Source organism: Nyctereutes procyonoides, unplaced genomic scaffold (genome assembly GCF_905146905.1).
Source record: "Nyctereutes procyonoides isolate TBG_1078 unplaced genomic scaffold, NYPRO_anot_genome, whole genome shotgun sequence".
Taxonomy (NCBI): domain Eukaryota; kingdom Metazoa; phylum Chordata; class Mammalia; order Carnivora; family Canidae; genus Nyctereutes; species Nyctereutes procyonoides.
This window is the reverse complement of record NW_026575131.1, coordinates 56,519,551-56,771,999: the sequence shown is the minus strand read 5'-3', so window position 1 is coordinate 56,771,999 and position 252,449 is coordinate 56,519,551. Positions and strand designations below refer to the sequence as shown.

Sequence of the window (252,449 nt, the reverse complement as noted above, 5' to 3'; positions counted from 1 at the left end):
GACGGTTTCCGAACGTGGGTTCTGCGAACCCTGTGCCCCGAATTCTTGCCCTGGGTCCCACTAGTGTGAGAGGCAGGCTGGCTGGTGGTGACCCGAGGCCGGAGAGAAGGGGTGGGTCTGAGAGCCTGTTTGGGAGCCAGAGCCGAGGAGTTAGGTGCTGCGGGGCAGGGAGGTTCAGGGGGAGCCCCACCCCGGCCCCTGGAGCACCCCTCCGGCACCTCCGACCTCCGCTCCTGCTGGCTGGCCTGTCTGCACGTGTGGCCCTCCTCCTGCCTGGGAGCCCCGAATCTTCACCGTCTGTTGGCCTGACCAGAGTCCCCCTTCCCAAAAGTCCCGCCCCTTGGAACCTGTGAGGGGGACCCTGTGGGGTCTTTGCAGATATAACTAGTTAAGTTCTGATGAGGCCACTGGGATTGAGGCGGCCTACGTCCTTGTGAAGACACAGACCCCCAGGGAGACGCAGAGATGGGAGCCGGGCGCCCGTGAGCCAAGGAGCGCCAGCCCCACCAGGGCCCGGACACGTCCCCAGGGAACCAGCCCTGCCCGACCTTGACCTTGGACCTCTACCCTCCAGAACCCGGAGAGATAGATCCCTGCTGTGCTAAGCTGCCTGGTGTGAGCTATTTGGACTCGGCTACACCGCCTACGGGGGTCAGTCCAACACTCCCCCGCGTCCCGTGGCTCTGGGCCCCGGCCTGTCCCGGGGTCTGGGGTGAGGGTGGTCTGCGGTCTCCCCGGAACTGCATCCTCCAGCCAGCGGTTGGCTCAGCCCCCGAGGGGTAGGAACTCCCCTGCGAATGATGAAGCTTGATGCCGGTCAGCTCACTGGCGGCCACCCCACCGGCCCCTTCTTTGGTTAGGGGACTCCTTCAGCCGTGCGACCAGCGCCTCTTTTTTTTTTTTTTTTAACATTTTATTTATTTACTCATGAGATACACACACAGAGGCAGAGAAACAGGCAGAGGGAGAGCAGGCTCCCTGCGGGGAGCCCGACGCGGGACTCGATCCCGGGACTCCAGGATCACGCCCTGGGCCCAAGGCAGACGCTCAACCGCTGAGTCCCCCAGGGGCCCCATGACCAACGCCTCTTTATTGAGCACCTACTGTGTGCTGGAACTACCTCGGTGAGCAAAACACATGAACCCCTGCCCTGGCGGAGCCCATATTCTAGCAAAGGGCACGGTAATAATTACGACTGGTAAGGGAGGTATATAGCATGTGCGCAGGTGTTAAATGCTAAGGAGAAAAAAAGGGGGGGGTATGAAATGTGCCGGTGGGGTGTGTGTGAAGCATCTCGGTCAGTGGCCAGGGAAGCCCCACGGAGAGGGGGACAGAGGCCGGGTGACCCAGGGCAGGAGGGGTGTTCCAAGGAGAGGAACAGCAAAGGCCTGGGCAGCAGGAAGGGCTTGGGGGGGGCAGGGGGGAGTATTTCATTTGGGGAGGGTGAGCAGAGGAGGGACCCTGGAGGGCAGGGGTGCCCGGGAAGTGGCTGCTAGCAGATTGCCAGGTCACCCCGGCAGGGGAGGGGTGCAGAGGAGCCCTTCCGTGTTTCCTGTGCGTGCACCAACCGCCACCAACTGCCACCGTCTAGGTCACCCTTTCTTGCAGCTTTTTCACTAGTGTGATTTTTCCATGAAAAGAAGGAGTTTGAGAGATTAAGTCCCCAGCTCCAGGACCCTCAGCTTAGGAGGGCTGCAGGTGGGGTGCGCGCCGGGTGAGTGTGACTTCGGAGCAGAAGCCCCTCAACCTGCTGCTCCCTGCCCCCGCCCCTCCCCAGCAGTTCCCAGCCTGCCTGGCCTTCTGGCCTCCTGGCCTTTGCTCTTGTCACCTCCTCCCAGCCCATCCGGTCTTACCAACATCTCAAACTTCAGGTGATGACTCACGTCCAGTCCACCCGGAAGCCTCTCCTTAGGGACAGGAATCAGGTCTTGCTCATCTCTGAGAAAAAAAAAACAACAACAACCCACATGATGTCAGTCAGTCATGACATCAGCACTTTTCCTGCTTCAAACCTGCCAATGGTTTTCTGGCACATCCAGAGTCATACCCAGACACCCCGGGTCACTGTCCCCGAGGCCCCCGTGTCTGGTCTCATCTCCCCCGTTCCGCCCTGTCACTGACTCTGCTGCAGCCCCCTGGGGCTCCCTGGACCGGGTGTGGCCTCACCGCAGGGCCTTTGCACATGCTGCGCTGGAAGCACTCTCGCTTCGTGCTTCCCAAGCTTGGCTTCTTTGTGTCACTCAGGTGTCAGCCCCGGTGTCACCTCCCCTGCCCATCCCACCAGAAGCAGTCATGTTACTGCCCATCCCCAGCGCCATATCGGCTCCCCTCGGGCCTCCAATCAGTGCCACGAAGATAGAAAGCACCCCGAGTCCGAGTCCGAGGCAGTTGCTCCCCACAGGGCCCTCTTCTAAGTGGACCGGAATGAACTCGGTGGAGGGTGCTCAGAACACTCCTGGCTCACGCTGTGGTTTCCATGAGCAGAGAGCGGAACGGGATGCCCAAGCTCATGCAGCGGGACAGGGACAGAGCCGGGATCCAGAGCCCAGCAGTCAGAGGTGCCCTTGGTCGTCCCATCCCCTCCCTGTGCTGTTTGGGGGGCCCTGTCCGCACCCACGTCCGCCCTGCCCCTCACGCCCTCTCCTGCTCGGCTCCGCTCCGATGCCACAACCAGACATGGTGGCCTGGGGTGCTTCAGCCCCGGTCTCTGACTTGTCACCCTCCTGGAAGTTGGAAGTCGGGGGTTGGGTGGCAGCAGGGTGGGCTCCGGGGAGGCCTCTCACTCCTCACCAGGTCCTCACGTGGTGGAGAATAAAGTGCTGGTGTCCCTTCCTCTCCTTATAAGGGCGCTAATCCACCCTGGGGCTCCACCCTCATGACCTCACCCAGCCCGAGTCCCTCCCAGACGCCCCACCTCCAAGTGCCACCCCACAGAGGTCAGGGCCTCGGCTTACAGAACCCGAACTTGTGGTCCCTAACACCTCCTATCACCGTGGGGGGCTCCAGGTGGCACCCCCACCCTCCTCCCAGGCCAGGGGCTCCTCCCAGGACATTCCAGCCTCAGTGCTGGCTGGGAGCCCGAACCCCCCTCCTGGGCAGGTCCACCCCTCAACCTCCTTGGTTTCTTCCTTCATCCATGGGGGAACAACCCAGGTTTGTGCAGGGGTGGGTGGAGGTGGGGTGCTGGGGTTTGCAGGCGGGGGTCCCAAGAAGCAGGGCCTGGACGCGGGTGAAGCAGAAACTCAGTCAGGATGAGAAACCCTATTTTTGTTTTGTTTTGTTTGTTTTAAGGATTTTATTTATTTATTTTACAGGGAGAGAGAGAGAGAGAGAGAGAGAGAGAGAGAGAGAGAGAGAGAGAGAGATGACAGCCGGAGAGCGAGCGCACCAGCAGGGGGAGCAGCAGGCAGAGCGAGAGGGAGAGGCTGACTCCCCCGCGGAGCCCGAGCGGGGAACCCCACCTGGGGACTGGATCCCAGGACCTCGGGATCACGACCTGAGCCCAAGGCAGACGCTTCACCATCGGAGCCCCCCAGGCACCCTGAGAAATCTTATTTTGATGTCATGTTTTTAACCAAGTCAAGCCAATGGAAAAACACAACAACAACAACAACCCACAGATACATTTTCAAAATTTTTAATCAGGGCAGATCAGTCATCCTGATTTTTCCTTTGGGCCGGGGCTTGCACAGGGCTTGCTGCGGCACCCTGATCCTGCCTCGATGGGACACCCTACGATTCCGTCCATCCTGGATTGGGGGGGGGGCATCTGTTTGAGTCAAACTGTCACATCAAAATATTTATCTCACTCTGGGCCAGTGGTGATGGTTGCACAGGCTGGTCACTCTTCAAAGCCCTCTGAGCTGGACCCCAGCTCAGCTAAAAGCGTGTTTGATGGTTTGTGAATTATATCTCAATTTAAAACATGAGAGAAAAAAAAAAAGACTATTTTGGTGACTGAGTTCTTCGCTGCTCCCTTAAACCTTGCCTCCCCCCGACCCGAATGTCCATGCTGCCTGCACCCCAGCGCCGCCGGGCCAGCCAGAGCAAAGCAGAGCCTCAAAGAACCCGTGTCCGGACCCTTCCCGGGAACCAGCCTCTTCCCGAAAGGCCGGGCCTCTGCCGGCCGGGCCCGTCCCGCCTCCACCAGGCCAGCACCTGCTCAGCCTCCCGCACTCCCCTTGCTCCTACGCTACCCAGGCGGCTTCCTTGACCCCTGGGTGCCTCCCCACACCCCGTCCTCTCTGGGCTCCAAACATCCCGGTGTCAACCCCGGGGTCTTGGGCTACCTGGTGCATCTGGGAATATCCTCAGAGGACTCGGACCTCTGTGCCCTTGAACTCATAACGCCGTCTGCAGGGGCCTCGATTCCTTCCCTGTAAACTTGCCACGACCCCGAAGTGCCACCTGGGGGGGGGCGGGGGGAGCCCCCAGAAAGGGCCCGCCTCCAAAATGCTCAGCAGCCAATAAAAGTTTGGTCTCATTAGCACCTTCCCTGCAACGTTACTAAAAATGTGGCTCCATTGATCAATTGTAGAGACAAAGGGTCTCATTCTTTTTTTTTTTAATTTTTTTTTTTATTTATGATACAGAGAGAGAGAGAGAGAGAGAGAGAGAGGCAGAGACACAGGGAGAGGGAGAAGCAGGCTCCATGCACCAGGAGCCCGACGTGGGATTCGATCCCGGGTCTCCAGGATCGCACCCTGAGCCAAAGGCAGGCGCCAAACCACTGCGCCACCCAGGGATCCCAAAGGGTCTCATTCTTGAGGTGCAGGTGGATGTGCCCGTTTTCTTGCTCTGGACGTCATCAGGGGACGGGGTGCTGTGGGTCTACCCTCCCCCATCAATGTGGTCAATGGTCTCACATGGGGCGACTGTGGGTCTCCACCCCAGTAGATGGGGTCACCTGTCCCTGGGGCATATAGGGACATTCTCAAGGCCTGGGTCTAGGGTAAGGTGCACGGGGCATTCGCCTCAGGAATGAAATCCAGGGGAGGGCGCCAAAAACTCAATCATCAAGATACATATTTTAAAAATTCAAAATCAGTGCAGAAGGATCCATGGTGAAGGAAAGGTGAAAATCATAAATAAAGAGAGGATCCGACCCTGTACCTGCACAGCTCCCCTGCTCCCTCGCCCCCACCCCGCCCCCGCCCCGCCCGGCCCTGGCCCTGTTGGACTTTTTAAATCTTGATATTTTGTCCATCGTAGGTGGGGTGTTTCATTTTGCATACATTTTCATTTTTACGGAATACTGCTTTAGAATGTTGTTGATCTTGATGATGGAGTTTTGTGGCATTCCCTGGAAAGTTGTGCCTGAGGCAAGTGTCACACACTCCCTACCCCACCCCCCTGCCCTGCTTCCAGTTAGCTTCACTGACAAAAACAGGCAACCAAAACAGTCAAAAGGCACAAGCAACCCCATGTCCACCGATGGACGAATAGATAAGCAAAATGTGGTCCGTCCAGACGCTGGAATATTATTCAGCCTTAAGGGGCACCTGGGTGGCTCAGCTGGTGGAGCCCACCAGTGATTTAGGCTCAGGTCATGATCTCAGGGTCGTTGGATCAAGCCCCGAGTGGGGCTCACCCTTAGCGTAGAGTCTGCTTGTCCCTCTCCCTCTGCTCCTCCCCCTGCTCGTGCTCTCTTTCTCCAATAAATAAGTAAATAAATAAAATCTTAAAAAAAAAAAAAAAAAAGGAAGGAAATCCTGGGGCACTTGGCTGGCTCAGTCTATATGGCCTGTGACTCCCCATCTTGGGGTCGTGAGATCAAGCCCCTCCTTGGGCTAGAGCTTGCATTTAAAAAGGAAAAAAAAAAAAAAAGGAAGGACATCCTGACACCTGCTACACGTGGAGGAGCCTTGAGGACATTGTGCTCAGTGACATAAGCCAGACACAGAAGGACAAACACTGTCTGATTCCATTTATAGGCGGTGTCTGGGATAGAGAAATCCAGAGACAGAAAGAATGGTGGGTTCCAGGGTCGGGGGTCCTGTTTAAGGGGCGCCGAGTTCGTGCGGGGGCTGATGGCTCCGGCCGGCGGTGCTGGCTTCACTGCACCCTGGATGCATTTCATGCCTCTGGATGGTGCATTTACAGATGGTCTAAGTGTCTTTCACCATCATTAAAAAAAAAAAAAAAAAAGGCAGACACCCCGGGCAGCACTTTGCCTCTTTGCTTTTCAAAAGACAGGACATCGATAAAGTCACATGCTGCACAGGATGTTGTGTCTATGAAATACAGCGACCGTCACCCCAGGCCCAGCCTCCTCACCCTCCGCCTCCCCCCTCCCCCCGCACGACCCCCGTGCGTCCCTTCCGGCGCTTGGGGCGCAGGGACCTCGTGCGGCCACCAGGTGGCGCCGCCCCGCCTCTCGGCGCCCGGGAGGTTCGGCGCCAGCCCGGTGGGCGGCGCGGAGGCGGTGCGATGCGTCAGCCGGACCGCGGGGCCCGGGAGCCCCGGGAAGCAAGCCGCGGGGCTGAAGGCCAGACCCCGGGCTGGCGGGGGAGGGGACGCTGCTGTGAGTCACGCGGGAGCCCCCGATCGGCCGTGGGAGGCAGTCCCACGCTGGCCTGCCCGCCAGGCTCGTGAACCGCCTTCCTGGGGGAGACGGCGAGGCCGGCGGCAGTCCCCCTGTCGCACACGTGTGGCTCCAACACGCCCTGCCCGGTGGCTTGCGGGAGTGCATGTGCGAGGGAGAGGGGGGCTGCCCGTGCCTCAGTTTCCCCTTTTGTCTAATGCACATAAGCATGGACCCCGCTTCCTGGGTCCTGGAAAATTAAAAGACCCATGATGCCGGGAGCCTGGTGCACAGGACGCGCGCTCCGTCCTCATCAGCGTCCCCTCCGGAAGGAGGGATCAGAGTGGCCACGGCCCCTGCAAGCCGACCTGAAGGGGCGGCGCGGGCGAGAACTGGGCGCCCCGGCCTCCCCCGCGGCCAAGTCCCCCACCGTCAGGTGCAAAGGGGCGCTCAGGGGTGCAGCGCCAGGCGCCGGCAGGGGGCGCGGGCCCGGCTGCCGCAGGGCCACCTGCGCCTCCCACGCGCGCTCCACCCTGAAACTCGCGAGGGGGGGGTGACGAGGGGGCGACCACTCTCGTCCCTCGAGTGCCTAGAGCTGTGCAGCCCTTGCTGCTGGGGACCTCGAGGCGGCCAGCCGGTGCCACCGCGTGACACTTCCTGCGTGCCCCTTATTTTATTCAATGCTTCCTGCAACTCCGTGGGGCTGGGACGCGTTCTCAGGGGGCAGGTGGCCACACAGAGGCCACCTTCGCAGCTCCCAACCTGGGGGGGCCTCGAGGGGGCCTCCTGCGACCACCACCATCCATGGGACACTCTGTGTGCCCTTTATTTTATTTAACGCTCCCTCCAAGCCAGGGAGGCCCGGGCTGCAAGGCCATCAGACAGGCTGGGACCCAGAGCTCCAGACAAGTCACCCCGGGTCTGGGGTCTCCGCGGCGACGCCCCTGCCCGCCTGGGTGGGATCAGGCTGCGAACTGGGGCCCCCGCCCCGTGCAGGCCCCGAGCACAACTTGGGAAAGGCGCGGGCCGGGGACTCTCCCGGGACCAGGAGGGGATTCCAGGCGCCCCCCCCCCCGCCCCTCCACCAACTCCGAAAGTCCGCGCCGGCCTTGCGCGCTGGAAATCCCGCGCGCGCCCCGAAACGCGGCTCAGCTGCCGGGAAATCAGGAGGAAAACTTCTGCTTTTTTTTCTCTTTTCTGGCGCTCGCGCTCCCGCGACCCCGCGCCCTCCTCCCCGCTCCCCCCACGTGGGCCGCGGCGTCGGCCAACCGCGGCGCGCCTCTCTCTCGCCTTTGTGGGCTGGCCAATAGGAGGGGCGGACGCGCCGCCGAGGCCACGCCTCCAGCCCCGAGGCTATATAAAAGGCAGCGCCGGCGGCCGCGGGCTCAGATCGCCGGAGCCGTGGACGCGATCCCTCCTCTGCGGCCGCGCGGATTATTCCTGCTGAGGACTTGGGCATTTTTCTCCGCCTTCTCCGGGGGAGGATTTCGCTGCCTCCCGAAGGTCTTGACCGAGCGCTCGGGCTCCGAGGGAAGGGTTTGGGCTCTCCGGCCCCGGATTTTGCATTTTCTCGCCTGGGGCTGCCGTGGGGCTGCTTTCCACTGTGGATTATAACTGCAACATGACGCTGGAAGAGCTCGTGGCGTGCGACAACGCGGCGCAGAAGTAAGTAGCCGGGCCACGCGGGGACCCGAGCGACCGGTGGCCGGCAGGGCGCTGACCCTCCCTCTCTCCTGCCCCCAGGATGCAGACCGTGAGCGCCGCGGTGGAGGAGCTGCTGGTGGCCGCGCAGCGCCAGGACCGCCTCACCGTGGGGGTGTACGAGTCAGCCAAGTTGATGAATGTGTGAGTCACACCACGTCCCCGGACTGGGCGCGGGTGGGGACCCCCTCCGCTCTGCACGCTCCCTGCTGCACCCCTCTCTCGCACAGGGCTCGGGTTTCCCCCAGCGTCCCCACCGTGCGCTCAGGGCCTCTGTGCCTTCCATCGGAGGGGGGGAGAGGTTGCAGTATCCTGACGGCACCCTTTGCAAGCACCCACCACCCTGTTTGCTCCTGCCTGCCCCCCCCAAGTCCTGAAGCGTGCATCTTCTCCCCACCCCCCTCCAGCTGCATGCACATGCGATCCCTCACTCGGCTTCGGCTTCGGTTTCTCTTTGCCTTTCGAAACTCCCCCGTGCACCGTGGCCTTTTCTGAGTCCCCAGCTGATCCCGTCTCCTTCCTCTGGCCCCCTTTAGGGACCCTGACAGCGTGGTCCTGTGCCTGCTGGCCATTGATGAGGAGGAGGAGGACGACATCGCCCTGCAGATCCACTTCACGCTCATCCAGTCCTTCTGCTGTGACAACGACATCGACATCGTCCGGGTGTCAGGCATGCAGCGCCTGGCCCAGCTGCTGGGAGAGCCGGCGGAGACCCAGGGCACCGCCGAGGCCCGAGACCTGCACTGCCTCCTGGTCACGGTGAGTCGGCGGCGGCTGGCCCCACCCTGCCCAGGCACCTGGGCCCGTGTTTGTCAACAAAGTGGAGCTGGCCGGCCTCCCACCAGCTCAGCACTCAGCCACGATCGGCATGTCCCGTGGGCCGATCGCATGTCCGTGGCCGCCGCCGGGCCTCCTTCCCCAGGGAGCTATTTTGAGCTGGCCTGTTTTCCCCAGAGGGGCCCTGGGAGATGGAGGCTTCCTGCCCACTCCTGCGGCTCCCACTGAACCCCCTCTTTTCACCCTGTCACAGAACCCTCACACAGACGCCTGGAAAAGCCACGGCCTGGTGGAGGTAGCCAGTTACTGTGAAGAGAGCCGAGGGAACAACCAGTGGGTTCCCTACATCTCCCTCCAGGAGCGCTGAGACCCTTCCCAGCATCAGAGCCTGTTGAGTTGCTACCAAAAAATAAAATAAAATAAATATTTGACCCCTCCCCCCAGAACAACCCCCCAAAACAACCCAATCTGTGAGACCATGGGGGCAGAATCATTGGAGAAGAGGGGAGCGTGCAGCCGCCCCCAGGGCGGTGAGCCCGGAGCAGCGCCCGTGGCGGCCCCCAAGAGAGGAGAAGAGGGGGACCCGGGCCAGCAGGAGACGGGAACCTGGAGCTCAGGCTTTGCGACAGAGCAGCTGGAGTGGGGGAGCAGCGGCCTCCCCCACCGTGGAGGGCCTGGACTCCACACTCGGGTGGAGTGAGACCTACTGCGTCCCCCACCCTTCTTGAGACCGGCGCTGACATCTGCATGGGACTCGCTTGACCGAGGGTCTGCACCCTTGCCGGGACTATACTTTGGGACTTGGGAGCTGGGGCCGAGGTTGCTCTGTACCCATGAACTCCCAGTTTGCAAATGTAATAGACAATCTATTTTGTTACTTGCACTTGTTACTTGAACCACTGAGAGAGCTGGGAAGCTTATATAGATACATATATTTTTACTTCTATGATGACCTTGTAATAAATTTCTAAAGCTTCTGGGTTCTTGTGTATTTGCCACCTCTGAGAGGGGCCAGGACCTCTGCGCCCCTCCCCGTGCCCCAGCCTACAGTGCCCACCGAGCCCCCTCCTGCAGGCTCACCAGGAAGTGTTACTTAAGTCCCTGTTAGCAGCTCCAGGCTCCTTTGCAAAAACAGTGCCTCTTCTCTCTGCAGCCGGCGCCAACCAAGCCCAACAAACCTTTGCCTCTTTTTTTTTTTTTTTTTTATCCTCCCTCCTGCCCCATAGCAATTAAAAGACCGGTTTATTACGAAACCTGGCCGCTGTGCCACAGCTGTTACTGGCTGTGCTGGAGTCAACCCCAAGCTCTGGGCATATAGAGACGCACCCCTGGGGGACTGGCTGCAGCCCCTGCCTGCCCCTCCCCCCACCCAAGGCCAGAGAGGTCAAGGGGGCATGGACCCCGGTGGGCTCAGGGCTGCCGGGCAGGGCTGGCCTTGCAGGAAGGACTCCTCCAGGCAACCCCCCCTGGAGCGGCCCTCCACCCACCCGAGCCTTCTCCCTCCCCAGATAGGCTCCTTCACTGCACTGAAGAAAAAAAAATTTTTTTTTCTTTCCCCAAACTAAGATCAACAAGCAAAAAACACCCAAAGAAGTCATGCTCCCAGCCCAGCCGGACTTGGCACGGGGCTGCCTCTTGCCTCTAAACCGAAACTGTGAGGCCGGCGGCCACCTCCCGGTTCTCCCGGCGCAGGCGGTGCCTCCCCCGCCGCGGGCTCCCCGCCCCAGCTCCCGCCGGCCCCGCTCTTCCCGCCCCGGCTGCGGGGTGGGCCGGCCGCGTGTCCCCAAGCCCCGCGGGTAGGGGGACGGGGCGAGCCCCGCCGCAGGCCGCGACCTTTCCACGGAGCCCTACGTGGGCGCGGGAGGAAAACCCCGGCGGTGCCCCGGGAGTCACGGGGCTGGGGGGAGCCCCGCCGGGGCGGTTGGGAGGGAGGGACAGGTGGAGGGGGAAGCCCCAGGGAGAGGGAGGGAGGAGTGGGAATTCATCCTGGGGTGGAGGGAAGGGGAGACCCGAGCTGGGGAGCTGGGGAGCCGGGGTCCCTGGGGCAGGGAGGAAACCCCGAGGTGGAGCCCCCGTGGGGACCCCAGGGTGGGGTAGGGGGAGCAGCAGAAGAGATGTGTGCAGAGGTTAGGGGGAGGGGAGATGCTAAGTGGAGCGGCCAGAGCCCTGGGGGGTGGGAGGGGGGGAGATTGGAGGGGAGAGGGTTTGGGCTGGGGGGAGCCTGGGAGGAACCTAGGGGGGCTGGTGGCTCAGAAAGGACCCTGGTTGGGTGGGGGAGGGGCAGATGGGAAGCCCCAGGGGGGAGGGGGGATCCCTGCTGGGGTTGAGAGGTGAGGAGGGAAGAAGGGGACTCTGCTGGTGAGGGTGTGGGGGGAGGGGAGGGGGATCCCTGAGAAAAAGCCAGTGGGGAGGGAACCCCCACCTCAGTGGGAGGGGGCTTAATGGGGAAGGACTAGCAGGAAGAGGGTCCACCCTCTGTGGCTGGCTCCTCTGGGGGAGGCTCACCCGCCTCCTGCTCCACCCATCTCCATCTTGATTCTGGCCATCCAGAAGGACCTGTGACCTATGACCCTCTCAGGCTTAGGTCCCCTGTCCAGTAGGGCAAGACCCCAGGCTCCTGGGCCCCAAGGACGTACAAGGCCTGGGTAGGCTCCCAGTTAGTTGTGTGACTCTCAGCTGGTACCCTAGCCCCTCGGTGCCTCAGTCCCACAGCCCAAAAATCAAAATAATAATGCTGTCTTCCTCACAGAATGTCGAGAAGGTTAAATGAAATACGTATTGTTTTCTTTTTCTTTTTTTTTTTTTTTTTTGAAATACGTATTGTTTAGACGGGGGCTTCCCACATAGAAGGTTTAACAACGATTGGCCATTATCATTGCTGGTCCAGCACTATTACGATGCCCCATGCATTTCCAGAATCATCTCCTTACTCCACCCTGTGACATCACGACGAGCCTCCCATGCAAAATTTAAGAAAGCGGGTGCCCCAAAGTCAGCAAGTTGAAGACTATTTTCAAGCAATGTTTTAAAAACTCGAATGGAAGGAAAGGACAGGACACTTTTGCTGGCAGACAGAATCGTAGATCACGGTAGGGTTGGCGTGGCTCATTTTTCCTTCTGTCTCAGGCCCCAGCGCGTCTCTTTCCCTCGCCCCGGTTTGACCCAAACTTGGGATATTTGGTTCCTTCACGTGGCAGGTGAAGAACACAGGCCAGGGAGGGGTGAGGCCTCCCAGCACGGAGACAGACCCACGGCCTGGAATTCAAACCCGCAGCTCTCTGGGCATGAGCCTGTGCAAACGCAGGGGCTCCGGCCTTAGGTTCCAGCAGTGGTTCTCCTGCTACTGTCTCCGTTGCTGTGGCGGTGGCGGTGGTGGCGCATTAACAGAAGCTTGAAGTTTCCCTGACTCACCGAGGATACATAAGCATTGGGTTGTGGTGCCGCCGTCTCACGAGGCTTATTCCATCTTCCCTGGACAGAAACACCCTGACGCCTTGACTGCAGTCCTGGGGGGCCGTGCTGCTGTCCGTTTTCCAGAAGCGGAGATGAGGCCCAGCGTGGAGGAGCCACAGACTGGCCAAGATCTTAAATTGTCACCAACGGGCTGGTCAGCCCCTGGGGACAAGGCAGGCTCAGGAGAAAGGGGATAAACGGCCCCGGCCCCAGGACACCCCCCCCCCACAGTTCTCTCCAGAGGGGGCCAGAGAGAAGCTGCCCCGGTCACCTCTGCAGGTGGCTCCCCTAGGCTCCTGTCACCAGGAGACAGGGCCCCATCAGCAGCAGGAGGGTGCAGGTGGACATGCATGGTGGGATGCAGGTTCACTTCAGGGTACCCGAGCTCGCCTCTGCCCACACCTACGCTGCAGACCTGAGACACACATGCACACACACAGGTGCACACCCAGGTCCCCAGACTTCACACACCCTGTCACCCAGACACTCCTGGGCAGAGGCCGGAGCTCCGGCTTCCCCTTCTCCTTCTCCTGGGGCCAGTCACTTAGCTTCTCGGAGCTCCCCCTCCGTGTTTGTCCCTTAGACACAGCCTCCCCTGAGCATCTGTCTGTGTGTGGACACACACCCGCCAAAATGGACGCGGGCACAGAATTACATGCATGTTGACAGGTATGTAAATACAGATGTGGTCTCTGCCCCCAGGCCCTCACAGCTTGTAGGATTCACCCATTTCCCGAACCCCCGATGCCCGGAGAAGGGGGCTGGCCTCGTGAGCGTGTCATGAAACACATACCGTGTGCCTGGACTTGAGCACAAGCAGGGGCCTGGGAGGAAGAGGGCCAAACAGGCAGCCAGGTTGGGAGCAGTGATAGAAGCGCCGGCGTTGCCCGGGGCGGCTTCTGCTCTATCTCTGTTTGGCCTCCAAACAACTGCACAAGGTAGTGACTATCCTTATCTGCTTTTCACAGAAAGGGAGCGCACGGGGCTCAGAGAAGTGCAGCAACTTGCCCAAGGTCACAGAGTTGGACAGTGGCAGGCCGGGGGAGCAGGCCAAGGCCGGTGTGATTCGCAGTTAGGATTTTATATCTATTTATATGTCCATTTTTATGTAATTGAGATATAACGTACATACCACAAAATGTACCCCCTTAGGGGGATCCCTGGGTGGCTCAATGGTTTAGCGTCTGCCTTCGGCCCAGGGCATGAAACCCTCGGGACCAAGTCCCACATCGGGCTCCCTGCATGGAGCCTGCTGCTCCCTCTGCCTGTGTCTCGCCTCTCTGTGTGTCTCTCATGAATAAATAAATAAAATCTTTAAAAAAAAATGTACCCCCTTTAAAGGGTTACTTAGTGGTTTTGAGCATGCTTCACAGATTCGTGCAATTATCACTGAGGTCTAGTTCCAGAACATTCCATCACCCCAGAAGAACGCCCGTCCTTGTTGGCCATCACTCCCCATCCCCTTCCCCAGCTCCTGGCACCATGAGTCCATTTCCTGTCTCTGTGGCTTCGCTGTGTTCGGCACATTTCACAGAAATGGGATCACACACCAGATGGCTTCTCATCCTTACATGATGTTTGGAGGTTCACCCATGTAGCGCGTGTCACGACCAAACTTGGACGGCCTGCCCTGGGTCTGTGGTCCCATGTGTGCACGCTAGCCCCGCCCCCAGCCCCGTATGGACCAGGACACGCGGGAGGGTACCCAGAGTGTCGTGCAGAGCTGACATCAGCGGGCACCCCAGGCGGGGGCTTTGCACCAGGCCTCGTGCCCAGACACTGCTTGCACACCTGCCGTGTAAGCTCTGGCTTGTGCACATGCTGACCCCTCCACCCCGAACCCTCAGGACGACCTTTCCCCAAGCTAACACCGGCTCACCTTCCCAGGTTCCCAGCACCTGCCGGGTTGTAAGGACAAATTCAATCCTGTCACCGTTAGCTTCTCGTCTGGGTCCCGGGTGAGGCTCAGGCCGCGAGAGGACTGGGACGCCCGGTCCTTCACGGCCGAGCTCCAGCCCGCGACCCCTGCCCTTCGTAAATGCCTGGACACAAAGGCTCGGGTCTGTTCTGGGCTGTGTACGGAGATGGACCACCGAGATGACCTCCTTCTCCAGGACAGACTGTTTTGTCCCTGAGGGACACGCGCTGGCCTTGCCAGGTGCCGGGTCCTGAGCAGAGTGACACCATCGCAGGGAAGCTGGAACGTGGCCCTGCGGAGGCGGCGGGCTGGGTGCCCCAGGAGGCTGCTTCAGCTCTCCGGGCTCAGTTTCCTCAGCTGTGCAGCGGGGCTACGGGTGGGGGGCCCACCTCTCGGGCTGCTGTGAGCGTCACTTGGCTACAACACGCAGCGGGGAGCCTGGCGGGGGAGGTCGCAGCCCCGCTTTGCCGGGATGTGCTGTCTGCAGGCTTCTTTCTCCCGAACCGGCCGTCTGTCCGTCCACCCGTGGGTAGCGGGCGCCCAGAACTCCTAACCGACCGGGGCCTCACGACTGTACCCAGGGCCCCTCCCCACTGGGGGCTGCTGAGGCGGCGAGCACCGGCGTCTCCCTGAGAAGTGGCTCGGGGTGGCCCCCCGGGGGGGGCAGCGGTGTGGCCGGTGGCCAGAGGACTGTGCATTCTAAGCTGTGGCCGTGGAGGCCCCGCGTGTGTACACTTGCACGCACGAACAGCATGTGCTCAGATACTCAGGCTTGCCAGTAGGTGCAGAAACACACGCACACACACACACACACACACACACACACTCGCATGGTTCTCACCCTCACACTACGCCCACGGTATGAGTGTCCTGGGGCCGCTGTAACAAAGTGACTTGGGTGATGGCTTCTGGCTCCGGAGGCCAGATGTGTGAGCTGGAGGTGACCTTCTGTGGCTCTGACGGAGGATCTCTCCGGGCCTCTCTCGCTTCTGGCGGCCTTGGGTGTTCCTGGGATTGGACGGACTGTTCTCCTGAGTCTTCACGTGGGCTTCCACGTGTGTGCGTCTCTGGGTCCCAGTTACACCTTCTTGTGAGGGTGCCAGCTGGATCGGGTCGGAGGCCGCCCTCGAGAACCCGTCTCGACTCTATTGTCTGCAGAAAACCTACCTCCAATGAGACCCCCTTCCCAGGTGCCCAGGATCAGGACTTGAGCATGCTTTGAGCCGACACGATTCACCCCATAACCACCCCCCCGAGAGAAATACCCAAATGTGTCCTCCCGTCACACGTGCAGACACTCGGGAGCCCAGTCTCACGCTCAACAGAGTGCACACGCGCACACATGCATGCACGCCAGCACACACCCCTCTTTAGCTTGCTCTGGGTTTTCCTGGCAGGCACCCGAGGACCAGGAAATGAATAAGGACACCCACCCAGGCCCACAGGTCTTCACGCAGGAGCGGGGGAGGGGGTGGGACAGGTCCTATTTATCCACCAAAGGTGTTCCAGGGACCTTCCTGCCTTCCCCGAGGGTGCCCTGCCGGTCCTGCCCTACCACCAGGTTGTGGGGTGCTGAGAATGGCCCCAGGTGACCCCTGGGGAGGTCAAGGGCATCTGGGTAGCATCTGTGCAGCGAGGTTCTTCCGCCACAAGGTACAGGGCAGCTTGCGGGCCCTGTTCACCTCTGGCTCCTTCCACCAGGGGGTAAGATGGCACGGGGCGGGGGTGGGGGGGCGTGTTTTCCAGGAGATGACATCCCCTCTTCTAGGAAAGCAGCAGGAGGAAGCCAGGGCCTTTCTGGTTTCTGAAATACTTCTCCCTCCTTCCTCGCAGGGGTCAGGGCAGGACTCAGGCGGGTCCCAGCCCTGCCTTCAGCTTTTACCTTCCCTCTGGAACCACCGCCAGCATCTGCCAGCCCCTGTCCCGCTCGGCCTGGGCGCCCTGCCTGGTGCCTCACCCTGCTGTCCCCTCTCTGCAGACCCCAATCCCCAGGCAGGAGCCGTGGCCTCTCTGCTAGATTTTCAAGGTCCCAGTGGCGCCAAACTCCTGGCCGGGGCTGCACGGGATGGGGAGGGGTGGGGAGGGACGGGAGAGCCCGCTCTCATCTGTGGGAAGGGAGAGTCTGGGAGGACAGCCCGGAGCTGTGCGGCGAGGGAGAGACCCGCACGCCGCCAGCACGGGTGGGGAAGGTCCTTTGCCAGGGACCGCGGCGGCCGCCACCGCCCACCGCCCCGCGGATGCGCAGCCTGACGCCCAGCCCCGAAGCCACCCCCGCCCCCAAGGACGCACGGCAGACACTGTCGGACGCGCAGAAGCTCCATCTGGAGAGCCCCTCCCTGCCCCTTCCCTGCATTGTTCGCGGCTCCCGGCTCCCCGTTCCCACCCTGCCCCCTCCTCCCGGGCGCCCGGAGGTTCCCAGGCTCTAGGACTGGGGTGGGATGGGGGGTCGTCTCGCGGAGGCGGAGGCCCAGCGCAGGACCCTCGTGCACGCGGGGCTGCCCCGGCCCCCGCGCGGGCACCCACGTGTCGGAGCGTGCACGCGTGGGGCGACGACGGCGCCGCGCCGCCACGGATCCCTCTCGGGTGGCTGCAGGGGGAGCGGGGAGGGGGGGAGGAGGGGGAGGAGGGGGCAGCCGCCCAGCTCGGGATTCGGGTCGGGGTCGGGGCTCTCGGCGGCTTTCTGTCTACCGGCGGGGGCGCGGCGCGCGTGACTCAGTTTCCCCAGCCATAAAAGGGAAAGTCTGATCGCCGTCCCACGTGGCGAGGTGAAGCCCTGTACTGCACGGAAGCGCCCTGCAGAACGCTGGGCCTTGAGAACCGCGACCACGCCTTCCCCCCACCCCACCCTCCCGCCAGACGCTGCGGGTGGAGGGGGGCGCTGACCCCGGCCCCAGACGCCCCTCCCGACCCGGCAGGCGGGAGTCCCGGCTTCCTCGGTACTTAAAATTGGGTAATTGGACACAGAGGCGGGTGTGCGAGAGCCAGAGGAATCCCCGAGTGGGCGAAGGGCCGGGCCTGTGCCCCCCGCTTCCCCGCGGCGGTGGCCGCGACCCTCTCCGGGGCCCCCTCGAGTGCGCCCTGGGCGCGCCGCCGGTGCGCCCCGAGCCCCCGCGCTGGCCGCCGCCCCCCTCCCGCGCCCGGCGGTGCCAGCCTCCCGCTGGTGCCCGCCAGGCGCGGTGTCTGCGGCCGCCCGGTGGGGGGGTCTGCGCCGGCGGCGGTCCCCGCGGCGTCGCCCTCCCCCAGCCCCTGGCGGCGGGCGGCCGGGCCGAGGGCGGGGCGTCTGCACAGACCCTCCTTTTGTGAGCGGCGCCTTCCCCGGGCGGCCTGGCGCGCAGGGCCCGGGCACCGCGCCAGCGCCCGGAATAGCCTCCCTGCCCCGCTGGCCGCCCCACGCCCCGCCGGAGCCGTCGGACCCGCCGGGCCGGGCGCGGGGGTGGGCAGGGCCGCGGCGGCGCGGGGACGGGTGCGTGCCCAGCCGCACGCCCCGCCACCCCCCCGCGGCCGCCCCCCGCCCCCCCCCCTGTGCGCGCACCGCCGGCTGAACGCGCACGGGGCGGGGTGCACACCCGCACCTGCACGCGGACGGGCTCGCGCGGACCTCCGCCGCCGGCGAGCCCTACTGTGCGCAAGGCCGCTGTGCACCGTCCCTCTCCGGAAATGCGCATGTGTGCAGCACCCCGCCCCCCCGCCTGTGTACAACACCTACAGAGAGATGTCCTCGCGTGTGCAAATACTGGCCGTGTGTGGCACCGGGAGTGTGGGCATGAACGCACGGTGCACAGGCACAGACGTGCTCACAAATAGCCATTGGTGAAGAAGTTCCCTATTTTCAGATACTCTCATCCGGGCGAGCACCCACATGTGAGGTAAAATCCCAATGCACGCACACCTGGCATTCTGCTGCACCCTGCGTGGTGGTGGTCAGGATAGGGCAACACTGTCCAAGTTCAGATGCTCACTCTGCAGACCCCCTACAGCAGCTGGGGGGCGGGCGGCATTTAGGGCGCCCAGCGGAGAGCTGAGACCCTCCCCTAGGGTCCTCCGGGCATGCTTGAGCTTACCCCACGTGGAGAGACTTTGCTCTTTCGGTCTCTTCTGGCTCTGTGGGGGCGGGGGGGGGGGCTCTGACTGTGTGGGAGGAAGTGGGTTGGACACCCCCCTGCGTTGTGTGTGGGTAGGGGCAGAGGACTCAGTCATGCAGGGTTGGAGGCAGGGCCTCCTGGGACCTTCCTGGAAGCCCAGGGGGCAGGTGCAAGGGCAGGATGCCAGCGGGTGGCTTCCCTGAAACTGGGCACAGCAGCTGGGAGAGGTTTCCGGCCCGCCCGGCCCCACCTGGCCCCGGGCACTCTCGGCGCACGGGCGGGGCAGGCAGGCCCCAGACTGCACATGCCCGCCCAGGAGCCGCCAGTGGACCTGCACACGCACACACCTGTGTGCATGCATGCATGTGCGTGGGCCGGGCCGCTGCTAATTCTGCAGCCCGTATCACAAACATGTGCTTGTGCGTACACCCAGGCTTGCCCTCATGTGCCACACGGGAGCCACAGAGCACAGCCATGGGGATCCACGTTCACCCTGAGGCTCTGTGGGACAGAGGTATCTGATTTGCTCACTGCTTCGCTCTAGCACCTGACGGTTGGTTGGCGCTCTGTAAATATTTGTGCAGTGAGCAAATGAATAAAGGGACACATCATTTTGCAACTATGTGCTGAGTGTCTAGTGCACTGGGCTCTTGTACATCCAGGAACAAGAAGATCCTTAGACACTGTAGACTCATCGTCAGGGATGAGAATACGCTTATACTTGCACATACCTGTGGACACCGTGCACACTGATCAGGAAACACGTGAGTCACTTTAATTCGTTCACTGCAGAAACCAGAGCCAGGTGGACACGCACAGCTCTCGTGGATGTGCGTGCATTTTTGAGCATATGATTATCCTTCTATTTCCCTAAAATCTGTGCTATCCATCCAGCCACCTCTCCCAAGGCTACTGGGTGTCCACACCTTGGTTTGGAGGGGTTCCCCAGGGCACGGGGAGCCTGACACCCTGCTCCCCAAACATCTCTCTTATCACGTGGCCCCAAGGCCTGGAGTTTCCACCATCCGAGCTGCTCCTAGGGCTTAGGCTGTTGTCTGCAGAAGGCTCCAGTAAACGTGCAGCCAGAATTGGCAGGGTCAGAGCTGTGCAGGTTGTGGGACTTGCAGAGTGGCTCCTGGATATTCCCAGAAATCATCTTTCCATTTTACAGCCAGGGAAACTGAGGCCCAGAGAGGGGAGGGTGTTCCTGTGGACTTGGAGAGGGGAGGGGCAGACTACGAGAAGCAGATGCTCGGCGGGGAGGGAGGGGAGGCCTTTCCTTCTCATCCCCTTGCAACTCAAACCAGTAGATTCCCACGGCTGCCTGCTGGGGTGGGGACAGGAAGGTGGGGGATTGCACTGGGAGGAGGAGGCCTGCGGGGGGGGGGGTGTCTGTCTGCGTCCTGGAGACAGACAGAGAGGCGGGAAGCCCAGAAACACCCACACACAGCTGACTGAGACCCAATCTGGGATGCGCAGACACAAGTTGGCTCTCTCCCGACGCTCGCGGATGCCCTCTTCCCAGCCTTCAGATGGGGCTCCTGGGGGCTCCTGGGGGCCCCTGCCCTGCCTGGGCGAGTGTGAGTGACTGTGTGTAGGTGTGTGCCCACGTGCATTTGGAGTGTATGCACGTATGCGTAGGTGACACGCATGTGTGCACTGCATCTATTTCTGTGTGGATAGAGGTGTATGTATTTGTGTGTTCCGTGTGCACAGCTGTATGTGGGTATTTGTGTCGCTGTGTGTCTGTGTGCGTATTTCTGTGAGTGCCCATGTGCGCAGATGCATGTGTGTGTATACTGATAAGTTTGTGTGCATGTTTTATGTGCAAGGGCACACGTGTGTGTTTCTCTGCCTGTGTATTTTGTATGTATGCACACACATGTGCTTGGGTGCCTTGTGTGTTTGTCTTCGCGTGTGCTCACACACGTTTGTGGGGATGCGTGTGCCTGTTTTTTGAGTGTCTGCACATATGTGTGTGGGACAGGTGCTGTTGGGTGCTCTAGATGTCCCAGCATCCGAGCTCCAAATCCAGGCATCTTCAGGTTCATGGGATCTGGAGCCACTCGTACACACTCAGTGACAATTGTGGTAATAACAGCCTGTGGTCTATCATCTCTCTACTTCACAGTAGGCTGTTTTTTTCTAAACACCTCGTATTTATTTATTTAAAAGATTTTATTTATTTACTTGGCAGAGAGAGAGAGAGCACAAGCAGGGGCATGGCAGGCCGGGACAGAGGGAGAAGCAGGCTCCCTGCGGGGGAGCGTCTCCCCTCCTTATATATTATAAGGAGGGATGAGGGACTCGATCCCAGGACCCCGGGATCACGCCCTGAGCCGAAGGCAGATGCTCAACCGTTGAGCCACCCAGGGGCCCCCAGGTCCCCAGGTTTATTTTTTAAAGCTGGGTCCTTTGAGGTATAATCCACAAATAGTAGATTCATACTTTTTAGATGTACAATCCCTTAAGTCCTGACAAACAGACACCACTGTGAGGCCTTACACAATCAAGATTTAAAGTTGGTCCACCATCCCGGAAGCCCCTTGCTGCCCCAGGTCAGCTTCTGCAACTGGGCACCTGCTCTGTTCCCCTCTAGTTTGGCCTTCTCAAGGAAGTCATAAAAGCAGGATTACCCAACCTGCAGCCTCTGAGTCTGTTCCTTAAACTCAGCTCACTGCATTTGACGGGCGTCCACGTTGCCGCCAGCTACTCTGTTCCTTAAAGAAAAAAAAGATGCAATTCACATACCACAAAATTCACTGGTTTGAAGGGTATAATTAATTCCCCGGTTTTTAGTGTTTCATAGAATTGTGCAGCCATCACCTCTGATTACAAAATATTTTCATCACCTCGAAAAGTAACTTTGTCTTGGTCAGCTGTCACCCCCTCCTTCCCCAGCCCCCGGCCCCCACCAGCCCCCTTTCCTGTCCAGGGACGAGCCGGCCAGGGACGAGGCACACACGTGGACTCACACGGCCCGCGGCCTTCTGTGTCTGGTCCCCTCCCTCCCTACAGGCCCCGGGAGGTCGGTTCCTCCCCAGGCCCTGCTGAGTCCTGCTCCCTGGTAGGGGCCGCGGTCAGTTGACCGGTTCTCCAGGGACGGACAGCTGGGCGGTTTGCAGTTTTTGATAATTAGGAACAAAATTGCCATGAACATTCACCCCGGGGTCCTGGTGGGGACCTGCTTCCACTTCCCTTGGATAACACCGAGGGTGGGGTGAGTTCACAGCTTAGTTCGTTTATTCCTCCTAACCTAGGAGGTACCTACTATGACTAGATCCATCTTATGCATAAGGAGGGGAGTCGCTCCACGATCCCTCTCTCGGCCTCACACACACCAGGCTGCGGCCCTGCAGGACCCAAGCAAGTGCCCCCGGCTCCCCGCTGCGCGCACAGCAGCGAGCCCGTCATGCCCCACACCCCGGGAACAGACGCTGGTGGGGCCTGCAGACCCAGACGTGCTGCAGACACACTGCGATTTGTTCATCTTTCCAGCCAACCCGTCTCGTCCTGACAGTAATTAGCTCCCAGACTGGCGGGGAGACAGTGAACAGGCTCCGAGTCATCGCCGCGGCCCCACGCCCACAGACCAGTGTGTGTGTGTGTGTGTGTGTGTGTGTGTGTGCACGCGCGTGTGCGTCCAGGCCGCGTCCCCACTCCTCTCCTCCACCCCACACCGTACAGGCAGGCCCTGGGGAGTCGGGCCTGGGCGCTATCCCCTCCCGAGAGCCAGCAGGGCTGTGCACGCGCGCCCACCGTGCCTTCCACGCGGGACCGCGTCCCGGGGGTGTCGGAGCACGCACGCGCTTGCTGTCCCGCGGGGAGTCGCCGCGCGCGCCGGTGGAGCGAGTGCGCGCGCCCCGGGCCGCGTGGGGGTGGGCCCCGCCCGGAGCACGCCCCGCCCCGCCCCGCCCCGCCCCGCCCCGCGCCGGCCCGGGCGCCGTCCGGAAGACCTGCGGCGGCGACGGCGCTGGCGTCACGGGTTTCCACGGGGGCCCCGCGCGGGGGCCGGGATTCCCTGGCGCAGGAACGCCCGTGACGGGCTGGGGATGACATCAGCCCCTGCGTCTCTGGAGCCGCGCAGGCGGGAGAGGGGCTGGGGGAAGGGACTCCGGGCTCCCCCCCCCCCCCCGCGCTCGCCCCCTTTCACCGACGCGGACACTGAGGCCTCCGCAGAGCCTCCGGAGAGCGCTCGGCGCCGCCGGCTGGTGGGGCCGCCCCCGGGGACCCGGGAGCCCCGATCCGGAGGGAGCCCCCCCCACCCGGCCCTGCTGCAGCGGGAGGCCCGGCCGCCGCGGTGGCAGAGGCGGGGCCCGTCCGAGCCTGGGCGCCCGGGCAGCCGGGCGGGGCGTGCACCGCGGCCCCCGCGCTCCGGCCGCGCCAAAGCCTAAAAGTAGCTCGGGCGGGGCGTGCGGCTAAAAATAGGCGCAGCGGCGGGCCCTCCCAGCGCCCGGGTCAGCGGGGCTGGGGTCGGGTGAGGAGGCGCCACCTCCGGGGTCCCCCCGCCCCCCTTCCCGACCCCGGGGTCACCTCGCAGCCGGCGGGGGGGGGGAGGTGCGAGCCCTGGGGGGGGAGGCGCCCCAGGCCCCCTGCCCTCCGCAGGCCCCCACCCTGCGCCGACAGGCCTCGGGTTGGGCGGGGAGGCCGCCTTCTATTTTGGGAAGGTGTTGGAATAATTTCCCCGGCTATTTTTAGCCGGTTCGGGGATTCCTCCGCCCAGGCTGGCCACCCGCCTCTCCTCCTCCGCTGGTCCTGCGCCTCCCTGCTGACCCAGGGCTGGCCTCAGCCGTTAAGGGCACCCAAGGACACACAGCCTGGTGTCCCCCCACTCCCCGGGCGGGCATCTCCCTGGAGCGGGGAGACCCCATGTTTCCTGGTTGGGGAGGCAGTGGGAGCTGTCAAGGGCGTTCCCACGTTCCAGGTGAGCCAGACGTTCCGGCCTCCAGGAATCCGTGACACCCCACAGCTGGATTCCATCTCCAGGGCAGAGTAGGTCTCCCCAGTCTCTGACCTTTCACCTCCTTTCAGTGTGTGACAGGCCTGCCCTGCTGAGAGCATGTCTTGACCCCCACACCTCTTGGTTGGGAGGGGCGGTGTCCCATGGCCCCAAGAGGAAGATCTGCTTGGTGAGGGTAAACTGAGGCAAAGAAAGGATACAGGACTGGGCCACATCTTAGGCTACCGTCGTGTTCATCTCCATCCACACTTGACAGCTTAACACCTGGGTAACCTTGGGATAGTGACTTGACCTCTCTGTGCTTGGGCGGCCCACTTTCGGGAAAACGGGGTAATGATGGAAACGGAGTTACCCCGAACGTGCAAGGGAACACGTGGAAGCTCTTAGAACAAGGTCCTGGCAGGAAATGGAGCAGGTGGCTCCAGAAAGGACACTGAGATGAGTCTGGCTGAGAGGGGAGGAAAGTTGTGGGCTCTAGCTGGCTCCACACCTTGAGACCACCCTCCCCGGCCATCCCCTGACTCCTCATGGTCCTTGAGGCTGGCGGGAGGGACCCCATGCTGCAGCTGAGGAAACCAGGGCTCTGGAATGATTTCATGGCCAAGGGTCTCATGCCTGGTGACACACGGGAGGCCAGTGCCGTCTCCTGACTCTCCTGGCTCTGACCCACGGCGTATTCCACAGCTGCCTTCTGCATACTTTCAGACGTTCTTTTGCTCATTCAGCAAATATTTGTTGGGCATCGAATGAATTTCCTATGGCCGCTGTAATAAGTCACCACAAAAGTAGTGGCTTAAAGCAACACAGATTTCTTCTCTCTCAGTTCTGGAGGTCAGAAGTCAGAAACCAGCCTTCCTGGGGTCCAGGTACAGACTTCCTGGGGCTCCCAGCTTCCCATTACCTTCTCTCTCTGACTCTCATCTCTCTTATAAGGAACCTTGTGATGACATTGCCAGCACCGCGCCCTCCCCCCCCGCAGTTCTCCCCATCTAGAGATTTTTAATTTGATCTCATCTGCAAGGCCTGGAAAATATGCACAAGTTCTTTTTTTTTATTTTTTTATTTATGATAGTCACACACACAGAGAGAGAGGCGCAGAGACATAGGCAGAGGGAGAAGCAGGCTCCATGCACCAGGAGCCTGACGTGGGATTCAATCCCGGGTCTCCAGGATCGCGCCCTGGGCCAAAGGCAGGTGCTAAACTGCTGCACCACCCAGGGATCCCATATGCACAGGTTTTGGGCTTTAGGATGTGGCTCTCTTTGGGGTAACCATGCAGGCAGCTCCTTTGGTCAGACCCTGCTGGGCACCGACAGCCTGGCATAAAAACTGACCCGTGCCTGCCCTCCTGGAGCTCACAGTCCGGGGTGCACGGCCACCTCCATCAGGTGGATACAGTGATCAACAAATTATTATAGAGTTGCTAGATAAAATACAAGATACCCAATTAAAACTAAATTTTAGGTAAGCAACAAATAACTTTTTAGTATAAATATGTCCCATGTAATAATATGTCTCATTTAATGGTTGTTATACTGACACTGAAAAAGATTTAAGAATTTTAAAAAAGTATAGGATTTGTGTATGTGAGTAGGCCACAGGTTATAATTTGTCATGGAAGGATTTTATTGGAGGTGACAAATAAGCCACAATGTGCGTTAAGGTCACTCAGGCCTGGGTGCGGAGAACCGGGCCCAGGTACCGAGGGAAGTCCGGCACCCAGGGGCGCACCTACTGCCCCTGTGCAGTGAAGGGGCCGCTTCCTGTGTTTTATAGCCGCGGGGGTGGGCAGGCCTATGTGGGAGGCTCTGGCCCTCGGGGCTGCAGGTGCATCCTGCCCTCCTGTGGGAGACCCTGACAGCCGTGGCCCCGGCCCCTCTGCCCCTCTGCCCCTCTGCCCCTCGCAGGACCCGCTCCAGGGTTGGCCCTGCCACAGAGAAGGGGGCCCATCGTCCTCCTGGGGCCTTGCGGGTTCGCAGACCTGAGGCAGCACTGGACCCCCCCATCGGCCCAGGGAAGGCGGCTCTGCTCCCTGGCTGGCTCCCAAGGCCTGGCCGGAGCCCCGGGACAGCATCCCCCTGCCCTGAGACACAAGGTCCCTCGGGACACCATCCCTCCCTACCCCAGGACACCATCCCCCACACCAGGACACTGTCCCCCCCATCTCAGGACACCTATTCCCCACCATGGGGTCCCCCAGGACACTGCCCCCCCCCACACTACTCCTCCTCCCTGGGGACACCATCCCTCCCTACCCCGGGACACTGTCCCCTACCCCAGGACACCACCCCCTGGAACCATCCCCACCACGTGGATGCCACTCCCCTACACCATCCCCCAGGACACCGGCGCACAGGCACACTGGACCCCCTATCCCCACCTGCTCTCTCTGGGGTCCTTGCTGGAGGTGTACCCTCCGTCCCCAGCCCTGCCGTGCAAGGACCCGCCTTCAGGGAGCCCATATTCCCGTTGCATCACCTTGAATCCCAGCAGCCATGACAGTGGACGATGCTGTCTTTACATTTATTTATTTTTTCTGCAGCGCAGGTTTATGTCTGTGAGCCGACTGCGTCTCTCCAGACAGGATGGGCTGACTGCGGAGATAAGGCTCCGGGACAGATAGTCAACCCGGCGTCAGCATTCCGCAGGAAGCACTCGCAGGACTCAGAGGAGACGGTTGTCACTTCTTTGTACCATATGGCAGCTGGAAGTTGAGAGCATCACAGCCTCTCAAGCCCATCAGCCAGTTTTACTTGGTGAAAGCCTGTTGCGTACTTCACGCCTGTTGAGTGTCTTCACACCGACCTCGGTGCTACTGATTACGCTCACCTGACAGAGGAGGAAACTGGCTGCAGAGCTGCGCTGCTGGAGTCGGGCCCCCCCTTGGTGGCAGAACTTGCCCTGCCTGCTCCTCCTGCGTCCCACCTTGCTGCTTCTTGTTGGGATGCGTTCAGAGGAGGCCGTGCAGATGCCCTCCCGAGACCGTCAAGGGGGGACAGTGGGTCCCCCAACCCTGGGCCCGAGTCCACCGCAGGCCTCCCGACGCACAGAGGTGTGTTCTGAACACAGAGCCTCAGGGCCCCGCGGAGAGCGTGTTTCCACGCGTGCTGGCCAGGAAGGAGGTCAGACGCGAAGGGCATTTCCTCCTTCGCTCTGCTCCAAAGGTGGCCGGGACGGGGCCGGCGACAGGCAGCGGGTGCGTGGGGGTACTTCCTCCCGGCCCGGCCGCTCCGGGACCTCAGGGCCAAGTTTGGCTTTATTTTACCCTCAGCCAGCATCCCCACCCCCCCCACCCCCTTTGCAGCAGATGGGTGAGTGGAAGCTCTGACCCCACACTGGAGCCCAGGGGGTCCTGGGCTGAGAACCCCTCCTTTCCAGAGGCTCTGAGGAGGCGGACGTGCGTGTCTACGGCCTCGGAACGGCTCTGGATTCTCCAGGTTCTTAGGGGGCAGGTTGGAGGCGAGCCCAGCCGGCTGGAGAAGCAGGGCTTTTCCTGAATGTTCTCTAGAGTCGGATCTCTTACCTGGGGCTTGAGGCAGCAGAGGGGGTGGTGTCGCCAGTGCTTGCCCTGGAACCCCCAGGCTACTCCGTCTGTGACTACGAACTTTCCCGCTCACGGAGCGGTGGGGCAAGGAGACACCCCCGAGACCCTCCACGGGAACCGACAGAGCAGGAGCAGGAGGGACGTGGTCGGAGCTGGGCCTGAGGCCCCGACACCTGCCGCTGGCCCGGCTGCACCCCGCCTGCCCTGCTCCCGGTGGGCCGACAGGCTGCGCTCCGACCGGAGGAGAAGCGTCCTCTCGAGCTCGGGCTGGGAGTTCCTCCCCGGGCGATACACTTGGCCAGAGAAGAGAGCCACATTCTCCGGGCCGGCCCGCCAGTGAGGCTGGCGCGTCACTCTTTCCACTGCGAGCCCCGGGCTGGCTTCTGCGCATCAGCCACACGTGCGTGCACAGCCGGAGCGCCCGGCCTGACATGGCCACCCACGGGGAGCCCCAGCCTGGAGCTGCTGCCTCCCAGGCCCCTCGGGTGGGGGTTCCCCCATCTTTTTTGGGTCTGGGCGGGGAGGGAGACTGCGTCCTGGGCCCCCTGATTGGAACCTGGTGGGAGTGGGGGGCGGGAACTGGCGGGGCCGCAGGCTCCGGGGCCCAGGTCCTGAGGGCCGGGGTTAGGGTCCTGTCCCTGGGACGGGCTGGGCCTTCTGCGCCACAGCCCGTGAGAGTCTCTGGGCGGAAACGTGCTGATTGTTGGGAACAGGCTGGTGCAGCGCAGGCTCTTCTCTCATTTGCATCAGGGAGTTTCCCGAGGTTTCTCTGTTGGTGGCAAAGGTGTACGCAGGGAAGAACCTTCAGGATGACGTACAGATGGATATTCCTGCTGGGATGGCCGAGCTTCCCCCCCGCCCCCCAGGAGCCCCCAGGCCCTTCGGGGGTCGCTCGGGCGGCACAGCTGCCTTGCCCAAGATCACAGCCTGTGGATGGCCCTGGGCAGTGGCAGGTCCCGCTGGCGATGGCCCCATAGGAGGCAGTTCTGACCAGCTGGCCCGGGCCTCACGAGGCCCCTCCTTGGCCCAGATCCCAGGGGGCCTTGCCGGTAAAGCTCCAGAACACCGTGCAGTCTGCTTCTCAGAGACCCCGGCCTGGTGTCTGGCAGCGGCAGCCGCGCGTGGGCATCTGTGTACTGCGCTACCTTTTGCAGAGCAGGAGCTGGAAGTTACGGAAACGAGAGAGTGTCCAGGTGCGCGGCACGGCTCTCCCGTCTCCTATGGTCCTCTCGTCACCATGTGTTGATGCAGTGTCACTGTCTTTGTGATGAAAATAACCTCCCTGAAGGTCTCCCTGTGATGCTTTTGGCCTTGCTTCCAACTCTGAAATGAAGCGCCTGGTTGTTAGAGGGACTTGCTCAAGGTCACGGGGAGGCTGGGCCGTTTCCACCTGTCGAGGTTTTAAAAAATATGTATATTTAAAATAATAAGAACGGGGGGGGGGGGCAGGGGGGGGTGCACCCGGCCGGCTCAGTCGGGGGAGATCATGTGACTCTTGATCGCAGGGTCATGAGTCTGAGCCCCATGCCAGGCATGGAGATGACATAAAATAAATAAATGAAATTTAAGAGGAAGAGGAGGAAATACTGAAACAGGATAAAGGAATCGTGGACGAGAACACAGCTGCTGTTTGCAAAGCCACGGCGGTCTTCCAACCCTGTCTGCCTTTGCCTCCCTGTTACACCTGCTGTCGGAGGGAGCATCAAAGCCCAGAAGAGGCCCCGAGGTCGGTGTCGGAGATGCGCAGAGACGCGGCGTCCTAATGCTGTGCCCTCGCCGCCACCGCCACGTGCCCACCCTGCACCGCCCGGTGTCCTGTGCTCACGAATTCAAGAACAAGAGAGCCGCTGTGCTGCTGACCTGGCTGCGAACGCACGCTGTGATGCGGGAGCTGGAGCTCCAAACAGCCTTGAGCCGCGACCCCTCCGGGTTCAAGGTCAGCCTCTTAATTTCTTTTTTTTTTTTTTTTTTTTTTTTAATTTTTATTTATTTATGATAGTCACACAGAGAGAGAGAGAGAGAGAGAGAGAGAGGCAGAGACACAGGCAGAGGGAGAAGCAGGCTCCATGCACCGGGAGCCCGACGTGGGATTCGATCCCGGGTCTCCAGGATCGCGCCCCGGGCCAAAGGCAGGCGCCAAACCGCTGCGCCACCCAGGGATCCCAGCCTCTTAATTTCATAAAGACAGCGCATCAGTGGGATTTGAAAGGGACATAGGATTTTTTTTTTTTCCCTCTTGAACAGAGGTTTTGTGAAGTAGAACTCAAGGCCGCTGCACATTGTGCTGAGTTTCTTGGGATGTTGGTTGTGGATGCAAAGGGGGGTGGTCCAGGCTCCCTCGTTCTGAACAAACCCTCTTCGGAGCTCCGGTGCTGGGAGGAGTCCCTGGGGCCCGAGCTCGGGAGGGCTGGTGCTTGGTTCGGCGCTCGACTGTTACCGTCTTGAAATTCTTCATTTTGAACAAGGGGCCCTGAAAACTCTGTAGCTGGCCCCATGGAGAGGTCTCGCGACTCAGAATTGGCCACTTCTCCCCTCATGGGTGGGAAATGGTACTAGTGTCTCGTGTAGTGGCCGTGCTGACCATCGTTCTGAATTTGTGTGCTGTCTCTGTGGACGTGCTCGATTTCTCGCTCTGACTCAGTGGTCGGCTGGGCTCCGGCGGCTGCCTCTTCTGCTGGCTGCCGTCTTTGAGTCCCCAGAGCTGACTGGAACACTCCAGACCCCCGGCGCCACCCCTGAGGACCTCCGTCACTTCTCCAGCCCCGGGGGGCTGCCCCTGCCACCACCACCCTCGGCCCTCCGCCTGCCCGCGCACCCTGCTCCTTGCGGTCCCTGCGCCCTGCCCCCTGGCCTTGGCTCTGACAGCTCCTTCCACGGCTGGCCTCCTGGCTTGGGTGGGCGCCTGGCCGTCACCCGGCCGTGTGCGTTTCCTGGGTCCCCCTGGGACAAAGCCCCACAAACTCCGTGGCTTGCAACCACAGAGGTGTCTTCCTTCTCCGTTCTGGAGGCCGAAAATCTGAGATCAAGGTGCCAGCAGGGTTGATTCCTTCTGGAGGCTCCGAGGGAAAAACTGCCCCAGGCCTCTGTCCCGGCTCCTGGGGCTGCCCAAAACCCCGGCTTGGGGTCCTGCTGCTCCCGCCTCTCCCCAGTCTCCCTGCCACTCGGGACCCAAACCTTCCTCCTTTCTCTCGGGCAGACGCCTGTCGTCGGACCTAGGACCCCCTCCAGCCCACAGGCAGCTCACCTGCAAAGTCCCTGTTTCTAAATAAGGCTTGTTCACCAGGTGGGGGGTAGGGGGCAGGACTTGAATGTGGATTTTGGGGGGACACAACTCAACCACTGCGCTAGCCTAGCTGGAACGCTGTCCCCTCCTTTGCGCGGTGATGACTGTTGACTCCGTTGACCCCACACTGTGTCGTGGGACAGTCAGGGGTCCATACTAAATGGATCAGTGAAGTGTGTTTGGTGGGAACCTACGGAGATATTTCCACAGCCTAATGCAAGAATCTGGAAGCATCCATTGCACTGGGTTGACTAGGGTCCCCTCCAAATTCCCATCCACCTGGAACCTCCAAATGTGACCGTCTTTGGAAATGGGGTCTTTGTAGATATAGTGAGTTAGGACGGGGTCATGCTGGAGTGGGCTGGGGTCCCTGCGGAGGATGAGGGACACAGGGAGACATGGAAGGGGCCTGGCGACGATGAGGCAGAGACGGGATGAGGTGTCCCCCCACCAAGGGAGCCACCAGAGCTGCAGGAGGCGGGAAGGGTCCTCCCCTGGAGCCTGCAGGGCGCAAAAGCATAAATGCCTGCGGTTTCGAGGCACCCCCCCCCCCGTCCTTGGCCACAGTAGCCCTGGAAGCTCTGGCACCCACGCTGTCTAGGAAGGAGGGGCCCCTGGGTGGGAGTGTGCAAACCTGAGGCGTGGGGAGGGCCCCCAGGTGCCCGCGCTGGTGCTGGCGGGTGCAGGAGACCCCCCGGAGCGGGCGAGCGCGGGAGCTGCCTGTCTCCCCAGTGTGTGCGGGTCAGACCAGGAGGTGAGGCTCCCGAACTGCAAGGTGCTTGCGTGTCCATGGCCGGGAAAGAAGCCCGCAGAGTGGAGGGGGGGCTCCCGCCTTGGGGAAGACCAGGTGCCCGATGTCGGCGCGGGGCCTTTCCTCCCAGCGGGCTCAGGGGTGCTGTCTGGCCCTCCTTCCACCTTTTGGGAGGCGCAGCGCCTACCGGGCTTTGGGACAAGGTGTGCCCGTCTGGATGCACCCTGCCTGCCAGCGACGACAGCCCTGCGTCGGGGGCCTGGGTGCCGGCACCGTGCACTGCGCATTCACTCCAGGAGCATAGGTTGTTCGGTTTTTTCAAATGTGCCGTGACGGCACCCTGCGGCGGGCGTCACTGCCCGAAGGGACCCCTGCGCTCCCTTCTCATCCCTCCCGCCCTTTCCCAGCCGCAATTGTTCAGGTCTCCGAGGCTGTACCTGGCCCAGAACTTTCCCGGGCTGGAATCACGGTGCACAGCCCCTAGGCCTAACTCCTGCCCTTCTCGGCTTCTTGTGAGGACGCCGCGCCCAGGGAGCCCCCCTAGCTGCAGGTATTTAACTACCTGTCACCCGCGGGGTTCCTTATCCATGGGAGGTGGGGCAGTCACAGGCTCTGGAGAGGGGGCTGTGACTCCTTGGGGGAGGCCTGCCTGCTGGTTGTCGGGTCCCTGGAGGTGCGCGGCCATCCTCCCGGGTGCTGGGGCTGAGTCCGCCAGGCCGCTGCATGGGGGGCGGGGGGCAGAGGATCCCTCACCTGCTCAGCGGGATTCGGAGCACTACGGGATCCCAGCCTGTTGATCCATTCACCTGCTGCTGAATACCTGGGATGTTTCCAGGTTTTGAGTATTATGAGAAAAGCTTCTCTGAACATTCCTCCCAAGACCTTTGGTGACACAGATGTGATCCCTGTCAGGTGAAGGTCCAGGAGCAAAGCCACCAGGGCTCTTCCCGGGGTGGCCCCAGCATGTCCCCGCCAGAGGCCAGTGCCAAGGGGCCAGGCCACTCCACATTCTCGGCAATACCTGCCTTACCTTTCAGCCACCTAGGTGGATGTTGGGCAAGGCTGTGTGTGTTTTATTTTTTGTGGTAAAATACACATAACAGGAGATTCCCCTTCATAACCGTCTCTAGGTGCACAGCTCAGGGCACGAAGCACACTCACCCTGCCATGCACACCCCCTCATCCCCCCATCTCCAGAACCTTCCATCTCCCCACACGGAGACCCTGTCCCCAGGAAGAACTGACCCCTGCCCCCCACCCCTGGCTCCCACCACCTCCTCTGTCTCTGTGCACGGGCCTCCTCTGGGGACCTCCTGGGAGTGGGGTCCCGCAGGAGGCCTCCTTCTGGGTCTGGGTCCCCTCCCTGAGCCCGGCGTCCTTGGGGTCCGTCCACGTGGGGGCAGGTGTCGGGGTCCCTTCCTTCCTGAGGGTGGATCGTATCCCGGGTGTGGATGGACAGGACTGTGTGTATCCTTCACTTGCTAATGGACCCTCCTGGGTGTTGTGAATCATGCTGCTGTGAACACCCACGAGTGTGCAAGCACCTGCTCCAGGTCCTTCTGTGTGCACAGCCATTGGTGGGGTTGCCGCATTAGGTGGTAATTCTATGTTTGGGTTTTTGAACTGACTTCTGATCTTATACTTTTTGACACAAAGTGGGTAATTTTTATGTAGCCGAATCTATAAGGGTTTTACACAGAAAACATTCTCTGCTGGGAGGTCAGAACCTCTCATTGACAGATTTGTTATTAAACTTGAACTCTTTCCACGGTCTGGTCGGAGTCAGACCACGGCTCATTCGGGTTCTCCCCTGGGGTCTCTGGTGGCCAACGGTAGCCCCTGGGTGACTGGAGGCAGGTGGCACTGGGCCTGGAGCTCTCCAAGTCCTCAGGAGCACGAAGCACTTTCCCGCAGGTCGGGCCAGACAGAGGCAATCCCGAGCCGAGGGGCACAGGGGCTCAGGCCTGCCGATCCTCACACGGGGCTCCCCAAAGTTTCCTTTTTTAAAATTTTATTGAGAGAGAGAGAGAGAGCATGAGTGGGGGCACAGAGCAGAGGGAGAAGCAGATTCCCCACTGAGCAGGGAGCCCCACGCAGGACGCGATCCCAGGACCCCGGGATCATGACCTGAGCCGAAGGCAGATGCTTCACCGACTGAGGCCCCCAGGTGCCCCTCCCCAAGTTTTCCAACTGCAAACTGGAACGCCCGCCGAAGCTGAGGGCCGCTCTGTGGGTCCGCCCCTCACCCCTGGCGCCAGCCCCCCCCCCCCGCCCCGGGCGGTGGGCACAGAGACAAGGACCAGGGAGTCTTTGTACTGGGGATTAGTTCACTCTGTATTAACAATTCCACACAATATTAAAACACTGCAAGAAAGTGGGTGTGGCACACCTGGAATTGTTTTTGTTGTCATTTTTTTTTTAAAATCAGAAATAAAAGCCACGGAACATCCAAACGGAGGTGGGATAGAACCTGCTAGAACCACAGATGGCTTCTGCGAACCGGAACCGGTCTTTGCAATGTTTGGCAATGGTTTCCACGGACAGAGAAGGAGGAGGGTGGAGTGTCTGACATATGGCTTCTTTCCCGGAGACTCCGTGGCAGGCTGGCTTTTTGTAAGTGTTCTTGACGGACGAGTGACCGTTGGTGGCCTCATCTTGGCCCCGAAACTGGCCCTGGTCACTCGCCCTCGGGGCGGGCTGACGGCCTTTCCTGCCCCCAGAGCTGAGAGGGGCCGGGCGGCGCAGAGATGGACAAGCTGCCTGGAGGCCCGGCGCCCGGACGGACGCGGCTGGGTACGCGGTGGGGATGCAGGGACACGGTGGGGATGCGGTGGGGACACGTGGGCCAGAGACACAGGAAGAAGGGCAGCACCTTCTGCCGCCAGCGGTTCACATCCCCGGGGCCAGAGGTCACCCCCTAGTCACTCAATCCTTGGCCTGGGAGTCACCTGTGGGGAGGGGTGCACATTCTAGCTCCTTCCTGGAGGGGGGGAGGGACACCCAGGCAGGCTGTAGGAGAGAAGGGGACCCTGTGTCTCCCAGCCCTGTTTTTTGGGGGGTGTGCCCTTAGTTTCCCCCCCGTGATGTGGCCTAGAGACACTGGTCCCCCCAGGCCCCTTGCCACCTCCGCTAGCTCCCAAAGGCACCGCGCACACCATGTTTCATGCGGGACACTCGCAGGGAAGCACAGGCAGGAAACGCTGTCGCGTGTGCACGGCGCTCGGGGGTCTACACTACGGACACTGGGATTTACTCTAGAAGGAAGAAAGGAGGGGTCTTTTCCTCAGCTAGAAAGACACCCAAGGTGGGCCTCTGCTGACGGCCACCCCCGGGGTCGAGGCTGGGGCCCCTGGGGAGGCAGCTGGGCAGGGGTGGCCACGTGCCTCCTCACCGTCTCTGGGCCTGGTTTACCCACACTGCTCGGCCCCGGGGCTCTGACTCGAGTTCGAGTTCATTCAGGGCTGGGGCGCTGCCGGCTGAGCCCTGAGCTAGGTTTTGGGGCCGCCCGGTAGGGACACTGGGTGGGGCTGGACGCGGCACAGCTGGCGGGCAGGGGGCGGACTGAAACCAGGGCCTCGCTGGGGACCCGCGACCCAGGACCAGCCCGGGATGGTGGGGACGCGAGGGAAGGCGGGCTCCGGGGATTAAGGCTTCTTTCACAGAAGTGGCCGGACAGGGCTTGCTCTGCCAACTGCCCCTTGAGTGTTGAGTCTCGGGGTGGATCCCGCCGGAGCCCTGGCCCCCTGCTGAGCGAACGGGTTTTGTTCCGTCTTGCTGCTCTACTGGGGACAGCGAGAGGCTGACTTCCCACCCAGTGAGAGTGGCCAGGGCATTGGGCCCTCGCAGCTTCCCCGTCCAACGGCAGGTTTGGGGAAACTGGGCTCCCCAAAGCCCCCGGTGCTCCCGGACCGGCCGGAGAGAGCTGGGAGCCGAGGAGCAAGGCTGGGCCCTGCAGCCTGCACCCTGGGGGAGCCAGCCCGCATGGGGACATCACCCGCTGGCACAGGGACACATCCCTCTCATCCCTTAATGCTGGTGGGATCTGGGCCTTGGCACTTGCAGGGGCTCGGTGGGGGGAGCAGGAGCCTTGAGGTTGGCACGAGGACCCAGCTCCTGGCCTGTAAGGTGAGGACCCTCTTGGTGCAGGGCACACGGGTGCAAGGGTGCAGGGGCAGGTGGGGGACAGGTGTGCACAGGGTCCTCCCTCTGCCTCCTGCTCCCTTAACTGTCCAGGTCAACTGTCACAAGAGCCGAGTGATCAAGGAAAAACCACGGGAGGGAAGAGCCAGGAGCTGTCTGCGTTACGCATCTCACCCAGAGGTCCTGCAGCTGCTTTCTGGAGCTTCACACTTTTTGACCTGTCAGGCAGGGCCTCCCCGGGCTGCACTCCTGTTTGCAAAATGGCCATGGCGACGCGCAAAAAGTGGAAAAAAACAAAACACAACACAACAACCCGGCAAAGCCAAATACGACCACAGCTTCTAACTGCCCAAATGGCCGTTTCGTGCTCAGAACAAAACAGAACACAGCTGACTGTTCCAGTGACCAGGGCAGGTTGCTGGAAATCTGCTTCCCTGTGGGGTGGGGTCCCAGGAAAGGGCGGGGGGCCGCAGCAGGGCTGTCGGGTGATGCATGCCACACAAACGCCACACAAGTGCCACACAGCAGGGCGACACTTGGCCACGCAGGGCACGCTCCACAGACAAAGCCTCCCTCCTGGCCTCTAAAATCCGCGGGCGCATTCTACACAATGTGTGGCTGCGGGCTCAGCCGCTGAGCTGAGCTCGGGGCTCCGGGGTGTGGAACAACAATTGTTTAAACGGAGAGGGGACCTGTTTCCAAAACACCCCGCTGTGCCCTTCCCCCACTACCCACTTTTAGTCTGCTGAGCACAGAAGAAACAGTAAACGCACTGCAGCGTCGGCCTGGCACCAGTCTTTGCACAAACAGCCAATTGTGCGAGAATCCCCACCCGCCAGGGCGCACGGGGCAGTGGCCAGGTCACCCACCTCCTTCCCTTCTCCCGGCCCGGCGCCGCTCTGGACCGCAACCCAAACGGCAACCAAGTTTCAGAAAATTGTTAGCACATCACTTGGGCATTTCTGCTGTTCCTGATGGGAAGCGGCAGCGGTACCCCCAGCGTCTTCCGGCCGGGCCTGGGAGGGCAGCGCTGCTGGGCTCGAGAATCCACCTAAGGCCGGGAGACACATTTTACCCCATCCGCCGTGGGGGCTGTTCGCATTTCTTTGGGAACTGGAAGTTTTGGGACTTGAAATGTTTTGCTTGACTGTGTAGTGAATGAGGCCCTAGCTGAGAGAGACAGAGGGAGGGACACACCAGAAAGCAAGGCTACAGAATAATACAGGGCTTCTTGTCCTTAAAGGGATTCTCGGAGGCGGGGACTCCGACCAGGAGGGGGTCATTCCGGGCGTGCTGCTCGCAGTAGCTCATGAGTTCCGACGAGGCTTTGGACACCTGCGTGTGGGCAGAAGGACGAGAGAGGACAGGTAAGGGCGGCTGCCACACGCACATCCGCCGCAGCCAAGGCGGGAACGACCCAGTGTCCACCCACAGGTGAATGCAGACACCCAAGGCACCCACACGTTGCCCCAGGGATGGACCCGAGCCCATGACGCTCAGGGAGGGAACCAGACACAGGAGGCTCCACCGGGTGTGTGTCCACATGTGTGACACATCCAGGACAGGCTCCTCCACAGATGGGAAGGGGGCTCGGGTGGGTCTGGGCTGGCGGGGTGGGGTGGGGAAGGGATGGGGCTTCTTTTTGGGGTGATAGAATGTTCTGGAACAAGATAGAGGTGGTGGTTGCAAAACACGAATGTGCCATCGCTGCTGGTGATTAGTTTTATATTAGGTGTGTTTTACCACAATTTTAAAAAGATCAAAGAAGAGACTGAGTCTCCTTTAGCAAGGATAGCCCAGATTTTGGACAAAAAGGTCAGGGAGAGACAGAGGCCTCTTTAGGATTCAGACCAAGACTCCATTCCCACCCGAGACAGGAGGGCCCAGGAAGAGCATGTCTGAACCTCAGAGGGGCAGCCAGAGCTGGCTGGGGCCCAGTGACCTGGGTGAGGGAGCTGACACCTAGGGGCACCTGCATGGGGGTTCCCAGAAGAGGAGGGGGAGATGCAGGGAGGGGCCACTCAGCCCCTGGGAAGGCCAACACAGGGACATCACAGCAGAGGGCATGGCCCAGGCCTGCACACCGTCCTCCAGCGTGTGCATCCAGGTGTGTGGTAGGCACTGGCCCACTCCGCTCCCTGCCAGGCTAGGCTGGGGGCTGGGTGCTGGGGTCCAGGGGTCCTGGGCCTGGGTGAAGGGGCCCCTGGGTCTCCTCTCCCATGGCGGGAACTGTCAGAGGAGCTCAGGCCCCTGCTCTCCCACCTGCAAGGTGACAAGAGGAGCAGCTACGTGGGCGTGAGAGGGTAAGACAGGCAGGGGTGAGAACCTTCCTTGGGTCTGTGGTCTGGGGCCCTCCCTGTTCTCCTGAATGCCAAGGCTACCCGACTTCGTCCCCAGGGCTGCCCAGTCTGCAGGCTGGCCTCTGGGTTCATCCTGGGGACACTCCTGCCCACAGACAGTGACAATTGCCACTGTCCTGTGCCTGTTGGCCGCTCCCAGGGCCACCGCCTTGGATGAGCCTGTGGAGCTTGGTTTCTAGAGTTGTATTTGGAAAGCAAGCCTCCAAAACGACAAAAATAGCCCCTGGACCCTGGAAATAACCGATGCTGTGGCTTGGGCATGTGGCCCCCTGCTCGCACCCCCGGCATCAACAGGAAGGCCCTGCCCAGAGGGCAGGGCCACAGCCGTGCCCGCCTCCCTGCCCCTCGCCAGGCCATGGCCCGCTGGCCTTTCAGATGTGCCGATGTTTGTGGTTCGGGTCGCCTCAGGCGGGACTGGGGTGGGGAGGGTGGGCCCCGTCCTGCCCCCTCCTCCCGACGACGTTCAAAGGGGCGGCGGGACTCCTCCAGAACATCAAACGGGGTGGGATGAATCACGCTCTCCGCCAGGGCTGGGGCCAAACCGGCTCGCTACAGTAAAACCACTTCAACCGAGGTTTTCAAGGCTTTCTCTTTCTTCAGCCTGAAGGAATGCTTTGAATGCTCAGAGTTCTGGAACATTGAGACACCTCATGGGAGCCGCCCCCACCGACTCGGGGGGCTGCAGGAGCCCTCCTACCCGCCCGCTGGGCTGGAGGCGCACTGCTTCCCACTCCCATGCACCGGGCTATCGGTCAGGTGTGAGTCCGTCAGGGGGCTGGGCTGCCCCCAGCAGGGACCAGGGAGTGGCAGGTGCTCAGAAAATCGACATCTGAACAACTCTGTGGGGTTGATGTTTGATTTTATGTGTCCACTTGGCCGGGACACAGTACCCAAGTATTTGGCCAAACACCAGTCTAGATATCACTGGGAAGGTCATTCTTATATGAGATTAACATTTATTTTTTTTTAAAGATTTTATTTATTTATTCATGTTAGTCACACAGAGAGAGACAGAGAGGCAGAGACATAGGCAGAGGGAGAAGCAGGCTCCATGCGGGGAGCCCGACGTGGGATTCAATCCCGGGTCTCCAGAATCGCGCCCCAGGCCAAAGGCAGGCGCCAAACCGCTGCGCCACACAGGGATCCCGAGATTAACATTTAAATTGGTTGACTCTGAGTAGAGAGATGAGCCTCTAAATGCAGGTGGGCCACATACAATCAGTTGAAGGCCTTTCCGGGAAAGGGAGTCTGCCTCCAAGTGGCCTTGGGGATTCAATCTGCAGTGTCAACCCTGCTCTGGGTCTCCAGCCTGCCCTGCGAGTTTCTGACTTGCCAGCCCCCACGGTCGTGTGAGCCAATTCCTTAAAAATACCCCTTGCTCTCTCTCTGCACGTCCTAGTGGCCCTGCTCCTCCGGGGAGCCTTGACTGGCCCCAGGGGTAGCCAGAGCGGGGCCACGGCAGATGCAGAAACCACCTGGGTCTCTCCAGGGAGTCTCCCGGCCGCGTGAGAGCTGGGGCGACCACCTGTTGGAGGTGCCTCGACATCCTTTATTGAGTGGACATGGGGGTGATGAGGTGATGAGGTGACCCCTTCCTCATGTGACGAGGCCACGACTAGACCGCTGGCCCCTGCAGAACCGATGGCCCAACCAGGCGCTATTGTACTTTGTTTTTGGGTCTCTGGTCCCTGATGGGTTAAGTGTGAGCGGGAACTGCTTGTCCTTTTTCTTTTTTTAGCATAAAAAGCAAACACACTTATTTCAAAAAATCCAAACAACGCAGAAGTGAAGAAAGCAGCCGGCAAAGAGCCCTGGGTCCTCCCTTCTCTGGACCACGTCTCTAGCTTCTGTCTGCATCTGCTGCAACAGGGCGCCAGGCTGAGCCTGGCAGACCAGCGGGCAGGAGACGAGAAAGTCTTCCCTGGGGCCCTTGAGGGAAGGACTCCAAGAGCTGGGGGTAGGCTCGGCCCTGCCTCTGGTCCCACTGCAGTGACAAGGCACTGTGGCACGTTGGGTGGTCACAACAGCCCAGGACACATTTTTTTGTATCAGCTGGGTCTTTCCATTGAGGAAAGGGAGGCCCAGAGAGGTTAGGGAGTAGCCCAGGTCGCACAGCAAGGGGCATGGCTGGCACGCAGCCCCTGCTCTTGAGCTGGACCTCGGTGCATGGGGTCTCTTCCCTCCTCCACCCACGCCCGACCAGCTCACCTTGATGCGCTCGATGCCAGCTTCGATGCGGAGCTGCTCCACCAGCTTCCGGGCCTGGGCTATGTTGTTAGTGGCTGACATTGTCTGCCATCAGCTCTGGGCCCCTGTTGTTCAGAGAGCTGCGGGGGGGAAGCAGATGGACGTGAGCTGGCTCGTGAAGCCCCAGGCCTGGACCTGAACAGCAGTGGCCATTGTCCCTGGTTGAGGTGAGGGTGGTGGGAGGCTCAGTTGAGCTGTCTCCCACAGTCTCTGTCCTGTGCTGGTTGGGGGTAAGTGCTCCCTGGATGTGACCACCAAGCATTTCAGGACAGTCATTGACATGTGGATGACTCAGAACGGACTCATGGGGACACAGTTGCTGACCTCTGCCCTGTTCCATGGCCCCCCAGTGCCACTGACACTGAGCAGGGTCACTCTCTGGGGTGTCACCCTTCGATGCCAGGATGTCCCAGTTGTGATGGCCACAGACGTGCCCAGATGCGGCCAAGTTCCCTGGGGCAGAGTCGTCCGGGTGAGACTCTGGCTGTGGACCAAGGCAGGTCACCTGGGAAGCACCTGTGTGCTGTGCGTCCTGCATCTGGCATCCCTTCCTTCATCAGTGAGCTCATGTGCCCAGCAAACTGTCCCGGAGAACAGCCCCCCACGTGCCAGGCACTTCTCTGAGAACCAAGCTGAGGGGGAAGCCCGTGGCTCCTGCCTGTGTGGGTGGCTGGTTCTGACTTCCCATCCCAGGGCCAGCCGTCCCTGGGATGCAGCCAAGCAGCATGACCCGGGCTCCCACAGGAGGCTGCCTGGGGCAGGGCAGGAGCACGAAGCACTGGCTCCTGCCTCTGGCATGGGAGAGGCTTCTGGGGGTGGGAAGGGGGTCACCAGTGAGCAAAGGGAGCCCACTTGGTTTTGCAGGTTTTCCAGAGCTTTCTGACATGCTCACATGGCTGGGACAAATGACCACAGACTAAGGGGCTGAAAGCAGCAGAAATTTGTTCTCCCACATTCTGGAGCTTAGCTGAGATCCAGGTGGGGGCAGGGCTGGGCTCCCCCTGAGAGGGTCCAGGGAGGGTCCTTCCTGCCTCTTCCAGTGGCTGCTTTGGCCACGGTCCTTGGCATTCCTTGGCTGTGGCCACAACACTCAGTCTCTACCTGTCCTCACATGGCCTTCTCATAAGGACACCTTCATCCAGTACCATCTCTTCTTGATTAATTGCATTTACAAAGACCCTATTTCCAGTTAAGGTCCCTGTTCCGAGGTTCTGTGGACATGAATTTGGACGCTCCTTGAGTGTAGATGGTGTGCTCAGAGCAACCACACAGCAACAGGCAAACGATTCTGGATAAGCCTTCTTCCTGACCCCAAGGAGCCCTCCGCCAATTCTCCCAGGACCGTTGCTCTGTGGAGGGGAGTGCTTGCTGCTTTTATCGACCAGAGAACACCCAGTGGCCTGCTCGCTCCCCCGCACCTTCAGGAAATGGGTGTCATGCCTAGCAGTCCTTGGCAGGTCCGAGTGCCTCCCCACCTGCTCGCTCACCGAGAAGACCAATCCTTTATTGCTCCAATGATTCTGGCTTTGCTATGGTTTGGGGTGACCTATTTTCTTTCCCAAATATTTTTATTAATTTATTTTAAAATTAAATTTAAACTGCTGAGATGCCTGGGGATTCACATGCAGTTGTAGGAAATAACGGAGCCCGTGTGCCCTTTGCCCGGTTTTCCCCATGAAAACATCTTACAAAACTGCAGTCAGCATCACGGCTGGGAGGACCGTGGGGCGCCTCCATCCACAGGATCCCTCCTGCCCCAACCCACCCCCAGGCCCCGGCGACCACTGATATGTTTTCCTTTTCCAAACTTCGGTCATTTGGGGAATGGTGTATAAGTGGAACCGAATGGCCATAACCTTTATGGGTTGGCGTTCTCCCCGCGGGGCCCGATCCTCTGGCGACACATCCAGGCTGCTACGTTCATCGCCAGCTGTCTGCCGAGCAGTGTTCCCCACCTGGACCGGCCGCAGTGCAGTAGTTCTACCTTTTGGCTCTCACGGATTCAGCTGCCACAAGTCGTGCGCAGATTTGTGTGCAAACACAAGGCTTTATTTCTTTAAGATAAACGCTGAGGGATGTAACTGCTTGTTCAAGTTTTAGAGAAAATGCGAAGCTATTTTCCAGAACGGCTGCACCATTTTACAATGCACACCAGCAGTGTATGAGGGGTCTTAATTTATTTTCATAAATCAGCTGTGCACATTTTCCCCGTGTTCCTTAAGGTGATGAAAATCCTACTTCCCCTGAGGTCTTCATTTAGTGAGGTCTAGCATAAGGGTTCTAACACGGGGGATCCTGCCCCCCTGAGGATGCTGAGCACCATGACCGGGGGTGCTCCCAGCACCGAGGGGTGGGGGCCAGGGATGCTGCTCAGTCCCCACCATGCTCAGGGCACCCCCAGAGGATGACCCGCCCTGATGTCTACAGCGTCCAGGCTGAGGAAGCTCCCAGGAGGACCTGAACAGGCATCAGGGCCTGAGGTCAGGAGTCTGGGAAGACACTCAGTCGGTAACAAGCAGCACTCTGTGCTCTGTCATGGTGCAGCGTGCACAGTCTGCCTCGTGGCCACCAGAGCCAGGGAGCTGCAGAGTAAAGGCAGGTCTCAGGTTTTCTCCCTGCCTCCCTCCCTTCCTTTCAGTTTCAATAATTTATTTAAGTAATCTCTACACCCAGTGTGGGGCTCGAACTCACAACCCTGAGATCAAGAGTTGCATGCTCTTCTGACTGACCCAGTCGGGCGCCCCAGGTTTCAGATTTTCAAAAACATATTCTATTTAGCAATAAAAAAACAAAACCAAACACATGCTGCTGATACCCACAGGACCTCGAGTGGATCTCCAGCCAGTTATGTCGAGTGAAAAAAGCCAATCCTCAGAGGTTATGTCATGTGTGCTTCCATTTATAGAACACCTTTGAGATGATGGAACTGTTGGGATGGAGCATAGATTTGTGATTGTGGGGGGTGGGAGTGTAGGTGTTGGCAGGAGGGGGCTCCTCGTGGCGCTGGACACGTGGACTGCCCTGAAGGTGGCTGTGGGTTCTTGCCCCTGCACATGTGATAACCTTGCACAGAATTTCATACAAACACACAAGTAGAACTGTGGCAATGGGATAAGGTAGGTGGACGGTATCAGTGTCGAAGTTCTGGTTGTGATATTGGCCATATTTCCACAAATGCTACCCCTGGGGAAATAGCGAGTGATACACGAACTTTCTCTGATTTGTTGTAACTGCATATGAATCAAAAGTGACCTCCATAAAAGTCTCAATTAGGAAAAAAAAAAAAACCCTTCCACACTGCCTGGCTCCCTGTCCCTTCCGGCAGACATCCAGCCCCTTTTTGGGTTAGAAAAGGCCTGAGTGTGTCTGTTCTGGGAGCACAGAGCCCACGTGTGGGTTTCCAGAGGGCTCTGATTCAGCAGAGAGCTTCAAAGCAGCCACAAAACATCCAACTCAGGGAAAACTGCCCTTGGTTGGGCTTACAAATACCTAAATTACTCAGCGCTAAATATAGATGTGTACAGAGAACAAACGGGCTGGCCCCATGGTGTGTTTTCCTTGGAAGGCCGGGGAGTCCTGTTCAGCATCCACACTCAGAAGTGCCCACCCAGGACCTAGGACCCCCACACCCGTGTGGCCACCCCAAACTGTGGCCTCCCTCTGAAGCATGAAGCCCCTAAGTGTGGGTGGCTTCCTGTTCTAGGCACAGAGTCCCGAGAGGCACCCTCTGCGCTGGGTTATAACCGTGGCCCCAGAGGACGGCCAGGGATGGCTGCACTGGGGGGTGCACATGCATGTAAGTGTATGTGTGTGCATGTGCATTGCACGTGCATGCATGTGCGTATGCATGTGCGTGTATGTGTGAGCATGTACATGTGCGTGCTGAGATGCTGGGACCAGACACTGGTTGCATCACCGCAGTGCATGCAGCAGACTCAAGCCTCATCCTGGCTGGTGTCATAGCCAGTCACTGACTCATGGCCCAGCCGTGGCCCCCAGGATTAGGCCAACTCCAGCAGAAGAGGCAGTGGCGCTGAGTCAGCCCAGGGAACATTCCTCACCAGTTTCTGCTCCGCAAGAAGCACGTGATGGCGTCGGGCGCTCGACCTGGCCGGACCTGCCTGGGCCCAGCAGAGCCTCACCAGCCCCGGGAGCCCAGGACAGCCTTGGCAAGCTGGGGGGCAGGAGGGAGGGGATGGGGAGGTGGGTCACAGTCCTGACTCCTGGGTCTGCCCCTGCTGAGGGGCCTGTGGGGCATGGCTTGGGGTGAGGTTCACCAGGCGCTGCCTGGCCTCTGTGGCAAGGGCCAGGAAGCCACCATGCCACACATAAAGGGGCTCCTGCACAAGACTCACGTGGGAATGTGTGAAAGGCAAGGACCACTGAGCTCCCCAGCCCTGGGGTACATTGTGAAGCTCTGGTGATCATAAAGGGAGGGCAGTCACCCCCAGATGGAACAGGTCTGACATGATACACATGGCTCCAGGGCACACAGGGTCAAACCAACCACGGGGAGGGGCAGATTTCTTCCGTGGTGGGCCACGAACACAGCAACGTGGGGAAACAGTTAGAATGGGGTCTCTCCCACCTGGCCCTGCCGACCTGGGGCCGGGTCATTCTCCATGGAGTGTCCTGGGTGTGTGTGTGGCTGAGCAGCACCCCTGGCCCCCACCCCCACATGCCAGGAGCACCCCAGTGTGACAACCACAGATGACCCCCCGACACCACGCAGTGTCTCTGGAGGGGCAGGATCATCCTCAGGTAAGACCCCCCAGGACACTGTGCTCTGTGACCATCTGACCCCTGAGGTCCCAGGATGCTGCACACACTTAGTGACACACCATGAGTGGGGGTGGCTCACAGATGCTGGGGTTACCTGATTTGTACCTTCTGACCCCTGAGGGTTTACTCTGGTGTCCAGCGTGAGCAGGGGTCAGACTCAATTTTTTCCCCCAAATAATTAATGCAGGGTTTTTCCAGCCTGAGCACTGCTGACATTGGAGCTGGGTCGTTCTCTGGGGGACGTCCTGGATGCTATGGGGGCTGAGCAGCACCCCCACATGCCAGGAGCAGCCCACAAATGTCCCCAGATATCACCCAGTGACCCAAGGAGGCACAGCTGCCCCTGGTTGAGAACCACTGGATTAGATCAGACCTTTACTTCACACCCAAAGAGATTCCATCTAAAGAGCCATAGAATAAGGAAGAAAATATACACAAGTTGGTAAAACTGCACAGGATACTTTCAGTCATGGGGAAGTTACGTTCTAGCAACTGAAGCAACAGAATGAATGGAGAAGATTAGCAGCTCTGATCTTAGTAAATATATAGAATTTCACGACAAACGCCAACTAATGTGGAAACCAAGACCACCGACCCAGGAAAGGCCAGGGCAACACATAAGCTGACAGGCGATCCCGTTAACATGCTAATAACACTTCGGCCGGGATGTGACACAGGGACTCACTGATGCAATTCTTCTAAGAAGTAACTTCTCTGGTAAAAAAATAACAAAACGGCCTCGTGAGCCACGGAGGGCAGCAGGCGGAAAGCACCTCGAGCTGCCCCTTTATTTCCTCACGATGCCAGGAAGGCCGGAGGAAGAGCACCACCTGACACACTCATTCCAGACTCCCTGGTCTGGTCACCCCGTCTCAGCCTCATAAACTGGACATCAAGGACTCCAAGGAGGTCCTCTCAAATCTCCCGCTTGAGCATTCATCACAAGGAGGGGGAGAACGTCAAAAGAAATACAAAAACTGTATACAGAGAGGTGTTTACAACTGTGTTATTTATAATAGCGAAAGCTCAGAACGAAACCACAACGTCCCGCTCTGCGACAGGGGAACGGCAAATTCATGGGATGTTTCCCAGGCGGAGCATTACGTGGCCATTATAAACAGTACATAAAAAGGCGGAGCACCGAGGAGGCGCATTCAAATGTTCAGTTATCTACCGTCGTGGCAAAATATACGTGGATAAAGGCAGACAGGGAACCTCAAAGTGACGATTTTAAGTCAGCTCTACACCCAACGTGGGGCTCGAACTCATGACCCTGCGATCAAGAGTCATACGCTCCACCCACTGAGCCAGCCCGGCGCTCTGCAAAGAGACAATTTTGCTAGTGATTGTTTTCATGACTTCCTTCAGTGAAACGCTTCCTGTTAAGGTATAATTTGCTTACAGTAAACTCTGTCCTTTTGGGCACACAGTCGGGGTTTTACAAACACATCCCGTCATGCCGCTGATACTGCCGTCTGGATGCAGGCTCTGTCACCCTAGGAAACTCCCCGTGTTGTTGTCTTCGTAGCCAGGCCCTGCAGCCCCTGATCTGCTCTCTCCTCGTCTAGTTTTGCCTCTTCTGGGAAGTCTGCAAACGGAGTCACAGTGTGCGGGGTCTGGCTCTGTCGCCTCCGCACGATGCCCTTGTGGTTTGCAGTGTTGCGGGGCCCACCAGCATTTGGCTCCTCTTCTGTGCTGTGTAGTATTCCGCTGGGGGCTGTGGTGGGGTTTGGTGGCCCACTCACCAACTTGGCGACCCCAGTGCTGCTGGTCATTGTGAAGAAAGCTGCGGGGAATGTCCACACACAGGGTTTGTGGGAGCCCACATTCCCACTCCTCCTGGGTGAACCCCGGTTGTGGGATCCCTACTTGCTTGGCAGGTGCGTGTTTAACTTTATAAGTTAAATATTTTCCAAACAGTTTCCAAAGTCACTGCACTGGTTTGTACTTTGAAATAATCACAGACAGGGAGTTGCAAAAATAGTACAGGGAGTCCTGTGTGCCCTTCTTGGGTGACATCCTGTACAACTGTAGGGTAACAACAAGCCGAGACACTGAGGCTGGCCAACGCCGTGGTCAGGGGTCACCAGGTCTCTCATAACTCATTCGTGAGCTGGATGGAATTTTTTCCCTACCTGTCCCTCCAGGAAGGCCTGGCCACCATCCCTGACCCAATGCCATGCCCCTTCCTCCCAAACTCTTCATGGAACTGGGCCGCCTGCCTGCAGGCCTGCCCCACGTGGCCATAAGCCCCACAGGGCTGACGAGGTTTGGCATAAATGTTTGTTGAGTGGATGGATGGGCAGACGAAGGTGAAAAAGTGTCACCAAATCGGTGGCAGCATTGGCAGAGAAGTCTGGGCTCGGCCTGCAAGGCTACAAGGTTGGCTGAATGCTTGTGTTGATCACATCCTAAATGTGCTTGGTCAATAGTGGGGAGTCCAGGGTCTCTTCCCACTCTGTGCCATGGACAGTGGGGCCAGATTATTCTTTGTGATCATTCTCCCATAGCACCCGCTCCGTGCCTGGAGCACCCCTGTCGTGACAACTACAGATGTCCCCAGACACTGCCCCAGGTCCCCGGAGCAGAATTCAAGTCCTTCATCGAAGTCCTTTATCAGAAGAAACTGCAGTCAAGAGAGGCTCATTTGGACAAAATGTAAAGTTCTTTTGGAACTGAAATGGTACTGAATGAAAACAGAAGCTTGTTTCAAAAGGGGTTTAATTTTCTTAGCATCCACCGACTCCCTGTGACTAGAAGTCACACGGGGGAGCTGCCCCTTTGAACTTAACCAACCATACTTTTGAAGTGGGTGAGGCTTCAGGTGTTGGAGAGGAGAGAAGTGGGTGCTGAGTGCAAGGTGGCAGACCTAAATTCTGCATGGATCCCAAAGCTGTGTGACTTTGGGAAAATTGCCTCCCCTCTCTGAGCTCCAGTGAACTCTGCCATCCTCAGAGCAACACTCCCTTCATGGGTCGGGCCTGGCAAACCTTTAGGTCCTCAAGTTCCAGTGCCAAGGAACGAGGTGCCCAGAGGCTGGCAGCCACAGACGAGGCCCTCTTTGAGGCACCTGTGACAAGTGCTAACTATAAACACAGCTGCCGGAGAAATGGAACCAAGGCAGGGTGCCCTGCACATCCTGTGCAAAGGTGGATGAGCAGGTTTCCTGGAAGCTATTGAGAAATCCTGCTCCGCGTGGAGCTGCTGCGCTGAAGTGGCCACTCCCCTCAGCCGCCCAGGGGCCGGGTGGGACAGGTGTCCCAAAGCCCATCTGGCTCCAGGGAAAGCTGGGCAGTGTGAAGTTGATCAGATTAAAAATAGGACTGGCTGACAACAGTGAGAGAGCCAGAAATTGAGAGCCCCAAACAATCCATTTTCTGTTGTCTGACTTAATGCTTGCACGTCTGCGTCCCTTCTGGGCCATGCAGCAGAGGCGAGGCTGGATCCTTTCAAGCTCTGCTATGAGCCCCCAGTCCATGATGCAGGCCATGCCCTGGCTACGTCTGAGCCGTTCTGAGTGTGATCAGAGGTGCTCTGGCCTCTGGGGACCCTCAGCCACAGAGCCCACTTGCCAAGACCCCAGAGCTTTCAGGTCTCAGAAGTGGGGTGATTCTCAGTCACCTCGTTCCAAGGGACAAAGGTGGCCACCAGGTCCTGAAGGTGCAACAGGCAGTACATGTCTGGAAGTGGGTTCACATCCCAGTTCTGCCCTGCCCTGGGTCTTAGCTTCCTCCACTGGAAAATCAGAGGGCTGTTCTAAAAGCTGAGAAGGGATCCTAGTTTGTCACCTGGTGGTTCTAAGATCCAGATGATCCATGTTAATTGCCTCCGCCTAAGGCACTTGGATTTTTGTTTTTGTTTTTAAAGATTTTATGTATTCATTTATGAGAGACACACACACACAGAGAAAGAGAGAGAGAGGCAGAGAAACAGGCAGAGGGAGAAGCAGGCTCCATGCCGGGAGCCCAACGTGGGACTCCATCCTGGGACTCCAGGACCACACCCTGGGCCGAAGGTGGGTGCTAAACCACTGAGCCACCCAGGGATCCTGCCACTTGGGTTTTGAATACAAACCTCCATCTGCAGGGTCTGGCTTACACCACAGTGGGCCAGGCCAATGTGGACAGGTTCTCCTGCTGAGGGCAACCAGAAAATCTGGCACATCTGCTTGAGGGCGCTGGAGGGTGATTAGTGAATAATTTGTAGCTAGGATCTGGGGGAAGACGGAAGCCCAGGAGTCTGGCTTTTTGGGTAACTTTTTTCCAGGATGGAAGGTTTGCTAAGAGGCCAAGTGACGCTTCCATCAGCCTTGTAATGCTGGCAGTACAGAGACTGAGATCCAGGGCCCTCCAAAGGGAGGGAGCTGGGCAAACTCCTCCTTGGTAGAAACTGAACAAAGCACTACAGTCTGAGCATAGGAAAAACTCAGGTGTGGGAACAACACAGGCAGATACCGTGCGTGTTTTTCTTGGGCATCTGAATGAATGGCATTTTTGGACTCGACTATATTTTAGACGGAATTTAATTTTACTGTCACTTCTACTTTAGGTGACATTACCTGAGAAAACGCTTCCCAAATAATCATGCAAAATCATGTGGTCCTAGCATTTATTACACACACAACAGGATATGGGTAAACAGGAAGCAGGAGGGCCCTTAAAGCAACTGCAGCTGAGTGCCAAATAAACTCAGTCCTCAGTACTGGACAGAAGTGACCCTAGCTTGCTGGCAGCCCCAAATGCCGGGCACAAGTAAACAGACACCATCTCTGGTGGAAAACAACATTAGCTTAGGATTCAAATGATTTCCACAAACAAGGCTGCAAGCACAATGTCTAGCACACAGCTAGCAATAACCAGGCATACAAGGAGATAAGATGCCACAAACGAAAACTAGCAGGAATAATGTTCCCGGCACTGGAGTTAACCGACGCTTTAAAATAATTGTGTTGATTATATTCAAGGAGATAAACAGGTGAGATTGGCATTTTAGCAGCACTGGACACTACGGAAGAAAGAAACAGTGGACATGTGCATGATGCCAATATCTGAAACTTAAGGACTCAATGGATGGAACAGTATTATTATTATTGTTATTTTTTTTTGGAACAGTATTATTAAGACAACTAAGGGGAACACTGGTGAGCTGGTGGACAGGTCAGGGGAAAACATCAAGAATGAAGCAGAGATGCAGAGGCGAAGGAAAGAAGGAAGAGAAGGTAAAAGACATAGAGAGAGAGAGAGCAGTAAGGCCTCGCACACATGTGACCAGGGCTCTGGAAGGAGAAGAGGGAGGATGGAACAGTGATAACAGTAGATGATTTCCCCAAACTCAGGATTAAACAAAACACTACTTTCAGCCACAGGTTCAAGAGGCCCTAAAACCTCAGGCAGGATAAACATCTTCAACAGCGACAGAGAAATAGCCAGTAAACCCATGAAAAGGTGCTCCCTGATTAGTCGTCAGGGAGATACGAATGAAAACCATAACGGGAGGCTGCTTCATCAGCTCAATGGGGGCAAAAATGAAAAAGACTGGCAACTGTATATATTGGGGATGGCATGGAAATGCTAAATAAATAAATAAATAAATAAATAAATAAATAAATAAATAAAGTCTTTCATGAGACACACAGAGGGAGGGGCAGAAACACAGGCAGAAGGAGAAGCAGGCTCCCCATGGGGAGCCTGATGCAGGACTCGATCCCAGGACCCTGGGATCATGACCTGGAGCTGAAGGCAAATGCTCAACCACTGAGCCACTCAGGTGCCCCATGTCACACGTTTCTGATGGGAGTGTAAAACAGTACAACTGCTCTGGAAAATGGGTTGGCAGTTTCTTAAGAGGCTAAACACATACCTAACCTATGACCCAGCAATTGTGCTCCTAGGGACCTACTCAAGATAAACAAAAACATACTTCCACAAAAGGACTTGTACGAGATGTTCATACGTCTTTATTTATAACAGCAAAAACTGGAAATGACCCAAATGCTCGCCAACAGGAGAATGAATAAACAAACTGTGCTAATTCATGCCATGAAATATGACAGCACAATGACAAAAAAAAAAAAAAAGAGAGCCTGCAGAGGAGAGGAGTCACACGTATGAATCTCAAAAATATTTTGTCAAGCAAAAGAAGCCAGACACCAGAAACAATCTATGTCCTGATGGAGACATCAACTTGTTGGTGTTCACAGGTGTATGTTTGTCAAAATTTGCCAAGCTGTATATTTAAATCTGTTCATTTTACTGACTCTGAATCACACCTTAATAAAATCAGTTAATTACAAAGCAAGCAAGCAAACATAAGCTGCTGGAGGGAAAGGGACCAACAATTAGGCAGACTCGGTGAAAACCAGATCTGGTGAAAAGAAACTTCAAGATTTAAGGTGAAATACAGACGTTTCGAGGCTAATAGGAACAGACTGCCTCTGCAGCAGACTCGCCTTGTTGAGGTAGAATAAAAGGATATTAGGGAAACATGAGCCCAGATGGGAGGGAGGAAATGCATGAAGGAGTGAAGGAACCGGGACAGAACCTGACAATATAACTTGAGGGCTCTCATGGAAAACTCAACAGGGAGCGGAAGCCCCTAGAAAAGCCTTGGCGCACCACAGGAATCACGAGCCGCCAGCTCCATATTCACCTCCAACCAGTTTTTCAACAGCTGTTCTGTGTGCCGGCCTTAAAAATTTTAGAATGTTCTTTTACATTATGCTATTTTGGTCATTGTGTTCCAGGACTGCAGCCCTGGGTGCTGCTTCAGGTGGCTGCTAGTAACTTTTTCTCTGGATTGTGTGACTTCACACACAGGAGAAACGAAGTCAGCATCTGAAAACTCCATGTGCACCTGCATCTGGCCCGGGCCAGAGGGAGAGACCCAAGGCTGGCTGAGCCCAGGGGCTTCTTGGCCCGCCAGGCCCTCCCCATGCTGTCCGCAGCCTAAGGCAGACCCCTGTGCCACCCCAGCAGGGGCACCGGCTCCAGTCTGCCCCCTAGCCATCCCTCCTTCCGACAGCTAGAGCCTGACCCTCCCCTAGCAGAAACCATAAGGGGCCCCTGCTCCCTCATAGAATCAAGTGCACGGTCCAAGCTTGGCACTCACTGTCCTCTGCCAGGAGTTCTTCCGCCAGCATGTCTCCTGCAACTGTGGCCCGAATGTGTCTCCCCAGATTCATGTAGAAATCCTTTTTTTTAATATTTTTTTTTATTTATGTATGATAGTCACAGAGAGAGAAAGAGGCAGAGACACAGGCAGAGGGAGAAGCAGGCTCCATGCACCGGGAGCCCGATGTGGGACTCGATCCCGGGTCTCCAGGATCACGCCCTGGGCCAAAGGCAGGCACTAAACCGCTGCGCCACCCAGGGATCCCTCATGTAGAAATCCTAACCCCAAGGTGATGGTATCAGAGGTGGGGCCCTCCTGAATGGGAGCAATGCCCTTAGAAGGGGCTAAAGAGACCTGAGTTCTCTTTTTCTACCATCTGACCCTACTCTCTGAGTGTGAGTGCTCCCCAGGTAATGCAATGGACCATTCCGGGTCTCCCTGTACAAATTCCCACGATGTGTGGGGACCTGTGCTTGCCCAGGGGATCAGTACTCCTGTCTGCCTGCCTCTCCTGTCAGGTCCTTGGGGATGGGGTCAATGTCTTTCTCCAAAATATCTTTTGTCCTGGACCCCTGAATCACCTTTCTAGGAGAAATCTCACCACATGACTTTTCTGCTTAAAACCATCCCCAAGCGAAATTTTAGAGAAACAGGACATGTCACCCACGTGGACTCAAGTGCCACGGGGCCTCCTATGTCTGGTTCTCTCCCTGAGTATCATGGGCTCAGGGTGTGTCCCCCGGGCGGCACATGGGGGTGCCTTGCTCCTGTTCAGGGCCGAGTGATATTCCATCATGTGTGCAGAATAACATTTTTAAGCAAACAGTTTTTACAACAAAAGGAAGAAAAAGGAAAGACCTCATCTTGCTGCTGTTGAAGCCAAAGCCAATGCTGTTTTCCTAATCAGAGCTAAAACCAATCAACAGCTTGCCAGACCTCAAGTGCAAAATGTAAGATTTGTGTTTTTGGCGGGTGAACAGAAACACAGAGCGCTAGTCGGCATGGGGTGCTGTGATGGCATGCAGACCCAGTCCTGGGCATACCTTGCTCTTTGAGCCCCGGCTTTCTCATCTGTAAAATGTGGAGGTGGAGAAGAGTTTGATTTATTATATAGCTTACGTAAAGATGGGTGCACCTGGGGTTGTAGTCTGTTGAGTGACTCTCAGTTTCAGCTCAGGTCATGATTTCAGGGCCATGAGATTGCCCCATGTGCTCTGTGCTCAGTGAGGAGTCTGCTTGGGATTCTCTCTCTCTCCCTCTGCCCCTCCCCCCTAATATAAATAAATAAATCTTTTTAAAAATGTCATTTATTTATTCATGAGAGACACACAGAGAGGCAGAGACACAGGTAGAGGGAGAAGCAGGCTCCCTGCAGGGAGCCTGATGTGGGACTCGATCCTAGGACCCCGGGGTCATGACCTGAGCCGAAGGCAGATGCTCAACCATTGAGCCACCCAAGTGCTCCTAAATAAATAAATCTAAAAAAAAAAACAAACAAAATAGATGGTGCAGCAGCTCCGTCCTATGTAAGCCATGCACACGGGAAGCTCAGTCGGATACCTTCACGTACACCATACCTTCACGTACACCTGTGAAACCATTACCTTCCTAGGATCATGGACGCATCTCTCACCTCTGGAGGCGCTGCGTTTCCCAGCTTCTCTTGCTGCTCAGAGGCCAGGCGCTTTCTATTTGTTCTGACCTCACCTTGTGGATGGGGCGTCAGAGGCCTGGAGACAGGCAGAGATGTGTGCAAAGTCACCCACCAGCAACTTGCAGAAACGGCAATAAAGAGTACTAACAGTCCCTATCATCCGTGAGGGCCCTGATACCGGGCACCAGAATTAGTGTCCCCACTTTTTACACATTTGGAAGCTAAGGCTCACAGATATTTGTACGTTAATAACCTTCCTGACATCACATGGCTGGTAGAGATTGGAAGGGTTCGAATGTAATTCCCAAACCAGGACCCACCGGGAGAAGAGACCCAGGGGCAGCCTGGCCCCGTCCCACCACACTGCCCTGTCCCCTCCGTGCCTGTCCCCCCGGCACCCAGAGGCAAGCTTCGAGGTCAGGGCTGGCATGGGCTTTGTATCCTCCACGGCTCCCTGTACTCGGCAGAGGGCTTAGAGGGTAGGACCTACAGCACTCCTGGTCTGAGGGTCGGCGGTCCCAGGGTTCTAACACCCACAGCAGTCCCAGGAGCCTCAGGACCACTTCTTCCTTTGGGCAAGGACTGGCCACTGTCCGTGTTGCAGAGCACTGCAGATGTTGGGGGACCTGGGGCGGGCAGCCCTGCCGGCTACCAGGTTCCGAGAGAACCCTGAGTGAGATTTAATGATCAAATGTCTTAGCTTTGTGCTTCCTGCCGAGTGGTGGTGTGTAGGCGAATCCGGGACTCTGAGTCCTGGGAATATTTTCCCAAGGACGAGAGCACACTTCCCTGCCAGCTTCCGACAGGGCTGCCTGTGTGAGCCTGAGAAACCTGTGCGTTCCTCGGAAGGCGTGTCGCTCCCGCACCCCGTGGGGGACCCTGGAGAAGGCTTCCCAGGATCTTATTTCTCCTCCTCGGCCCTCCTGACACAGGCTGGCTGTGCTGCAGCTTTCCTCTCTGAGTCAGACGGAGTAACGGGCACCAGAGGCTGCAGCTTAGGCCCAGATGTCGTAGCAGGCGCTGAGAGGTCATTCAGACCCTGTGTCTGGCCAGTGCTTAGCGTGATGGTGTCTGCACTGCCCAAAGGGGATGCATGGCCAGCAGGTACCCAGGACCCGCTGGGGTGGCCCTGGCCCCTGTGGGGATCTGGGGGCTCTGAGCCGCTGGGCAAGTGGGTCTGCACACATGCCTGGGCTGTCTGTCCTCTCGGGGGAGCTGAGGCAGCCCCTCTGGTCAGCCTGGGCGACGCCTCCACCCTCAGAGGTGTTTTCCAGCTGCACAGGAAACAATGACAGCCAGACAAAAATGCCGGCGATCCCTCTGAATTCCACACATAGCTCTCATAGCTGGGGAGAGCGCCACTCCCAGCCTGCTCTGGGAGCCTGCACCCCAGCGGCCTGGGCTGTCTTCTTACCAGAAGAGGAAGAATGCTGTGCCAGTGGAGGCTTCTGAAAGTTGGCGGGCTGGGATGCGTAGCAGGAAAAGAATGTGAAAAATGTGCCTGGTGGGGCAGCGGCCAGGAGGCAAGGGCCTTCGAGGAGCGAGGAGCGAGGCTCGGGGTTCTGGTGGCCTGAGGGCGGTGCAGCCCAGAGCGGCTCACAACCCCTCCTGGTGCCTGAGGCCCAGCACCCACCCGGTTTAAAAAGAGGAAGGTCAGGGAGGAGGTCTGGGCTGCTGGGGTACGTTGTTTCTGCACCCAGTGGGCTCGGGCTTCAGAGAGCTGCCTGCAGGCCGACTCCGACACCGGGCACACGGAGCTGGCCGGCTGGTGGGAGGCTGCTGGGGGCGGGGGAGGCGTCTCGTGTGACCAATTCTGGGCGTTGAATGTTCACTGATAGTCCTGGGACCCCGCGGGGAGGCCTGTCTGTGTCTTTTCTGCAAGGTGCAAATTCTCCAGGCGCGGGATTCCAGAGGCAGGCCCTAGGCTAACTCCCACGCCGGGAAAACAAGACCGGGTGCTGATGGCACCGGAAGACAAAGTGAGCGGGGTTCAGGCGTCAGCCCTCCTGGTAATCCACCACTCAGCCATGCCGTGTCTCCCACACAGACACGTCTTCCGGAAGCAGGTCTGGGGGAAGGTGGGTCAACGAGCCCTGGATCTCAGATGGTGAGTGTTCCAGCAGGACCACTATGGTCCCCGAAGCCCCAGGGCAGCCCTCCTCAGAGCCAGGGGCTGTGTGCCTGTTGGAGAGATGAAACAGGTGGGGGGCATCCCTCTACGATGACCCCCAGGGACTGCATGTAATCTCTTGGCTGTGAGTGTGGGTGGGATCCAGACCTACCACGGTAATGTTGCTCCAGGCAAAGGTCCTGCACTGGCTTTAAGGAAGGGAGATTGCCCGTGGTGGGCCTGATTTAATCAGGTGAGCCCTTAAAAGGGAGGAGAAATGATCTGAAGCTTGAAAGGATTTGGTGCAGGAAGATCCTCTGTTGCTGACTCTAAAGATGGGGGGTGCTAGATGGAGCAAGGAATGGGGGCAGCTGCTAGGAGCTGAGAGCCAGCAAGGGCATGGGGCCCCCCGTCCTGCATTCTGGAACAATCTGAATGAGCACAGAAGACCTCAAGCTCCAGATAAGATTTTGACTTCGGCCTGGTGAGATCCTGAGCAGAGAAAAAAGCAAAGCACCAGGCACGCCACATCTGACCTCTAACCTCCGGACCTGGGGGTCAACCTGTGGAGTCACTGGGTTTGTGAGTTTGTTACACGGCACAGGGCTGGTCTCAAGGCCCAGGCGAGGTTGGAACAGGGCCTCCGGGCTGTTGGGGGGTGGTGGGGCTTCCTTCTAGCACTCTCTGTGCAGGACATGGGTCCCACAGCCCAGGATCGTCCCAGTTGGCATTCGCTGCTCACAGCAGAGTGTGGACACCACACTCAGTGTGCTGCGTTCATGACTTCTGACATTTTTCCTCTGAACCTCCTGGAGATGTAGGCCGAGCATTAAAACCAGGGGGGTTCCCAGCAGCACCCCACTAGTGGCCGAAGCCATCCCTGTGGCCCCAGTAAACGGGCATGAGTGTGAGTGCATTTCATCTCCTGATGGCAAAGCCTTGCCACGCCTGGCCCAGAGAGCTCAGCGGCTCCCCGGTGGTCCTCTCATGGGGCCGCCGGGCTTGTGGGGCTGGTGCTGGGGGGGTCAGAGCCCTGGGTAGGTGGCCTCAAAGGGGGAGGTAGGGGCAGTGAGCTGGGAGGGCAAGGGCAGGCGGCACAGTGACCCCTCATCTTCAGGGAGAACAGACACAGTCTTCAGTTTGCTTTAAAACTTCTGGAACGGATGACTTGATAGCCCACAGAGCTGCTGAATTTGTCCCTCCTGGGCCCGACAGTGAGACCCTTGCCCCTGCCGACCATTAAATGGAAAGGAAAAACCCCAAACCCTCCAAAACACTACCCTGCAGCCAGATTCTGTTTGGGGGGCTGAGAACAATGCTGGGAGGGGGTACGCAGCCCCCACCCCCCACCTGCCGGGGGAGGACTGTTGCTGGGTACACCACATGCAGGAGAGACAGGGTGTTGATGTCGACGGAGGAAAAAAAATCCCAAACCAAAACAAAGGGAGACAGAGGAGGGGGAGAGGAGGCTCTGAGGTGCCGACAGAACACGCCGCCCCCTCGCAAGGTGTGCAGATGGCGGCGGCGCATTTACCTTGATCAACGTACATTTCCTGCACGTTCTCTGCATGCGTGAGGCCCTGGCTCTGCACACCTCCAGGGAGAGCCTGCACTGTAGCGCATGTCATGAGACCTCCTAGAACCGGGACCCCCACCCAGGGGTGACGGTGTCCCCAGGGGACACAGGGTGGTGTCCTGGGACATCTGTGGCCCTCACAACAGGGGGGTGCTCTTGGCACTGCAGGAGTGGGGCCAGAGATGCTGCTCAGCCCTCCACAGTGCCCAGGACGCCCCCTGTGAAGGCGACCTGCTCAGAACGTCAGCAGTGCCAGGGCGGGTGGGAGAGACCCCACCCCATGCGCACAGCAGGCTCTGGATATCGTTGCGAGAAAGCGGGGGGGGGGGGGTAAGGGCAAGTGCCTCAGGGTGTCTGCAGCAGCTGGGCTGGGGTCACGCCCCAGTCCCTAGGGGCATGCCAACAGTGAGGATCTGCGAAAGGCACTCAGGCGTGTCAGCATTTGCACATCCATCTAGGCAGACACAAAACCTCTCAGATCTCCCAAGCCTGGTCTCTGCCACCCACCTCCGAAGTCGCTCTGGGGCTCCAAGCACTGGGTCCCCCCACCCCCTGGCCTGTGGCTTCTCCAGGGTCATGGTCCCCCTGGCCTGCTGTGGGGTGGGCGGCCACATGAGGGCCTCCTCTGAGCCTCTGTGCACCCGTGACCTCTTGGTGGGATGGGGGGGGCAGGGAAGCTCTAGCTGGGATTTTGCCAGGTAGACATTTCCCAAGAGAAGCCACGGACCCTCTGGAAAACAGTGTCTCATGACTCTCCCTGTCAGCCTGGTCCTTTTGTGCCCGGGCTAAATCGGTCCCCCAGGCAGCTATATTTAGAAAGGGCTGGGGACTCGGGGATGAATGAGGCGTCCACAAGCGAGGGAAAACAGCGCTGCAGGGCACGTGGGCGCTGCCTGGGGCCGGGAGCGCAGAGCCCAAGAATGAGCCGGCCTGTGGGCGCGGGCAGTGACCAAGGGTGACGATGTGGCTGATGCGGGAGCAGAGGAGAAGGCTCCCTCTGTCACCCGGAGGATGACTGCAGTCATGTGAGGGTTTGCAAGCTGGGGACGACGGGGCCAGGACGCTGAGCTCCCATGGCTCATGGCACTCCTGCTCTTGGCTTCCGAGCACCGAGGAGATGCCGTCACCCCGGCCCCACGAGGGGCAGGGAGGCGGGGGGCAGAGTGGAGTGGAGGGCAGACCCAGCCTTCCCACCTTGGTTCAGGCAGGTCCTTCTCCCCCTGGGCCCAGACAAACTCCTCTGTCCCCTACAAAGCCCTGGGAAGGTCATCCCCTGAGACACCCCTGATTGGCCATCGGAGCACAGCCAGAAAGCCCTCCTCCGGGAATCCAAGCTCTGTGTGCGTTCCTTGGGCCCGTGATGCACTCCCTGTGGTCCTGTCCCAAATTACTACCAACTTGGTGGCTACACATACATATTCTCTGACAGCTTTAGAGGTCAGAAATCTGACATGAGCCTCCCAGGGTAAAACCCAGGCGCGGGCAGGATTGGTCACCCCTTGTCCCCCCGGGGCCCCAAGGAGACCCTGCCCCCGCACCTTCCAGAGGTGCCCCCTCCCGGGCCTGCAGCCCCTCCTCTGTCCTCACCGCCAGCAGCACGAGTTCTGCACATCTCTGGGACGCCTACCCTCTGCCTCCCTTTCAGGAGGACCTGGTGAGGACGTTGGGCCCCCTGGGAACCGAGGGTCACCCCCACCTTGGCGGCCCTCATTACTCCCCATTGCCAGGTCCCCTCTGCTGTGGAAGGCAATGTATTCACGGGTTCCAGGGACCAAGACAGGGATTCCTGGGCACCTCAACCCCTCTCCGCTCTACAGAAGGGGGACAGCCTGTCCAGGCACATACGCAGAGGCTGTGCCTCGGACCCAGGCCAACAGTGGCAGCTCCTGGCTTTTGGGCTCCGGGGTTGCTGGCCAACACCCAGCTCCTGAAGGCTCTGCACTGCACCACAGAGCTGTCAGTGGTTCCCGGGCATCTGTGAAGTCCCCAGGGACGTCCCACTCCACCTTTAATGTTGCTGGAAAGTCCTGGGATGAAGCAGACCCAGAGGGGCTCTTCCTAAGGGCTGGCCATACTTAGGGGCATTCTTCATGTTAAAAATAAAGAACTGCAGAAACTAAGAGCCAATACTGGGATGGACTGAACAGTTTCCGAGACTTTCCTGGTGTGGGGGACGCAGAATCTAAAGTGGGGTCTTGCTGGGAGTGACTGCCCTCCACAGCACCAGGGTCACTTTGTGCTATGGTCGTCACATTGAAGCGTGAGGCCAGGGATGCCCCCACAGTGCCCGGGATGCCCTGAAGAGAGGGCCCCAGCCCAGTGTTCACGGTGCCAGCGAAGGAACTCTGGTCTGGGAATATTCGGCCCCAAAGGCAGCTTTCCCATGAAATCTGTGTGCTGTTCAAAGGAGCAGCCCAGCTCACAGCACCTGCTCCTGGTACACACCCTGAGTCCTTGGTGTCCAGGTTAGAACTCCTGAGGGACCCCAGAAGCCCACATGGTGCAGACAGGAAGGCCTGGGGTCAAATGTTGGGGTGCCTCTCTGCACTATAGCAAAGCGTCAGGATGTCTGCATGGAACCCCCATTCAAGCGCCAACCCACATGGGTCCAGATGGAAGCATGACCCCCAAACACAGGTGCAGCCCAAAATGCAAGTTCCAGCCAGTGCAGGCAGAGGGGAGGGCTTCGAGGCCCCAGCTGAGGGCCTGCTGGGTACACTCATCCGAGGGCATGGACGGGGGGATAAAGGAGCCACATCAGCCACGTGGTGCTAAGAGTGGGGTTTTGCTCTCTTACAAAACCTTCCAGAGAGGACAACCACAGTAGCCATGGGCCCCAGCGACTGGAAGGGAGGGATCTCAGTGTCTGGGTGCCGACTGGTGGCTGTGGGGTGCTGGGCACCAACTCCGGGTTTGTGGGAAGCCTCTTCTGAGAGTGAGTTAATCTCCACTCCCAGTGGCCTCTGCCCCAAGATGAGGTTTCGATGACCCGCGCGGAATTTCTAACAATGAGATCGAGTGTCTGGTTCTGCTCACGCTGACATCCCCTTTCTCAACCGTCCAAATTCCATTACGCCTTTTCTTGTTACTGCAGGAAGGCAGCCAAGCCCGGGGCTGCCCAGGGACTGCTGAATCTCCCGTGACTCTGGCTGGAAGGGGAACTGCGGCTGCCTGGGGGGCTTGGTGCCCCAGCCCTCAGAGTCTCCGCAGGACCGAGGAGACCGGCACACAGGAAGTGGAGTTTGGCACAGAACCCACGAGTGCGATCTTGTGGGATCCACAATGGGGCTTCCGTAGGGCAGCCAGTGCATTGTCTGGTGGAGCCTCCTGCACTTGGGTCCCCACCTGTGAGATCTTCCTTGCTGCTGTGGCAAAGTGCGGCTGTGTTTAGAAGCCCATGTGGCAAGGAGCTGTGGGTGAGCCCCAGGAGCTGACGGCAGCCCCAGCTGACAGGCAGCACGCACCCGGGTGCACAGTCCTACAGCTGCACCCGGAGGGAGCTCAGGGGTGGGGTCTTCCCCAGGCTCCAGGTAAGGGTGCAGCCTGGCTGACACCTGGATGGTGGCCCTGTGGGAGTCTAAGCAGAAGACCCAGTTAGGCTGTGCCCAGATTCCTGACCCACAGAAACTATGGGAGAACGCGTGGGTGGCGTTGGGGGTAACTTGTTATGTAGCATCACTAACTAATACAGCACAGGAGTGTGACTAGAGATACTAGATCTAGAAAACAGGCTGGGAGGAGATGGTGGGGGGCAGCCTGATGTGGCCCCCGGGACGTCCCCCCATTTTATCCTACAATATCATGCCAACAGAGCCTTCTGCTTCTAAATGGATTTGACTGTAAAACTAATCCTAGAGAATACAAAAATAAGGCAAAACAATAATGTCTCTCTCATTACTTCCAAATCCCTGACTAAAATGAGCTCTCTAGGAAGAAACAGCTGTGTGTCCTGTTTGGGGGAGCAAGCCCATGGCCACACAGCTGGTGAGGCACAGAGCCAGGAGGGAGCCCTGGTGCATCCGAAAAGGAACCATGCCAGCAAATATGGATATTTGCTTATCAATCAGTTCCAGGCCAAAGAGCCATCTAAAATGAAACATTCATCACTGGGCCATGCCCTTTGTTGCATTTTATTTTTTTTAAAATATTTTATTTATTTATTCATGAGAAGGAGAGAGAGAGAGAGGCAGAGACACAGGCAGAAGGAGAAGCAGGCTCCCTGCGGGGAACACGATGTGGGACTCGATCCCAGCACCCCAGGGTCAACCACTGAGCCACCCAGGTGGCCCCCTTTGTTGCATTTTAGAACAAACCGCCCAAAGACCGGTGAACCTTTCTGTGACCATCAGAGGAACCCAAAGGTCCAGGACTCCCCGCCTCATCAGACAGCTCACCAAGCACAATCCTGCCTCCTCCCCAGCCACATACGTGCCCCCGTGCTTTCGTGTGTGCCCAGCCTGATCCCACACCTGCACGCCCACCATGCCCAGACAGAGACCAGGCGGGAGTGTCTGAGTGCTCACATCTGCTGTTTCGGGCGTTTGGGAAGGCCTGTCCCCGTGCCCTTGGCATATGCACGAGATGCTGGAGCACCAGAGAGCCCCGACTGCGACTCTGGCACCATGCCGACACCCTCCACAGCTTGCTGCGGTCTTCTACCTCCCCTTCCCTACACCACTTCTTTTTAGCAGCTTTACAGAGATGTCAGTTCAGAACCAATGCCATTCACCATTTAAAATATACAATTCAACATTTTTTGGTATATTACGTTGTCAGGTTTTTTTTGTTTTGTTTTGTTTTGTTTTTTATTTACGATAGTCATACAGAGAGAGAGAGAGAGAGAAAGAGGCAGAGACACAGGCAGAGGGAGAAGCAGGCTCCATGCACCGGGAGCCCGACGTGGGATTCGATCCTGGGTCTCCAGGATCGCGCCCTGGGCCAAAGGCAGGCGCCAAACCACTGCACCACCCAGGGATCCCTCGTTGTCAGGTTTTAAAGTGCATACATACGGTGAAAGGTATATAACAGAACACTTGTTTTAAACATTTTTTAAAAGTTAAGTAGGCTCCACACCCAACATGGGGCTTGAACTCATGACCCCGAGATCATGAGTTGCAGGCTCTACTGACCAAGAGGCCATGTGCCCCTTGTTTTAACCATTTTTAAGTGCTCAGTTCAGTGGCATTAAGTATATTCACATTGTGGTGCAATCACCACACTCTATCCAGTTCCAGAACATTCATCCCAAAAGCAACCCCATCCTCATCAGCTTTAACTCCCATCCCTCCCCCCAGCCTATTAGCCCTCTCTCTGTCTGTGGATGAGCCCATCCTGGACATGTCACACACGTGGACTTGCATACTGTGTGGCCTCCTGTGTCTGGTTCCCTCCCTGAGCGTCGTGGGCTCGGGGCCCGTCCCCGGGGCAGAACGTGTGTGTGGGTGCCTCACTCCTGCTTGCGGACAAGGGACGTGCCATGTTTTGTTCATCTATTTATCTGTTGATGGCACCTTCTGGCTACTGTGAACACATGTGCACAAATATCTGCTGGAGTGTCAGGCTATCCCTTCGCTGGCATCCTGCCCCTCTCATGGGATGTGGCAGTGGCCCCGGGGCTCCAAGAGGCAATCCGGTGACCTGGGAGACCAAGGGGCAGTGAGTTTTCCATGTCTGCTTGGCTGGGCCACGGGATGCCCAGGTGTGTGGTCAAGCATTATTCTGGATGTTTCTGTGCGGCTGTTCCTGGATAAGATCAACATTTACACCAGTGGGCTTTGTTAAGACAGGAGAAAGATCTCAGATCCACAACCTGACTACATTTCAAGGAAGGAGAACGGGAAGCCCAAAAGAAACCCGAAGCCGGCAGGAGGAAGGAAGTGACAAAACCAGAGCGGAGATAAATGAAACAGAGACGAGAAAAACCGCGGAAGAGTCAATGAAACCAAAAGCTGGCTCTTTGAAGAGATGGACAGCGTTGGCCACCCATCCTCTGGACTGATCTGGAACAGCAGGGGGAAGGCAGGAGTCACAGGATGGGGAACAGGAGCGACCGGCTGCCATCTAGAGCTGGACGTGGCTGGCGGGGACACCCAGAACGCCCAGCACCAGCACGGACAGCAGCTGAGCCGGCGGGCCGTGCTTCCTGCACGCACATGGCATGTCCCGCCCCAGCCCCAGTGTCCACTCACATCTGCCAGAGACCTGCTCCAGGGCCCGGGTTGCACGTTTTTAGATCTGTGGCCTCGTTTAATCTCTGCAACATTCTTCGGAAGTTGGGGGATGTTGTTTCCGTGGCAGAGATGAAAGGAATCTGCCGAATGGGACAGAGCTGGGCAGAGGCGGACCTGGGGTCTGCACTTGGGTTTCCTGGCCGTGCGCCCGGAGCTCTCTCCACGGCGACATGATGCCCAGTATGTCATGTGCGCACCAAGTACTGTGGTTTGCTTGTTCCTTTTTCTAAAAAACAACAGATTCCAAACTTGTGAAGTAAGATAAAAAGCTACATACCTTTTCCAGTTTTTCCAAATGAAAAGAGAGAGACAGATAGAGGAATGTGGTTCAATAGTTTTGACTTAACCACCTCCCGCTTTTCTCAGAGAAATAATTTGCTGTCGCCAAAGATGGGGCACGTGAACCGGAACCGGCCATGTCCTCCAGAGAAATCGGCTGGGGGGTCCTGGAGAGTCTGCTTTACTCTTTACAATGACCCGGTCAGGAGAGACCTTGTGTTTCCTGGGGGGTGGGGGGTGTCAAGTGTTCCCCTGGGACTTCCACTCTCCCATTCCGGAGCACGGCGGGCCAGGCCATCTGACACACCAGCATCAGAAAAACAAAACACTCAGGGACCGAGCCTTGAAACGTAATGCTCGGTGTTTTTCCATGTCTGGTTTTCTACTTTGCTGGAAGCCACGTGCCGGGGCCAAAGAGGGAGAGGTGGAAAATGCAGACTCCGGGCAAACCAATTAACCTCGGGTGGAGGAGGTGACAGGTATATGGGCACAGGAAGGCGCGGGATCTGAGGCTGGCTGCCGAGGGCCAGGGGGTCAACAGGAAGGCCAGGAAGTCCCGAGATCACACTAGGGGTGGGCCCGGGCACTTTGGAGCTGTTGTTTTCGAGGGAACGGGACCCCTGGTCCAGGTGGAACCCCGGACAGAGCTGAATCTCTCCTGATCCTGGACAGTCACACAGCATGACAGTCCGTGGGGGCCACTGTGTGCAGCTATCGGGGTGACCCCAAGACTCAATGCCACCTATACCCCATGCTGCACCAGCTGCCCCGAGAATGCACTGTCTGGGGGGCTCCTCTTTCCTACTTCCCAACCACGGCCATGAGGAAAGGCGAGTGGGACCTCTGTCTAGTCCAGCTACATCACCGTGGCCAGCACCTGTGAGTCTGGGAAGCTCCAGGCTGCGAAGGCCAGGCAGATGCCTTGGTCTCTGCCCCCCAGGGGTCCCCTGCAGCTGCTGAGTTCCTACAAAGCCAGCAGCCCCTCAAGTTTGGGGTGGGGGAAGTGGCACTGGTCCTTGGGGCTGATTCTGCTGTGGGCTTACCCTGGCGGGGGCAGCCAACAAAAACCCCTGCCCCTGGACCAAAGCAGGGCTCTGTGTTTCTGGCTCCCAAGATCTCCTACGCTCTTGAGAGCCAGCCCCCTTTCCCTTGCAAACATTATTAGCTCTTTCCACAAACCAACAGGTTTTTTTCCACTTGCACAAAGGGTTGCGCCACTGCTGCCACTCCTGGGCCACATGAGCTTTTCTCAGCCCCCCTGGGCCCTGGGGGCTAGCATCACAGGCCAGGGGGTGGGGGGCCTGATATCGGGTGGAAACCTCCTATCCCATGGCCTGGTGGGGAAGGTCCAGTCAAGGCTCTGGGAGGCTTTAGGGTCTCAGACACAGGAAGGAGGCAGCTGAGTGGTTTTCTCTAAAGCAGGTCTCTCCCAGGGCACTGGGGACACTGGGGTGGATCATTCTCTGTCGGGCATCCTGAGCGCTGTGGGGTATTGGGCAGCATCCCTGGCCCCCACCCACTCCACGCCAGGAGCACCCACTGGGGTTGAAAAAAACAAACATGTCCCCAGACATCACCAATGTCCCCTGGGGAGCAGAATGTCCCCCAGGTGGGACCACCTGTGTCAGGAGGTTCCTCTGACCCCCAGGAGACTGAGCTCTGTGACCATCTGACCCCTGAGGTCCTGGGATGCTGCACACACTTAACAACACACCCTGAGTGGAGGTGACTCACAGACGCTGGGGTTGCCTGGTTTGAACCCTCCGATCCCTGGGGGTTTACTCTGGTGTCCAGCGGGAGCGGGGGTCAGACTCCACTGTTTTCTCAAATAATGCAGGGTCTCCTCCATGGCATAGACATTTGGAGCCGGGTCGTTCTCTGGGGGCATCCTGGGTGCTGTGGGGGCTGAGCAGCATCCCCGGCCCCCCCATTCAATGCCAAGAACACCTCCCTTTGTGACAACCACAGATGTCCCCAGATACGGCCTCATACCCCTCAAGGGCAGAACCAGCCTTGGTGAGACCCCTGCCTTAAGGGAGGGTCGGGTGAGAGCCACTGTAGAGGCGCAGGGCCTCTGCCAGCCTGGCCGGAGCAGGGTGGGGGTGGGGGTGACAGGTGGCACCAGGTGGACCCCTACCTGTGGGCCAAGCTCCTGTGCTGAGTGCCACCAGCTCTTGCCACAGCTGGAGTGCACCATCCGCAGATTCCTCTTTCTCGAATTTACCTCATTGTTAACATTTATGTGTAACCCCAGTCGATTCTTGGGGGGGGGGTTGTTTCTCAGTCATCCTCAGACACATGCAGAGCAGTGACAAATCTGTCACCCACCCAGCTCTTGGCTGAGGTGGGACGAGACACCGAGGGTCCATCTCAATAGCAAACGTCACAGGGTTTGCATTTTGTGCTTCTGGTGGCTGAGTTGGTCCAAGTGCAGAGTGGCAGTGCTGGCTGGGGTTCTGGAGCACAGAGGGCTACCATAACCTCGCGGAGAAAGGACACGTGTCAGATACGCTGCATGCAACAACACTGCGCTATTGGCTGTGAGCGCGGCGTTAATGAGCCGACTGTATGTTAACTGAGGCATCTTTGCACAGAAGCTTGTGTGGTGCAAGGTCACGTACACATCAGCTGACGAAGATGTGACCAGAGGCTTGTGGGAACCTAACCTGGCGTTTCCCCAGGAGCCACACTTCATACTCACTAACTCAGCGTCCACAGTGACATCACAGGACAGAACTGCCACTGATAGCAAGAACCCACTGTAGACATGCATCTGAATACAGAAACATAAATATATTTTATATGACTGCCCATTACCGGATCTTAGGTTGTTTCTGATCTTTTTCTCATCTTAAATAAGTTTACCATGAAAATCTATGCACATAAAACGGATAACCAAGTACACGAAGCCTGTGCACGCCTCTCCTTTCCCCCCCCCCGAAGACAAATTCCTAATGTAAACCCTAAGTTCAAAGGGACAGGGGCTTAACCCAATTTCTCCTTCAAGAAGGCTGTGAAAAGGTCCCATCGGAGCCACAGGCACTCTTGCCATTGGCCACCACCCCGCCAACACGGCCAGGGAGCTCCAGGTCTTGGACCTGGCCACCGTGTGTTTTCCTACGCTGTCTTGTTTCAAGTATAACACACTGACACTGCTACAGAAGAGCGTATGGAGCACTCTTCACAGCTCCATGCATGTAAAGTGGGACACCTGTGTCACCAACACCTGCATCCAGACACATAGCATTTCCCGCACCCTGGGAGGCATCCCAGCGTCTCTTCCCAGAGGGCACCACTATCCGATTTTCCATCATTCAATTACAATTTTCATTATTATTAACCTGACCCTCGTTTCTGAAGACACAAAAGAGGGTAGTTTCTGATCACGGGATGAGCTTCCCAGAAGATTCCAGAAGGTTCTAGAAGATAGCCAGCCAGCAGCATCTGCTCAGAGGCTTTGAGAGGTCAGGGTGTCTGGCCCGAGGGGCAGTGAGGGCTGTTTGGGCACGTTCCTGGTCTGGCTCCAGGCGTTTGTCTGGACACCTGTCTGCTCGCTCTGTGAGCCTTGATGCCCTGTCTGAGACACGGGGGCCCCATGGCATCGCTCCCAGGTCACTGCAAGGACAAAAACAGGTGAGCGAAGTGCCCGGGGCACTTCCCACAGCAACGGTGAAAAGAATCATATAACACACGCATTACAGAGAGCTGTGTGGAAGTAAATCCAAATTGCTAGAAGTGGGAGCATGGGCTCCCAGGGTCAGGGCCCCACTGGCCTGGGTCAAGTACAGAGGCCCTTGGTTGCAGGGCTGCTGCAGAAGGGCTGCGCCTCCTCAGTTCATCCTCGTGTCACACACAGCAGAACCTCCCTTGGGGTGCAGTGGGACGGGGCCACGTGTGGCTGGGGTGCACATGTCATGTCCCCCCAGTGCTTACAAAGGGTCAAAAGATTATTTTCCCTCCTTTCTCCTACACCCCTGAGAAGTGTGTTAGCACTGCCATTGCACAGCACATGGAGCAGGGCTCCTGATGCTTCTGGAGACACATGCTACCCGTGGCTCACGTGTTAGATGGGAGGGAGGAACGTTCCAGAATGCCTGGCTAGTTGATTCTGTGCAAATGCATGAGCAAGGCCCTTCTTTATACGCAGGAGCAGAAGGAGCACGTGTGCATGTGTGTGCATGGGCATATGTGGGGGGGATCGCTGGGTCGGGGGTCTCACCTGGGGGACTGTGTCTGAGCATGTCTGTGTCTGTCACGACTAGGAAGTCCTGGCACTGAGCACGTGGAGCCTGAGGACGCCCTTCAGAGAACGACCCGGCCTGGCATCTGCAGTGCCGGGGACAGTGGTCTAGGTCACTTTGCAGCCATCACCGCGAGCAGGCGCTGCTGCCTCTGTGCCCACACTGCCCTGGGGCCCTGGTCTGCGGCTTCACGTCTGGGTGCCCCTGCCTTGGCCCTCGTCCTCCCAGCTCCCGCCACCAAGGCGTCTCCTAGAAGCACTAGAACAGTTCATCTGTCTACGCTTTTCCTCGGTACATCTCAGAAACGCCAAGCAAACCGCCCCGCACAGGAAGCTGCTCCGGGCAGGGAAACAAACGGGAAGCGCTGCTTTCTGATTGTGACTGGCTCTTCTGGGCATCTGGCAAGCAATCCCCGGCCTGGGCACCACTCATAAGTGTCTCTTTCTTTTACTTCTGGGAACGAAACTGGGCTCGCGGCTACCATTCACAGCCTTCACTCGCTTGGTGCCCGGCAAGAAGATCCAGCAGATTGGGAAGGTTCAAATCAAAGCCTGACCGTCCGGCACCATAAAACCCCAGAGCAGCTGCTCCTGTCCCCTGAGGTCTTGGTCTGTCCTTCGCCTGAAAGCAGGGTCCCAACCTGTCCCAGTTGCAGGGAGACAAACTTATAGTTCTTGCTTTTTTTTCCTTTTTAAATGTGACCAATACATAAACAGTATTCATGTTCCGTTAAAAGCTGTCCTTCCTTTCAGTATCTAGGATGGGGTCCTCCCCACCCTTGCGCTGCTGACATCAGCAGAGTCACTCTGGTGGGTGTGGGGGGGTCCCCAGCATGGCAGGGTTTGAGCAGCATCCTGGCCCTACCCCCTCCATGCCAGGAGCACTGAGTCATGACAACCCCAGGTGTCCCCAGATGTGGCTCCGTGTCCCCTGGGGGCAGGGTCACCCCCTTACCATGAAGAACCCACCACTCTAGGATTATTGAATTAATGCCTCCAAATCACTTCACCATCTTCATTTGAAGTATGAATTTTTAACATAGCTGTCAACTTACTTCTGAAATATGTACTTGCATTGAGATAATGGACATACAGCACCGTGCGCTCTGCAACATCATCACCAAGGTAACCATCAGTAGATGTGAACATTTCTACCTACCCTCCCACCCCTCCCTGGTCTGAGGATTAGAGGTAGTTATGCAGGTGTGCGCAACACACACATACACACACATGCACCAGTCATGGGGGAACGCAGGTGGGGCTGGGCTGGGGGGATGGCAGGACGATACCGAAGAACCAGTCACAAAGCAGGGAGTGTGGTTCTGTGTAGGGACTATTCTGTGTTCATCTTAAGTACGGGTAGTTTTCAGCAAGATGGAAATAATGTCCGCTGGTTGTAATGGGGTGGAGATTGTCCCCCGAATTCATGTTCTCCTGGAAGCTCATCATGTGACTGTCTTTGAAGAAAGAGTCTGCACATGTGAGAGGACATCCTGGATTGAGGGCAGGCCTCAAATCCAACAATTGGCGCCTTTCCTGCAGGGGCAGGGGCTGATACTCAGACACACAGGGAGAAGCCCTGGGGCCACAGAGGCACATAATGGGGGGGGATCCTGGAGCCCTGAGGAGCTGGAGGAGGCAGGAAGGACCCTTTAAAGGGAGCAAGGGACCCTAAAACCTTGACTGGGGACTTCTAGCCTTCAGAATGTGAGAGCATACATTTCTGTTCTAAGTCACCAAGTTTGGGTCATTTGTTACAGCCGCTCCAGGAAGAGAATACCTTGGTCATTAAAAAAAAAAAAAAAAAAAAAAAAAAAGGCTGTAGGTGTGTCTCTCTGCAGCTGTGACATGCCAGGACCCCAAGTGAGAAGGGTCCCTTGGACTGACAGCCTCAGGGCAGTTGGGGAAATGCAGAAAATGGATACCCTCACCCCCGGCCCCAGCACAATGCCCCACCTCTGGGTGGTCTGCATGGGAGGAAGGGTCTGTTGGTTCCTTCCATCAGGGCGAAATCCATGAAAGTGCAGACATCTAGGGTTAAGGAACCAGGAACGCAAGGCTCCCAAACCTTGGAATCACCCCGGGGCCTCAATACACAGAGGCTGCATCCTGCTCCCAGAGAACAGGATGGAGTTGGTCTGGATGTATCCTGCTGGAGGGGGCCCAGGTGGCCCCAAGCGCAGCCGAGGGCAGGACCCCCAAGGCAGGCCAGTACTGCGTCCTGCAGGAAAGTGAGGCCCAGAAGTCCAATGTGTTCTGTGCTCCCAGATGGTGAGGGTGGGGAATATTTGCAAATGTTTAATGATAGTAAGAAACAGTGATCAAGAAACAAAAAATCAAATTCTTGTCCTAAGGGAACTTTTTTTTTTTTTTAAGATTTTATTTATTTATTCATGAGAGACACACAGAGAGAGGCAGAGACACAGGCAGAGGGAGAAGCAGGCCCCATGCTGGGAGCCAGATGCAGGACTCAATCCCAGGGACTCCAGAATCAAGCCCTGGGCCAAAGGCAGGCGCTAAACTGCTGAGCCACCCAGGGATCCCCAGTCCTAAGGGAACTTTCTCTGTGTGTGTGTGTGTGTGTGTCCATGTGTATAGGATTTTAAAGATACACAAATAGCTGATTACTATATGTGAATAAAGTGCTAAGTTATAAACACACTTTTTCTGTAAAAGGCCAGATAGTAAATATTTCTGGTTTTATATGACACATGGTCTCTGTTGCAACAACTCAACCCAGTTGCTGCCTTAAACAATAGGTAATACGCATGCTGTGTGCCAATAAAACTTTATTTGCAACGACTGGCAAGGGGGCCAGATATGATTGCAGTTTCCAGAACCCTGACCTAGAGGGATGAACAGACTCTGAAGATAAGGGATGGCAGCTCCTCATAAGGTTAAAGTGGAGTTTCTATCTCACCCAGAAATTCCATTCCTAGGTGTCTACCCAAAAGAAATTAAAACATGCGTCCACACAAAAACACGTACACTGATGTTCACAGGAGCATTATCCATAATAGGCAAAACATAGAAACAACCTAAATGTCCATCAATCAGTTAATGGATGAATAAAACACACACACACACACACACATGCATATGTGTGTGTGTATATATATATATATATATATATATATATATACACACACAATGAAACATCACTTGTCCATGAACAGGAGCCAGGTGCCCACATGCATCACCCCGGGGATGGACACCGAGCCCACGATGCTCAGGGAGGGAACCAAACACAGGAGGCCCCAGGGTGTGTGAGTCCACATGTGTGATGCATCCAGGACAGGCTCCTCCATGGACGGGGAGGGGGCTCATGGGGGCTGGGAGCTAAGGGAGAGAGGAATGGGGTATAGGGTAATTTGGGGATGAGAAAGTATTCTGGAATCAAATAATGGTGATATAATTGCATGATCTTGTGAATGGACCAAAAATATTGAACTGGATACTTTAAATGGGTGAATTTCTGGCATGTGAATATCTCAATTTTTTCACAAAAGGAGTTAAGGCAGGAGGCCTCTGAGAGCAGTGTCCATGCACAGAGCGTAAGGGTGGAGTTGGAGACCCATTGGAGGCCCGTGTGGGGACGGTGCCTGGAGTTGGGGCCGCGATGTGGGTGGTCAGAGTGGAGTAGATGGGGGGCCAGTGGCCGAAGCCAGACAAGTGTGGTGAAAAATAGGCATGTCTGCTGTGAGGAGAGTCTGGGCCTCTTACTGGGGCGGAAGGAAGTTTCCACACGGGGAGTGATGTGTCCGGGGTGGAAGGGACAAGAGTGGGGCCTCATTCTGACTTTGGAAGTCCCTCCCCATGAGAAAATACTAAACATATTTTATGACCCCACTGGTGTAAAGATAAATATGATCCAGTTTGGAGTATTACGTTCACACTTCCTTGTGATTTAACAGGAAATTAAAGTACCCTGTGGGCTTCATGGGTAGGCAGAGCTGCAGACCAGGTGGGATAGGGGGTTCGATACCCCGAGAACCCCTCAAGGGGTGTAGACCTTGGCTGTGATGGGAGGAAGAGGAATCTGAGTGGCTGGGAGCATGGGGGAGGGATCAAGGATGATTGAGGTTCGGGGAGCCCCTCTGCACCCAAACCAAAGAGCAGGGCTGTGGGGAAAGGGACGAGCAGGACCCGAGATCCAGTAAATGGCGGGGTCTCTGCTCTCTCAAGCAGCGGCAAGGGCAAAGCCAGACACATCCTTCTCTCTAAGAAGTCGCTGCAGCCAGAGGAGCAAAGCCTGACCTGCAAGCACAGAGCTGCTTCTCCCCTTGAGGCCTTTGGTGCTCAGAGTCCAGCTTCCAAGACCACGCTGGGGCCTCAGCAGGAACCAACCCTGCCGACACCTGACCTTGGACTTCCGGCCTGGAGTGCAGGGAACCCAGTGTGTGGTACTCTGTTACGGCCACCCACCCGAGGACACTCACAGACATCCTTGGGTGTCGGCTTGGTCTGACTTTGTACGGAAGAGTCAGTGACAAGGGGGCCAGAATTTGGGCCATGGTGACCCCTGCCCCAGTGCCCCCACCCCCCATGGCTGAGGCCTGAACAGAAGCTACAAAACAGGTTCAGCACCATCTACCCTGCAAAGTAGTTGGGAGTCGAGTCACATCATCACCATTCACTTGGTCCCTGCGGCAGGAAAGCGGCCGTGGGCACTGTGAAAATGAATGGGTGTGGCCATGTGCCAATAAAACTTTATTTATAAAACACACTGTGTGGGCCTGTTGGCAACCCTGGTCTGGAGGTTCCCTGACCCGGTTATGTGCTGTGATCGCTTCTGGGCATTTTCCCCTAAAACGCAATTGGCCTTTTCTATCTGCAGATTTATCTTTCCTTTGGTTTCTTCTCCTTTATCTCACTGACATGTTGTCTGTGGCAGCTTCTGCACCGTAGTGGCCAGCGGGGTCATTGAGACAGAATGTCTGGTCACACGGTCGGCATACTCGCTGTCGGGCCCTTTCCAGGAAAGGTCTGCCTGCCCCGGTGAGGATGGCGTCCTTTGAGCTCCAGCAGAAGGAGCAGGCGGCCTGAGAGGAGGAAGGATGAGCACCCTCGGCAGCACTGGGTGCAATGGAGTGGAACAGTCTGTGCCGCGTGACGCGCAAGTTCCCCAAATGTGTCCGCGGGACGCTGTTCAGATGCGCAGAAGTCAAGGAAGGGCATTCTCAGCTTACACGGACTTGGGGAGTGCACACGTACAAAGTCCCTCTGGACAAGGTCCTTCACGATGCAACCCAGGCATTCCAAGATGGATTTACACACAAAGACACACTCAATAACACATGTACACACACCATGTGCACACAGGTGCGTATGTCTGTGTATACTTACACATGTACACACGATCACACACGTGCAGTTATACACATGGAGGGTCCTTCCTGCGGCCTCCAGGTGCGCCCTCACTGTGCTCCCCACGCCCCTCTTCTCTCCCCTACGTGTCCATCCCTTCAAGCTACTACTGACACTGCATTTAGGGCCACCCTGCTCCCCGGAGCCTCATCTCTATCCTGCTCTTCCCTTGATCACATCTGCAAAGACCCTATTTTCAATCAGGGTCACATTTGGAGGCTCCCGATGGACGGGGATTTTGTGAGGATAGTATCCGAGCCATTCCACGCCTGTTGTTCGTGGGGAGGTGAGTAATGCCTTCAGATGACCCTGGGGTCCCCTCCCTAAGCTCCGGGGTCAGAAGGCAGATATGGGGTATTCCCGACAGGCCGACACATAGCAGGGTTACTGTCTGTTCCTTGCAAGCTTCTGATGAGAGGGGACCCTGGGTAGGGGGTGCTCACAGCTCACCCAGTGGGTGGGAAGCCGGCTTGTCACCCCCGTCATGTGACCCTTGCTTCCTTCCTGTCCACTTGCCTTAGGCAAGTGCAGCAGCAGCTCACAACAACCTCTTGCATATCTCTGGTGCTGGGGAGCTCACTCCCCTTCTCAACTACCACTTGAGCCTTCACAATGCACTGGCGAGGATGAAGACCAGGACTTACCTGTGCTGTGGGCCAAGGTTTTGAAACAGCTTCACTGAGACAGAATTCACACACCTCATACTTGACCTATGTGAAGTACACGACTCAATGGCATTTGGTGTCCTCCCAACCATCCCTGCTATAAATCTCAGAACCTTTTGTCACCCCACAAAGAAACCCCTTACCGTTAGCTATCACCCCCAACTCCTTTCCTCCCCAAGCCCCTGGCGATCACTAACCCCCTTTCTGGTGATTTCTGCTGACAGGCTCTAGGCCGGCATGACTCCTGTCCATTAGCCCGACAAAAGCAATCAAACACAGAAGCTCCATGCTTCTGTGACTCGCTCTCTGACACAATCCCGCAAAGACTACAATGCTGGCTCTCTGCTCTTCTGAGCACTGGGGTATCAGGCAGCTGTGCAGAAAGAGTGGGACCCTCATGGTCGAGAGTGAAGGTTCAGGAAGGGCGCAGGTGGGTCACAAAAGACGGGCTCCCTGAATTTCACAGACACCTCCCGGATCATGGCTCTCAGTGCCTAGCTCCCACCAGGGGTCTACACTGATGGAGGAGGCCAGGCTGATCAGAGGGAAGCAACCAGAAGACACAGCCCAGTCGCTCACATCTGTGTGTCCTCGGCCGGGCAGCTTCCCTGCTCTCGGCAGAGAACCATCTCAACGTGAAATTGATAGCCACCCCCTGTGGTTTTGTGTCTGGAGAAGCTGGAGAGCTGGGCGTGAATGTGACAGGCTGCAATGGTGGAGGCCCGCTGTGGTAGGGGCCACGGCTTGAGCTCTGCAGCCCCAGGAAGCCAGGAGCACCCCAAGATGGGGGAGGCTTTCTTTGTACCCATGGGCCTGGAGGCCAGCCAGGAGCCGTCACCTGTGCTGGGGGGAGTCCAGGTAAAACCCACCTGGCTTCTGCCATTGCCTCTCTGAGGGTCCTGGTTCTACACATTTTGCTGTCCTACCTGACGCCAGACAACACCATGGTCTTGCCTGTTGACTAGAGAACATCCCGACACCTGCCCCACGTGGATGGACCCCGAGGACACCGGGATCAGGGAGGGGACCCAGACCTAGAAGGACGCCTCCTGCAGGACCCCACTCCCAGGAGGTCCTCAGAGGAGGCCCGTTCACAGAGATAGAGGAGGTGGTGGGAGCCAGGGGTGGGGTGGGGACCGGGGGGTCTGTGCTTCCTGGGGACGGAGCCTCTGTGTGGGGAGATGGAAGGTTCTGCAGACAGATGATGGGCATCCTCTAGTGTACTCACCATCCGTCCACATGGTGGCAGGTGGCAGGGTCCCTTCTTTCCTAAGGCTGGATCGTATTCCGGGTGTGGACAAACTGCACTGTGTGTATCTGTTCCCCTGTCAACGAACTTACTTTTCAGCTACTCTGAGTCAAGCTGCTGTGAACAGGGGTATGCAAACATCTCTTCGAGTCCCTGCTTTCAGTTTTTCTGGGTAGAGACCCAGCAGTGAGTTGCTGGATCATTCAGTAATTCTATTTTTAATTGTCTGAAGAAAATCCATACACCCACTAGACAGTTTTCCACAGCAGCTGCCCCATTTTACATTTCCACCAGCCGTGCCCAAGGGTTTCAACTTCTCCATATTGATACCTGCTCTAAGTCCCATTTTAATCTGAATCACAGAATGGGCTCACGGTTTCCCCACTGGCCTGCTGGGGACCCCGTGCCAGAGTGTCTATGTCAGGCTTTGTTTTGCTCACAGGGCACAGGTTGTCCCTGGGCTCTTGGGAGCCAGGGAAAAGATCCTAATTGGGTTTTGTCCTGTATGTGTGTGTGTGTGTGTGTGTGTGTGTGTGTGTGTGTATTTGGGCCATTCCTGAGACTGCTCTGGAAAGCCGCTAGGAGATAAACAAAACAAACCAGGGGGAGGGACGCTACCCTGGCGCACGCACACACACGCAGGCACACGTATGCATGCTGCATGCATATGTGTTCCCAGAGCAGGGGTTGCGGGGCTGGTGGCCCCCGAGACTGAGTCTCCCACCCCAAGGCCGGGCTGTGCCGGTTGACGTGCAGGCATGCAGCCTGGGCGGGCCGACAGCAAAAACAAACATGCCGGGTCAGTTCCAGCAGCGCGCTCTGTCCGGCCTGCATGTGGGGCGCTGGGGAGCTGCACGGGGTGGGGTCTGCTCTGGTGTAGGGCCACCATGGCTCCCAGACATGTGCAGAGCCCCCAGAGGACGAGGCCACCAGCACGGGACGGAGACAGGCTCAAAGCCGCTGCTCTATACTCACATGCCCGGAAAAGGGGAGCCTGGCATCGCATTTGTTCTGAGCTCATGGACTCCAGTGACTAGGGCCCCGGAGCATAGAAAGCTCTGGAGGCCTGGAGGCTCTGGCTGGTGGGCTCGCAGACTGGGCTCCTGGTCAGTGGTGGGCTTTCCATGCCGTGTAACTAATCACCACCAACGTGGTGGCTTCAGACACCACCCATTTAGTGGTTCTGGGGGTCCCTGCCTCAAGGCCCCCAAGAACCAGCTGGGCTATTGTCTCACCAGAAACCTGACAGAGGACGGCTTGACTGCTCCCTCAGGTTGCTGGTACAATCTGCCTCCCTGTGGGTGCAGGAGTGGGGTCCCCACCTTCTTGCTGGCTCAGTGCCCAGAGGCCACCCCAGGGTCCTAGCCACATGGCCCCTTCCAGGACCCCCCCACCCCCAACGTGGAAGCTCGACATCCGTGACTTTTACTACACTCCCTGGGAGGAAGCGATCTTGCCCACTGCAGCGAGAGGCACGAGGGGCACGGTGCCTGAGGGGAGGATGCAGGCCACAGGATCAAGTCTGCAAAGTGCCTGAGACCATCTGCTTGGGCTCTGAAGACGGACAGTTTGCCTGAGGTGCTGGGGCTCTAAGCAGGGAGACACCTGCCCGCTGCTCCCTAAAGCAGGGAGGCCCTTCTGGCAGCAGTCTGGGCTGCTACACGTGTCATGGGTGCATAGAACTCACTCACGCAGATATTATGTATGCCGTGCACTTGCAGTTATGAACAAATCTGGAAAGAAAAGCAGAGCTTTCCTACAGGACGTGTCATGGTGTCCACATGCAGCACCGTGGCGCCGCGGCCAGAGGTGGGTTTTAGACATGAGATTTGCCAGGACGCCCTGGAGGCTGAGCTGGACCCTAGGAGAAGCATTGGGGAGTCTGAGCACAGCGGGTAGCCCCACAAACCTTGCCCCAGACTTGACTTTATAAAGCTATTTGTGTTTTTCGTATTTGACTGAATGTCTGACTCTTACTTCAACTCCCCGATACGAGGTGGAATATGAGTAATGGACGCACAGCTGCGTTGTGGCACATGCAATAAGTCCATCGTCTTGCAGGGCTGTGAGGGCTGGCCAGCTGCCCCAGGGGTTGGCTCACTGCGTGGTGGCCCCTGGCCCCATTACTGCGGACCCCGGAGGATCTGGCAAAGCAGCACCTGCCTGCTGGTCCTACAGACCACCTCAGCACAGCTGACGTCAGGCTGGCTCATTTTCTGGGGCATCCTGGGCACTGTGGGGTGGAGCCTCATCCCAGGCCCCAGAATCATCCGGCCCCAATGTCAACAGTGTCAGGTGCAGACACACCACTGGAAAGGATTTCCAAGTCACACGGCTGGGAAGGGGTGGAGCGGGGGCTGGAACCCATGTCTCCTGCTTCCCAGGTCGTGGGGTATGGATCCCAGACTGACCCCCCTGCATGGAAAACAACCAGCCCTGGCCAGGTGCCAGCGCCGCTGGTCTGCAAGGGGCCAGGAAACGGGCCGGAGAGAGGCTAAAAGGGAAAACATCCTGAGAATGCAAACTGCCCCTCCCCAGCCCTGGCCCTCACCCACCCACCACAGCCAACTCTGGAGGGACCCCCTACCCTGGGTTCCTGCTCCTGCCTGCACAGGTCTGGGTGCAAAGGCCTGGGTGGTGGCTGCCCAGACACACCTGACATGTGTCGTGTGACTCCAGGTCGTTTTGAAACTTCAGGGTGTTAATGAGAGCAAAGGCGGCCCCTCCCAGCAGCTCTGGCCACCATCCCGGGCTGCGGGTCACCCTGTCCTGCACCGGCTGGCTGGGTGGGCCCCCAGCGCTCTGGCCAGTGACTCACCCAGGACACAGCCCACAGGGACCCAGCCACATTGACCATCCGGCTGGTTATGGGAGCCGGGTGGACAGGGAGACAAGGGAATGTGGGAAAGTCAAGGAGTAGATATGGAGAAGGCAGGCAGGGGTCCAGACAGCAGGACTCAGGGTCTCCAAGGCCTGAGCACGCACCTGGCTTCATCTGGGAAGCATTGGGAGCATCTGCCTCAAGTCTGGAAGCGTTCAAGGTGACAAGGTAGGGAGACAGGCAGTTCTGTGTCTGCTCACCTCCTCTGGACACCAGAGGACAGGCCACCCATCTGAGGCTTTGCAGGACCAGGCAGGAGGGCAAAGGATTCTTTTCTAGGCATCAAATCAGCAAACAACAGGGGTGCAAATCTCTACCCTCAGTAACCGTACGAGTTCTCTGGGGCGGAGGTAACAAAAACACCTGAACCATGGCTTAACCCCACACCAAGCTGCTCTTTACTGTTCTGGAGGTCAGAATCCAACAGGGCCTCCCAGGACAAAATCCAGGCATGGACAGGGCAGGTATCTGCCCCCCACCCCCAGTCACCCTGGGGCCCAGGGAGACCTGCTCTTGCCTTGTCCTGTATCCAGAGGTACTGCCTCCCTGGTCCACAACCCCTCCTCCATCCTCACTGCCAGCAGCGCACAGTCTGTCTGTCTCTAGGGCTCCCCCTCTCTGCCTCCCTCTCAGGAGGACCTGGTGAGGATGCCAGGGCCCCCCGGGGAAGCCAGGGTCACCCCCGCCTTGGGGTCCCTTCTGCCACAGGAAGCAACCAGGTTCTGGGACCAGGACAGGGAGGTCTTTGGGGACCACAGTGGACACACACACTATTCTAAGAAGGATCTTTTATAATGACTGCCTGTGTTTAAAATCAAGATGTTATAGCAACTTGTGTGATCCACGCCCCAGGTTTTGTAACTCCTTATTTTCTTGGATCCCCTACCCTACCCCAAGCCCATCCACCAGCCTTCTGTTAGGCTCTAGGCTGCCTTTCTTTCCAACTCGGTTAAGCCACTGCCTCCTCCAGGAAGCCTTCTTGGCTTTCCTTTTCCCTGGACAGGCTGCCTCAGTGCCATTTCCTCCTCAGCCACTCCACTAAGCTATATCAGGGCAAAGTAATCTTTGCAGCCCAGGGCCAACCCGGGACAGACACTCAATAAATGAGGAGCTATGAAGGGATTATGGTGGAGGGTATGTCCCCTCCTGCCCCTCAATCTCGGGTCCTGTGCCCAGGAGCCCTCAGGCCCCTCGTCAGATGGAGGGACAAAGCAGGACACATCTCCGAGCCTCTTGGGCTCACCTGTTTTCTCGCCCCTTTGGCCCTTCTCTGGCCACCAGGAAGACCTGATGTGGGCCGTGTAGGACAGTCTCCGCAGCCCCCACAGCCGGTGCTGTCTTGGGCAATCCCTGCCTAACAAGTCGTTAATCTGTGGTTTGGCCCCAACCTGCCCCCGACAGAAGTTTTCTTAAGGACATAAGGTTCCCAGTAAAGAGATGAGAGGAAAAACAACAAAAGGACAGGCTCGGTGGCAGAGTGGCCTGGGTGCAGGTGTCAGTGTCCTCACTTGCAAATCACCCAGGATGGCGGGGGGGGGGGGGGGTGGTCTCTGAGTTCTCTAAGCACAGCAGGTGAGGGTGCCTGCTGCTGTGGGGTGGGGGTGGGGGGCCCTTCACTTGCCCCCGGGTTTCCCAAACACAGCAGCAAAGGCTCACCGGTGGCCAGATGCCCCGGCTGCACGCGTGGCTTTGCACCCCACCCTGTGCGGGCGATGCTCCCTGCTCCATCTACGGGGCCACCTGCCTTTGAGGATGGAGACCATGAGACACGCCCCACCAAGTACTTGCAGAGTCCCGCTCACTCCTTGTCACTCAACAGATGCTGGGTCAGAGCAAAGCACGGTTTGGTACGGGATGCAAGTTTGCTCACGACTGGCACAACTCGGTGGGGTAAAATCCCGAGGTTTTCACAAGGCACTGTGTGGCTGCTTACACAGCTGTGCTAGGGGACCATGGATGTTTGAGAGTGAGTGGGAGCAGTTTGGGGAGGGCCCTGGAGTACCCAATGCTGGTTCTGTGACTCTCCACTTAACTCAGGACAGTAGCATCATCCTAGGAGACCCGCCCACTGTCTCCTGTGGGGATCAGAATATTGGTTTATGGGATTCCTAATTTAGTATAACTAAGCAAAAAGGCAAAATGAGAAATGCTTTGTCACAGGAACAAGCGACAAAATGTTGACGTCCTTAATATATAAAGATCTCCAACAAATAAGAGGTCAACAAACCAGCTTAATGAATGTGAGATCCTGAATAGCGTGAACAACAGAGAAAGCCCACTGGTGAAGTTCACATCAGTTCTAGGCTTTGGTCAATAGCATTGCAAAAAGGTTGATTTCTGAGTTTTGATACATGTTTGGTGGTTATGGGAGATATTGACCAAGAGGAAGGTGGGTGAAGGGTGTATGGGAATTCTCTGCCCTGTTTCTGCACCAGTATGTGTCACTTTTATAAATAGGAAACAAGAGCTATTTTCTGTAATTAGTAAAGCATCTCAAGATTTTAAAAGTGAACTGTTGACAATGGACGTAAGCAATTCACAAATAGCATTGTGAACGACCATGAATGAAAAATGCACCACGCTGCAGTAATCCAAACGTCCTTTTGGCCTCTGACCCATGGAGACCAATAAGCCATGGCACCCAGATGCATTGAGGGGCCCTGAATGGGGTATGTCTGGGAAAGTGGTAGGGCAAGTGACAGAATTTGGACATGGAGCTTGGAGACAGGGTTGGTTGTGGCGTCTCCTGATTTTCCTAACTGTACTGTGGTTACGTAAGAGAACGTCCTTGTTCTCGGCAGATTCTCAGTGGAAGGGTTAGTGGCTACGGGGCTGCTATCTCCAAGTTAATCTCCAAGGCTCAGAAAAAATTAATACTCACTCACACACATTCAACTACACATGTAGACATAGCCACACATGTACAGGCGAGTTGTTACTGTGCACGCTACAGTCATCACAGTATGCACGTGTACACATCCTGTGGACACACACCATAAACACACACGTGTACACACAGTATATACACACCATGCACACACATGCAGCACACACAATACCAGGGCACAAGCGTGCATGTGTGCACAGATGCAGGTACACACATGTACCTATGCACACACGTGTACACACACACAGAATGAACAAACAGGGCAGGTGGACACACCAGCAGTGCTGTGGAAAAACGGGCATGGGGTGTTCCTCGCACTGTTCTTGCAACTTTCCAGTAAGCTTGGAACTACAGAAGACACCAAAGTCAGTCTGGAAGGTCTTCCAGTGACTATTACAGGTGGTGAACTTTCCTAATTTTTAAAATGTGGGAACAGCACTCACATACCATAAAATCCATCATCCTAAAGTGTACTATTCAGTGTATCCTGTCTTCTGTAAACCTTACATGCTTCCTGAGAAAAACCTTTAAGACGAGTATGTGTCACTTTTATAAATAGGAAACAAGAGCTATTTTTGAAAAGCCCTGACCTTTTGCCCCCTTTACAGACTGTGGCTGGAGGGTGGGTGGGGAGGGTGCTGGCCAGGGTCCCAGGGGCTCGGGGATGGCATGAGCCTGAGAGGAGCTCAGCCCAGCGTGTGACAGCCGGGCCCCGTGTTGGTACAGGTGCCGGGGCGGCTGGCATTTCCCACCCTCTGGAGTGCCTTCCCTGGCCTCTGATGAGCTTCCCATCTGCTCTGCAGGCCCATAAATTCAAAGCGAGGGCTGCATGCGGGAGCCGCCCAGGGCGGCATGTCTGGCCTGGGAAGCTGTGAGCCAGGGTGCACACCACGCTGCCAGTGGCCCGGGGCCCGGGAACCCAGCTGAGACTGAGGGACAGGGCACAGTGGGAGGGAGATGGGCTGGCCCAGGCACACCTCCCCGTCTGGACATCCGCTGGCCAAGGGCCTTGGTCTCTGATACTCAATTCTTCAAATGGGAAAAGACACAAAAGTGATGCAAACACCCGTCCGCGGGAACTCTGAATAAATACTATATTTGGCTCCAACTGAACATGACCTCAAAGTCATCTTGGCCTGGACACCAAGGTCAACCACAGCAATGGGCCACGGTGATGGCACAACCCCTCATATGCTGTCAGAAGGGCACTTCACCCTGGGGTCTTCTTCCTCAAGACCCATCACCTCAGTCTGACTGCAGAAAAACACCAGACAAACCCTAGCAGGGAGACTTCCTACAAAATTTCTGGCCAGTCCTCCCCGCAAACTGTCTGGTCACAAAAGCTAGGAAAGCCTGAAAACCTGACACAAGCCAAGAGGGGCCTATGGATATGTGGCCAAGAAGCGACGGCCAAATGCCAGGCGAGACCCTGGCATAGGAAGCGGATGTAATGGCAGAGCCAGTGACACTAGGGTAAATCATGGAGGCTGACACACCAGCGTGGATTCTTGGCTGTGTCACTGCACTGCAGACACATCCAGGCCAATGCGAGGGGACACTACCCGGCGGTGGGCAGGCACTCTCTGAGCTGGCTTTGCGACTGCTCTGCAAGCCTCAAACCATCCAAAAGGAAAAGGTTCACCATGAAGATAACCAGAGTTGGCAAAGTGCTTCCTGAGGGCTCCATTCAGCATGGCCCCGGCTCCACCCGTGTCCCGTGGGGTAGGAGGTCTGAAAGCTGGAGCGCGGCCAGCGGGCCATTCTGGGCAGGCATGTCATGCTCATGCCTCATGCCCCTGCAGTGGGACGCCCCTGCGGTGGAGGACGCTACATCTTTGTATAGAGCCATCCCCTCTTGGCACTGATAGGTCAACATCTTTAAGATAATGGTCCTGTGTCCCCAAAATGTTCCCCTGACAGTGTCAGCATCTGCTGTGGGTTGAATCGTGCCCCTGAACCCATGAGTAACCTGACTTGGAAGGAGGATTGCTGCAGATGTAATCAAGTTAACAGAAGGCTGTTCTGGAGTCGGGGGTCCCTAATCCAATACGACAGTGTTCTTATAAGAAGAGGGGAATTTGGACACAGAGACACAAAGAGGAGAGGCCGCAGGAGCCTGGAGACAGGCTGGAGTGATGCTCTCACAAGCCAAGGCACCAGCGGACACTGCTGGAGCCTCAGGAGGGAGCATGGCCCTGCCCCACCTGGATATCGGATGGCTGGCCTCTGGAGCTGAGGGACAACGGATTTGTGTGGTTTTCGGCCGCCCTGTGTGTGGTGACTCTGCCACGACAGTCTCAGGATGCTGACACGGCAAGTGGTGAGCTATGCCTCACGTGGCCCTTTCTGTGGTTATCAGCTGTCCTCTACACAGGAGCGTCCCCTCCCTCTCTGTGCCATGGGGAGAATAACAAGTCCAGGGAGTGGGATGTCCCACAAGGTGAGAATGGCAGCCAAGTAGATGCGTGCAGGCAGCACAGCCTCCAGCTGGGCTCTGGGTCAGCAGCTCCGAAAGCACAGCTAAGGGACGGTGTGGCGATTCTGGGTTCGCACTGGGTGGGCATAGGATGACACGAGGGCCCTGGTGTTGTGCGGACATGGGACAGGGTCCCTGTTCTTGCCCAGGAGACAGTTAGGGGCCGGGGTATGACACCTGGAAATCACTTGCAAACCAAGATGCACGTGCTGAGAGGTGAGTGGGACTGTGGGAAGATGGCAGGCAGGGTGACAGGGAGAGAACGTGTCCACAGGTGGACAGAGACACAGACACAGAGGACTGACAGGTGACAGACCAACGATAGATGGGTGGGCACCAGATAGAGCAGCTGCAGCCAGGCACACCTATGCACACACAAACACACGTCCCCTCCAGGTATCGCCTAGAACATTCCCGAATCCAAGTTCTCTGACACATTCCCCCCAAGCCTCCTTCCCATGTCCCCCTTGCCCATCCTGCTGGCCCCACTTCCTGCTTCCTGTCTCCCTGCTCACTAGGGACTGTCCCTGCTGTAGTCTTGGCTCCCCCAGCACTGCGGACATGGGGCCGGGTCTTTCTCTGGGGGTGTCTCGGGTCCTGTGGGGGGCTGAGCAGCATCCCTGGCCCCCACCCACTCCATGCCAGGTGCCCCCTAGTCCTGACAACCATAGGCATCCCCAGGTGTCGCCCAGTGTCCCCTGGGGGCTAGTGACGGGCAGTCCTTGCCCCTGCCATGAGGGTCACTGTCAGGATGGAACACGTTGGGGGTGAGGTGGGGGAGCTGATGCTGGGCTCTTTGCCCAGGCTCTGGGCTCAGAGGGGAACCAGGGTCACGGAGACTTGGAGTCAGGGAGGGGCAGGCTGCTGACAGGCTCCGGCTGGCTGGTCTCTGGGGAGCTGTTTGCTGCATTTTCCCTCCCAGAGAGCTCAGAGGTGCAGATCCCCCTCCCCAGATAAGGATGGGGATCCTCACTGCAGAGTCACATGGAAGGAAAGCTGGTGACCCCTCATCCCTCGTCCCAGTGACCCTGACCCCCACCTTCAGTGTCAAACCGTGCAACTGCCCCCAGGCCAGCACGCACTTACCAATGCCCCCCCAACTTCTTCTGCAACTCTATTCACTGAGTGTACATTTAGGAGGGCAGACGGGTCCAAGCTACAGCCCCCCATTTTTTAATCCTGGCACGGGGCTAGAGCGGGGTCCCCTGACCCAGCCGCGAAGGGGGCGGAGGTGGTGGGGCAGTGGGCAGGCAGCCGGAGTGGTCCAGGGGTGGGTGTCAGGGGGCAGATAAAATAAGTAGACGTGTTGGGGATACTCAGAGCCTTTCTGTGGTTGGAGAAGGTGTCTGCAAACACAAGGAGGAAAGGCAGGCGCGAGCTGGGATGGGCGGGGCTGGACGGGGGAACTGAGTGAGAACGCTGGACAGCTTCCTCGGCAGGAGGCAGATGGACAGGTGCACGGGTCACATGTATACACGTACTCAGAAGATACAGAACTAGCTAGAAGCAGTCACAGGCACATGCACACAGACTGTGGTGCACATGCACCAGGCCGCATGGGGACTCCCTAGCTCTGCCCATGGAGGGCACCTGGAAGCCGTGACACCCCCAGAGTGATGATCCCAGACAAGGGAATTGAGGGTCGCCACGAGATTTATTTCATTTCACACCACAGGCCCCATGTTTGCAGCTGGTGGACAAGACACCTGTGATTCCCTAACACCCGCCTAATGGTCCCCGAACATGTGCCCGTTGTCTTGAGCTTATGGAAGCGGCCAGTCTTGCTACTTGTTCACCAACACTCGGAAAAAGGAGAGACTCAGACAATTGTCATCACAGCGCTGGTTCCCGGGACCAGACGAGGCCAGCTACTACAGACTCAGCTGAGGTCGGCAAAGTGCGCAGCCCCATCCAGCTCACTGCTTGCTTTTATAAATAAAGTTTTATTTATTGGAACAGAGCCACACACATGCGCTTCCAGATGACCACAGAGGCCACGTGGCTGAGCTGAATCATTGGAACAGAGACTGCATCCCCAAAGCTGCAAACACTTGCTGTCTGCCTGGCTCTTCACAGGAAGTTGGCCTGCTTCTGGATGAGGTGGACCTCAGGTTGGGCTGGCGGCTCTCCGTAACGCGAGGCATCGCCGGTCTTCTTTGTAGAAGACTTCTGGCACTTCTCAGGCACGCTTTCGGTGGGGGCCACCATACTCCCTGCTGCCTCTGGCCTTTGAGGGGCCATGTGCTCTGCATCTCCCTCCTCTCATAAAGCAGCACCTCTACCCCGCTGACCTGGGAGGCCCCCTCAGCCTACCTCATCCCAGCCAATTTTCCTTTATTATTTTATTTATTTATTTTTTAAATTTTTATTTATTTATGATAGTCACAGAGAGAGAGAGAGAGAGAGAGAGAGAGGCAGAGACATAGGCAGAGGGAGAGGCAGGCTCCATGCACCGGGAGCCTGACGTGGGATTCGATCCCGGGTCTCCAGGATCGCGCCCTGGGCCAAAGGCAGGCGCCAAACCGCTGCGCCATCCAGGGATCCCCAATTTTCCTTTAAACAAGAGATCGTCCCCAGGGAGGAGTTCCTTGCCACGGGTCAGTGATTCTCAACTGGGGGCAATTCCTTCCTCCCACAGGGGACACCGGGCAATGTCTGGGGACATCTGTGGTTGCCAGGACTGGGGTGCACCTGGCATCAAGGAGTGGCAGTGTGGGATGCTGCTCAGCTCTGCCCTCCAGCACCCAGGATGCGACCAGAGAATGACCGGGCCTGGTGTCAGCAGTGCAGGGCTGGGGTGTTGGGGAGCCACTCTGTCTTAAGCCTCAAGTAGCAACAGCCAGGATATCTGAACAGAGAGGCTAAGGTGTCCACCCAGCTAGGGGAGGCCCAGCCACACCCTGGTCCGGGGAACCAGGATTTAGCTCCTCACCAGGCTCTGCTTTCCTACACTCTGATACAAGAGACCACTGAGGACAGGGACTGCCAGACACCTGGCGAAGGGGACACTGGTGAGTGACCAGACATGATGCAGGACCATCGGTGCGATCATCAGCTCTCCAGTGCTGCAGGGGCACAGAAAAAGGAGGTGCTGGGGCTCTGCTCTACACTGTTTCTGTGCAGCGCTGTCCATAGTGTCCCACACCAGGCCCAGGGCTCGGCATGGGGAGGTCTGCCTTCCATCTCGCCAGGGCCACTCACGGGGTCTGCTCAGATTGCACGGGGTTGGCCAAACTCTTCCACTCAGCTCTCTGCCTGGGTGGCTCAGTGGCTTAGCGCCGTCTTCAGCCCAGGGTGTGATCTGGCAGACTGGGGATGGAGTCCCATGTCTGGCTCCCTGCATGGAGCCTGCTTCTCCCTCTGCCTGTGTTGTCTCTGCCTGTGTCTCTGCGTTTCTCTGTCTGTATCTCTCATGAATAAATAAATAAAATCTTTTAAAAAAATAAATAAAAATAATTTTTAAAAAAATTTTTGAAATCATTATAGATTCCAAAGAAGTTGCAAGAAAAGGTATAATGGAACCCTCGCCCAGCCTCTCCCAATGGTGACAACTTGCGTATAGTTAGTATCATCAATGAACAAACATTCAGAAAAATGATGTTTGGTACGATCCACAGAGATTACTCGATGACCCTGATTTTCTACATGCACATTGGTGTGCACTGGAGTGTGTGTATCTTTCTAAGCCATGCGAACACACATGTAGATTCACGCCCCACCACCCCCGTCAAACACCCTCCTGCTGTCCCTGTAGCGCCCCTCCTCCTCAACCCTAGCCCTTCCCCACTGTAGTGACCACATGTCCACGCTCCTCAACTAGACAGAGCAAGACGGGTCCAGCAGTACCTGCAGGGGTTTCCATGGCCACCTGGGGTGTGTCCCAGGAGCATACGGTTGGTTTAACACCTGCAGTGGGTCATGACACACGGCACCAGTAGAACAATGGATACAACCACTCGGTCACCTCAACGGATGCAGACAAAGACCTGACAAATCTCCACACCCCTTCGTCATAAAGACACTCCTCAAATTGAGAACAGAAGGGAACTTCCTCAACCTCACAAGGCCTCTGCACGAGCCACAGCCATACTTGTACTCATGACGAAAGCCTGCAGACCAGGGGAGGGTGGGGAAGCCCGCTGCTCAGTGTCATACTGGACGTCCCGGCCAGGGTGGCGGGCAAGAAGGTGAAAAAAAAGGCGTCCAGATGGGAGAGGAAGTTGGAGAACCATGCCTGCACTTGCACATGACACCGTCCGGTGCAGCACGAGCCTGGGCACAAATGCACGGCAGCGGCATGGCGTGCTACAGGCTGCCTAGCACGCGTGTAGGCTGCCAGCCTTTCCCTAAGCACGGCAGGGGCGCAGGAGGGGCTGCCAGGTGACAGGAGTCCTGCTGAGCCAGGACTGGCTGTTGCGTCCCGATCAGCCAGAAGGGCATCAGATTGACAGTCACACGGAGATGATGTCATGTGGGCTCTCTGCACAGGGACAGGTAGCAGATCTCATAAAGCACATCAGGAGTTGTTTTTTGCCTTTTGTTTTGTTTTGTTTTGTTTTGTTTTGTTTTAAAGTCAACAGCTGCCCAGGGCTCAGCAGGGGGGTCAAAGGGCCTGTTTCTCCGCTGGGAACAGGGTGGGGCCAGAGGCGGCTGGAGCCTGACGCCAGCCCTGCAGGAACGTTGTCCCGTCAGAGGCTGTATTTCTTCTCCATCCTCCTCTGACCTTCGTTCCAAACTGCCTGCTGACGCATCCGTCCTTGGCTGTGTCGTGGGAACCCCAAACTCAGGGTGTAGCGCTCTGGGAAGCCGGCAGCGCCAGAAGACCAGACCCACTGACTGTTGCAGCTGGTGCCTTCCCCTCCGGGGCCCCCATGGCTTTGTGGTACCATTCTTCTGCCTGTTGCTGCGCTGAGACATGGAGTGGAGGGTCCCCCTGCTGCCCCGGGTGCCGGCTGACTCCCAGTTCCCCCTTCCTTGTGGCTCCTCACAGTCTTGGGTCTGCTCTAGACCTTCCCGCAGCATTCCCACCTCTACTTCTCGAATGGCTCCCTCCTCCCCGGGGCCAGGCAATGTGAGCAGTGAGGACAATACCACATGGATCTGGTGCCCCTGGGCCCTCTGCACGTGGCTGTACAATGCTTATGTCATTTAAAACGTCACTGCAGGGGCACCTGGGTGGCTCAGTTGGTTAAGCATCTGCCTTCGGCTCAGGTCATGATCGTCGGGTCCTGGGATAGAGCCCTGCATCAGGCTCCCTGCTCAGCCATAGGTCTGCTTCTGCCTCTGCCTCTCCCCTGGCTTATGCTCTCTCTCGCTCGCTCACTCACTCTAAATAAATAAATAAATAAATACGTAGGTACGTACATGCTTACGTATGTACGTTTGTAAATAAAAAAAAGTCACTGCACACATGCCACCCTGGGGATGGACACCAAGCCCACGACGCTCAGGGAGGGAACCAGACACAGGAGGCCCCACGGGGTGTGAGTCCACATGTGTGACACACCCAGGACGGGCTCGTCCATGGACAAGAAGGGGGCTTTTGGGGGCCAGGGGCTGGGGGAGATCGTGGGGGGAGTGACAGCTAATGAGGGCAGGGCTTCCTTTGGGGTGATGGAATGTTCTGGAACTAAATGGGGGTGATGGTCGTGAATCCTGGCAGATATACTAAAAGTTGTTAAATTCTACACTTAAAATGGATGAAGTTTATAATGTGTAAATTGTGCCTCAATAAGGTGTTAGAAAATAAATTATAGGCAACATTATCAAGAGGTCAGGCCCTTTATCTAAATGGATTTTTCAGGGGATTCCTGGATGGCTCAGCAGTTTAGTGCCTGCCTTTGGCCCAGGGCGTGATCCTGGGATCCCAGGATTCTGGGATTGAGTCCCATATCGGGCTCCCTGCATGGAGCCTGCTTCTCCCTCTGCCCGTGTCTCTGCCTCTCTCTCTCTCTGTGTGTGTCTTTCATGAATAAATAAATAAAATTTTAAAAAATATAATAAATGGATTTTTCGAGTGTGTCGGTTTTTAAATGCATCAGTAAAACAGAAAGATTAGTAGCAGTATGGAACAAATAGACCAAGTGAAGGAGAAGCGGAGGTCAGCGTTCAGTTTCACTCTGTCAAGTACATAAATCATTTTCATGTATTTTATAGATAAGAAAACAGGCTTAGCGATGGTGGTTATGTGAATTACATGCTGGTAGAGCCATCCTGTCTGTCTGCATCCATCCATCCATCCATCCGCCCATCCCATCTGTCTGGATCCATCCATCCATCTACTCATCCTGTCTGTCTGGATATGTCCATCCACCTTGCACCCACCCAGCCCTCCATAGACATACATGCAATACAATCAGTAGAACTGCAAGTGGAATCCAGGGCTTGCAAACCATGGTCCAATACTATTCTTTTCCTTTTCAGTTTTTTTCTTCTTTTTTTTTTCTCTTCTTATCCTTTTTAAATGTCAATACCTATTTTATGTTTTCAAAGCTGAATGCAACGATAAGTACGATAAGTACGTTGCTCCTCGGGTTCCTGATGTTCCTGGTAACCAAGCAACCGTCGTCTCTCCGAGGACACGGGAGCATCCCGCACAGCATGTCTGCCTCATACACAAGTGCTCCACACTCAGAGAGCTTTTGGGAACTGATGATGCACAAGTTAGAAATAATCAAGCCTCCCTGCCACTTCTTATTGGATTTGTAAGGAATACTCCTACGTGCCTACACTATTTGCTAGCATGCCTCCCTACCTCCACTCTGCTCAGCTTTCTTTCCTGGGAACCGCCAACGATGCATGGGGTCTGGCGGGGCACTCTGCACACTGCGGGGTGTGTCCAGGAGCCAGGTTGCTGCCTGGCACTCCAACAGCACCTGGCCTAGACGGCTTCAAAGCAAACCTTGCTTTACTGAAGCCCAGGCTAAAGGGCAGAACTGGCATTTAGGAGAAAAATGTGATTTCTGTTGCTGCTTTATGACTTTAGGGTTTTTTCTAGAACTCACCACCCTGAGATGGAGAGTCACTCGCCTCCCTCTGCTGACTGAGCCACCCTGGCAACCCTGCCATCCTTACTTCAGGTCTCCTCCATTTGTGATTGAGTATTTAAAGCAAATCCAAACACCACATGACTTCACTTATATATGCTTCATAGTGTTTCTCTAGTAGCTGAAATCTTTTTATCCCCCGCACGTAACTACAACACCACTATCGCACCCAAAGTTCACCACAGTGTCATCATCTACTCCCCAGTCCATTAGCAACAGGCCCTGATTGTCATAAATGTCTGCTTTATGGCTCTTTTGTTCAAACTGGGAGCCAGTGAGGCCTGTATGTTGCGTTTGCTTGGTTTATCTCTTCAGTTCCCTTCTCTGTCAATTATTAGTTAAAAAAAAAAAAGTTTTAGTTTTCAGAAACCTTTTAGACTTACAGAAGCAAAAAAAAAAGAAAAAAAGAAAAAAAAGAAAAAAGAAAAAAATAGACTTACAGAAGCATTGTGAGGATAGTACAGTTTCCATATCCCCACACTTCGTGGTTCCATTATTGACTTCGGGTATTACTGTGGTACATTTGTCCCGATCCTGAGCCTACACTGATACTTTGTTATTAACTAAAATCCATACTTTATTCCGATTTCCTTACTATTTCCCCAATGTCCTTTCCTTCCATAGGACCCCACACAGGACTCTACTTTGCACACACTTGTGGCAATGGTTAGTGTCCACCTGAGTAGGCCAGGGAGTGCCCTGGGGTGTGGTGTGGTGGCAAGGGACCCCTGAATCTTCAGCCTGAGGAATGCAGGCCACCCTTCCCCGTGAGGATGCACCTTTCCAACCCACTGGGGGCCTGAACACAACATGAGATGGAGTCCATGAGAATGTGCTCTCTGCCTTACTGCCCAGCTGGGACATCGGCCTTATCCTGCATTTCCATCTTGGACTCAGACAGGGACTTGCTCCATCAGCCCCGTGGGGTCTCCTGCTGGCCCACTGCAGTTCTTAAGCCTTCTCAGCCTTCTTGGCTGCACGGGCCAATTCCTTATGAAAACTCTCTTCATTTATATATGCTGTTGGTTCTGTTTCTCTGGAGAACCCAGATCATACAGCTGTTGAGCTTCCTTAGGTCCCTCGGGCCTGAGACAGTTTCTCAGATTTTCCTTGTTTTTCATGACCTGGACAGTTTTGAGGAGGCCTGGTCAGGAATTTTGTAGGAAGTCCCTCATTTAGGATTTGTTTGATGCTTTTCTCACATAGTTAGACTTGGGTGATGGACCCTGGAAAGGAAAAGCACAAAGTACTCTTTTCATCCCAGTGTATGAAGTATATGCACTTCATGGGTATGACACCAAAAGCACAGGAAACAAAAGAAAAAATAAATAGAACTTCATTAAAATGAAAAACTTTTTTTTTTTTTTTTGAGAGAAAAGCAGCAGGGAGGGGCAGAAAGGAGAGGGAGAGTGCTAAGTGGACTCCATGCCCAGTGCAGAACTCAATGCAGGGCTCAATCTCACAACCCTAAGGTCATGAGCCAAAATCAAGAGTTAGATGCTCAACCAACTACACCACCACTCAGGCATCCCATAATTAAAAAGTTTTGTGCATCAGAGGATATTTTGAATACAGCAAAAGATAACCCAAAGAATGGGAGAAATTGTTTGCAAATCATGCACCCGATAAGGAACTGATAGGCAGAATACCTACTGATAGGCAGAATGAAGAACTCCTACTATTAAGTGAGCAACAATTTGATTAAAAACATGAGTATCTGAATAGACGTTTCTCCAGGGAAGACCTACAAATGGCCAGGAAGCACATGAAAAGATGCTCAACATCATTAATCGTTACAGAATGCAAATTAAAACTACAGTGTGGGGCTGCCCCGATGGCGCAGCAGTTTAGCGCCGCCTGCAGCCTGGGGGTGATCCTGGAGACCCGGGATCAAGTCCCACGTTGGGCTTCCTGTATGGAGCCTGCTTCTCCCTCTGCCCGTGTCTCTGCCCCTCTCCCTGTCTCTATGAATAAATAAAATCTTTAAAAGAAAGAAACACTACAGTATGATCCCACTCATTAGGATGACTATTATAAAAAGAAACCAGCAATAATTGAAACAACAAGATTGGTGAGGACGTGGAAAACCTGGAACCCTTGTGAATGGCTGCTGGGAACAGAAAATGGTGCAGCTGCTATGGAAAACAACACGAAGCTTCCTCAAAAAATTAAACATAAAATTACCATAGGGTCTAGAAATACCACTTTTGGGTGGTTATGTACCTAAAAGAATGGAAAGCAGGTACTTGAACATATACTTGCACACCTGTGTTCACAGCATCATCATCCACAATGGCCAAAAGGTGGAAGCAATCCAGTGTCTATCGACAGATGAATAAATAAACACAGTGCAGTCTACACACACCCGGGATACGATCCAGCCTCAGGAAGGAAGGGACCCCGACACCTGCCCCCCATGTGGACGGACCCCGAGGACACCGGGCTCAGGGGGGAGACCCAGAACCAGAAGGACACCTCCTGCAGGACCCCACTCCCAGGTGGTCCCCAGAGGAGGCCCATCCACAGAGACAGAGAGGAGATGGTGGGAGCCAGGGTGAGGGGTGGGGGTGGGGAGTCAGTGCTTCCTGGGGATGGGGTCTCTGTGTGGGGAGATGGAAGGTTCTGGAGATGGTGGTGGGGGTGGGTGCAGGGTGGGGTGAGTGTGCTTCGTGCCCTGAGCTGTGCGCTGTAGAGACAGTTAAGATGGTTCATGTTATATTATGTGTATTTTACAATGAAAAGAAGCTACATATGTGTTTAAAAGGCCAGGACTCTCTTAAGGTTTCATCATCAGGTAAAGACAGATGCAGGGGATCCCTGGGTGGCTCAGCAGTTTCGCCCCTGCCTTTGGCCCAGGGCGCAATCCTGGAGTCCCGGGATCGAGTCCCGCGTCGGGCTCCCGGCATGGAGCCTGCTTCTCCCTCTCCTCTGTTGTGTCTATGCCTCTCTTTCTCTCTCTCTCTCTCTCTCTCTCATAAATAAATAAAAATAAATTAAAAAAAAAAGACAGATGCAGACGGACACCTGCCCAGCTGTGCAGAGACACCCTGCGTCTGTCTCCGTCTGGGTCTTCAGGGCTTCTCTAAGCATTGGTAGTCATAGCCCAGTTCTTACTCTAAGTGGCTCAGAACCCGGAGCAAAGGAGTCAACATAAAATGTGGTCCCGCACATCTGGGGAACTTACCAGAAGCCGAGCCACTCCGAAGGGACATGTTCTCAAGCCAGGGCACCAGGGATCACCTAGATAAAGCTCAGCATTGCAAGTGTGCAATGCACTGGGTGTTGTCACATATTCACCTCTGCGTGGGGGCATGAGCCTGGGAAAAGTCTGCAAGAGTCTCAGGGGGGAACAGGAGTGGTGAGGACAACAGGAAGACCAGTCTGTATGTAGCACAGACTCTGGCCGGGCCCTCAATTTAGCTTCTCCATAAGTTCTCCAATTCAATGCTCACATCCACTCTGCGCAATAGATGGGTCTGAGTCCACCACACAAACACACCCATCACTCTTTGTACGAATGCAGATGCTGAGACTCAGGAAAACCAAGAAACTAGCCCAAGACTCAAAACAACAGTTTGTGGCCAGCATTGGACTGGACAGTTGTCCACCCTGCCCACACCCCCAGTGCCGGTTAAAGCTGGGAAACAGGGTTTGTGGTGGGAGATTTCTGTTTCCTCATGCCCGTACTGTTACGTGTATTTATAAATACATCCTCAGTGGGCGTGAAATTTGACTGGAGGCGGGCGACAGGGGTCTTACTCTGCACAGGTGCAGCGGTACCGGTAGCATGTAAAGGGACCCTCGGCATCCTGGCGCCCTTCACTTTCCACGAGTCTCCCGCACAGACCATCTTCTTCTCGGCTTTTTGATTCCCAGGACTTCACTTCTCCCCAGTAATATGCAGCCTCTGGAGGTGTACGACTGAGATTTTAGAAGTGTCACACAAACCCAGGGCATCTAGATGTACAATGCGTTTTTACCCGCTGCCGGCTTTGCGTTTTCTGACAAGCACTCAGGAAAAGAAAGTCCCCAAGGAGGGTGGTCATGAGAGAGAGAAACAAGGCTGAGAAAGCTCGGCCTTACATGGAGCCAGTATCACTTCTGTATTATTTCCTTGTAGCAAAGGGGGAACAAATATGAAGCTGAATAAAAAGGTCAGCTCACTTCGAGCTGGAAAGAAGTCTAGTTTCTAGAAATGTCTCCAAAAATGGGAAGCTGGGTTTCCAGTGTAGTTTCCACTGGGTGCGGGGCGAGGAAGGGGCTGCAGGGAGGGAGGGCATGGCAGGAAGTGGGGTGCCTGTGCTCAGCTGGGAATATTGAGGCCACGGGGCTCCGCTGCTGGCTGGGCGTGCAGCGGAGCGTGCCTTTTGGGCGTTGTTCTGGTGCACAAACAGCACGTGGTGCCTTGCTGGCCGGCCGCCGGCCTGCCTGCTGTCCTGGGCTGACCTTGGGGAGCACTGCACTTTCCCTCCCTGACCTAGAGAATGTCTGTCCTCGTGAACGTTCACGCTGAGATCTGAGGTTTCGATTCCACCAAAATAAATACAGCAGTGGCCCACCCCTTGCTCAATTAATCCAAATCAAGCAGGCTGGTTTCTGAGCATTTCAAGGGTTCCCAGTGGAGAAAGCATGGCCCTGCCAGCCTCCAGGACGCAGAAGATGGGAGCTGAGGAGACGGCCCTTGAGGCAGCCCTGCATGTAGCTCTTCCATCTGCCTGGCAGTCCCCAAAGTCAGGGAAGCTGGGGCACTCTCTGAACTCAGGTGAGGTCCATAACACATCAAAGATAGAAGGCAAAATGGCAGTCCTGGTATGAGGAGTCTGTCAACGATGAAGGTGGTTCCTGCGGACCCAGAACAATAAAAAACACCCTGCCTGAAAGATCCAGGAGCCAAGTACCCCCAGGGCTGAGTGGAAGTGAGACCACCAAGGCTCACCTGCACATCTCAGACCCTGTGGAGTAGGAATTTGCTAGAAGAGGCTTTTCCCCCAGACACTGCGGACATCTGATGCTGGGTCATTCTTTGGGATGGGGCATCCCAGGCACCGTGAGGGTTAGCAGCATCTCTGGCCCCACCCAATCTTGACCAGAGATGTCACCCTATGCCACCCGTGTCCCCTGGGTGAAAGCCCTAGTCTGGAACTCAGGACATCTGAGCAAGCAACTGTCCTTTGCTTCAATCCGAGGAGCATATACTACTTCTCCTGAAAGATCGATCAGGGGCTCCCGCTCCTCAGCTTTGTGGCCCCAGGTAGGTCAGGCCCATACTACAGCTGCACTGGGTGAGGGGAAAATGAACAGATGGCGGTGAAAATGAGACACGGTTTTGCAGGAAAGTCCAGCTCACACTCACATGAGCAGTAAACCGTACCGTTCTTCTCAGTCTGTGTCCCCCTGAGAAAGGTCCACGACTGATAAAACATGGGCAAGTACCAGAGAGACAGGAGCGGGGAGGGGACCAAAGTGAACACAGCACCTGCTTCCTGGGGTTCCAGGCCTTCCAGAGCCAACTTCTGCACTCTCAAGCCTGCAGGGTGGTGGTGGTGGGGCTCACGCCTTAAGGAAGGTTCCTGATGCATTCAGCACCAGATCCGATTTGCAGAAACTCAGGTGGCTGCCCCAGGGGTGGCTGATTGCATCCTGGGGGGAGTTAAGTCTCATCATTGGCAGATATGGTGTCATGGAACTAGGGATCGTGAGCGGGGTTAAAAATAAAACATGAGGGGCGCCTGGCTGGCTCAGCTGGTGAAGTGTCTGCCTTCAACTTGGGTCATGACCCCGGGGGTCATGGGATGGAGCCCCACATCAGTCTCCCTGCTCAGCGGGGAGTCTGCTTCTCCCTCTGCCCCTCCCCCCTTGTGCATTCTCTCAGATAAATGAATAAAATCTTTTTTTTTTTTTTTTTAAAAAAGGGGATCCCTGGGTGGCTCAGTGGTTTAGTGCCTGCCTTCGGCCCAGGGCACGATCCTGGAGTCCCGGGATCGAGTCCCACATCAGGCTCCCTATATTGAGCCTGTTCTCCCTCTGCCTGTGTCTCTGCCTCTCTCTCTCTCTCTGTGTGTCTCTCATGAATAAATAAATAAAATCCTTAAAAATAATAATAAAAAAATAATAAATAATAATAAAAAATAAAATGTGAGACACGTTTCGTACACAGAGCGGGCTCTGACTCCCACCCATGACTCTCTGGCGGCAGGGGGAGGGTCCGTGCCCAGAGCCAGACGGGCGGCGACTGCAGCTCAGCCATCCAGCCCTGTTCCAGAGGCCCTCGAGGTGAAAAGCTTGCAGGTGAAAAGCTTGCAGGGTGTGACTACCTGTAACAACATGGTCCTCTATGCCAGCCATCTGCTCCCTGTGCAGGTGAAGACAGAGCCAATTGTCCCACCCCTGGAGGGAAAACCAGAGGCGATGGACTCCCAGCATGAAGGCAGGCCCGATGGTAGCCCACCCCACCTGAGCGCTCTGCTTTATCTCAACTCTAATCTTTTAAAAGCCTTATTAGAGGAGCTCTCTGGGGGCAGGCGGGTCGGGTCACTGAGTCCCAGCTGCTCCCCGGCTGTGGGATCTGGGAAACCAAATCTGAACTGATTTCCTGGCTCCTCGCCTGTACAAAGAGGTGAGTAGCAGTGCTGGCCTCAAACAGATGAGACAAAGAGCTCCTGGATCCCTTATTCCAGCGATTTGTAAACATTCTGGTTCCAGGACCCGTTTCTACTCTTAAAAACGATCAAGGCTACATGTGTGATAACACCAAGCCAGGCGCGGACACACGCACTCATGCGGTTGGCCCATCTGCCGCCCTGCTCCGCTGCCAGCTCTCCGGAGGCAGGGTCTGGGGGTTTTTCCCTTGCCATGTCCCCACTGTTTGGCAGCAGCAGAGCCACCTGCAGCCAGGCAGCTGATGGCACCACCCCGAGGTGCAAGATTCTGTCCAGGAAGAGAGAGGGTGGTGGGAAGCCCGGTGGCCCCGGTGCCCCCTCCAGGAACTGCAGGGAGTACTCCGCAGACCTGCCTGCGAAGGAAGCCTGCTGGGCCCTGAGACGAGACACGCTCTGACCGGGGCTGAAACATCCCATGTCCTAGCCTTGTTCCACCTGTGCCCTATACTTCCTCAAGCAGACTCTGTCTCCCTTCTGCCTGGGGAGAAGCTGCCAGCAGAAAAGAACAATCCACAAGGGCTTCAGTCTCCACCAGCCCCCCTGAGCCAGCAAAGCAAGGGAGCAGGCGGGCATGGGGACACCCTGGGCTGGGGCCTGGAGCAGCTGAGCAGGAGCCACTACGCAATCATAACAGCATGTGCTGCCTCCGATGGTATTCTGGGAATCTAAATTAATCCCAGACACCGGGCTGCGAGGCAGAAGCAGAAGCCGATCTCAGCCCGGGCAGCAGGCCACCCGTGTCCTCCTTTTTCCTAGATCAGAACTGCCTTTTATAGCCAGCTCGATGTTGAACAACTGGGAGGGGTCAAGGGCAAGAGAAGCAAGAACTAGAAGTGCAGGACATGCAGGGAGCGACCAAATCAAGGCTGGAACTCAGACCCTGGGCTCTGGGGCAGGCACTTGGCACAGCAGAGCCAAGAGGTCAAGGGTCCAGGGCGCCTGCAAGGGTGAGGGGGCAGGGCCTGGGGGAGTGCTGCCACGTGTGCCAGAGTGCCCTGGGAGGGTGGGTGCCCTGCCCACCTTCCTCCCTTCTGAAGGGGGAGGTACCATGCACCAAGTGGCAGAGCTGAGGTCTGAAGGCACACCTGTGTTCCCACCCCACTGGGCTGGGAGGCAGCGGGGGACCCGGGGTGATGGTGATCGCTCCCTGGGCTGCATATGCCAGACAGTCCCGGGCTTGGAAACGCAAACTCAGGGCCGTGTTTCCGGAGGCCGGAGCAGAGACAGAACAAAACCGGACAGGGTTCAGGCTTGCGGGCAATGGCTGAATCTAGAGACCAGCCATATGGAGAACGCAAGAGGGTGATGCGGTCAGGAGCAGCCTCGGTGTTTGGGAGGATGATGCAAGTCTGCTTGTATTCACCGTGCACGGAGTTTTCAGTTCTTCGAAGGTCGCCGAGGCTGGGCGGGACTTCGGTTTGTCTCGCCTGATCCATTTCACAGGTGGGGGGAACTGAACACAATAATAGTCAGGGGCCCCTCTGTTTGGAGCAGCTGCAAGTTTTCTGCCTTGTGCCTCTGAGCTGCAGTGTGGACGCCTTTCCCCACGCCTCCCGTGTTATACCATAGGGGCTGTGTCTCCCACCACCCCACATTCACAGAAGGAGTGTGTCCTGTCAGGATGCTTTTCCCAGAGAGACACAGGATGACCTGCCCCCCAGAAACAGCAAGCCATAGGGTCCTCGGAGAGCAGCTGCATTCTGGGGGTGAATGAGGTACATTTCACTATGGAAGTGCAAATCCCTTGCACAGCCCAGATTAGTTCCTGCAGCTACTGTAACAAATCACACTGATTTGATGGTTAGAACAGCAGAAACTTATTTCTGCAGTTCTGAAGGCCAGAGTCCAACCAATATCACTGGGCTGAGGTCAAGGTGTGGTGGGGCCATGCTCCCTCCTTCCTGCCCACTCCAGTTCCTAGGGCCTAGGCACCCCGTGGCTGGTGGCTATGTCCCTGGTCTCTGCCTGTGATCACATGGCCTCCCCTATGTCAAATCCCCTTCTGCCTCCTTCTTATAAGGACGCTTTATGATTGCATTCAGGCCACGTCGGGAAAATCCCTCCATCTCAAAATCCTGAATTTAGTCACACCTGCAAAACGGTGGCCCTTTCAGATGCCGCATTCACAGATCCCAGGGACTTAGGACCTACTACCTCTGGGGGCCTTTCTCCCCAAGCACAGTTTCCAGGGCACATGTGTGCGCACAGGAAGAGCTCCTTTGCTCAGCAGCCAGGCACACCTGTGCGAGGACAGGGGCCAGCTGAGTGTGGCTGAGCGCTTGCCTGCAGGATGTGCAGGGCAAGGAGGGGAAGGCCCTATCCGGCCGGAGAGAAAGCCCCAGCACTAGACAGCAATGTGACAATGATGGCTGCCCGACAGTCAAAGTGAAGGCACGTGTGTTGTCCACGTTAAAAAAACATTCAAACGGTAGCAATTTAAAAAAAAAAATGAAGTTGGGAAATAAAATTCACCTGGACTCAGGCGCCCACAGGGGCTCGGCCTGGGCCCGGGGACGACCCCCTTCCTGTTGCACTGAAGAGGCGGTGCTGCCGCCAGCTGCAGGCGCGCCAACCTGGCGAGGTGTGTAACCACCAAACACACATGACAGGCTTTCTGGGGAGCAGCCCCGGGACAGCAAAACACTAAGCTGCAGCCGACAGCAGCACAATTAGCTCCTTCCTGGCCCGAGGCCAGAGAGCACCCAGAAAGCTCGTGGGGGGTCTGCAACGCCTCCTGGAGAGAGCTCACAGCTCAGATGGCATTTGAGAAAAAAGGTCAGGTTGAGCCTGCCGGCTGCCAGCCCATGACACAGAGCAAACCGCATGGAGTCAGAACGATCTGCAGGTGGCTGGTAGGTGGAGCTGAGGAGGAGGAAAACCGAAACAAGAGAGTAGTATGATTCAGCAGAGGCCCTGCCCACACACGATCTGCCCTGCGAGAAACAGAGGCCCAGACGCCATGCGAGGCAAGGCCGGGGACTGGGATGGCAGACGGGACCGGGCAGGATTCCTGCACGCGCACGTACACACGCACGCACGCATACGCACACGGGGGCAGGGATATCCCGCTGGAGGCGCGTGGACCAGCCAGCATCACAGGAGCTCAGGGTACAGCACACGAAGCTCCCCCAGTGACGCAGGTTGGTAATCAGAGATAGGCAGGGGGCTCAGCTGTCCCCAGATGCGCGCATACCTGTGCTGCCTTACACACACCCCGGAGTCCCGAGCCGGGGACCCTGCAACTTCCCTCGCCAAGGTGCTTCCTCCAGCATCTCCTTCTCCTACAGAGAGCTGTGAGACTGTGCTGGAGTTCCTCCTGGGGTGACCAACAGTGTAGCACACAGTGGCCCAGGGCCACCCAGGTCTGCCGTTTGCTGGCACCCTCTCGGCTGGCATCAAGGCCACGGTCAGATCCCTGCAGGCCTGTGAACACAGCTGAAATCTGCAGGCCTAAAATACAAAGCCACACTTCCTTCTGCCTACTTAAATTTTTTTAAGATTTCTATTTATTTATTTATTTATTTATTTATTTATTTATTTATTTGTTTGTTTGTTTATTTATTTATTTAGCAGGCCTCACACACAGCATGGAGCCTAATGCGGGGCCCAAACTCATGACCCTGACATCAGGAACTTAGCCAAGGTCAGATGCTTAACAGACTGAGCCACCCAGGCCCCCTGCCTACTTTTTTAAAAAACTCAGATGAGAGTTGCATAAAATGAAATGAACATTTTAAAGTAAATATTTCAGTGGCATTGAGTACATTCACAAAGTTGTGCAACCACCACCTCTACCAGTTCCAGAACATTCCATCACTCCAAAAGAAGCCCTTTCCCCACCAGCATCCCCTTCCCCAGCCCTTGAGAGCCCCCTCCCCCATCCATGGATGAGCTCATCCTGGACGTGTCATACATGTGGACTCACACCCCATGGGGCCTTCTGTGTCTCGTTCCCGCCCTGAGCATCGTGGGCTCGGGGTCCGTCCCCGGGGCAGCGCATGTGGGCGCCTCACTCCTGTCTGTGGCTGAGGGCCGTGACCATGAGTGGTGGCACCTTGATTGTCTCCACCTCCTGCCTCTTGTGAATCACGCTGCTGGGAACATGTGTGTATGTGTCCTTATATGAGCATCTCTGCAGCTCTTCTGCATACATTCTTATGACTAGAACTAAGGGGCCGCTGGGCTCCCTTTGCACCATGGCCATCCCTCCAGTGCCCAGCGCAGGCCTTGCATTCTGCACTACGTACTCCTGGAGTCCCTGCAGTGCGACCCCTTGGTGTGCAGGTGCGCACTCGTCTGACGGACATGTGCCCTGAGGTGATGGGCAGCGGGGATCCTGTAGGACAGCAAGGAGACTTGGGCGCTAAACCAGAGGGACACCCCAAACCAAGCTACTGAGGGAAATCGTATTTTAATGTTCTGTTGTAAAAAATCAAAATGACGTACAAGATCTGTGAAGAATTAAATCCTGAATTCAAAATCAAGACAGGATTGGTAACTATGTTATGAGAGCTACACTGGAGCCTGAGCCACAAGGAAAAACCAAGGTGTCCGATCCTGTCTGCACTTAATTAACATTTTGAAATTCAGTTTATTGTGGATTTTCACATTAACTTTGAGTTATTCATAGAAATAGTAAATAGTGTTCAGTTAAAATGTTCTACTTTTATGTAAGATCAAATTAGAACAAATTGGAATAAACAAGTTAACGTTAACACGAATTTTAAATTTTACATTACACTGCTGTTTATCTTGATCCCTGTGGTTCTTGATGCCACCCCATTTTGTGTACCCCGGGGTGAGTGCCCACTGGCTGCACCTGGCCCTGGTCCTGGGACCATTGGGGTCCCAATGGATCTGGCTGAGAGCCCAGCCCTGCCACCTCCTGGCAGGGGTTCCCCAGGCTCCCTTCAGTTTGGCCATTGCTAGAACCCCAGGGGTGCAGAGCACCTGGAGGGTCGGATCCTGGGGCCCGGCAGCTGGCAGGGTCTTGCCCGTACACGGGAGCCAGGCTGCCAGGACCAGGAAGGGGCCAGCGTAACCCAGAAGGCCCCATAGGAAATGAGGCGTCATCTGTCTGTCCCAAGGTAGAGCAGAGTGGGGAGTGGGTAGCAGCTGGTGCATTGTTTTTCTCAGTCCCTATTTCCCTGTCGACAACACGGGGTCGAGACACAGCCCCCACTGCTGGTGGGGCAGGTTTTAGATGAATGTCAGACCAGTCTCTGTCTCAGCCTTAGGGCCCTTAGGAATAACCTCTCAGAGAAGTGGGCTCAGGGCAGGTTGTCCCCCAAATGCCTGCAGCAGGATGCACCCTGCTGGTGAGGGTTAGTGTCCCCTGGACACATGTACAAACAGTCCTGGGGTGTGTGGAGGGGAGGGAAAGAGGCTACCAACTGGTCCATAACTCAGCAGAGGCCCCTAGGGGAGCTTTTCTGCCACGCTGTCACCTGTGAGGCTTCAAGGAAGCAGGTCAACACTTTCTTAGAAATGATCTGGGGGATCCCTGGGTGGCTCAGCGGTTTGGCGCCTGCCTTTGGCCCAGGGCACGATCCTGGGGTCCCGGGATTGAGTCCCGCGTCGGGCTCCCAGCATGGAGCCTGCTTCTCCCTCTGCCTGTGTCTCTGCCTCTCTCTCTCTCTCTATCATGAATAAACAAATAATAATAATAATAAATAAAAAGAAAATGATCTGTTCTGCAGATGGTATCAGTGGGCACTTCCCTCAGCCCTGCCTGGCCTGGTGCTGTGCCTGACAGTCAGTGCAGCCAGGCCAGCTCTAGGTACACTCTGGCACCCTGCCCTCTTCCCCTCCTCGGCCCTAGTGGGATTCCGGCTCCCAGAAAGCAAGCAGAGGTGCCATCATTCCAGCCCCGGGCCCCACAGGGCAATAGTCCAATGGCTGGTGTTATGGGTTAAACTGTGTCCTCAGCCCAAATTCACGTATTGACGTCCTAACGCCCAGCATGTAGTTGGGAACAGGGTCACTGCAGGGGTACTTAGTTGAGGTGAGGTCACACTGGAGCAGGGGGGGCCCCAAAGCAAAGACGGGTGTCCTTATAAAAAGGGGACATATGGACCCAGACAGGCTGGAGGAAGCCCCATGAAGATGGGACAGAGATAGGGACGATGCTTCTACAGGCTCCAGAACGCCAAGATTGCTGGTGACACCCGGCCACCCGGCCGTGAAGATGGGGGGCCTGGGACGACTTCTCCCTCTGCAGGAACCAGCTCCATGACACTTTGGTCTTGGACTTCAGGCTCCAGATCGGGAGAGGATACATTTCTACTGTTCCAGCAACCAGGTCATGAGAGTTTGATACAGCGACCCTAGGGGACCAAGTCACGGGACTAATACCCTGGGAGGTCTGGTGAGAGCCTGCTGTGCTTCGATCTCCCCCCACAAACCCTCAGACACTCCCCGTGGTTGGATCAAGAAGACGGCAGACACCTCAGGAAAAGCACCTGGCAAAGGTCTCAGCCTCAGGAGTGGCTTAGGCAGCCTAAGAAACGCGACAAAGACCAGCCTTAACTTTCACAAGTTAAGGAGAGGCTTGGACGGAGGTGCATGGCCGGCACATTTCTCCCAGGCCGGCTGGGCTTTAGGGGGGCTCAGGGTGTGCACACCTGTCTCCTGAGCACTCCAAGAGACTCTGTCCCAAAAGCCAGCAGAGGCAGACACTCAAAGCCAGAGCCAGGCGGGCGGCTGGCCTAAGACCTCCCTGGCTGTGGTGGCATTTCGTGCTGGTCTGAAAGCAACACAGGGCGGGTTCCCTTTCACCACTGCCCCCCTGCTGCTGAGCCCCAGCCACTCCCGCCCAGACCCTTAGGAAGACACTCTGTCCAGTGATTCGGCCCCTGGCGAGAGCCTCAACAATGCAGTGGGAGACGATGACTGGGAATCGGGATCGCGCACGTCTCTGCACAGACTGACTCAAGGGGACAGGAATTCCGCCGGCGGGTGTCTAGACTGCGGTGTTTCTGGGATGCAGGAACCCGGAGCCAGGAGTGTTGGCCCACGGGGAGGCCTGTGCTGCCACCTGGCGGCCACGGCTGCACAGCTCCACAGGTGTGGGGGTCCAGTCCTTCATGGGGCCTGCATGAAGGGGGAGGCCATACCAAGCCTGCATTTATTTGCGGCAGGATGAGACCCCTGGGTTCGGGGCTCCACTGACCCCCCCCAGGAGACTGCTCCCTGTGACCATGTGACCCCTGAGGTCCTGGGATGCTGCACACACTTAACTACACATTGAGTGGGGTAACTCACAGAGGCTGGTTTATATGGTGTGACTCCTTGGGGTTTATTCTGTGTCTAGTGTGAGCAGGGACAAGTTTATTGACTTCATTTCCCCAAATAAGGAATGCAGGGTCTCCCCATCCTGGCACTGCTGACATTGGGTTGAGTTAGTCTCTTTTGGGGGGTATCCTGGGCACTGTGAGGGGCTGAGCATCCCTGGCTCGAAACTCCTGGATGCCAGGAGCACCCCAGTCATGACAACCACAGATGCCTCCGCACACATGGCCCTGTGGCCCCTGGGTGCAGTCATCCTGGGTCAGAAACTCTGGCATAGGTGATTATTGGTTTTTTCTATTGGAACCAAATGTCCCTTCTTAGAAGCAGAAACTGTACAGGCTGCTGCCGCCAGTGGTACCCGCGGAGGTGGCTTCTGTCCTCTCACCTGTGAGGGGCCCTCCATCAGGGCTGGGTGGTTTTGGGGGAACACGGGAACGAGGGCTCAGGGAAACCCCACATGCTCGGCCACAGGCGTGGAGGCGGGTCTGTCCCAGGAGGGACATCCCACCAGAAGGCCTAACCTTTTGCCCCAAAATTCTGCTTCTGGATTTTGTTTTGACGATCCTTAAGCAGGATCCTTTCTCCTCCTGGCTTTGCCTGGACGCAGGAGTACATGAGGACTCTGGCTGGCCGGTGGCATGTTTGCCTTTGTAACCCTTCCCTTCACTCAGCGACATAGAAGATTATATTTTAGAACCACATCTGGGGATCCCTGGGTGGCTCAGCAGTTTAGCGCCTGCATTCGGCCCAGGGCGTGACCCCGGGGTCCTGGGATCGAGTCCCGCATCGGGCTCCCTGCATGGAGCCTGCTTCTCCCTCTGCCTGTGTCTCTGCCTCTCTCTGTCTCTCATGAATAAATAAGTAAAATCTTAAAAAAAAATGAACCACATCTGTGTAAAAATGAATATACACAAGCCTGGGTTTGTTAATAAATAAATACTAATATGTTATTCACATTTTGTTCACTGGTTTTATTATCTTTTTATTTTTTAAAAGATTTTATGTATTTATTTGAGACACGGCAAGAGAGAGAGAATGAATGGAGGGGGGTAGGGGCAGAGGGAGAAGCAGGCTCCCCGCTGAGCAGGGAGCCCAACATAGGGCTGGACCCCAGGACTCTTGAGATCGTGCACTGAGCTGAAGACAGACTCTTAACCCGCTGAACCACCCAGGAGCCTCTTGTTCACTGATTTTAAAAGAAGTTAAAACCAACACATTTCAGTGGGCTGTGGACTGCGTCTGTGGGCGCGGGGTGCAGGGCCTTCCCTCCTGCCCAGGCTGGGGCTGGACGTGCCCAGCTCCTGTGCCTGCTTCAAAGCCTGGGCCAGGGATGCAGGGAGACATCTGCGGACATCAGTGGCTGTCCCTGGCCTGAGTGGGTGGGCCCAGGGATGCTTCTGAACTCCCCCCCAGTGCCCAGGACGCCCCCTAGAGAGTGAATAAACTGCCCCGTGGCGCTGAGACCCTGGGCTATGCAACGGACTCGACCGCAGAGCCCGGCAAGTTCTGCCGCCTGAAGTGAGAGGCTGAGCATCAAGGTGAGTGAGGGGCTGGCAGAGGGCTGCGGGCACACTGACTTCTGAGGGAGTGGCACAAACACCAGGTGCGGAGCCCCGTCCCCAGGGCCACCCCAGGGCTCCACGGGGGTGAGGGAACCACCTGGGGGACGCCCAGAGCTCCCGAGATCCAGGGCAGCACTGTGCACAAGCCAGGCCGCAGGTCACCCATCACTTGCTGCCCACCAGGGGGAGGGCCGGGGGCAGGGGCTGCCCTAGGTTCTGTGTGTCTGAAAAGGCACGTGACATACAAGCTACCATTTTACACTGTTCAATTCAGTGGTGCCTGTGCAACCCACACCTCTCTGGTTCCAGAACATTCCATCACCCCAAAAGGAAACTCATCCCATTTGCTGTCACCCCCCCTTATCCCTCCCCCAGCCCCTGGCCCCCAGAGCCCCCTCCCTGTCCATGGACAAGTCTGTCCTGCACGTGTCACTCACACACGTGGACTCACATCCCATGTAACCTCCTGTGTCTGGTTCCCTCCCTGAGCACTGGGGGCTCGAGGTCCACCACCGGGTCCACCCCCGGTGTGGGCACCTCACTCATGTTCATGGTCAAGGGACATGTCTGTGTGGGGGGGACACTGGGGTCATTCCCACCTCATGGCTGTTGTGAAGTTGTTGTGCTGCTATGCACACATGTGTGCAGGCTTCTGTGTGTGCACTCCCTTGGGAATGGAGCTGCTGGGTCATCTGGTAACCCCGTGTTTACCCGCCAGACTGTCCTCCCCCACAGCGGCCACCCCCCTTCCGTGGTGCATTAGCGCACTGCCATGCTGCACCGCCTTGTTTTAGTGGCACGAGGATCCGTACCTGCTGGTGCCTGGCCTAGTGGAGACTCTCAAGAAATGGGCCTCCTTTCCCCCCCACATCCTTACAGGGGTGTGGAGCCCCAGGATGTAGTTATGCCAGGCCAGATAGCGGCAAGGCAGATGCTGCAGGGCAATCCCGTCCATTCCCCGGGGGTCCTTGTTCCCAGTGCCGGCAGGACATCTTCAGCTGCAGGTGGCTGGCACCAGCTCAGGGGCTGAGTTGACACAACATAACAGGACTATTCTTGGGGTGAAGGCCAGTGAGCAGACCCCCATGCTGAGGAAAGGGAGCTGGAGAGAGCACAGGGCTGGGGGCTGCCGGCCTGGCTCTGAGCCTGTTTCCCACCTGCTGGCCCTGTGGGGGACTGGAAGAGAACATGTAGCTCAGAAGGTTCCGGTAAGTGAGATCCTTGCACAGGTGGGCTACCCAACATTCGAGCACCACGGAAACTACTGTATTACAACCCAATATGTGTGAAGGCAGGGCTCCCTCCCCTGCACTGCTCCCAGTTATTGTCTGTGGGCATCCTGGGTCCTGTGGGGGGCTCAGCAGCATCCCTGGCCCCCACTCCTTCAACGACTCTAGTCATGACAACCACACACGTCACCAAACATGGCCCCGGGTGAGCCCCTCTGCGTGAACAGATTCTGTTCACCCCCAAAGGACTTTATATTTCATAATCCTGACACAAACTCTAAAGCTTGAAAGTTTGCCTCGAACACAACTCAAAGTCCCTGTGTGCTGGGATCACGATGGGTCACCGTAGGAAACCCTCTGACTCAGAGGTAGGCAAACCATGGCTCTGGGCCACCTGTCCTTATAAATAAAGTTTTATTGGCTCATGGCCCCTTCATTTATAAGGGCCGCAACTGAATAGACAGAGACAGTCTGGCCCACAAAGCCAAAACTATTTACTATCTGACTCTTTAAACAGAAGGTTCACAACCCCTGGTCTAGGCAAAGCTGAGGGGACCTAACGTCCTAGACAGGACAGATAGGCACGCACACAAACAATTCCATCAAATAGAGATAATTTCACTTGGCGGCACTGGGGGATAGTAGGGTAGTTCAGGACCGGATACAGTGGGGGGAGGGAAGTGGGATTCCAGGATGAGCTGGAGGAAAGAGGTCTGGCTGAAAGGGGACCTCGGTGTGGGTATGTGGATGGAAGGTGGCCCAGGGGTCGGTTCTTACAACTGTCTGGGAGGGGAAGGGGGCGGGGAGGCCAAGCAGCCACTGTGAGGGGTGGGGCTCTAGGCCTCAGGAGGGGGGGCACGCTGCCAGGGAAGTCACGTGACCTGACGAAGCTTCTGAGGCTGGGCGGCCTTTCTTTCCTCCATGTGACACAGCCCTGACTCAGCTGGGCTAGATGGTGGCCGGGAAGTAGGTCCTACCACTACTTCTGGATATTGGGACAGTTTTGCAGGAGCTGGCCCAAGCTGGCTCTTGACCTCTCGGCCTGCCTCCAGCCCCACCCGGAGCTTGCTGGAAAGGGCGCCCTCCCCGCCAGACTCCCTCCCGGGTGTAGGCGAGCTTCCTGGAAGCCCTAGGCACATGGCCACAGCGCAGCCTGCTGACATCCTGCCAGGCTGCTGCCAATAAGACCCTTGGCTGCTGTGGAAGGGCCCTGAGGAAGCGTCATAGGTGTCAGCACCATGTCCCCCTCCCTATTCCTTCAGAGGACAGTCGCTCCCGGTTCACATGGGCTTTGCTGTGTGCAGGAGCTCTGTCCTGCACCAAACAGGAGGCATTCCTGCAGATAGGGAGTGAACCCGTGTCCCCGTGACTCCCCACCCACCAGAGTGGAGGGGAACCCAGCCAACATCTGAGACCAGAATCACAGAATCTCACGGCTGGCGGGAGTCCAGACACAGCACTGGGCTAGGGCACTCTCTGGGGGCTGTGCTGGGACTGTGGGGGCTAAGCAGCACCCGTGTCCCCAACCCTCGGTGCCAGGAGCACTCCCAGTTCTGATGGCCACAGACGTCCCTACGTCACCCAGTGTCCTGGAGGCAGAACCACCCCCAATGAGACCCCCTGTCTCAGTCCAATGATGGAAACAACTTTGGAAGCAGCTGGGTAGACCCTACATTCAGTGCCCTGCGTCGGCACTGTGTTTGAGGAGCACAGTGAGGAGCCTGCGGAGGTCCTGGTCCCTGAGGCGGAGCCTGCAAATTTCTCGACACAGACACTATTTCTGGTGGCCTGATCCCTGGAAAGCACAGTTCCCAGCCCTTCTGCTTCCCAGCCAAGAACCAGCAGAGGATCCTGGGTCCAGCAGCCTTCCTGGCATTGCAGTTGGTGGCTCTGCATATCCCCAGGCTGTTCCCAGCAGGTGCTGGCAGAGGGGCCCAGCTGTACCCGGAGGGCAGGGCTCTGCAGTTCCAGCACCCTGCCTCCCCTCGGCAAAGAACCTGGACCAGGGGTGGCTCTCACGTGGGCCTGACTGTTCCTGGGGGACGCTGGGCAATGTCTGGGGACACCTGTGGTGCTCCTGGCATCCAGTGGGTGAGGGTTGGGGATGCCACTCAACCCCCACAGTCTCCAGGTGGCCCTGAATGTCCACAGTGCTGAGGGGGAGATGTGCTGCATTAAGTATTTGGCGAAAGTTGAGTCTGATCCCTGCTCACGCCTGGATACCAGAGCAAACCCCCAGGGGTCAGAGGGTACAAACCAGGGTGAGCCCGGCGTCTCTCCTCTCAGCTCAGGTCACGTACTCCATCTGTACAAAAGAACAAACTGGCTGGGAAGAGGAGGGAAGGTGCAAGCCTACGGCGCAGGCTCCCGGGGGACAGGGCCTGCCCGGGGGACGGGGCCTGGCTGACACTGACCCCGGGTCTCTGTCACGGGCAGTGGGGTGAAGCAGAGCTCCAGAGCCCCGGCCTGCGATGGGCCAGGATTCGCAACCTCCTTCTGGTCCGCCCTGTGCAGCACACACACAGAAGCCCCAGAAGCAAACGTGCACAGGCACCAAGCCAGCTGCTTGGCCTTGCCATGGGAGGAGGACCCAAGGCGGGCGCTCACAGACAGCCAGTGTGGCTGACCCAGCTGGCCGGGGCCTTGCACTGAGGGGGCCCACCCTGTCCCACAGTCTACTTTGTCTCTGGTCTCCCCACGGTTTTGGAACCAGGGGCCCACAGGGCCTGTACCTGGTCACACGGCTGATACATGAGGAAGTTTCTGGGGCCCCCCTGCTCTGAGCCCCACATGGGCCACTGACAGTGCTCCCAGGATGCTCTGGATGCTGGTTTGGGCAGATGGGGGCTGGTATTGGGGACACCCGAATTTCCCAGCAAAGAGAGACCTGGAGTCCCATCTGAGTGCAAGCCCAGCTCTAAACCTATGTCCAGTGTGAGCAGGGACTGAACTCAGTTTTTTTCTAAATAATTAATGCATGGGGATCCCTGGGTGGCGCAGCGGTTTGGCACCTGCCTTTGGCCCAGGGCGCGATCCTGGAGACCCGGGATCGAATCCCATGTCGGGCTCCCGGTGCATGGAGCCTGCTTCTCCCTCTGCCTGTGTCTCTGCCTCTCTCTCTGTGTGTGTGACTATCATAAATAAATAAAAATTAAAAAAAAATTAATGCACGGCCTCTGCCCAGCACTGCTGATGTTGGAGCTGGCTGTTCCCAGTGGGGGCATCCGGGCACTGTGAGGGCAGAGCACACCTTGGCCCCCACCCCGATGCCAGGAGCACCCCAGAGTGACAACCACAGATGTCCCGGACACCGCCCAGGGTCCCCTAGGGCAGACCTGCCTTTTCCTGACAACTGCTGGTCTGAACCAGGAACTGAGCTCCTCCAGGGAGGCTGAGTTGACCGACTGTGCGGGGCCCAAGCCTGCACTTGCCCCTTCGGCCCCTGTCACCCTGATCAAAAGCCAGGGGCCAGCCTAGATGGTGGGCCATCCTTGGGGCACCTGGCCATGAGGCTCAAGCCCATCCCCACCCTGCAAGACCCGGCTCATTCCCCCTTCTGCCCCGAACACTCCTCCCTGTCCCTTCCTCAGAGAACCTCCTGGACCCATCCAGGTCCAGCAACCATGACTGACGGGGGACTGGTGCTGGGTCAGGACTTGCTGATTTGCGTGGCCCCAGGGCGGATGCCCCCCAGCCTCCACTGACGGTGGCCACAGCTCTTAGCCACACTTGCCTTCCTTCTGTCCCATATTTGTTTGTTTTTGTCCCACTTTTTTTTTTTTTAAAGATTTTACTTACTTATTCATGAGAGACACAGAGAGGCAGAGACCCAGGCAGAGGGAGAAGCAGGCTCTATGCTGGGAGCCGGACGTGGGACTCGATCCCGGGTCTCCAGATCACGCCCCGGGCTGAAGGCGGCGCTAAACCGCTGGGCCATTGGGGCTGCCTGTCCCACGTTTTTAAATGAGGTTTTCACTTGGAATAATCGGGGATTTACAGTAAAATTGCAAAGACAGCTGAGAGAGTTCTGTCCACCCTCCACCCTGTGCCCCTCACAGGAGCATCTTCTCTTCCAGGGCATGTTTGTCACAGCTGGAAAGGCAACATGGCCATGCCTGACGCGGATGCCCCTGGATTTCCTGTGAATGCCCTTTCCTGCCCCAGGACCCCATCCTGGGGGTGGCTTTCCTGCTCCCTGGTCTCCCTGTCTGCCCCAGTCTCTGGGGTTTCCCTTGCCACCTTCCCATCAAAGCTGCTTGCTTCTGAAAACATGGTTACTTTTCGTTTAAAAAACAGTCACTTGGCATTTATTATTGTTATTTCTGAGTGAATTAATAAATATTTAAATCTCTTCTTAGCTTTAATTTTGAGTCTGGTGACTTTCGATAAATAGAACATTCTCTTTGGAATCCTGAGGACCAGAGAGTTGAGAAGCTCTGTCCTGAAGCCCATCAGAGACCACGGCCCTCATGGGGTTCTGCGCACAAGGTCTCACTGGCATGCGACCACATCGCTGTGCCCATGTGTTGTCTCCGGTGGCTTCTGTGTTATAAGGGCAATGCTGAGTAGTTACGACACAAACCGCCTGGCCCACAAACATTAAAGTGCTCCAGGTATAGGCCTTTCCAGAGAAAGTTTGCGCCTCATGGTCTAGACTGTAGCAAGTGTGCACCGGTGCTTGTACATAATCAGATTGAAACCTTACTAGTGCGTAGGGCGCTGGGATACCATCCAAGAGCCCATCATGTGACAAGTTCAAGGAAACACCGCTGTGGAACATCATTCACCCGCGAACAGGGGCGAGGCACCCACAGGCTACCCCGGGGATGGACCCTGAGCCCACGATGCTCAGGGAGGGAACCAGACACAGGAGGCTCCCCTGGTGTGAGTCCACGTGTGTGACACGTCCAGGACGGGCTCATCCATGGACAGGGAGGGGGTTCAGGGGGGTTGGGGGGTGGAGGGGTGACAGCTGATGGGGATGGAGTTGCTTTCTGGGGTGATAGAATGTTCTGGAATTAGATAATGCAATGGTTGCACAACCATGCAAAAGTACTAAAACCCACTGAATCGTACACTTTAAAAGGGTGAACTGTATGGCAAGTGGACTATATCTCAACAAAGCTGTTATAAAAACATTTTTTTTAACCGGTAGAATTAAGAAAACAGAGCTAACAGGCCTGTACTTAGGTTCCCAGACGCCGCCCTGTTTCATCTGCACACACCAGGTCTCGCCCTCAGTGCCCTGCCCTGTGATCCGTCCCACAGACATAGTTACGGCCCCCCCACCCCTACCCCAACCCCCCGGAGCAGGGCCCACCCCAAGGGGCTGCTCAGATGCAAGATCAACATGACACACAGAAGGGAAAAAGTTCAAGTCATTTCCCATCGAGACAAATGAGAAGAATCTCAGGCAAGAATGCAACACTTTCAAGCCATTAAAAACAAAAGAAAAGGGGCGCCTGGCTTGCTGGGTGGGTTGTGTGCAATGCTTGATCTCGGGGTTGTAAGTTCAAACCCCATGCTGGGTGTATAGATTGCTTAAAAATAGAAATCTTGGGCAGCCCAGGTGGCTCAGCGGTTTAGCACTGCCTTCAGCCCAGGGCCTGATCCTGGAGACCCGGGATCGAGTCCCGCGTCGGGCTCCCTGCGTGGAGCCTGTTTCTCCTTCTACCTGTGTCTCTGCCTCTCTCTCTCTCTCTCTCTCTCTCTGTCTCTCATAAATGAATAAAATCTTTTTAAAAAATAGAAATCTTTAAAAGAAATAAAAGCCAAAGACGAGATTTCAAGGGGACATCCCAGCTGTCGGTAGGCTCCCAGGCCCGTGGTGCCAGCCACCTCAGGGGACCGGGGGCTTCCTTCGTGCCATTGGCACCCCAGGCTAGGAAGCTGGTGGGGGGCACAGAACCCACCTGTGGGGTGGAACTACGGGCAGCGCTCAGGCTGTCCTGTGACCTGGGGCAACCTCTCCCGGCCGTTTCCACCCTTGTTTTTAAGAAGGGTGAAAGATGGGAGTGAAGCTCCTCTCCTGGCAGAGGGTCCCAAAGGTCAGACCACAGCTCAGCTAAGAGACTTGCAGACAGAGGCCCATCTGTGCTGCTCTGATGTGCTCGGGGCCTCCTCCTGGGGAGGTCCCCCCTCTTCCCTCCTGCACAGCCTCCCTAAAGGAGGACCGAGTTCACCCCCCACCTCCCATGTCCCCACATGGACATGAGAACCTCAGAAGGTGACTGATAGGAACTGAACTGTGTCCCCCAGACTCCTCTGTTGAAGCTCTAACCCCCAGCATGACTGTCCTTGGACTTGGGGCCTTAAAGCAGGTGATTAATGTAAATGAGGTCACAAGGGTGGCCCTAGTCACACATGACCATGTCCTTGTAGGAAGAGGAGGGTGGCACCCAGATACACACAGAGGGCAGACCCCCTGAGGATGGGGGTCAACAGGGTCTGCACACCCAGGAAGCCACCTCAGCACACATTCTGATCACAGACCTCCTGCTTCCAGGTCCCTGAGAGCAGATTTGTCATTGACGCTGCCCTGACTATGGGGTCTGGGGGTGTTGCTGAAGCAGCTGCAGCAGGCTCTGCAAGTGACCGTATATGAAGAGAGGGAGGGTCTCTGCAGGTGTAACTGCTTATGTTAAAATGAGGCCAGACAGGATTAGTGTGGCCCTGACCCAGGCACTGGTGTCCTCATCAGAGGAGGAGACACACAGGGAGAGGCCAAGGCTGCAGGGTGCTGGGACTCTCAGGTGCTGGAGGAGGCAGGAAGGACCGACCCCCGGAGCCTGTGGAGGGAGCATGACCCCACTACACCTCCACCTCAGGCTCCTGGCCCCAGAATGTGGGAGAAAGAAATCCTGTGGTTCTCAACCCCTTGGTGCACAGTCTTTTGTTACAGTGACCACAGGACACTGACACATGTCTCTCTGGTCTCCCCTCAACCCACCCTACAGTTCAAGAAACTGGTCTGATGAAGGGGACCTCCACCCATCCTCATCCTCAAAGCACTCCTGCTGCCCTCAGGTGACTGCCACGTGGTACCTTTTGCAGATTGCCTTCTTTTCTTTTTTCTCTTTTTCTTTTCTTTTCTTTTCTTTTCTTTTCTTTTCTTTTCTTTTCTTTTCTTTTCTTTTCTTTCTTTCTTTCTTTTCTTTTCTTTCTTTCTTTCTTTCTTTTTTTTTTTTTTTACTATATTGATGGGTCATATTAGTTCATTCTGGCTGCTACCACAGAACTCACCGACAGGGTGCCTTAAACCACAGACCTTACTCCGGTTCAGGAGTTTGAGATCCAGGGGCCCCCAGGGTCAGTCGGTCCCTGGTGTGGGTGCATATCTTCACAGACGGCCACCTCCTCACTGTGTCCTGGAGGGAGCGCTCTGATCTCTCTTCTTCACCTTACCAGGGCGCTAATCCTGCCATGGGGGCCCCCTCCCTCGTGACCTCACTTCACACCGGTCCCTTCCCAAACCAGGCCATTGGTCAGGGCTATCACATAAATTTGGGGGACACAAACATCCAGTCCCCAACCTGGGGGTACGTCATCATTCTTAAACACCCATTACGTACAGGCCAGGCCCTCTGAGGCTCCACAGTGCCTGGCAGATGAGCTTACTTGGAGCCTGGCCATCACAGGCCTGGCTACCTAACAGCACCCCCATCCCTCCCATTGAACCACGCCTCTTAATGGCTTCATCTTTGTGCTTCTGAGGGGTGCACAACTTCCCCCTAAAAGAATTTACAGTCAGAGATGACGCCTGGGAGGTGGAGCATGTCCAGGGAAAGACCCAGATACCCGTAAGGGCTGGTTCCAGGCAGGAAGGCTAAGAGCACAGGGGGAGGGAGATGTCATTCTCAACTTTACCAATCGTACCTTAGGACCTTTGATCTCATGGCATCTCTATTTGTGCAAAAAGTCTATTTTTTTCCTAGAGGTGTGTGGGTCCAAGCGAGGGTGGGTGAGGGAGAAGGCATATCTTGGATTCTACAGCTCACACTGGGCTCCCCTGTGCCTTGGGGGGCAGACAGGTGGCCCACAGGCTGGGGTGAGGTGTCAAACCAGAACAAAAAGGTACCTTATCCCCAAAAGAAGTGAAAGCAGGGACTCAAACAGGTATTCCCACCTTCGTGTTCACAGCAGCATGACTGATTCACAACAACCCCCAAAAAAGGAAGAAACAACTCAAGCATCCACTGACGGATGAATGAACATAATGTGGTCCATCCACACCTGGAATACGATCCAGCCTCGGGAAGAAAGAGACCCAGACAGCTGCCCCCATGTGGACGGATCCCGAGGACACCAGGCTCAGAGAGGAGACCCAGACCCAGAAGGACACCTCCTGCAGGACCCCACTCCCAGGAGGTCCCTAGAGGAGGCCCGTCCACAGAGACAGAGGAGATGGTGGGAGCCAAGGGTGGGGCGGGGGGCGGGGGGTCAGTGCTTCCTGGGGACGGAGCCTCTGTGTGGGGAGATGGAAGGTTCTGGAGACGGTGGTAGGGGTGGGTGCAGGGTGGGGTGCGTGTGCTTCGTGCCCTGAGCCGTGCACTTAGAGACGGTTAAGGTGGTGAATTTTAGGTGTATTTTACCCACCAAAAAAAGAAAATGAGAAGGTGTTCCAGATGCTCCGGAGGTCGCCTCTGTCCTGGTTTTGCCGTGTGTGGTGCAATACGGCCTGTGCATAAGCATGGTGGCCACGGGGCCCTCGTGGCGTGGAGCCACCATCTCGGCTGGGCTCCCTCCAGGACACAGTGGAGCATGCTGGTCTTCTGGGAAGTGTGCAGAGACCAGCTCTGCCAACCATCCCTGGTAGGAGCCAGGAAGGGGAGTGCAGGCAGTGGGCAAGGAAAGCCAGCCTCTCTGGCCCGCCCCGCCATGTCCCAGGTGTTCACTGGGCATGGAGAGATCCGCTGCAGGGACCGGGCTGTTTTTGCCTCGAGAACAGAAAAACAAGGTGAGCGGAGACACTGAGTTACCGCACAGCTGTGGCCCTTCCTGAGGCCTGCAGGCTGGGCCTGCAGAGGATGGACTCTGTTTGCCACTTTCCCAGGGTGCAGGCTCTGGGCCAGGGGCACATTCTGTGCACATGGTCAGCCCCTTCTTTCTCCTCCTCCATCACAGGGACAGGAGCAGGGGTCCGGGGCTTGCCACCAACCTGCCAGAGCGCCTGGGGCTCCTCCCTCAGCCCCAGCGTTTCCATGGGTACCAGACAAGCCGGGTGAACTCAGGGGTCTTTGGGGAGGAAGGAGGCAGAGCCCAAGAGGAAGGGCCCTGGGGAGGCTGACCCCCAATGACCACAGGCGAAGGGACATGCTGCCTGTTCATCCAGAGCCCTCGCTGTGCCCAGGCCGGGGGGCTGCTTACCTCATCGACCCCTTGCAACGACCCCAGGAGTTCACCAGAGGGAAACTGAGGGTGGGGGCCAGCTTGGCTGAGGGTCTCAGAGCTGGGAGGGGCTGTGCTTCCGGGGCCTGGCTCCAGCGCCCACGGCCATCCCTATCCCCCAGCCGGCCTGGCCTGCAGCACTGTGGAACCAGTCCTGAAGCCCAGGGGCCCTCTGCCCACCACCACTGGGGGTGACTGGGCACCCTCACCTTCTCTGGAAACAATGTCAGTTCATTGTGCCAGGGATGGGCCTGGAACCCACGGTATGAAGCACGGCTTCTGCCCTCGGCCTCCTTGCTTCTTCATCCTCAGCGTGTACACCCCTTCCTGGCACCAGCATCAACTCCTGTGCACCTGTACCCAGGCAGCTCCAGGGCATTGTTAACCTCAACTCAGACATCACTTCCTCCAGGAAGGCCTCCCTGAACACCTGCACTCACTCTCACCATCAGTTTGTTCGACTGGGGTCTCATCCAGCACAGTCCTGCCCCAGGGGACACTGGGTGATCACGACTAGGGGGAGGGGCTGGTATTGAGTGGGTGGGGCCAGGGATGCGGCTTGACCCCCACCCTGCAGTACCCAACATGCGGCGCAGTGTCTGCGGCACCCAGGGGGCCAGCTGGATCTACCCCACAGGGCCAGGACATAGAAGGCCAGTTAATGGTTTGTCAGGGGGACCAGCTGGTGTGACCCCAGCCTGGATCCCGGATGTTGGCCATGTACTCCATGTGCCTGTCCCTCACCCCCGCGACCCCCGCTCCCATCAAGGACACCCACAGCTGGCAGCCTGGTGCCAGGAACATCCGCCTGGAGCTGCCAGACCTTGCTTTCTCCCCCTCCAGCTGCCTCTGGCCTGGCGAGCCCCACGTGGGCTGACGGTGCCCGGCTGTGGGCGCCCCCTTCCCACAGGAGCAGGGGTCTGGATGAGTGGGAACGTGAGTCAGGCAGCCAGGGAACGGCATGTCACATTCCAGGAGGCTAATGAGCTCCAGCGATGACGGGGCCAAGGAAGCTGCATGTGATCGTGACTCCTCCTGGGTTCTGTGCTCTGTCCCTGATGTGTCACTGCCCGGTCACAGACTCACCTCTCAGTGCAGGTCAGGTGAGGATTGTGCCGGAACCTTCTCGCTTTCACTCACTTGCTAAGCACTGGCTAAGCATCCCTGGCCCAGGGCATGGACGCAGCTGATGTGAATGTCCCAAAACACTTACCATGTGGCCCTGGGCAAGTCGTTAGCCCCTCTGCCACCATTTCCTCATCAGTGACAGGGACGCAAAGGGGCCTCAACTGAGGCTCTCGGCCTGAAATCAAGTAGCTGGTGGGGCTGGGGACCGGCTTTTGCACAGCTGCTAGGAGGCCCCCACTTCCTCACTGACTCCTGGATTCACGATGTGGCCACTTGGTTTCCTCAAGGCCATAGAATGTCTGCTGCTGCTCTCTCTGTCTCTGTCTCTTTATTTTGGCAAAGAACAAACACCTATCTCACCCATTTTTACACGTATCGTTCATCAGCATTAAGAATATCCATGTCTGTGTGCAACGGATGTTCACAACCTTTTCATCTTTCAAACCCGAAGCACTGTTGGACACTAACTCCCTTCTCTGTCCTCCAGACCCTGGCACCGACTGTCCACCATCTATCTATGGACCTGAGTCCTCTGGATATGCTCCTGGTCTCCTTCAAGAGCTGGCCTGATTAGGTCAGACCCACCTAGACACTGTCTCTCTTAAGCCAAAGTCAACCAAATGGGGTCTTCCTATACCTGCAAAATCCCTTTTGCCATTTCCCATTAGCCTAAGCGAAAGAGTGGCATCCGGTCTATTCAGGGGTTCCACGCACACGAAGAGCAGGGATTAGATGGGGTGTGGACAGCAGAGGGTGCCCACCTGGAGCAGCATCTTGGAAGCTGCGGCCCGCATGGCCACTGTAAATGCCACGGCCACTGTAAATGCTGCGGTGAGGAATACCCACACCCGGAACCCCTCTCAGGTGTCAGATTCTGCAAGGCATGGAGAAGACAGTTGAGAACTTTGGGGGGAAGGGGAGGAAGGCTTCATTCAAACAAGGGGATATTGTAGTGGGCCTCCAGGGGTTGGGCAGGACAGACGAGGGCGATAAGGACGGGGTCTCTCCCCTGTAGGAGCTGGAGTCTCTCACCATGACTTTCGGCTCTTTCACGGAAGCCAGGACAGCAGAGGGGACAGTGGACCCAGCTTCCATGCTCAGGAAGGTCAGGTGAGTGGCCTAGGTACGGGTGTGTATAGGACATACACCTGGACTTGAACCTGAGCCTTCTGGCACTGGTGGCTCCCACAACTCACACCTCTTCCCTTCTGCAAGAACTACCAGAGGGCTGGCTGCCCCTAGAGTTGTGGGGAAGAGGAGGGCACTGCCGAGTACAGGCGTGGCACATGGTGCCATCAAGGCAGACACACCTGCATCTGTTTGCCCGCCGCCTGCCCCACTGGTGTTGTGCACACGAGTGAGAAGAGCTCTGTCCACTTTATGGACATGGGATAGTCCTGCACACTCCTAAATGAGGCAAAGCATGTGGCAAACAGCAGGGAACCACGCACACACAGTCCTCGTCCGACTGCCTGGTTCTGTACCATAGTTACAAGACATGCCACGGCTGGTGGCAGCTGGATGGGAGGGGGGGCACAGGGCCGTGCTGTGGGAGAGCTCGCAACTCCCTCTGAATCTGTAAGTATTTCAAAATAAAGTTTTGTTTTGTTTTGTTTTAAATTAGGTAGGGATGCCTTCAGCCCAGGGCATGATCCTGGATTCCCAGGATCGAGACCCACATCAGGTTCCCCACAGGGAGCCTACTTCTCCCTCTGCCTGTGTCTCTGCCTCTGTGTGTGTGTGTGTGTGTCATGAATAAATAAATAAAATCTTCAAAACAAAAATAAAATAAAATAAAATAAAATAAAAAGAAGTTAAAAAAAATTAGGTGAAAGGATGCCTGGGTGGCTCAGTGGTTGAGCATCTGCCTTCGGCTCAGGGCGTGATCCCAGGGTCTCACATCAGGTTCCCCGCAGGGAGCCTGCTTCTCCCTCTGCCTGTGTCTCTCCCTCTCTCTGTGTCTCTCATGAAAAATAAATAAAATCTTAAAAAAAAAAATTAGATGAAGCCATGAGTAGACTGAGGTGTAACTGGGACAAGACATGCCATGCATTCTCCAAACACCTCCTCTCTCTCCCAGTCCTGACCCCCAGTGTCCTGGCAGCACTCCCAGCAAACACGGGGCAGAAGTCAGACCAGAAGACGAAGACACCTGTGGTGCAGCCCCAGCTGGGGCTTCAGGCTGGCTGTGTCTTGAGTGACTGTGTTCCTGTCTTTCCCTCTGTGGCCAGTAAGATTCTAAGGGCCCCCGAATCCCTGCCCTGTGCTGAACACACTGTGTAGACTAACCCTGAGTGTGGACTGGACCTGGGAATGTGATATGATACCATCCCCTGCTTAGACAATTTTGTATGGAAGAAGGGGGTTTGAATTATGTAATTAAGCTTCCAAGTCAGTTGACTTTGAATTCATTAAAAGGGGAATTCACCTAGGTGGGCCTGGCCTAATCACACAAGCCCTACAAAGGGTCAGGGACCTTGCTGACAGGAGAGGCTGGAAGTGTGCGGAGACCAGTGGAGGAGTCACGTGGCTCGGACAGGACTTGAGAGTGGCCTCTAAGGCTTGGGTGGTCTCTTGCCAGCTGCTAGCAAGACAAAGAAACTGAATCCTGCCAACAGCGGGAGTGAGGCTGGAGGCGGTTGTCTCTGCGGAGCTGCGGTGAGAAGTCAGCTCTGGCCGAGCCCCATGAGGCCCTGAGCACAGCAACAGCCATACCGTCCACACTGTGGACCTGTGGAACCAGGAGCTGATACACGGTGACGCTGGCTGTGTCTACTACGCTCTGTGTGACGCAGCGCTGGGCACCCTGGGGTTTCCCAACCACTCTCACGGTCAGTGACACACAGAGGGTGCTCCAAAAGCTGGAGCAGGACAGCAGAGAGTGGTGAGCCAGGAGTCGTGCACAAAGACCAAGTTACAGTATCGCTCCTCCAAAGACCTCGTTGCCAGTGTCCCTCACACAGGGGTCGGCAGTGACAATGGGAGACCACCAGTGATTCAGTCTGTGGGCATCAGAGGTGAGCCCCCAACGACCCATGGGCCTGCCCTTGGGGCACCTGCTCAGACCTCTGCCAGGCTGCAGTTGGCGTAGCAGCCCTTGGGCCCCAGGTCCCTCTCCCTGCCTCCCTCGCTGGGCACCAGGCCCCCTCCTGGCCACACCTGAGCCCTCGGTTTGCACCCCCATGCTGCACCCGGGGCTTCTGCAGGCAGGCACAAACAGTTTAGCCCGCAGGGCCCAGGCACATACACGTTTGTGGACTTAAAAGTGTGAAGTAGGAGAGAAAGAAATCAGGGACCACTAACCCACCAGCTCCAAGGGAACCAGGCTGAGAACAGGCCCCAGGAAGATGCCAGGACCCCGCTGCCCACCACAGGTCTCCCGTTTCCCCCGCCCCCACCTTCCTGTCACATGTGACTGTCACCCCGTGGGTGTTTTGTGTCAAAAGAGGCTGCAGTTTGATGACCCTCTGCTGGCAGCATGTGAGCCCTGCCCTGCCCAGAGGGAGGCTGACTGTGTGAGCTGTTGCCCAGCAACGTGCCTGTGCCCTAGGAGGCGTGGTCTCCGCCCCTGTGTGGCCACGGGGCTGCTCCAGTTCTGGCAGGCCCACTGATGGGGGCCCTGCTCCAGCAGTCTCCCATGTAGGTCTTGACTGTCAAATTGGTAAACTCAGGGTCGGGTAGCATAGAAGTGTCGGGGAGACAGCTTGGGTGGAAACCAGGCAGTGGTACACATGGGCAAGAAAGTGTGATCTTGACTCCCTCAGGAGGTGAGAGTGCTGTGCAGCAGAGATTTCTCCCCTCACCACGGTAGACACCTGGGCAGGTCACTCTCTGGGGGCGTCCTGGGTGCTCTGGAGGGCTGCGCAGCATCCCTGGCCCCACCCACTCAATGCCAGGGGCTCCCCGGTCGTGATGGCCACAGACCTCCCAAGAGGCAGCCCTGTGGCCCCTGGGGGAGAAGAGCCCCAGGTGAGAGCCTGCAGTGGAGGGAGGGCCAGACTCATGCATGAGCCTCGGGAAGCACCATGTGTGTCCTCATCAGCCGGATCAGCGCCTGCGGGCTGCAGGGAGAAGGTTTCGGGCACCGTGGGCTGCAGCAGGGGCCCCCTTGACCCCCTTCAGCATGGCACCCCTTAATTATGTATGTTTTGTATATGTTTTCTGTTGGGAAGGAGGCAGCAGCCCCTGACCTTTCGTGAGGAGAACATTTTAAGGTTTTGATTGTGTATCTTGGCAGTTCTTGCAGGAGAACAACTTGTCCACAGAAAAAACTGATAGTAACGTGCATTTCGACACGCCTGGGACAGACCCGAAGCGGGTAGCCAACCAGGGGGAAGGCAGCGCGCTCCGACTTGCAGGCTGGAGTTTGCTCGACACAAGGGCCACTCTGGAGATAAAAGGCTATGGCGGTGCTCTCGGCAGGAACGTTCAAAAGCTCCCAGGGGAACAAGGAGCAATCAGAAAAATACACTCTGCTGTTTGAAGGTCGCGGAGTTCTTTTGTACTCTCTGCTGTGAGCAAGAAGCTGGAAATAAATGCCTGTCCTTGTCTGCGGTGTCCTCCCCCTCCCCCGAGCACTGTGGACGTTGGGCGGGCCACTGTGCAGGGGTGCCCCGGGGGCTGAGCTGCACCCACTAGATGCTGCATCCCCAGTATGACAACCACAGGGGTCTCTGGATACCACCCAGTGCCCCCTGGGGCAAGATTGCCCTCATAAGAATCACAGATTTAACCTAATATATGCAAAATATCATCTCCACTGAGGGCCCACTTCAGGTGCTCAGTAGCTGCCAGTAGTTTCTCCCATGCTGGAAATTGCAGCTCTAGACACCAGATTCAGCTCAAAGACGACGTCTCATCCAAAGGAAAGCTAGTGCCACCATGGCCCAGACCACCCATGCCCAGGTGACTCCCAAGGTGAAAGTCTAGTGCCCTCAGGGGACAGGGGGTCTGAGCTGTCCCTGGCAGCTGCCATGGTGAAGGAACGCTGACTTGCCACTCCAGGAGGCATGCACCAGCTGGCTGTGGTCCCCACCCTCAGACTCCAGGGCAGTGAGAAGACGCACCCAGTAGCCAGGAACCCCATAAAGACACAGTGCGAGGGATCCCTGGGTGGCGCAGCGGTTTAGCGCCTGCCTTTGGCCCAGGGCGCGATCCTGGAGACCCGGGATAGAGTCCCACATCGGGCTCCCGGTGCATGGAGCCTGCTTCTCCCTCTGCCTATGTCTCTGCCTCTCTCTCTCATTCTGTGTGACTATCATAAATAAATAAAAATTAAAAAAAAAAAAAGACACAGTGTGAGAGAAGCCATTAAGACAGGGCCCTTGTCCTACCACCAGGGGACCCCAGGCCATGTCTGGGGACACGTGTGGTCATTTCCACTGTGGAGGGAGGAGCTCCTGGCATCGAGTGGGTGGCGCCAGGGATGCTGCCCCCCATAATGCTCCCTGTGCCCAGGATGTGCCCCAGGAAGTGACCCACTTGGTGTCAGCAGTGCTGGGGGGGGGGACCCCCAGTGGGCCTCCAGTTCTTTCAGGGATGTCGGCTCCTAGAGAGCCAAGGGTTTTTACCTGTTCTGGTCACTGCCATTTCCCCAGAGCCCGGCCCAGGTTTACACTCAGAAACCCCTGCTGAGGGAAGGGACGAAATCTGGGAGGGCCACCCTGTTCCCAGGCAGTAAGCGCCCAAGACCACAGGTGCTCAGGGCAACACCCACCAGATTCCACGCCCACGCGGCCCCAGGGGGCTTCTGTGGGCTGCTATCATGTAGGTGAGTCCCAAAGGAAGACCCGTGTGGGGCTGGAGCCACTGGCTGCTCCTCCAGAAGCAAGATTCAGTCTTCACGCTGGGGGGGTACAGCAGCCAGGCTGCCCACCCTGTCCTGTGTCATCGTCTCTGCTCTGGCCACTGGGCCGTGCCTGGGTCCAGGGTGGGTTTTGGGGTACAGGTGCCCTGAGCCCCCAAGGTCGCAGAGCCAGTGCTTCCTAGATCCCTCCTACACCGAGTGGAAGGGGCCAGCTGGCAGATGCCTGTCCCAACCAGGGGAAGCTCCAAATCTGCAAGTCAGGTGGGGGCCTGGGACAGGGTGACCACAGGACTCTCAGTGCTGAAATGCCCAGGGGAAGGGAACAGAGTAGTCAGGCGCTCCAAGAGAGGCCGTGTTAATACCGGGGGCGCCCACCTGCCCCTCCACCCACGCCCAGCTCAGGGGCAGGTCCTGGGGAGACCCTCATGGGCCTTCTCTGCCCCCTCGTGGCCACCAGAGGGAACTGCAGCACTCTGGCTCGGACCCTCAGCCCCACACCCCAGGGGCAAGCACCCCAAACTCTGGCTCATCTCCCGCTGGAGTGCTGGTTCTGCCACGAGGGCAGGTGGTGGTAGCCTTCGCTCAGCGCCGCGGGGCTGCTCGGAGATGGTAAACCCTGGCCGGGCTCTGGGATGTTTGGGCGCCTACAGACACCTCACACAGCCCCCGACAAACAGGATGTGCTCGGTGAGGGACTATTTAGTTAAAACATAACCAGGGAAAGCCTGGCATTCCCCCTCTGAGGAGCTCCTACAGGACAGCACCTGCCAGTTCTGCTCACGGCGTGCCAGCTCACCGAGTCACTCCAAGCCCCTCCAGCAGTGCCTTCCCCACACCACGCAGCCCCGCATGTCCTGGCCCGCTGTGGGGGTCAGACCCATCAGTGAGCCTGCATCAAAGACATAAGTATAAAAGATGCAATTGAAACACAATGTAGGTGAATTGCTTTCTAGCATCTTGAAATTTGGGATAGTGCCAAACAAAACACGCAGGCGAGCGCCAGTGTCCTCAATCTGTGAGAAAACCCTTGGTGAGTACAGTGTAAGGGCCCTCTCAGAGCAATATTCACAGCGCACGGGACGGACGCCAGACAGCGGCCACTCAGAGAAAGACAAAGTTCAAACACAGTGTATAAAGAGCTCAAGCACGTCGATGGAGAGAGAGCCTCACGAGGAAGGTTAGAAACATAGCCCGCTGCTTACAGAAGGTACACCGGGGCGGGGGAGGTGGGGGGACATGTGGAAACCCCAACCATCCGACCCCGCAGCACTGCAACTGGCCTGGCTGCTCAGACGGGTGGGCAGATGGCTTTGGAGACAGGCACTCGGCAGGGGCCGGGGCGGGGGTGAGGGGTGGCGGGCAGCAGCTGTCAGAAGGGGAAGCCGGGACACCCGGATTCTCTCTCTCCCTCACACGCACAGCACACCTACATATGGGAATCCACCCCAGACAACAACCAAACAGGGACGCATAAGGTCTGCACAAAGACGTTCGTCCCAGAATATAAAAGAGGGGGGAGAGAGAGAGTGAGAGAGAGAGAAAAGAAACAGAAAAATAAACACCCCCAGAAGCCAACCCATGGATCAATTAAATCAGCTGTAAAATTATTTTAAAAGCACTGAATAACCATTTGCCTACAATAGGAAATGCTAAGGCGACGTCAAGAGAGATGAGGGAAACGCAGGTTTACTGACAGGGAGCATGTTAAAGAGTAAATCCTATTTATCCAGAATCGTGTGTGTGGACGGAACTCACAGGGAGACAGGAAAACGCTCACCAAGACACCAGCACACCATCCCCTGGCGGGCACGCCGTCACTGGGCGAGAGCTTTAGGGCCTTGCTACTCCTTTGCCTGCACTGCCCTTTCTACAGGACGTCAGTCCACCTCCACCTGGCCGACTGCTGGCGGTCCCCAAATACCCCACGGGCTGGCAAGTCTGCGACACGGACGCCACACAGATCATCCCTGTGGACCCACTGGGCACCCACACGTCCTGCTTGGCTGAGGGCTCCAGCTCCTGGCCTATGTCCTCTCCAAACCATGTCCCCTGCAGTCTTACTGAGGTGCACGTCACAGGCCATAGAACTCGCAAGTTAGGAGCACACAAGGCGAGGAGTCTGGTGAGGCCACCAGCTCGCCCAACTGCCCCCCATGCACACCCACGGCGAGTCTCCATTCCCACCCCAGTCCTGGTGGCCACCAAGTACCTTCCCATCCCTGCAGACTGGCCTTTCTAGAAACTTCATGGAGACGGACCCACAGGATGTGCATCTTAGGGGTCTACCTCCTTTTCTATCATTTTTTTTTGCTTAAACACACACGCACACCCAGTTTAGGAATATCCAATATTATAAAGACATCCAATATCCCTAAAATTTACTAACAAATGAAACACAACCCTAATCAAAGTTCCATCAGAATTTTCATTAGAAAAACACACAAGAGCAGCAGAGCCCTTCCCAGGAGGGTGGAAGGGGAGACTGGGGGCCACCACAGGCCGCTGCACCCCCACCCCATCCCCACTCACCTTCACACCTCCCCTGCCCCACATGCTAAAGGCCACCGATGACACCGATGAATGATACCGATGGACAGACAGATGGAGTTAAGAGGGCAGGATGTGAGCCTCAGAGTCCTCCTGGCTGCACAGTGCCCCCCAGTCGCCAGGACAGGCGCCAGGTTTGAAATCTGTCATGTCCAGTGACTCGGCTCTGCTCCTGGCAGTGGCTCCAGATGGGCCACCCTGCACATACCAGAGGGCCCTGCCCCTCCACGCCAGGCCGGCCCACGTTTACGTCAACAGTGAGAAAACATCATGACACTGACCTGTGCACGAGGCCTAGCTGTCTTTGGTGCCAAGGGTCAGGAACCACACGTCCACTCCCTGGAAGAAAAACAGAACCATTCAGTGGAGCATCATTTGGTCAGGAATGTGTGTCCATCAGTGGCAGCTGTGAAGAAGAGTCTGGAGCTCACAGTCAGACTGCTATAAAGACCACCCCGCGGGGTCCTGCCCTTGGCTATCCAGCCAGACTCGGGGACGGTGCACACACAGGCCTCCCAGCACAGAGGTGGGACTTAGGAAAGCAATTTGCCAGAAAGATCTCTTAGAAGTTTGCAAGGTCATCCCTGGTAAATTTTCCAAAGGCTCCCAAACTAAACGGATGAAAGGATTGGATGGTTATGTGATCTTTTGTGCTTTGTCACGATGTTTGCCTGCATCACTTGACCCTTGCGGTCTCCCGTGAGGTTGAGGTGGAAACCGAGTCAAGCCCCTGCCCCAGGGCACCCACCAACTCACCAGGGTCTGCCTAAGGAGATGTGAGGACCAAATGCAATGTGGCATCCTGGATGCAGTCTCGGGGCAGGACAAGGACATTAGGGGCAAACTGGTGAAATCTGAACAGAGCAGGGCTGGGTTCATGAAGTGCATGATTGCCACAAAGGCACCGTGGGTCCGGAAGGAGCAGCCAAATGAGGGAGACTGGGTGATGGGCAGATATGAATTCTTTGAAACTCCTGAAAACTTACAATTATTTTAAAATTAAAAAGTTATTTAAAAATAACTCAATTCTAGGGCACCTGGGTGGCTAGGCATCCAGTTCTTGGTTTCAGATCAGGTCATGATCTCTGGGGTCATGGAATCGAGCCCCATGTCAGGCTCCATGCTTGGTGAGGAGTCTGCTTGGGATTCTCTCTCCCTCTGCTCCTCCCCATGCTCTTGCTCTCGCTCTCGCTCTCTCTCAAATAAATAAATCTTTAAAAAAAACCCAAACAAACAAACCCTCAAAGATTTCAATGTTGGTTCCCTTTCTGGGAGTTCGGGCCATTTCATTGTCACCCAGGGGCCGGAATGGAGAACTGAAATTCCCCCACTGTCACCTGCAGGTGGCGCCACAGCCCCAGAAATGCCCAGACAGGCCCGGGGAGCTGCTGGGACCTACCTAGTGGGAGGACGGCTGCTGCTAGATAGAGGCCAGAGGGCGCCCTGAAAGGCCAGGCCAACCAGCAGGGATGATGGAGGAATGGCCAGAGCAATATGCCCCTGACCCTGGAGGCTGAGACCTGCAGGGGTCACCTATGCACACAATCCTTCAAGTTTTTATTTCTGAATCAATTAAAGACTCACAAGAAGTTGCAAAACTAACCAGTCAGAGGAGTTCCGGGCCCTCTGTACCCAGCTGCACCCCTGGTAGCTCCTTACACAACTAGGATGCTGTCAAAACCTGTACAGTGACTGATAACCAGTATCGTCTTCTATGGCTGTCCCACTGAGATTGGGTTCTTGTGCCACAGAGTGCACAATAATGTGCTTCTAGTATTCTCAGAGTCGTGCAACTATCACCACTACCAACTTTAGGACTTACTCATCATCCCTAAAGGAAACCCCGTCCCCATCAGCCATCACTCATCCCCACCCAGGCCCTGGCCCCCATGAGTCCCCTCCCTGTCCATGGAGGAGCCCGTCTTGAACGTGTCACACACATGGACTCACACACCATGGGGCCTCCTGTGTCTGTTTCCCTCCCTGAGCGTCGTGGGCTCAGGGGCTGTCCCTGGGGCAGCGTGTTCACAGCCGAGGGACGTGCCTGGGTGTGTGGATAGGCACACTGTGTGAATCCCTTCACTACTGATGGGACACTTGGGTGTCCCCACCTCCTGGCTGCTGTGAACCGTGCCGCTATGAACATGGTGTCATGGATCCTTTTCAAGACAGTTTCTCACTCCCCACCTTCACGTGTGTAAATCACCCCCCCCTCCCCAGCTCTGTAACAGCAGCCCTGGCACTTGAACTTGGGCACTGAGGTGACCACCACAGACACCCCCATTGTGGCTGTGCTCGGCCCAGACCAGCTTGAGCAACATGCCCTGCAGCTCTGTCCCGGGACCCGTGAGTCCACAGGCTGTGAGCTGCACCAGCTGGCGCCTGGCTGTCCCTGTGACCTTCACCCATGCAAAGATGCTGGGCTTACACTTTCCCCATCAGAGGGAAACCACAAGCCCTCCTGAAGGGCCAGCAGTGGGATGAGGAGGTGGGACCCGGCAGCAGGACCTGCTCCAGGATTTGTGAGCCGGTAGCCAAGTGAAACCAGAATCCCTTGTTCAATAATTAGGACGAACTTGAAGCCAGCAATGACAGTGGCCATTGGGGTGCCCTCGTTGGAAGGATTACTGCCAACATCTGTCCTGGGCAGGACTTCTGATGACCTGGGACCCTCATCCTGTCTACGTGCTTCCTTTCTCTTTCCCTTTCCTTTAAGTTGAGATAGAATTCTCCTACCATAACATTCATCCATTCAAGTGTCCGATGCAGTGGCTGTCAGGATATCCGCAAGGCTGTAGAGCCACCACACTAATGCCAGGACATGGTCCTCAGCCCCTGGAGAGACCCTGTGCCCCCAGAACCACCAGCATCGGGTGGTGATTCAGTCGAGCCTCCAGGAAGAGGCAAGACCCCGCAGCGCCAGAGCCGCGTTGGTTCTGCAGGCCACTGCACTTCACCACACCCCACGCTCCGACCCAGTCAGTGCTCAGGGAAGGTCTGCAGGGCCAGGGACACCAGGACGCTCCCCAGAGCTGGGTGACACTGGCTTGTGAGATGGGAAGGGCCAGAACCCCACCACATGCAGGATGGGCACAGGGGCTTGGGGAGTACAGGTATGGCCGGGAGCAAGCCCTGGCACACAGGACTCTGCTCTCAGCTACATCGTTTGTCAATGTGAGAAGGGAGGACGAAACACACAGATCAGCAACCAAGGGCAGCCGTTGGAGCCTGTCGTCAGTAACTCTCCATCAAGGAACCGAGGGGCCAGCCCCCACTGACACAGGGTGTCTCGTCCGAGAGGAAGGCAAGTCACAACCCACTTCACTCCATCAGAGCCTCCAGAACTTTTCCAGAGGGATGACACAACCCTGCTGTGTGCAAACGCTACTGTCCCTCCCTCTAGAATTCAGGGTCCCCCACTCTCCCATCATTGCTGATATAGGAGCTGGTCATTCTCTGTGTGGGCGGGCATCTGGGGCAGGGGGCATTGAGCAGCATCGCCCACCCATTGGATGCCAGGACAGCCCCAGTGGTGACAACCACAGACGTCCCCAGACCTGGCCCAGAGTCCCTGGCAGGGTAGGGGGACAAGCTTCCTGAAGCTTCTATGCTTCTATCTGAAGTTCTGTGCCCACCTGGACACACTGGCTCATGAGCCGCTGCTGCCTCTGAGTGCCCTGTCCCCTTTTGGGGGGTAAATCCCTTTTCGAGTAGAACTCTGTTATCAACCACCGGGCTAGGAGAGGGGTGGGGCAAAGACTGACCTGAAAGGACTTTGGTTAATGGTCATATATCAATACTGGCTCAATGATCACAACGGTGCCCCACTAGAGCCAGATGGTGACACGGGGGAAACAGGGTGGCGACGGGAGATGTGGGAACTCTATTTCCTGCTCAGTTTTCCCATAAACCTAATGCTACTTTAAAAAGCTGTCTAATAAGAGAGGGTCTTGAAGAGACAAATTAGAATTCTGATTTTAGAAAGGAGGAAGGGCATAGCGAGGGCGGGCAGGGGAGGGAGGAAGGGAAGGGGGAGTGGGGAGGGGAATGGGAGCCCATCTTGGACCAGATGATGGCTAAGTGCTCACATTTCACCAGTGACTCCTTCAACAAGCTGCTGCGAACCAGACCCGAGAGAAGCTGGGTTAGTCCTGGCCAAATGCATTTCCTACTTCTTCCCCCAAAGCTCTTTCGAGGCTTGTAACCATATAGTTGGGTGAGGATCAGACTCTCCTGAGCGCTCAGGCCTGGATTAACCTATACGAAAGCCATCCCCCAGGCCACAGACCACGGCAGCCCCATGAGCAGATCAGAGCCCTTAATACAATCAGTCCCAAACCTCCTCCCTCGGATTACTCCCAAATCCCATTTGGTCAATGGAAAGCATATTGTGGCTGATCATGAGCTGATTTCTGCAAGATGGCACTGAGCAGCAGCCTGCCCCTTCACTGCCCGTGACCCCGTGGGGCCCTGAGACCAATAGGGTCTGATAGCAGGGACTCAGATACCAGAGGCAATAATCCTGACTGGGCCCTGACACCGACGGGGCCCTAACCCTGGGTGACCTGGATCAGCGGGGAGTTGATACACCTGCCATCAGCACTGACTCACCTGACATCTTCACCTAGGTATTTACTCAATCATCACAGGTTTCTAATGGTAAGCACTGAACAGCACTGGATTTTTCATTTTCTTGTTTTCCCAACATCTATCGACTTGATAATCTGGGGAGACACAAGAGCCCAGTGGGATACAAGAAACTCAATAAGGGGAGAGCAGCCCAACAACAGAGGTGAGAACATGAAATCTTTGGGATTTCACAAATTATCGCTACATAAATGCCAGCATCTAGTTTCTGAAACTGAAAAAAGCCACTGCCTTTATCTCCTGTCCTCTAAAGCAGGGTCTCTCCTTCCCTGGCACCACTGACTCTCTGTGGGACGTCTGGGGGCACCGTGGGGTGTCAAGTAGCAGCCCACCACCCTGCTTACTCTATGCCAAGAGCACCCCAGTCTTACCCCAGTCGTAAGGAGCCCAATATCCCCAGGCATCCCTCACCACCCAAGGGGCAAGACTGCCCCCAGCTGAGATGGGCTGCACTGACCCGGCATGTCTCCCCCTCCCGGGCTGCAGTTCGTGACCCTGGGAACTGAGGGTGGGATGGGGGAGTGGGCGTCTGAGCCCCCTCAACTTCCCACGCTGACGCCCCCTGGTGTGTGGCAGGAACGCTTGCCTGCTTGGAGGGAGGCTCGATATAGCAATGCAGCGCTGTCCTTCATGCACTGCAGCGATCACCCCAGCCTTCCCCCGTCACCACAGCAACCATCTAAATATGTCACCCTGACGAGGCTCTGATTGCAAATGAAGGGGGAGGAGAAGGCTGGGGGCCGGGGCTGGTGGGGAGGCGCCCGGAGCAGTGGTGACGTGGCTCTGCCTGGACTGACCCAGGGCAGGTGCCATCACACCCCTGATTGGACAGGACTCGTGGGCACGGTTTGCTTGACCCCAGGGTTAAAAGTCTCTGGGAGCCGAGCACAGGAAGGCAGCAGGGGTGCTGCTGCCCTATGACCTTGAGTCCAGGGTGACTCAGAGGCCCTCCCAACATCCCCCCCATATAACCCAGGTTGGAAGGCCGCCTGGGTCACACCCGGACCATTGGGGTTTACTCTGATTTCGCATGTGGGCAAGGGATCTGGTTCAATCTTTTTCCAAATAATTAACACAGGGTTTTCGCCTGCCCCCCCAAATATGGCACTGCTGACACACTGGGTCATTCTCCATGGAGGTGTCCGGGGTGCAGATGGGTCGGTGGCATCACCGGCCCCTACCCTCTCGATGCCAGGAGCCCCCGGCCCCCATTGTGAGGGCCATAGATGCCCCCAGGGGCCATGTCCCAGGGGGCAGGACTGCTCCCCTGTGAGAGGTCATCAAATCCCCACCACCTGGAATTGTAATATATGGATGGACAGGCAACTGATTTGGGAGAGAACCAATCTCTGATGAGAGAGAGAGAGAGAGAGAGAGAGAGAGAAGAAAGAAAGAAAGAAAGAAAGAAAGAAAGAAAGAAAGAAAGAAAGAAAGAAAGAAAGAAAGAAAGAAAGAAAAGAAAAGAAAAGAGAAAAGAAAATGTAGAAACATTTCTTTCTCCACTCAGAATTAAAATGGTGACAAAGAGTCCATTGGAAGGGGGTGGGTAGGGACACAAATTCTTACATCCCAGGGGCAACGCTGTGGCGCACTGTCCTAACTTCCCAGCTCACGGACTCCCCTGTGCCTCAGTTTCCAAATCTGTAACACAGAGACGATGGGAGCATCTATCCCACGAGTGCTCTCCACACTAAACAGCTGAACATCTGGGGGTGCCTGGGTGGCTCAGTTGGTGAAGCATCTGCCTTCCGCTCAGGTCATGATCCCGGGGTCTGGGGATGGAGCGGCAAGCTCTGCTCAGCAGGGAGTCTGCTTCTCTGTCCCCCTCTTCCCCTCCCCTGTGCTTGTGCTCACTCCCTCTCTCTCTCAAACAAATAAATAAAATCCTTAAAGAAAATAAATAACTGAGCATCTATAAGATGTTTCCATTGGTGCCTGACATTGTTAATGGGGCACGACTGCTTTATCATCAGAGCTTCTGTGTCATATACTATGTGTCATACAGTAAGTCATACACCACAACTTCATTACTCAGAGCCTGTGCTTCCGGCTTTGTTGACAAGACCAGGGCCCAGCAACATGTTCCGGCGAAGGGCCACATGGTAAATACTTTTGGCTTTGTGAGTCAGGTGGTCTCTGTCGTCACTACTACTACAGACCTGATGGTAGTAGACAAACAGGTGCGGCCATCTGCCAATAAAACTTTATTTACAAAGGCAGGAGGCCCGCATTCAGCCCACAGACTGTAGCTTGTGACCCCTGGACCAGAAGACAGTCTCTTAAAACATGGCACTATTTTAGCCACAAACGCTCATATCCAGGCACCACTGCAGGGAGAGTGTTCCAATCTCATCCCAAAACTAGACCCTGCCTGGGTCACATGGAAAAACTCCACACTGCCCCAGCCTGTCACTCAGCAAAATTATCTCAGACCCTTCTGTGACACAGAACACTCACAACTGAAGAGGTGCCACTTTTAAATTAATAAGAGGGCTGTTGCTTTCCTGTCACCTTGAAAAAAAATCCATCACCCGACTTGGAAGTAAATACCTCACTTTTATCAACTGGCTAGCGAGCCGTGGCTGCAAAGGGCACCCAAAATGTCTAGACCTGGTGAGTGCAATCGCCACCAGCAACACCCTTCATGACCCACCCCCAGAGCAGGGCACAGTGTATGTACACAAAGGTCTGAGAGACTGCCACAGTCCCCATGGGGCCTGAGACATGACCAGTGAATGTGGTGTGGGGTCCTGGATGAAGTTCTGGGGCAGAAAAAGAGTATTAGGGGGAAAGCAGAGAAATCTGAAGTATGGAGTTGGGTTAATAACATACAGAGGGACACCTGGGTGGCTCAGTGGTTGAGCGTCTGCCTTTACCCCAGGGCGTGATCCTGGAGTCCGGGGATCGAGTCCCACATTGGGCCCCCTACATGGAGCCTGCTTCTCCCTCTGCCTATGTCTCTGCCTCCCTCTTTCTCTCTCTGTGTCTCTCATGAATAAATAAATAAAATCTTTAAAAAATAAAAAAAAATAGTGACATATGGATATGGGTGTATTATCTGTGACAAAGGTACCACCCTGAGGTAAGATGTCAACTGCAGGGGACCTGGGTGTGGGCTACGTGGGAACTCTGTACTGCCTTCCCAATTTCCCTGGGGATCTCAAACTATTCTAAAATGAAAGTTTCCTGAAAGAGAGAAAAGAAGAGTGACGACGGGCAATTAGCTGCTGATGCCAGGGAACGCTTCAAAGTGTGAGGGACCATTAAGTCCCTGTGACAGCGCCTAATAATGACACGGTTATATAAAACCTAGAAGAGAAAGCCGCTAAAAACAGGATATGCTAATCAACAGGGGAAATTTGCTCTTCTGACAGGAACAGGGGGCGGGGGAAGACAGGTGGCTGAGCGGTCTCCCCCACCCCCACCCTGGCAGCCACAGCGGATCCATCCCACCGCAGGGTCCTGTGGAGCAAGCCTCTGAGACATCTCAGGCAGAGCCAGGCCACGCAGCACGTTCACTCAGAGGCCTGCGAGGGTAAGCCAGTACCTGGGCCCGGAAGAGGGCAAAGGTTTTATGGATGGAGAATTCTGGAAAGTAAAAGGGAAGCTGTGGGCCAAAGAAAGAAAGACAACTAATAGAATGTGGCATGCTGGTCTTTGCAAGTTATCTGATTGGACACTGTCATCTATACCAGGGTCTCTCCCCGTCGGGCCCACAGACATTCAGGACTGGTTCATTCTCTGTAGGCGGGGGTGGGGGTGCGGGGTGCCGGGCACTGGGAGAGCTGAGCAGCATCCCTACCCCACCCACCCCCTCCATGCCAGGAGCACGCCCAGTGTGATGACCAACAGGCATCCCCAGACATCACCCAGTATCCCCTGTGGGCAGAATCACCCCAAATGAGAACTACCAACCTACAATATCTAACAATCTACACACAACCCGTAAGAAGTATAATTATCTCTGCTCTACAGATGGAGAAACTGAGGCTCAGAGAGATGAAACCAGCCTGAGAAGAAGAAAGAGATCGTCATGTGTCAAATCCCACTTTTAATAGGGAGAGGCCTCTGAATTGGAAAGGAGGCAATGCTGTTCTATCCGAGACTGAGGCCAAATCTGGCCCACAACTCACTTCATAAATAAAGTTTTATTCAAACACAGCCATGCCCATTCACATATACATCATTCTATGGCACATCTGTACCCACAAAGGCAGAACCCAGGAACTGCAACAAAGACCTCTGGCCTGCAAAGCTGAAAATACTTACCCTCTGGCCCTTTACCCAAAGTCTGTTGACTCCCCACAGAGAGATCCCACAACACCACTTCAAGGCCCTGCAGGGTTTCCTTCTCAGACTCTCAGCGGAGGTGCATGGTGAATATTTTGTTGGAGGAATGGCACACACCACACAGGAAGCCTCCCTGGAAGTTAAGCAAATCTGGCCTGGTTCTGCTAGGTTCAGCCCTGAGGGTCTGTCCCCTGGCTCCCCTCCTAGGCCACAAGAGGGTCTGCCCCTCCCTGTCTGTCTTCCAAGGAGTGCATGTCATTGTAGGTGTGCCAGGACTGTCGGGTGAGTGGCAGCTGGCAGCACGCCAGCCCATCTGCCTCAAAGGCACGGCCCTGGTGTGTGGACTGTGCTGTCCCCTCGACCCTGCGCTCACGTGGGACACAGCAGAGGCTTCTGCTCCGAGCTCTGGTGTTCGCCTGACTGTACAGGTCAGCCCTGCAGCCTCCAAAGGGTAGACCAGACCGTGCTGTGTGAGGATAAGCACTGCTGCCCCGCTCACGCTCCCAGAGTTCCAGCTGCCTCGGCACAGCTCTGGGTCCTGGTGTTGAGACCCACTGAAGGTTCCGGACTCTGAAGGTCACCTTGCTCCACACTTTCTCCTCCCCTCCCCACCCACCTTGGGCACTGGGGGCCGGTCAGTCTCCAGGGGGGTGTCCTGGGCACTCTGGAGGACTGAGGGGCATCCCTGGCTCCACCCACTCGATGCCAGGACCATTTCAGCTGTGATCATGAAAAATGTCCCCAGATTTTGGCCAGTGGCAAATATAGTATGGAATCTGCTTGCTCTCTAACAGTAACTCCTGGATGTACACGCTGGGCTTGACTCCACCCAACACTCAGAGGCTAAACCAGGGGATCTCCGTGGTGCCACAAAACCAAAACTCCGGTGCAGCAACCCTGACACCTTGAGACATTCCATGCCCATCAAGTCCCAAACATGCGGTCAGCTGGGGGCTCCGTCTGTTTTCGAAAGCTTGTGTACTTCTGATCTGAGCCTCGCCAACTGTATGCATTTCCCTGGGTGGCCGTAACAAATGACCACAGACCAGGCAGCTTAAAACCACTTTGTCTCCCACCTCTGGAGCCAGAAGCCCGAGACCCAGGCATGGTTGACACTGATGACAGTCGGGAAGAAGGAGGCCCCAGACCACCTCTCTGTCTGCCCTGGATGCCGGTGGCTCTGAGCCTCCCACGGCCAGGAGTGGCTGGCCATGTCCTTCACACTAACCACAAAGTGCTCCCCTGAATTCCAACACACTTTCCTGACTTACAGCTACTTCCTGGGGGGCTCTATATGGGAATGAGCTGTGCATGAGGATATTCCCCCCCTGCAAGGGTGGAGGACCACAGCGGGGGTAGGGGGATGTGTGCCATGCTCCAGTGGCCATCCCGGGGTCACAAGTGTGAGATGGGCTCCAGGGCAGGCAGACGGTGACAATGTGGGATCCTGGAAAAATGACACTTGGCTCGCTGGAAGGGGGCATAGTTCCCAGCCTAGCTCTGTCACCACATGGGAAGTGCCCGATGTAGTCAGCTCTTCCAAGTATCCTGAGGGGCTGGGAGGTCTTTCATCATAAAATCTCCTGATTTTTAAATGTTGGCAGTAATTCAAAGTTTAAAACCACTGGGTTCTGGCTCAGCCAGGGGATCAAGGTCAATACTAGCTGTGGACAGCATGTGCCCCTCTGTGTGTTCTTACCCCAAACCACAACCCTAGTCTGATTGCGAGAAAGTACCAGACAAACCCAGATCTGGGATGTTCTGCAAAGCTCCTGACCTGTCCTCTGCATGACTGACCAGGCATGAAAGGCAAGGAAAGTCAGAGAAACCGTCTCAGCCCAGTGGGACCTAAGGAGACACGACAACTGAATGTCATGTGGGATCCTGAGTAGGGTCTTCGGGCAGAAAAGGGACATTTTCCAGGAGATGAAAGAATAAGGAAACCTAAATAAAGTATGGACTTTAGTTAATCATGATGTGTTGATATTGGTTCAACAATTGTGACAAATGTACCACACTAAGGTAAGATGCTAATACCAGGGAACATTGGGTGTAGGCTATGTGGAAACTCTCCATACTGTCTTTGCAACTTTTCTGCAAATTCAAAACTACATCACATGCTTATTTTAAAGGTTTGCAAAGTACAAACTAGGTGTATTGCTGTAACACACTGCAGGATGTTCATGATTGCCTTATAACTTGCTCTTAAAGTCTCCATTTGTGTTCCAAACTCAATTTGTCCTCAATAAATATAAATATATAGCCATGATAATTTTTTTAGAAATTGAAAAAACTGCTGGGATGGTCAAGCTCCCAGGTCAGTGAACAGAGTTCAGTCTATGAACCAGCAGACCCAGTAGGAGAACAATGGCAAAAATGGTTAGAAGGTGGGGAGCCCTTTGGGGGATTTGTGTGCAGCCCTTCATGGCACAGAGGGGGCACCGAGGTCCCTGGCCCCCAGCAGCCTCCCAGCCAGCAAGGGCCTCAAATCACATCAGGGGGCACTGCTCCCAAGTGGTAACAGTGACTGCAGCTGCTGTCTAAGCTGGGCCATGAGGAGCCTAACGCAACTTCACCCTCATACTAATATGGCTGCAAGGTCAGGAACCACTCCATTTGTTTGGGGATTTTCTTTTCAGCTAAAGAAAACATAAAATAGGGACTCTTGGGTAATTCACTGGTTGAGCATCTGTCTTTGGCTCAAGATGTGATCCTGAGGTCCTGGGATAGAGTCCCATATCGGGCTCCCTGCAGGAAGCCTGCTTCTCACTCTGCCTATATCTCTGCCTCTCTCTGTGTTTCTCATTAATAAATAAAATCATAAAAAGGAAGGAAGGAAGGAAGGAAGGAAGGAAGGAAGGAAGGAAGGAAGGAAGGAAGGAAGGAAGGAAGATAAATACTGCCCAAAGCCACTATGAGGAAAAGGAAGAATTCAAACTCAGGTTTAACTCTAAAGTTCATGACGGGAGAGATCCAGTGTAACCCAGTGGATCCCCGCCTGGAGACGCTCTGTCTGGAGACACTGGGAGTGCTCCTGGCATAGAAGGGGTGGGCCCAGGGATGCTCCTCAACCTCCACAGTGCCCAGGAACAGCCCACAAACAATGACTCAGGCCCAATGTCCACAGTGCCAAAGGAGTGAGCCTTTGATGGACAGGGAAGGAGTAATAGCTTATCATATACCCAGACCTACTCGTGCTAACACTGTAAGAGACCCAAGACATTGGTAAGTACCAAGAACTACAGGCCAGGATATCAACCAGCACAAGCCACCTGAGTTACACTTTCTTGAAAAGATACATTTGTGCATGTACTTTTATATGCCAAGGGAAAAATATTCTAGAAGAAAACACCAGGACTGTTAACAATTACAATCAGTAGGACTGAGGGGTGGGAAATTTATTCTTTATTTTATGCCCTTACACACAATTTGAAATTTTATGTACCATGAGCATAATTGATCATTCAAAATTTTCTTCTACCAACTGGGGATTTGATTATATTAATTATTTACCCCAAAATGTTAATAGCGTTTAGGTTGAGAAACCCAGATGCATGGAAAATGTAATCTAAATGACCACTGAATAAGTGATATGTTAAAGATTACTTCCCCAGAGAACGGAAGCAGGGGAATGGGAAATCTGAGAAAGCCTCATGATTAGGAGGGAAAAACAAAGGCAACCATCAATGTAGACCAATATGACAGACCAATGTAGACAGAAAGAACTAGCCACAGTTGGGGATAGAAGATGGCATGCAAGCTATAAAACCAAACAAATGGACTCCCCCATAGGAAAGCAGCTATGGACTCCCCCATAGGAAACATGAGGACATTATTTCAGTTCAAGTGCACAGCCCAACCTATGCTTTAAAGTCTGTTCCAGGGGCACCTAGGGGGCTCAGTTGTTTAAGCATCTGCCTCAGACTCAGGTCAGGATCCCAGGGTCCTGGGATCAAGCCCCATATTGGGCTCCCTGCTCAGTGGGGAGTCTGCTTCTCCCTCCCCCTCACCCTGCTCTTGCTCACTCTCATGCATGCTCTCTGTCTCTCTTTCAAATAAATAAAATCTTAAAAAAATAAAATAGAGTTTGTTCCATGGCGTTCTCTGGGTGGCTCAGTCAGTTAAGAATCTGCCTTTGGCTCAGGTCATGATCCAGGGGTCTTCCTGCTCAGTGGGGAGTCTGCTTCCCTCTCTTTCTCCCTCTGCCCCCTCCACCACTTGCTCTCTCTCTCTCTCTCTCTCTCTCTCCCTCAAATAAATAAATAAAATCTTAAAAACAAAAAACAAAACAAAACATGTGACTCTTGGGGCAGCCCAGGTGGCTCAGCGGTTTAGCGCCGCCTTCAGCCCAGGGCCTGATCCTGGAGACCCAGGATCAAGTCCCACGTCGGGCTCCCTGCATGGAGCCTGGTTCTCCCTCTGCCTGTGTGTGTGTGTGTGTGTGTGTGTGTGTGTATGTGTGTGTTTCTCGTGAATAAATAAAATCTTTAAAAAAAAAAAACATGTGACTCTTGATATCTGGGTCATGAATTCAAGCCCCATGTTGGGTGCAGAGATTACTTAAAAATAAAATATTTTTTTAAAAAGTCTATTCCATGAAAATTGAGTCCATGGAGAGATCGAGTCCATGTGGAGCTCAGCTCCAGGAATCTGATTCCCAGTAGGGAGTGGTACAATCACATGCAGTCAATGTGCAAGCAATCCCACCTACTACCACACAAAGAAGGAGCCTAGTGCCCCCACAAAAAGCAGGCACCATACAGAACACCTCCACACATAACTTACTGGATGTTGGCCACACTCTTCCTAAAAAAGCAAACTTGACATTTTTAACTCTGAGCTTTTGACCTCAGTAAGTAGCTTCTTAGTTATAAGGGAAAAACTAGATATTTTTCCCCGACATTTTTATTTAATGTTTCTATCATTAATGTTTGGTGTTTTCTTGTTTTTTCCTTTTTAAAAAAGATTTTGCTTATCTTTTGAGAGAGAGAGAGAGGAAGCGAGAGAGAGGGAGAGAGAGAGAGCATGAGCAGGGAAGAAGAGAAGAGGGAGAGGGAGCAGCAGCCTCCCCACTGACCAGGGAGCCTGTCTTAGGGCTGAGATCACTACCTGAGCCAAAGTCAGACACCTCACTGACTGAGACACCTACATGTCCCAATTATCGGCATTTTGATTGGGTATTTAGACTGTTCCCAATTTCTACTTTACAAGTAATGCTAAGCGAACATCTTTATGCCCACCTCTAATTACTTTCTTAGTCTACATTTTTAAAGATGGCATTATGGGATCAGAGAGCAATAAATATTTTTTTAATATTTTATTTATTCATGAGAGACACAGAGAGAGGCAGAGACGCAGGCAGAGAGAGAGGCAGGCTCCATGCAGGGAGCCTGATGTGGGACTCGATCCCGGGACTCCAGGATCATGCCCAGGGCCGAAGGCAGGCACTTAACCCCTGAGACACCCAGGGATCCCCCAGCAATAAATATTTTTAAAGTTCTTGAAAACATACTACTAAGTCATTGTTGAGAAAGTTTATCCCATTTTTTTTTAAAATTTTATTTACTTATGATAGTCACAGAGAGAGAGAGAGAGGCAGAGACACAGGCAGAGGGAGAAGCAGGCTCCATGCACCGGGAGCCCGATGTGGGATTCGATCCTGGGTCTCCAGGATCGCGCCCTGGGCCAAAGGCAGGCGCTAAACCGCTGCGCCACCCAGGGATCCCAGTTTATCCCATTTTATACTGCTCCTCCTCCCTGCTCGTGCTCGCTCTTTCTCTCTCTCTCTCTCTGTGTGTGTCTCTAAAATAAAGTCTTTGGGGGAAAAAAAGACAAAAACCTGAAATTTATGGGGCAACTGGGGGGCTCAGTCGGTCATGATCATGGGGTCCGGGATCAAGCCCCATGTCAGGCTCCCTGCTCAGCAGAGGAGTCTGCTTCTCCTTCTCCCTCTGCCTTTTCCCGTTTGTGCTCTTTCTCTCTCTCACTCTCTCTGTCAAATAAATATTTTTTAAAAATCTGAAATTTATTTGAAACCTTCAAATTTGTATATCTGAAAATATGAAAGCAGCGCAGCCCACTCCTGAATGCACTCACAGCTGCAGCTCTGCTAGAGCTACAAATTCTCCCAAGGTGACTGACAACGCGGAGGACACCTGCCTCGATGTGGAATCTGGGGGTGGTGAAGAAAACACAGATTTCCTTAGCTGATGTTCATAACTCAGATTCTTTCACTCAGTAGCACATACTCCATCAGGCAGTTTCTCTACATTATGGAGTTTGAAAGCTGTTCCGTTGTATACCACCGAAAAGAAAAACTGATTCAGGAAATAACACTATACATTATATATATATATATATATATATATATATATATATATATATATATCGTACTACTTTTCTTAAAACAGAACTGCAAATAACGCCTCCCCCTCTGGCTGAGACTAGAATAGATAAAATCCAGATTTTTACACACTTGGGATTGGTAATGTTTTAACACATGGGAAATGCTATGGGGTTGCAAACTGCTTTATATTCTTCAAACATATTTCCAACTGTGCCAACCACCCTAACAGTTGGATGTGTTCGTAAACGAACCAAAACAGATCACATTCTCGGGGACAGATACAGAGTGGTGACTAGAGGGTCTCTCTGCCACAGAAGAAGCCTAATTAAACCTCTGAACCATCTCAGGAATGAGAATGTGGCTTTCAGGAGACACCAGGGCTCTGGGAACACAAGGAAGGGCAAGTGCTGCGGCCACATTTAGTGTTACCCTGCAAAGACCAGGAAATGCTGGCCAGCAAGGAGAAGGGGAGGTTGCTCAGAGGTAGAGTTGCAGGGAAAACATTGACCAGACAAGCCTGGTTAGAGACCAGAGATGTCAGCATGCCTGGCCCCTCTCCTGAGAACAGCTCTGAAGGACCATCATGACCTGAACTGGTTCCTGTGCAGGTCTCAACATGTAAAGAACTGCTGGGAAAGCACTTCCCCGGGGGTCCTATAGGGTACAAGGACAAACCATGTGTTCCTTGCACACGGTTCTCAGTGGGAGAAGCGGGACAATTCTGCCCCCAGGGAACATTAGGCTGTGTCATCTGTGGTTGTCACGATGGGGAACTCCTGGCATCCAGGGGGTGGGGCCAGGAATGCTGCTCAGCCGCAGGGCCCAGGACGCCCCACAGAGAAAGAGCTGCCCCCCCCCATGTCAGCAGTGCAGGGATGCAGTGAGGGGGGTGTGTGACTCTGCTCAGTCTGGCCCTCAGGTCTAGAGGGACTCCTTCTTCTTTATTACAGAGCCAAATCTGTGTCATCACCACCAAGGGGAAAATGGCCACTTAATTACATTTCCGTATGTGCGACGGAGAGTTTCCCAAGGGAAGATGGCCGGGAATATCACCTGGAGACAGGACTCCACTGCGCGTCTCCCGAGCAGTCTAAGCCCAGCTGTGAGCCCCAAGTGTTCCTCTGCCAACTGGGTATCTCAGAGCAACCCCAAATTCCAAACATATCTTCTTTGGCTTTGATCCCTTTACAACCACCTAGGGGCAATCCTGCCCCCAGGAGACCCTGTGTGGTGTCCGAGGACATCTGGGGTGGTCACGACTGGGGACACGGGGCTACTGGCATTGAATGAGTGGGGGCTAGGGATGCTGCACACAGTGCCTGAAGTGCCCCCAATGTCAGCAGTGCTGAGGGGAGAGGCCCTGGCTCCCAGGCAGCACATCTGGAGGAGAAAGACCGGCACAAAGGCTCAGAGTGCACAGTGGGGATTGCACCTGCAAGACGACAAAGCCGCCGAAAGCCCAGCAGAGCATGTGGCGGCGCTCACAGCATCTGCAACGATCGCATCTCATCGCTGCCATGACTCTGAGCTAAGCATTCTCACTTCCCCATTTACAGGTGAGGAAACCTGGAAGCAGAGCCCCCTCGATGCTGGAGGAGGCTTCGGAGTTGGCTGATTTTCTCCTTGACACGGCAGTTCCTATGTCCTCATCCCATGACCTGGAGCACTGGGAACAATGTTCGAGGCAGGGTCTCTCCCTCCCTCCCCCCCCCACTGTGGACACTTGGGGCCGTCCTGGTTTAAGGGCTAGATCAACAACTTTGGTGACCATGAGGGCGTCGGGCACCTAGGGGGGTTACTCAATGAATGGTTCTGCTTCTTTTCATCTTTTGGGGGCTGGGGGCTGGGGGTGGGGGCGGGCCAGGCCTGGCATGGTGTGCTCCTGACAGGGGTCAGCCCGGAACCCTCCACAGCCTCTACAGGGAGGTCCCAGGATCACCCTCACTGCCAGGCAGAGGGATACCACTGCAGCATGCAAATGCTTCCCCCAGCCCTGAGGCCTGCTCCCAGAGCAAGTGCAAGACCGGACACTGCCCTCCATGGAAACTAGGGTGGCCTGTGTGCTGCCACGCTCCCACAAACTGTCACCGTGATACCAGGAGCCCTCTTGTCCCATCCAGAAATTTCTAACCTCTGGCCACCTGCATCCGACCATCAGGGCCAGCAGCCTTTGGAAAATGGCGTGGCTGGGGTCCAGTCTCTTTCATGTGCCTCTGAGTGGAAAGGGGGTGGGTGGCTGGAAAAACGTACATGTGGGGTAGATGTGTGGCACCAGAGGCCACTGGGCCTGAGGTGGGAGCCACTTTGGCCGCTTGTGTCTCAGGGCACACACCATCCGTTGCTGGGCTTGGGCCTTGAATCAGAACAGAGATAATGGAGAAACAACAGAACGTAACTGCCCAGGGACAGCACGGTGATCACATGTGGGTGGGTTGTCCATCTGGGTCCTCCAGCAACCTGGCCACTCTTGGGGTATCCCATGTCACCTGTCATGGGGACAGTGCCTCAAACAGAACTGAGACCAACTCCTTACTCTACTCCCACCAAGGCCCTGACCTGAGACAGGGGAGATAAAATACATGTGCCTCAGTTTCCCCTTCTGCAACACAGATGGGGTCCAGCATGACAGGGCAAGGGCAGCAGGTAGCGCCCTCTGAACTTAACCTCCGATCCCATCCAGCTTCATGGCAGCTCACTGCTAAGAGCCTCAGCTCCTAGAGTGGCCTCTGGTGTCAGGTCCAACCCACCACGACAGAATCCCATCCCACATGTGGCCCAGGGACACAACAGCTTCCCAAGACAGTCCCTCTGGTTCCCAAATGAGTCCAGCTCCTAGGCCAAAGCAGCCATGTCACCAGGACTGGGTCTGATCCTACCCTTGCTTTGGTCCACACCTGAGGTGGCAGTTGTTAATATTAACTCACACCATGAGGTGAATGTTCACACGCGGCACCAACAGAACAGTCATCACAAGTACAGCAGGGTCACCACCTCACACACCATCCCAACCCTTAAGACAGTCCTGGGTGGTGATTCCTATTCGTTTTTACCCATAAGGAAACCAACAGAGAGGCTCAAACCACACAGGGAGAAAGTCATCCAGGGCTGAGCAGGAATTCCAACCCCAAAGCCTCACTGTGCCACCATGTGCTCCATGTTCCAGAAGGTTCCAGAAAGCTCCGTAATTCCCAACCTTTCACCTCTTACATACCTTACTCCCCGGGTCCCTCCTCCTCAGCAGTGCCACATCTTAACCTTACTCACCGCTTTCTCCCAGAGGCCTGGGAGCACCTGCCTGCCCTCCCCACCTAAGCTGCACACGCAGCCAGTTAAGGCCCAGAGCTGGCAAGACCAAAGTCAAGGGTGTGACTGTTCAGCAGCCCCAGACGCAGAGGAATTCATGCCCTTGTGCCAGACTCACAAGGACATGACTTAAAATGAGAACGTGTCTGTGATCACGGCTTCACCGGGGTTGACCTAAGGCAGAGGGAGGGGAGGGGCTCTCAGGAAGAAAACAGGGTCATTCCCCCTCGGCCCTTAATCATCAATGGTTGCATGCTCTGGAATATGACCACTTAGACCAAGAGGTGTTTTCGGAGTGGGGGGCAGGCATTGATAAAATGTATATAATAGAAAATTTACAATTTTAACCAAGATGTACATTTCAAAGGCATCTAGTATATTCGCAGAATTGTGCAACCATCACCTCTATCTAGTTCCAGAACATTCTATCACCCCAAAAAGTAACCCTGTCCCCATCATCTGTTGCCCCCTCTTCCCCGCTCCCCAGCCCCCGGTCCCTGCGAGCCCTGTTCCCGTCCGGGGATGAGCCCGTCCTGGACATGTCACACACGCGGACTCACACCTCGTGGGGCCTCCTGTGTCTGGTTCCCTCCCTGAGCATCATGAGTTCAGGGTCTAACCATGGTGTGGACATTCACGAGTAGAATTGCTGGGTCAGAAGGATGCTCCATGTTTAATTTTTGGAGGAATCTCCAGACCGTCTTCAACCGTGGCTGCCCCCCTTACGAGGGCTCCCATTTCTCCCCATCCGTGACATTTGCCACTGCCGTCAGTTTGATGCCAGCCGTCCTGGTGGGGTGAAGTGCTGTCTCACTCCAGTTTTCATTTACATTTCCCTGAGAACTAAATGACACTGAGCATCTTTTCATGTGAGACCAATAATTTTTTAAATTTTTTTTGACTTTCATGTTAAGTATGCTCCATGCCCAACATGGTGCTTGAACTTAAGAACCTGAGATCAGGGATCCCTGGGTGGCGCAGCGGTTTGGCGCCTGCCTTTGGCCCAGGGCGCGATTCTGGAGACCCCGGATCGAATCCCACGTCAGGCTCCCGGTGCATGGAGCCTGCTTCTCCCTCTGCCTGTGTCTCTGCCTCTCTCTCTCTCTCTCTCTGTGACTATCATAAAATAAATAAAAAATAAAAATTTTAAAAAAAAAAAAAAGAACCTGAGATCAAGGGATGCCTGGATGGCTCAGCGGTTGAGCTCTACTTTCACTCAGGGAGTGATCCTGGAGTTCAGGGATCGAGTCCTGCATCGGGCTCCTGAGGGCCTGAGGTGTCTCTGCCATTCTCTCTCTGTGTCTCTCATGAATAAATAAAATCTTAAAAAAAAAAAATAGTCGCATGCTCCACTGACTGAGACAGCCAGATACCCTGAGAGCAATTATTTTTAATACCAGGATCCAGGTATCCGGGAGCCAATTCCACTGCTAGAAGAAGTGTGGTGGTCCATCCCCGAGACCCAAAAATCCTATGCAAAATGCAGGAACTGTCTCAAGGAAGAGTTATGAAGTGGGGGAGCCCAGGGGCTGGGGCCCTTCCCGGCTCGGCTCCCCCATTCTGGAGCCTCAGTGTACTCATCTGAAGACAGGATCTCAGAGGGGCAGTTCAGGGTCAATGCAGCCCTGAGTGGAAATCACCATACGCAATGTGAAGTGAGACAAGAGTGGCCAGCTAGTCACCCTAAGAAGGAGGAGGGAGAGGGCAAGACACAAACCAACAAAAAACAAAGCTCAGTGTAAAGAAAACTGAGCCAGGCCCCCTGGTGACTGCAGACAGAGGTGGCTGGGGGTCCCACAGGTTCAGAGCATCAGGAGCTGGAGAACACTGGACGTGGGGGTAGGTAAAAGCAGGGGGAGGCCAAGAGGTGGCCTCAGGAGGGGCGGGGTGTGCCGGTGTGGAGGGCATTCCAGGCCAGGGAAACAGGAGCAGGACCCCAGGGGGGCGAGGGAGAAAAATCAATCGTGCAGAGAAAGCTGCCCCGGGCAGGCTGGCGCAGGGACCTGCCAACCGAGGCTCCGAGGCAGAAATAAGGATGGGGGTAGGGAGCCGATGAATGGAATCAGCCAGAAGAGCATAAATCCTTTCAAAGCCCCCGGGGCTGAACCATGAAAGCAGCAGCAAATGGACTAAAGTCCCACTGGGCACAGAAGCACAATCAGTAAGTTTAATAGGTGATGGGCCCCACGATGCCACTCCTGGGTATCCACCAGAACTGAAAACATCTGTCCATACAGAAGCTGGTACACACACATTCACAGCGTCACAATTCACAACAGCCAGAAAGTGGAAGCAACCCATGTGTCCAGCGATGGATGCAGGGATAAAGACTGTGATGTATTCACACAATGGAATATTATTCAGCCATAAAATATGAACGTGGACAGACCTTCAGCACATGACGTGCAGGGAGGGAACCAGACACAGAAAGCCACACAGTGTGTGTGAGCCCACATGTGTGACTCATCCAGGACAGGTTCCTCCATGGTCGGGAAAGGGGCTCAAGGGGGCCAGGGGGTTGAGTGGGAAATGGGACTGAGAGGGATGCAGATGCAGTCCTTCATGGGGATATGTCTCTGTGTGGGGAGATGGAAGGTTCTGGAGACAGGTAGTGGGGGTGGTTGCCTGACAGTGTGAGTGTGCTTCATGTCGCTAAGCTGTGCACTTAGAGACAGTTGAGGGGCATTGGGTGGCTCAGTCAGTTAATTGTCTGACTCTTGGTTTTGGCTCAGGTCACCATCTCAGGGTTGTAGGACTGAGCCCTACGTCAGGCTCCCGGGGAAGTCGGCTTGGGTTTCTCTCCCTCTGCCCCTCTCCCCTCCAGCTCTAATGCTTTCTGTCTAAAATAAATAACTAAATCTTTTTTAAAAAATTTAAAACGGGGGATCCCTGGGTGGCGCAGCGGTTTGGCGCCTGCCTTTGGCCCAGGGCGCGATCCTGGAGACCCGGGATCGAATCCCACGTCGGGTTCCCGGTGCATGGAGCCTGCTTCTTCCTCTGCCTATGTCTCTGCCTCTCTCTTCTCCCTCTCTGTGACTATCATAAATAAATAAAAAAAATTTAAAAAAAAAAAATTTAAAACGGGGGCATCTGGGTGGCTCAGTGGTTGAGCATCTGCCTTCGGCTCAGGTCATGATCCCAGGGTCCTGGGATCAAGTCCTGCATCAGGCTCTCTGCAGGGAACCTGCTTCTCCCTCTCCCTGTGTCTCTGCCTCTCTGTATCTCTCATGAATAAATACATAAAAAATAAAATCTTAAAAAAAATAAAAAGGGGTCACCTGGGTGGCTCACTTGGGTAAGTGACTATCTTCAGCTCAGGTCATGATCTCAGGGTCCTGGGATTGAGCCCTATATGGGGAGCTTACTTCTCCCTCTTCCTCTGCTGCTCCCCCTGCTTGTGTGCATGCTCTCACTCTCTCTGTCAAATAAATAAATAAATAAAATCTTTTAAAAAACTAAAAATTAGGGCAGCCCTGATGGCACAGCGGTTTAACGCCGCCTGCAGCCCGGGGTGTGATCCTGGGGACCCTGGATTGAGTCCCACATCAGGCTCTCTGTATGATGCCTGCTTCTCCCTCTGCCTGTGTCTCTGCCTCTCTCTCTCTCTCTCTCTATGAATAAATAAATAAAATCTTAAAAAAAAAACCTAAAAATTAAAAAAGAAAGAAATGGTTAAGGTGGTGACTTTGATGTTATGGGTAATTAGGGAGGAAATGGGGAGTGGGGTGGGACACTAAAACTGGGCTGAGTAGTGACAGAGGGAGAAGTAAATGGGGACAATGTCTGGTGTGACAGATGCTTGATCCACGGTGCAGGCCACAGCTGACAGGTCCCTCCCCCTGGAGGCAGGGGGTTTGACAGGGGATGGCCACATACCCGGCACCTGGCAACAGCCCGTGGTTGGTAGCTGAGCGTGATGAGGCCACTGAGGAAAAGGCCTTGGTGTGGCCAGGCTGCTCACTGCCCCAGGTGGCTGGACAGGATGCTGGAGGGAACCCCGTCCTTCCTCCAGGGCAGCCTCCGTCTGAGGCCCAGTTCCGCTTTCAAAGGACACCCAAACACCTCCCCACAAAACAGCCTGCATTCCAGCAACCTTTTGTTTCCCCAGACACAGTATTAACATGTAAGCAGAGACCCACAATAACCCTGTGGGAAGCAGGCGGTTGGGTGTAGAAGCAAGGAACACCACTACCATCAGGCAGCATCTGGCCCTGGGCCACAAGTGTCCCAACTCTGCCCCCAGATCTAAAGCTCCCCCTCCTTTTATTAAAACGTGGTACCTACACAAAGCCACTAGTAGTGGTTTGTAATGCATGGGTTTGGGTCGGGGTGGGGGGGGGCGGACACCCATGTGTTTCAAATCAGAAGGGAACGGTTCTCCACCCCGCTGCGGTGTTCATGGCCACAACATGTAAGACAATAATTTTCTGGCTCCCTCAAATTATCTCCAGCACAGCCTCTGCTGGGGGTAGTGGAGCCAGGAGAAAGTTTACATCAAGCTGTAAGAATGGACCTCAAAGCTGGGAGTACGGGGTGAGGAATCCAGCATGGGAAAGTGAGCTGTCCTCAGCCCCGGGGTCCCCTTGGCAGAAGGAAGGAAGGGTGGAAGGACACAGATCAGGCATCTGACCGCCGAGTTGGGAGGCAAACACTACCTGTGACAGGTGACCAAGGGTAACAGGTGATGTCATGCGGGTGTGATGTGTCCTCACACTGTATGTTCTTCCCCAAAACCCATAACCCTGGTCCGATCACAAGGAAACATCAGGCAAACCCAGATTGGAAGTCGTTGTGCAAAATTTCTAACCAGGCGTCCTCAAGACTAGACAAAAAAGACAAGGAACATCAGAGAGGCTGTCTCAGTCCTGAGGGCCTAGGGTAACATGGGGTCCTGGGGCAGAAAAGGACGTTAGGGGAAACCTAGTGATTCTGAACAATGCGTTGCCTCTGGTTAACAGCCATGCGTGCAGGTTAATTTCTGAGAACAGCGAAGGCGCCAGGGGAATGCAGGATGTTAGCTCGCATGGCAGTTGTGAGGGGGTACATGTGAACTCTCTGCACTGCTTTCACGACTTTCCTTACACCTAAAATTAGCCCAAAGTGAAGATTTTATTAAAGAAAAAAACCAAGCCTCAGAACTAAGTGCACCATCTTTCTCAGAGGCCCCCTTGGAGACTTACCGTACCCTGTGCCCCACTTCTCAGCTACAGAGGAGGGGATCTGGTCAGATTGAGAACCAGAGGCAGAAGCAGGCCTCTTGAGCCCCAAACCCACATCCAGGGGTCTGAGGCTTGCGAACACTGTGGGCGTGACTTTGCTTCCTTCATACAGAGCTGCGGGGCCCTTGGAGCCCTTCAGTGAGACCCAGAGACGGTGAGACCCAGACCCAGAGATGGATGCCGATCTGTTTCTTAAACAACAAAGACTGTCTGGCCCACCCACACAGCCCCCCAGCCCCATTTCCTCCCATCGCCTCTGGTTGCCAACTAAACAACCCTACTTGTTCCCAGAGCAGCCGTTTGCCAAAAGACAAAACAAAAAAACAAAACAAACCTTCTGTTTCTCATCCTGGCCTCAAATCTTTAAAGCTAAGCCTACCTGAAGAACGACGGCTTGTCAGTGCTCAGCCTAAAGAGAGAGGCGTTTCTAAGCTGAGCCTGTGTTGAACAGAGAAACGTCCTTGGCTCCAGACAACAAAATTCACTGTGACCCGAATGGGTGTTCAAACCTGGCTCCGGAAAACTGTCACTCCTGGACTTCATTCTAAAAAATCACTCATCGCCTGACGTCAAAATTGTCTGTCTGAATATGTGTTTGGAAGACCACTGTTCCGTCGTGTTGCTGTTTTATTTTTATTTACTTGATATGCTTTTTTGGTTTATAGCTAAAAGCCATGAGCATGAGACATTTATATGCAGTTTTACGTTCGTGCATCTTTAAGTAACATGATAATAAACATAATTGGCATTTAAAAATGGGATCTATTTGGAGCTATCGGATGCCGTAGTTCATCAAATCTAAGATCCCATTATTTCTAAGATTGGCTGTTATGTCTCGTGACACTAAAGAAAATAAATAATCAGTCTCACTAAGTATGGCATGACGTTAGGGGGAAAAATCATCCTATGCATCTGTCCCCAAATCATTAACCTCTGCTCAACCAGGAGGCTATGGGGTATGAGCTGCCGGCAAGAGCATCAGGGGCAATTCTCTCAAGGGAAGCGTCACTTGCTCTCCCAAGACTGGTGCTAAACCGAACGGATAAAGCTGAACTATGAATCCCAAGTTCAAGTCCCAGCACTGCCACGAAACCACAAAACCTGGCCTGTTTCCTCATCTGTAAATCCCGCAAGTTAGACTAGCAGGGTTGACAAACTTTTCCTATAGGAGCCAGGGAATTGGTATTTTTGGCTTTGCAAGCTACACAGTCTCATTACATTGTAGCCTGAAAGCCACTGTAGGCAACATGTCAACAAATGTGTGTGGCTCTGTGACAATAAAACTTTATTGGTGGACACTGAAACTTGAATTCTATATAATTTTCATATGTCATGATACATTATGCTTCCTTTCATTTTTTTTTAAACCACTTCAAATGTAAAAACCATTCTCAACCCAAGGGCCACACAAAAACAGAAAATGAGCTGGATTTGGCCTGAGGGCTATGGTTTGTCATCCCCTGGACTGGACAGTCTAGGGAAATCTTCCAAAACTGACTTCCTAAGACCCTCAATCCACATTCTCAACCACCAGATACTTCAGTAGCTCTAAAAACAACTCACAACATGTCCAAATACTCATCTACACTCATATGCCTTTAGAGGTCTGATTTTCTCCTAAAATTTCCCCTATTCACTTCCTATACCTGTGATGTCCAGTATGTGGCACTGAGCACAGGAAATGTGGCTCATCCCGAGGTGTAAAAATCTGTAAGTGCAAAATACATACTGGATTTTGAAGACCTCATACAAAAGAAAGTAAAATAGTTCATTTGTACCTTCTTCACATTGATGACATGCTGAAATGTCAGTATTTTGGATATAGTGAGTTATGTAAAATGTAGCATTAAAATTAGTTTCACCTGATTGCTTTTTTGAATGTGGCTGGTCGAACGTATATAAATACATATGAGGTTCGAATCCTATTTCTATTCATCAGTACAGTTTCTTGGAGTAGAGCACATGGGAGAATAATTCATAGAAAACTCCACAACCAGGGATCCCTGGATGGCTTGGCAGTTTAGTGCCTGCCTTCGGCCCAGGGCCTGATCCTGGAGTCCTGGGATCGAGTCCCACATCGGGCTCCCTGTGTGAAGCCTGCTTCTCCCCCTGGCCGTGTCTCTCATATATAAATAAAATATTTTTTTAAAAAAGCCTCCGTAGCCTACAGAGTTACATCTTTTCAAAAAGGAACTCAAGGTTACTAAGCTACTCTTATCACTTTGTCCATAGAAACAAAATAGTGGCGGGGAGGCGGGGGCAGATGAATTGGTGGAGGATTTTTTACGGCAGTGAAACTACTCTGTGTGATACCATAATGGCGATGCGTGACCTCATACATTTGCCCCAACCCATGATACAACACCCACAGTGAGTCTGAATGTCATCTATGGACACTGGGTGATCAAGACGTGTCCGCGAAGGTTCACTGACTATAACAAATGTCCCACTCTCATGGGGATGTTGATAATGCAGGAGCCTGGGCAGGGGGGCGGGAGGGGTATATGGGAAATCCCTTCTGCTCAATTTTGTTACGGACCTTAAAATGCTCTAAAAAATAGTTGATTTTAAAAAAAAACCCAAACAAGCCTTTTTACTTTAATGCAATCACAGATTCATACAATCTGATTAGAAATAGTTCAGCCCATGGGGATCCCTGGGTGGCTCAGCGGTTTAGTGCCTGCCTTTAGCTCAGGGCGTGATCCTACAGTCCTGGGATCAAGTCCCACATCAGGCTCCTTGCATGCAGCCTGCTTCTCCCTCTGCCTGTGTCTCTGCCTCTGTGTGTGTGTGTGTGTGTGTGTGTGTGTCATGAATAAATAAATAAAACCTTAAAAAAAAAAAAAGAAATAGTTCAGCCCAATATTTCCCAGCCAGGGGTGATTTTGCCCCCCACCAGGGACACTGGGCAGTGTCTGGGGACACCTGTGTTTGTCATGACTGAGGGTGCTCCCGGCAGTGAGCGGGTGAGGTCAGGGATGCTGCTCAGCCCCCAAGAGAGCCCAGGACAGCCCCATGGGGAGGAACCTGACCCAAATGTCAGCAGTGCCGAGAGGGAGACCCTGAGTGAAATGACGGGGTAGATTCAGCCCTGCCTCGGGGCTCGCACAAGAGGTGCTGCTCACCCCCACCTGTCCCCTGGCAAACTTGTCAGTGCGAAGCTCGTCTCTGGCCCATCCTACACACAGGATCCTTATCTCTCCACCCCCGGAAGGCTTCTTTTCTTGCAGCACCTGTGGAGCTCATGGCCTGTCTCCACCACCCCCAGGGACCCCACTCAGAGAGCCAGGCCAGGGACAGAATGGACCTGGGTCCCCCATCTCCACGCCTCCCCACGCATGCACACAAGCATCTCCTTCACATGGCACTCCCGGCGCCTGGCACCCGCTCTGATGCTTAAAATAGGCACACAAGCAGCCTTTGTTGGGGAGAGGAAGGAAGGAAGGAAGGCAGGCAGGCAGGCTTCAGACAAAGGAGAAAGCAAACCGCACCATCCAGGAAAGGGGGCCTGTGCTGAGCGGGTGGCAGGGAGGGGCAGGAGGGGCGGGTTCTGCAGTCAAAGTGAAGGTCACTGTGGAAAGGTGAGGTGGGGCCCACCTCCACAGTGCCCCCAAGGCTGCAGGAGGCATTTTGACTCTGTCAAGTAGGTGATGAGTTGGTAGAGGTGGCAGGGAAATGACAATACATCTGTGCCTTACAGAGTAGATTCTGACCGTGTTGGAGCTGCCCACCTGAGCAGACCATGAAGCCAACCAGCTAGGATGGGTGGTGCCAGAGACCACAAACCACTTAACTCAAGTGAAAAAGAGAGAGGCAGAACCTGGAGGGCTGACACCTGGACCACCCCCAAGCTTCGGTTTAACAGGCCACAAAGTGCCAGGAAAAAGTCACTGAAATAGCAGCTTGATTGTTCACTGCCAAGATGTGGGGGCAATCCAGATATCCAGATATCCACAGCCAGGTGAATGGAGAAACAAAGCATGTCCATCCACAGGGTGGAATATTACTCACCCACGAACAGGAGCAAAGCCCTGACACGTGCCACCCCGGGGACAGACCCCAAGCCCACGACACTCAGGGAGGGAACCAGACACAGGAGGCTCCATGGTGTGTGAGTCCACGTGTGTGACACATCCAGGACGGGCTTGTCCACAGATGGGGTGGGAGTTCGGGGGGTGGGGGCGCTGGGGGCTGGGGGGGGACAGGGACTGATGGTTAATGGTTATAGGGATCTTATATGAGTGATGGAAGGCTCTAAAGTTTTTTTTTATTAAAGATTTTATGTATTTATTCATGAGAGACATAGAGAGAGAGAGGCAGAGACACAGGCAGAGGGAGAAGCAGGCTCCATGCTGGGAGCCTGAAACGGGACTTGATCTCAGAACTCTGGGACCACGTCCTGAGCCAAAGGCAGATGCTCAACCGCTGAGCCACCCAGGCATCCCGGCCCTAAAGTTTTATGGGGATGCTTGCACAGCTCCATAAACTTCCTCCCAAAACTGAACTCTATGCTGAAAATGGCCGAGTTTTATGACGTGGAAATTATACCTCAACGTAAAAATTGAAAAGCAGTAAGAACTTCCCCTTTACAAAGTTCTCAAGGAAAACTAGTAGCCATTTGGAGAATGGAGGCCACCCACCACCACCCCACCACCCCCGGGGACAAGCCATTTCACCTCTTCAGCTCTTCGACCTGGTCTCCAAGGTGTGCTAGACGACTAGGCCATGACTTTCTCCAGACCCTGCAGCCAGAGAGGCCAGGCCGAAGGGTGGCACAAGAGAGGAGCAACAGGAAGCCAGGCCCACAATTGTCGAAAAGAACAGCAGGAAGTGGAGGGAGGCTCCTCGGATGGCAGAGGCCAGCCGTTAGAGGCCCTGGGCACCCAGCGGACGTAAGACAAACCTCCCCCAGGACAAAGATCCAGTAGGGCAGTCACCTGCTGGCTGCTACTGCAGGGCACAGAGGAAGGCAGGGAGTAATTCTGCATGGACACCCAGCAATGGTGCAACTGTCCTGGTAACCATCCTCTCTAGAAAGCTCCAGAAAGTTCCAAAGTCACGGAGGCCGTGCACAATGCCTCTTTTGTAAGAAACTACAAAGGGCTTCAAGAATAGTAATGACCTAGTAAGTGCCATTTTAAAGACTATTCTTGGTCTCCAGATGCAAATGAGAAAATTTGTAACAACACCTTGAACGGAAGAAGCAGCTTTTTACTCTACTACACGGTGTACAAAAATAATGCGTCCATTCAGTAAATTCGAAGCTGAGCCTGTGTCTTAGGTCATTCATATTCCACCGTCCTTCCCTTCAAACCACAGGGCCACGGGCTTTACGAAGCATGAAACGAGAGCAGAAAACAATGGCATCAAGCACAGGATATTTCCTAAGTAAGACAGATTCTCCAAACAACTCTGACCTCTCTGCAACCCTCACACACTATAGGTTAAAAACAGGAAAATGAATCTAGAAGTTTGGCATCTTTCAATGCTTGTGAACTTATCGATTCATCCTACGCATAAGATCACTGTAATGTGTGTTCAAGAGTCACAGAAAACCCACCAAGAAGAAAGCCGGGTTCTAAAATCTTCTAAAAACATTCTTCCTCTCAAACTGAGCGCTCTAGATTTAAAAGGCAACCCCAGGGCAGCCCCGGTGGTGCAGCGGTTTGGCACTGCCTGCAGCCCAGGGTGTGATCCTGGAGACCCGGGATCGAGTCCCACATCAGGCTCCTTACATGGAGCCTGCTTCTCCCTCTGCCTGTGTCTCTGCCTCTCTCTCTCTCTTTTTTTTTTTTAATTTTTATTTATTTATGATAGTCACAGAGAGAGAGAGAGAGAGGCAGAGGGAGAAGCAGGCTCCATGCACCGGGAGCCCGATGTGGGATTTGATCCCGGGTCTCCAGGATCGCGCCCTGGGCCAAAGGCAGGCGCCAAACCGCTGCGCCACCCAGGGATCCCTCTGCCTCTCTCTTTCTCTCTGTGTGTGTCTCTCATGAATAAATAAATAAAATCTTTAAAAAAATTTTTTTAAAAAGGCAACCCCAAATCTGAATGGCCAACCTTCCTAAGGATCAAAGGTGAGATGTGGTCTGCAAAGGGGAAAAGAACCTCATTTTGCCTGAAACAGCAGGTTTCCACCAGGGTGATTCTGCACCCAGCCAGCGCGGGGCAAGGTCTGGGGACGTCCAGGCCATTACAACTCAGGGTGCTGCTGGCATGGAGTGCATGGGGCCACGGATGCTTCTCAGATCCCACAGTGCCCAAGACACCCCGATGTTGGCAGTGCTGAGCGGAGAGACCCAAGTCCATCATATGAGCTCCAGCTATAGAGTTCATATAATTAAAAAGCATATAATTGCGGCACACGGGTCCCCTTAGGGTACACATTGGAATGGCGCCTGGGGGTACACCTAAATCAGAATGACCCATGCAACATTCTCTAAGTGAATGTGCCTCTTTCTGGACCAGCCTTCAGAATCTCCTGGTCTCAGACCCTTTGGTTTTTTTCCCCCCTTACTTTTAAGAATATGGACTTCACCCCACCTCCTGAAGAGATTCTTTGTTAAAGCTCCTTGGGTGATCTCATGTGCACCCCAAGGCTGAAGGACCGGAGTCAAGCTCCAGCTGATTCCTCCCCTCCCCTACCCTCTGTGACAACCCAGTAATTCTACCCACCCACCTTCCCCCCTCCCAAAAAAAAAAACCCTTAATTTAGAACATTATTATCAACGTCTCACGTCCCCCTGCCATGTGCCAGGAGTGTGCCAGGTGCGTGCACTCCCTCATCTGACCCCCCAGCAGCCCTATGAGGTGCCTGCTATGGCCGTCTTAGTCCCCTCTCACCGAGGAGCAAAGCCAGCTCCCCCCAGAGGCACCGAGGCCACGGCCACGCAGCAGCACACAGGCCCGCCGTCCAGAGCCCACTACACTCTTAATGTCCGCAAGACCTCGGCATCCAACTGGACAAGTGTGTGAACTTGGCGTTTCTGCATCCGGGACACCCAGCAACAATCAAAGCCTCTGAGCTGCTGTTCATCACACCTGTCTTCTCCCGCCCACCTTCCAGCCCCCAGCAACCTCCTTTTTCCCCAGGAAAAACAAAGTGCCACCCACACGTCTCAATACTATGGCCCCCAAAACTCCCACCTGGGTTCCTCGTTCCTGAGCCCCAAAACTCCTGAAAAATTCAGTCACGGACACAAACCTTTCTGCTTCCGGGACGGTCTCCTTATACCCTACATCCTAGGAGCGGACCTCCCAGAGTGTGTTGGACTCCCACCTCCTCCAGCTCACTGTGGCCAAGGGGCTTCTGCAGACCCCTCTCCGACACCAAATGATCAGCCCTCCAAAACAGGGGGGCGAGTGGCCTCCACATCCTTACCACTGACTTCTAGCCAAGACCCCCCCATTTCCTCCTGACTAGTTGCCCTCCCCCAACACAGCAGCACCAGGTTTCACAGTGTCCACCGCTGGGCCCCCAGGGCCCTTAGGATCCACCCCCACACCCCTGCTCCAAGTAGCCTGGCCCACCCGCCGCCCAGCGCAGCCTCACTGTGCGCCTTTCCCAGCTCACCCCCACGCCCCCCTGGGTCCCCAGCTCCCCGCTGGCTGCACTCCTCCCCCGCCCCTGCAGCCCCCTCCCCAGCCACCCTCCACTTTCAGGTCCTCGCCTGACCGGCCCCTCCTCAGATAACCGCCACCTGCAGCTCTAGCACTATTCCCTCTCCCCTGCCAGCTCTGATGCCCAGCTCTGCCCCTCCCCTGCCCCCCTACCGCAGTCCCAGCCCAGACCCCCAACTACAGCCTCAGCCCCTTCCTACCGACTCTGAGCCCCCGACTCCGACCGGGACCCTCGACTCCAGCCCCTTCCTCACAGACCGACCCCCGACTCCGGCCGGGACCCTCGACTCCAGCCCCTTCCTCACGGACCGCGACCCCCGACTCCGGCCGCGACCCTCGACTCCAGCCCCTTCCTCACGGACCGACCCCCGACTCCGGCCGGGACCCTCGACTCCAGCCCCTTCCTCACAGACCGCGACCCCCGACTCCGGCCGGGACCCTCGACTCCAGCCCCTTCCTCACGGACCGCGACCCCCGACTCCGGCCGGGACCCTCGACTCCAGCCCCTTCCTCACGGACCGCGACCCCCGACTCCGGCCGCGACCCTCGACTCCAGCCCCTTCCTCACGGACCGACCCCCGACTCCGGCCGGGACCCTCGACTCCAGCCCCTTCCTCACGGACCGACCCCCGACTCCGGCCGGGACCGGGACGCAGCCCCCTCCTCACGGACCGCGACCCCCGACTCCGGCCGGGACCCTCGACTCCAGCCCCTTCCTCACGGACCGCGACCCCCGACTCCGGCCGCGACCCTCGACTCCAGCCCCTTCCTCACGGACCGCGACCCCCGACTCCGGCCGCGACCCTCGACTCCAGCCCCTTCCTCACAGACCGCGACCCCCGACTCCGACCGGGACCCTCGACTCCAGCCCCTTCCTCACGGACCGCGACCCCCGACTCCGGCCGGGACCCTCGACTCCAGCCCCTTCCTCACAGACCGCGACCCCCGACTCCGACCGGGACCCTCGACTCCAGCCCCTTCCTCACGGACCGCGATCCCCGACTCCGGCCGCGACCCTCGACTCCAGCCCCTTCCTCACGGACCGCGACCCCCGACTCCGGCCGGGACCCTCGACTCCAGCCCCTTCCTCACGGACCGCGACCCCCGACTCCGACCGGGACCCTCGACTCCAGCCCCTTCCTCACGGACCGCGACCCCCGACTCCGGCCGGGACCCTCGACTCCAGCCTCTTCCTCACGGACCGCGACCCCCGACTCCGACCGGGACCCTCGACTCCAGCCCCTTCCTCACGGACCGACCCCCGACTCCGGCCGGGACCCTCGACTCCAGCCCCTTCCTCACGGACCGCGACCCCCGACTCCGGCCGGGACCCTCGACTCCAGCCCCTTCCTCACGGACCGCGACCCCCGACTCCGGCCGGGACCCTCGACTCCAGCCCCTTCCTCACGGACCGACCCCCGACTCCGGCCGGGACCCTCGACTCCAGCCCCTTCCTCACGGACCGCGACCCCCGACTCCGGCCGGGACCCTCGACTCCAGCCCCTTCCTCACGGACCGACCCCCGACTCCGGCCGGGACCCTCGACTCCAGCCCCTTCCTCACGGACCACGACCCCCGACTCCGGCCGGGACCGGGACGCAGCCTCTTCCTCACGGACCGCGACCCCCAACTCGGTCCACAGCCAAACCAGAGCCCTTCCAGGGCGCCTTCCCCGGGCCGCCCCGGGCCGCCCTCCGCCCCGGCCGCGCCCCTGACCCCCGAGCCCGAGGCAGGGCCGCCGGACCCCGGCCCGGCCGGCGGCTACACGCGCCCTTACCTGAGCTCTGGCCGCCGCGGCCGCCTCAGCCTCGCAGCGCAGCCGAACCCGCCGCCTAGCCGGCAAGCGCCCGCTCCCTCCGGGGGCGGGGCCGGAGCCCGGGGGACGGGCACTGGCAGGCAGCGCGACCAATCAAGAGCCCGGACGGCGGGAGGCCCCGGGCGGGGCGGGGCGCGGGGCAGGCAGCGGGGTAGGCTGCGCCCAGGCGAGGGGGCGGGGCTCGCGGCGTGGGCGGGGCCAGGAGGGGGACGCTGAGTGGCATCGCCGCTGGCCACCCGCGAGCGGGGACCGTGTGGTGGGGGCGGGGCTATGCTAATATGCACATTGGCCCGCTGTGGTGTGGACTCCACCACCCGCGACAAGCAGATTTCCAGAGGTGACTCGGTGACGTCAGTGGGGTGCGAGGCCCTCCGCGAATTCGAATCCAAAAGCCTAGCACCTGGGCCTCCCTGGCGGGAGAAGTGCGTCCCTTCCTCACAGAGCGCTTGACCTGCCGGACAACAGAAACTGCGCCCTTATTCTGAGCCCTCTACAGAACGCCGAGAGGCGAAATCACATTGTCCCCATTTTACAGAGGTGGTAACTGAGTCTCAGGGAGGTTACACCCAAGGTCATTCCCCAAAACCTGTCTCATAACTTCCAGGGCTTCTCAACTTCCTAACTCCTGCGCCCGGATCTGAAAAAGCAGGTTCCCTGCCCCCCCCCCCCCCAGATTGAAGCATCCTGTGGGCCCTGGACCCCTGGAATGTGTATTTTTAATAAGCTCCCCCTGAAGATGTTGGGAAATGGATGGTACGTCTGCAAAAGCACCGACAGTCAGGGAGGAGAGAATTTCTTAACACAGGAAGATGGAGCCACCAGATTCCGGGACTTCTACAACTTTGTGCAATATGCTGCTATTCTAATAGTGAAGGGGAATATAAGGGAAGGGAGAAGAAATGTGTGGGAGATATCAGAAAGGGACACAGAACATAAAGACTTCTAACTCTGGGAAATGAACTAGGGGTGGTGGAAGGGGAGGAGGGCGGGGGGTGGGGGTGAATGGGTGACGGGCACGGAGGGGGACACTTGACGGGATGAGCACTGGGTGCTATTCTGTATGTTGGTAAATTGAACACCAATAAAAATTAATTTATAAAAAAAAATATGCTGCTATTCTGTGATCTGAGCCTCCAGCCCTCCAGCTGAGGGGCCCCCCTCCCCTCCCCGGGGCTCCTGTCATCCCTGCAAGAACCTCCCCACTGCAGGCGCCTGGAGGCCCCAGCCCATGTCTCTACACAAGGGTCACAAACTAGCAGCCGCCCCCCACCCCGGGGGGGGGGGGGAGGAATGTGGCCCCAGAATTGTTGAAAAATATAAGTATGTTGGTAACATTTAAAAATCAGGGCATTTCACAAAAAGAAGTCTAGATTTCCAGGCCCTCTTGAGAAATCAGAAGGTCTGGCCGTTGCTGCGTGGGCTGGGCAAGGTGGCTGAGCATGCTTCCCCCCAAGGACATCATCATGTGGCCCCAAAGACAGAGGAGGCAAGAAAGGTGCTTTCCTCAAATCCAAAACTTAAAGGGGCACCGAGAAAAGGAAAAAAAAAAAAAAAAGAAAGAAAGAAAGAAACAGAAAACCTTGCCATCAAGATAAATACTATGTTAATGCAATATTTAAAAAATTCAAAATAAATGCAGAAATAATCCAGGATGAACAAAATACCAAAACCTTAAGGAAAGACAAGATCCGATGCTGCACTTGTGCCAACCACCTCGTTGCTTCTCCCAGGCTGTGTCAGATCCTATCTCTATTTAAAATATTGATATTTTTTTCGCCATGGTTTCCTTTGCATTAAATATTTCTTCACAATGTGTGTCTTGCTGGCTGAGTTCTTGGCGTCCCCCACTTAAGTCTCCTGCGGCTGGTGAATGCCTCCCTCTCCTCACCCTCTCTGTGCCTCTGCTGGGAAGTTTGCAAACTCTGCCCCAAACCATTTAACAGATGGGGAGGCTGAGGCCCTGTGGGTTCCTCCCCATGTAAAAGGAGGCTCACCGCACCTGCTCATTCATTCCCCGCATCCGGCTGCAGTAAGTGTGGGCTCTGGTGGGGGTGGGGGGGTCTCTTGTGGGGGGACCACCTGGAGGAATGCTGAACTGGCTACATCACAAATGTGCAACCTCTTCCCACAGCTCCTTCCTTCGACCTCTTCCCTCACCCTCATCCCCCACCTCCTCCATCCCCATCCTCATCCCTCACCTTCTCCACCCTCACCCCATCCCTTCACCTCCTCCTCATCCCTCACCCTCATCCTTCACCTTCTCATCCTTCATGTTTCTTATCTTTTGCAGGTGGTGGCCTGCCCTCCCCGACCCCAAAGAAAGGACACTGATGGGGAATGCAGGATCCACTTTTTTATTGCAGGAAGACTATTTCTAGAGCAAATGCTACACAGACCCCACAATGGGGGGCAGGGGGCACCCACATGCGGGGGGAGGAGGGGCAGGGATGGAATCACAGCAAGCATGGCCTGGCATGGTCCCCAGAACCAGGGATGCCCAGGCAGGATGGGCCAGAGACTGGGACAGGCTCAGGCCCCTCCTGCTGCAGAAGCCCTTTCTCCCCAGGGGACCGGGGCCTGGGACCCGGAAAGGCCTGGAGGTGGGCGGGGCCCCAGGGAGATTGTGCTATCAGGGTGTGTCCCTGAGAAAGGGCTGCAGACCCCTGCCCAGCAGGGCCCAGGAAACGCTCCCGGGGTGGGGAGGAGCAACACCAGATGCTGGTGGGCCCTGGACCCACCACAGGATACAGGGGCTCAGTTGTGCTCAGGCAGGATGCCACCAGCTCTTCCATGCCCGTCCATGTGCCAGGCGGTGACGCACACACTTGCACACACACATTCCCTCCCTCTCTACATAGCGTGCCCAGTAAACATTTGTGGAGTCCCACGAACACAGAGAAGACCAAACACACTGCTACTGAGATGGACACAAGCAGCCCCTCTCACCTATAAACAGTCCCCATGTGGTCACATGACTGTACCGCGACATGGCCTTTCTCACATGCACACACGCATACACACACACATAGAGGTCAGTCCCGATGCGCCCAAGGACGTGCAAGCATGCACACACAGCTTTCTCATGCCCCAGGACGCCCAATGCTGCGAGCAACCCCAGGGAGACACGCACGCAGCAAGGAGCCGAGGGTGGCTCCCGCTGACATCCAGTGGGCAATGGAGCCACTTGGGCCTGAAACTGCAGAAACTGGATGCCGCTGATAGCTGTGTGAGCTCGGGAGCAGATCCGTCCCCAGTCAGGTCTTCTGATGAGACTGCAGCCAGCCGGCTCTGATCGCAGCCCCGTGAGATCCTGAGTGGAAGTCTTGGGGAAGCCATGCCCGGACTCCTGACCCACAGGAACGGAGATGACAAAAGTGTCCAGTTTCCATTGGCTGACTTTGTGGTCATTTGTTAGGCACCCACAGATGATCCATACAGAGTTTGAGCCAAGAGCCACCTCACTACAAAGCCAAATGGGCTTCCTCAGGCAGCAGAACGAACAGGTTTACAGATGCGGTCCTATAAATCACGTCCCCCACTCCCCAAAATACAACCATTTACAATCACACTTATGCTGGTACAAAGGTTCCCAGAGACACAAATAACCATTCCTGAGGACAACCACACTGCCCACCCCTACACATAGCCTACACCGTTATTACACAGAGACCGTGACACAGACTTACCATCCAAATGACAGCCACACACACACAAGTGCACGCATAGACACATGCTGAGACACAAGCGATCTGCCTGTGTGCTCCAGGTTGTACAAACCCACCACCCCTGGTCACCCCCACCCCAGGCCTACGGCTCACCTTCATGCTTGTCACACAGCCCCTTCCCCCTCCATGAGTGTAGAGTTACGTGGCCACTCTCGGAATCTCATGGTGGCCTATATCCCCTGACTCCAGGACACACGTCTTGCTGGGCAGAGCTCCCCAACTCTGGGGCACAGTTGGCGGGAGGCAGTGGGCTGGGCAGAGCTCTGCGTGGATTCCCCTCAGATCCTGCTGGTGCTGGGTCCAGTCGCCTGCCCCTGGATTCTGCCCCGGGTGCTCCCCCCAGCATCCCACGTGCCCCTGCCTGAGGCTCAGTGGTAGCAGGATGTGCCAGTGTCTGCAGGCCGTGTCTGGGAAGGCCCTCCATATTCATGCTGGACGGTCCCCTTGAGTTGTGCTGTGGCCACGGGCCAGTCCCAGGCCTCCCCTGCCTGTACCCGGCCTCACCCTACACTGGGCGAGGAGTGGGATTCCAGGCTGGCGGGGCGCTGCTGCAGGCTCTGTGGTTATTGCCTGGTGGCCTGAGACCCATCCCGCAAGGCCCCCCCCCGCCCCTCACTGAGGCTTGGGGACAGAGGTGAGGACTGATCTGGGACCTGGAGTGGGGAGCACAGGCCGGAGGTTATGAAGGATGGAGCAGGGGCAGCGTCTGTTAAACACCAAAGGGGGGAAAACAAACTCTGAGGTCCATGTGCATTTCAATTCCCTCTCCCCAGCACGGTCACAGTGATCCGATGGGGGAGACACAGGTCTGCCTGGGGCGCCCGAAGGAAAGAGACAGATGGGCAGGATCAGGGAGGACCCAGTGTCCTCGGTCCCAGCGGGAACAGGCAGCTTCACCTGTTTCTCAGGTGCGGATCCAGGGGGCCACCTCCAGCACGTGGCTCTGGGGGGTGCAGACAGGCCTGGGGGGTGGGGGCGGGAGGCAGAGCCGCTCAGCAGAGCCGGGCTGGAGCCCCAGACCTGCCGCGGGCTCCCCAGGGCCTCGGTCTCCCCCGCAGAGGTGTTGGGTGAAGGAAGAGAAGTGGAAGAGATGAGAGGGAGAGAGAAGGAGGTGGGGAGGAGGGCAGGGAGGCTCATGGCTGGGAGCGGAGGACTGGGGGGGGAGGAGGAGCAGGGGCGTGGGGAGAGGCGTGGGCCGGCTGGTGGCAGGCGCTCCGGGCTCACATGAGGACGCATTTGCCCTTGACGCGGTCTGTCCTCTTCTGTTTGCTGGTGCGCTTGCCATCGATGTTGAGGCTCATGTTCCGGCGTGTCTCCAGCGTGAGCAGCTCCTGGAAGAGCTCCTTGACATTGTAGTTCATCTTGGCCGACGTCTCCATGAAGGCGCACTTCCACTCCTGGGCCACGGCCTGGGCCTCGCGGGTGTCCACCTCCCGCTGCGTCTCGTCGCACTTGTTGCCCACCAGCATGACGGGGATGTCCTCTACGCTGCCCTTGATCTGCACGATGAGCTTGTAGATGGGCCCGAGCTCCTCCAGCGACTGCTTGCTGGTGATGGAGTAGACCAGGATGAAGGCGTGGCCCTTGGAGATGGACAGCCGCTGCATGGCCGGGAACTGGTGGCTGCCCGTGGTGTCGGTGATCTGCAGCGTGCACACGCTCTTGTCACAGCTGATCACCTGCCGGTAGGTGTCCTCGATGGTGGGGATGTAGGTGTCCCGGAACGTGCCCTTCACGAAGCGCAGCACCAGCGAGCTCTTGCCCACGCCGCCCGCCCCGAACACCACCACTCGGTAGTCGTTGCTCTGCTCAGGCATCTTCCACGCGGTGGGGGGCGGTCAGGGCCGGGAGGGCTTGTGCCAGCTGCTAGAACCCCAGACCGACCCTGTACAGAGAGGAATGTCAGGCACAAAGGGCCGCAGTCAGGAGGGGACAGCTCTGGGCCCCTGGGGGTGAGGTGACGGTACAAGGGGCAGCTTCTCAGAGGAGGTGACATTTCTCCTGTGTCCTGGGGAGGTCCTCTGATTGAGCTGGCTGACCTCGCAATTGTACCCTGCGTGTCGGCTTGGAGCCAGCCCCCTTAGCCTATTTCCCTGCCCCAGAACCTGGGGCCCAAACTTGTTCCTGGGAGACTCTGCTGGGAGGGGTGCGCAGATGCCAGTGTGCAGTGCACTCACTGCTTCCCCACCTGCTGCCCCCCTCCCAGGCTGCACTGGCTGCTCCTTCTTTTCCCGGGGTGGCCAGGAGCTCTTGGAAGCCAGCAGACCTGGCTCTGTGACCTGGGCAAGCTGCGTTGCCACCCTGAGCCTCTGTTTCTGCCTCTATGAAATGATGCCTCTCTCTGACAACCACAGGCTCCCTGCTGGGGTCTGAGGTGGTGGGCTGGGCAGAGCTCCACCTGGATTCCCTTCAGATCCAGTCACCTGCTCCTGGATGGGGCCCTGGATGCCCCCTCCCCAGCACCCCCAGGTGCCCCTGCCTGAGGCTCGCTGGTGACAGGCTGTGCCAACGTCTGCGGATCCCTGAACCTCATGGGAGCCACATGGTGGGGTGTCTTTAACATGCCTGTCGCCTTGGGCCCAGAAATGACAGACCTGGTGGCCCAGGGCCACTGCCCCAGGAACTTGCACCATAAAGCTGCCCTCCTCTCTCATCCCGTGAGTGTGGTCCTGATGCTGGAGATCTAAGAGCCACAATTTGCAAATCATGGCACTGATTTCTGATAGCAGCCTCGATCAGAGGTGGGACAACTGAAACTGGACCCAATAAGAAAGGTCCCCACTTCCTGTACTCTGCACCCAGAGGGCAGTCTGGTCTGCCATAGCTGATGGCTCAGGTCTGCTGTATCTGCAGGAACAGATCTTCCTGAAAAGGTGTCCTCCAAGCCTCTCCACTGCCCCTGTGCTCAGAGAGATCCAGTGGCCTCTTGAGGTCACACAGCACAGCAATTCCTGAGCTGCTGCAGAGGGGGGAGGAGCCCTGGGCTGGGGTGGGACAGCAGAAGGCCTATCTCCAGCAGGGCACGGCTTCCCTTCCTCCTTCCCAGCGGTCTCTGAAGGTCCCTCAGTATGGAGGGCTGTCCACCGTGGGAGAGAGGAGACAGGAGATTACAACGGACCAAGGTCCCTCCCTCAGGTGCGTGGGGGTGTGAGACCAGGTGTGAACCTCCTGGTGAGAACCTGGCAGGTCAGCTGGGGTCCCTGAGTCCTGGTTTTCTGTGAATGGGAGCATGCAAGGAGCCTGCTCCACAAGTTGCTGGGACAAGCAGCGTAGAAGCGGGATGAAGCCCACAGCCAGGCTCCTGGCACGCGGGGCCCTCGGTAAAGACAGACCATCGTAACCATCAACCACGAGGGCTCTGGGTGTAAAGCACTTGGCTGGTAGTGGGTTGTGAAGGCAGGCTCTGAAGGATCAAAAGTACCCGGTTTGCCAGGAGCGGATATAACGATAAAAGTAACAGCAGACACATACCCCACTTACGTGCCAGGCACACTTCTACACGCTCACCAGTACTCACTCCTAGTAGACCATTTGGCATGTTGGTGACATGCACAGCAATTCTCAGCACTGGGAGGAAGCTCCGGTTGGGGGGGGGTGGTTGTTGGCAAGGGGTGCCAGCCTGCTCTGCAGGCGCTGCCCTTCCCTGGGTGGGCACCCTGAGAGGTGGGCACATGAGCGTGCCTCCGGGCACCGCCATCACTGGCCGGAGACCCAGGCCGCCCTTGCCCTGCTCTGGGTGCAGACCCCCTGGCAGGCTCCGGGCCCATCAGCAGGATGTCCTCCAGGAGGGGCCCTGCTGGTGTCTGAGTCCCTGCAGTCGGAGCCCTGGTCCACTAACGCCCACGTCCAGGCCAGACACCCACCTGGCGCTGCGGAATCCCACCCTCACCTGCTGTGGGGTGGGGGCAGGGGGTCTCGGTCACCGAGGCTCAGAGTGGGAGGCACTGGCTCAAGGTCACAGAGCAGGGAGGTGGCAGGGCCGACTAGGATTTGAATTGGGCCCCGCTGGCTCCCCAGCCCAGGGTCCTCCTCCAAGCCCGGAGAGCAGGCCTCGACCCAGGGGAGGGCAGAGGACACACACACTCTCTGCTCGGGCAAATGGGGAGGGGTCTGACCTCGGCACTGGGAGTGACGGGGGCCTGGGGAGGGGACGCACACCGGGGGGGCCAGCCCACGGCTCCGGCGGAGGCTCTCGGTGGTGGGGGAAGGGCCCGACCAAGGGAGCAAGGGAGGGGCTCCCGGGTGCGGGGCTCGGCGGGGCCGCGGGGGCAGGAGGCCGGGCAGACGCTCCGCGGGGAGACGGGCCCCTCGCGGGGGCTCTGAGCGCGCCCGACCCCGCCCGGAGCGGGGCCGCGGCGGCCCGGGGGAGGGGCGGGGGGGCGCGGGCGAGGGCCGCGGGGCGCAGGGCGCGGAGGGGAGCTGTCCAAGGTGGGCGCGCCGCGGCCGGGGCGGGGGCCCGCGCGCTGGGGGCTCCGGGCGGGGGCCGCGGGGGCGCAGGAGGGCCGGGCCCGCGGGCGCGGGGGGGGCTCGGACAAAGGAGGGGCGCGCGGGGAGAGGGCGCCGCGGGCCTCGCGGGTGGGCCCCCGCCCCGGCCGCCTACCTGGGCGCTCGTCCTGCGGCGCCGCCGCGGCTGCTGCTGGCCGGCTCGTGTCCGCTCGGGCGCCGCCGCCCCCCGCGCGCCCGCCGCCCGCCCGCCCGCCCGCCCGAGCCGCCGCCGCCGCGCCCGCGCCCGTCCCCGCCCGTCCCCGCCCGCCGGGCGCCGCGCTCCGCCCCTCCCCGGGGACCCGCGCCCGGCCAAGGTCACGGCCGCCCCGACCCCCGCCCCGCGCACACGCGCCCCCGCCCGCGCCCTGGGGAGTCGCGGGGCCGGCTGGGGGGGGCGACGGGGCGGGGTCGGCGGGGTCGGCGGGGTCGGCGGGGTGGGCCTGCCTCTTCGGGAGCCCCGCTCCCCAGGGTCACCCTGGAGCCAGGCGCGGGGCAGGAGGGCGCAGCGAGAGGTCACCCCGCAGCAGAGGGAAGGGGGTATTGGCGGAGCTGCAGCCTAGGCCCCGCGGTGCTGGGGTCGGTGCTGGGGTCGTGGGCCAGCCAGGGTCCCGCAGGGGAGTGGGGCCTTGCCGGGATGACCGTGTGATGAATGGATAGCGATGTGGGAGAGAGGGGCCAGGCCCAGGGGGACTGCAGCTGGAGACCCCCCCATCCTAGGGGCTCTGTGCCAGAAGGGGAGTGAAGGCAGCACCAGGGCCGGTCTGGTGCCCCTAAGGGCTGCCCCCACCCCCCAGGGGGAGAGGACAGCTGTAAGTCTGGGGGGACCACTTGAAGGTGGGGGTGAACAAAGGGGGCTGGGCTTGTGGGTTTGGTAGGAAAATGTCCATCTTCCTCAAATAGGAGTTGCCTCTAAGAATAAATGTTTGCCTTTCAGAAGTGCCTGGACACTTGAAGCCTCTGTGCTGCCCACCGTTAAGGCAACAGGATTCCATCACTCCCTCCCTCCTGAAGGACTGGAGGCAGGGCAGAGGCTCATCTCAGAGGAGACAGGACTTTCGGGTGCACCAATCGGACCTGGGGTGGGCGTAAGACAGCCCCAGACTCCCAGAAGCCTGCTGCAGTAAGATGCCCCTTGCTGGTGAGGCAGGTACTAAGGTCCCACAAGCAGGCACTTCCTGAGGTCAGAGCAAGGGGAGGGTGATCAGTCTGGTAGGTGGTGAGCTTCCCATCATGAGTGTATGAGCAGATGGTCGGCTGGAGCCTCTGGGCCCCTCTGAGCCTTAGCTTCTCGGTTCCAGTCGACCCACCACCTCTAAGGCTCTGACTGAGGTGGATGTTTTCTGCTCCCTTGGACACAGGCACTGCCCCCCAAGACCACCTGGCTCCCACAGAGCCTGGGCCCCTGAGGTCAGTCCTGCTTCTGGAGCTTGGAGGTCCTCATCTCCGCCTGATCCAGCCCTCCGCTTCACCCACCCAGACTGCCGCACCTGCCTCCTTCCTGGTCTCCCAGGATCACCCTCCAGAGCACCCCCCGCCCCCCCGCCCCCCCCCAGGCATTCAGTGCCTCCCAACCCTTTGCCTGCAGGGCAAAGCCAGCTTCTCAGCCTGCTGTTCTCGCCCATCTGAGACCTGACCTGAACACTCCTCCTAGTCCTGGGGGCTGCTTGCAACTCCTCCCCGGAGACACCTCCCTCCTGCCCTGTCCTTAGCCCTGTGGGGGCACCTCTGAGGATGGTCTGGCCCTAGCCCCTCATCTTGGGGTGCCCTCAACCAGAGATGGAGACGGCTGGATCAACAGATAATAACTGCTGCTCTGGGTTGCCACATCCCAGCCAAGTGCCCCTGTGAGCCTCAGTTTCCCCATCTGGGAGCGAGGCTCACTGTTGTCTCACCTCTCGGGGTTGCAGGGAGCAAGCAGGATGACGTCCATCTTCACGGGGCTGCCAGGCACACAGGTGCCCCGAGGCAACAGCCCCACTCCCTCCCATTCCAATGGCCTGCCTGCCTCGGTCTCCCGAGTGACAGGTCTGCACTTGGGCCAGGCCTCCAGCCTCTGGCCAGCTCTCTGGCTCCTCCGGGCGCCTGCCCAGGCCAGGGCAGGCTGACTCATGCGTAGGAGCGTGGGCACAAGCAGCAGCTCCACTCTGCGGCTGCTATTTATAGCTCCCAGGCCAGGCTCTCGGCCTTGTGAGCCGGGGGAGGCCAGGCCCGAGTCCCCTCTGTGCTGTCCCCAGGGCACGGGGGCCCAAACCCCAAACCATGATGGCAGTGACATCTTGCCTACAGCCAGCTGGGAGAGGCCTGGCCTTTGAGAGCAGGGCTGTGTGTGGGGAAGAGGAGGCTGGGGCTAGAACTCGGGTCCATTGGGCCCTGAAACCACAGCCCAGCCTTCTTCCTGTCTCTGGCTGGCCGTCCCTGTCCGGCAGAAGTCCTCTCCACGGCAAGGGACAACCGTTCACCTGCCAAGTTCCAAGGCCTCAGCCTGGCCTGGCGGCCCGTGGACTTCTTGCCCCAAAGCTCTGGGCCAGGGGTTGGTGTGGGGGGCACACCTGCCCTCCTTATCCCCAGCCCCCCACTCCTGGCAGTGCTGCGGGGCCAGGAAGGTGGCAGGGTTGCCTTCTCTGCTCTCTCTGCGTTCATAGGATTAAAGCAATTATGTGGGCAAAGCAGAGGCCGAGGGTCATGGTCTCCAGCAGATGCCGGTTCGTCCACAAAGGTTTTTTTGTTCTTAAGTTTGGCGTCAAAGTTCGAAAATGAGAAAATCATTTGTCAAAACCCAGTTCGCCTTGGAGAAGGACTAGGCGGGCGCTCCCGAGCCTGAATTCTGCTGGTCGGGGGCTTCTGCAGGCGCTGGGCCCCAGCCCCGGGGGCGATGCTGGTTCCCCGCAGAGGCCGCCAGCCGGGCCGAAGGAGGCAGCTCGGGTTCCTCCCAAAATACAGGGCGCTGCTGTTACCGCTAACTCTCAGGGGCGGGGGTCCCCGAAGTCTTCACTGCGGGCACAATCAAGCCCCACGATGCTTGGGTGTTTTTACAGACCGCCAGGGCGGCTGTGGTCAGTCAGGAGAAAAAGGGTCACAGCTTGGGAAGACTCGGCCCTCGCCCCACACAGGCTGTCCCCCCACTCGCTGGCAAAGCTCTTTCCCCAACTCCTCAGGACTCCCGATGTGGCCCCAGGGATTTCCTCCCTGAGCCCATCATTAAAATCATTTGCATTTTCCTTGTCTCCCTCCCTTCACTCTGCTTTCTCAGTCTCCAACGCATCTATTGCTGGCTGACCCCCCACCATGCCTTGGTGTGTCCCGGTCTCCTGCACCAGGCCAGCTGCCCTGCGTCCTAGGTCCCCGGGCCCCCAGGGGGACTCTGGGATATTTGTCTGGGGACACTTGCGGTGGCCACCACTGACGTGCTCCTGGCATCACGTGGGCGGGGCCCAGGGATGCTGCCCCCCTCCCACTGTCCAGAACAGTCTGGTGTCAGCAGTTCTGGGGGAGAGAGACCTGGCATCGCGCATCAGCACCCCCGGGGGCTGGGTGGCGATGCGGTCCCTGCAGCCCCGCCCCCAGCCAGGATGGGCTCACAGCCCGCACCCACGCCACCGGCGAGACGGCCCGCATGTCTGTGGTGCGAGGCGCAGACCCTGCCCTAGCTGGTCAGCTGGAGCGGCTGCGCCTGAACGTGCTCGCAGGGAGGCCCAGCTGGTTCCAGAGGCGGAGGCCCGCGGACTGCGCTGCCTGCTTTCTTTGGTCTAAACGCAGCACCCGGCCATGCCTCCCGTGCACCCACAAAGTGGGGGCTCTGAACCGCCCACCTGTCCAGCCGGGGCCCCCCCCCCCCGCTGGGCCAGGCCGGCCCCCACCCATCGCTTCAGCGCTCTGTTGGAGCTCCGCATCAGCCAGCTGGGCTGTTCCAGCCCTGGGAGCCACAGGCCTTCGGGGTGGCAGGGGGCACAGAGGGGTCCCTCTTGCCCCAGTCCCTGGTTCTAGCACCCAACAGCCCAGAGAAGGGTTCCTGCATCTTCACGGACTATAGCCTCGCAGCGGCCCCCTCCTCGCCTGCAGGGGGTTCTGGAAGGTCAGACGGGCGGGCCACTGGCTTCATCCAGAAGCTAGGAGGCAGTCCAGGCTGGGACAGGAGGGATGCATGCCTCTTCCCGGCAGGGCCACGGTCCAGAGCTGGTGGCCAGGCAGGTGTGCGGGCAGCGCGGGCTGGGAGACGCCGTCCCATCCACCGCCTGCCTCTGGGGGCTGGAACCGGTGCGCCGCCTCCCCGCCCCACGCTAATGACTTCTCCACCAGAGATGCAAACAGCAGACAACAGAAGCCCCGACACACTGTTATTAAGGTTGATTCAATCCCCGAGGCCGATGCCGCCTCATAATTCCCCCTTTGTTTCCAGATCGAGGAGGGGAATCTGGTTGACTCCACCCCGCTGTTGCCTGCAGCGGAGCCTCGACGCGGGGCAGCCCTCCGAGGGCTGAGGGGCTCACAACTGGAGCCAGGAGCCTGGTCCCAAGGTGATCCTCCTCCAGGCAGAGCTCCCGTGGTGCCCGGGGCCTTCCTGCTTGGGACCAAGCAAGTGGTGGGGGTGGGTGGGCCTTGGCTCAGCCAGGTCCACGCGGACAGAGTTGGCGCTTGGAGTTCTGTGCTGAGGGTTTGGGTCTTTGAAAACAGACGGCAGTGTGTGCTGTCGGGGCACACTCCCATCCGGACTACGGCAGCTGCGCCTCCAGCCCTTGCCAGGTGTCCCCACCCCCACCACCTCTGTCCCACATGCACAGGATCTCAAAGCTAAGTGACTCGCCATCACTTCCTGTGAATTGGAGCAGTGAGCGGGCCCTCGCTCTCTGCACTAAGGACATGCGGCCTGCCCTGCCCAGTCGTCCCAGGCACCATGGGGGCTGAGCCGTGTCCCTGGTCCCACCCACTTGACACCAGGACACCGCGTGTGACACCGCGAACATCCTCAGACACTGCCCAGCGCACCCCGGGGATCACCTCCCTGAGAACCACAGAGTTAGCGAAAGACCCGCAAGAGGCAGGGATGTCCACTGGGGCGGGCCACACGACGTTTCCTCAGTGCTACAAAGTTGCGTACAGATGGCCTTTCGTGGCTGACGTCCAGTTTTGCACAGGGGCTGATCCGGGGCCAGGTGGTGATCAATCCACAGTCTTATACAAGGAAAAGCTTCTGTCACCACGTGGCAGGGCTCCTGTGTCTGAGCTGCGGGGGGGCGGGGGGGGAAGGAGCCGCTGGGCAGGCCTTGGGACCCTGGTCCAGGCCGGACGTGGCCACCAGAGGCCAGGAAACCCCAGGAGTGAGAGCTGCTTCTCCAAGCGTCCCCCTGAGGGCAGAATGGCCACGCTTCATCTCCCTGTGAGATGGTCTGACCCTCACCCGATGGGGAAAGCTGACCAAAACCAAGACACTGTCACCCCCATGGCTGGCCAACCGTGGCAGCTTCGGCAAGCAGGACCCAGGGTTGACCTGAAGACAGGAGGGGTAGCCGGTAGTGGCCATGGGGGGCTGCTGTGGCCACACAGTCCCCTCACACCTCTCAGGGCCCCAGGGTCCTCGGCGCCTGGAAGCAGCTTGCTGGGGCTGGTGGGAGCCTAGGGAGAGCAGGTCGGCCGCAAGTGGCCTCGGCCCCGCAGATGCAGAGGATGTGAGGACGCCGGAGACTAGGGTGGTGAGGACTGCCCGGGGGGCCCGCAAGTCTCCCTGCTGGTGTGGTGGTGCTCTTCCAGGGCCCGGGGTGAGGGGGACATGGCCTTGGAGCCATCAGTGGGGGCAAGGGGGGTGGTTGGGCTGCAGGGTCCCCAGGGCCATCCCTGGGAGCTGATGGCTGGTAGGAGGGTAGGGACCCTGCTGTGTGTGTGCTTTTGGCAACAACGGGGGAGCGCGGAGCGGAGGCCCCTGGTGCGGAGGCTGCCCCAGCCCACATGAAGGCAGGCTGCAGAACCTGGTGGCTCCAGTGACCCGCCCACTCAAGGAAAGGGCCAAATGGGTAGAACCTTCCAGTTCCCAGATGGAGTGGAGTGGTGGCGGGCACAGGCTGACGACACTGGCTTTGGGACACAGCAGGAAGGATGATGTCCCCAAACCCATGGGGGTCACTTTCCCAGCAGGGGGACAGGGTCAGGCCACATGGGGTTTGGAGATGGGTCCCCAGGAAAAGTCAGTTTCTAGCCACAGGGCTGACAATTTTGCCCTGGGTGGGGGCAGGCTGAGCAGAAGTCAAGGCTCTCGGATACACTTCCCTGCTCCCCCGGCCTCTTACAACAAAACTGAAGGCAATCGCAAAGCTTGTGTGGCCTCGTGCTAGGAGGGGCTGAGTGGTGGTGGCAGGCCAGCCCCCGGGAGTCCATGGGGCTGGAGTGGGGGACCAGAGGCCCCACCAGGCCCAGGGCCCCGGGGCAGAAGGGGCCTGAGCTCGCCAGGAGGTCCTGCAGGCAAGGAGTGAGCAGAGGCGGGAATGCAGGGTCCTAGGAAGGCACGTGGCGTGCGCCTGCAGCCATGTGGCCGGGTGAGTGGGCAGGGAGCCCACGATGGAGGCCGGGAGGCCGAGGCAGCGAGAGCCCAGCCCAGGCCACGGGCCGCACTCCCTCCTGGGGCGCCCCTACGGGCTTCCAGCCAGATGCAGCAAAATCCCCCAGGAGAGGTTTTCACCCAGACGCCCGTCCCCGGAGCCGGGCCTCAGGGTTGCTGCGACAACGGGCGAGTTAAACACAAGGTTGCCACAGAGCCGGTGCCCAGGGTTTGTGCCAGGCCCAATCACCCTGTGCTCCGTACCCCCAGAGGCAGGTTCTGGCTTTGTTTGTGTGTGTGTCTGGGGCAGGGTGGGGGGAGAGGGGGGACCGTGGGGTGCAGCCCCTGTCCCACAGCCTGCTGAAGTCCGCCTCACCCTGGGGACAGTGGGCTGGGAACCACTGGCCAAGCTGGCCAGTGGCCCCACCTGCACATCTCCGTGGGCCTCTGTTCCCTCAAAGAACCCACAGGCTCACCTGGCCCACCAAGTGGGGGAGGAGGCGCACCAGAAGGCAGGGAAGCCGAGGAAGTCAGGGAAGTTGGGAGGTGCCGGGGACCCCGCCAGTACCCCTGGAGGCCCTGCCCCAGGTGGCAGGAGCCCAGGGTTCCCTGTGCAATCTCCAGTGGCCACTCCACGCTGCTGGGCTCCTCTGCCGGTCACAGAGCCACCAGGGAGCAGAGGACAGAAGTCTCAAGCCTCCGGATGGGCTCGGCGGCTCAGACAGGCCCCACCCCCGTCCTGTCCACAGGTGGGAGCGTGTGGGGGAGGGTCCCAGCCCGACCCCATCTGGACGCCCGGCCCTGCCTCCTGAGTCACCGGATCCCGATGCCAGAGGATGACATGGCCACACAGCTTTGGTAAATAATTTTAAGAGAAGTATTTTTAAAAGTAGTTGCTGTGCCCCAGGCTCAGGGTGTCGGATCTGTGCACAGGTGGGGCCAGGGCCTGAGCTCCCCCGCTTCGGGGGAGGGGAGTGGGGGGTCACCTGGGTCCGGTGGGCGGGCGATGGGCACCTCACCACTTGAGGAAGACCATGCCGGCCAGGATGGCATAACCCAGCACCAGAAAGAGGACTTTGAGCAGACGGTCGCTCTTCTCCTCCAGCTCCTTCGCGAGGATCTCGAAGAAGGTGACGAAGAGGAACGTGCCGCCCGCCAGGCCCTGCAGCAGCACGGAGGCCACGCTGCTGGGCACACCCTGGGCGCTCTCGATGCCCAGGCCAATGCTGATGCCCAGGGGGATCATGGCGCTGACGGTGACGGCCAGCTTGGCCGCGTCCCTCAGGGCCATGGCGCTCCTGGCCATGCTGATGCCCAGGGCCACAGCCACCAGTGTCTCGTGGATGGCCACCCCCACGAACAAGCTCACTACCTTCTCTCCATCCTCCTGCAGGCCCAGGGCCAGGCCCTCGAAGATGGAGTGCGCCGACAGGGCAAACACCAGGCTGAGGAGGCGCAGTGGGCTGGAGCGCGACAGCTCCTGGACACTCAGCCCGTGGGCGTGGGCGTGGGGCTCTGCATAGAGCGCGTGGCCCCGCGCGCCCCCCATGAAGGGGCTCTCGTACTCCGAGTCACTGCCGGCATCGGAGCCAGCGTTGAAGGTCTCCAGGTCGATGAAGGATGGCTTCTCCTTGCGGAAGGTCAGGATGAGCTGCTCCAGGAAGACGGTCATGAAGAAGCCCAGCATCACGATGGTCTCGGCCAGTGGGTAGTCAGTGCTGATGTGCCCGAGACTCAGAACTTTCTGGAGCTGGAGCAGAACATGTGCAAGAGAGGAGAGGGAGGGAGAGAGGGCTTCAGAGCGGGCAGCCTGGGCTCCAGCCACCAACGCAACAGGGGTTGGGAGGTATCACCACTTGATTAGCAAAGCACAGAAACACCTACTTCACATGAGAAGCCAGAAAAAGGGGAAGGTGGGCTCACCCTCGCTGGATTTGAAAACAAACAAACACACAACCCTGCTACAAAGGGCCCGTGAGCTTCATGCTGTATCCACTACATCAGCCAAATAACAATCAAGCGCAAGCAGGGCTGGATTCTGGTCCCTAAAGATACGTCCACTTGGAACCGCAGGACATGACCTTATTTGGGAGGAGGGTCTTTGCAGATATAATTAGGGTATTATGGGCTGAATTGTGTCCCCCACCAAAAATTCATATATTCAAGCCTCCAAACCCCCAGAATTTCAAAACTAACCCTCCTTAGAGAAAGGTTCTGTAAAGAGGTGATTCGGGCAGAGTGAGGCTGCTAGGCTGGGCCCTGCCCCACCAGGACCGGAGTCCCTACGGGAACCACCCCGTGAGGATGGCAAGGCCGGTGGCCTCAGAGTGACCCAGGCCCACCAGCACCTTCCTCGTGGAGCCCCGGTCTCCCCATGGACAGGCTGCTCCACCTGAGGCACTTTGCTCTGTGGCCCCGGGAAACACATAGGAGATAAGGATCTTGAGACGACACACCATCCTGACCCAGGACACAAGAGGAGGGGACGCACAGAGATACACTGGGAGACGGGCACCTGACCACGGAGGCAGAGACGGGGTGATGTCCCACAGGTCACGATGGTCGACAACCCCGTGAAGCAGGGAAACGGCTTGGGGCCGACTCTCCATCACTGTGCCACCAGCCAGCCTCCACAGCCCCGACGCCCGTGCGGGGTTGGCTCCCACGGCACACAGGGCGCAGCCGTTTCCCAAGGTCTTCCCATCACCCCGACCTCCCGGGAGAAACTGCTGGGAGTGAGCGGGACTCCGCACCCGCGCCCCATCTCACGGATCCCGGCGCCGTCCAACCGGGCTTTCCGGTGAGGGAGGTGCTGTCCATGCTGACACGGAGGCCACTAGCCACACGTGCCTTACAAGGACCTTAAACACCGCTGGGGTGGCCAAGGACTCGCCTATTGAGTCGTGTTTTCATTTTAATTCACTGAAACTGGACTGGACAGGCAAGGCGAGCGGCCGCCGCTCCACACAGCACAGCGCTGGACGTGGCCCAGCGAGCTGGGGGTGCACTCCTCGGAGCTGGGTCCATGTTCCCTGGACTCGCCGGGATGTGTGTGCGCCGCAAGCCTCTCCAGCCCGGGGTGGGCAGCACCTGCCGTCAGCTGTCTGCACCCCCCACCCCGGTCTTATGGCTGCTCGATGGTCGTGATTTGGGTCTTGGTGCGCCTGGTATTCCCGAGTGCTTCACCTGGCCGGCACCCCAACGCTATGCTCACAGCACCCCTTTCTCTCCCATCACAGCCTTCGCGACAGCCTGGGAACGCGTGTACACACACACACACACACACAGACACACACACACATCCCGGCACCCAGGGCACACTGGCAATGTCTGAAGACTTGTGGGGGGCAGCGCTGACACCAGGGCTGGGTCATCCTCCGTTGGGGGCCGTCCTGGGCACCGCAGGGAGGTGGGGGTGTTCAACAGCATCCTCTGCCAGGAGCACCCCCAGTTGTGGGGACCACAGATGTTCCCAAACATCGTCCAGTGTCCCGGGGGGCCAGTACTGGCCCAGGTGAGACCTGACCCAGTGACCTGCCCTCCCTCGGTGTCCCCAGCGCACAGGATCGTCCCGGCATGGGAACCCCTGCCGCAGAAGGCTGTGTTCTGTAGAAAAGCCATTTCATTCATTTGCTAGGCATCTCCAGAAGGCCCGCGTGTGCTCCAGCCTGGAAAACACCCACTGTCTCCTGACGGACACACACGGATCCGATCCTCTGATCAGGAGAGACGAGGCAGACACACAGAGGCCACAGCTCCTGTGCCACTATCTGTGGGGGGGGGGTGGGGACCTGACCCACCAAGGCTTCAGTGTAGGCAGGGGCGCAGAGTGGAGTGTTTTGGGGAGGACCACGAGAGGGATGAGAGTGCCACGTGCACTGAAGGGGTCAGGAGGAGCAGGGCCATCACAGCAGTGGGCCTGAGGCGGGAGTGTGATGAGGGGTGAGGCGTGAGAAAGTGCAGAATGGGGTGGGGGGGGGGGAGGCAGCGTTGGAAGTGGCCCTGGGAGCACAGACGGCCTCGGGGAGGACTCGGAGATCCTACCCCCAGGGATGCCATCTGTGTGAGCTTCCCACGCTCTGTAATGAAGGAACACAGAGCGGGCAGTGGAAAACAATAGAAACCTGTCAGCTCGCAGCTCTGCACCCAGGCACCCCACGCACCCCACGGCTTGCTGTTGAAGACAGTGCCATGCTGGGGGCCCGGGCACCCAGGGACCGAGGGTGGCCCTCGGCCAGGGAGAAATGAGGCTGGTGGTCTAACAACAGGGAGGGAACTGAACTTGCCTCCCCACCACATGGACTTACCACTACGATGACCTGTCAAGCCCTGACATGAGACCACGGCCCAGGGAATGCTGCCTGATGACAGCCTGGAGCAGAGGACCCAGCTAAGTGGTGTCCACACTCCCGACCCGCAGAAACCATGAGATAATAAATAGGCACTGTGCTAAGACGCTGACACTGTTACCACTTGTTATGCAGCAGTAGCTAACTGATACAGGTGTCGAGGGGAGGCCCAAACCGCCGGCCTCAGGGACAAAGTGCATGCTCCCCAGCGTGGGCGGCCTACTCAGGTAAAACAGGTGGGTTCACCAGCTGGGAAGCCCACATCTGGTTCAAATCCCCTGTTTACCAGGTTAAGGCCCAGAGAAGAGAAGCGACTAACCCAGGGTCACACAGCAAATTCCTTTCCTGTCCCCCGTGCAGGGTCAAGTCTACCAGCGGGGAGCCCTTACCTTCTCCCTCACGGCTGGCAGGAGAGCATTGAAGCATGTGGCCAGAAAGACCCCGCCTCCAAAGGTGTTGCAGAGTGAGAGGATCTTTTTTGAGCGATGGGCCTTCTCAAAATCCGTCTCGATGATCTTCACGGGGAGCAAGGAGCCAAGCAGCATGAAGAAGAACACGCCCACCATGCAAAGGATTTTGGCCACCAACAGCTTCATCATGGTGGCGGCCCGGACTGCTCTGGTCGCTGCAGGGCCAAACCATGTGTGGGGCACACACTCCCGTCCCACGGTGTGCTACCGGGCCCAACCACGCAGCCGGGGGCTCATGCCTGCGTGCAGCCACTGTGAACACGAGGGGCGACCACGTCAGCTTGTTGGGTTATCTGACCAGCCCTGGCGACCGAGACCACCACCCCAGTGCTTCACTCCATGCGGGGCCTGGCACATATCACTGCCCCCTGCAGAAAGTTCTCCACGCCTCTGCTCTCCAATATGACAATCACTGGCCATGCCTGTCTGTTTGAACTAATTAAGATCAAACAAAAGGCAAACTTCAGCTCCTTGGTCACACCAACCATATTTCAAGTGCTCAGCACCCACACAAGCACAGTAGCGACCATTCGGGATGCCACAGACAGAGAACATTTCCATTGTTGCCGAATGTTCTACGGGGCGGTGCTGCTCCACTGGCTTCCCACCGCCCTTCCGTAAAACCAAGCAGCACACCCGGTAGCGAAGGCTCTGCACCGTCAGCCTCCGCTTCCCCTCACCCCACACGGGCCTTCGTGGTCCTTAAGTAGGCCCAGCCTGTTCCCACCTCAGGGCCTTTGCACAGGTTGTTCTCTTGGCCTGGAACACATCTTCCCCCCCACCGACCGCCCTTTCGAGGAGGTGTTGTCTTTTAGGTCGCTGCCCCCAGGATGCCCTGGAAGGGCCTCCCATCCCTGGCTGACCTCTGCCCTAACTGTATGCCTTGTACCCACCACGAGGCCTGGTGCAGAAGAGATGCTCCGTAACCACTGGGAAATGAACAGGTGAGCCGGAGCACGTGGACCTCAGTGAGCCCAAGAGGAGCAGATGTCGCCCGGGACTGGAAAACCTCACCCCCAGTAGGAGGGCCCCCGGCTGCTCCTCTGTCCTGACGGTGCCCCCTTCCCTCCCATTCCTCACTACCCACGTCCGCCCTCACAGAGGTCTCCAGGTGTCGGCCCCAATGCCACTGGCTGGCTGCCCCCTTCCCGGGCATTACGTGCCGGCATCATTTGTGCTGCAGGAAACGACATCACTTAGAGCCCCTGAATGCACTCGCTTCCTGAGGGCTCGAGTGGGACCCCCCCACCCCGGGACCCGGACACCGACCCCGACCCCAGCATCCAGGACACAGCCAGGTACACAGAACCAGGTAGCGGGAGGCGCCCAGCAGACACCTGCCGGGGGGTCCCGATGCCCCCGTCCGTGCACTGGGGGTCGCGGCGGGGGGGAGGCTGTGCGCTCTCAGCACCGGGGCTGCGACCAGGAGTCACCGGCTCGTTCATTCGTTCGTCCCCCAGCACCTATTGGGCGCCTGCTGTGTGCACCACGCTGCACCCGGCGCCCCGCGGGGGGGGCGAGGCCGAGAGGGAGCCCTCGCGCTCCGCTTGCGGAGTCGGCAGCAAATCAGCGCGGAGCTCGCGGGGAAACCGGGAACCAGCAGCGGGCGCCGCAGCCCGGCCTCGGCTAACGGGCGGCCCAGCCGGCCAGGCCCCGCCCCGCCCCGCCCGCCCCCGGCCCCGGCCCCGGCCCGGCCCGGCCCCCGCCCCGGCCCGCACGCACCTCCGCGGGGCCCTCGCCCGCCCGCCGCCGCCTCCCGCCGCTCAACCGCCGCGCGGTCTCGACCCCACAGCCGCGCACCGCTCCAGCCCCGGCTCCGCGCGCGGCTGCCCACGCCCCGCCCACGCCCCTGCCCATTGGCCATCCCGGGAGCCACGGGCTGAAGGCGCCGTGCCATTGGCTGCGGTGGCTGCCACTCACCTTGCGACCCCGCCCACCTCGCCTACCAGCACGGGAAAGTAGTTTCCTCTTGCTGAGCGGTAGGTACAGCCAGCAGGAGGCTCCGGCGGGAAACCCGGGCCTTGGAAGAATGGTTCCGCTGGGACTTGGCTTCCAGAGCTGTCCAGGGGCGCCTGGTGCTGAATGCCTCTCGAATGGAGGCTTGGCCAACCGCGACGGGAGAAACTGTCCCTCCCCGAGCATCCACGATGCTGAGGCCCCGCCGTCAGCTTAAGACGCAGATTCAGCTGCTCAACATTCCTGGGGCTTTTTCCAGAACACCTGTGAGCCAAACAAAGATTGCTCCTTCCACCCACCCCTCCTTTGGAGCTTACATCCTAGGACAAGACATAAGACACAGAAAATGATCGATACACGAAATAAGTGATGCGACTATGTCAGAAGGTATCAAATGCTCTGGGATAACATCCCTGGAGAGGCTACCAAAGTGCTGGGCACAGGTTGCTATTTTAAGTAAGATGCTCAAATAGGCCTCCTAGAGAGATGTTTGAGCAAAGATGAATGTGGAGATGTTGGTCCAGTGGCAACCCACTTCTTGCCAACGTGGAGGCAAACTGTGACACGCATAAGGGGCTGAGAGTAGGGAGACCTGAGGCAGGCGTGTGCGAGATCGTGTATGTGCCCAAAGCACAGTGATGTGGGGAAGTGAATTTGGAGGTAAGAGGAGGTAGGTCACAAAAGGTTTTGGAGGGAAACAGGGAGCAATTGCAGAGTTTTGATCAGAGATGTGACAGATCTGATGTGTTTTAATGCAGTCATTTGGTTATTGGGTCAATGCTCCCAATAGGTCAAGTAAGATGAACACCGAAAATCATTGATTTTTTTTTTAAGATGGAGACAAGGTAACATTAAAAAAAAAAAGTCATGCCCTTTAAAAGCAACCAGTGTAATGAAGACTTTATTCGTTTGTTAGTCAAAATCTTATGGTTAGGGACGCCTGGATGGCTCAGTGGTTGAGTGTCTGGTCTGCCTTTGGCTCAGGACGTGATCCCAGAGTCCCGGGATCAAGACCCACATCGGACTCCTCACAGGGAGCCTGCTTCTTTCTCTGCCTGTGTCTCTGCCTCTCACGATTAAATAAAATAAAATAATTAACAAAAAATAAAATCTTGTGGTCAGCCTACTAGGGGCCAGGCATGGAGAGAGCTGCTAAGAATAAAGGGGGGAATGCTAGAATGTGGACAGACCCCGAGGAACCCAGACCCAGAAGGACGCCTCCTGCAGGACCCCACTCCCAGAGTTCCCCAGAGCAAGCCCGTCCACAGAGACAGAGAGGAGATGGTGGGAGCCAGGGGTGGGGCAGGGGGCGGAGGGTCAGTGCTTCTTGGGGACAGGGTCTCTGTGTGGGGAGATGAAGGTTCCGGAGACGGTGGTGAGGGTGGGTGCACGGCAGGGTGAGGGTGCTTCGTGCCCTGAGCTGTACACCTAGAAATGGTTAAGTGGCAATTTTAATTTTATGTATATCTCACCACAGTTTAAAGATTTAAAACAATTAATGGAGCAAAAAGCGAACCCCATGTCCTCACAGTTCATCTAGTGTGGGAGCCAAGTGTTAATGAAATAGTAGCATACTGCAGTAGGCAGATTTCTAAGATGGTCCTACACGATCCCACATCCTAGTATTCATGCCTATGTGTAATTCCCTCTCCTTGAGTGTGGGCTGCCCCGGGTGACTTGATTTTCACAAATAGAATATGGCAAGGCATTGGGGTGTCAGTTCCAGGATTAGGTTACAAAAATGCGGACTTCTGTCTTCCTAGCACAACTCTTGGCTGTCTTGATGAAGGAAGCTGCGATGTTGAGGTCCACACAGCAAGGAACTGAGGATGACCCCTAGCCAGTAGTCAGCAAGAGGGTAAGACCCTCAGGGCAAGAGCCAGTAAGGAACTGAATCCTGCCAACCAAGACAGCATGAGGGGTCTTGGAAGGGAGTCCAGCCCCAGGCATGACGTCAGGTGACTGCCTCTTAGTGGGCACCTTGATTGTAGACTTTGGGAGACCCTGAGGCTGAGCGCCCAGACTGTAGGCAATACCACGAAGAGAAAGAGGAGATGCAGGAACCAGGATGGAGGGTGGATTGGCGGGACCCAGCACTGGTTTGTCTGGGTGGGTTGCAGGAGTAGGAGGTGTCAGGGTGACGTCTCCTAGTTGTATGATTTGAGCGATTAGATGGATGTTGGTGTTGTTCACTAAAATAGGGAAGGCTGGAGGAGGTACAGATCCTGGAGGTGCTGGAGGGCTGAGTTGGACTTTGCAGAGGCTAAGTAGGAGATATCTGTAAGTTCTCAACATTTATTTCTTTTAAAGATTTTATTTTATTTACTTATGAGAGATACAGAGCGAGAGGCAGAGACACAGGCAGAGGGAGAAGCAGGCCCCATGCAGGGAGTCCGATGTGGGACTTGATCCTGGGTCTCCAGGATCACGCCCTGTGCTGCAGGCGGCGCTAAACCGCTGAGCCACCCGGGCTGCCCAAGTTCTCAACATTTAATGCCAATTTCTGCCTTCCTCATTACAGGCACATAATATGTGGTGGCTCCTTGTTATTATTACACAATTTATTATTATGCTGAGTCTTTCCCTAGTTTCATAATTCACAGCAACAAGAAGATTGTTTTTAATGAGTGCACACCAGGTAGCTGCCCACAGGGTGACACCTTCCTATAAAAGAATTCATGATGCCCAATATTTTTCCATAGTTATTTAGAGAATGAGGTTGCTCAGAGAGGGATGTATTTTTGAAAGCATCTGAGGCTCCAGGGCCTGTGTATGAGCACATATCTTCAGGGTACCAGAGGGAAAAAAAACATGGGATGTCTGGGTGGCTCAGCGCTTGAGCGTCTGCCTTCGGCTCAGGGCGTGATCCTGGGGTCCTGGAATCGAGTCCTACATAGGGCTCCCCACAGGGAGCCTGCTTCTTCCTCTGCCTAGGTCTCTGCCTCTCTCTTTCTCTCTGTCTCATGAATAAATCTTAAAAAAAAAGATCTTTAAAAAAACCCCACCACATGTGAGTGCACTGACTACTTCAAAGGTCTCCCGTAGTGGAAGACACCACGAGTGGGCTTAAGCGAGTGACGGACCAGAAGGTAATGCTGACGAGAGAAGGCGGAGCGCTTGACAGAGAACAAACATCCTAGAATAGAAATGGGAAGGGAGTGAAGAGGCAGCCCGCAGGAGAAAAAACGCAAGAGGGGAATAAATATCATGGAAATATGAAATAAAGCCGTTTTAACAGCTTTATTGAAGAACGATCTACATACAAGGAATGACACATATTTAAAGTGTTCAACTCGGTGAGCTTTGACGTGTGTGTGGTAGACGTATGAAACCACCGTCGCGGTCAAGAGTGGGCGTGACCTGCACCCCTGCAGATTCCCTCCTGCCCCTTCCCCCTCCACTCCCTCCTGCTCCCGGCTCATCTGGGTAGTTTCTGGTGTTGGCTGTTGGCTGACGGCCCTGCTCTGGCCACTCTGGCCATGCCTCCGGGTGTCTTCGGGCGGCCACGCATTCACGTGGCTGTTGGGCACGTGTCCACGGCTGGTGGTGTACATCGGGGTCCCAGGGGTGCAAACACTTGGTTCTCAGACTTCATACAGCCCAGTCTTCCCCTTTGGTGCAGAAGAGAGCACAGTGACCTGAGCCTGCTCTCCCCGGAAGGCAGCTTGCAACAGCTCACAGTGGCATCTGGGACCTAGACACAGGGGTTTGTGCCCTCGTCACCGACAGGGGGCTCTGGGTCCCTAAGTTGTCTCTATAAACGTAGGGTTTGTGCTGAGCACCTGCTGCCCTCCTGAGCCTGGGGTCCTGGCCGAGGCAGGCAGAGGGCCCCACAAGACCGACCGCCACAGAGAACCTGGGCGCCGGGTCTCTCCCAGGCCCCCCGAGACCACGCCTCATGCGCGCGGTCACGGCTCGTGTTGGGGGAACTGAGCGGGTCCTGTGGGCCACCTGGGGGAGGACCCTGGGAGCTGGAGCCCGGTGTCCCCGCCCTGCCCCCCAGGCCTCTGCCCTGAGCTCATGTGCTTCACGTCCTCTCCGTGTAAGGCAGGGCCACGGGGCTGAGTGTGTGCTGAGCCCTGGGCCCCCGGCATGTCCCGCACCTGGGGCCGGTCCTGGGGGCCCGGATGCAGCTCTGTAACAGCAGCACTTGCTTCGTCTGGTCATTCTAGCCCTTCTGGTGTATTCGTCTTACATTATCGGTTTAATAATGTTCCTCAGGTAGCTAACGGAATTGAGGCTCTTTTCATATGCTTACGGCCTAACTGCATATCCTGTTTTTCTTTGAAAGGCCTGTGTTTTGCTCATTTAAAAAATCGGGTTGTATTTTCCTCTTGGATTTGTAGTTTTTTATATTTTTTTTGTCAAATACGGATTGCAAATGGCCTCACCCACTCAGGCAGGTTGGAGACCCAAGGAAGAGTTGACACTCACTCGCTCCAGTCCCAAGGCCATCTTGAGGGAACTGTTTTTTTCATCTGAATGCCTTCAACTGGTTAGGTGAGGCCCACCCACCTGCATTGTGGAGGGTCACCCGTTCTACTGAAAGCTAATTTAAATGTTACTCTCATCTAAAAAATATCTTCCCAGCAACATATAGACTGGTGTTTGACCAAGTATCTGGGTATCTGGGTATTGTGGCCCGGCCACGTGGACACGTAAAATTAACTATCCCAGTGGTTTGTTCTCTTCAATTTGCCTACTCCAAATCATATTGTAAACTTTCTATGATTTTTATAATTTTACCTTTTTTTTTTTTTAGATCTCATTGTATGCATATCAAAACTAGGCACAACTAACCCATGGCAGTAAACGCTGGGGGAGTATTACCCTTTAAGTGGCAGTGAGTGTGGGGGCAGGACAAGGGTGCTGGTTGGGCTCTCTTCTTGGTCTGGGTGTCAACGACAGGGGCGCCCTCGCTGTGGAACCCATCAAGCTGTGCACTTCCACGCACTTAGGCTTTGATGAAGGGCGCGAGCAGCGTGGGAACGAGAGAGGGAAGGACGGATCCCGCCCCCCCATCCCACCAGCCCCCGCCTGGAAGGGCTTCGCGCTCTCAGGCACGCGGGATGGTGGCCCGATCCCTCGGACCGTGGCCGCTCCTAGGCTCCAGCCCGGGCGGTTCAGGACTCGCCGGAGGCGCTCGTTCCTCTGGTCGGAGGCCACACGCCAGCGGCCAGGGATGGAGGCCTCGGGAGGCCGCGGCACCGGCGCGCCACCTGGTGGCCCCAGCGTCTCATCTCCGAGGGCCACTTGGAAATAACTGGTTTTCGGATGGAGCAGGGGTGAGGGGTGCTGGGAAGGCCGGCGGGTTTGGGGTTTCCAGGCTGTCCGGCCTCCAGAGCTGGTCAACGGGCTGCTCTTGCCCGCGGGGGTGGGGGGCCTCGGCCTAGGGCTGCGGGGGGCCTCGGCCTGGGGCTGCAGGGGGCTGAGCTGCATCCTGACGCCAGGAGCCCCGGGCTGTGATGACCCCGACCGGCGTCCGCCGCCCACCCACCTGGCTGCGGCAGCACCTCGCATCCCGGCTCCACCTACTCCTGGAGGCCTGCTCGGGTCACGTCTTCTGCGAACGCCGCGTTTAACGGCCGAGTTTTCCTTCCCTCTCAACGCACCTGACAGGAACGTTCAGGAAGAGCCTATTTCTACCTCGCGTGGGATCGAGCGGTTATTACCTGTGACACACGTCTCGTCAAGTCGCATGGGGAGCTGCCAGCTTCTGGGATGAGACGTTGACAGCTACTCCCTCCCTTCCCCTCTTCCCACTCTGCCGGCAGTTCCAACAGAAAGTTTCTGGATCCTTCCCGCACACTTAGGCGGGTGTGAAGTGACGTCGGAGGACGGAGGACGCGTGCTGGGCCGCTCGGTGACTGACGCACGGGCAGGAGCAAGGAGATTATCTGGGAAGACCTAAAACGCACGGAGGTTTCTGGAACGCGTGGCTCACGTCCGAGCGCCCGCCCGCGCTCCTGGGTGGGGACCTCCAAGCAGGTGCACCCGCATCACGCGGGCTGCTGTGCCAAGTGCAGAACCCGGGGGGGGGGGTGGCTGAGCGAAGTCAGGGTCGCAGGCTGGGCTGGCGGGGGCCGCACCGTGTCCCTGACCCCCACCCAGACGTGTCCAGGAGCACCCAGTCCTGACGGCACAGACGTCCCCGAATCAGACCAGCGTTCCCTGGGGCAGGATCGCGCGGCGAGCCCGCGGAGGAACCCCGTGCGCCCCAGGACCCGCCGGCCTGCCCCCCCATCTCACCCTCACGAGGCGGGGTGCTCCCCGCCATCTCGCGCCCTCGGGCACAGGGCTTCCCCCCAGCACAGCGCCCTGCGAGGGGGCGAGGACCAGCCCGGGAAGCTCTGGGCTCCCGGGACCGCTTCCCTCACCTGCAGCAGGTGTAAGGGGGGTGCCGTGGGTTACCCGACGGAGACCGGATGTTCCCTCAGAACATACTGGAATAGAACATGGGGCAGCCTCACGGCCCCGTCCGCAGCCCGGAGTCCAGGCTGGCCCCTGGAGCAAGTGGGATGGTGACAAGAGGAGAGATACAGGACAAGCCCGGAACCGTCCGTGACCTCTGACCCGGAAACCGTTTCCGTTGTGTCCATCATCGGCAGGACTGACCCCCAGCACGTGCCTGAGGTGGGAGCTCCAGGCTGAGGGTTTCTGGAAACTTGGGGCAGGACGGTGGGGGGCGGGGGCGAGAGGTCAATGCAGAGCAGAGGTCGTGATGTCTATTTATTCCCCACACGTTTTGCTTGTCACCATGGCTAGCACTCAAGTCAGGACACATCTCGCCAGACGCGTGACGGACTGCGGGTGGCGGGCAGCGGCCGTCTCCCTACTAGTTACCTACAACACACAGTACTGGATCTACCTCGCAGACGGCCGGGACCACCAGGGGACCTCCCACGAGCCAGCTGCCAACACTGGTGCCAGCAGACCTGCCCTCCCCCCATCCCGCCCCAGCAGAGGCCGTGGGGATCTCCACGGTGGCCTCGTGTCCTGGGCAGGCCGCCTGGTCACGGCTGGCAGGCCTGCCCGCCCTGGAAGCAGCTCTGGTGGCCACGTGGCAATGTCAGGCCAAGGCGGGTGGCACCAGGAGCCCCTGCCGGTCCCCCCAGCCCCAAACAGGCCGAGAGCCTGCCAAGGACCCAGACAGGCCGGCCGGCAGGATCGCCCGTGGGCCGAAGGGGGTGCGCTGGACGCCCAGCTGGGGACGGGCCCCAAGGTCGTGATCCGCCCCTTGGGGTCGGTCGGTCAGGAGTACTGGGATAAGAGGATCAGAGATGAGACGCGTGTCCATCAAAATGCTCGAATGGAAGAAGTCCCAGTACCTGGTCCCGTGCACCCCAGGATGGTCCCGCCCCTGCTCCCAACCGGGGAGCCAGGCCACGGAAATCGTCTCGTAGGAAAATGCCTCTGAAGAGCTCCTCACGCGAAAACCCGCGGTCCGAGGGGCAGGGCGGACCCTGGTGCCCAGACCGCGGCTGGCAGTGAGCTCATCCGAGCAGGGCGCGGCTGGGCAGGCCACGGTCCACGCAGAAGTGGCTTCTCACAGGGCTGCGGAGGCCCTTTGAAGACAGACCGTGGGGCTGCAGAAAGGGGCTCTGGGAGCCACGGGTGTCCCCGACGTGGCTCGACACAAAACTGGCTGCTTCCTGGAGAGTGGCTTGAGGATGACCCCCGCCTCGGAACAGTCTAGAAAATACTTTTGCTGACTGGGTTTTCGGGGGCCAGGAGAGATCAGTGCTGGTCTGCGTTCACAGCTTGCTGGCTCTGTTTCGAGAAGGGTCTGGGGGCCGTGGGAGACTACAAACGGGGAGGAGGGGGGCGGAGGGAGCAATAAAAATCCATCTTAACATGCGGGTCCAATTTCTGTTTCTGTTTCTCTCTCAGGCGGTCCAAGGGAAGAAGACGGCAAAATGCGAGACGGCTTCCAGTCGGTGGGAAGGAGCTGGCGGCACTGGGAGGGCTGCGGGGAGAAGACACGAGGCGGCGGGTCAGGCCGCGGCCCCAGCGTCACTGTGGACGCAGAACATCGCCGCAGGTTGTGGGGCCGAGGATGGGGAAGGTTGGCGATCACGTAACAAACGCAAAACTGATCTCAATGAGGTTTTGTTATTGTTTTTTTTAAGAGTACTTTGGAGAAAAAAAAAAAAAGGCTGGAAAAAATGTGCCCAAGTGATTAATGCGCGCTGCTGCAGGCAGAGCTCGAAGTTGTTTTTCCTGCTGCTCCGTGTTTTTGGCTTTTAAAACTTAAACTATTTTTTTTTAAGTTTATTTTTTAGTAATCTGTACACCCCACACGGAACTCGAACTCATGACTCATGAGATCAGGAGTCACAGCCTCTGCGGACTGAGCCAGGCAGGCGCCCTGCCCTTTAAATTTTTAGTAGAAAATCATGGTCAAAGGAGAAACGGGAGGACAACGATGCCCAAGTCTCCTGGGTGGGAAAGCCACTGTGCCAGGAGGCACATCTCCCGGGACGCCCAAGGGGCCCAAGCCAGCACAGGCACTGGGCCCCCCGGGCCCCCCAGTCTGTTTCCCTGCAATCCTGCAGTAACACAGGCTTACAGCAACCCCCCCCCCCCGCCCAGGGGAACCCGGGTGGGCCTGCTGGCCTCCCTCCCAGGGACCCTGCTGGCCATCGCTGGGGCCGTCGGGGGCTTTCTGCACAAACACTGCCTGTTGGCGCTCAGGCTGCGGCCCTGCAGGGAAGCAGTGGGATGTCAGCCGTCGGCTACGCAAAACCCAGCGCAGTGACGAGCCCACCCACATGCAACCAGGAAGGAACAGGGTGCCACGGAAACAGCCGGGAAGGGGCGCGATGATCCTGGGCGCCCCCCACCACGGAGACCCGCCCGGCCTTGAGGTCGCAGGGCCGTCAAATCGGCGCTCAGGACGCACAGAGCACTCACGAGGGCGGTCATTCCTGCTGGTCGTCGTTGCTGGCACTGGGGGTCCGACTTCGGATCTGACTTCGGAGCTGCTCTATCAACTCTGGGTTCTGCTGCTGCATCTGCTGGGCGAACTGCTGGCCGCTGCGGGAGAGGCGTGCCCAGTTGAGCCGGAAGGCCCGGGCGCCCTCCTGGCCACTCTCCCGGCACCCGCCCCCCACCGGAGGCCACGGGGTCCAGCGGAGAGCCCGGGCACACGGCACCCACGTTCTCACGGTCCTGGGCAGGCCCTCGCTGCCACCCCCGAGGGCCAGTAAGGGGTCTACTCACGCCTGGATGAGACTGGCCAGGTCGTTCTGTGAGGGGCTGGTGCCGGGAGTCCCCAGGGGGTTGTGGCCGCCCGAAATCATCCCGGACATGCTGCAAGGAGAGCCCGCGATGTGGCAGACATCTCAGCCCTCCCGTTCCCGCCGTCCCTGCCCTTTCACGGCAGCCCCGAGGCCCAGAGCCACGGCCGCCCCCCCCGCCCCGACGGCGGCTGCTGTGATGCCAACAGCTCACTCAGAACAGCCTTGGTTTCTGGCCTAAAGACAGAGGTCTTCAGCCAGGGGACACGGGTCACATCTGGGGTGCTGGCCTGCCCCCACAGCGCCCCAGACGCCCCCCAGAGGGATCCGCCCCAACGTCAGCAGTGAGTGGATGAGAAGCTGTGTTTTAGGACTTGACCAGAGTCGGGCAGGTGTTCACTAAGTTAAACACAATCACCACACAACCCAGAGATTCTGCTGCTGGACATGGACCCAGAACCGAGCCCACGATGCTCGGGAGGGACCAGACACAGGACGCCCCACGGTGTGTGAGTCCATGTGTGTGACACGTCTAGGACAGGGAGGGGTTTCATGGGGGCCGGGGACTGCGGGGATGATGGCTGATGGGGACAAGGACTCTTTTGGGGTGACGGAATGTTCTGGAATTAGATGGCGGTGATGGCTGCACAACACCGTGAATGTACTTAACGCCACCGCACTGTAAACCCTGAAATGGTTAAAACGGGCAGGCTTTACGGCAGGTGCGTCTTGTCACGATAAGAAATCTAACCCCAGACCCGAAGGAGCGTGGTTGTCACTTACAGCTGCTGAACCTGCGGATTGTTCATTAGGTTTGACGCCTAAAGAAAAAGAACACAAATCACACAGGGAAGTGCCCACACCGTCTCCTGACCGCACGCCCCTCCTGCTCGGCGCCCGGGCCCTGGGCCTTCCTGACGCCCTTCCTCGACCTCTGATCTGCCACGTTTTACTGCTTTATCCTGCTTGGGTCTTTTAAGAGACCCCTGGGCACCTCAGCATCTACTGGCTGCTTAGGCTCTGCCGTGTAGACGTATTCTGATCCGTTTTCCCAGCCACTGAACACATCTGCATGGTGAGCCTCGTTTTGCTCCCTCGGTTAAACACGGCTGCGACAGACGCTTGTGCTTGAATGTCACCCCCCCCCCTTGACGTTTCGGGAAGCGGCCAAGCAGGGTGAAGAGGGGCCTGCCGTGGCGTGGCTCACAGGGGCCGGCTAACTTTTAGGCACCAGCATCGAGGTTCTCTGCTTGCTGGGCCAGCCTCTGCCCCGCCCGCCCAGCTGGCGTCACCATGGACGCACACCCGGGTGCCAACGCAACTACAAACCCCGCCGGTCTGCCAACCCCAGACGCGGGTGAGGTGTGAGCCCTGCCGGACCGCACTGTCCCCTGCCCGGCCCCTCGCCGTGCCCGGCCAGCCGTCCTGTCTGCGGACCAAGTGCGGCCTCTGCCGACTTAGGAGACAAAACGCTCCCTGCTGCCCTGAGGGTATTTCTGCAGCCAGAAGGCTGGGGGTTGCTCTCGTCCTGATGCTTGGAGACCCTGGACCCTGAGGCCCCGTGAGCCAGCAGTGTGGCCTGCAGTGAGCAAGACCCCCATTAACGGATATGGGTGTGCAGCGACCAGCCCGAGGCTCACAGCTGGGCGCCCTGCACAGAACAAGTGCTTCTAGCCTTAAGTCTCTGGTGTCAGAAGGTGGTGGCGTCCACCCGAACCCTGGGAAGCAGGTGGGGTGTGCTGCCGTCAGGGTCTCCACAGCATGAGGAGGAGACCGAGCTGGAGAGAGGGATGCTGTTTCCCGGGTTATTGGGCGGGGAGAGGCAGGATCCAGCTGTCCTTCGTGCTCAGTGCTGCCCCTGGGGCATGGCAGTGTCTGGGGACCTAGGTGGTGGTCACAACGGGGGGAGCTCCTGGAGTCGAGGGGGTGGGGTTGGGGATGCTGCTCAGCCCCCCAGACGCCCCAGTCACAACCCTAAGGAATGGCCGGGCCCAGTGTCCAACCCCACCCAGGCCGGCAGCCCTGGCCCTGACAGGCAGACACAGCCCCGGGTGGTGGGCCCAGAGCCCACGGGAGATGGGAGCGCAGGTTACCATGCTCATGAAGCTGGGGTTGTTGAGCAGGCCGGCGATGTCAAAGCTGCCGACGCCTCCCGTCTGTGGGGATAAGAGCCCTGGTGAGTGGCCACAGGACAATGACACTGGCCCCCAGAACGGAGACAGAAGATCCCACAGGGGACCGGCTGAGTCCCAAGACTCATACGGCCCAGACGCCCTCCCGAGTGGCCAGGCCTTGAGGCTAGTGCTTGCCAAAGGCCCAAGCCACCCCGTTGATCCCTTAGGAGAAGTATTTTGTAACGCTCTGATGCCTTGGGCCCCTGGAGGGCCCTCAGGGGTGACCAACGCTGGAAACTACCAGTCCACCTTTAGCACGCAGGCCAGTGAGTCCACAGCCCACACACCCAGCCTTCCTCCATCAGCGTCTCATACTCAGAGCCACCACCCTCTGCCCTGACCGCCCAGAGCCAGGTACTCGACAGCCAGTCGGACCCCATGCCCCAGACTCTGCAGAGACTGCTCGCCTGTCCTGTCCTAACCCCACATCCCCGGCCTCACCCGCCCCTCCCCACAGACACAACAAAGGCGCCGGCCCACGCTCCCCTGCTCCCTCCCGGGCCGCTCACGGGACTCGGCGTCTCTCTCAGCTTCAGCTCGGCTATCTTGAGGTTCGACTTGTAAGTCTCATTCTCAGGATCCAGCTCCAAGGCCTTCTTGTAGTAAGCCACGGCCTCGGTGTGCTTGTTCAAACTGGAGAGAGCGAGGCTAGGGGGAGACACCAGGACATGGGAGAGGGCCCGGGGGCTGCCCACCCACCACGCCCCAACTGCTCCAGCGCCACCGGGCCTAGCGTCTGCTGGGGACGGCACGCCAGGGTGGCGGGGGCTGAGAGGTTGGGCTGGAAGGCCCAGAGGAAGGGCTCAGAGGCAGAGGGCAGGAGGTCAGACACACTGGCCCTGTTCTCGGCACAGAGCTCCTAAGACGCAAAACTTCCTAAGTCACAGGGGTCTCCCGTGGTTTTTATAACGAGCCCCTTTGATTACACCTGAGTTCCTGTCCGTGAGGTGACTCAGGATAGGGCTGGTGGCCAGGAAGACCAAGGCTGGGATTTGAGTGGGGACCTGGCAACCCCAAACCTCTGGGAGGGGAGAAGGCTGGAGAGCGGGCTGTAAGACTCCTGAACAATGACATGTGGACGTCCCCTTTGGTGATGGCATCACACCCCACTCTAGGGGGACAGGGATCTGCGCCGAGGACCTTCCTGGACCCTGCCCTGAGGGCCTCTTCATCTGTGTCCTCTACAATGGACCAGTGGGCCCAAGTGCTGTCCTGAGGCTGTGAGCTGCTCCAGCACATCATGGAAGCACAGGACACAGGGAAGTGGGAACCCTGATTCAGAGCAGTTGGGGGGCACGGGGGAGGCCCAGCTTTATGACTGGCATCCGCGTGGGGCCAAGTCCTGACCGTCCATCCAGACGGAAGAGAACTGCTGGAGGTCAGCTGGTGACGGAGCTGGGCGTGTGGAAAGCAGCCCGAATAGGAAAGGGGCATGGGCTGCCTGCAGGGGAAGGGGGACCAGGAAGGCAGGGACCGTGTGGCTCCTTGCGGCACTCACCCCATCCTGCCGTAGGCTTTGCTGTAGGACGGGTCTATGCAGATGGCTCGCTCACAGTCCTGAACAGCACCCGTGTAGTTCCCGAGCTTGCTGTAGGCCGCAGCTCTGGGGACACAAAGCAGGGCGGGCAAAGCTGCGGCCCTCGTTGCCATGGAGGAGCCTCAGTCTCCCCATCTGGCAGGTGGGCGGCGGGACACTGGGCTGCCCAGGGCTTCTGTCCACCAAGTACCCGTGGTGGGGGCTGGGATACGCTCCTGGGGAGACGGAGGCAGCTCGTCCTGACGACGCTGCAGAGCACCCAGGTGTGATGAGACCAGTCTGAACCCAAGTCAATGGGCTTGGCACCCAGGGTCTCCCCGCCGTTGGGAGCCGGTGCTTGCTTTACGTTAGGGAACATCTATTACTTATTTTTTTTAAGATTTGAGAGACAATGAGAAGGAGCGGCGGGGGCGGGGGGGGAGAGGAAGAAGCAGACTCCCCGCTAAGCCAGGAGCCCAACGTTGGACTCAATCCCGGGGCCCCGGGATCACACCCTGAGCCGAAGGCAGACACCACACTGCCCGAGTGGTCCAGGCGCCCCCAGGGAACACCTGCCATCAGACAGGGACTCGGATCTACCAGGAGACCCGTCCCAGCTCTCAGCTTACCATGACAGATGGTTTCTCTTTTGGTTTTTAACATCCCACTTTACGTTTCCCCCAGAAAGGCAGCAGGGCTGAGCAGTACTCAGTGCTGGGCGCTGTGCGGGTGGAGGGTGGACGGCGTTCTCTGTGCTACGCGTGCAACTTTTCTGTCAGTGTGTTTGCGTTATCGCCCCAGAGTCAGAGGAAAGAAACTAAGACAAGAGCAGCTCTGCGCCCCCGACCTGGGCTATCCAACGCCGGGGCCCTGGCTTGTGCCCTGGAGGGCGACCCTTGTCCCACGGCCCTCTCAGGCCCTGTCGTCAGCACAGCGGTCCGTATACTGGGAGGCTCTGGGAGGCTGAGGCAGCTTTCCCTTAAAGCACCAGCCACACGGGGCTCCCCACAGCCAGCAGTAACGCCACCGTGAGCGCAGGCGCGATATGGTCACCCGTGGTTTGGCCTGCGTCCTCACCCAACACCTGTGCAGAATGGTGTCCCTAACTTTGATTTTAATGCCACGATCAGCTCCTGTTGACGCTTTGCTGGCCACGGGCTGCTGGCTACTTATCTGGGCGCTGGATGAACGATCACAGTGTGAACACCTCCCTGAGCGCGCCCGGCTGCTACCTGTTACAGAAGTAGACGGCGTTGGCCGGGTTCAGCTCGATGGCTTTCCCGTAGAAGTGCACGGCAGCTTCAAAGTTTTCTACCTTCATCTGCTCGTTTCCTAAAGGGAAAGAAAAAACAACGTATGCCCAGCTGTTCACGTCACATCCCGGGGGCCGAGACGTCCGGCCCAGCTCTCCCGGGCTTCTCCCTGAAGGTGCAAGATGTTGGGGGGGTGGGGCCGGGGGGGCTAGGATGCAACACTCAGGGGTGCTGGGGTGTGGAGGAGGATCTGGGTTCTGGCCTGAGCCGGCACTCAGTGACGACCGTCACTGCTTTGGTTGTGACATTTGGAGACGTAAGTCTCTTTGCTCCTTCTTTCACAAGAAACCAATTTTCACGAAATGTAATCTGAATGTAAAACTCACGTTTTCAAAGTAAATGACTCAGCGGCTTTTAGAAATTCACAAGTGTCCAATGCCACAACCTAATTCCAGAACATTCCATTTCCCCCCTCAAAACAGTCCCTCCCCATGAGCAGTCACTCCTCACCCTCCCCTGGCCCCCAAGCCCCCTCCCCTGTGCATGGGTGAGCCCGTCCTGGCCGTGTCACACACATGGACTCACACCCTGTGGGGCCTCCTGTATCTGTTCCCTCCCTGAGTGTCGTGGGCTCGGGGTCCGTCCCTGGGGTGGTGCATGTGGGCACCTTACCCACTTGTGGCTGAGGGACATTCCAGAACACAGATACATCACATTTTGTTCACCCTTTACCAGTTTATGGACATTTGGGCCGTTCTACCTTTTGGCTGCTGTGGACACACGCCCGCACTTGTCCTGGGTGTGGGAGGGGACCGGCTGGGCCACGTGCCCGCCGTGTGGCCACCGGGGAGCTGCGGGGAATGCCTTCCCTGGCCGCTGCCCCGCATACATCCCCGGGGGCCGAGCGCGGGGCTTATCCTCCCACATGCTGGCGCTGCGTGTTTAGGGGCCCGGCTCCCCTCCTGCAGCTGCACCCCAGGGCCCCCCCGCCCCTGCCGCCCGCAGGCCAGGTGGGTCAGGTGCCTGGTGGAGATGCAGTCTCAGCTCACCTTCGGTTTTGAGGCGCTCTGCCTCGGCTGAGTCCTCCTCTGAAGGCGGGGTCCGCTCGGGGCTCCTCAGGTCCTGCGGCACCTCCTGTCCCAAGGCAAAGACAAGCCGTTTGCAGGCAGCGGGCAACCCTACCGTCTCCTCCTCCAAAAAGCCCACACCCGCGGCCTCCCTCCTGCTTAAGGGCCGCCCGAGGGCAGCTAGGCACTGTGGAGAGCACCTCGGGCCGGGGCCGGGCCCCCACTTCCCTGGTCCACAGCCGGGAAGCAGCCTGGGAGAGAACCCAGGTCTCGCACGGGTGCTCGGGGGCCCTGGCGACTCCTGCTGTTATGCCTGTCCCGTGAAGCCCAGAAACTCACCTTGCCTGCAGCAGCTGCTTCAAATATTTCCGGCAGAGTCTGAGGGAGGGCGAGGTCATGGTCTTCCACTGTCACCCCAAAAGCAGTCTCCAGGCACTGGATTGCAACTGTGAGGTGGACAGAAGCATGTTCTTCTGAACGCAGCCCAGACTCTGGGGCTCTGGGGCTCAGGGGAGTCCCCTCTCTATGAGACCCAGGTCAAAGGCCTGGCACATGGCAGGTGCCGAACCGCCAACTCCCACTGTGTCCCTGCGGGCCGAGCCAGGTGGACGCCAAGGGGCTGGTGGCGGGGTCTGGGCAGAGGCCACTCAAGTGCCGGTCCAGCCTGGGATCCTGTCCCCCAGTCCTGTGCGGCTCCCAGGCGCCGTGGCCATCCCACCCTTTCTTTAAAATGAGCCTTTCTTCTCTGATCAGTGTGACTACAGTGGAGGAGAATGTTCTGGAACCACACCTTGATGAAATACGGGGAGCTCACCAGAACTCCTGCAGGAAGCTGGGCCTGAGGTGACGGGGCTGGCTGTGTGTGGTGGGAAGCGGGGAGGACAGCGGGCCCACACGTACCTTCCAAGCTCTCCTGGGCATCGGACGAGAGCCCCCCGTGCCGGAGCTGGTCATGCAGGAACCGGATGATGGCGTAGGCCAGGCGCTTCTTGTTATCCATCTTCAGACAGGAAGAGACAATACCCTGGGGTTTTCAAGATCTGTGGAGCCAAGCCAGGGCCGTGAGGAGCACAGACCAAGGGCATGGGTGGCACCTGCTGCTCCAGGCTCCCCGGACCTCCGGGCGCTGGCTCACCAGGCCTGCACGAGCCCCAGGCCCAAGGAAGCCACTTTAAGCGCCCTGGGCAGGTCTTTTCTAAAGATTGATTGATTGATTGATTTGACAGAGAAAGAGCACAAACACACGAGGGCACAAGAGCACAAGCAGGGGGCTGCAGCCGACGTTCCCCCCCCCCCCGACTCTGGGGTCGTGACCTAGGTGACCCGAGCCGAAGGCAGACACTTCACCTCCTGAGCCCCCAGGCGCCTCGCCTGGCCAGCTCTATCTGAAGAGTAAGTGAGGGGTAAACGGCTGGGAGGGGAGGGGTTCAGAGTAGCCCGAAAGGTGCAGGGGCACGGAGCCCCTTCCAGGCCGCCTGAGGGCCAGCTCTTGGTCCCTCTGCAAGTGCTGGACTCCCAGGCTGGGAGTGACCCTGCCTCAGGGACTCTGGGCCATGTCTGGGGACATCCGTGGTCACCACGATGGGGGTGCTCCCGGCATTGGGCCACGAGGACCTGGGATGCTGCTCAGCCCCCCGCTCCCAGGACGCCCACATATCAGTTCCAGCGTCAGCCGTGCCCAGCGGAAAGCCCTGGTCTGGAACATTCTGGGCAAGAGGGTTCTGCTACCTAAGGGTCTATGATGGGTCAGGCACGTCATGCAACACTGTGTCATCCCCTCCACACCACGACCTCCCTGGTCGCTCCCACCGACAAAAGCAACAGGTTGGGGACCGTGGCCTGTGAGGAGCGGCCGGCCCAAGGAACCCGCAGAGTCAGCACCTTGGTCTCCCCAAAACGCCTGCGGGGGGGTGAGCAACCCGTGCCCTGCAGAAAACAAGGAGCGGGGCTCCTGCCGGCACTCTCGTTAGCCTGTTACCAGTCACGATGGTTCAACAAAGCCGGGGAGAGCCCGTCACCCGGCCCCAGGCTCCCCACGCAGGCCGGCGCCACACGGAGACGGTGCCTCCACCTGGTGCATCTGCTCGGTCCCTGCTTCGTGGGAATCTGTGTCCCTCGACAGCTGCTTCTTCAAGTGGAGGAACCGGACACAGGAGGCCCCACGGGGTGTGAGCCCACGTGTGTGACACGTCCAGGACGGGGAGGGGGCTCGTGGGGGCCGGGGGGGATGGGGGTGAAGGCTATGGAGACAGTTTCTTTTTGGGGTGATGGAATGTTCTGGACTCAGAGAAGCGTAAATATACCAAAAACCACTGTACTTTAAGGTAAACAATTTATACCTCAATTATAAAGGAAAAACTTAAAAAAAAAAAAAAAACCCATGTTCCGTAAGCAGGCAGAGGAATTAAAGCTCCTTGAAGATGGTAATGAGCTCCCCATTTCTGGACACACGCGTCTTTGGCCAGAAAACCGCCTGCAGCTGGAAGGTCTGTGATTAGGACGAGCCGGAGCCTAGATGACAACAGGCGGTCCCAGACCGGAGGTCCCTGGGGGCTCCCGGGGGGCCCACAGAGATCAACCATCACAACCCACTCATTTTGGAGGAAGCACAGCACCAAAAGTGAGTCCTGCTCCCCAGCTGAGAGGGTACAAGAGCACACCAGTCGGCCTGCTGACCTCCAAACCTAAGGGGACCAGACACGCGCTGAAACCTCAAGCTGTTTTCATTTTAGATGTTTGTTTTGGCAGCGACATCATCTCCAAGAGCTGAAAAGTAGACACAACTCAGTGTCTGTCAACACACGCATGGGTTAGCACAGGGCGGCCCGTTCACACCCGGGACACGACGCAGCCCCAGGAAGGAAGGGACCCCAAGGACACCGGGCTCAGGGAGGGGACCCAGACCCAGAAGGTCGCCTCCCGCAGGACCCCACTCCCAGGAGGTCCCCAGAGGAGGCCCGTCCACAGAGACAGGAGGTGGTGGAGCCAGGGGTGGGGGGGGGGCAGGGGTTAGTGCTTCCTGGGGACAGGGTCTCCGTGTGGGGAGATGGAAGGTTCTGGAGACAGTGGTGGGGGTGGTGCTCGGCGGGGTTGAGTGTGCTCCGTGCCCTGAGCTGTGCACTTAGAGGTGGTTAAGATGGTACATTCCGTTACGTGTATTTTATTATAATTAGAAAGTTATTTCTTTTTCCCAGAGCCCGAGTGCTTCCTGTCAGATGTACAATCCCGGGACCCTGTATGTTGTGCTCTAAGTCAGGCCTTGAGGGTCACGTCTGGCCAGCTGCCTGCGGGGACTGAATCTCGCATTTTTTAAAAAATATTTTACTTAATTATTCATGAGAGACACAAAGGGAGAGAAGCAGAGACACAGGCAGAGGGAGAAACAGGCCCCCCGCAGGGAGCCCTATGCGGGACTCATCCCCGGGACTCATCCCCGACTCCGGGATCACGCCCTGAGCCAAAGGTAGATGCTCAACCGCTGAGCCACCCAGGGCACCCGCTGAATCTCGCATTCTTAAGTCACATAAGTGCCGACACGATACCCCCGATCTCGCCTGGGGCCCCCACAAAGCCCATGCGTTTACCACCTAGCCCTCACGTCCGCCAACTCCCCAGCCCGAAAGCACCGCGGTACAAACCAGACGGAGGTGTTCAGGGTCTTGGCGGGGGTCACAGGGCCCGACAGGTGGCACAGCTGGAGCCCCGCCTGTGTGCTCCGGGCCTTCCCCTCCTGTGGGTCCCCCACGCTGGGCCATGCGTACACGTACGGGTGCGTGGGACGAGGGGAGCTACTGCAGGGCCTGGTGGTGAGGGGCGCTCGCAGAAGAGCAGACGGAGAAAGGAGTCTCGTCTTTGGCAGAAGTTTCCTGCCCTCCTGGTCCGGGTGGTGAAGGTGGTAAAGGTGGTGAAGGTGGTAAAGGTGGTGAAGGTGGTGAAGGTGGGAGCGGGGGAGCGTGACAAAGACTGCTGAGGCAAGGGTTTAAAAAACTAGAAGACCAAGGCACGCTCCTTTCCGCCTTTCCAGGCCCCCAGCCCTTGGAGCCTCAAGGCCTCTGCACCGAGGGTCCCCCTCCCCGCGGGATCCCAAGCACTCTGGCCTGATCACTCCCTCACTGCCCGCTTCCTGAGCTTCCTGAGCTTCCCCCGCACTGCCTGCCACCCTGGCGGCTCCTCTGCTCCTCTCAACTGCCGGCCCGGCCCCTCCCTGTGACTCACCGCCAAGGAGTCAGAGCCCCCCAGGGCCTGCCCGGGGCGGGCACAGGGATGACAGGCTGGAGGACGAGGCCCTGGAGAGACATCTCAGGTCCAGCCATTTCTGCCTGAGGCCTGTTCCACGCCCCTTCCCCCAGGCCTGAGCTCTCCGTCCCTTCTAAGAGTCCCAGCCAATACTCTCACTTTCCTCTTCTCTAAAATGGGGTAACAGGGGTGTCCTTACCAGCTGTTACAAGGATTCGTGACCTACTTTAGATTTTTCTCTGCCTCGGCTCCATCGTCATCAGGGCCTGGATCATTCCTGGCTCTGTGTGTGTGTGTGGGGGGGGGGGGGGGTGGAGCTGTCCTGTGAGTGCAGAGTGCTAACAGCAACCCTGCTCTCTGACCAGTGTGCCCTGAGGCAGGGAGCAGAATGTCCCCCAGGTGGGACCACCTCGGTCAGGGGGTTCCTGACCCCCAGGAGACTGCTCTCTGTGACCATCTGACCCCTGAGGTCCCGGGATGCCGCACACACTTAACTACACACTCCGAGTGGGGGCGACTCACAGATGCTGCAGTCGCCTGGTTTGTACCCTCTGACCCCTGGGGGTTTAAACTCTGGTGTCCAGCATGAGCAGGGGTCAGACTCAATGTTTTTCCAAATAATCAATGTAGGCTGTGTCCCCCTGGGCCCTGCTGACATTAGGGGCAGGTCACTCTCTGTGGAGGGTCAGCAGCACCCCTGGCCACACCCCTTCCATGCCAGAAGGGTCCCCCCACCAGGGGTAACAACCACAGGTGTCCCCAGACATGGCCAAACCACCCAGCTAAAAATCACTGAAACTCTAGGTGAAAAAGTAAAGGTTCTAAATCAGTACAAGTCAAATTTTTCTGGCCAAAGAACTTTCTGAAAACCTTGTTTGCACAACTTTTGGGGTTTCAGCCCTGCAGCAGAGGGAGCCTGGCTCCACTGCCGAGGACCGCTAACCCAAGGCACAAGAGGGACCCAGCACAGCATTTGACACAGGTGGTCCATAAAAACTGTGGCTTCTTTGCGAGACAGTTTGCGAATCTCACTTCCACGCCCGGCTTCCGAGATGAACCACCGCTGCTCTCCACAAAGTTGGGCCCAACAAAATACGAGGACGGCAGTTTTCCTTGACTCCTACAAGGCACCCGGACCTTTCGGAACAATCACAACTTGTAGGGCTTTGGCTGCTGGACAAAATTCTCAGAGAAGGCCTACTCTCTGAACAGTGAGTGCTTTATGAGCTCTCAGAAAGCACCACGGAGGTGCCGGCCGCACAGGGTGCCCGGCGAGCCTGGTGAGGGTGGCGTGGGGGTCCTGGGGCCAGCTCCTCCGGTGGTCTTCACAATCCCTCCCAGTGCTCAGTCCACCTTTTCATTTCATCATTAGAAAAAAAAAAAAGAAGAAGAAAAACATCAGCCTCTACTCCTTTTCTTTCCTTGCTCAGAGCTGGTCAAAGGGAAAAAAATGGCATGCCCCACATAAAAATGAGCGACCCCTCACGGCCCCCCTCGGAAGGTGGAGCTCCACCGCTGAGGGCTGCCGCCTGCATCCTGAACCCAGAGCCCTGCTCACAAACAGCGGAGGGCAAAGCCAGCGCTCTCCTCTCCCTCACCCTAGCACACCGCTGGTGTCTGAGCAAGGACGGTCCCAAGGCTTGAGCCCATGATCCTCACCAAAGCCTGTTTACTTCTAAAATGCCACCAAAATGCTCTGCATGCTCAAAAACCATCAAAAGCTCCCCAAAGCCTCACGAGTGTGCATGTGATGCCCTCCACTAGACCCTCCGCAGCTCCACTCACACACAACTGCTCACCTTTCCTCCAACCCACCTGGAAACTCTCAGTTCCCTCCAACACCCAGCTGCAAAGTTACATCAGACAGAACTAGACGCCCTCTTTTTCTGGCAAAGTCCAAGTACCAGTCTTATCACCGGCCCACAAGGTTTTAAAACTGTCATCCATCCCCTGCCCTCCCCCAGACTGTGAGCCACTGGACATTTTCCCTTTGAACCCCAGCACTCAGCAGTGTCTGATCCACGTGGTCTTAGGGGATCATCAGATCCCCATCAAACTCACAGCCACCTGACCAAGTTCTCTGGGAAGAGCTGAAGAGACAACAAACCTCGGGTCTTGCCTACCTACCAACAATCCCTTTATTCTTTCATTTCCTACATGGGCCAGCGTGGGGTCTTGGCAGAAAAAACATAGGATCAGAGTAAGACTGCAGCTCTCTATCTGGGGCGGAGCCGAACCCCGTTAAGAGTTGCTCACCCTTCCTGAAAAGACTGAATTATAAACCTCAGGTGAAACCCTTGGGCATGCCGAGCACTCTCCAGGCCGAGCGCAGTCCAGTCCACGCCACGGCTTGTGGAGGGGGTCAGCGATCATTTCTGAAAAGGGCCAGAGAAAGCTTCGCGGGCCACAGGGCTTCCGTGGCAACCACTCGACTTTGTTCTCATGCAAAAGCAGTCACCGGTTTTGTGATAAGAATATTTCCACAGGGACGCCCCGGTGCTCAGGTGGCTCAGCGGTTGAGCGTCTGCCTTCAGCCCAGGGCGTGATCCGGGGGTGTGGGGTCCCGGGATCTAGTCCCACGTTGGGCTCCCCGCAGGGAGCCTGCTTCTCCCTCTCTCTGTCTCTCATGAATAAATAAATAAAAATCTTAAAAAAAAAAAAAAGAAGAAGAAGATTTCCACAACACATTTACAAAACCAGGCGCAGCTGGATTTGCCACCCCACCCCCCCACCCGTTCGGCTGAGTCCCTGGGTGGTTCACTCCACTGCCCGTGGAACAGAAGGAAGAGCTGATGCCCAGAAAGATGGGGGCCCTAGCAGAGGTCACGCAGCTTAGAAGATGCACACCAGGAATTCTGAACCCAGCAGCCGGAGCTCCAGCCCCTAAACTCTGAGGTGCCCTTTCCTCTCCCCCACGAAACCTGCACGAGCAGGTTTTGGGTGGGTTCGAAGCCCACCCCCGTGTGCACAGCTCAGGCAGGTGCAGAAGCGCCCTGAACTTCCACAGCGTGGACAGATCTCGGTGGGGACGTCCCGGACACCGCCCTGTGTCCCCCCCAGGGCGACAAAACCGCTGGTCTGGGGAGAGAGAGGAAACGGAGACAGACTACTCAGGGATAGAAAACCCGAGGAAAACAGGGACACCCCAACACATTCTTAAATGCACCTACTTAAAAACACAGACTCCCAGCAAGTAGGGGAGCCGAGCAGCGTCCTGCTTCCTTAACCTCGCGGGGAGCCCGGGGAGCCCGTCCTTCCACGCAGCGCGCTGCTCGGGAGCCGGTCCTCAGCCCCGGATCCTTCCCGCCCTCGCGGCGCCGACACAAGGCCCCGGGTGGGGAAGACCTAACAGCCGCCGACCCCGCGGAAGCGCTCGCCTTGCGGGGGGGGGGGGCTGCGGCTTTCACCCCCCCCGGACCCCCCACCCCCATCAGGCAGGGGCCGTGACGACGCCCGTTTCACAGCGGGGGAAACTGAGGCTCCGGGAAGCCCAGCGGCTGGCCGGGGGGGACAGCGGGCGCTGGGGCAGGACCCCGATCTGCGCCCCGACAACGGGGTCCCCGATTCCAAAGGACCGTGTTTCCGGGCGGCACGAGACACCCCACTGCAGGCGGGGCACCTTCACCTCCCGCTGGCCACTCCCCGGCTGCGAACCTGCATCTCCCCGGCCTGGGGTCCCGGGGGAGGTCGATCGGGGCCTGTCCGACGCCACCCTGCCTCAGTTTCCCCTCCGCGCCGCCCACTCACGGCGGCCAGCGGATCGCGCGGACTCCAGACCCAGACCAGCCTCTCCTTACGGGCCCTGGAGCCCGGGGAGCTCCCAGTCGCGCACCCCAACCCCAAGCCCGCCCGGCTCAGCGCTGGGGGTGGACCCCCCCAGCCCCCCGCCCCCACTCACCTCTCAGGCGGCCGAACGCCGACCCTCCGACGGCTGCGCCTGCGCACCGCGGCGCTGCCCGGCCCCGCCCCCCGCCGCGGCGCCTGCGCAGAAGGAGCCAGCTCCCGTTGGCTTTTATTCTGCGCAGGCGCGTGCCCGAGCGAGGCGGGCGTGGGGAGAAGTGACGTCATTTGGAGGCGGGGGCGAGCCGGTCGTTAGGGCAACTGACCTCTGCGACCGAATGGAGGCCGGAAATCAGGACTGATTTCGCCGCTCGAGCGGGAATGGAGCGGTGCATGGTGGGACGGTGGCGGACTCCGGCGCTTTGGGCAGCACGGGTCACGTGGTACGGAGCGGGCCACGTGGTGTTGCTGTGTTTCGGCGTCTGGCGGCGGAGCCCGACCGGCGCGCGGTGGATGGGCGCGACTGTTACCCGGCTGCTTTACACGTGGGCGCCCGCCCGTCCGCAAATCCAGTCATTCAGCCCATAAGGGTAAAGGGGGGGGGGGCAGACATATTTGTGTATAGCAGGTGCCTATTATTTTAATATTTTACTTAAATCCAACTTGCCAACACATAGCATAACACCCATTGCTCATCCCATCAAGTGCCCTCTTTAGTGCCCGTCCCTGAGTTGCCAACCACTATTTATTGCAAACCAACTGTAAAAACCAGGAAAGGGCTCCCGTTACCTTGTACTGAGGTTGACGAACTAGCGAACTAGGACACTTTTCACTGGATGGCAAGTGCTTTAAGTGAAGAAGAAAGGGCTGCGGTGATTAGGATTGGGGAGGCAAGTGGGCAGGGATGGTTAGGGAAGATCGACCTTGTAGATGCGGGTTTGGGGAAAGAGAAAAAAAAAAAAAAACCTCCAAGAACGGAAAACAGCAAAAATGAAGATTAAGTAGGATAAAGCTGGGTGTGCTTAATAGAAGGTAAGTAATGAGTAAGTTCCTAGCATGACTCACAACCGATCACCGTTAGTGTGAAAGTTGCAAGAAGTGTTCTCCTGGAAGCCTGGGTGGCTCCGTTGGTGAAGCATCTGCCTTTGGCTCAGGTCATGGGTCCTGGGATCCAGTCTCATATCCGGCTCCCTGCTAACGGTGGAGTCTGCGTCTCCCTCTCTCGCCTTTTTCCTCCTGCTCATGCTCTCTTCCCCTTTCCCCCAAGTAAATTAAATCTTTTTTAAAAAAAGTGTCCTAATTCACTTGTATCCGATTTAAAATGCATGCATGGTTAAAGCCTGGGGATTTTAAAAATTTCCTTTGCAGAAATAAGGGGAGTGGGTTCTTTGGCAATTTAGTCCTAGTAGATTTTCCTTCCTGGACGCCTTAGTTGAGGATTTTGTGGGTTGTGTGTGTGTGTGTGTGTGTGTGTGGTTTTTTAACGAGCTACAGTAGTTATAGGTTAAAACACTGTCCTGGGGGCAGCCCGGGTGGCACAACGGTTTAGCAACGCCTTCAGCCCAGGATGTGATCCTGGAGACCTGGGATCAAGTCCCATCTCAGGCTCCCTGCATGGAGCCTGCTTCTCCCTCTGTGTCTGTACGCCACTCCCCACCCCACCCCCGTGTTTCTCATGAATAAATAAATAAAATCTTAAAAAAATAAAACACTGTCTTGTTCCAAAACACCTGTTGTTTGAAGCCCTGGATTCGTTTACTGAAGCTTTCTCGATTTAAAAATAAAAACTGCGTTTAATTTAATTGGGTTAATTTACCGGGTTCTGCTGATGTATGTGTCGAGCCTCCACTCCTTAGATGCTAGGAGGGGCAGGATGCTGGTTGGGATGATGTACAAAACGCGCCTCAGATCTGTATGATAAGCGGTCACTAGACTAGCTCAGGTGCGGGAGGAAAACCTGCAAAACTCGCCAGGTACACAGTTAATTAGGTAGAAAAGGAGGCAGGCACAAATTAGTACGGGAGCTCGGACAGAGAAGCGCGGGAGGAAAGAACCCGAGGCTCCGGGGAGCCTGCTGTGTGTGGTTTCCACGGAAACGTCCCTGGGGGGGCGGGGCTCCTCCCCGAAGGTCCCGCCCTCTCTCCGCGAGAGCCAATCACGGGCAGGGAGGGTTCCGGCGCGTGCGCAGAGTGCGCCAGCCCGCCAAAGCTCCGCCTCCGGGGTGTGGGCGGAGCCGGGGCGCGCGTGCGCCTGGGCCTTCGGCACACGTGCCCTCCCAGCATTCCGCGGGCGCGCGGGCGGCGGGCGCCTCCGTCCCGGTTGCTGCGGACCCGGAGTGCACGGAGGCGGCCGGCTGCGGCGGCTCAGGCGGCGCGACGCGGAGCGGGAGGACGGAGGGGCGGCCGGCGCACAGCTGCCCACCATGAAGCCCCCAGCAGGTACCGCTGCCCCGCGGCCCGGCCCCGCTCGCCGCACCCGGGCGCCCCTGCCTGCCTCGCGCCCGCCGGGGTCGCCGCTTGGGCCTAGGAGCCGAGCCCAGTGACCCTCGGGGGCCTGGACCCGGGTCGGGGGGGAAACGGATCGGCCCCCCGGGACCCGCCTCGTCGGCGGCCGAATGAATGGAAACCAGCTTTACCGGCGCTTCACTCATTCAGCTCCGCGCGGCTTGGGCTGAGCGCGGGGCGGGCCCCGGGGGCGACCGAGAGCCCTCGGCGGAGTTCCAGGGCCGGAGACAGGCGTTCGCTCAACAGAGAAGCAGGCCAGCCGCTCTACAGAGTGGTCGGTGGTGGGGCTGACGGCGCCGCCGGGGGTCGGGGGGGGGGGGGAGAGAGAGAGAGAGAGAGAGAGAGAGAGCGAGAGCGCGCGCAATCCTGGAGGGCTCCTTGGAGGAGGTGGCCTTTCCACCCGGAACGGGGCGGCAAGCAGCTGTGCTGCCAAGACGTGCAGGAGGACCGTCGTGGGTGGCGGGAACCGCGAGGGCAAAGGCGGCCACGCCCGTGCACGCGGAGCGCGGTTGAGTAGCAACAAGTCATCTCCGCCAGAACAGGGCTGGGAGTTGCTTTTATTTTTAAGGGCAGAAGGGTGTGTCCCGAAAGCGTTTTCCTTATGGAAGTGATGGGATGTGCGTCGCCTATTTAGAAAATTGCCCAGGCTGCTGTGTGGTTGCCTCCTGAGTTTTTTTGTTTGTTTGTTTGTTTGTTTCTCTTGCTGGTTTCTCTTCCCGCCCCACTCCCCAACCGGCTGCGAGGATAACTGCGTTAATGATGATCGTGATTTGGGTTATTCGAGGTCTCAGGAAGGCAGAAATGTTGTCTGCCTTGTTTGCAGCGGGATCGTCGTTAGCCTGGAGACCCAGCACGTAGGTGGCAAGCTGAAATACTACAGAAGGAATGCGTCTGCTCCGGTTTTTTTTTTTTCAGGTCCTGCGTCCTCCAGGAGATTTTGCTGACGATTGTAGCTGTTGACACGTATCTCCTACCTTGTCCCAGCTTCTGGAGCGCTCGTTTACCACCCAGCGTGGCACAGACCCGCGTCTTTTCTCTGTGGTTCTGAAGTCCACGGTGCCCTGCAAGCAGAAGGCGTTTCCTTAAGCTCGCAGCAGTCACTTGGCCAGAACGTCCCACCTGGCCCGGCTCCAGAGCCTTTCTTTTTCCCCACTTACTGTTTGTCAGTGACCCTCAACTGGGGTGATGGCGCCACGCCAGGGGACACTGGGCAGTGTCTGGGACACCTGTGGTTGTCACAACTGGGCACCAGGGGTGTACAAAAACAGGTCACTGTTTGCTAATCCCTGGTATAGAGTCCAGTAAGGGTTGAACTGTAAACCTGAGTGCGGGGCGGAGCCTCGGAAAGGGGCAGGAAGGTTGGACAACCAGATATTTACAAAGCAGGGGAGGGGGGAACAGATGATTCTTGGTTCAAGGTTGGAGCTGAAGTCAGACTGCATGGGTTCAAATCCCACCTCTGCCACTTGCTGGCGTGGGATCATGTCAAATGTGCACGATCATGACAAATCGTGCACATCTCAGGACCTCCATCTGTATGATGGGGGCCACGTAGGACCCAGAGGGAATCAGTGAGGGAACGAAAGTAAAACGTCTTCACCCTGAACACCGCACAGCAGTTTAAGCAACAGCTGTTATTATAGACCAGTCTCTTATGCAAAACCTCTTGGGGCTAGGGATGGTTTAGGAATAAAGGATTTTCCCTATTTTAGGAAAGTAATACAGTACAAACGTCGCATTATGTCAAGGGACATTGGGGGTAGCACCCTGTCATCAAACAAGTTAACTCGGTGTGATGGAGGTGTATACCAAATATCCACCCCAGCACTGCCAGCGTTGGGGCTTGGGTCCCTTAGGGGGGGTGTCCTGGGCCCCGCCACCACCCACTCGATGCAATAGCATCGTTCTCCAGTTGCGACGAGCACAAGCATATCAGAGATCGCCCAGTGTCTCCCGGGGTGCAGCATCTTCTGCTGCTTTAGAGGATTGATCAACTTGTGCTCCCCCACAAAGCCTTTGGGCCTTGCCAACCTTCATGGGGAAACAGTGCTCCTGTCCATTCCCCTCAGCCCCTAGTTAGTCTAACCCTTCTGTCCTGGAAGCAGACCCATTCAGTGTGGGGCTGTGTCTTCTCTGTTCAGCCTGTGTAGGAGATGCCCTGGACACAGCGGCCCCGTGCTCCGTGGTGAACTACCTGAGATGGGACCTGAGCGCCCAGCAAATAGAGGAGCTCACTGTGGAGCTCATCGAGCAGACTAAGCGTGTGTATGACCAGGTGGGCTCCCAGAAGTTTGAAGACGTGTCCTATGAGAGTACCCTCAAGGCGCTGGCCGATGTGGAGGTGTCCTACACAGGTAAATCCAGGTCAGGATCCAGCCGGGGAGGCAGACGCAACCCAGGCCTTGGAGCTCCTGGACCCTGGCCGTGGGTGAGGCCATCTACTCTCTGGGGTGGTGGTGACGGATAAAGGGGCTGATGGCAGGTAGAGGCATCCGCTCAGCAAGAGGTAGCCTGGGGTGCCACTGGTTCCCGTGTGTACCGTACTGCACTACTTGGCGTACTTGGTCCTCATGGGCTACGGCATCCGAGCAGGACAGCAGCACTCCTCTCCAGGAGCCAGCTCAGGTGCCAGCCTTGAAACTGGAGCCGCCGCTTCCCGCTCCTTCCTCTGTCCCAGGAGATAGGTGTTTTCTCTCTGAGCGACTAAACTTGGCCCCCTTTGCTCCCCCGACCCCACCCTGCCCCGGCGCTTTAGGTAACCTGATGCCATCAGGTGTCCTCATCACCACCACCCACCTGGGTCCTTCTCCTTAGGATCCGTTTGCTCCCTTTGAGAGGCGAGGTGCTCCGATAGATCCAGAGCTGCTACCTCAAGGCCCATCTGTGGAGGTTGCCAGTGTGGGGGCAAAAGACTGAGACGAGTCTCGCAGCAGAAAGCTCCGAACTGAGGAAACCCTTGCCCCTGGATCTCCAGCAAAAGTCCTTTTCTGGGAACCTTGGAGAATCTCAGCTGGGGGATTCTCCTGGAGCATCCCTGGATGCCGTGGGTTTCTGGGTGCCCCATTCAACCCCCACCCCCCAGTCTCTTTCCAGATAGACTCTTGGCAATTGCATGAGGCTGATTCCTGCCTGTTGGGCGCAGCCCTGCCAGATACCAGCTTCACTCCTACAGCCTTTTTTTCTGTCTCTCCTCAATAGCCCAAGGAATTTTATTTTTAAAGATTTTATTTATTTGAGAGAAAGCATACGCATGTCTGTGCGTGCATGATGAGAGAGAAGTAGACTCCCTGCTGAGCAGGGAGCTCGATGTGGGGCTCCATCCCAGGAGCCAGGGGTCATGACCTGGGCCAAAGGCAGATGCTTAACCGACTGAAGCCCCCAGGCCCCCCAACCCACCCCAGCAATATTAGAGGAAACTAAAATTGAATTGTGGCATTCCCCTCAGCAGCCCCTCAGTGTCGTCCCACTGCCACCCGGACGAAGGCCAGAGTCCATGATGTTGGTTTTTGTGCAGTTTGCCCCTCTCTGCCCCTCCTCTGAGTCTGTGTGTGCCGGCCTAGTGGCCGCTTGCACTTGCGCACTCTCCCATCTTGGGGCTTCACACGCCCTGCCTACTGGATTTTGGGCTTTTCTGTGATCACAGATTTACTCCCTTCGGGAGCCCCTTCCCACGCCCCCTCTGCTCGCACCAGCTGCTTGTATTGATCCCACACTCCGCACCATTTTGTTGTCACACTTGGTGCAGTCACAGGCACTTGTGAGCCTGTAAATCGCAGACGGACAGATGCTGTTTCTGTCTTTTTCGCTGTCCTCTCTCGGGCAGCCCACGGCAGGTCTGCCCTGGGGCCACGCAAGCGACCAAGCTGCGATTGCAATGTAGGTCTTCCCAACACAGAATATATGCGTTTTAAAACTTAAATGCTCTGTAGAGGTCTGATTCACGTAGCATAGAATTTGTTCACTTACAGCATACCTTCCAGCGGTTTTTATATTAAGAGGTGTCCAACCATCATCATGGTCTAATCCAGAACATTCCATCACCCCGAAGAGAAATCATCCTGCATTGCAGTCACCCCCAATTCTCTCTGGCCCCCATGAGCCCCCTTCCCATCTGTGGATGAGCCCGTCCTGGACGTGTCACACATGTGGACTCACATCCCGTGGGGCCTCCAGTGTCTGGTTCCTTCCTTGAGTGTCGGCTCAGAGTCCGTCCCCCAGGCAGCACGTGTGGGCACCTCCCTCCTGTTCACGGCCGAGTGATGTGCCCATGGGTGGTGGGTGCGTCGTGTTTGTCCAACTGTCAGTGGACGTTTGGGTCATGTCCACTGTTGGGTTATTCCTGGTCCAGCTGCTGTGAACATGTGGGATTCCCTGTTCTCACTTCACGAGGGTGGGCACCTACTGGTGGGTTGCCGGTCAGGCGGTGACTGTTAAAGCTTACGCTCTCACAGCCTTCCATGCTTCCTCTGTCTAACCAAATGCGGTTGTGCTCTGTAAGTTAGAGATCAATTTAAGATGCTGCCATCAGCAGCTGTGGTTCTTTCTGGATTTGAGTTATTTTAGCCTTTCTAGGTCTTGTCATGTTTCTCTGTCACGGTCCTTGCCTTGGAGTGTTGGCAGTTGAGTCTGTTTCCATCCTACGTGGATGACCATGCCCCTCCCTCCGGCTCCCGGCCCGGGGCCCAGTGTGGAAAGTGTTCACTGAACAGCTGAGATGTAGACGAGCTGCGTGCCTGGTGGGGGTGAGGCCAGTACTTGCCAGTTTATACCCGGGGCCTAGGTTCACACCTGTCTTGTTCTCTCCCCACTTCAGTTCAGAGGAATATCCTGGACTTCCCCCAGCACGTTTCTCCATCCAAGGACATTCGGACGGCCAGCACAGAGGCGGACAAAAAGCTGTCTGAGTTTGACGTGGAGATGAGCATGAGGCAGGATGTGTACCAGAGGATTGTCTGGCTGCAGGTGAGGATGCAGCGAGATGCCCACGTCCACTTGGCCTGGGGGCACGGCTGGCAGGGCACAGCACCAGGCATGCTGGTGGTAGACTCTGGGAGGGACAGACTGACGTCCTGATGGGCACTGCTGGGTCAGAACCTCCTTAGACTTGATGGTTGTGTTCTCGGACCCTAGGAGGTAGAGAGCTGAGGGGCCCTGTGGGTGGTTGGTGGGGATTGCTGTGTGACAGTGCAAATGCACTTAAACCCTGAACCGTGCATTTAAGAACAGCTGAGGTGGTAAGTTTTGTGTTCTGTTTTAGCACAGTGAAGGAACGTGAAAGAAGGACAGACAAATGCAGAGAAATGCAAACATAGAATCTAAAAGCCCTAGATTTGGGATCCCTGGGTGGCGCAGCAGTTTGGCGCCTGCCTTTGGCCCAGGGCGCGATCCTGGAGACCCGGGATCGAATCCCACGTCGGGCTCCCGGTGCATGGAGCCTGCTTCTCCCCCTGCCTGTGTCTCTGCCTCTCTCTCTCCCTGTGTGACTATCATAAATAAATAGAAATTTAAATTAAAAAAAAATAAAATAAAAGCCCTAGATTTTTTAAGCCATGCCTGCATCCAGCACATGGTTTCCCTTTCCTGACCTTGCTGGGGGGTCCGCAGGGAGGGCTAGTGTCCTGCCTCTCGGGCCTTGGCTGCTGGTGTTGGAGGGAGCTGTGGAGGCGACGGTGATGCTTGTCCGCGCTGTCTGTCTCATAGCGCCTGTTGCTGCACCGCCTTGGTGAGGAGCGCACACGGGCGTGCACTGGGGCCAGTGCAGGTGGGCGACCTGTGGGAGCACAAGCAGTGTTTTGTGTTTAATTGTAGCTTCGAGATCTCTGTAGATGTACGTGCCATTCTAAGAAATGATTCAGACAGCGTGGCCTGTGCTTAGCCCAGTTTCCCCCAGTATGATGTTTGGTGAAACCAGTCACTGTCCCAACAGGGATAATGACCTTGAGGCCACCCACCATTCTCATTTCCATTGAGCCATTCCCCTGTGTGAGGCCCTGCAGGCTGGTTTTAGTTTGGGCTATTCCCAGGAAGCGGGTGCCATGGACGGGTTTGGTGCACATGTCAGCGTTGGTGTCTCTGGGACGGCTGCCTGGGAGCCCGCTCGCTGAGTTGGGTGTGGTCGGATAGGGCTTCTGCTGCGCCCCCCCACCGTGGCTGCAGCGTCCCCGTTCCCTGCAGTGATGTTTGTGCGGGTGCCCCGGCCTCCCGCTGCCTCACTGGCACCCGGCGGTGCCCCTGTGTTTCATCATCGACAGCGCTGGGATTGTCTTACCCTAGGAGAAAGTTCAGAAGGACTCGTTGAGGCCGGAGGCCCTGCGGTACCTGGAGCGACTGGTCAAGCTGGGCAGAAGGAACGGCCTACACCTACCTGAGGACACTCAACAGGTGAGTGCCGGCGGGGGTCGGAGGGGCTCCCCTGTCTGCGCCATCTGAGGGCCCAGCCTCTGGCTGGGTGCCCACCTCTCTGCTGCCTCGATTCTGGAATGGGAGGTCTGTCTGGAGCAGCTCTCCCTCCACCCACATCTGCCCTCCCTGATGCTGCGGCGTGGCCTTCCTGAGAGCCTGGCGCTCCCTCAGCCACAGAGCAAGTGCACTGTTGGCGGGAACACCTTGGTCGGTCCTCGCCGGGACTTTGATGCCAAGGCACTAAGGAAATCTGTCTCACTGTGGGTCTCCTGTTCTGACATCAACACCACAGCTTCCTTCTGATACCAGAGGTGTGTGGTTTTGTTCTCTGTGACACCAGCCAGGTGTCCTACAGTCAGACGCAATTCTGACACCGTCTGACACATGTCGGGTCCTGCAGCTTCAGGACTTGGCCCCTCGAGACTGCCCCACCTTGAGACACAGTCAACGACCACATCCAGGTTGTCCTCTCTACTTCTGACTGACCAGCTCTGTGGTTCCGAGGTTCCCACCCCTTCCTCAGGTTCACGGCGTTTGCTAGAGCAGCTCACAGGACTCAGGGAAAGTTTACTTACTATGACTGAGTTCTCGTAAGGGGCATAACCTGGAACAGCCACGTGGAGGAGAGACGCAGGGAGAGGTCTGGGGGAGAGGCACGGGACTCGGCCCTCCCAGTGTGTGCGGCACCCCGGAAGCTCCCTGAAGCCGTCCTTCAGCAGTCCTGCGGAGGCCCCATTGTGTAGACATGACTGGTTAAACCATTGGTGATTGATTCAGCCTGCCACCTCCAGCTCCTCTCCCCTCCCGGGGTAGGCAGGAGGGGCCCCCCCGCGCTGCTCCGTGGGTGGTCCCCGGCCCCTATCCTCAGGAGCTTCCCAGAAGTCATCTCAGGAACATGCTCTCACGTGTAGTGGATAGGGGCTGGTGATGAGTAACACGACTGGCCCCACACACTTGTCTCTTGGGCTGCTGCAGTGTCTTCTTGTCACTGAAGAAATTCCAAAGGTTTTAGGAGCCATGTGCCAGGAACAGGGACGAAGAGCAAATACGCGTTGATTATCGTACGTCCCAGCCTCACAGATGGCATCTCCTTCGGTCTGGCCTGTATCAGAGGCGATCAGGGCCGTGCCTGCCCCTGTCCTGTGGCTAATCACTGAGGATCTTTGTTCACCCCATTCCCTCCCCATTTTCTCTGAGTGCCAGGCAGCCACAGAAAGGGGATGGCTGAGCTGTGGGCTCTGGACTGGCTGGTTTGCACACAAGAGCTGCCCTTATGGGTGAGCTGTTTACCGTCGCTGGGAATTGGCCACCCCTAGGAGAGGCCAGCCCTCCAGGGTCCGCGAGACCGCCCAGCTGGGAAAGCACCAGGGCACAGGAAGCGAAAGACACGGTTAATGCGACGTTGGGTCCACACCCAGAGCTCAGCTCTCTCATCACTTGGAACTGACGCTGTCCTGCTTAGGCCAGCGCCTCTGCCTCATGGCTAGAGAAACCAGGGCTCCGAGAGATGAGGCATATTTGCCGTTAAAACCAAAGCCAGTGAGGGGCGCTTGGCTGACTTGATCCCGGGGTCATGAGTTTGATCCTCATGTTGGGTGAGGAGATTACATAAAAATAAGAATCTCTTTCTTTTTTTCCTTTAGGATTTTATTTACTTGGGCAGCCTGGGTGACTCAGAGGTTTAGCGCTGCCTTCAGCCCAGGGCCTGATCCTGGGGTCCCGGGATCGTGTCCCGTGTTGGGCTCTCCGCAGGGAGCCTGCTTCTCCCTCTGCCTGTGTCTCTGCCTCTCTCTCTTTCATGAATAAAAAAAAAAAAAAGATTTTACTTGTTTAACACAGAAAGAGCACAATTATGGGGAGAGGGAGAGGAAGGCTCCCCCCCCCCCCCCCCGAGCAGGAAGCCTGATGTGGGACAGACTCCCAGGACCCTGAGATCACGATCTGAGCAGAAACCGAGAGTGAGTCACTCAACCAACTGAGCCACCGGACCCCCTTGTAAAAACCAGAATCTTAAAAACAAAACCCAGACAACAAACCAGTGTCAGTGGGACCTGAGTCAGATTCACTCCCAGGACTGTGGGGCCCAGACCCACCGTGGCACCTCAGCTTCGCTGAGTGCTTGGCCAGAGCAACGGAAGGCTGTTTGCATTTTTTTAGAGCAGACTCCATGCCTCCCATGGGGCTTGAGCCCCCGACCCGAGGCCCAGAGTCCCGTGCTCCCCTGAGCAAGCCGGCCGGCTGTCCCCATGGGCCTTAGAGCCCTACCATGTTGAAGGTCCGGCATGTGGCGTTGGGGGCTGTACCCACTGTAACTTGGGAGCCGCCTCAGCAGGAGGGACCCGGGGAGCTCGGGGTGCAGCAGGGAGTCTCACGGAGGCGTCCAGCTGGGGCCCTGCACTGGGTCCCGCTCCCTGGGGTGTGCCGAGACGCCACCTGGCCAGATGGTGTCCTGCGAGGCAACGGCCTGGGGCTGCTTCTGAGCCAGGGGCTCACCCACCTGGCCCAGGCCCTCCAGCCGCTGCTGGCCAGCAGCTGGTGTCCCCCCGAGGGCTGGGCTGGCTCCATGCCCCTGGGAGAGGCGGTGGGGGCTGATGGGGCCGCGCCTCACCCCCACCCGAAGTTTCCGAAGAGGCTTTGCGCTGCTGCTCTGTCAAAATGTCCAAAAGCCGAGGCTGTGGACCCAGAAGGTGACAGGGTCCAGAGCGCTCTTGGCCAGGGACCCATAACAGATGGGGACATGAGCCCGAGGTCACCAAAGCTGCTCTGCGGAAGCCAGTGTCTGTGTTCTGTTGGCGCCGTGCAGACCAGTGCCAGGACTTGATGTCTATCTTTTCCAACCTCTCTTCCCGCCTGGTCTGTGCCTCCTCCCCACAGGCAGGGAGCCCCCGGCCCCGGTGGCCACACTCCACTCACAGCTGTGCTCCTCCCTCCAGAAAATCAAGAGCATTAAGAAGAAGCTGAGTCTTTTGTGCATCGACTTCAACAAGAACTTGAACGAGGACACGACCTTCCTGCCACTCACGCGAGAGGAGCTGGGTACTGATGGGGGGCGTGTGGTGGGGGGCGCGGGATGGGGGGCTGCTGCGCCGTCCCAGGACCCTGCCAGGCCGCGGACACCTCCTGCCAGCTTCCAAAGTGCAGGGACATCTGTGTCCCACCACCCTGGGGCGAGGGGGTGTCTCCACTTGGAACACTCAACACTCAGGAATTCACATTTCCAGATCCTCGAGTGATGCCGGGAACACCGGGTTAGTGGCTGAGTTGGCCAGGATTTCCCCTTTGGGCTCCAGGCCCCCGCCAGCTGCTCTCGTTTGAATCTTTTTTTTTTTTTTTTTTAAGATTTTCTTTATTTATTCATGAGAGAGAGAGAAGCAGAGACACAGGCAGAGGGAGAAGCAGGTCCTTTCCACACACCCCTCCCACCGGGAGACAGCACGGAACAGCCGGGGCGTTGAGAATGCAGCCCGTGTGCCCTGCTCTGCCGACCCGCTGACCCTCCGTGTGTTCCTCCTCCGTCGGGGTCTGGTCAGGGAGCATGCTGCATTTTCCTATCTCTTTTGGCTCCTTTCCTGTTTTTTTTTTTTTTTTTTTAAGATTTATTCAGGAGAGACATACAGAGAGAGGCAGAGACACAGGCTGAGGGAGAAGCAGGCTCCACGCGGGGAGCCCGATGTGGGACTCGATCCCAGGACCCCGGGGTCACACCCTGAGCCAAGGGCAGGTGCTCAACCACTGAGCCCCCAGGCGTCCATTGGCTCCTTCCTGTTGAACTGCCCCTCAGCCACTCACAAAAGTGTTTTCATCTCTCCCGACGCGGACACTTTGGAAAGGCCCAGGCCGGCGGTCTCACTGCTGCCTGTGAGAGCCCTGCCCGTCCCGTGTGAGGCGCCCGAGGGCTGTGGCAGTGACCCTGCGGTGGCGGCCTCACGGGAGGGCATGTTGGGCCCTGCTGCCGGGGGTCCCCATCCTGCTGCCCGAGCCCCCAGAGGGCCGCTAGCTTGCAGAGGTGCCCGTGGTCACGGCCTTCCTGAACAGGGCCTTGCAGGCCGTCCCTGTTCTGGTTCAGTCCTCTCCGTGCCTGGGCCTCAGGTGGCAGGTCCCCCACATGGCCCCCTGTTTAAGGACAGGCGCCCGCTGTGTTTTCTGGCCACAGGACCCTGGGTCTTGGATCGGGGGGACAAATCTGCTCGCCCACCCCCTCGCAGGCCGACTTCTCTGCCCATTTGTCCAGCCCGAGGGGCCTTGCCACCTCAGTGTGGCCTCCTGTGTGGGCAGCGGGTCGCTCCAGCACTGTGGAGTGAAGCAGAGCCCCCGGCCTCGGGGGGCAGGGGAGTCGGGGGCGGAGGGGTCAGGGGCCCGCGGCGAGGACGGTGTGGCCAGCCTGCCTGCAGGTCCTGCTGAGCAAGGGTGTGGCGCTTGTTTACTTTCTGCTCGCTGGAGGGACAGGGCTTTTGACTCGCGAGGTGTCGGTGAGCGTGTCTGTCCCTGGCGCCCCGCCGTGGCCCTGCTTCGGTGCCCCGTGCCTGCCTGGAGGGGTTGGCGCTCTCCCGGCAGTGGCTCCTCGGGAGGGGCTCAGGGGCTGCAGCTCGCCTTGCGCTGCCAGTGACGCTCCCGCGAGAGGCGCCCTGACCCCCTTCCTGTGTGTTCCTGTGCTGGTCTCTCGAGTCAGGACCTCCTCGCCCCACTTAGTGGTTGATCCGTGTGCAGAGGTCGGTGTGGACGGAGGCCCCGTTCCTCGTGGGTGGCGGTCTGCCGCGGTCACCGTTGTCATGCCCAGGTTGTCCTAATTCTACCTCAAGGGCTTCTACAGCGTGAAGTGTCCCTGTTGTTCTTTGGGCATTTTCTCTGGGTCTGGGGTCCTGGGCTCATTTGTCCTCACCCTGGCCTGGCACTTAGAAACCGAGATGTGTGCGCCGCTGCTGCTGCGGGCCTGTCGTTCCCAGGTCGTCACCAGTTAGGAAGTGGGTGTCTGTCTGCACATGTGCACACGCACCTCTGTGCCAAAGCAGGGGCCTCGCAAATGGTGCCCTGCCTGGCCTTGCCCACCCTGCTGCGGCACGTCCCTTCTCACCTGTCCCGAGGTGAGAGCCCCGGGCAAGCTGGCCTTGGAAGGAGCTGTGGGCCGAGTCAGAGCCGGGGTGTGAGGCGGTGGCCCTGGATGTGTTCGTTCTGAGGTGCAGCACCCAGGTCTCTGTCGTAGGAGGATGGTTCACGGGTGGGGACCCGGGTGAGAGGCTGTTGCAGAAGTGTGGGCCGCGGCGATGGTGAGGGCGGCCGGGCAGCATCTGTCCGCAGTGGAGAAGGGACGAGGAAAAGACCGCAGCCCCTGGACGCCCCCTGTGCCAAGGGTGGAGCCGAGTGGGGCTTTTCCTCCCTGGGAGCCCTGCTGGGAAGGGCAGTGGGGCTCCGTCTTCCCGGAGGGCTCGGCAGGGTGGGGACGCCGGGCCTGGTGCCCTGTTCCCTGCGGGCTCCCCGTCCTAGCCTCCCACGTGGAAGGGAAGCCTGCCTCCCGCCCCAGCTGCACGGGCCTGTGGCAGCCCTCGTTTTGTTCCTACAGGAGGGCTCCCGGAGGACTTTTTGAACTCGCTGGAGAAGGCTGGGGATGACAAGTTGAAAGTCACCCTCAAGTACCCACATTATTTTCCTCTCCTGAAGAAGTGCCACGTGCCCGAGACCAGGAGGAAGGTGGAGGAGGCCTTCAACTGCCGGTGCAAGCAGGTGGGAAGGCGATGCCGCAAGTGGTGCGGCCTGTCCTGGGTGCCCGGTGCCCGCTGGGCCAGGCTCAGCGCCCAGGCGAGTCAGCCTGCCCCTCCCGGCCTTCCGCACGGGGTCCAGCTCTGGCCCCCGGCCACAGCGCCAGTCCTGTGCCTGCGAGCGTCCACTGCTCTGCGCCTTAGCTTCAGTCGTCCCCTCTCTCTTTCCAGTGGCGTTGCTGGGGCTTGAGCTGGGGTCTGCAGATGCGCCCTCCCCTTTTCTGTGTCTTGTGTGCTGGCCTGGGCCCTCTAACTGCGGCCCGGGACATGTCTTCAACGCACAGACACCCATTCCCGCGCAGACGCGTGTATTTGTGTCCACGCCGCAGTGTGGTCTCAGCCTCGCTTCTCCTGTTCAGTGCCTCCAGCAGACGGGGGTGAGCTCCCCGTGCACAGTGCCCCGAGGCTGTCCTGCAGAGTCCCGGCCCCACACCGCTCTCCACCCACGGCCTTCACACCCCTCACGATGACGCCATTCTGGTCCAAATGGGACCTGGGGGTTTATAGAGCTGCATGTGTTGTGTCAGGACCACAGGGCAGCCATGGAAACCTAGGCCGTGGGAAGGAGGGAGGGAAACGAGGCACAGCTGGTGGTCCTGCATTCCACAGGACCCAGTGGGAGGTGGTGGGCCCAGCACCCACAGAGCTGTTCATTCATTGGTCGGTTCCAGGAGAATTGTGCGATCCTCAGAGAGCTGGTGACCCTCCGGGCCCAGAAGTCCAGCCTGCTGGGGTTTAGCACACACGCCGACTACGTCCTGGAGATGAACATGGCTAAGAGCAGCCAGGTGGTGGCCACTTTCCTAGGTAACCCCTTGCCTCCCCCAGCCTCCCCCAGCCTCCCGCCGTGGGTTCCAGAAGGGAGTCGGGTTGTTCGTGACCACAGTGTGATGAGGTCTCAGAGCCATTCTCTGTGCGTCCTGGAGTGGGACTCCTCTAACACCCTTGAGCCCCGGTCAGCTTCACAGGCCTCCAACCTGATGGCCAAGCGTAGGGCTCTGGGGTGAGCCTGCATGTGCTCCCTGCTCTGTCTCGTGGCGTGAGCTCTGGGCAACCGTCCCTACCCTGGCCGTCCTTTCTAGGTTGTGGCACCAGGGGCCACCCGCCCCTACTACCTGGCTGCTGCAGGGGGAGGCGTGGCCTATCTAGCTGGTACCGGCAGCCCAGGTGTTCCAGGCGGGGTGCTGGGCCTGGGGGTGCCCTGAGGGCAGCCGCCGCAGGGAGGTAGCCTTGCCTTTCTTTCCCTCTGACCTCCGCAGATGAGCTGGCCCAGAAGCTGAAGCCCCTCGGGGAGCAGGAGCGCGCCGTGATCCTGGAGCTGAAGAAGGCCGAGTGCGAGAAGCGGGGCCTGGACTTCGACGGGCGCATCAACGCCTGGGACATGCGCTACTACATGAACCAGGTGGAGGAGACCCGCTACAGCGTGGACCAGAACCTGCTCAAGGAGTACTTCCCCATGCAGGTGGTCACCCAGGGCTTGCTCAGCATCTACCAGGAGCTGCTGGGGCTGACCTTCGACCTGGAGGAGGGCGCCACCGTGTGGCACGAGGACGTGAAACTCTACTCCGTGAGGGACTCGGCGTCGGGGAGGGTCATCGGGAAGTTCTACCTGGACCTCTACCCGCGGTGCGTGTCGGCCGGGCCACCCTTCTCTGCCTCGTCGTTCTCGTCTGTGCCAGGGGTCGTGGGGCCGCCGCTGTGCAGGGCCTGGCCGGGGGCTGGGAGTGTTCAGGGCAGGGGCAGGGGTGGGGGGCGGGCGGGACTCCTGCTTCCGGGCACCTGCTCCTGAGAAGGAAGCTTGAGCCACTCCGTCCATCGGCGGCTGGCAGCCGGGTGGGTGAGGGGATGCGAGAGCCAGGGTGCTGGAACCAGGGGGTCTTGTGGGGTCAGTAGCCCCGGGTCAGTCGGTGCGTAGAGCAGATCCCTGGCTGGGCCTGACCCTGCCCCCGTCCCCAGGGAAGGGAAGTACGGGCACGCGGCCTGCTTTGGCTTGCAGCCCGGCTGCCTGCGGCAGGACGGGAGCCGCCAGATTGCCATCGCGGCCATGGTGGCCAACTTCACCAAGCCTACCCCGGACGCCCCCTCCCTGCTGCAGCACGACGAGGTGGAGACCTACTTCCACGAGTTTGGGCACGTGATGCACCAGCTGTGCTCTCAGGTGGGGGCAGGGGCCGCGGGGATGGGGGCGGTGCTGGTGCTTGGTGGGTCTGCACAGTGAACACTCCCCGGGTCACCACGGCCCCGGCGATGCCTCCTTGGCCAGTTGCCGTCACTGAGCCCGGCAGACAGCCGGCTTACTGGCTAGAAGTGTGTCCCTGCGGTGCTGGGGCTGGGCACGGCGTGGTCCGTGTGTTGGCGGTGCTGGTTCCCTCTGAGGCCACCCCCTCGGCGCGCAGCCAGAGTCCTCTCGTGTCCTCGCGTGGTCGTCCCTCTGCACGTTTGTGTTCTCATCTCTTAGAAGGACGCTGGTCATTGGCTCAGGGCCCCCCTCAGTGATTTCATTTTAAGTTGAATAGTTAAGTGACCCTTAGTTTACCAAGGTATGTGGCCGTCACTGCTGTACAGATGTTCCAGAACATTCTATCACCCAGAAAGAGCCTTCATGTTTCTTAGTTGTCGTCCCCCACGCTCAGCTCCCGTCCCCCCGAGCCCCCTCCCCGTCTGTGGACAAGCCCGTCCTGCACGTGTCACACACGTGGACTCACACCCTGTGGGGCCTGCTGTGTCTGGTGCCCTCCCTGAGTGTCGTGGGCACGGAGTCCGTCCCCGGGGCGGCGTGTGGGCGCCTCGGCCCTCTTTACAGCCAAGGGACATGCCCGTGTGTGGGGGCACCGAGAAGTGTGTTTTGAGCAGAAGGTTCTGACTTTTGTGTTCCGTGTACTGCCTTTTGTCTTTCACAGTTTGCAGTTTGTGTCTTGCTGAAGAGCTTGTTTTCTCCTAATTTTCCGTTCCTAGAAGTGTTACTCTCAGCTCTTCGTGTTGGTCTGTCCAGTGTGTGTGATGTGTCTGTGGGGTGAGGGTCGGCCCTCAGCCACCACGGCTCCTCGGGGCAGGGCAGAGTCTCCGGCACTGGGGCCCCGTGTGCCCTGGCCGCCTCGTCCTGTTCACGCAGCTCCCCTCGCTGCCTCCTGCCTCTGCGCTGTATGCTCGCAGGGTATGTCCCATATCTGGAACATTCTTTTGCCCGTGACTCTCACAGCTCTGTCATTTCCTTCAGGTCTTGCCAGATAAACGTTCTCACTATTCGAGGCAGTTCTGTCCTGTAAAGCCACAAGCCCTGAGTCCGTAGATACTGAAGCCGGGCTCCTGTGGGAACACAGGGCGAGGTCCCTGCAAGCCTCTGGTCGTGACGAGCAGTGTACACAGCCTTGTGTTGTGCGTTTCTGTTGAAAGACACGACTCTTAAAGAGGCCAATTGCCTATAAAAACTCAAAAATGCAAAAAAAAACAAAAAACAAAAAACACCGAACCGGACTCTTAATAGATCCTGAGAAGGACCCTGGTTTACAGCCAGCTGAAGCCCAGCGGCAGAGCACCCAGTGACCATGAAGTGCCTCGGGTCTTGGCTTGGGGTCATAAAGTTTAGCAGGTAGACGGAGTCACAGGATAGGGTCCGTGAGTAGTGAGGCCCAGTGTGTGTCCTCTCCCAGGTCCCTGCCTCGCTCAGGGCCTTGAGGGGACGTGGCCGTGCTCGCGCGGCTCATTTGGCTGAGTGGCTGTCAGAGCCAGGTCCTAGCACGCCTCGGACGGGGGCAGTTTTTTTCAGGGAAATTTCTGACACAAGAGTGAGAAAACACAGGGTGGCTCCGACATGACCGCCCAGATCCCGTGGTTTCCAGGCCAGCCCCTTGCAGGGTGTAGGAATTTTTGAGAGCTTTGGGTTTGCGGGTGGAAGGGAACGTAGGTGGCCAGCTGGGGCCGGCCTGCTCCCACCTCCCTATGTCCTGGGCGTGGATATCGGCAGCCCCCCAGGAGCCTCAGCTGCCCCCCGTCCCCAGGCTTTGTGGTGTCACGCGGCCTGCTGTCCTCTCCCCGGTGCGTGCTGCTCAGGAGAGCACTGCGCACCGCGTGCCCGGGCGAGACCAGCGGGTCGGAGCTGGCCAGGCCGGGCCCAGACCTTCCTACAGCTCTGCCCCCCCCACCCCGCAGGCGGAGTTTGCCATGTTTAGCGGGACGCACGTGGAGCGGGACTTCGTGGAAGCACCTTCCCAGATGCTGGAGAACTGGGTGTGGGAGAAGGAGCCGCTGCTCAGGATGTCCCAGCACTACAGGACGGGCAGCGCCATCCCCCAGGAGCTGCTCGAGAAGCTCATCAAGTCCCGGCAGGCCAACACAGGTGCCCGCTGGGAGCCGCCCTCCTGCCCGGGGGCCTCTGGGGGGTGGGGGGTGCACCCCTGCCGCACGCAGTAGGCCAGGCACACGCCTTCATGGCTTTGTTTACCGCTGGTGCAGGAGTGCAGAGCCAGCCTCCCGGTTTCCTTTCACCCACCAGGTCTCTTCAACCTGCGCCAGATCGTACTGGCCAAGGTGGATCAGGCCCTGCACACGCAGACGGCTGCCGACCCGGCCGAGGAGTATGCCCGCCTCTGCCAGGAGATCCTGGGGGTCCCTGCCACGCCAGGTAGCTGCTCGCGAGGTGGGCCCACCTGGGGGTCAGGGGCTCAGCCCTTCCCTGAGTCAGAAGGATCTAGTGAAGGCCGTCAGGCCAGTTTGCAGGGGAGGCCCAGGAGGGAGCAGACAGCCTCTGGCCCCCTGGCTGCTTTGTGCTTCTGGGCCTGCTGGCTCCAGCTGTGCGGCTGGCGAGTGTGGGCAGCTCCATGCTTTCCTGCGTCACTCGTATGGCACCGGCTGTGTGTCCCCCCCCCCCCCCCCCCCGCCGCCTGCTTTGAACAAGCCTGGAAGGTGCAGCAGAGACCAGGGATTTCATACCCTGGAGTAGGAAATAAGGTGGATTTTGTTTGTTCGAAGATTTTATTTATTCCTTTTTTTTTTTTTTTTTTTTAATTCCTGAGAGAGCGAGAGAGCCACAAGCAGAGGGAGAAGCAGGCTCCATATGGGGGGCCCGAAGTGGGACTCGATCTCAGGACCCTGGGGTCACGCCCTGGCCTGAAGGCAGATGCTCAACCGCTGAGCCACCTAGGCGTCCCTCTGGATAAAATTTTAGTGTCTATTTTTGTGTGTTATCACAAGTGCTCGGATTAACACATGTGAAAATACTTAGGATTTTAATGTAGGTAGTGTGGCATTGGCTTCTTCCACAGACACTTTAAAAATTCCTTTAAAAAGCTTTTTAACCAGTGCGTGCCCTCTGCTGTAGGGGTGTGCCTTGTTATATCGTCTTGCATGAACTCTTAAGCGTCAGCAGATAGTGGGCAGAGCTGTATTTCTCTTGGCCAAGTTGTTCCGCTCCTGCTTTCTAGAAGTATCAGGCCAGTTCCTCTCCTGGGTGTGTGGGTCATCTCCGATGGGCTGATTTGAGGCCCCCTTCTCCTGGCAAGGGACACCGAGGGGGCGGGGAGGGGGTGGACTCGGGCCACAGCGAGAGCCGTACCACATCTGTCCCAGGGACCAACATGCCTGCGACCTTTGGCCACCTGGCCGGTGGCTACGACGCCCAGTACTACGGCTACCTGTGGAGTGAGGTGTACTCCATGGACATGTTCCACACACGCTTCAAGCAGGAGGGCATCCTGAACGGCAAGGTGAGGGGAGGCCAGCCACTTGGTGGGGGGCGGTACCTGCCTGTGGGGGAGTAGGGGACCTTTCCTCTCTCTGGTCCCTGCAGCCCAGGACCCGGGAGGGCAGCTGAGGCACCGGCTGGTACTTGCCAGGTGCTGGAGGTGGGCCCTCCCTCAGACCTGAGAGTTTGCCACCCTGGACCCTCCTGGGGCCGGGTGCTCAGCCAGCTTTCCAGACCTGTGTCCTGTCACAGCGGGAGCTTGACCCACTCGTGTCATGGGCTCGGCCTGGGCTTAGCCTCTGTGAGGTGAAGGGCCTTGCGTTTCTGATGGGTGGGGTCCCTGCACACATGTGCTTGTGTGCAGTAACGTGCACACGCTTGTGGAGACAGCTGTGTGTGTGAAGAGCACGCACGTTCTCTCTGATGCCCACGCAGACATGCACGAGCCCACTTGTGGCTGAGAGAGGGGATGTGGGAGGACCGGTCCAGGGGGAGCGTGAAGACCTCACCCCCCCCACCCTGTTCCCAGCAGGTCGGCATGGACTACAGACGCTGCATCCTGAGACCCGGCGGCTCCCAGGATGCCAGCGTCATGCTGAAGCTCTTCCTGGGCCGAGACCCCAAGCAGGATGCCTTCCTCCTGAGCAAGGGGCTGCAGGTGGACAGCAGCGAGCCACCGGCCTGCTGACGCACCAGGGCTCTGCTGGCCCCGGGCCACGGGCTCAGCCCCACCCCAGCTCCTGCTGCCCTGTTGCCTTAGCTCCCAGTCGGGAAACGGGGTGGCCTGCCGCTCAGGGTGGGCGGGTGGGGGCAGGGTGAGGAGACGGGCTGCTCGTCCTCCCTGTCTGTTCCTCGTGTCTGGTCTCTACAGGCCCCCGTCGGTGGCCAGCCTGGGCTGATGGGGCCTTGTCCTCGAGATGCCTGGAGAACTCTGTGTTCAGTCACGCCCGCCAATTTGTTGCACTAATCCATCCCCTTCCTGGGAAGTTTTCTGAGTGAAAAGATGGTGGATCTTTGAAATGCAGCCATTAAAAAAAAAAAAAAAAAAAGGGAAAGAGAAAGACTGTTGGCCTGGTCTGACTCCTGTCCCTTCAGACTGTGGGTAGTCACACGTGGATGACGTGCTGGTGAGCTCGTTAGGCCCTAGACTTGCTTGACGATCTGCCCTCAGGTGGGGACGCACTGCTCCGTGTGCTGGAGCATTCTGGATTGTGACAGGTTTGGGTCTCCGGGAGCCAGCCGAGCTGCCGGACTGTGTGCAGGGATGGGGTGCCGTCCCGCCCCCCAGGAGGTATCTGTTTCCTGCCAACCTCCCCCCTCCCTGTGCAGCCCTGGCCGATGTCAGACCAGGCTCAGCTCTTCCAGGAAGCTGAGAGGCCGAGACCGCCCTCCTGCACCCCCGCCCGCTGGGCACAGCTCCTGTCCCGGCCCCTTGGCCCAACTTAGGGGTTTGTGATTTGACGGCTTCTGATTAATGGGCGCAGCTGCTGGAAGCCAGGCTGTGACCTTTCTGGTCCCTGTGACCTTGAGGCCTAAGGCACATGTGGCCCTCTCCGCTCAGCTCCCTCTGGCTGGTAGCAACGCAGCGAAGTCTGGGCCTTGGAGACAGGCGGCCGCCCTGCATCTTCTGGTGATTCTTCAAAAGGCCTTAGGTGATACTGTCTGGGCACAGTGGAAATTTGAAAGAGGTTCTTGAGCAGGACGGGTAGGTGTCTCTCCCCCCCCCCCCCTTTGTTTGGTCTGGGCCATCCCTTGTGTTCTCTTCCCTGGTCACTTGCCCTGTAATTGTCCTCACCAGCCCTCCCCACATCCCACAAAGGGGAGCAGCCCACAGAGTGAGGCACCAGGCAGCTCCCTGAGGCAGATGGCTGCACCTGTCGGGCTGGCACGTCGTGGGGGGAGGTCTGCCCTGCCCCCCGCCCATTCTCCGCAGCCCTGGGCTGGTCAGCGGTGGCTGCCCTTAGGCAGACCTGGCTCGGGTCCCTGCTCCCACCTCTGTGCCTGAGGGGGTGGGGGACGAGGGCCCAGAGCTGGTGTGCCCCCGGCGTGTGAGGCCACCGCTAAGAAGGGGGAGGTTGAGCCCACTCCAGCTGTTGGCTTACACCTACACCACCTGGGGCCCGAGGAGGAGCAAAGAGCCACCAGGGACCACATCTGGGCTTCTATCAGGGCCTCTGTCTAGCAGTAGCGGTGTTGGGGGGCTAGGGCTCCCCCTCTTTCCCTGTGCAGAGCCCCCAGGTGGCCACCACCTGGTCCTTGTGCAAAATCCAGGTGTGGTGCTGGCATCCCCAGCTGGGGGCTGGGGGCTGGGGACTGGTGATGGGGGGAAGCCACAGGCCTCCTGTGACTGAGCAGGCAGGCGGGGTCGGGGGCATGGGCACAGCCGCGCAGGCCTGCTCAGCACCCCCGCAGCCTCCCTGCTGAGCCACAGGCTGCATACCTGCTCTCAGGCTCGGTTCAGGGTGCCGGGGAGAGCTGTTGGATCCTCCGGCCTGGTGGCCTTGAGCAGCCACCTTCTCCCCGAAGGAGCTGGTGGGCCGTCCTCGGCTCCCTCCTCCCTCGAGGCTGCTGCGGGCGGGCCACCCCGGGACCAGGGCCAGTGTCCGCTCCTTCCCAGGCGCCCTCATCCAGCAGTGCCTGCTGGTGCCAGCGGCCTGGCAGGAGATGGCCTGGGGCAGCCTTACTGATGAGCGTGGCTTTCTCATTCTGGAAACCCGCACCTGGTTCCCGGGTTCAAGTCTCAGGCTTGGACCTTCGGGTGAGTGGAGCCCGGGGTAGACTTCTGGCACAGGTTAGGCCAGGTGGGTGCCCCCATGACCCAGGAAACGGGGAGCACAGGCCAGTGTGGTACTGATGCTCACACCCCCCAAACCTCCCGTGGGCTCTCCGGCCAGCCCTGCAGCGCAGGTGGGGGTACTGCTCAGTCCCCCACAGGCCCCGGGTTAGGGCAGGCACGGCCGGCCGTCTCAAGCCGGGGTGTGGTTCACAGTGACAAACGCCCACACTGGGCTGGCGCTGTCAGGCCTGTGACTTCTGTCACTGGCAATAGACGTTCCCTCCCACCCCCGTCCCCCATCCCGCCCCAGACCTGAGACGGGGAGAACGTACTCTGCGGGACGCGGGATGTGTGGATGGTGAGGCCTGGGGGGGGGGGGGTACCAGAGCCATGAGGGAGGCTGCTCTGCCACGCTCTCTACATGCTGGCCCCGAGCTTTGCATGGACAAGCCTGTGAGTCCCCTGTTCTGTTCAGCCAGTTGGAGCAGCCCTTTGTCACCTGCAGGCCACAGTGGTCTGTCCTTGACCTTGTCCCTGTCCAGCCCCCTGAGATCCATGGCATATTAAAGCTGGGCTCGCCAGAGCAGACTGGCCTCTCCCCTTCCAAGGACTGTTGGGGGGTCTTCTCCAACTTGGGGTGTTGAGGTAATAGGGCCCAGGTGATGCCAGGGTCCTGGGGAGGGTTGTGTTGGTTCTGGCCTGGGAGGGACTTAGCAATCCTCACCACCCCTGACCCCTGAGCCAGGGAGACGGGGCCAGCCCCAGACTGCGGCCACTCGGGGTCCAGGCCCCTGCAGGCTTGTCCACACATCTCGGGACCACAGCCACATCTACAGGGGGTGTGTGTGTATGTTTAACAGCTTCGTGGAGGTAAAATTCTGGTCAAAATCACATTGGAAGTACATAAGTTGATGTATTTTGATGCTCACATGTCCTCATGAAAGCATCACTGCCATCAGGACGACATCCTCATGCCTCCCAGAGTTTCCTCGTGGCTCTACAGCCCTGCCCACCCCTCCTGGACCCTTCCCCACCTGTTCATCTGCTTCTGTCAGTGCAGATTCGATCCATTTTCTTAAGGTTTGTAGGAACTAAGTCGCATGGGATGTCCCCTTTGTGGTTTTCTCTGGCTTCTTATGCTGCGGGTCATTACCTAGGGAGGTGTCCACGAGGGCCCTTTATCCTTGGTGCGTGCTATTCCATTATTTGTTACTCACCTGGTTCGCTTTGGGGCCGGTTCCAATTTGGGGCTATTATTATGAATAAAACCACTGTGGACATTTGTGCACCTGCCTTTGTGTTGACACAGGCTTTCAACACTCGGGTAAATGCCTAGAGGTGGATCTCAGCTATTCCGATAGGTACGAAGCGGCCTCTTGTGGTGGGTTTACTTTGCTTCTCCCTCACGGCCAACGATGTTGAGCCGCTCTTGACCAGATGCTTACTTGACATCACGTATCTTGGGTGAAGCGTCCGAACCTCTTACCCGTCTCTACACTGGCAGTGAGTACTCGGAACTGGAAAGGTTTCCTTGTTTAAAAGCTTATTAACTACTTGTAATAGCATCAAACGTGGGAATAAGTTGGACAGAAGACATACGGATGCTCTACCCTGAGAACGCGGACTCAGTGAAGGAGGCGAGAGGAGGGATGTAAAAAAATAATAAAATAAATTTTTAATTTTTTTTAAATTTTTATTTATGATAGTCACACAGAGAGAGAGAGAGAGAGAGAGGCAGAGACACAGGCAGAGGGAGAAGCAGGCTCCATGCACTGGGAGCCCGACGTGGGATTCGATCCCGGGTCTCCAGGATCACGCTCTGGGCCAAAGGCAGGCGCCAAACCGCTGCGCCACCCAGGGATCCCTAAAATAAATCTTTAAAAAGAGAGGGAGGAGGGATGTAGCTTGTTCGCGGAGCAGAGAGGCCTTCAGAATCCAGCATCTGTTTCTCAACATAGGTCTCATGTCAGCACAAACCAGCCCCACAGGGCTAATGCCTGCTGGATGCTATAGCGCATGACCGAACCAGAAGGGTTCCCTTCTAGTGCACACTTGCCAATGACACCTGTGCCTCCAACCCAAGGTGCTGGAGAAGACCCTGTCTACACAGGGCCCACATGGGTGGATCCCCCACGTATGACCTCACCGTAAGCAAATCCAGAGTATGACTCGGAGAAGAACAGACTCTGCATGTTCTGGAGCAGATCATGGTAGTAGTCTTGATCATTATCTGTAGAATAAAGACCAAGGATCCAGCGGGCTGGGCTTACAGATGGGATCGGGCTCCCTCCAAGGCTGGAGAAGCACCACCCCATACTTCCATCTCAGTGAAGGGCCCATCTCGAGCTGGTGGGAGTGACAATAGGAATGGCAAGAGAGGACACGGGAGGGGAAGGCCATGGGCCTCCGTCCTTGGTCTACCCCAGGGGCCGGGGTGTGAGGTTTCGGCTCATCCTGTGCATGTAGCTGATTGAGGATTGATGGAGACCCAGGAAATCCATTATTTACATCACAAGTAGCCCCAGGAACTGTTGAGATGTTAAGATTTCAGTGCTTGTTATGTTAAAGTGAAAGAAGTCAGTGGTTCAAGGGAACGGGTAGAAGAAGTGGGTGGCGATGGTGCTAATGAGGAAAACCTCCCCTCGTCCAACCACATGCGATCCTACCGCCTGTGTCCACGCCAGCAAGGCCACGGCAGGGTCCGGCAGGGTCCGTGGACAAGAACCTTCTGAGCTTGAGTCCGCTTGGGTTTGAGGGATGTAAACAAGTGAGTGCCCCCCGCCCCCCCCCCACTGCCCTTCCTGCAGGGGCGTCTAGAATGCTGGTTTTCTGGGTCTTTGGTGAAACACCTTTAGCCTGTTGTTCTACGTAACTGTTGGTGCGTCACATCGACACCAGTAGATACAATCCTACAGTTCCCTTGGATCAGGAATGTAGAAGCTGCGTGGCTGGGGCTTCTGGCTTGAGGTGTCATGAGGTGAACATCCTCTGACCACCAGGCTGGGGCTGAAGGGTCTGCCGGCGTGCCAGCCTCCTGCCTGCCTGGCCGCCGGGGCCTTCGCGGGCTGTGCGAGTACCCGTGCGACGAGGCGGCTGGCTTCTCCCCGCGCGCCTGACCCCACAGAGCAAAGCAGAGCCTCGGGGTCTTGTGACCTGGCCTCGGAAGTCACAGTCCATCCTTTTCCTAACGCCCTGCTGGTTACACGGGTTGGCCTGTGCGGGGTGTGTGGGCGCAGGTGCAGGAGGAGGGGGCGCCGGGGGTCTGTCTCCCCCACGTCCACGCTCAGACCATGTCCTCTTCGTTCTTTTTAAGAGGAAAACATACAAGACTTAACGGTTTGCATCCATCATTTGGTTCCTAGGCTAGGGAGGTGGTAGGAAACAGGGAGAGAAGATGAGAACAGTGAGCCATGGGTGCAGGATGAGGGACGAGGAGCCCGAATCCACAAGTAGCCTCGAGGGGTGGGGAGTAGCTAAGACGTCAGGCCCGTCCTGGAAACTGCAGCCTGACTTGAGTGGTTTCCCTTAACATGCAGGCAGCCACTTTTTAATCGCATCAATATGTTTTGTTTTTTTCTCAACAAGACTTTGTGCAAAAGTGTGATGTATTGGTTAAATGTTATTCTTTTATCTGAGATGCTTATTGCTCTCAGATGTTTCTGGTGGGGCCTCAGCTCGATAACTGGGGGTGGGGGGGGTAGAGATGCAGCCTCGCAGCCTGTGCTGGGGGCCGGATGGAGATGATCTCGGGGCCACCATGACCATGTTCTTGGGGCTGCAGCAGATGGGGGGCCCAGACGCCGTGGAACCAGCGTGCTGGACATCAGGCACTTGGCTTCACCCGAGGTGTTGGGAAAGCCACCGTGAAGCTGCCCCGGGGCTGGGGAGCCTGAGCGTCCCAGGAGAGTGGACAGCAGTGACTGAGCTCTTGCTGCCCGCGAGGAGGACGTACCGAGGCTCAGGGAGGGGTGTCTGTGTCAGTGAAGGGGGTGGGTTGTTCCCAGCCAGACCCCAGGGGGCTGGGCATCAGGGAGCAGGTGGGAATGACGGAGCTGGGGGCCCCCGTCAGCACCCACTGCCGCCCTCTCTTTCCCTGGCGTGGTGACCTTGAAGGTGTCAAGGCCACAGTGATGCTTTGGGCCCAAACAGTGGAAACAGCCATGGTGGAAACCACTCTGAATGCAGTTTGCCAGCCGGTGAGGAGTAAGGAGCAGGGAAAACGGAAGATGATGGAGGTGAGTGGGACGTAGCAGAGGGTCTGGTGGTTGGCCTTGACCATGAGGGTCCCTCGGTGCTTCGCGCAGGTCCCAGGACCGTAGCCGTGAGGACAGAGCTGTCCCCAGTGGTCCCTATGAGCTGGGATGCTCACCCCCTTCTGGACACAGCAGTCCTGCTTACTCTTGGGGCCACAGGGGGCGGGGCGCCTCCCACATTTCTCTGGGTCTGATGCAAGAGGCAGAAACTGTCACCGCAGTACAGCATTTCGTCCTGCCAGGATAAAAATAGACGTCATCTACCCAGTGAGGCTGTATGAAGTCTATGTTACACACACACGCTTGGTTTTATGAACGAAATACTTCTTTTCATTATCTGTGTGGACGGTAGCCACTTCTTTCATTGTCTCTCATGCTGAAATCACTTTGAAATTATGATAGACTCAGGGATCCCTGGGTGGCTCAGCGGTTTGGCGCCTGCCTTCAGCCCAGGGTGTGATTCTGGGGTCCTGGGATCGAGTCCTACATCGGGCTCCCTGCATGGAGCCTGCTTCTCCCTCTGCCTGTGTCTCTGCCTCTCTCTCTCTCTCTCTCTCTCTCTCTGTGTGTGTGTCTCTCAAGAATAAATGAATAAAATCTTAAAAAAAAAAACTGGATAAAGAAAGTTCTCATAACCAGAGAAAAAATTGTAACTGTGGAGTGGTGAAGGTGTTGTCGAGTGGTGAAGGTGTTAACTAGTATTGTGGCGATCATTTGTGTATCTATAAACATGCACGTATATATTTACGTATACATCACTGTGCTTGTATATGTGTGTGTGCTTGCATCACTGTGTGTGTACATACCCCTACACATATTATATATATACTTAGTGACATGTGTATAATTCATGTACAGTGATACATGTGAGATATATATATATATATATATACATGTCACTATGCATAAAATTACTACATGGTACACATTAAGGTTTTTATTTATTTTTAGAGATTTTACATCGGATTTTACATCAGGCGGGGAGCCTGATGTGGGGACTCAATCCCAGGACCCCAGGATCATGCCCTGAGCTGAAGGCAGACCCTCAACCACTGAGCTACCCAGGCGTCCCGACCTTAAGGTTTTTAAAAAGATTTTATTTCTTAGAGAAAGAGCATGAGCAGGGGACGGGGAGGGTTGGGACAGAGGGAGAAGCAGGCTCCCCACTGAGCAGAGAGCCTGATGTGGGGCCAATACCAGGACCCTGGGATCATGACCTGAGCCTAAGGGAGATGCTTAACTGAGCCACCCAAGTGTCCCTGTTGTACACCTTAAACTTACACAATGTTATACGTCAATTATATATTGGCTGGGGAAAAAGAACACATTAATAATTTATTAGATATTAGGGAATCGTTCATTTTTAAAGGTGATCAAGATATTAATTTTTTTAAGACTTTATTTACTCATGAGAGTCACAGAGAGGCAGAGACATAAGCAGAAGGAGACGCATGTCCCTGCAGGGAGCCCGATGTGGGACTCGATCCCAGGACCCTGGGATCACTCCCTGAGCTGAAGGCAGATGCTCAACCACTGAACCACCCAGGTGTCCCTATTTTTTTTTAAAGGATCATGATATTAATACTAAAATGTTATTGCTATTTAATGATGACAATATAATTAAAACCTCCTTTGAGAATTACATGCTGAAGAATTAGAGTGAGATAATAAAAAAGTGAGATAATAGGTGTATATATATATATATTTTTTTTAAGAGATGGCATGTGTGCAGTGGCGGAGGGGGGGCAGAGGGAGAGGAAGAGACAATCTTGAGCAAGCTGTACACCCAGCACAGAGCCCAACGTGGGATTCGATCTCATGACCCTGAGATCATGACCTGAGCCAAAATCAAGAGTCAGACGCTTAACCAACTGAGCCACCCAGTTGCCCCTGCTCTATAATCTACTTTAAAACACATCAGAAATACAAAAATAAACTATGTGTGGAAAAGTGTTGAGAGTTACTAACCTGGTTAGAGCAGTAATATTTATCAAGAGTTAATTAAGATCAATAAGAATGTGACAATACTCTAATAAAAACAGGCTATGAAGAGGCAGTTTGGAAAGCTACCTACCCAACCTTAAGAAAAATCTAGGGATGTGCAGTAAAATGATGGCCTGCGATTTTTCACCAATCAGATTAGCAAGAATTGTTCAAATTATAAAATCCGGTTTTAAAGGGATAGGGTTTTTGGTAAATAGGTACAAGAATCTGAAAGAGCAATTTGGTAAGATGTGTCAAAGGTCCTCAAGATGACGAGTATATGTGCATGCAGGTGGATCAATATCACATTTCCAGGCCTCTGTCCTACAGAAATACTAGTCCAAGTGCGCGCGCGCGCACACACACACACACACACACACGGATATTCAGTGTCCCTCCCCTTTGCTTGTCATGGAATTCTGGGTGGTTTCTATCGTGCCTTCAGTGCCAATCCTCTCCTACAAGAGCACCGCTGATGAAGTGCCTGCTTCAGCATGCAAATCTGATCACATGTGCTGCGGATCAAGGCCAAACTCTAGCCTAGCAGGAAATGCACTTTTATCTGGTTGAAATTCCACAAACGCTCCAAACCCTCACTTTGCTGTGCACTTGCACCTATTCTCTGACCTGAATATCCCTCCTTGTTGGTAAGGGTGTTGCAGAAGGTGGGTGGCACCCCCAGGAGTGATGGCAGAAAGTTCAAGGAGAGGACTGTCTCCAAACGTGTGGGTGTGTTTAAAGAGCCAGCGTTCTGCAGGACTGGGCTTGGGGGATGGGGCGTGTGTGGGGTGTGGGGTGTTACCACCCTTGACCTGAAGGGAAAAGAGGAAGAACCAGTCCCGGAAGCCAGCAAGAGCATGAGGGCAGCATGAAAGGAGCTGTAGCTTTCACTAGGCAATTGGCTACAGACAAAGCATGACCCGGCACGGAGGGAGCCAGGGAAACCAGCGTCCTGATCGCCTCCCCCTACCTGCTGATCTTGATCTTGTGCGACTACTCCACGTTGGTCAAACCCAAGTAGAAGGCAGAAGGTAGAGGTCATACCCATAGAAGTCAGCTTCCTAGTGCAGAAGGTGGGGTAGAAACAGGTGTATGGGGAGGGGGGTCTGGAGGGACACAAACAGCTCAAGCATCCTCTCCTTTGGGAATCATTCCCAGATCTTTCAAGACTGTCCTGTTCCTTTCCTGTGCCCTTGTCCAGCTTCTCCTACAGCCTTTCCCAGCGAACCGGAGGACTCCGATGATTCATTCATTAGCCTAGGAAACCCCAGCGGGGTGCCGTTGAAGCAGAAGGCAAGTCTGAATTCATAGGCTCAGAATGAACTCTTGGCTGCACGGCTTACGAAGGCTTTACTCTTCGGCACGTCCTTAATTCTGTTAGTAAAATCGTGGTCACGGTAATACTCCACGGAACTGTCGTGGGGTTGAAAGCAAGCTTCCTCACAGTAGCTGGCACCATAGAAGGGGCTCAGGGTGTGACCGTGTATGGGATCTGTTCTGCTGGTGGCTGGGCCTGCCTCTGGGACTAGCCCAACTATGTGTGGAGAAAGTTACACCTCATGGATCCTCTATTTTGAAGTAGGGCTCGGAAGTCCCATTAGGACGCTTCTCTGCAGCAGGTGTGCAGGCATGTGACCTAGGTCCCCGACCTGAAAGCTTCTCCTTGGAACCGAGTAGTTGGAAGAGTCAGGCATCACGTGACTCATTTCCTGGCGCAGGTGGTGACAACAGGGATTTCCTTTAGAATTTTGTCAAAGTAGCGACGATGGCGGTATTTTTCTTTTCACGTCTGCCCCTGCAGTGTGTCTGACTTTGATCTGGTAACAGTTTTTCTGGCCTATATTGTGTCCACTTCGAGCGCAGATAGACTTTATTGCACCGTAAAACGATTCTTAAACTGGTGCCAGTCTCCCTCGGTATCTGGTTTCAGCCCCTGGAGAGCTCATCTCCATCCGCCTGTCCTACTGCCCCTTTCTCTGAAACTTGAGAGGTTTTTTTGCTTCTTAAGCTGCTGAATTGCATTCTTGTTCCGTGACGTTTCAAGAGTAGGGAGTTCCTGATGAGGGAGTTCCTGATGAGGTAGGATTAGCTGGGCAGGGGTAGGGTGTTCCAAACAGGTGGAAGGTCCTAACAGCTATTATGATGGCTGAAGAATGCACTTCCCACGTGGATGAAGGAACTAACGGTATAAGAATAAAGGCACACGGCACTGCAGCAACCTGGACAGAGAAGGGAAGGGCTGGGGTGTTCAGGGAAACGTCTCTGCCGGTGCCTACCCGTCTGGTTGGAAGTCTCCCCACGTGGACAAGGGGTGCCATCACAGCAGTAGGCAGGCATCCCCTCCTGAGGGTTTTTCGTAAACCCAGGACCACAGCTCTGGCTGTGCACAGAGTGGGGAGTCTGAAGATAAGAAGTTTTTTTTTTCTTAGATTTTATTTATTTATCCATGAGAGACACACACACACACAGAGAGAGAGAGAGGCAGAGACACAGGCAGAGGGAGAAGTGGGCTCCCTGTGGGGAGCCCGATGTGGGACTCGATTCCGGGACTCTGGGGTCATGCCCTGGGCCGAAGGCAGACGCTCAACCACTGAGCCACCCAGGCATCCCTGGAGATGAGAAATTCTGCCAATAAACATGTCTTATTAGCAGCAGGTGATGTACCAATGGCTCATAACAATGTTTTTATATGGACAAAAATCATTGTGTTGCAGGCCTGGCAGTCACAGTACACACGACCAGGGTAATAACAGGGAAGTGAAAATAGGTCCATCCTATGAACGAATAGCGTCTACCAAGCCATATCCCACAGCTGAGCGGAAGCCATATGGGCCAAATGACAATTAGGTTCACACTTCAAAAACACAGGAGATGCGGGTAGCATTAAAATATGTAATTAGTTCGCACAATAAGACACATCGGATTGGAAGCATTTTATTTATTTTTTTAAAGATTTTATTTATGTATTCATGAGAGACACAGAGACAGGCAGAGACACAGGCAGAGGGAGAAGCAGGCTCCCTGCGGGGGGCCCGATGCAGGACTCGATCCCGGGACCCCAGGGTCACGACCTGATTCCAAGACAGGCGCTTCACCCACTGAGCCCCCCAGGCACCCTAGATGCCGAGTTCTGCTTGATAAAATCTGCACCCAGAGGCGCCACCTACTTCACGGCCATTTCTGCATCAAGCCCTCGTCCATGCCTAGAGGATACGACCGCAGATACTCCTATGGCTCTTGAGAAAAACACCAGTTTGTGAAAACAGAGTCCCTTTGTCCTCCTGAAGACGTGCTGTCGCTGGCGGGTGGGACTCTAAAGGCAGCGGCGACAGAGGTCGGGACAGCATCAGCCTCTTCAAGTCCCCCAAGGACCCTGCTCCTGGCTGGGCGAGGACCGTCCCCCCGAGGGCATGGGCCGCGGCGTACCTGGCACCGGGCACGGGACGTGGGCATGGCAGCTGGAGCCAGACAGGTGCTGTCCGAGAAGCGCAGGTGCGCGTCCTCCAAGGACACATCCTGTGGGTGTCCCTCCAAACCACCGCAGGTGGATCCTGGGGGCGAGCGCTTGAAATAAAGTCACCGGAGCTTACTAAGGACAGCGTCTTCTGGGGACTGGCAACAGTTCCCCGTCTGTATAAAAGGGGAGAAACCAGGAACTTCATGGCTCTGGTGTGAAGAGGCGAGAGTCCCGTGGAAAGCGTCCAGGGTGGAGTCTTTCCTGCTGGTGGCGAGATCCCACTGGTGGCTGTGACCCACCCCCTCTGTGTGGTGACCGTATTCAATGCAGCTACCCCGAGGTTTGTCGGAGAACTGGCGTCCTCATAAACAATAGCCGCCGTGGTGGCTGCTGCATCGGTGACTCTGGAAACTCCCTTTTTTTTTTTTTTTTTTAAGATTTTATTTATTTACTCATGAGAGACAGAGAGAGAGAGAGAGAGAGGCAGAGACACAGGCAGAGGGAGAAGCAGGCTCCATGCAGGGAGCCTGATGTGGGGACTTGATCCTGGGACCCTGGGATCATGCTCTGGGCCGAAGGTGGTTCACAGGGATCCCCTGGAAAGTCCCTTCTGAAGAAGGTGGGGGCTGCTCTTGGTGGCATCCTCTGCAGGCTGTGCACATAGCTTTCCCCATTTCCTCTTTCAGATCCCGGAGGAACCCCTCCCCCTTCATCTCATCGGAGACAAAGGACCCGTCCAGGTCCAGCCAAAACGTAGTAAAACCACCACCGTGGTCAGGGCCCGGGCGGCAGCCCTGGAGATCATCTGATGCAGAGATGGAAACCGACCTTTGTCGCTCAACAGCGGGTCAAAAGGCCCAAAAGTGATCTGAAGGGGAAGAGAAAAGTGGGGCCCATTCATTCAGTGGAAGCAAATGAAGGAGAACAGTGCTGTGCAGCCTACATCATTAACCAATCACACGTATCGCATATGGTTTGAATCCTTTTGAATGTATCGAAAATATGTTTAAGGGGCGCCTGGGTTGGTCAGTCGGTTAAGCATCCGACTCTTGACTTCAGCTCAGGGTTGTGAGTTGGAGCCCCGTGTTCTCTTTATCCCTCTGCCCCTTCTTCTGCTCCCTCCCTCTCTAAAAAAGAAAGAAAGAAAGAAAGAAAGAAAGAAAGAAAGAAAGAAAGAAAGAAAGAAAGAAAGAAAACAAAAAACCCACAAAGAAAAATAAAAGAAAAAAGTTTATAACAGAGAATATAATCTATCTTTGTATCAGTTCTGTGCACATTTGGGAAAAATGTGTGATCAGCTGGTGTTGGTCAGAATGTCTCATAAATAATAGTCCAGTCAAGTTTGTTGATACAGTTGTTTCAATCTCCACCTTTGCTGATGTGTTGCCCATGTGTTCTATTCAATTATTTTTTAAAGATTTTATTTATTTATTCATGAGAGACACAGAGAGAGGCAGAGACACAGGCAGAGGGAGAAGCAGGCTCCCTGCGGGGGGCCCGATGCCGGACTTGATCCCGCGACCCTGGGGTCATGCCCTGGGCGGAAGGCAGACGCTAAACCCCTCAGCCACCCAGCTGCCCTTGTTCTATACAATTATTGAGAGAGAGGCGTGATGATTAATTTTATGTGTCCACTTGGCAAGGTAATGGTGCCCATTGCTTGGTAAAACATCAGTCTAGATGTTGCTGTGGAGCTAATTTTTATTTTGTTTATTTTAAAGATTTATTTGTTTATTTGAAAGAGAAAGAGGGAGCGAATGAGCAGGGGGAGACGGAGGGAATCTGAAGCCGACTCCCCACTGAGCACAGATACTGATGTGAGGCTCCATCCCACGCCCCTGAGGTCAGGACCTGAGCCAAAATCAAGAGCCCAACGGTTAACCAACTGAGCCACCCAGGCGCCCCACAGTGGAGGTAAATTTTAGGTGTGTTTAACATTTATATATATTTTTTACATATAATGGAACATTACCCAGCCATCAAAAAAAAGTAATATCTTGCCATTTCCAACAATGTGGATGGTAAGCAAAATAAGCAGAGAAAGACAAATACCATATGATTTCATTCATATGTGGAATTTAGGAAATAAAACAGATGAACAGATGGGAAGAAAAATAAAAGAGGGAGAGGGAAGTAAACCTTTAGAGACTCTTAACCGTAGAGAACAAACTGAGGGCTGATGGAGGCAGGTGATGGGGGATGGGCTAAATGGGTGCGGGGGATTTTTAAGAGGGCACCTGTGATGAGCACTGGGTGCTGTAAGCGATGGATCACTGAATTCCGCTCCGGAAACCAGTATTGCACTATACGTTAATTAGAATTTAAACAAAAATTTGAAAAAGAAAAACAATAATACAGAAAGAAATATAATACATATCACGGTTTGGGCCAATCATCATCATCATCATCATCATCATCATCATCATCATCCTTTTAAAAACATATGACTTATCACATATTGATATGATTTGTGAATATCATTTTATCATCAGATGGTTGCACTATACTGCATTGTACACAACACCTTAGCCAATTATATCATCATATATTATGACTCTATAATACATTAATATATTAATCATGGTAGTTTTATTATTTCTTTTTTAAAATTTTTATTTATTTATCCATGACAGACACAGAGAGAAAGGGGCAGAGACACAGGCAGAAGGAAAAGATGCTCCTTATTAGGAGCCCAATGTGGGACTTGATCCCAGGACCTGGGATCAGGACCCGAGCCAAAGGCAGGTGCTCAACCTCTGAGCCACCCGGGCGCCCCTAGTTTTATTATTTCAAAGTATTAACACAAATCGACCTATCGGGATGACTAATACGTATCATCATTTAGAACACTTTTACCAAGAAACGGATTACAGATTTGCATAACTTGTTAATAAACAGGCAAGTCCTTCTGACTCAGGCATCGCGCCACACACGTCACCGGCACTTCCTCCGGGAGCTCCCCGGTCCTGCGGAGACACCGCCCGCCGCTAGAGGGCGATGGGACTCGACTCGTTGGCCCCAGAGGGACGGCGGACCCCGCGCCACGCGCGCGCCTTCTGGGACTTGTAGTTCGCGGCAGCGTGGTGCGCAGGCGCACTGCGGAGTTGGTCCCGGGCGCGCGTGCGGGGGGCGGTGGCGGCGGCGGTGGCGGCGTGAGTTAACCGGGCGGGGGCGGGAGGCGGGAGGCGGGAGCCGGAGGGAGGAGGGAGGGGGGCGGGGGCCGGCGGGAGGAGGGAGAGGGCGGGGGGCGGGGGCCGGCGGGAGGAGGGAGAGGGCGGGGGCCGGCGGACGGCGTCCGCGCGGCGCTCCGGGGCAGGATCTGGTGGCACCTGCGCGCCCCGGGGTTGTGCAGCTGCAGGCGGTGCCGCGCCCGGCGCCAGGTGTGCAGGGTCCTCGCGGGAAGGGAAACGCCCCGCACCTGTTTGCTCGACGGCGGAGAGCGGTTGGCACCCCGGACTTCCCTGGGCTAGCCGGGGGCTCCCCGGGGCCGTTGTGCCTGCCCCCCCGCGCCCCCCGGGCAGAGTCTGGGGACCTGCTGGCGGTCGTGCTGGGGGAGGGGGAGGGGCGCCCGGAACAGCCCCCCGGAGCCGAGGGCGGGCCCCGAGTGACACCGTGGCGTTGGGATTGCGGTGGCACCAGGGTCCGCTCCGCTTATGCGCGGACCGCCCGGCAGGGGTGAGGAAGCCGCTGTGCCCGGGCCCAGCCCCAAGCGCTCCGGTCTCGCCCCTCCTTGGGGTGCATTTCGGGGTCTCTGCGAGGAAGCCCTCGTGGGCCTCATCGGCCCTCCCCGGGGAGGAAGGACGAGTTTCTGTGGTTGGAACGTTGGGACGGAAAATCCTGAGCCTCCTGCCCCGGGCCCGGGTGAAGGAGGGGGCGGAAGGGGCCAGCGGCAGGCACCCTCGTGGGCAGGAGGGCGGGAGGGACTTGGGTGGGGGCCCGGGCCTGCACCTGCACCCATTGCCCTGAGCCACGGGGGAAAGTCCCAAGAGCACGGTCGGGATGTGGGGCGGTGTGGGGCACAGGGTGGCAGATGCGTCCCGGCCGGGGAGCTCCCAGGAGCCCTGCCTCAGTGGGGCTCTGGTGTTGGTGAGCGTCCAGGGGCGGCCTGACTTCCTCTCTCAGGTTCTGGAGGCCCCAAGTGTGACACCAGGGGTCAGCAGGGCCCTGCTCCCTCCCGAGGCTCCAGGGGAGGGATGCTCCTGACCCTTCCAGCTTCTGAGGGTCCCCCTCAACCCTCCGTGTCCCTTGGCTTGCCGCTGTGTTACTCGTGTCTCGTCCACCGTCACGTGGCCTTCTCCCTGTGTCCGCGTCTCTTTCGAGGACACCACCGTATCGCGTCTGGGCCCACCCTCCTCCATTGCGACTTGGTCACATCTGCAGATTTCCTGTTTGCAGAGAAGGTCACCTTTACCGGTACCGGAGGGGCAGGGCTTGAACGTGCCGTTTAGAGGACCTGACTGAGCGCAGGGCAGTCCTCAGCAGCAGGTGTTTGCCGGGTGCAGCTCGGGTGTCCTTCCAGAGACACATCTGATGCCCTGGGGGGTGGCCCGGCCCAGCCCTCCGCCCCGCATAGCTCGGACCACGCACACCCCGTGAGTCATAGCCAGCTCTCGGGCGAATTCGGCTGCATATACTCTCCGGCTCCCCTCCTAGATTTTCAAGTTTTTTTTTCCTATTTGATCTCAGTTTTGTTTCATGAATGGTTTGTAAAAGAAGTAGGTGTTACAGATCATGTCTTCCTTGATAATTTAAACAGTTACAGGTCCTTCCTGGAGTTAGCCATGCTACTGTTTGGTGTGTATCCTTGCCAGCTTTCTGCCATGTTGCCATGTTGCCATATGTTACATGTATGGGTTAGATATGCACAGTTATATATATTTAACTGTAGACAACTTTTTTCCAGGTTTGTTTTATTGTTATTTTTTTAAGATTTTACTTATTTATTCATGAGAGACACACAGAGAGGCAGAGACACAGGCAGAGGGAGAAGCAGGCTCCCTGCTGCATCCCAGGACCCCAGGGTCACACCCTAAGCCCAAGGCAGACGCTCAACCATGAGCCACCCAGGTGTCCCTATTATTATTATTTTTTGTAATAGCTTCGTTTAGATAGAAGCCACACACCATACAGTTCATTCATTTTGAGTAACAGTTCAGTGATTCATAGTATGTGCACAGAGTTGTACGATCACCGTGTCTGTCTAAGTCTGGAACATGGTGTCTGTTATCATCCCCAAAGAAACCCTGTCCCCGTGAGCAGTTACCTCCCATCCCCATTCTCTAGCCCCTGCCAAAAACGAATCTACTTCCTGCCTGTAGGTATGCCTGCCTGTTCTGGACGTCACACACGTGGACTCACACTGCGGGGCCTCCTGTGTCAGGTTCTCACCGCGTGCTGTGTTTCCAAGGTCCGTCCATGTGTGTGTGCCGGAGCTTCACTTCTTTTTAAGGCTGAATGACAACCCACTGTGGGCAGAGCACCTGCTCACCCGTTGGCGGACATGTGCGTTGCTTCCACCCTTTGGCAAGTCTGAGTCTTGCTGCCATGAGCATTTGTGAACAAGTTTGTGTGGACGTACGTTTTCGTTTCTCTTGGGCAGGTAGCAGGAGTGGAATCTCCGGGTCACGTGTTAACTCTACGACCATGTGAAGAACCGCCAGGCTGTCTTCCCCGGTGCGGGCCCCGTTGTCTGCTCCCGCCCGTGGTGCGCAAGGGGTTCCATCTCTCCCCGTTCTCACCAACCCCTGTTCCTGCCTTTCCGACTCTAGTCATCCTGCCGGGGTTGAGGCGCCGCCTCACTGTGGGTTTGATTTGTATTTGCCCAGTGACTCGTGACGTTGAGCATCTTTTCCGTGTGCCGCTTGGTCATCTGAGTATTGCCTTTGGAGAGGTGGCTATTCTTAAGCGAGCTCTTTATTTGGAAGTGATTTGGAGGCAACGGAAGAGGCGCACGGATGGTGCGTAGAGCCCCTGTGTGCCTTCCCACAGCTCCCCCCAACCTGTGCGTGTGCTCAGGGGGCTTCTCGTTCACCCTCACCCCAAGGCACCTTGTGAGGATTCTTGTGTCCTAATCGCCCTTCCCTAGGAAATTCTTTCTGGGGGGGAGGCTACTATTTTTTTAGGGATTTATTTGTGAATGAATTATAGCCTCCTAAGATGTTGTAGAAATGGGGCAGGCTCCCCAGTACCCATGACCCAGCTTCCCCCATTGGCGGCCCTCACAACAGTGATCAAAGCCAGCACATTGACACTGACCAGAACCCCCATGAAAATGTAATACCACAGGTGCCTTAGTGTGTGGGGTCCGCTGTAACGAAGCCCCGCACGCTGGGCCGCTCACACCACAGGCCTCTGTTCTGTCCCAGCACCGGGAGGCCTGGGATCGAGGTGTTGGCAGGGCCGACATTGCAGAGCCTCCGTCCTTGGTGTTAGACGGCCGTCTTCTCCCCGTGCCCTCACATGGTATGGTCTTCCTGTGCTCCAGTCCTCTTCTGGCTTTTTATTTTTATTTTTTTATTTATTTTTTAAAGGTTTATTTATTTATTTATGATAGAGAGAGAGAGAAAGAGAGAGAGAGGCAGAGACACAGGCAGAGGGAGAAGCAGGCTCCATGCACCGGGAGCCCGATGCGGGACTCGATCCTGGGACTGCAGGATTGCGCCCTGGGCCAAAGGCAGGCGCCAAACCACTGAGCCACCCAGGGATTCCCCACCCCCCCTTTTTTTTTAAAAGCAAGAGTAGTAGGGAGAGGGAGAAGCAGACTCCCCGCTGAGCCAGAAGCCTGAGTGGGGCTGCATCGCAGGACCCCAGGATCATGATCTGAGCTAAAGGCAGATGCTCAACCATCTGAGCCACCCAGGCACCCCCAATCCTCTCTTATAAAGACACTGTTTTTGGGGATCAGGATCCTTTCCTAATGACCTCATTTCGACTTAATTACCTCTTTAAAGACCCTGTCTTGAAATACAGTCAACTTCTGAGGTGAGGGTTGGGACGTGAAGGTATGGATTCAGAGGGGACCAGTGTAGCCGGTACCAACAGATACTTGCCTGTAGACTTATGTTGGAAATGTTGCAGGTTCGGTTCCGGACCACCCACAATAACACGGATCACTTGAATTGTTTGGTTTCCCAGGGCGTATACAAGTTGTGTTTGCACCGTACCGGAGTCCAGTGGGTGTGCAATAGCGTGATGTCTAAGAAAACAATGTACATACCTTAATTTAAGAATACCTTATTGCTAGTAAACGCTAACCATCATCTGAGCCATCACCGGTCAGAATCACTGATCACAGATCTTGGGAACAACTACAGTCATGAGTTTGTGAGATTCACCACCATGTGACACAGAGACACGAAGTGAGCAAAGGCCAAGGGAAAAGTGGCCCCGTCAGGGTCAGCGCATTCTGTGTGAAGCGCAGTAACACGAGGCGTGCGCGTGTCCTCTCTGTGCCGGATATGCGTCTGTGCTTCATGCATTAAAAGGATATTTTTTCGGACCTCCCCGGCCCGCGGTACCTCAGGGTTAACACCGCCTTACCCCTTACCAGGAACGCTTCCCCTAGGGTTGTCCACACCTCCTTGTGGAGCATAGATCATGGTCAAGATGCAACCGGAGCGGCGGCCCCGGGGTGGAGGTGGGGGTGCGGGGGCAGCACCAGGGCCTGGTTCAGCAAGATGAGCCAGTAATTGTGTGTTGTACCCATAAAACATGTCACGATAAATCTCATGTGAAGGGTCCCTGCCACACGCAATTAAAAACAAAAGCCAACCAAGCAAGACATTAACGCTGGTTCTGTTCTGTTAACTAGACCGCAGACTTTTTTTCAGATTTCACCAGATTTCCCACCAACATCTTCCTTCTGGCCCGGGAACCCCATCCAGGTCCCACATGACGTCTTTTCACCTCGCCTTGTCTTCTTGGGCTCCTCCAGCCTGTGATCCTTTCTCACTCTTTCCTCATCTTTTCTGACATGGACGCTTCTGGGGAGCCCTGGCCAGGTGTTTGTAGAAGAAGGTCCCCTGGGTTGATGTTTTCTCACGATTGCACCGGGGTTATGGCTTTGGGGGAAGGCACCCCAGAGGGGTCATGTCCCATCAGGGGATATCTGATGTCCACTCCATGTCACCGGTGACCCTGACCTTGGTCACGTGGCCCGCTGGGGTCTCCCAGGCTTCTCCAGCAGTGAAGTTAACCCCTCTCCCTTTATCTGCCCTGTTTGCTGGAAGCAGGTCACTAAGTCGACCCCGTGGAAAGCAGGGTTGGGGCAGGGAAGCACCACCTCCTGGAGGAGGAGCCTGGAAGGACCCACGGATGCCTTAAGGCGCGATGGTAATTAAGGAATATTTTGGAAGCAAGGCTTTGAGGCTTCGCCAGTGTCCCGCCTCCCCTCGGGGTCTCCCCAGTAGCTGGGTGCGCATCGGCGGGTCTCGGCTGCGGGAGTGGTTACTGGGCTGTCCCCGTGGTGGTTTCCTGTTGATGGGGGTGGTGGCAATAATTTGACATTTTCATCCAGGAATCCCCGTCAAGCCCATCACGAGTGTCCCGTGAACGGCCCCCACTCATTCCTCAGGATTGTGCGTGAGAGTCTGCTGCTTGCAAGGGGCTTCATGTGCATGCCACGGTGGCTCACGTGTGGTGGGGACGGGGCAGGACTGCTTCAGGACGTCCCTACGGAGGGCCAGAGCGCGACGGTCATTAGGGCGCTCCCAGCAGAGTCTGTCCGGGGCCTGTGGCGGGAGGGGCCTGAGGGGTGCTGGGCCCCATCCCTGATGCAGCCTGGACTAGGGGGCTGTAGCCAGTGAGCAGGAGGGGGTAAGCGGGTGGCACTTGCCGAGGGGACATGGCGGAGGGGACTCTGGCTAACCGGACCCGGTGGGATGGCAGCAGCAGCAGGCAGGCCGCCCGGCCGGCGGATGGGGAAACCAGCCGGGTGTCGGGGCCATCAGACACCGGGCAGGGGCTCTTGCTAAAACTAGGGGAGGCGGAACTGAACTCAGAACCCCGAGGTCACGGCCCAGTGGCCTAGCTAACGTTTGTCGGGGAGCGGGTCCTGGGGGCCCCGGGGAAGGGCCAGAATCAGCTCTTTCCCTGGAGGGCGGGAGCCCCGCGGCTGCGTGCAGAGCGCACAGGCCCCCCTGGCTCCTTCCTGCCGCACAGCGGGGGCATCTGCTGGAAGCTTCCAGGGGGAGCGAGGGGGCCACCAGGGAGCCGGCCGGGCTGTGGGAAGGCAGAAGTGAATCTGAGACGTGCCAGGGCTGGGGGCGCCTGGGGGCGTCTGAACTGAGCCCTCCAGAGTTCGAGTCCAGGTGGTTCTACTGGGCTGAATGGGGCCCCCGCAAAATTCATGTCCACCCGGAACCTTAGGATGTCAGCTTCCTGGGCCGCCTGGGGGCTCCTTCGGCTCAGGTCCTGTCCTGGGGTCCTGAGGTCGAGCCCCGGTTGGGTTCCCTGCTCAGTGGGGGGAGTCTGCTTCCCCCTCCGCCCTTCACCCCACTCATGCTGCGCCCTTGCTCTCTTTCTCTGAAATAAATAAATAAATAAATAAATAAATAAATAAATAAATAAAATAAATAAATAAATAAAATAAATAAAATAAATAAAATAAAATAAATCTAGAATGTGAGCTGGTGCCCCCCCTTACCTTCCCGGACCTTCGGTCTCTGTCCCTGTGTGGGTTAGGGAGCCATTAAGGCCCGTGGCCTCTGTCCTGGCTCCTGCTGACCTCACTCCGTGTTGGGGACCCCTGGATGGTTGCAGAGGTTTCCAGGTCAGGATTTGGGGACTGGGGACAGCCCTGGGCCTGGGCCTCACGGCCCCTTTTCTTCCCACAGCCCTGCCTGCCCTGGAACCTGCTTTCCCAAGAGAAGAGGATGGCTGCTGGGTACCTGCCCCCCTGGCCCCAGGTGAGTGGGGACCTCTCTCCCTGAAGATGCCTGGTGTGTCCAGAGGAAACACTCCTGCCACAACTGTGTTCCTTGGCTCTGTGGGAAACGAGGGAGCGTTGCCCGTGAGCATCAGGGTCTAAGCACCCCTGCTTCTTGCAAGTGTGCGGAGAGGCGTGCGCTGTGTTGAGCACACCTTCCCTGCCAGAGAGCTGTGCTTCCTTCCTGGGCTGGGAGCCCTGCTGTGTGGCCTGAACATCCCACGTCCCCCATGGCGGGAGGAGCTACACAGGAAAGCACCATCCTTGTGACCTGGAAATCATCCTTTAAATTGTGGTAAACTACACACAACCTAACATTCACCACCTTAACCCTCTCTAAGTGCATAGCTCAGGGCATGGAGCACACTCACCCCGACGTGCACTGCCCCCCACCATCTCCAGAACCTTCTACCTCCCCACATGGAGATGCCATCCCCAGGAAGCACTGACCCCCCCCCCTGCCCCCCCCCTGGCTCCCACCACCTCCTCTCTGTCTCTGTGGACAGAGGCCTCCTCTGGGGACCTCCTGGGAGGGGGGTCCTACAGGAGGTGTCCTTCTGGGCCTGGGTCCCCTCCCTGAGCCCGGTGTCCTAGGGGTCTGTCCACGTGGGGGCAGGTGTCAGGGTCCCTTCCTTCCTGGGGCTGGGTCAGCCTTTTCAAGCCTGGGGACAGCCGCATTTGATGTGAAGTTGCCTTACGGGGCACGAGCATCAGGAGAGAGGTGGGGAGCAGAGGCCAGCATCGGCTTGGACAGCAGATCTGTGAGGAGCAGTGGCCAGGGGCCTGGTCCCCTCACTCACACTTGGCTTGGGCCGCAGCCACAGGTTTGGGAATGTGGTCAGTGTCTGCATCACAAATCCAGAGCTGACAACAGCTCGGGTTCAGGTGGTCCCTGGGAGAACGAGCCCTATCCTGTGGACATTTGTGAGTGACCCAGATAGTCCTGGTCGGGGCCCCATGGCGGGGTCCTCGATCTGCTCTGGCCCCTGCAGGGAAGTCCTGGTCATCACAGGCACATGTACTTTCAGGCCAGCAGGGTGCGTCCTGGGGCCGACACAGCCAGGGGCCACTGTCAGGGGCCACTGGGAGGTCCGGCCCCAAACGAGCCAGCGGCTTGTCCCTCGGCAGCAGCAAAGCTGAGGTGCCACAGGGCCCGGCAGTGGCCCTGCCTGTCTGGTGCGCCCTGGCGGGCCCATAAGTGGAGCCACTCAGACCTAGGCGGTCGATGGGGCGGTCATCGTCTCTCCAGGCCACACAGGATCACCCCACCCCCACCCCCCACCCCCAGCAGCTCAGGCCCACATCTTTAAATCCCAACAGCATTTCTCCATGTGGGGACTGCCTCTCTCCACACTGGTCTCCGAAATGTGGAAGTCACAAAAATCATGAGTCATGGAGACTTGTTCTGTTTTTAGTGTTTAGGGAGTTTACGTTTTAATCTGCCCACCAGGCAGCAAAGAGCAAAGAACGTGTGTCCCACTGAGACTTCTTCCCAGCCTTCCCCGACTGAGATGATCCCTTATGGAGTGCCAGTAATCGATTTATATATTATAATCGATAAATATATTATTATATTTAACAGGAAGTGATATCTCATGCTAATTTTTAATTGTGCTTCTAGAGGTAATAGCCACGAAGTTCAAAGCCATTACAATTGTTTTCCTTTTTACTTAATTGCAGATCTGCCCAGAGCCTTGCAGTGAGTCCGGCAGTTGCAGGGTTACCCTAGGGCCGCCTGAGAGGAAGGCAGCGGGAATGGGTGTGTGCGGGGGGTGTTGCAGCAGCTGCTGCTAGCCTGGAAAAAAGCCTGTTTTTTTCCCCCACTTTATCTACAAATTTTATTTTATTTTATTTTTTATTTTTATTTATTAGTCAGAGAGAGAGAGAGAGAGAGAGAGAGGCAGGCAGAGACACAGGCAGAGGGAGAAGCAGGCTCCATGCACCAGGAGCCCAACGTGGGATTCGATCCCGGGTCTCCAGGATCGCACCCTGGGCCAAAGGCAGGTGCCAAACTGCTGCGCCACCCAGGGATCCCTATCTACAAATTTTAAAAAAGATTTTATTTATGTATTTTAAGGAGAGAGAGAGAGGGTGTGTGAGCAGGGGAGGAACACAGGGAGAGGGAGATGGTCTCCGGCAAACTTCACGCTGCGTGCAGAGCCCACCGTGGGGCCTGATCGCACAACCCCGAGATCCTCGGGCTGAGCCCAGATCTGGAGCTGGACACTTGACCGACTGAGCCACCTAGGTGCCTCCACTTTATCTAAACTTTTGTGGCTGCCCTGGGTACTAACTTTCTTCTTCTGGGTGGGAGAAACACAAAGGTTTAATACTGAAGCACCTGCCTTCAGCTCAGGTCATGATCTCGGGGTCCTAGGATTGATCCCGCGTCATCAGGCCCCCTGCTCAGCGGGGAGCCTGCTTCTCCCTCTCCCTCTGCTCCTCCCCCCTGCTTGTGCTTGCTTATATTAAATAAATAATAAAAACAAAATCTTAAAAAAAAAAGAGATAGAGAAACATTTAATAAAATCTGAAATCTGTCCCACCCCAAAGCTTCCCTTTGGGAATGTTTGAGCCCTTTCTTCTCCCACCTGGAGGAGACAAGACACCAAAGCATCACCAGAACTGTGGGGTTTTATTGTTGTTGTTGTTGTTTGTTTCTTGTTTTTTTGTTTTTGTTTTTAATAAACCAAACCAAAAACCTCAACTTCATCCAGAATGGCCCAAAACCACCCAGTGGGTCGGGCAGGCCACTTGCCAGGGGCCTGAGCCATCATTCACAGTCCACAGGTAACTTCGAGCTCTTAGGACAGACTGTGGCCTCGCTGCTGGTGCCAACCAGGGGTGCTGCTCTGGCCCGCCAGGCGCTGCCCAGTCGCCATCCTCCACCCCATGCCCTTCCCCTCCAGGAACCGTCTGGGCTTTCGCCACGTTTCAGCGAGTCAGGTGCGGGGCGGCACATCCTGCTTCTCACTCCGTCTGCGCCGTGCAGCGTGCAGCCCCAACTCATGGCTGCAAAGACAACCCGCGTCTGCCAACCTCGGGTTTGGGGTGCGGGTCTCCTTGGTCCTACAGATGACAAGGATAGCTTCTGGGCTCTCTGACCGTGTGAAGAGCAGATGCCGTGATGTAGGGAAGCCATGCAGCCTTCGCTCAGTCCCATGAGGTTGAACTTGTTCTTTCCATCGAGGAGATGGGGAGGCTGCATCCTGGAAGTCGGTAGTAGACACACGGTCCCGTGACCGTGGACTTGCATGGCTGCAAGCGACCTTTTTGTGGAATAAGCAGGGGGAGAGTCTCGAGTGGGAATGTAGTGGTCCTAGATCCAAAAGATAGACTTACCAGTTCAGTAAGAAGTGGGCCATGTGGGGGCACCTGGGTGGCTCAGTGGTTGAGCGTCTGCCTTTGGCTCAGGTTGTGACCCCGGGGTCCCGGGATTGAATCCCGCATCGGGCCCCCTGCAGGGAGCCTTCTCCTCCCTCTGCCTGTGTCTCTGCCTTTCTCTCTGTGTGGCTCATGAATAAATAAATAAAATCTTAAAAAAAAATGGGCCACATGTTCCCTTCGGACCTGGTGCTGGCGGGATCGAACCTCTGGGCTGTGCCCCCCCCGCCCCCCGGTCTGTGTGGACGTCCTGTGCCCTCCACCCCCAGCCCTCCTCCTGTACATGTGCATGGAGGTGGGCCTTTCCTGAGCAGAGTCCATGTGATATTTTAGGAGTTTGTAACCTTTGAGGATGTGGCTGTGGACTTCTCCCGGGAGGAGTGGGAGATGCTGGACCCTGCTCAGAGGAGGCTGTACAGAGAGGTGATGCTGGAGACCTGCCGGAACCTGGCCGCACTGGGTAAGACCCGCACCACGCCTTCACCTGCGTGTCAGTTCACACTCACTGTGCATCCACATCATGTCGAGAGCCAGGGTAGGAAGTGGGGGTTTGTGGGTGAATATAGTGGCCGTGGCTCCTGCCCTTGTGAGGCTTGTGGTCCACTGGCTTCTTCAACACTAAGATTTGGATGGAAATATTTATCTGCTTATCTGTAGATGGACACTGGGTTGTTTTGATTTTTTGGCTGCTGTGAACTAGGGTGTGTGAACAGCACTTTGGGTCTCTGCTTTCAGGCCTCTTGGGTCCATACCCGGGAGTGGAATTGTGAGGTCAGACGGTGCTTCTTTGTTTACCTTTTTGAGGAGCAACCAAAATGCACAGCACCATTTTACCAGCTGTGTGCACAGATTCTGATTTCTCCATATCCTAATATCTATCTTCTATTTTTGCTTTTTTAAATTATAGCCATCCTAATAGGTATGAAGTGGTGTCTCACTGTGGTTTTGATTTGCATTTTCCTGGTGGCTAATGATGTTGAGCATGTTTTCACGTGTCTGCTGGCCATTTGTAGATCTTTCTGGGAGAAATGTAAGATCCACAAGGTTTTAATTAGGAGCATAAAATCTCCAGCATGGTCATCAGGCCACCTCCCCAGTGTACTCTTGTCCCCTTCAGATGCCTTGAAGAATCAACGTGCCAATATGGGCATTGAGGATGGTACACTCTCCCCAACCCCAGCCTCTCAGGCCACCGGTCCTTCTTCATGGGCAGGGTGTTCGCTTTTGCTGCCAGGGGCGGCTTTCCACTTGGAGCAAGGAGAAGCCATGTGGACGGGGGGAGAAGGAGCTCCCCAAACCTGCTCAGGTGAGAGCCAGGCAGATACGAGCCATTGAGTAGGGAGGGGCATCTTGGGGGCTGCAGGTCAGAGATCTCTCCACAGAGGCCCGAACTCTGTAAGGAGAAGGTCGAGGTGTTTGGTTGCACTTTCTCAGACACCTTTGGTTCATTCTCCAGCAACCTTGCCCTATGCACTAGCTTGTACCACTTTGGGTGCAGAGAAAAGATATCCCATTTCTTTCTTGAAGCTGTTATGCCTGTTTCTTGTTCTGTCTCTTCCCTCTCTGCTTCCTTGATCATTCTTTCTCTCTGCCATTTCCATTCTTCCTCCTTTGTGCAGCCATTCCTTCTACATTTCCATTGCCCCCCCATTTTTCATCACTGTCCAACTTCTTACACTGCTTCTTGTCCTCGGGATCTTTCCCTGTTCCCCCCGTGTGGAGTGCTGATATTTGAACATGAGTCCACACGTACCTTGTGTATGTTGGAAGTACTTTTGTCCCACTATTATTAAGTTAGAAGTTTCTTCTTTCCGCCCCGCTCCCCATTTATTTCAGATTTGGAGACGAGTCTGAAAAGCCAAGAGTCAATTTATAGGAAGGTGGTTTTGGAGGAAGAACCACTCCGTGGTATGAATATCATAAAGCTTCCCAAAGAAGACTGGGATGTGGTCAACTTGAGGAGAGACATGAAGACCCGCACAGGCTTTTGAGGCAAATGGCATTCACTCAAGTAGAGACATTGGCTCAAAAGGAGACCACTGCCTGGCATGAGTTTGGGGACCCCTGTAGTATGAACTCAGACCTTGCTTTATCACAAGGGGATTCTCTAGGAAAGCATTTCCTTGACTGTGATCTTAACATTGAGAGTTTGGTAGCTGATCCATTCTTAAAACATCATCAGATGGGATATACAGACCAGAGGCCCTGTAAAGGGAATGAATATGCAAAAGATGTCAGCCAAAATAGTCCTCTTACTCAGCACAAAAGAACCGGAACTTGTACATATGCAGAAGGTGGGGAGTCATTTAATCATGGCATGGCTCTTACAACACACAACACAATTAATACAGTGGGGAAATCCTATGAATGTTACCAGTGCGGGAAAGTGTTTAATCGGAGGCATTCCCTGAGTGAG

At 56.9% G+C, this 252,449-nt stretch overlaps 7 protein-coding genes and 1 long non-coding RNA gene across 15 annotated transcripts; 3 read left to right on the top strand and 5 right to left on the bottom strand.

Annotated features, from left to right (window-relative positions):
• Positions 1-1,395: 1,395 nt before the first annotated feature.
• Positions 1,396-2,783, bottom strand: LOC129522282 (uncharacterized). Its single transcript, XR_008666895.1, has 3 exons — positions 2,614-2,783; positions 1,854-1,938; positions 1,396-1,616 (listed from the first exon to the last, which is right to left on the bottom strand). It is a non-coding gene; the product is annotated as an uncharacterized LOC129522282 (long non-coding RNA).
• A 5,137-nt stretch (positions 2,784-7,920) lies between these two features.
• GADD45B (growth arrest and DNA damage inducible beta) lies at positions 7,921-9,978 on the top strand. Its single transcript, XM_055343780.1, has 4 exons — positions 7,921-8,188; positions 8,267-8,368; positions 8,761-8,983; positions 9,255-9,978. Exons 1-4 carry the CDS (start codon positions 8,145-8,147, stop codon positions 9,366-9,368), a joined length of 483 nt encoding a protein of 160 aa, XP_055199755.1. The 5' UTR covers positions 7,921-8,144; the 3' UTR covers positions 9,369-9,978.
• Positions 9,979-33,283: 23,305 nt separating this feature from the next.
• On the bottom strand, positions 33,284-159,185 carry GNG7 (G protein subunit gamma 7). Of its 3 annotated transcripts, XM_055344573.1 has the most exons (5): positions 159,102-159,185; positions 126,181-126,238; positions 53,265-53,361; positions 39,701-39,819; positions 33,284-36,467 (listed from the first exon to the last, which is right to left on the bottom strand). In XM_055344573.1, exons 4-5 carry the CDS (start codon positions 39,779-39,781, stop codon positions 36,342-36,344), a joined length of 207 nt encoding a protein of 68 aa, XP_055200548.1. In that variant the 5' UTR covers positions 39,782-39,819; positions 53,265-53,361; positions 126,181-126,238; positions 159,102-159,185; the 3' UTR covers positions 33,284-36,341. The 3 variants fall into 3 exon arrangements, with proteins under 3 accessions (XP_055200548.1, XP_055200546.1, XP_055200547.1); XM_055344571.1 differs by lacking the exon at positions 53,265-53,361; XM_055344572.1 differs by lacking the exons at positions 53,265-53,361; positions 159,102-159,185 and adding an exon at positions 130,511-130,605.
• Positions 159,186-163,104: 3,919 nt separating this feature from the next.
• On the bottom strand, positions 163,105-167,526 carry DIRAS1 (DIRAS family GTPase 1). Its single transcript, XM_055343921.1, has 2 exons — positions 167,466-167,526; positions 163,105-164,750 (listed from the first exon to the last, which is right to left on the bottom strand). The coding sequence occupies exon 2, from the start codon at positions 164,680-164,682 to the stop codon at positions 164,086-164,088; it is 597 nt and encodes a 198-aa protein (XP_055199896.1). The 5' UTR covers positions 164,683-164,750; positions 167,466-167,526; the 3' UTR covers positions 163,105-164,085.
• Positions 167,527-174,730: 7,204 nt separating this feature from the next.
• Positions 174,731-180,511, bottom strand: SLC39A3 (solute carrier family 39 member 3). The gene is made up of 3 exons (XM_055342662.1): positions 180,418-180,511; positions 178,615-178,947; positions 174,731-175,626 (listed from the first exon to the last, which is right to left on the bottom strand). The coding sequence occupies exons 2-3, from the start codon at positions 178,822-178,824 to the stop codon at positions 174,892-174,894; spliced, it is 945 nt and encodes a 314-aa protein (XP_055198637.1). The 5' UTR covers positions 178,825-178,947; positions 180,418-180,511; the 3' UTR covers positions 174,731-174,891.
• A 6,851-nt stretch (positions 180,512-187,362) lies between these two features.
• Positions 187,363-204,108, bottom strand: SGTA (small glutamine rich tetratricopeptide repeat co-chaperone alpha). Its single transcript, XM_055344454.1, has 12 exons — positions 204,035-204,108; positions 196,801-196,940; positions 196,240-196,346; positions 195,883-195,967; positions 194,813-194,912; positions 193,563-193,667; positions 192,574-192,712; positions 191,984-192,046; positions 190,674-190,711; positions 189,874-189,963; positions 189,554-189,687; positions 187,363-188,617 (listed from the first exon to the last, which is right to left on the bottom strand). The coding sequence occupies exons 2-11, from the start codon at positions 196,898-196,900 to the stop codon at positions 189,573-189,575; spliced, it is 942 nt and encodes a 313-aa protein (XP_055200429.1). The 5' UTR covers positions 196,901-196,940; positions 204,035-204,108; the 3' UTR covers positions 187,363-188,617; positions 189,554-189,572.
• A 2,086-nt stretch (positions 204,109-206,194) lies between these two features.
• Positions 206,195-225,310, top strand: THOP1 (thimet oligopeptidase 1). 4 transcript variants are annotated; one of them, XM_055343510.1, is made up of 13 exons: positions 206,195-206,354; positions 208,562-208,774; positions 211,234-211,382; positions 212,694-212,801; positions 215,756-215,858; positions 218,380-218,540; positions 219,247-219,382; positions 219,835-220,201; positions 220,532-220,733; positions 222,725-222,911; positions 223,068-223,196; positions 224,141-224,277; positions 224,788-225,310. In XM_055343510.1, exons 1-13 carry the CDS (start codon positions 206,339-206,341, stop codon positions 224,941-224,943), a joined length of 2,064 nt encoding a protein of 687 aa, XP_055199485.1. In that variant the 5' UTR covers positions 206,195-206,338; the 3' UTR covers positions 224,944-225,310. The 4 variants fall into 4 exon arrangements, with proteins under 4 accessions (XP_055199485.1, XP_055199484.1, XP_055199486.1 ...); XM_055343509.1 differs by having other exon boundaries at positions 224,785-225,310; XM_055343511.1 differs by having other exon boundaries at positions 206,196-206,354; positions 207,336-208,774; positions 224,785-225,310.
• Positions 225,311-239,847: 14,537 nt separating this feature from the next.
• Positions 239,848-252,110, top strand: ZNF554 (zinc finger protein 554). Of its 3 annotated transcripts, none has more exons than XM_055344086.1 (5): positions 239,848-239,876; positions 246,558-246,629; positions 250,367-250,493; positions 251,151-251,339; positions 251,870-252,110. In XM_055344086.1, the coding sequence occupies exons 2-5, from the start codon at positions 246,597-246,599 to the stop codon at positions 252,022-252,024; spliced, it is 504 nt and encodes a 167-aa protein (XP_055200061.1). In that variant the 5' UTR covers positions 239,848-239,876; positions 246,558-246,596; the 3' UTR covers positions 252,025-252,110. The 3 variants fall into 3 exon arrangements, with proteins under 3 accessions (XP_055200061.1, XP_055200063.1, XP_055200062.1); XM_055344088.1 differs by lacking the exon at positions 239,848-239,876 and adding an exon at positions 240,039-240,104; XM_055344087.1 differs by lacking the exon at positions 239,848-239,876 and adding an exon at positions 244,981-245,335.
• The last annotated feature ends 339 nt before the right edge of the window (positions 252,111-252,449 follow it).

What these genes read in the sequence shown, in the direction of transcription:
- DIRAS1 (XM_055343921.1), bottom strand. Translation starts at nt 164,682, where the DNA reads ATGCCTGAGCAGAGCAACGACTACCGAGTGGTGGTGTTCGGGGCGGGC.
- SLC39A3 (XM_055342662.1), bottom strand. Translation starts at nt 178,824, where the DNA reads ATGATGAAGCTGTTGGTGGCCAAAATCCTTTGCATGGTGGGCGTGTTC. An exon ending in TGCCAGCCGTGAGGGAGAAG is followed by an intron (nt 175,627 to 178,614) that starts GTAAGGGCTCCC and finishes GTTCTGCTCCAG; the next exon opens with CTCCAGAAAGTTCTGAGTCT.
- THOP1 (XM_055343509.1), top strand. An exon ending in TGTGGAGGTGTCCTACACAG is followed by an intron (nt 208,775 to 211,233) that starts GTAAATCCAGGT and finishes TCCCCACTTCAG; the next exon opens with TTCAGAGGAATATCCTGGAC. An exon ending in TACCTGAGGACACTCAACAG is followed by an intron (nt 212,802 to 215,755) that starts GTGAGTGCCGGC and finishes TCCTCCCTCCAG; the next exon opens with AAAATCAAGAGCATTAAGAA.
- GADD45B (XM_055343780.1), top strand. Translation starts at nt 8,145, where the DNA reads ATGACGCTGGAAGAGCTCGTGGCGTGCGACAACGCGGCGCAGAA. An exon ending in TGCGACAACGCGGCGCAGAA is followed by an intron (nt 8,189 to 8,266) that starts GTAAGTAGCCGG and finishes TCCTGCCCCCAG; the next exon opens with GATGCAGACCGTGAGCGCCG. An exon ending in TGCACTGCCTCCTGGTCACG is followed by an intron (nt 8,984 to 9,254) that starts GTGAGTCGGCGG and finishes ACCCTGTCACAG; the next exon opens with AACCCTCACACAGACGCCTG.
- ZNF554 (XM_055344086.1), top strand. Translation starts at nt 246,597, where the DNA reads ATGGCTGCTGGGTACCTGCCCCCCTGGCCCCAG. An exon ending in ACCTGCCCCCCTGGCCCCAG is followed by an intron (nt 246,630 to 250,366) that starts GTGAGTGGGGAC and finishes GTGATATTTTAG; the next exon opens with GAGTTTGTAACCTTTGAGGA. An exon ending in AGCTCCCCAAACCTGCTCAG is followed by an intron (nt 251,340 to 251,869) that starts GTGAGAGCCAGG and finishes CATTTATTTCAG; the next exon opens with ATTTGGAGACGAGTCTGAAA.
- GNG7 (XM_055344573.1), bottom strand. Translation starts at nt 39,781, where the DNA reads ATGTCAGCCACTAACAACATAGCCCAGGCCCGGAAGCTGGTGGAGCAG. An exon ending in CTGGCATCGAGCGCATCAAG is followed by an intron (nt 36,468 to 39,700) that starts GTGAGCTGGTCG and finishes GCCCACACGCAG; the next exon opens with GTGTCCAAAGCCTCGTCGGA.
- SGTA (XM_055344454.1), bottom strand. Translation starts at nt 196,900, where the DNA reads ATGGATAACAAGAAGCGCCTGGCCTACGCCATCATCCGGTTCCTGCAT. An exon ending in ACCCCAGCTTCATGAGCATG is followed by an intron (nt 190,712 to 191,983) that starts GTAACCTGCGCT and finishes CTTTTTCTTTAG; the next exon opens with GCGTCAAACCTAATGAACAA. An exon ending in CTGGCCAGTCTCATCCAGGC is followed by an intron (nt 189,688 to 189,873) that starts GTGAGTAGACCC and finishes CCTCTCCCGCAG; the next exon opens with CGGCCAGCAGTTCGCCCAGC.